This window comes from Haemorhous mexicanus, chromosome 1 (genome assembly GCF_027477595.1).
Source record: "Haemorhous mexicanus isolate bHaeMex1 chromosome 1, bHaeMex1.pri, whole genome shotgun sequence".
Lineage (NCBI taxonomy): Eukaryota > Metazoa > Chordata > Aves > Passeriformes > Fringillidae > Haemorhous > Haemorhous mexicanus.
In genome coordinates, this window is record NC_082341.1 from 64,529,214 (window position 1) to 64,775,805 (window position 246,592).

Below are 246,592 nucleotides of genomic sequence, written 5' to 3' on the forward strand. Positions count from 1 at the left end.
GTCAGGAAAGCAGAGAGCAGCCAACTGCAGCTCCAGCTGCCTCCCCATTGGTCTGATCTGAGTGATCAAAATGGCTCTGGCTGCACAAACAGGTGGAAGATCTGTGTTTTTTCATGTTAAAACAGAGAAAAAGGAGGTTAAGAAGGAAAGAATAAAAAACATGACCTATTGAAGGTCTCTTAAAGAGTGTACTGATTTAGTCAGCAAAAAGTGAAGAATACACATAAAGTCCAGGAATTGTTCTAGTGGTTACTAAATATTAGGGAGAAAAAAAATGCTTTTCTGTCTCATTAATGGCATATCAGACCTTGAAACTTACTAGGCTCCCTTGTACTTCCCAATTTTCAGAAGATTCAATGTGTGTTTTTTCTATTGAGAAATAGAAACAAAAATAGTAGGTCATGGTTTTAGAGGTAGGTTTTAGAGACTTCTTTTTAATTCTAGCTAGACTCTAGAAAAGTCCTTGTTAGGCTAGTCAGACTCTAGGAGACTCCATTGATTTATCCAGCAAAAGGGAAGACAAATACCCACAGTCTCCTGTTGCTGGCTTGCCAGTTATTGAACACTATACAAAAAGTGCAGATCAGTAGTACACAACCTCTTCAGAGCCCATGTGTCATTCTGACAACTTTCCAGGACCAAGGGGGGCAGGCCTAATCTGCATGCACATTAACATAAATTTACATAGGAATTGAATCAGAGATGAATGTGCACAGTTGTTATTATTGTGTATTTACAATAAACTTCACTGTAAGTGTTGACAGCACTTCACAAAACAGAGAGGAAGACAAAACATTCTTTGAGAGTCAAAGAGTAAATGAAGCACCGTTTTCCTGATAATGATTCTTCATGGCCTCCCAAAAATTTGATATGGCCACAGGCATTGAGGAATGCAGCTTTGAGGCTCTCAGATGGCAACTGCAATTGCATGAATGGCAAAATAAATCTGATTTTCCACAGATAGGAACTTGCTGTGGTTTGTGGTTGGAGAGACTGATTTTTTTCAGGGACAGAGATAAGGATTATGGAATTTCTGCATCCTCCTCCAACACTGTATTTCAACACCTACCTTTTTACTGGTCTACATGAGTTCCACCTCCCTCTGCACTGTGAGAGGGAAGGTTTCACTTATCTCATGTTTTTGTCTACTTGCTGTTTATACACTGGAACTGGCATTTGAGAGTCAGAGGTGTGTTCTGAGCCTGTGCTAGAAGAGGGGTTGCAACTGCAGATTCAAGGGCAAGACGGGGAAAAGTTTTTATCTCCTGACATGGAAGAGTCAGTGCTGCCCAGTAGGATGCCGAGTATGACTCTTTCATTCTAAAAGAAAGGACCCCCTCTGAAACGACTTTTAAAGAGATGAATTTTTGAAGTGAAGCAGAAGGAAAACATTCTAAGGTTGATTTCCGCCCCCCACCAAAATTAATCTGCAATGGCCAGTGACATTTAATGAAGTAGCCTGTAGCATCCCTGGCCATAGAAGATCCTGGGAAAAACTCCAAACTGCCAACACAATTGCTGGATAAGCCAGCCTAACAGACCCAGAGGGCACTGCCAGAAGAAATATCCCCTTTTACTTTCAGCCATGGTGATGCTGTGCATTCATTACCAAGGAGGTGGAAGAACAGCATGATGTGCTTGAATAAATTTTTCAGTGTACTTGTTTTAGACATGGAGTTAGCTTTTATTTAAGGTTATTATGCACAATGCCTTTTCTCTTTAGAAAGTGCAGAATAACAAGGAAAAGGATGTCCATGTCCAGCACAGGTCTCTCTATACTATATGTTTGGGGGTAAAGTTGTTCAGAATAGGGAGAGAAATTAATTAAATCTCAAAAGCATACACCTGTCAGTGAAGATAAATCTGATTTAGACCCAGGGCTGAATGTGGCAGCTCAGGAAACATTTGTATTAGAACTAAATGGATCCCAGCAATAGTTTGAGGGTCAAAGTGACAGAGGTATAAAACAGAGTAAGCCCTTGCAACCCTTATGGGAAATGTACCACTATGGGAACCCGGTGTTCTTCAGAACATCTTTTGGCATGACCTCCATTAGGACCTTGGGACTAAGCAAAAGTGTTTGTGAATTGGGGCTCACAGTCCCAAGCATTTTCTATGGAAGATAAAAGAGTTCACCCTGCATCAGCCACTGCTGATATGTGAGTCCTTAGCCAACGGTGAGTCTGAAGTACTGCAATTTATCCTAAACTTTTATGACTCCAAGTTATCTCTGTCAGCCTGGGTCTGAAGACAGGGACAATGGCTTTCTTAAATATTTCTCCAGAAGGAGCCACTTTAGGCTGTAACTGGACCTAGAGAGACTGATATGGTAGCACATATGGTAGCACATTCTCAGTTTAGAAAAACTTTGTCAAGTTTTTCTGGGCTGTTTGGTTTGTTTAACTGGCATATGTCTCTTTGACAAGTTTTTCTGAGCTGATTCAAAAGCTCGTCTTTTATACTGCAAGATTCACTTTTCTATTGGTACTCTAAAAAAGGAGAATGAAAACCATCCTCTTGCAAATCTTGCAACAAATGTTTGCCATCCTAAAACATGTTCATGCCTGAACAAGAAATCATATATAATATTATCCCCATGAATCAGTGTCCCAACTCAGAAATTTTGCTTACAAATCTTCTCATAAATTATTCAGCCAGTTCCAATTTTGGTCACTTGCTGAAGAGAATCTAGCTCATAAATTGATATATCCTAAATTGGGTCAGTGACTGGGTGGATTATAAAAGGACTTTTACTGCAGATCCCCAGGTCCTATACCCTGCTGCAATAAATACTTAATTTTATTTATGGAGTGTGAGAGAAATCCAAGAGACTGGAAAAGCTTTGGTTTGAAATGCAGTATAGACTAGTGGTAGAATTTCCTGGGAGAGACAGGCTCAATTCTCTGGTCTAAGTCAGACAGAAGAGGGAGCTGAAACTAATCTCCAGCCTCCCCATGGACAGATCCAACTGCAAATGGACAGGAAGGTGGTGAGATTTCCTCCAGGTGCTTTCTGTGAGGCACCCACCTAGGAGACAATTTCTGGGAACATGAATGTGGGGCAGAGGAATGCCTAGTTTGAAAGTGCAGATACAAGCATCAAGCTCCTTAGAGCCAGAGTATCACATGTCTCCAGCAACTAAAACATAAGGTAATTCCATCCCGTAATCTTAAGCATCTGTAAGCTTAGTTGACCAAATGGGAGGGGTCTGGAAGACCTAAATTTTAATTCAAATGCCTGACATGGCAGCCTGTCACGCCAGCCTATTTGGGAAAGGCACAGTATCGTGTGCCTTTATGCTTACTATCATCTTTTCAGCTCTTTCCCCAAATTGCTATTTTGAGCCAACCTCAGTACCCACAGAGGGCTCCATGACCCATCCACCGACTGCTGAGTTTGCTATGAGACTAACTGCAACTCTGAGCCTGGTTTTCCCTCCCATCTGGCAGCAAAAATGAACTGCTGCTGACTGAATGACCACTGATTCTCTTGGAAGCAGAGCAGTACAAACAGCAACAGCCAACTCTGTCACCATTTGTGAGGATTTGTAGCTCGGGTCCTGAGACATCTGGCTGAGATATTTACGCAGTCCCGTATTGCACTCACTGAGGCTCTGCGTTCACATCTGGAGTCTAGACTGAGTGACTCTATGGGCTGGCCTTCGAGCCTCTTACAGCTCATGTCCTCCTTGTTCTCCAGCCTGGCCTTTTTAGTGCTTTATTCATTTATTTATTTGCTGTAGGTGCTTCTGTCTCATCTCCTTAGACATTCCTGTCACAGCCTCGTGAGAGCTTTAGGGAGGAATGGCAGTGACTGACAGAGAGCAGGCAGGATGGGCAGGGGGAAAAGGCTGTGTTGAGGCAAGGCACCACTTCTCATGGGTGCAGTGGTGGGGGATGCCTGGATCTTGTTTATGCTGTTCCTTCTGAGTTCTACAGCTGTGCTGTGGGAAATGGCAGTGCTCAGCTACACAGTTTGCATTCAGCACAGGTGGCAGGGAGCAGGGGTTTCTGTAAGCTTTTAGAGGTGGCCAAGTGGTTAAGCCAGGCCCACTACCCTGGGTTAGATCTTCAGGGAGCTGCAGGTACCACCTGGGCCATCAGAGCTGTTCTATCTCAAGCTGGTTGAAGTTGGTCCCCGTGCACTTTCTCAAGCCTGGAAAGGACACGGCGGTTAGTATTCCGTAGGCTAAATGTAATGATCTGAGACATTGGCACAGGCATAGTAGATGCATCACAGGTCCCTTGGGAGAGACTTAGAATTGAAAAGAGACATCTAAGTTTAGAAAATAAATCCCTTCAGTTAGTCATATGTTCTATCTCTGTGCTTAGTTTTGTATCATTTTGAACATGGGATGCTAATAACTTTACCCTGTGCTGGTGCTGTACCTTGAAACCAGGTGAATTCCCGGCTGATCTGACTGACACTGTCCCTGGCAGACTTAGCAGTTGTTGTTGTGCCTGCCCAAATCCTCTGAAACGTTGCTGCCCTTATTCCCAGCCTCAACCTGATTTCTTTCCCTTGGGCCTTTATTCTGTTCCACTTGCTCCTCTGTCTGTCCCATATTCTCCTTGTAACAGTTTTTCTTTGTTTTAGATTTCCTGGTTGCCTAAGAGCCCTGTCTGCTGCTACTGAAGAAATACTGCTAGGGTGTCAAGGGCTAAGTAATGCTGACAACAGTGAGGTTATGACCTGGAAATGCAGTGGAGAAAAGGAATTGGCTAATAGTGAAAATATTTGTACTACTTGAGAAGATGGGTACTATGGATGTACCTGTTTGTGTATCTTACATAGATAAGCCAGAATCTACGTTAAGAGAAAGTCACAAACTGTAGAATTACAGGCACTGAACTGCAGTTCAATTGATTCTTCAAAAGAGACTGAAAAGGGATTTCAGATATTCTCTGTACGCCCAAAGCAGCCAGCAACAGCATGATGGCAGTTCTAAGTAAAGGGCCTTAATCAGAGTATATAAAAAGACTGGAATGATGTTTGAACAACATGTCCAGCTCCCAAGCATTGTCTCTTTCCTGCTATCAATGACACCCATTGTGCAATAACAACATTTGCACAGAGATATGTCCCTTTTTGTGCACGGGGAATATATTGAAGCAGCCATAGGGCTGCACCAGCCCCAGCTAGAAAAGTCCCCAAGGGCCTGTCTGCCAGCTGCTGGCTGATGTCGAGCTGCTGCTGCTGATAATAGGGTACATGTGCTGGCGTGGAGCTGAACTAGGCAATCTGGGCCACAGTCAGATGTGCTCAACAAGGATCAAGTTCAAACCTGTTTAAGAAGTTAGTTCCCGTCAGCGGTGATTTAAGCTAAGTAGCTTTGCTGTGTATTGGAAAGGACAAGGAATGCTCACATAGTCAGCTACTTTATCTTGGCTGTCACTGTGGTGATTTCAACACAGCCAGGGGAGTCAGAAAGACAGCAAACAGCTGAGATCTGTGACATCCTAAATCACGCAGGCACAAGGTGCTAAAGGTGTATTTCCATCAGATGTTTGCCTGCTTGTATGGAGCAGAATTATGCTACTTTACTGTCTCTTTCTGAGCAGTAGAAATCAAGAGGTGTGAATCACTGTTCCACACTGAGAATGGTTATTGTTAGTGGAATGTTGCTGCTCCATTCAGGAGCAGGCAAAATGTCAGTGTAGGTGAGACTAGAAAAAGCAGATTTTTTGCCATAGAGATTAATGTACCATCATTGGAGAGCAAACATAAATTCCCTCACTCTGCTAAATGCTCTCACCGGAGAGGAGATTAAAAAATGATCACTGCTATGTTCAAGAAACATAAATACACTATTAATTAGGCAAATGAGCGCTGTAAATGACATTTGTGTTAATGTCATGTAAATATATCATCAGCCATGTTCCTCCTAGAGATATCTCACATGTGTTAGGCAGGATATACCATTGTGTTCACACCATCCAGTACCACAGAGATTGGCTATATTGTTTTCCAGACTTAGAAACCAGAGTTGGCCTTGGATCAGAGCAGTCATATTGTGAAGTTGCTGAACATAGCTCCTTTGTGTTGCCCAAAATTATTCCATTCTTTCATCTGAAGAGCATCTTGCACACCAGGAAACACAACTGAAGACCTTCCTAGTGATTATCACCCTGGAAGAACTAATGCCATATTAATTCTGATGGAAAAACTGAGTACCAGAACAGCAGTTTAGCTGTTATTCAGCTTTTTTTTTCTGAGAGATGCCCAGTGAAGGCCCTTTCAGGTAGATCTACAAAAGTCTTTAAAACCTTAGGTAGACCCTTAAATTATAAGTAAAATCCAATTTCAAGATTCCAGCTGGTTGTGTCAACAGAAGTTTGGAAATAATAATAAGAAGAAAAAGCAGAGTAACTAAGTGCCTTTCTGCTTTCTGGCCTGGACAAACTATGATTGAACCACAGATGACTTCTTCCTCTAATAATTTGTTCTGTCTGCTAAACAATCACTTTATTATTATTTACTTTACCAATATTACTTTACCACTGAAGTGGCAGTTGAGTAAATACAAGGAAAATGGTTTCAATCTTGTTACCCTGGCAAGGATCCCACTGACCACAATAGTACTTTACCTTTGCATGGGTTAAGAGAACAGTAGGATCTGAAGAGCTGGCTGCTTAGTTGGGTTGCTGGTATTTGTAAACCTACAATAAGGCAGTGCTGAATGCAAGTATCTTGTAATCTGCATACAGAGATCCTATAGCATCACTCAAGGCCTCTTCAGGGCAGTGCATACAACATACAAAAGGAAGGTGTAATCTGTAATGCCACAAATCCTTTATGTGGATTATCTCTCTCATCTGGCATCAGAGAATTACATGGAATATAGACCCATAAATGGCATAGTCACAGAAAGATCCTTTAGAAAAAGGTAGCAGAGAGGAAGTTTTGTTTGTTTCTAAGCTAGAGAGGAGAGGCAAAGCTCTGCAAATGACAAACATATCAGAGCTAAAGTTGTGTTTGGATTCAATTGGGAGAATTTGCCAAGAGAACTGGGTACTCACAGCCTTGCTTTGCATGCAGTCATTTACAGCCACGCAATGGGAGTCTTGTGCCTCTATTTCCCCAAAGTCAGCCAGTCTGCCTGAGTGTCAGGGAAGTGTAAGACAATGATTAAACCCTGTAGTTCCACATTGCCAAACAAAAGCCATAGATCTGAATAATTTGAGCTCAGGAATAGGATTGCTTGATTTATGAGGCTCAGTTGCATACCTAAACAGATTTACTCATTGCAGAGCCAGCCTAGATTAATCTTTGGTAGTTCTCTCCTACTGCCTTCACTTATTTTTCTTTATAGGACCCTAGTGGTTTCTCCAAAGACAAAACTTACTTAGTATGATGCAGTTTCCCTGCTTGTAACTTTTTTCTTTGTAACTCCTACCTATCTTGTCTCTTTTTTCATGGGTGATGTTCTAACCCAGCCTTGTACACTTCCTCTAGTTACCTTATTCCTCTCTTCTTCACCAAACCTGCCTATAATCATATTTTTCTTCTTAAAATCTTACTCTGGCTTTTTTTTTTTTTTTTTAATTAACAGTAAAGAAGATTTGGGCTTTCCCTTCCAAGAAATTCTTATCAACATCCTTTCCCTCTGCACTTACCAACCGATTACCAACCCTTTCCATCCTTTCCTGTCTACTTGCATCTTTAACAGTGCTGGATCTGTTGCTTATTGTCCAGAAGCCAATGTCAGGGGCTGGCTTAGGCCCTCTCCAGTCCAGCCTCTACACTCCTTATTTATCCCAAACCACTCTTGCCAAGCTCTCTAATGATGGTAGAAAAGAAGAGAAAGTACATGTTAGCACACTTTGATGTTACAAACACCTATGTTTATATTGTCCTGTTTTGGGAACTGATTAAAATCACACTAAAATTATTGAAGACTTCCCATTGATGTAATGATCCTTTGATGAGGACCAGAAAAATCTTACATTATGCGAGTCAGAGTTCAAAAAGGAATTCCAGTATTTTCATTTACAGATGGCTCATTTCCTGTAGCTTTCACACTGTCCTTTCCACTCGACTGACCTCTGTCTGATCGTATACAATCTCCTTTATATTCCCTCTTACAGGATAAGTAGTTGGATATGCATAGAAGAATGTTCCATTTTCTGAAAGAATTTCTTGGATTCCCTGAAGAGATTAGTTCAAAATTTTAATTAGGGGCATTGGCAGAGTTCCCAAATGCTGGTATATTAGGCTGTGGTTTTAATTTTCATCACCCATTTTGGTTCCTATACAATGCATAGGATTTCTGATGAGTAGTTTACTTGAAATGTTGCACATTTTGTCCCTCCAGTTTTTGTTCATCCAGTTAATACAGATGAGTCATGATTGGCAGCAATGTCTTGTTTTTTCCTCCCAAAGACTGGGGAGGTTGCCCAATATTCTGAGGACAATTGTCCAAAAGATGTCAAAGTTTGAAGTGACCAGTAAAAGTTCCACTAAAACTCTGGAAGGCATACAGGATGCAAGTGTCATTAATTAAGCTCTGAAAACCTACAGTGCTGTGGGAACCTGGCATAAAATACACAAGCTGAACTTTGTTTGTAACTTCCTTCTATTTAGGAATTCATTAAAGAGCTGAAGCATTTGCAGAGATTTCAGGACCCAGTGCTAGAATGGCTAATTGCTGGCTCAGTCTTTTGTATACAGTGCAGCACATAAAAGGACTGTGATCAAAGAATGCAGGTGCTGCTGAGGGCAATGAGAATGCAAGTGCAGTGATTGCTTGCCGGATACAATATGTAACGTTTCATTTAGCTGCGCTTTGCTTTGGTCCATGATAGGATTTTGTAGGGATTGCTGAATGATTTTGACTGGAGTGATTTAGCAAATGCGTTGTTTAAGCACAACTAAAAATTTATACTTCTTCTTTAATCCTCCTCCTGTTTTTTCCTCTTCTAGCACCTGAGGGAAACGTACCCACTACTGCAGATCTTACTTAGATAAAGGCTTCAGTAAATTTCAGTTGGTTTCATATTCTTCAGTATGTTAGACATGGCTATCCCAGTTAAATTTTGCTGGACCCGTGATCTTGTAGGGGAGGAGAGAGAAGTTACACAGTACATCTTGCCTTACATATCTTCACAGTGAGAACAGAAGAAGTCACAAGCAATTTTATGGCCATATTTACCATACCTAGATTTTCTTCAGTTCCCACTCTGTTCTTATCCTGCCAATCTTTTCATTTATTGCTCTCATCAAATAGCAAAGAGAAATCTATTGTGAAGCCTTCTCCTTTTTTGACAACTATCCTATTTGATCACCCCCCAAAAATAGCACAAGCCATATGAAACAAGTGGAGCCGTGGACCCTGTCTTGGAGAGCATGCATGAGTAATTAAATAACATGTCCTTCTGTCACCATTTTTGCAGGGAAGGGGATTAAAATCTGTGTTCACAGGCTGAGAGCAGGTGTCTGTGATGAGACCCCATGCTGTGACATGGATGCAGCACATTCTTACATGAAAAGCCCTGGCTGATGAAATGACCACAGGAAGACAACATGGAACTCTCCCAGCACAATCAGAAGAAGCTTAATTAAACTCTGTGGTTAAATTTAAAGTGAGTGTGTGCCTGTTTTAGAAGAGCATTAAGAAAACTGAAAACATGACATTTTTAAAAATTGTATTCTGGTCTTCCTGACATTCTTCAAGCAAACTGTCTTGTTTCTTGCATGGTCAAATGATACAGTGACTCAGAAATTAACTCACACGGGTTTACGTAGATGGGACTTAGTAACTTGTCCAGTGTGGTTTTGGAGGATTTTTTCCTTAGTTGTGGACATTTTTTTCTTTGGCAGAAGGCAGCACTGAACCCACAGTTTCTGCACTTATTCTCAACACAGTTGTTTTAGTTGTAATTATATGACTGAAAGCATACAGAGACTACAAATTCCCTATAATCTTGTTAGAACTTTCATTAAAGAAAGTAAAAAAAAAAAATTGGCAAACTCAGAGAAAAGATTAATGCTTGCGTTAGAATGATGAAAAAAAAAGACAGTACTACTGATGTCAACAGTACTTTGCCTTGTATTACATGTACTTTTCCACTAGAGAATTTAAAAGGCTTTCCCTATTTCTGTGAAGCAACATGAGAAATTCTTTACATGTACATGTGAATGATTAGGGCTGTTGTAACTCTGGTAAAGCAGAGATTTGAAACAAGAACCACTTGCTCTGACAATTCAGTGAGTCAGTGTTGAAACTGCAAAGTCAAGACTAAAGTACTCATGCTCACCTTAATGCAGAATATGGGGTGAAAAACTGTGACCTAGCTATATATCTTTTGATGGAATGACAAAGAGCAGCCTAAAGCTTCTTAGATACTTTTGCTTTTCTCAGTAGAAGAATTTGCTCTTTCTTTCTGGTCCTTTTTTTTTTTTCTTCGGTGTGGTTTGTTTTTTTTTCCTTTAGCCTCAATACAGGCAAAGTCCTTCTCAAACATGAAAGAAGGCTCTGTCTGAGAAATTCATTAGCCAAATTAGAGATAAAATAATGAGGGGGTGAGAAGGAGTCAGCAAGGGATGGGGGTGGGAGGGGAAATGTGGACAAGGATGGCTGGAGACAGCTCTCTGCTAGGGTACCTGATTAAAACAATGGTACAGTACCTTGACTAATGTGTAGCTAATTAAAACTGTATAGGACAAAGCACTTCTAAATATACTATAGGGATCAATCTTGCTATGGCAAATCCATCCCCAGTGAAATTTCATTGACTTCAATGGGTTTTCTTCTGGGATGAATTTGGACTGATAACCTAATAATTCTTTTCTGTCTAATTTCTAAGGACTTTTTGTCAGAAGCATGGCAAGCAACTTCAGTTTGGCTTTCAAAAGTGCTGAACACCCAAAACTCCTACCAAGGCTTTCTGGAATTACAGGTACTTGATACCACTGCTAATTTAAGCTGAAATAAATGTTTCACGTTTGCTGTGAGTTTATTTTGTGTACCATGCCAACACATCTGCAAAACGACCCTAAGCTAACCTCCTAAATCTTCTGAGGAACAAACTTCCTATGCATAGGTGCAACACCTCACCCAATGCAATGCAGAGCTTCACCAATGCCTCTAGGCAACAATACAGTAAAATTAATTAGTAAAAACAACAGTAAATTATAAATTCACAGCATCTGTATTTGCAGGGCTACGGAGAATATGTACTTGGGCTGGCATACTTTTGTTACCCAGTTTCCAACTGACTGTCCATGGTCTGATTTGTCAGATAAATTGTGTTCAATGTGTTCATAGTTTCTATGAACTTAAAAAATGTGTCTTTTTATGCCCCTGCAAAAACCATATTGAGAAACAGGAAAAAATAAATGAAGGCATCTTACAGTGGAAGTTACAGCTGTCATCTCTGAGGTGTCCAGGACTATCATGTAAAACCACATCAGACTTTTTTTTGAAAGCTTCAAGTGAAACAGAGAATATACCTTTTGGAACTTTTTTTTTTTTTTTTACTGCACTACTATTGTAAAGCCCCTTCTGCTTCGACTTCCACTCCATGGATGATATACATCATATAGAGAATTATAGCAATTTAATGGCACATTTCTTTCTCTTATTTAACTTTTTGGCTTTAACTGAGTAAAAAGCCCCAAGCAAATTAATTTCCAACAACAGAAACCCTCACCATTCAATGAATTGTGCTCCGGTTTTATTCTGAAGGCTGGCTCTAAAAGGAGGATTACTAGTTTATCTCTGTTACTTCAAAAAACAGATCTGTTCGATTACCCAAATGTTTGGTTTTAAAAAGGGCAGCTCCTGGGGATCTTAAAGAAATCCACAGTGCAACAGGGAAGGAATATAATAGACTGTTTTGGAAAAAAATACAATGAGGGGAAAACATAACATACAATACATTTGGTGTGAACTTTTCCCAGAAGATTGCTTGAGCCTCATAGTTCACTTACAACCAAAGTACAGCGATGCTGGGCAGCCTGCCAGTTCTTGTTATTGTAGTACTGTGTGAGCCAGTTCCCTGGTGAAGAAAGAAAAGGAGAGAGAGGGAGGGAGAGAGAGAGAGAGTTTCCTTTGCCTTTCATAAGTGTCCCATACTTTCCTCTCTGCTCTCTCTGAACACCCAAGCGCTCTTTACATCAAGGTGCTCTGGTGCATGCCGCACTGTGCGGATGTCGCGCTCCTCGTGTCGCATGCGGTGCTGTCGCAGTTCAAGAGGGCTGACACAGGGCTGCATCACCTCGCTGCACTGGGGCTCTCAGATGACAGCTCTGCCTGTCGCTCTAACAGTAAGGCACCCTGTGATATGCGTAGTGAGGATGAGTAACACCTTGTCCTCACAACAGAAGTATCTGGGAAGGGAGGCATTCCTAGGAGTGGGTGCCAGGCTAAGTTACATGTCTACACTGAATTTTGCAGTCAGATGTGAGCCAGGATAGCTTGGGCTTAATACCAGGCTACAGATGCCAGTGAGGCATCTCTGAGTTGCTCAGAGCACTGGCAGACCTCCTTCGTGTCAGCATAAAAAACACACACAGACAGAGATGAGCTAAAGGCTCACAGTCTGGCCCTGAATGTACAGCAAAACTGAATATGGATGAAAGAGGCCTCCCACGTTCTTGCATCTATATTCTACCTGGAAAATCATCCAAGAACATTTCAAAATCAGCAAACATGGCATGGGGTTGTTTTTATTCCACCCCTCCACATCCACACACCTCCTCTTCATGCTGATATGCTGCCTTGAACCCTGAAACTGCAGCACTCTCTGGGAAGCACTTACACAGCCTCTATCAGAAGCATGCTGGGCTCCCAAATGTGATAAGAAGCTGATAAAAATTATCTGGGCGTTAAAACAGCCTTAGTGGAAGAATGTTTAGCTAAATAGATACCATCTGTCCCTTACAGAGAGCACGTCCTTGTTCTGCCCTGGCCTGACCACTGTGAGCTATTGCTTTTGTGGTGCAGTCCATGTGTGAACGGGCTGTTGTTCCCAGGACCTGGGGCAACTGTTTATGCAATGTGGACTTTATGAGAAACAGTTACAGTTGCAGGGATTTTCTTTTTTTTTAATTTTTAAATTTTTTTTTAAGAGTTAAGGATTGGTAATGAAAACAACATTTTCGCCTAATACAGAAAAGTACTGGGCTGGATCAGCTCAGCTGAGTGCTCATATTGGCCTGTACAGCACATTTCTCTGGGGTAGCCAGAGAGGGAAGGAATCCTGAAGAACTATAAGCAGCACTCCAATTACCAAGAGAACTTTCATGTCAGTAACAAACAGTGCAAATATTTTCCAAGGGACACTAGCAGCTGGCACACAGCACTGACTACAGCTTTTTAATGTGTTTTCTTTACCTCCTTATGACACAGTAGAACAGAGCATGGATAGACTGGCACTACAGATGGCTCATTGAGCTGCTGTGTAAATACATAGGAAAAAGGTTAAAGACAAGAATCAGAGGGTAATTTGCTCTGAGAATGACTGAGGAAAACTTTGGAATTTGTAGGGCTAAGGAGAGGGTGCAATCTACCTAGAGGAAAATCCAGCAGAGCCTGAGAGTCACAAGTACAGAACTATTATACTTTCCCAGACAGAGACAGGTAGTGAGATCTGCAGTGGGACAGTCACACCATCCAGCTAATCTAAGCAAATTCCAACTATATTGTCAAAATCCAAATGTGTGCCATGGGTGATATTGAGAGGTCAGGCTTGTTCAGCTACTTTACTGGGTCACCTAAAGGTAGATCGATCAATGCCCCATGATAGATGCCAGAGTCCCGAGGGCACTAATGATCCTTAATGCTCATGACTAGCCTAACTTGTGGCACCCACTCACACCTCCTCCCATGGACCCAAGAGCCCCATCTCAGCTCAGGCCTGGGCTTCCATCTTTGTTTGTGCTGCATTGTAGGTAGAGTGGAATGGAAGAGTAGTGATGGAAGAGACATAGAGTGGTCACTGATTCCAACTGCCTGACCACTTCAGGGCTGGCCAAAAGTCAAAATATTCTATTAGGGGCACTGTCCAAATGCCTCTTAAACAGTGATAGGCTCAGGGTATCAACCATCTCTCTAGAAAGGCTGTTTCAAGGTTTGACCATCCTCTTGGTAAATAACTGCTTCATAATGTCAAGTCCAAACTTGCCCTGATGCAGTTTTATAACAATCCCACATGTCCTGACCCTAGATCCCAGGGAGTAGAGCTCAGCACCTCCATCTACACTTCCCCTCCTCAGGAAGCTGTAGGGAGCAGTGAGGTTGCCCCTCAAACTCCTTCTCTCAAAACTAGACAAGCACAAAGTCCTCAGCCACTTCTCACAGGATATGCCTTTCAGCCCCTACTCCACCTGTGGTGCCTCCTCTGGGCACATTCAAGGAGCTTCACATCTGTCTTACCCTGTGGGGCTCAGAACTGCACACAGTGCTCAAGGTGGGGCCACACCAAAGCTAAATACAGTAAAACAGTAGGAAACAAACAGGTGTGCCTGTGTCTAACGCTGACCCTGGAGTTTTCTCAGACCTGTGCAGACCTCAGACCCATGCTGGAGGTGGCTTGTTTTCTGGATGGCTCTCTCCTACCATGAAGGATGATTTGAGGGTTTTTTTCACTCCTGTCTTTGGTCCTGTCTACTTTGAACCTGACAGGTTGTTATGGCCAAAGTGCAGGATGTGGCATTCTCCTCGTTGAACCTCATGAAATTGGCCTTGGCCTGTTGATCCAGCTTGGCCAGATCCCTGGCTGCAGTTAAAATCTCACACAGCACCTCATCATCACAGCTGCTGTGGGGGTCAGTGGTGGTATTTCTCAGAGCAAAAGATCTGCTAAAGGGGGCAGGCAGGCTCCAGGGAATTGTTTATTCCCATTCATCAGCAATGGGTTTTGAGCTTTAATCGTCTGAAGACACTGAGAAGCAGGGTGGTTGCTATAAAATATTGGGATCTCAGGAAGAGGGACAAGGCTTCTTTTATTTCCTCTGCCTTAACATCTGCAGAGGAAAGGAGATCCCGTAGTCACAAGAAGAGGACATTGGCTCTGCAGAGGATTATGAAGGCTTTTGATGATTTACTTGGAGAGCTTTATTGATGGTGTTGTTTGATAGTGAGGCCGCTGTGCAAGCCTGCCTCCTTTTTTCTCTTAATTATTTTTGATTCTAAAGTGAATCTATCATCCTGGAGGTGTGTGGCCTTGAGTGGGTTCTTCAGGCATGAGCCATCTCAGCAGTGCTTTTAAGGCCTGGAGCAGGAGGATTGCAGAGGCATCTCTTCAAGGGAAGAGCAGTCAGAAAAAGAATCTTCACACACAAACCATTCTGTGATCCTGAAGTTAGAAACACTTCAAAGGTCAGACACAGCCCCAGCTGCCTTGGGAATATGTGGGATTCCTATTCAGACCAATTCCACTGACAAATAAGACCGAAGAGTCTATGCAAAGATTTATGGCCGTTATAAATGTGTAGAACTCATATATTTTGGAAGAATGTTGCAAGATGGAAAGGATATTCTGTAGCTCTGAATCAGGTATTTCTGATGGAAGGGATGCAAGAAAAAAAATGCAGAATCCAAGTTCTTGGAATATTTTCTTTGAATATTTTGTATTTTGATTTTTCCTTTCCATCTTCATAACAGAAGATGACCTGTGCAAATTGCCTCCAAAGTGCCCAATGATTGGCTTACAAAGGGGTGCAATGGTTAGAAAAGTGGGTCCCTGAAAGCTGCTTCATTTCTGTGGCTATTTAAGTAAAAAGTCCAGCATGGCTGTGCTGAGGACAGATGCCTGTCGAAGTGACATCGCTCTGATCGGTTTGGGGAACTGCAGCGCAGAACTAACAGGCTGTGCTTTACAGAGAGCATGTATAGCAGCGATATTATTCAGAATAGTACTTTGACCAAAGCAATCTTTTGATTAAAGCCCAAAAATCCAGGTCTTGGGATGAAGAGTGCAGAAGCTGAAGCCTGCTAGCCAGTTGACTGTTCATACAAGATACTCTTCGAATGTTCATAGCTATAGTCAGAGGACAGCCAGATAAGAGGTAAAATTCAGTTCTGTTATTTGACATTTTCGGTATCAGACGCTAGTGAGCACATTTCTTTCTGTCGTGGAGGGTAAAATGAAACTGCTCTTTGATGGGTGTCTCAGCTCACCCTTTATGAGCTGGGTAAAAAGGCTGATGGTAGGACCTGATCTATTTCCATTGCATGTGTTACGCAGATTTCCTTAAAAAGGAATCTTCTGCCTTAGCTAGGAAGATAAATAATGAGAAAACATCTGCTCTTTAAGCTCTGGACTGACCTATAAATCTTAATGACGTATGCAATCCCAGAAGCAGAAATCATCTACAGATTGCAAAATTCTCTCATTTTCTCATTTGGGTTATTTTATTCTGTTTGTTGGGGAGGGGGTGTTGTGGGGGGTGGGGGGGAGGGGTTGGTTGGGTTTGGTTTTTTTTTTTTTTTTTTTTTTAAGCAATTTTATTGTTGTTCCTCTAATTCCTGGTAATTTGGAAGCCTGAGTGTGGGTTTTCTCCCCTCACTGTGTCATTATAACTGATAGGAGCTGGTGAGAGGAGGGCATGGCAACCATAATAACACAAGAGGGGTGGAACAGGCAGCCCTTACAAGGAGCTGACAGGCAGAGAATAATGACAGAGTAGAGCATGGATAACTGATAGTTTGGATGATTTACTCTTGAGAAGCTCTGGAGGGTGGGATGCTTCTTTGCCTGTTTGTTTCAGCCTCTCATGCTGAAGAAATGAGTTTGCTTAGCTACTTTAATATTTTGCTGCATTTTCTCCTGCCAGGGAAAGGGAATCTGCTTTTCTCTTCAGTACTTCCCTGTGGCCTGCCTCACAAAGACAGCATTGCTGTTAATAATGCCAAGAGGTTCCTATCTCCTTTTGCCTCTAGAGCTGCAACAGCAGCAAACATTTAAAACAATGGTATCAGTGATGACCATAAAATTAAAGAGGCTAGAATTCAAACTGCTGTGGAGAATGTCATGTTCAGTATTCAGAGAAGGATATTAGTGTGGGGTATGGCTCACCTGCAACATGAGCTAAGATAAGGAAACTCCTGACTTGATGATCCTTGTGGGTCTATTCCAGCTCAGAAAATTCCATTATTCTGATCTTGAATTGCCCTGAGATGCTGCAAAGAAGTGGAGAGCCTCTCAAGTAGCAAGTCATTCTGATACCTCCTTGCTTACTGCAAGGTCAGGCTAATTTTATTCTCCATTTCATGTTGCTTTAATCTAAACATTGGAAGAGGTGATGTTAGGGTAAAAGTCTCAGGAGACTGTGAGCAGCATATGGACCATTTCTCTTGAAAAATCATAGAACCATCTGCATGCAAGTGGGCAGGGATGGAGTAATTCTTCTCCTGAAGCTGTTAATATGTGCTTACTTCTCATGAGTCAGTATCCTTGGTCTGTAATTTCACAAATAGTTTTGAGAGTAAGATGCCTACAGAAATCATTCACTTACCTGTCCCAGATTTGAACAGGTGGGACAAGTAAGGTGGCCCAGAAGCTCAACCATCTTCTGGGAGTGGTGCTCCCAGGGTGGAAATCACCCCATTCTGAATTGCACTAGAGAGGTATGACTTCAATTCTGGAATGGCAAGGCACACAAGCACACTAAAAGTAAGATAGTGTTTTATAGCTCAAACAGCAATTCAGGGAGCAAGAGCTAAAATTAAACACATGGCGATGCTCTGTTTTGTTGTTTCCTGTGCCCTGAACACCATCTGCTTGAAAATCAGGTGAACCAAAGTGTTATTCTGAAGGGCTGCTCTTATTAGATTGATATTTTTTTTAGGTGGAGCAAAGAATCTTGTCTAAAAGAGGACATATTTAGGAGCCTAATCAGTAAATGCAGAAGAGACTGCAAACTGATCAGAGATCAGAGGAGGGGGAATGGGTTTGACTGACATCTGGAGTAAAGCAGAGCTGTGCTCTTTCAATTACAAGTTTAAGACTGCCACAATTGACAGATTAAAGGTGTTCACCCTAATCCAAAATTATACTTTCCTCAGTCAAATTGACCATTGTGTCAGCTTCAATTTGTTCAGATACGTCACCCACAGTGAGTGATTGGACTGATTCACTTGCACACTCTTTGACGAGGTCCCTGTTTTGTGTTCACTCCTTACTCTTGCTATTTCCCTTGTCAGACAGATACTCCAGAGGCATTTCCATTATCTCCCATGTAGCTGTACCTCAGAAATGTACTGGACTGGAAAGAAAAATCCTCAGGCCAATTATTCTGACATAAACTCTACTTATCAGAAAGCACTAGAATATGAAGCATAAGTTAAAATAGCTCAAAAATAGGACACATCCATACACACATATACACCCCAGGCAGACACCTAAGTAATGCTGTGCTCAGTCTCTGCCATGACTGAGTATGGATGAGCACTTTTAAATAAGAAACAACAAAAATATTGCCTCAACATCCAGATCAAAACAGTCTCTCTGACAATGGATGTGCTTTAATTTAAAACAGAAGGAGGGAATTGTTTTCAGGAACCTGCTCTGGTTTTTTTTTTTACTGTTAGAAGCTGAAGTGCCCTAATGTTTGGAGAACAGTTACCTTGTAATCTTCCTGACTCTTTGAAAAAGGAAGAAAAACAATGCATTCAAATTTCTGAGAACCTTGCTGATGCTGATTCTCCTTGGGTGAGGAAATGAGTAAGAAGAGATGAGTTGCATTTCTTTCCCAGAAGTTGGAGGAAAAAGAGATAAGCACAGAGATGTGAAGTGGCATTCAGTTCATGAGTTTTACCTTTAGCCAGATTCATCAGGTGGGCTCTCCCTTCCTAGCCAGACTGAAAGCATGTCACATCCTCCTGCAGAAGGGGGAGGTTTTGGAAAGCTCTTAGTGGTGGAACTCACGTGAGTCTTATTTTGAGGTGAGGTAGGTGCTTGTATAAATAATTTCATTGTCCTCTCATGTTCTTTTGCATCTCTGCTAGTGTTTTGCTTTTGTTGGTTGGGGCCAGGGTGTTGTGGGTTTGGGGGGTTGTTTGGCTGGGGAAGGGCAGGGGGTTGCTGTTATTTTACTTCTCTAAGTATCTATGGACATAAAAATGAAATATTTTTTATCAGGTTACAAGTACATAAAAATGTCCAGTGTAATCAATCTCTATAATCCATCTGTCAGAGTTTCACACACACACACACAGAGCCATTAAGTAGAGTTTCCAGGCACAGCAATACACAACCTTTAAAAGAGATACTACAGCCAGAACAAACATTACTTGCCTGTCCACCAAGGAAGTTTTTGCACTAAAGCTGAAGGAAGTTTTTTCCCCTCTGCTTGCCATACCAGTGCTGAGAGGGATGCATGCACAGGTTTTGTGTAGCTTGCAGGACAGTGGTACACTACAGAAGCTTGTGAAGCAGGATACTAAGGACTATGGTACCACTTGTTACACTGCTAGAGAATCCTTTGCTTTCCATTCCCCATAAGTAAAGTACTTTAATTCTACAGGGCATTTGCAGAATTTTCATAATTCTGTTGACATTTTGTCCAAATTATTACATATTTCTTGAAGGACCCAGGGTGAAGCTGCTAAATTTTGTTTTGTAATTAAGATTTGAATTTAGAAAATGGGATGGAGGTGGATGGGGGAAGAGGGGGAACTGCACTCTTTCTGTTATGTTTCTTAGGCAGTTTTAAAACCTTAGAGAATTGGTGTAGCTCTTTGAACTTTGGCATATACATTATCCCCAACCACAGTCATGACTTTGGGTTTTCTGCATAGTTAAAGTTATAGAGGGAGATACGAAATGCAAAATATAAGAGTACAGCAGTGCCTAGTACTATTCATCCAACAGTTTCACCTATCTATATGAGATCCTAATCACAAAACCCTCAGTAATCCTCATAACCCTAATCATACATAACTCTCAGTATTTGTGCAAAAGCAGAATTTCTATTTAATTGCTGATTTTCCAGCTTTCCATAGCCATGGCTCACATTACGTGGGGGTAAGGAAGGCGGTAACCATTCCCTCTATCTCTTTGGATGTGCTTGCAGCCCTCGTGCATAAAAAGGATGAGCAGATACTTTTCATTAAGAAATATGTCCATATGGGATGAAAACCATGAGGGGAAGCCTTGGAGCAGATATGGGCCCTTGCGTATTGGTTGACTGTGAAAACAAATGGTACCACTGGAACCATTTCTGTGACTCAGGGTTCAGTTGTAACAGAGATGAGCTGTTGCTGTCACTCCCATTTTAAGATGGAGGTGAGAGATTTTGATAGGCAAGAAGGCAGAAACAAAGAGGGACCACAGAGGTGAGCTTGTAAGGTCAGTAATAGCGCTGCTTGGAAGCAGAGAAATAAAATCATCAGAGATTCAGCAGGGGGAAAAGCAGAAAACCATCACTGACTTGTCAAGCTCTGAAAACCTTATGAGAGGATGCAGAGAAGAGGCAGGCAGTGCATCCACAGGACTGAGCATCTGCATGTTCTAAGGAGAAACAAAGGTTGACACTTCTCTCCTTGATTGACAGCACCTTGGCCAGCAGATACTCACAAGGTGGCTGCCCCATGGATACTGAGCATATGAATGCTTACCCTAATAATGTTAGTCCTGGCCTATTGCTGTGTGTGTTAGCAAAAAATAAGACTATTTTTATATATGGACAGTCCTGCTTTTGGGCCTCTATGCCAGTAAAAGATGCTCAAAACATCAAGGGTTACATTTAATGTGATCTGCTTCATTGTGCAGACTGCAGTATTGGCCTCAATTAATTCCTCCTTGAATTAGAGCATATCTGTTTGGAAAACAAAAATCCAGCCTCATTCTCTTTTGATTGAAAAGTTTTCCAATAATGTATACCCTATTGTAGCCCTTGGGAAATAATTCCACTTTCATTATTGTGAATGTTAAAAATATGCATGTCAGTTTCATTCTGATTTTGACTGGTTTCAACTTCCAGCCACAGAATGTTGTTACACGTCTGCTAAATTAAAAAGACCACATACTATCAGGTTTCTGCACCCTGTTTGAATGGTGATCAAATAAGTCTTTCGCCTTCTCCTTGACATGCTAACCACACGGTGCCCTTCAGTCTGTACCCTAGCCATGTGCCCCAAGCCCATCATTATCCTGAATGGATACTTTCTGAATGCTCATCAGTGCTTCAACACCCAGAAACACAGTATTGCAGAGATCATGCCACAACAAAACACAGGAAGATGCATGAGTATCAGGAAAAACAGTGATTCCTGTCCATAGAGTCATAGAATCATTAAGGTTGGAAAAGACCTGTGGGATCATCACATCCAACTGTTAACCCAGCATCAACACTCTGTTCACTATTAAACCATGTCCTCAAATGCCTTATATGCTTGCCTTTTTTACTCTTTCAGGGATGGTGACTACAACCACTTCCCTGTGCAGCCTGTTCCAATGCTTTACAACTTTCCCCACAATAAAATAAGAAAAAAAAATAAAAATCCTAATATCTAAACTGAACCTCCCCTGGCACAACTTAAGGCCATTTCATCCTGTCACTTTTTACCTGTGAGAAGAGACTGACTCCCAGCTCACTACACTACACACTCCTTTCAGGGTAATTGTGAGTGATAAGGTCATCCCTGAGCTTCCTTTTCTCCAGGCTAAACATCCCCAGCTCCCTCAGCTGCTCCTCACAGGACTTGTGCTCCAGACCCTTCCCCAGCTCCATTGCCCTTCTCTGGACATGCTCCAGCCCCTCAGTGTCTTTGTTGTGGTAAGAAGCCCCAAACTGAACACAGATTTGAGGTGTGGCCTTACCAGGGCTGGGTATAGGGGGAAATCACTGCCTTGGTCCTGTTGGCCGTACCATTGCTGATAGAGACCAGGATGCCACTGTTTTTTGGCCACCTGGGCGCATGCTGGCTCGTGTTCAGCCAGGTGTCGACCAGCACCTCCAGGTCCTTTTCCACTGGGCAGCTTTCCAGCCACTGTCCCCAGGCCTGTAGCATTTTATCATCATAGAGTTCTTTTCCAAGTGTAATGGCTCCGTGACTCCATGACAGTCTGTAATGCAGTTATGTTTCTATTCATGTAGGTGATAAAAGTGTTTGATAACAAAGTGACAAAAATTAGTTTTTAGGGTAGCTCAACCCAAGTCTCACCTCCCCAACAGGTGTCACTCTGCTTTGACTTTTCTGGATGGACTCTCCTAGTAGGCAGAGCTCTGCTTACCTTGACACCAGCTGAAGCAAACCTGGAGCCATGACATGCAGGCAGTGCAATCACTGCACTGCAAGCCAGGTGATGTCCTGCCCATCTCTCAGACCACACCAGCCCATCTGGATCTGGTTCTTCTTACTTTTTTGATGTTGCTCCTCAAACCCTTAGACTGAAATAGGGCCAAGAACTGATCCTTGGTGACTGGCATGCAAAACTTAGTGACTCCCGCTGCTCTTGTGTTTGCTGGTGCCAACAGGCTCACTTTAAGGTTGCTAGCTTAAGTTTTTGGGCAAATGGTGACTTTAATGTTTCCTGACTTCCTACTCCTTGTTCTTGCAACCTCCATGTTCTTATGGCAGCTGTCATAAAATCAGAATGACAGATAAATGTGAGAATCAGTCCTATAAAGCAGGAAACAATGTAGAAGACAATGAAGTTCAGGGGATTACATGCATCTCATATGGGGAATATGTTGCATTAACTAAATACAAACATACATTTTCCTCTGTTTTGTCTTTTGGAGTGAGAACGAGGGGGACAAATCAAGAGAACAGGGATACCCCGGAGAAACTTCGCTGAAGTCAGTACAGTTGCACACCAGGGATGCATTTGGCTGATTCTTTTGCTAACGGCTGTATGAAAGCCTTAATATAGAGTTTCTGCATGTGTGAAGTGTATGCCAAGACAAACGCAATGTGCTAAATGAAACCTCTTGATTTATTTAAATAAAAAAAATGTTCCCAAAAACAGTGGATAATTGTAGTGGAATGGATCCAGACTGGAATCATCTGTCTCGTGTCTCCAGAGTGTCTGAGGGAGGGGCTGTAAGGAATATCTTGCTTGTATACCTAAGCAATGTAGGATATGCAGATAGCAGATAATTTCTTGAAACTGCTAAGATCCACCAAGGGACTCAGAGCTCTCTAGAAGACAAAGGTTATAATCAGATGTAAACCAGCTCTTCTGGCTGCAGCTAATATGAACTAAGAGATTATCAAACACAGCCCATTTTCATCAGTTATCTTCTTTATAGGCACTTGCCTCCCTCTCCCCTTGAGTTCAGATCTGCTGCCAGTATGATCATCACTCCCTGCCTGGCCAGAATGATCAAATTACCAAAAAAAATTACTATCAAAACTGTCAAGGATAAACAAGCACAGTTTGCCTTAACTGGGTCAGACTATAATCCTGGAGATGAGCTGTGGGCATGGTAGCCAACATTCATGCCTCGGGCTGGGCTAGAAGAGGCAGTCTTGGTGTGGATCAGCAGCAGCCAAAATAGCATCCCTGAGCACAGTCTTACTGCAGTGTTGGAACACCATGGACTTTCTCCTTACAATGCCTGATTGCCTGCTGACTGTGGAGGTAGCTACAGCCCTGCACTGGCCTCCCTTCTGCCTGTGCTGACCTACTAAACCCTTTAAACCAGGTAACTGTTGAGCTGTACATCAGAAACCCACCTCACATCAGAAGTTTGGTGGGTTTCTCAAGCTCTGGGTTTCCCCTATGTTTAATAGCTGGTATTATAGCCCAGCCAAGCAGGGGCTCCCAGAGCACACCTAAATTCCACTTGAGGGCTAGTGCTGGGAAGAGGGAAGGGGAGAAGAGACTGCGTACCTGATATCTTCAGACATGAGAGACCCAGTTTTGATAGAATGCCAGAACCTGGTGCTCCCACGTGCACCGTTGGAAATGGTGCAAGGAAGCTTTCTCGAGACATGAAGCTGTTCTACTTAGCATGAAATAATTATGCAAATGCCTCTAGGACCAGGTCAGGGCAATCATAAAAGCTAATGCCCATATTAACAGTGCATCAGGTACATGGAGTGCATGCAGCTCCCAAGAAGGAACGCAACGGAATAGAAACCCTCAGCAAAGTTCTCAGCCAAGATGGGTCACTGTTAGGGATAATAAGGCAACTTCATGTCTACATATGCACTCACAGCCGGTGGCAGGCTATTTTAGCTTTAAGGGACTGTGTGTTAGGAAGCAATCAGCAAAAGGAGAGTGGGAAACTAGATACGAGCTAAAGCACTCCAGGAAATTCCATCGAATCCCTGGATAGACGTTGTCTCACATGTTGAGAAGTGTGATGGTGCAGTACTGGAGGAGTTATCTTGGTTACATGAGTATTTCAGTATTGCTGTCTTTGGTGAAAATACCTGTTAGAAGAGCAAGATGGAGTGACAGTGCTTGCATAAATGTATTGGGATGGAAAAATACTAAAATATGTTTCAGAGAAAGAATTAAAGGTGAGATTTTCAAAACTAGTTTTAGAAAGTTGGCACTCAAGTCTCTCCCACTTCTAGGGGGAAAAGAGTATTCTAATTGGACAACTTTGAAAATGCCTCCTTTTTTACAAAGGGACATAAATTCATTTTAATTAGTTTGTATTCTTCAGCTGTTTAAGCATTTCAGAAAATGTCACCATTAGTCAAAAAAGATGCACTAATCAATTACATCAGTGAGTTTAATATAAGCATCCCAGCATTAAATTATCCTTCAACATTTATTATATGGTTTCTAAAAGAAGTTGTCTCCTATAAGACTGGATTATATGAAAAATAGTGCTACCGAATCCAAAAGTCTAGGGGCAGTGTAAATATCCTAACTCTGACATCCTGAGGTTTGAATACTGACATGTGAAATCATAATGTTCTTTCACAGCCTCATCCAGGGTCCACAGAAGTCAGACAGAAAATTTCTGATGACCCATGCAGGTCTTGTCTCAGGCTTTTAATATGGCTTTTTCCACCCCGTTTAATGCCTGACCTCATACAGCTTTGTTCCTGTAAAAAAAATCCTAGGGAATCTCGTTCTGTCTGGTACCTGATTTGTGCCTGATTTCTTAGAAATGTCAGGGTAGTTTGCTAGCATGGTTGAACTAAGAACAAAGCCAAAAGGGTGGTGAATATTGTGATTCTTTAAAATAATACAGTCTTAAGCAATAAAATTTTTTAGATTATGCCATAAATTAGGTTTTGGCCAATACTAAGCAATTCTGGTGAGAGAGTGAGAGCTTTCTGTTCCAGTAAAGGTTTGTGTGAGATAAGCATCATGTACATCTTAAAACACTGAGTAAGTGTGGTGCAGAATGGGGCCTGTAATAACTCCTGATGTTGGGAGCCCATCCTGCAACAGGAGGGGACACTTTAACTGCAGTTCAGCAGTCAAAGTGCTGGACTGGGCCCTTGGAGCTGGATATTTCACTCCTGGCCTACAAACCACATTGTATGAATTACTACAACTCTGCCAGCCTGAATTTCCCTCTGTTTAAAGGGAGAAAATGCTAATTTTGTTTCAAAAAGCTCTATGGTAGGTGATTGTTTTGTTTGATTAGAACGAGCTCGCTAATTATTACTCAGACAGCAAGAAAAATTCAAAGAAGCGAGAATTTTTTAGACAGTTCCATTAATTTAGTTTATGGCATGTTTTGCATTGGTAGTGTAACAAACTGAAAAACCACAGCTCCCTTTGAACCTCACTTTCCTCCTTCACACAGAGTTTTTCAATTTCACAGCACACAACTGATTCTGGAGGGGGGCGGGCAGAGGGGAGAAGAGAAGTGATCATTTTGGCAGCAACACCGTTATGATTTGCTAAAATAGCAGCTTGGCAAATCTGGTTTCTCAAATATCTCATGTTTTGTTAATTACTGACAGCTTTGTTTTTAACTGAACGTGAAACAATGTGGAGAAATGGGCAAGCATGGCCCCTGACTCACCACTGCCCGGCTAAGCTCGGCAGGTGGGAGCAAGCTGTCTCCAAGAAGGGGCCCGAGCAGTAATTGCTGCCTCAGTTCATGAGGTTCAGCAGATAGACACAAGGGGAGAGTTCCTGGAACCCAGCTATGAGGTGCCCAAAAGGAACTCTTCCCACCCCATGCTCGCTGGGCCAGTAAGAGATTAGAAATCTTGCCAAAAAGGAATGTGAAGCAGGCTGGAGAGGTGCCCCCTTCCCCAGATATGGTTTGATCCGGGTAACGAGGCACAGGATAACATGGGGGAACTGTTGGCCTCAGTTCTGTCCCATATGGAGAACTGGGAGGGATCTAGCTTCTCTAGACCACCAGGGACTGGAAGCATCCCTGCAGTAGCCAGAGGTTTACCTGGAAATGCAACTTCAGGGGTAGGTGGAGCCCAGTCACTTTTCCCGAGTTTATTTCAGACACATCCCATGAAAAGCAGCAAAGTGTGAGACTTCAGGATGTCTGAAGGAAGTATGGGCAAAATGGGCCAGAGTGGACACTCCTCTTGCAGTCCATCTGTCAGCATGTCCTGGCCACCTGGAAGTTTATACAGGAGCATATCTCTACATACATTCATCCCCACAAAATTTGAAGGATTCTCAGTCTTCCTACTACACAGGGCATGCAAAGAGCATGGACTCCCTGGGCAAGCTCAAGAGATGCACTCTGGACTGGGATCTCTCGGGCACAAATATGGGTGCTTTGCATGAGCAGGAGCTTGTTCTGCAGGTCCTGCCCTCCCTGCTCCTATCCCAGAGAGCATGATGGATTCTGGTACCAGAACATGGGGTAATTCAAAGATGTAGAAAATTGAAAAATTCAAATCTAATGCAAGACAGATTATTTCTTCTGCCTGCATGCATGTAATGAATCTCATCTCTGCTCCAGGAAATCTCAGGGGCCAAGAACATAGCAGAATTTTTTTCAAGGGCCTGAAACTTAATGATATAACAAAAATATCCAGCCAGGTTAATAAATTTTACAAAAGCAGAAAAAACACTTCAAGCTTTATACTCATTTCTAATGAGTGGAGAACAGGACTAAAATATTACAAGGGGAACGAAGATTCCTAAAGATGCTTGTATGGTGACAAGATGCTGTAGCAGCAAGACTGCTGGCCATGTAAAGCTATTCATGCATAACTGGGCTCCTAATGATCCTGTGGCAATTTATTTTTTGACCTATGTTTATTGTATTGGGTAAATGTCACATCCTCTTTTTGTTTCTTTATTAGCACAGCTTATCAGGTGCTTTCTGTGAGTGTGTGTGTGTGTGTTTGTATATGCACAACACATAGACATAATTACACGTAAGTCCTTTGGTGTCACTTTTCCCAGAGCAGACTAATACTTTGCATATTAAATGAATTTTTATAGAAAAAATGCTACAGAGGTAATTTTTTCCGACCATTTTTTTCTCTTTACTAATACATAAGAGAAATGGAAATAGTGAGTCAGAATATATCTGTAATCACATGGTTTGAAGAGAAATTCAATTTCCAAAGTGCTGAGCTTTGTGTCTCGGTGCAGAAGGAAGTCTGTAAACTTGGGCTGTACAATGCACATCACAGATCTGGCATTCATGACTGATAAACTGTTTTGAGAAGCAGCAGCATCTCAGCCATGTGTCAACAAAGACATTTTGCAACTGTCCTCTCATTGAAGTTAGTTGGAGCTCAGGAAGTGATCTGGGAAATTGAGTTTGTAAAGTGAAAGCATAGTGCTGGGAATACAGGCTGAAAACTCTGGCTCTTTCACAAGCTTGCTGTTGACCTTCAGCACAACAGAAGAAGGACAGGAGTCCAAGAGTGACCTGGGGCTGCTTTTCCATCATTGGGCTGTTTTTCTTTAACTAGCACTTGTTTTTCTTGCTATGGATCAGGATCTCATTTCCTCAGCCAAAAATAAAAAGGCAGGGTAAAAAAAATGTCCTACAAAGGGATCCCGAATTATGAAGCCCAAGCCCCAGACCCAGAAAACCTCACTGACAGGTTTCTCCCTTTTTATACAACGCAGAGGAGGAGGTATTACTCAGTGAACTAAGATTTCACTGGATGAAACACCAAATTATGTGTCAGTCTGACTTCTCATCCTGCACAATCCTTGGTGCACCCCTGACACTGCCTAGAGAAGAAAGGCAGCCCTCCTGCCCCACAGATGGGGAAGCCACCTTGTCCCACCACCCAGTGCTCCTCTGGGATGCTGTTACAGCTGTCCTCAGCTCCTCACAGCATCACAGGCAGAGGCGCCTGCCTCGCTTCCCTCCGGCAGGTCATTACCTTGACCTCTAAACAATGAAACTTTATGCAAAGAATGGAGGGACAAAAGGGGGGAAAAAAAGAAAAAAAGGAGAAAAATAAAAGAAAAAGCTACGTGATGGCTGGGATTGAAGCAAAGAAAAAAATTACAGGAGTGCAAAGTACAAAGAGGGTTTAAAAAGGAAAGAGAAAAAGAGATGGGAGACTTGAATAGCATTGAATATTTGAATTTCTTTTGTTTGAGAGGGTTTTTTTTAAGGCTGCTTGGAATTGTAAAAGGCTTTCTTTTTTTTATACAGGTGTTCTCTATACATTTTTCCAATTAGAAGAATCTCCTTTATATATTTAGCGCTACTTAGAGGGGACTGGGAAGATAAGGCTGCTGAGGAATGCTGCAGGCTAAAGCTAGGTTCTCCAAACTGGCTTTTGTTGCACCAATGTGAATCACTTAATAATTCATATTTCAGAATACATTAATGCAAATGATAATTTTAGCTTGCTATTGAATTTTTAAATACGCACTACAAGCAATTTATATTTCTGTTCATTTTGCCAGGTAAAACTGTTTAGACGTTTTTAACATATGCTTGGTTTCATTCATCATATATCATTCCATTGTTTTAATTTGGGGTAATTAAAAATTAGGAACATCACAAATAATACATGGAGCCCTGTGCTCGCAGAAAAATAACATGGAAATTATGCTCAATCTTGCAATTTGAATGAAAGACATTTTTCAGTGATGCTGCAGTGACAAAATTGCAGTGTCCTGTGTTTCTGAAGATAATCTATATCTAAATAATAATTACTGTGATTAATTGGTATCCCTTTTTCTTTAAATCACTAATGGGTTTTTCTGGAATTTTTTTGTTTAGATTTACAAGCAATATTTGGTGTAGGAAGGACAAACATGTTGTTCCTCTCCTACTGAGCTGGCTAGATAATTAGAAGACTCAAAATCAGAGGTTATTGAAGATTCGCTTTCTCCTTTTTGTTTCTGGAAACTAATTGTCAGCTTTGACCCCACATTTCAGAGGCACAGTGGGAGCTCTAGTGGCACACAAGCTGTGAGACCCAGAGGGCCCAAGCTGGGCTTTGCCCAGGGAAAGGTAAGCAGCTCTGGGACTCCTGCATTTGTCGCTCATCCCTCCAATGTCCCCAGGGAAGCCAGTCCTGCCTGTCCAAGTGACAGTGGCCCAGCAATTTGCCACTTGGCAGGGGTATATTTAAAACAGCAGTTGGGGACAGGGGATGCAGAATCCTGCGGCATCTTGCTCTGGCTCTGTGACTTGTTGCAGAGAAATAGAATGTTTGTAGAGAGGGCCAAGGAGTGAGGAGGACATCCTGAGGCACAGCTGTGCCTTCTCTCTTTCTCACATTTCTGACTGTGGCACTCCAGCTCCAGCATGTCTGGGAGGGTGTTAACTTTGCTCTCGCCACGTTCAAGAGGTTGTGTAAGTTCTCTCCCATTCAACCATGCCTGTAACAAAGGACGAGAAGGACACTTACGCACCCCCTTCTATACCTCTGGGGAAGATGCAACACCACCTCACCTTCCCACTTAATCCTGCTGGGCAAAGGAAATAAAAATTGCTGCTCTTCATCCCTTTTCAGGACAGCAAACCCATCTTTTACCACCAATAGTGCCAGACTGCATTCCACAAACACCTACTTGCCTCCGGCTTTCCTTTGGCCACCACGAGTGCTCAGCTATGATAAGGTGGTAGCATTTCCTAGATACGAGATCTACAGACAGATATGACCCACCTAACAGTGGGACATATCCCAGAGCTCTCATATGCAAATCTCATCCTGTACTTAATCAAATATCATCCATCTGGGGAGGCGAGGAAAAGAAAAAAATGGAAGTGCTATTAGAAAAGAAACAGTAATGGGAAGAAAAGAGATATCAAGGAATGAAAACAATTTGTTATAAATTAATATTACAACCTGGGGATATAAATATGTCTGGTTATTGGAACGCACACTCTCCCCCTTAAACCATTGCTTGAAGCATAAAACTTCCCACGACATGCTGTATTGGTCAATGTATCTCTGTAAGAAGGTGCTTTGTATCTCAGAGGTAGCATAAGAGCCATTAGATGTGGGTGTTGCTATGGTAACTGCTCTTTTTTTTTAATTGAATAGCATAGTAAGTAGTCTTGTAAAACCCACCAACCCGTAACTTGCTGGTGCCCTGAGGCAGCATTAATGCGAGCACCTTTTCTTTGTCTTATTTCCTTCCTAGAGAGACACAGGTACCTCAGAATAAGCTGCATCCTTACAAGGGTAGTAACTGTGCCAGGAGAATATGTTCCCATGACTTTTAATAAGGGGATGGTAGAGAGAAGGTCAGGTAAGATATACCAGTTTTATTCCAGGTCGTTTTTTCATGGGGTATGGTAGACAGGAGACTCTCCCCTTCTTTTCCAGCTGAGATGGAAAAGCCAAAATCTTTCGCTAATGTGTCATCATTCACTTCTTTCACACACTGCACACCCCCACCCCAAGCCATGGTGCTGTATTGCAGCCAGGCAGCAAAGCATCCAGATGAAGCCTTCCAGTACACCAGCCATTTGGATGAGAGGAATTTTGTTTGGTGTAAGATTTACTGGTTTTCTCTTTCTGTTGATAAGTGCCAGGTGTGACTCTTTCTAAACCTCTGAGACCTTCTTCTTTTATTGTACTTTTCAGAAGATCTGTGATCTATTTGAATGCTTAGCTGGGTCACCTGCCTGCATTTTGGATCCTCCCTGCTCTCGCCTTTCTTCATGTTTTAAGTTAGTAGTAGAGTATTTTTCTACACACATGAATACCAGTCCTTCTCCAAGCAGGAAAACTGTCTCTCTGGTTAAATACTTCTTTAATTTGATCAATTATTATACCGGTTTTTCAGTTTCAGCTCCAGAATTCCCCTTGCCACTGCTGATAAGCATGCCTTGTCACAGTTTTGCTGTGGGATTCTCTGCATGAGGCTGTATCTCCAGTTTCAACATCCCTTGTCAGGTGAAGTGTGCTCCTACACCCTCACCCTTTTTCTCCCAGCCCAGCCCCTTGGTCTCAGTGCAGTTGCGACATTGTAGATGGTCTGCCAGCAGGTCCTGCCCCTGGCTGACCAGAAGAGCTTCCACAAGAACCTGGAATTGCTGCCATTTTGTTCTCTGTGTTTTCATAACCCCCCATGACCAATCATCCCTATGCTATTCTGTGCAAGCCCACTGAAAGGAGCACTTCATGGGGATGAAAAGGAGATCATTGTCTTTAATGCCAAAAGAATAACTAACCTTAAGGTTTCTTTTGTTCGGGATTTTCATTTATATGTTTATATGGCAAAGTCCACCAGCTGAGATTTTGGTAGTCCCCATTCAGGCACTGCCAAACAAGGGTGGCATTGACGCAGATATTTGAGATAAGCATTTTTTTTATCCTAAGGGTTTCCCAGTCATCTAAAAGTTCTGCTTTGATTGCTGCACAGTTTCCATTTTGGCAGGGCTCAAGCTGATCAGAACCAGAATTATGGGTTATTGTACCTAAGTCTTCCAAGAAGCTCTTAAAACACCTGACACATGTTCTCATAATCTGCTTTCTTTAAAGTGCTGTTGAGGGAGGGGGCACTCTCCCACCTCCAGGCTGTATCCCCAGTGGGGCATGGCAACCCTCTAATTCCCCTAGCACAGTTGTTCCACTGTGGGAAAAACAATGCGGGATTAACTGGGTTAGACTTTTCTCCAAGGCTGTGTAGTTTTTCAATGACATTTTGATGTCAAATAAAAAAAAAGATAGCCAGAAAAGCTGCCAAATACAAATCTCAGCTTTAGACAGCTGTAAACCTTGGGTACATTAGAGATTGGAGCTGAGTGGTATTGTCAGAGCCTGTGATGTATTTATTAACCAAAAGTGAGAAAATTTCACCCGCTTCAGAGAACTGAAGTGAACTTTGGGTGTCATATAAGCCTGGTGTTGCTCTGCCATTTGGGAAGTTAATTTCCCCCTAGAAGGAAGTTACGGCCTTTAATCAAAGGCTTGTGAAAAGTGACTCATTTTGCTAGGTCGGCAAAGGTTTTTAATTTGTTTTGATATTTTTGGTCCTATCCAGAGAATGTCTCTTATTGGAAAAGACAGATTAAAGAAATAGATAAAAAAAGAGGAGGAAATGCTTGATGTGCACTTGAGGTGCCCAGATTTGTTGAAATATGAGCTTGGAAAGTCTGAGTGATCTTCACATTCAGATCACAACTTCACTGTAAAAGAAAGGTCACTTTTGCTTGTATTCTGGGGCAGCTTTTTCTCTTTTGTCCCCTTGGTAAGATCTCTCCTTTTGTATTATTATGGATGTACCTTGGTTTTGAACTTTTCCTTTTTTCTCTTTTTTTCTTCTCTTTTTTCTTTTTTTCTTCTCTTTTTTCTTTTTTTCTTCTTTTTGGACAGAGAACTGATATTTCATCTTTTAAAAGATTTACAAGAAAAAGAAATAATATATGCTCCACAGTGGAAAAGCATGTCTCTGTTCATACCTTTGCATTTTACAGGAAAATATGTCATTCCTTTCAGATCCATGAATTAAGATGCACTATTTTTTGCTGAAGGCTATTTTAAATTAGGCTAATAAATTGCTGCTCTCTGCCTTGCGTGATAATGCATTACATTATCTACTGATGTACATGTATTGTTTGACTCTAATGGTGTGGAAATTAAATGTTAGACATGGGCCAGATGTTCCTATAGATGAATATGAAGTATGACTCTGTCGTAGCTGAGTCTCAATGGGACAGAAGGTAGACGGTGAGGATTTTTGAACAACAGCAACATAAAACCTTAAGTGGGTCACTCGCATCCACACCCAAGATCCAGCCCTAACACTGAGTGGTTGAGCAGCATTACCAACCTGAGCTCCACTATTATTCCTCACTCAGAGCCGGTGCCTTTCTTGCTTCTAATGCCTCAATGCTTGTAAAGCCACAAAGAATGGCTCATAGAGATGGCAAATGCTTGCGGTCCTTGTCAGACTGACAGACACAGCTCAGGCATCCCTGCCTCCTGCCTTGGCTGCAAACATTTTAAAGCTCTCCCTTTGCTCTTCCCCCTCCCCTTGTGTATTTTCATGCAGTGGCTGAGGGGCCTAACAGATGTATGTTACAGTGCATGTTAATGAAGGTCCCCCACTGGCATCTCCTCTTGGAAAAGGCAGGGGGAGAACAGTTTACAGTCTCACTCGCAGGGCTAAATTACCCAGTGACTCATAATCTAAGTACCAGCAGAATGCCGCTGAACATGGGTATTTAGGATATTTGATAATGATGGACAGAGGCATTTTCACAATTGGTAATAAAGCAGCTTTGCTTTGGGAATGCTCTGACTCGCTACAGCTCACTGGCACCTACAAAAATAATAATAGCCATGAGATTACCCAAATGTTTGCGTTTGTGTGTTAGGTGGGAAGGAAGAACAATTTTTGCATTATCAGTAGAGGTCTGCAAGCAAACCAGAAGGACTTTTGGGAGCACTGAATGGGTAATGAATGGAGTCCTTATCACTAAAAAGGAGAGATGAACTTTCTCTTTTTTTTGCCAGCCCTGCTTGCAGAACTGCTTGCCCCACTTGACCATTGAGCTCAGTGCAACTCCGTACTGAGGATTTCTTAACACTGCCCCAGCATACAGATGGCCCCACACTGGTGCAACAGGAAGGGCAGTGAACTGCAGGATGACCTTGGGAATGAACAGTGGCATGCAGGAGCAGGAAACAGCTTTGCAGCCAGGGAAAGGGCTTGTATAACTCTTTCTGGAAAAAGATGCCACAAGGTAGACTGAAGTGAGATGAAGGAGAGCTGGCCATGGCCATGGCCACAGCACCACATTGCTGCTGAATGGGCAGTGGTCCTCAGCTACGTCCTATGAGGGGATGCAATGGTCAGGTGTTTCCAAGGCAGAGGGTACATCTGGCTTGAGAAGTCTGAGCTGCTACAGTGTCCTATCCCAGTCTTCTGTCAGGCTCATATTTCTGCAAAGATTTTAGACGTAAGCTTTTTTTTTTTTTTGGTGCCTGAGCTCACCAGAGGCCAGGGATTTTAAAGAATTTTGTTATTTACCCTGCTGAATGTGTCAGTGGCATCCAAGAGCATCAGGCCCTGACAGCAAGCTCCTTGCCACCCACATTCAGGTCCACCACAGTTCTGTGAGTAACGTGGCATAGAGGAGGGAAGATGAGCACAGGGTGTATCCCACTGCAGCCCACAAGCATCAGTACCTGTGTTCTGGATGTCAGAACCATGAACAAGCCCAAATCCCCACCAGGGATGATGCCACAGCACTGGCCCCAGGTGAAAGGCAGCATCAGGTCTTCAGTGTGTTGTTTGTAGAAAGCTAGGATCACTCCCCATTCAGCTGAAGTATTTCTTGGGCCTCTTCAGTGGCAGGCACTGTCAGATATACAGGAGAATGTTTTCATCACAGCTAACAGAGGGCTATCCAGATTGCTCGTAACTGTTTTTAGCACAGTAAACATGCAAACCAAGTGCCTGGGGAAAGAAAAAAAAAAAAAAGAAAAAGCCTGTCCTTGCAGTAGCTGATCATTTTTAATTAAATCTCAATCTATCAATCTAGTTACTGTGTGAGAGGGAGAGAGCCAGCCTCAAATGGTTTAGGATGCCATCGATCTGAGATGCTCTGTGACTCTGTGCAGAAGCCAACATGGCCAAGGCACTCCTGCTGCCAGCATGAGGACAAGGCACAGGACCAGAATGGTCCCATCAGCTCGGCCTCCACCTTGCAGCTCACTGCCCAAGAGAGTCTGCCAGAGCCTGACATAGGTTTCCTCAGGAGGTGATGTGGTTCCTCACCTCACTGAGCTTCCCTGGAAAGCAGGGATTGTGGCATTTGGGTGTCCTGCATGGTGCCATGAGAAGCATGAGCACTTCTGCTCAAGCTGCTGCAATGCCAGCTCCCTCCCCAGTTGGATGGAGCTGAGCATGGCCCAGAAGAACTGACTGCCATGGCAGGTGGGCACCATTTGGGATGGGACAGAGCTTGGGGGGCCCCTCCTGGGGACCCTGCACCCTTATCATCTGCAGTGCCTCTCCTCAGTGGATGGAGATAGAGTGAGTGGGGAGTGAGTTACCTTTTAGTCTCTGGGCTCAAGGATTCTAATGAAGCTGGTTCAGAGTACTTTAAAATGTGAAGGTAGAGAGGGTTCATCTGATGAAATGTGATATTCATTGTCTTCACATCTTTTCTCTCTCACTGTTAGCTGTGCTGTTCATGAATGAAGAACGAAAGAAAGATGTAAAGGCAGTTGCCAGTTTTGATACCAGTTTTGGGTCTGAGAGGAGGTGGGAGGGGGAGGGAATGGCATGTGTTCATCTGCATTTCAAGAACAATAAGCTTCAAATCTGAAATTATCTCCTATTTGAAAATAGTGATTAGCTAGAGCCAACTCAGCTTACTGTATAGTGTCCAGCATCTGAGCATCTGAGCTGTGGCCCTCTTTGAGCAAGATGATCTCCAGAGGTCCTTGCCAATCTCCACCTCTCTGTGATTCTGTGATCTTAGAGATGTTATGAAAGGTGAGTAAATGAAGCCTCTGATGCCCTGTTGCAACAGGGAACTGAGGCACAGAGTAACATACCTAGGTATGGTCTGGGTGTCTGGTGAGAAGCACTAACGTGACAACTTAACATGCAGCCCTGTTCCTGCAAACAAGCAGCCACAGATGGTCGTATAGCCTTTAGCTGGCACTTGTGGCTCAAAATTAGGGTAGAGGCAGCCCTATCTGATCTATAAGAGTGCCTGCAGTGGCCTTGATTTCCCATTGAGGCACCACAGTCCAAGAAAATTAGTTTCTTATCCATCTCATAACGCTTCCCTTGTTTTTCACATGGAATGTGCCTTATGTGTTAATTCATTTTCTGGTAACTTACATTTCAAAGGTCTGTAGCTCCTTAATACAACTTAAGAAACCATCAGGTTTTCCATGCTCAAAAAGTAGCAGGTAATTTTGCAACAGAACCTTCCATTTAGTGCAGTGGAAAAAAGTCATCAATTGTTAATGCAGTAGAAGCTACTAAATTAAAAATCCTTAAATTACCTGGACCCAAAGAAATTCAGGGCTTGATTCTGGATCTATCAACTGAATGGGAATATTAATCTGTGGAACCAAGACTACCCCCTGATTACCAAAGCTTTATGCTAAATACAAGCAGTATTTAGTGATGGGGGAGGAGAAGGGAGGAAGCAGCCACCTAAATATTATCTTTTTCTTATAAAGGTGAGCTGTTATCCATCTGGAAAACTCATTTTGCTATAGCTCTCTACGTGCAACTTTCCCTGAGGGCAGTGGGTGGGGGTTTTCTACATATTTGCCTCATAATTCTACATCCTTGCTGGTTGCATAAATTAAAGTGATATGATCATCGAGCTTTGTTATCATGCTTTCTTACAGCTCAAAAGAACTCCTGTGGTGGTCAGGCAGTAATACAAAATTAAAGTCAGGCATTTTCTACTTCTTCACCAAAAGGTGCCCAATGATCCTGCACAGGAAGTTCTCTCCTATCTGTGACAGGTTTGTGATGGGCTTGCCTTCTTCTGAATGGCACATTGTCCACTTTGAATGATTTTCTCCTTCATGTCTGTGCTTTCATGGTCTCTGCAGAAACTTCTATAGAAATTCTTAAATGAGAGCTTGTCCTTCCTTCCTTCCTTTCTATGATAAGGATCTGTGGCCAAGGAAAACTGAGCCAAGGTCTCCCAACTGACAGTCATCACAGCAAGCAACATCCGATCAGAACTGCTACTGTACAAGGCTGAGCACATTTCAGCTGGTGGCCTGACTGACTGACCACTGCTCACATAACCCAGCCAGCCCTCTCATTGCTAAGCACCTTCTGGTGGAACCATTACTTAATTAAAAATGCCTTGACCAGTCCCATCAATGTGGGAAGCCAAGACCACAAAGACCTTATAAGAAAAGTCAGTGTGATTCCAAATGAAAAACCTATTCCAGCTTTTCTCTTTGCCCTCTAATTTCCACTGCAGATTCACGTCCTGGTGAGCCATGACATATGCACAGCACATTTCTATTTGAAATAACTCGCCTCTTCTGCTCCTCCCCCTGCTACAGCTGCTTCCTCACCTCCCACACCTCATTCTTGTTCCTAGACCTTGTTCACCAAAAATCTTCTAATAGAAAAAGAAAGAAAAAAGGAAAGAATTTTCCAGTGGCCATCAGGCTGTTGCAACAGTTCAAGGGTTGCACATGGATTTGACTTTCAGCTTCAGACCAGGACTGTGAGCACAAGCTCTTACTGATAATGTGAGCAATCTCTCTGCCATACTAAGCTAATCACAGCAAGCCAGCTTGAAGTGTCAGTGTATGATGGACAAATGCTAAAAGGCAAAACAGATGGGAAATAATAAGTCTTTATTTTACGTTGTAAACCTACCAAGGACAGTTTGCTAGTGATGAAACCTCTGCAAATACATCCCAGCAGATAGCTTGAATATGGCCTCAGTTCAGAGCTGGTAAGTGAAATACTGAACAAAGGATTCCTCTTTGCAAACACATTTTTGTTAAAGAAGAAAGTTGAGGTTAAACTGTTCAAGCGTAAAAAGTGCTTCAGATTGGACTCTTGGCCCTAAGTGTTGGAATTTTGTCCCATTGAAAGTGGCTTTGGCAAAATGCTTCCAATCCCTCTCCTCCTGCACCACAGGGAGGGCAGCATGCCGACACAAATAAATAATGGTTGCATCTGAAGGAGAAAGTTCAGTGAGCTGGCATAAGAGATGATACCAGAGAGAGCTTTGCTTGTCCTGTTAAGCATGAGGGCTTACTTTTGGCCAAGGAAATGAACAGAATTTGCCACAAATTTATCTTCCTACAGTGTTAAAATATTTCCTTCCTGTACTTGAGAGTCTCTATATTTTTTACTAAACTCCATGCTTCTGCTGCCTGCCGTTCTCCCTTCTCCAATGGTTCTCTTTTCTTCCAACTTCTCTTCTTCACTATTGCCTCCTCTCATTTCTTTTCCTTTTTTGAAATATCCTGTCATATACTGTGAATGCTTTATCCTTGCTCTACTTTATAGACTCCAGGTAGTACTTGTAAACTCCCGTGGCCAGTTGTCCTGCAGCAGCGTTTCCGTACCAGCCCTTCCCTCACCCTTTGCCCCAAGCCAACTATGGACGTTTGTTGGTTTGCATAAGCTACAGGCACATACTTTTTAAAAGATCTTATTCCACAGCCATGTCAAGTTCCTAATGCCATTTCATCATTCAAATGCTTCACTCTTCACTGTTGAAGCAAGAGCCTCCTGCCTGCTTACACTGACTGATAAAATGGAACCACAAGAAGTCTAAAATATAAAATTAATCTGTGTAGGCTGACTCATGACCCTGAAGAAAACATCCATCCATGTGATAATCCTTGTCTTTGGTCTACCACTGATCTAGCCATAAAGAAATTGAAAGATTTTTGTTACCTAACAGCACCCTTTTCTGGGAGATATATAAGGAAATTTAAATAACAGGTCTCTCTGGGAAGCATATGGTACAGCAGCAGAAAATTGTGACTCTAGCAGTGGGACTCTGCCATGGTAACCTCACTCAACATGGGGAATACTGTGTCTTCTCCTAACTGGTCTGTGTTTTCAACCTCTTTTAAAGAGACAATAAATTGTTTCAGTGGACAAATCCTCACTGAAAAAACGGTTGCTTTCCCGGGGCAGGACTGGACTTCATTATGCCTACTGAGGCTCTGCTTAGGCTCCACTCTTCCAGGAGAGCGTGTGGTTCTCTAGTTCATCTCAGACTCAGAGAAAACCTGGGCTCACTTATTTTTCTTTGTCTGATCCTGTTGCTTAAACACAAACTCAGATACTTACCTGTTTTTGCTCGTACAGCAGCAGCCAGCAGCTTCTCCTGCACCCTCTGACTCCTTGAGTATTGGCAGATCCATTCTTACAATGAGGAGAACTGGCAGCAGGAGGCTCAAGGCAGGCAGAGATGAGAAGAAAGAGGAATTCCTGCCAGACACTGCAGGAATGTTGAATTGTCTATTTGTGTCTGTGTCTGCCCACTGCACACATGTCAATCTATGGAGAAGAGCTCACAAATCAACCCCTTCTCAGGTGCTTTAAGCCAACTCTTCCATTTCAGGAAAAGCCACACTTGGATAAGCAATGTAAGATGATGCACCCAGCCACACACACGGGAGGGCCAGGCAAACTGTTCAGGATGGAATGTTGTGAGTGAGAGGAAACAGATGTACGTAAACATTAGTGGACACACAGGTCCACGTTTCTCCCCTGAATATCTTCCCATTTCAATACTCTGCTCTTATGTTCTCTGAACTTTGCCAGGTTAAGTTGTTAAAACATTTAATTGTTAAATCGTTGAACTGAATATTTTTCTTTCCCTTTTGTCCATCCAGAGCAAAGGATTTGGGAGAAACTCAATCAAAATATTTCAGTTTTTTGGGTTTTCGATGAAGTTGAAATTGAAATCAAGGAAAGTTTTTTGTTTGGAAAACCAAAAAGCATACAGCCTTCATTCAGATGCCCTAACATTGTGCTGCTTGAAACTGAGTATCTGCTTTCAGGATCTTACTGTGCATATGCTTGTTTGCCATTTTAGTGGACATTTTTCTCAAATGTGGCAAACTGTACACATATATATACATATATAAAATGAAAATCACCATATGCCTGTGTCTGGAGAAGACTTTTTGAAGCTTAGCAACTGAAGTATCTGAAGAATCCCACTTTCAGAACCTTCCAATGAGGATGCTTCATCTTCTCATGCCTAGAGACTAAATTATGCAGTCTTGCTATCAGGTGACTTGGCATGCTCCAGCCAGCAACACAACCTATGTGTGTTGCTGGATAAAGGATGAAGGATAGTGCGCTACTGTCAATGGAGCACAAATCAAGGGAAATTTCTTTTGCAGTTACAATTACTAGAGCAGTTCATGCCCAGAGAAAAAGGCATGAATGGGATAAGGTAGAGTTTTGGCAAAGGTTAAGCAAGGGAGATAATATTAACCTTAATTTCAATATTTTCTTATTTTTAACCTGTTTTATTCTGGCATCTTTCTATTCTTTCCTTACGATGCAATTATGTGCATTTAAAATATCCTTATTATTTACAGGCAATCATAATAGTAAAATATATGCATCGTTTTCTTTGCACTGTAGCTGCCTAAAAGGTTTATGAAATTGTCTATGACAGTTCCTTGACAGGAGAAACCAGAGATATTACTATAGTAACATTCAAAGGTGATTGCAACAAAAATAAATTAATTCAAACTAAGGCAATATTTGCTCACATAAAGTGAGTCATTTGGATTGTGGTGAAGAAGGAAAAAATCATCAAGGAAGAATGAAAATGTGTCCTCACTCCATACTGCAGAGTCCTAAGACTCTCACTGTCAACCAAGGAAAAAACAATAACACAAAAGTCCTGTTTAGCAGACTTAAGTTATGCACTAAAAGTGGGCTGAGTTCGCTTTCACATATGCTTTGGGTTGCCTCTTGATTTCCATGCAAGCGCCTGTTTATAGCAGTGATGTATCTGTGCAGAGAGGGACCCAGCATCCCTTGGATCAGGCTAGGAATATGAAAGACACAACAGAGATCTTCATCATAGATGCAAAAAGAATCTGAAATCAGATTTTGCCCTGCACAAGGGCCTGGCATCAAATTTGGGCATTCCTGTTCTGCTCCAAGCAAAGTATACATAATAATAAAAATAAACGTAAAGCCTCTGTGCTCCTGCAGACCGCTGAGCTCTTAAACCAAGGTGCTGTTTCTGTTCTTCCTGTGCAGCTCCATTAATGTGCCAGTAGTACAGAATCTGACATTAGGAGATTAGCACAGTGCAGGTGGGATGTGGAACACCACAAACCGACAGCGTTATGACTTTTCCATACAGAAAGACTGAGGAGGGGCTCCTACTCTGAGTGATTTCACTTTAGATGACAGGTAAAGAAAAAAATTAAATAGAAGACTGTGCATTTCTCTCTTAAGTGCTATAGCACTTTGGCTTGATACAATGGCAGCTGTGAGTTTTGGGAAATGCTCCTCGGAACTGTGAAGGCACAGAGAAAATGCAGCCATATGAAACACAGAATTCCTTGTCTCTCTGTCCTTAATATATGCTACATTTACTCAAGAATGGGCAAAACACACTTCAGATGCCATTAACACACCAAAATAAATTGTATCTTAGAATAGATTCCTTTCCTCAGAACTCAAAGAAATGGCACTCCTATAGAGTGATTTGCCCATTCTCAGCCTATCTAAGAGTCTGAATCCAGGAGAGGGAATTCCACAGGCAGTGGAATAGCTGCCTCGGTGGAGGGGAATGCCATGCATCCAAGAGCATGGGGTGGGGAGGTGGAGGAGAAGCACAGGACAGAGGCAAGGGAAAGAATTTAGCTTTACCCTCTAAAATCCAACCCTCTCCTTTAAAAAAAAATGGTTTTTAATCACCTTAACAGCCAGTGTAGCCAGCTCTGAAGTAGAAAAGTTCAAAGAAATTGTGCTTCTATTGCCTAAATTTTAATTAGTCTGTGGGCAAACGGGAGCTTTGAAGTTGTCTACACAGCAATTTCCATGTGCCCTGTTGACTTGGAGAGACCAAAGATTCCAGCAATATTCAAAGCTGCCGTCTGCAGATGTCTAAAGGATCCCACAAAGTGCAAATGTATGCATATAGGTCTTAGCCTGAGAGATCTTTTTAAGGATGTGCATACTAATTCCAAAAAGAGACCTTCCACACAGACCCATAGATCTCTGAAGAATAGCTGCAGTCAGGTTCCCAAAAGTGCCAAGACCTGCAGACCCAGAGCAAACCACTGTGTCATAGCTCAGGCCGAGAAGCTCTGAGCAATACATTTCTGTAAGTGACAAAATCCTCCAGATTGTAGAAAAATCAGATGGTGTTCATTTCCATGATAATTCATGCTTTGGTTGAGCTACTTTTGACTTACAGTGAGAGATGAATTTGACCCGCTCTCGCTTTCTCATCTGCTGGGCTGCAGCTGTGCCCTCTAGCACTGTATATGTGTTCCAAGCTCATCTAGATGTTGAAACAAAAGCACAAATTAGACGACAATCTTCCATTCTTTCTGTGTGCTGCCAATACCTGTTTGTCACTATAATGGTATTAATCATCCTTTATTTATAGCAGAACATTGGAAGCTTCCATTTTCCCCTTTTGATTTATTTGTAGGACAACAGGTGCACAACTTAAGCAGGTGTATGGATGTGTGCATATGTTGTGAGTTTGCTGATAGCCACAAAACATCTTTAGTAAATTATTACTTGTATCAAAGCTGCCATTATTTTTATTTCATGCCTAAACTTAATTCCACAGCTGTTAGCTCCCACACTCCATTAGCTGTTTTGTGTCACAACTGCAGCAATGCAGCTTGGGAGTGCAAGACCTCTTCTCTCACCCTCCGAAAACCCACACAAACCAAAACATCTCTTAACCATACACTGCTTCCAGTTTCTTCTGAAACTTGGGGGAGGCACTGAAAATGTATCAACAGTTTCCATTGGCAACTGCTGCAGAATAGCATGTTACTGGTTCAACAGCTGACATGAAATGCCTTTCCATATGTAAAGCTCTGCCTTAAACACACAAGGGACACGAAGAAAAAAACTTCGTACTTTCTTTTTCTTTTGTCTAAGAGTAAATGGGTAGTGCTGAAGTGCTGGATGCTTAAAAAAATGCAGTTATAATTTTGGATCCAAGCTGTGAGAACACTCATTGGAGACAACTGTTCTCCCATGGGTTAGCCTTGAATAAACAATCACAGCTCTGTGTGATATTAGTTCTTAACCAGATTCTAGCATTGAGCTGTTGCCTTGCCATGGTTACTTGCCTTTTAAACCAATGTTTCTTTTCCTTCTTTTTTGCCAAGATTCTTGCTTGCTTGGCAGTGGTTTGTTCTCATTTGAACTTTTGCCCTATTTTAATCTCCACCAAATTTTTACTCTAAAAGAACCTTTTCACTGATATCTCTTTGTTGCCCTGCATTTCTTTTCTGTGTGTGAGAACTTACTCAGGGACCTGGCTTACGGGAAAGAGCCCAAGTGACTGTCTTCTGAGTATCCAGCAGCTGGCAGACATCTGTGAGATTAGAAAACAACCCACAACAGCACAAGACAGTAGCCACTCCCAAAACAAAATTAAATAGGAAATAAGGAGACACACCAACTACCAGGTCATTCATTTGGAGATTTATATGTGCTTGTCAGCTCCTGAGCTTGCCTCATTCCAATTCATCTGAGGATAACATCATTAAAACCCATGTAAGAGCACTACTCTAATACACGGAGTTCCAACCTATAATCCCTCTCTTGTCCTGTTCCTCTGGAGCTGGCAGAGCACTTGAGTCCCATGGACCATATTAAAGCCCTAAGGAAGGGGAACATAGCTCTGGTTGTTTTGAGGCAATTCTCTCGGCAACCCAGAAGAAACAAACCACAGCTTCTATAAAAAAATCTAAAATTCCTCCTTTACAAGAAAAATATGTTATCTTGAAATATCTTGACTATTTTTCTTTTGTGGAGATTCTTAAATGAGAAAATTAATGGGAACTTGCTGAAGGCCCTCTCCAAAAATTTCTAGCCACATAGCTGATTAAAATTATTTCCACTGCTGAAAAAGAAAAAAAGAAACCAAAAACACAGCTTTGTCTTAGTTGCTCATTCAGCTTCTTATTCCTTGGAAAATGTCACTGTGTGGTTGCCTAAAGGAAAGGCAAGTACATGTGTATAATATACATGTGCTTATGTGGTTGCATACATACAAATGTACAAAACCACAATGTAAGTATTTCGTACTAATAGTTGGTTTCGGTAAAATCCATTTTCTTACCGGAAACACAACTTCCAATTTTCCAGTGTTAATAAAAACACTGTTATTACAATTTATTAATCTCTCAGTCTTGGCTGTATCATTTGGTATGAAATTTTAGCATAAAGTAAAACAAAGTTTAACCTTGCAGGAAAACACACCCCTTTGGTGTGCTGTATGTAAAATGAACCAGAGTAACATCCTGCTGGTATGTGCATTCTGACAGACAAACAAGAGGCCAAGGATTCAGACATCTATATTCACAGATTAATAAGGAGCTGTGTTCACTTACCTAAGACCAACTTTGCACCATTTAAAATTTTCTAACTTTCATTTAAATGTAGGAAAACCAGCAAGTTTTCTTTTAAAACATAATCTGACTAATACTGCATATGTTAGGAGATTTTTAAATAAAAGCAATTAAAAGTCTATCCCAGTTTGCTTTTATTTATTAACTTTTAGAGGGAAATTTTCTTCACAGTAGCAAAATCAATACTCTGAGATAAAATTTCTAACAAGAATTTCCTTTCTCATGAAATTTTATTGGCAATTTAATTTTTCATCTCTATTGAAACAGTAAAATGTAAAAAACAATGCTCCTTTTTTTTTTCTTGTAAAAGGTCTTTATTTACTTTAGAACCCAAGCAGGAGGTACATGTTCAGCTGAGTTCAATCAATTTCTGCATCTTTGATATCTCTTCATTTGCACAGAATCCTGTATGTCAGAAAAATCACCAGCTAACTGACTAGAGTTCACTTTATATGTGAGTGTTGGTTACAATCTGCTTCGCTTTGTATCATCTGAGTTGGAAGTGGGTAAAAGTGCCCCTCTGAACACAGCACTCTAATGCACAAAATCCGGCTGTCTCCTTGGGCAATCTACCCCCTAATGCCTAATATACAAATTCCTAGTTGGATCCAGGTGAATTACTGGACTTTCCTATTGCGTATGTACAGCAGCAAATCACTGCACTACTTTGGACACTGAGGGGAAATTAAAGGGCTCAGTGTGTCACAGTCCGAGATGGGAACACAGACGTGAGAAAGACAAGGGTCCTTTCCAGTCTTTTGCCATAACAGAGCAGGAAACAGAGGAGGAAGGCTGTTCAAAGCCTTGCAGAGGTAGTAATGCCTTGCTTCATTCTAGGCTCTCCTATCTGATGATTCCAAAACTATTTGTATAGCTTGAGTCACTGGAAGATGCCAAGACAGACCCAAATATTGTGCCAACATCATGGCAGGGAATGGGGATGGAGCCAATTAGGTAACTTCAGTCCAAGACTCACACTGAGACTCACACCTAATACAGCTCCTGCTGTATTTCTTATGCTAAAACTGGTCTTTCTGGTGAATGGAAGCCTCCTTTTATAGGAGCAACACCAGAACAAAACCGTGCCTTGCAGAAATGCGGATGGGAGCACACACACAGCCACGCTCTGTCACCGACTGCATGGCTCCCACCAGGTAGCAATTAGCACAGAACTTGCACCACAATATGTAGGTGCAATAATCCTTAACTGCTGGCAAGCTCCCTCATCCAGCATCTCCTGCTGTTCTGGTCTTCAGTCAGACTAGCACAGCCAGCACTGCCCAGGCTTTGGGAAGGAGCTTCTCCCCATAAAATGCCAGCTTTTGCCATGGTGCAGAATGTCACTTTGCCACACGGATTAGTCCCTTGATCTGTGAGTAGTGCCTATAACTTCTACAGGAACCACTTGCGGAAGACAGTGCAGCTCAGCAGGCCCTTTGTAAATGTGTGGCCGTGACACATTTATCAGTAACAATGACCTCTGTAATCATTTACAATGTCTTTGGGCCTCCCTGTGTAAAAAAAAATGCTGCTGTGCCAAGCCAATGGGAGAAAAAATTGTACCATGGTTGTGGCTTTAAAACTGGGACTGTGAAGCATTATTTGTACCAAGGGATGAAATAACAAGTCAGAAGGGTGAGAGAACTTGAAAGGAGATAGGCTTAGGGAAACAGAAGCTGGAAGTAATCAATAAATCATAGAATAAAGTAAAGAGAAAGAACCTTTAAAGTGCCCAGCTTAAATGTCAAGAGTATTAGAACAAAAGAGCTCAAAGCAGGAGAATGTGTGACAGGAAAATATGCTGGAAGTCTGACAGAAAGTATATTCACTTTTGAGCATAGAAAAAAGTACAGTGAATGAAGGGAAGCAGAGAAAAACAAAGAAATTTGGCAATTGTGTAAGTTCCCTTCTTCATATAGTGTGAACACACAGGATCAGTGTTATTGTTTCTAGAAGATTCTGGGGAGTAAAACTGAGTTAAAAACCCAAACCACCTAGCAGTGCAAAAGATCAATTTTAAATTTTATAATATGCTGGGAAAGTGTTCTCTCCTATGCATGAAGGTGTACCATCAATATTGTAGAGTAATAGGATCTTGCTTATGTTATACTACGCCAAAAAAGAAACAGAGCCGGGGTGGAGTTGGTCTTTTATCTATTCCTGAACAAATTCATTCAGCTAAAATTTAGGGGGTTTTTTTAATGACTCGCTTTCAGTGATGCATTTAATCTTACATAGCTGCAGTCACACATAGATTTAGGCATATGTGTTTGCCCTACTGAAATCAATGTATATATCCATATACTTCAAGTTAAGCTGGTACTCAAAATATTTTTCCAAGCTGGAGACTAAGTGCTGATGGATTATCTAGTTAGCTATAAATTGCATGGTTGCTTCTGGTTTTGGCTAATACTCAAAAACAGATACCCTATTCTGTTTGAAGCAAGCTTACAATAACTGTTATTCATGTAATTTAATTGATTCTTCTGGTACCACACACATTGGACTTTGTGAAACAAAATTTTCTGTTCAAATGGGGTTTGCAGTCAACTGAGCAAAAGCTGCTTATGCTCGCCTTAGCTGAAACCTGTAGGGAAAGAAACTCCCTCACTTTGCTGTACCTTGAAGAGCAAAATTTGGGAATAAATCCTGTCATAGAGGCTGCTAGAGCATGTGCGTCCAGTGAAAGGCAGACAGAAAAACTTCTGGCCCTTTGGGTGATGGGCTTCCTCAAGCATGGAAGATTTTAGGACTTGTGCAGCTATTGTGCCACAGATCTGGGCCACAGCTATTATTAAATGCCCTGATGGCTTCAGCCACTTCTCAGGGCTTTTGCTTGGGCCAAGGGCCAGATAGATACCCTTTGCAATACGGGTACAGTTAGGACACAGTTTCAATAAAAAGTCATTAAAAACCACACATATTTCTTCTTGTGGGACTAAAGCATCACTTTAAAACCATGTGGGCCACTCAGGCAATGGCAAGGGAGAAAAAGTACATTGAATTGGTTGTGAAAAACTGTCAGTTTAAATCAGGTAGAAGTATTTGATAAGGGAACAGAGAAGCTTAGTCCATTTTAAAGATTCTTTTTTAAACTATCCTGCCCTTCTGCTGCATGTACATAAATGACAGTACTGATGTGCAACAGTAATGTCAGCAGGTAAATTGAGTGTTAATGCTTGTGTTAATGTTTCTGAGCATGCCCCCTATAAAAAGGAGATGTTTCCAAAATCCTGATGGGTCTGACGTGAGCAGAGTGCTGAGTCAGGGAAAAAACCCAACTTACTGCAAGTGCTCATTTGACAGCAATGGATTTTGTGGTATGCCTCAACGAGACATTTACAATTTCACTCATAATTTTATGAAATGTCTCTCATTTAAGTTGTCAAAGCCTGACAGGCTTGTTAACAGCATCAAGGGGTGAATGGTCCTTCATCTTCTTGCTCTTGCTCAACTGAATGATCAATGAACAAACTAAAGCTGACAGCTGCCGCGAAGATATCAAGAATTAAAGGAGATGCAGAAGATGTGTTCTACTCCTCCCTGTCTAATACAGCCTAAAGAATTTGATATTCATTTCAAGAAAAGGTTGGGAAAGCAAGAACAGCAGTAGCTTTAATCCTGTCTTTAAGTCCAGCTTTTCTGCCCACTCTAGCAAAGCCCACTAGACAGGAACAAGGCAGGGCAGCTCATGAGAGTGGGGTCCACTAGTTATTTTTTGTTTCCAGGGTCTTCTTCCAACCAGGAACCCAGGAGCTAAGAATCCATTAATGGAATAAACATGAAAGGCTATCAGAGTGTCCCCAGGATTTAAACAATATCTTGAAAATTTGACTGTAAGAACAGAAAAACAAGTATTTTTCTTAATTGTCCTCCATTAAAATGCCAGTATTTTTTGGATGTCGTTAGCTCTCACTTTAACTTAATGTCTTCAGTCCATGTCTAAGTTTCCCCAAATTTTTCTGTAAAAAAAAGTAGTGACGCACATGAAATACAATGATTTTTCACAGCATATCAATACTTGCTGAAAGCCAATTTTGACTTTCAAGATGTACTTGAAACTTCATTCTAAGAATTAATGAGGGAACCAAAGCAAGTTACATGAATAAACGACGAGTCAGATTGGCTAAGTTTAAAACATTAGATTATAATAAACCAGGTGAATGACATGCAAACCAAAGTGACACCAGTCTCAGGACGTGTAATTGTCGTGGTTTGAGAGGAAATGAGTTTTTTTAGGATGGTGTGGTCAGACCAATGGGTGTTCAGATTTTAATATTGGCACCTGGTTTGTCCACTGAGGGCATGGATATGCCTCTGAGAACACGGGGGTTAAAAGCTGTGAACTCCCGGGGAAATTCTCTTTGGTTCCGGTCCTGGAAGAGAACAAATGTCCCCCCTGCCCAGCTCCAAGCTGGGCAGGTGGGGGAGGGGAGGCCATGTGGCCGGAGGTAAGCCAGGCCTAGGACAGAAGCGAGATTCGAAGGGTGGAGGAGCACTGCAAGGCTTCGGGCAGCCATCCCCCATCCCCCACCATTCCCCCCCACCCCCCCCCAAGGGAGAGAGAGGGAGAGAACCTGTGCCTGTGATAGCGCGTCCGGCGTGAAGGAGAAGGGCGGGGGGGGGGGGTGCCCGGCAGGGCAGCCAGCCGTGGGAGTTCTGGACAGGCAGAGCCTGGGACTTTTAACCCTTCCTGTGGATGATGGAAACCTGCCAAATGCTGATCTTCCTGGAGTTAGTGAAAGGCATTGAGAGAGGCTCAGAAGAATCCTAGGTGGGAGGAGATGATGGAGTGGCCTTTGGCTGGACTTTTCTTGTATAGCCATGGCAGAACCCTTGCGTTCCTGTGACACAGAGACTGCATTCAAGGGGGAGGCAATGGCTCAGAGCCAGGAGAGTGCGGTGATGTGAAGGTGTGTGAACAGAGACGACGGGTGAGGAGGGTGGTGGTGATGCCCTCCGTCTTCGAAGAAGAAGAAGAGGAAGATGATCTCTGTTCAAGAGACCCCTCAGCCCCAGGGGGTGAAATTTGGGGGGGGACAGGTGTCCCAATGGAGAGAGACTGTGCTCTTTTTGAAACTGGACAAAGCATCCTTAAAGGGAAAAACCCTAGAAGCAGCTCTGGTCCATGTGCAGTGGTGAGAGCACTGGACATGGAAGGAAGAGGTCATGATGGCAAATGTTCTCTGGGCAGTGCCACATGTGACACGGAAACACAAGAAGTTTCGACTGTTTCCTGGGGAAGTCTGTGATGCAAGAGGGACTCCTCTCTTCTCGAGGAATTGAGAATTGATTATCTAAAGGGTGGTGATGGACTGAGATTGGGTGATCTAAGGGGTGGTAACTGAATTGGAAATTTGGTGGGGGGGGAGGAGGAGGAAATTTGGAAGGTTTTCATCCTGTGTTCTGTGTGTTTCTCTTGTAGTTTTGGAAGGTTTTCATCCTGTGTTCTGTGTGTTTCTCTTGTAGTTCTGTGTGTTTCTCTTGTAGTTTTAGGTTAATAAAGTTTTTTTTTCTTTCATTCTTAAGTTGGAGCCTACTCTGCTCTGTCTCTGATCACATCTCACAGTAAATACCAGGGAAGAGGTATTCTCATGGGGGCACTGGCATTGCACCAGGCTCAAACCATGACAGTAATACACTGGGGGGACACACAAAATGACACGGGGAACCTCTGCATAGCCTGCTCAGGAACATTTTGTGATCAGGAAGTCAGACATCATTAAATAAATGATTCCTTAGAAGTTATTCAGCTGTGTCATAGCAAGCCAGCAATGTCTACACTGCAGTTATTACATGCTTGGCCAAACTGATAAACTTCAATGATGAGGTGACAGGCCTGGCGTATTAGGGGAGAACAATGGACTTCATTTCTCTCAGGTTTGGCAGGACCTTCAGCATTGTCTCCCCTAACACCACTTGCATAACATTCAGCAAACTGATGAACTACGCAGTAAATAAACGGACAGTGGACTGTCAATTTACAGGTGGACTGTGAACTAGCAGAACTACCAGGCTTAAAGGCTTGTGATGTGGCTGGCATGTCCAGCTGGAGGCCAGTCACTTTTTTACTATAAGGTTAATTGAACAGTTGAATAAATTGCCCAGCGAGGATGTGGAGTTTGCCTTCTTGGAGACATTGAAAGCTTCAGTGGACACAACCCAGAGGACTGAGTTCTAGTTTACACTGCTTTGAGAAGGGGAGTTGGAGTAGATGATCTCCAGATGATTCCCACTTCAGCCATTCTGTGATTCTGTGGCACCCCCATCTTTGTCTATACCTTGAAGGTATTGGCATACTGAATGTCTGTTGCCTTTATTTGAGGAATGGCAATGACTTATTTGAGTCAGTGTTTTTTACAGAAAGTGTATCAGTCTATTGTAATTTCCTTGACATGTAAGCTGAATTTACAACTCTATTGCCATCCTTATTTTTCCCATTTCTTACTTCAACTTTGCAGAGTGGTCTCTAATGAATAAAGTCTATAGAGTATCTTACACAATGAGAAAAGGGAAGAACCGATTACCCTTTATTGAGAAAGAGTCATTTTGAAAGCTGCATTTGTTACCTACTTCTGTTGAGTCAGCACAAAGCCTTTCTTTGTTGCAGAGTAGTTTGTCTGCAGTGTGTACCACTGTGTCCTTTGTAAACATGCCATATATAAGGTCTGGTACTCCTATCCCAGGGTTAGCAGCTCTGCATGGTGCCACAGTCCCAGGAGAAACTCAAACATGGAAAGCCACTTTCAGGGGCCCCATTTTTCTTCTATTTTGTAATGCCATCCATCTCTGGCAATAACTAATGGTGGATATTTCTTTTGTGCCTCTGCTTGCTCCTCCTGTAACTATATATAATGCAAAAGAGTAATTTCCTGATCTGTGGTGTTTTACTACAGGCAGATGCAATTTCTAAGTGCAGTGGTAGGTCTCGAATAAAAAATATATCTGTTTCCCCTATAGTTTTTAGGACTTGAGACAATCCACAGACTGGACTTAGAGCCTCAGTCCTGATTCAGATGTTCCCCTAAACCAATCTTTTTCCATGTCCTCCAGGGCAGATGCAACACTGCCACAATTGTGACACCTCATGTCAGTTCTGAAAAATTTTGTGTGGCTGCTACAAAGAGATCTCAGCTAACCACCAGAAAAATATCTCACCGAACTTCAGATAGAAGTAAAATTGACACATGATTGGGGATAAGAGAGTGGCACAGACAGCAGGGGAGAGAGAAGTGCTCGTGAAAGACTTCAGAGTGCAGGGAAATCATTCTTGATGATGAGAAGGCCTTGAGGAACTCAACCTAAAAATTATTGCATTGTTGTAAGAATGAGAAAAAAATCACTCATTACTACAAAAGCATCAGAAGGCTATTCAAGCACATTGAAAGCTTTTCTGAAAACATGCCTTCTGGTAAGTTTTTGAGCTACGGGATTTTTTTTTTTTTATTTTACATTTCAATTTTCCCCACCATGTTACCTGTTATTTAAGGTCATTCTGAATATACATATATAAATGCAAGTATAAATATGTGTATGTATGCATGAATATAACCATATGAGCATATCTTTACTTATTTACATCCTGTGTGCATGTGTCCAGCTACTATAGCAGAATTCTTCAGATGCAGAAATGTTTTGCAATCCATTAATTTTTGCCTTCTTCCTCCACTTGTTACATCATCACCAATTAACTTACAGAGTCTATTTCTAGTGCAGTGGTTCTCAACTGAGGCAGCAGCAAGCTCAAAATAATTTTAGGCCAATATTTAGGCAAAGTTGTGAGCTAAAACAAACACAGGGCATGTGTATTTGTATATGAGGTTCATCCTGCCCTGCACCGCTGCCCAGCTGCTAAGTGAATCCCCAAACATAATCCCAGAGTGAAGCAGGATGTTGGGGAGCATGGAGACAGGGTGCCCTTCAGCACCCCATGAGATGCATCTAACAACAAGCAAGCCGTGCTGCTTGCCAGTGCCTGATGCTGATGATGAGCATCTATGTTGGAAAATGGAGATGTGGCTACACAGAAAAAGTTGGAGCTAAGCCCTTCTGGGCAGGAATGCCCCATCTGTTCCCAAGAACCACCCTGCCCCATCCAAGGCTTCAGGGCAGCACAGGGCTGAAACACTCCTGGGAATATCACTGGTGGGCAGGGAATCAAACAGGTCACTGAGCCCTCTTCAACCCACCCAGAGCATGTGCTGAAGTTAGTCACTACCAGTAGCTGCTATATTTATAGAGGGATGTCGTAAGTTTGACGTAAGACATGATTTGTTTTTTCTGTACAGCAGGGCAAAGGTGCCTTTCTCCTCCCTTCTTCAGTTTTTGGATAAACCCTTACTTGTTTTCACAGGAACATTAGCTCAAATCTGCTGCTACTGCGCGCAGCCGATAAAACTATTGCTTGGAAAGACCATATGTCACATGGAACTACTCAAGAGGCATAAAGCCCCGCTTTTTGCCAATCCTTTAAAGATACGATTTTATGCTCAGTTAAAATGGAAAAGAGCATTATGTTTAAAGATAAACCCATTTATTGTGCAGCCGCTTTGCTAAATTCTGTCACCAAATTACTTGTTAGTAAGACATTTGGACTGTCTTTAAAAAAAAAAGTTGTTGCACATCACTTTCTCCTTGTTTATCAGTTGCTATGACAATGCTAATGACAATATCACTACAGACAAGGACTAAAACCTTTTACTAGAGAGAAGAAAAGGCAAAATCAGTTCTGAGAAGAAAGTTTCCTTTATTAAAATACTTCTTGTTACCCTCCTTGACCCAGGTAGTTGACCAGTATTCAGGGTCCCTACAGGTTGTTTCTGTTTGGAGAAAAAATGGATGAGGGAGTGAATTGAGCTTTTTGTTTGTTTAGAAAAACTGTACACAATGTCCCGTTACTCTGGGCACAGCGGGAGTCAAAACAATAGTCAGTGCTTTCTCTTTTCACACTTTCAAGCTTCTTTTGAGCCACAACTCAAGTTATCTCTTTCTTAGGTTTCGCTCAAGGTCAGGCTACAAGGGTTTTCCTTGCTGGCTCTGGCATGTCCTTGCTACTTGCTATGTCTGCTTCTCTGATGTTTCTGCTGTCACTTTCTGAGTTGCTCTATTTCATCATATGCCACCTTGTCCCCAGCCTTTGCAGTTGGATCCTGTAGAAATGCCTCAGCCCCCACAGTTCAGCACTGTAGGCATGTGTGCCATGGTATGTAGGGTGCGGAATGTTATGGTGCAGCTCCTGGAGTCTCAACGAGGATGTCCCAAAAAGCAGGCAGTTCTTTTCCCAGGGAAAGGAAGCTTTCTCACCCACTATCTTCTGCAAGGTTTCATGGCTGACTTTCAGCATAACACCGAATTTATTTCCAACAGTGTATTTTTGCTCCCTGTCAGATCAGTTTCTCCACAGTAGTGCTATAAGGTGGGGGAGCAGAAAATATGTTACTATTTCCTAACAAAACAGCCTCTGATGCAACTATAATAAAGTTGTGAAAAAGTCCTACAGGAGTTAAACAAATTTGACAGCATTTAATTTCCATAAATTTAGGGCCTGATCCTGCTTTTCTTTTGCTAATGAGTACTAAAGGGAGATAATGCATGATTTTTTCAGAAAAACTAAAGACAAAAATAATGTCCCAGCAACAAAAGACAGGTGTGGGATTGAGCTGTTGGGATGTTTTTATGGCTAACTGGAGCTAACTAATTTCAGCATTCCTGCTCTGAGTTAGACCCACCTTTGCTGTGACCAACAGATCTCCTATCCAGGCCTGACTGAGATACACAGACCCTGCCTCTGGTAGTAGCTCTGCTGCTGGCCATTGGGGCTCTTTGATTGCAACAAAGGTTGCATACAGCATAATCTCCACTCAGACAGGGAAAAGTCTTTGATTTTGAACAGCAAAAACTCAGTTGCATTTTCTTTATCTTTTAAGGAAATAGACACCAGCCATTTTAATTTATCTCATGTTTATGCAAGGGCTATTGACATGGCCCATTCAACACATAAGGAAACTGCTTCTAGCTGTTCTCAGGCATGACACATCTCTAGTTTTCATACACTTTCTTTTTATCATTTCTTCCATAAACCCAGCTTCCCACCTTCACATTTATGTAGGCGATGGTCTGTGGTGGGGTTCAATGTAGACTCTGAATGACAAAGATCCTCCAGTATGACCTCATAGACCTCTAATTTTGGAAATATCTCCTTCACTACCACAGATGAAGGAGATATTTCCAAAATTAGAGGTCTATGAGGTCATACTGGAGGATCTTTGTCATATTTTTTTTGTCATTTGAAATATCTGCTTCACTACCACAGATGAACTATAATTATCTGAATACCCCAGTATCACAAATGATGTCTTTGACCACATTCACAGCACCAATATAATACTTTGGCATTGATGAGACAGTCAGAAGTTATCCTTCTAGACTGTGTTGCCACCCATTAAACTGGTGTGGGCATGGACCTGTCAGAACTGGTGAACTTCATGCCATGAAAAACCTCTGAATTCAATAGAACCTCATTTAAATGGAATGTCATGTGCCAGAACAGAGGGAGCTTGCACCTTTAATTAAAAATCTCAGGCTATCCACTCATGCAGCCAGTTCTTAATCCCTAGGAAATGCCCTTTGCTGAGACCATTATTTCTCAATTAATAGACAGTGAGCAGTATATATTTAGTTTAGCCTTTGAAACATGTATTTGGTTTAGCCTTGGAGAAAAGGGATGAGTTTTCTCCAAGCACTGTAGAGGGTAAACATCTCTTTGCATGAAACCTCCTGTTGTGGGTATACTGTATGTAAACTAAAGTGAATGATTCTGTTTAGCTCTCAGCAGAAGATGGAGTTGGAATAGTCATGTCTTCTGAACACAGGTTTTTTGAACAGTAGGAAAATGGATTTGGATGTGTACAACTACTGTTACACAGTAGCTGGATTTGGAGGGCAGGAGCAAGGGGAAATAATTAATTCTCACCTCAAAACTTGGAAGGAAACAGTTCAAAAAGCTCTAGTAAGATTGTCACAATAAGATTGTCAAAAGAGGCTTTAGGTATTCTCAGGTTTACAGGTTATTAATTTCTTACATTTTCCATAAATTGACAGTCACTAGGTCAGAGTCTGGAGAAAAGATCTCTCCTCTCAAGCAAGTATCTTTAACAATCCCCTCTACAATAATAATTCTCTGTCATACTCTCAGAACAAGGATTTGAGAACTCATCACTCAATCCTGAACCTGTAGATCAATCCTAGACTTGTACAAACTGGTACATGTCCCAGTCTGATCCAGACCAGAGGGGAGCACTCAAGCTTATTTATATTGAACCTGCCATGTGACTGGTCTTTGTGCTGCCTGTATCCTTACACTGACCTTTTGCTGGCTACAAGACAACAGTCAGTCTCAGTCAGCATAAAGCTGGGATTTGAAGATAACCCATGAATATTTTTGGAACCAGCACAAACCCAGTGTCAGCACTTGCAATACAAGTCTAGCTGAGATATATTTTATGGCATAGAGGGAGCACTGGAAGTGGACTTAAAGCACTGAGCCACAGCCTCAGAAGCATGCTCTAAATGTAAGGCCTTATGAGGCCATTTTGCCTCAATCTCTCCTTTTGGATGTGTTCCACTTTGCTCACAATGTTTTCACATTCACATGAGTCAGAGAGCATGAGACTAACTCTTCAGTGAAGAGTTCAGGGCAAACTGGAGAGGGCAAACACAAGGACTTCAGCACAGATTGAGGCACATCAGTAAAGTAAAGCAGCATCAACAGGAGCAACAAGCCACCTCCAGCCCCACAGTACTCACTGGCCTGCTTAGCCAGACATTTTTGGAGGAAGACTTGTGGAGGAGCATTTGAGGTAACTTGTATCCCCACCCCCTTTCTCTAGCTGAGACCACTGACCATAAGGGAGGAGGGTTCAGTCTCATCCTGTTCTTTCCTACCCAGCCACCATGTGTGCCTCCCGCTCCTTTCCAGAGCAAGCTGTAAGAGCTCTGTGGCTCTGGGCTAGTACAGCAACCTCACAGTGAGGTTCCAAACAGCTCACTGCACCCTCCTGCCTGTGTCCTGCATCCTGCCTGCACCCTTACTCTGTAACTATTTTGTTCTGTTTCTGGCACGTGGCTTAAGGCTGGCAGGTACCTTGGCAGGCAGTTTCCCCCTATCCTAACCTGACTGGTAGCAGTGCCACCAGTGCCACCAGCAAACATGCTATCAGGATTAATTTAAAGCTCCACCATGTTTAAAGAGGTCAGAAAGATGATTTATTCCTTCCTTCAACCTTATACCCTCCTCCCTTTCTGTCAGAAACACTGCTGCTAAACTAATGTTTGCAGCAGTTATTATCAGCACACTAACCTGGGACTTGCCATCATCCCATGAAAGCAATCAAACCCTCAGCTTTGTTACAAGTGATCTAGTTCCAGGTTTTTTGCAGTGACATATTCTCAGTTTTGCTCTTGCTAATCATAAGCAGCTTTTTGGTGAAAATCAGTACTCTCGATACTTAGTTAAAGCCACGTCTTGTTTAACCCCACAGCCCAAAAGCCTCCTTAATCAAAGGCTGTGACCCCTGAACATTAGGTTAGACTGAATAGACTGTGTGTAGTCACTAGTTATAGCAATGCCTTTCTTTGGGAGTAAAATATTAACACACGCTGTGGGAAAAGAAAATTCTGACTTGATGATAGCATTTCACACTTTTTAAACAAAAAGCGAGGTAGAGCAAAATAAGGCCCTTGTTCTTTTGCTTAGCTATTATTCCTGACTAAAAGTGTTTTCTCAAAAAAGTCACTGCAAAGTCTTTTTCCAGTCCCATATGCTTAAAATTATTACCATTTTGAAAAACTGACATCAGCTGCTGGTGCCCTGCTTTGTTGTCTACAATCTTCCAAAGACCATTTAGCCAACGTCCTGAAAACCCCAGTCATGTGGCACATGTTTTCTCTCCTCTTTCAGAACAGTTCCATTATGCCACTTTTGGGCATAATGGAAGGGTTTGATATTTTGTTCCTATACTGATTTAGAAGCATCTGCTAATAAATTGACAGGTTGTGACACCTTCCCATAATTTTAGAGCTTTTTCACCTTAGCTACTGAGTGCTGCTTTTATGGTTTCAGAAGGCTTTTTGTTCACACAGCTTCCATCTTGAGTAGCTCGTTGAATGGGGTTGTCAAGACAGCTATGTTTCATGTACATTTTTCCTGGAACTGAATTCAGTGTTGCCTATAAAATTATAATTCCTCTGTCTGCAGCAGGTTTCATTCTGCAATGGCTAGCTTTTGATTTCCGTGATTTCTCTCTTGCTAGCATCAAATCTATTTAAAATACTTTCACAAGGAGATTGTTTTTATTGGTTGCACTTGAAATTCATTTTATTCAGTATGTTACCCTCTTGCATTACACACCTAACAAATCTAGGTTCATCATCTGCTCTGTGTTCTACCCAGTGCATTCACTAGGAATAGAATGTCTGAATATCTGTATCCAGAAAATTGGAAACCAGTTGTCATTAGAGCCTTGTTACTACTCTTTAATATTTGCATCGTGGCACTCCTCGGAGGCCCTGGCGAATGAAGCTCTGTTTAGCTTGGATGTGTGAGTATCTATATGAAAAGTGAGCATGTACTCTAAATAATCATTGGCAGATGAAATCAGTCTTTGCTAAATGAAGCTTGCCAGCAATGTAGTTTTTCTTCGTCTAAGATGTTTCTTCTGTCTGCGTTTCTTCTGTCTCCAGTAAGGTGTCATTACAGTGAGGCTTTTTTTTCTACTTTTGGTTGGCAGATTCCTGATCTATGGCTTACTTCTAAGGGAAGTCAGTGAAAAGGAACCAGACAAGCAAGACTAATGTCAGTCTGTGGGTCACACAAAGAGTAATATTTGCTTCAGCCTCAATAAAAAATAAAATCAAAAAAAGCTTTTAAAAAAAAGGGAAGAAAACCACTAATTTAAAGATTTCACACACTGTCTTTGTAGAAGCCATTGTTTTAAGCTTTAAAATATTTCTTGTTTTCCCTGTCAAATAACCAAAGACAGAAAGTGATTGAGAGCACTGAACAAGGGTCCAGAGCAAAAACATCAAGTAAAAATAGTAGGCACAGGTAGAGTCTGATTTTCTGATTCTGCATGACAATGTTTGAACTTGGGCATAAAGAAGAGGTAATCAATTAAGAGCAATCCACTGATTCTTTCCTAGGGCTCACAGAGACTTACTTATGCCCAGAAGTCTGAAATCTGTGCTAGCCATATGTCTTTTCCTCAGCCTTCTCCTATAGGAGCACCGGCAAGTATGGAAATGGAAACCTGTTTGCTGGGACGATGGATGAGACACAGCACCCATTCTGCCACTTTTCACCTGGGGGCTGCTTAGTGGGGAAGTCTGAAAGTCAGGCAGAACACCCAACCCTTTTGAAAACCAGGCATGACAAGAACCGGGATGTCTTTTTATCAAAGACTGCTGGCAATATAGTTCAGAGCATGGAGGGGAAAAATAGTTTCTTTTTCACAAAATTTCTTATTTCTAATTGCAAATTCTAGCCACATTTTTAAAATCTGAATGTTATTTTGAAAGCCAGTTTAAAATGTTGTATTAATGGTTAAGTTTTATACAGACATTTTCACAATATATCTTCATATATTCATAACTAGTTAGTGCTATGTGCACTATTACTACTTATGCAGTAATAGGGCAGTTGAAAAATGGTTTAATTTTACTGGCATATCACTAAGCACTCCTGCTATCTGGTACCAAAACACCTGCAATACTCATAAATCTCCTATTTGTTTTGTAATGAAATAACATTGACAGCCTCAGCATTACAACACAAACAGGAAGCACTCTGTACTAAGAAAGAAGACAGTTATACTAAGTGGATATAATTATCTTTATCTGTCACTAATTTATCTGTTACTAATTGCTCTTAATAATTTTTTGAAAAAACACTTTTTAAAAATGTAAATAAAAAAGTGAAATTAAATAAATCTTTCTCATCTCTGAATTAGACTTTTAAAATGGCTGTAATTTGTGCTTTTTCCTACATTAAAAAAAACAAACACCTTAACTCTTTCCAACAAAATATAAAATTGGAACTTCCCCAAGCTACAAAGAAAACAAAGACTTTCAGTAGCATGTTGCTGATCTTGTTACCAATTTTGTGTTTGGAGGTTTTCTTTGGTGGTACCATAAATAATAGCTTACATTCTAAATAATTTTTGATCTAGATGACAAGTCAAATTCTGTTTTTATTATGCATTAAGCACTTATGCAAGCTCACAGGTATTTTGGGGGTACTATCCATCATAAAACTGGGACAGATTTTGCAGTCTCCTATCTATTTCATTCTACCTTCCCTTTTTTTAATGACTTACATTAAAAGCATTGCTTTAGAAAACCACAATATGATGAACTCTCACTTGATTTTTCACTTTTTTCACACCTAAGTTACTGGACAAAGACTTTAACCGTAGACCCCTGGTGAATTCCCTTCCAAAGCACCAATATGGATCAGTTCTCTCACACTCCATGCCAGACAATTTGGGTAAGTTTTAGAAGAAGCTGAGAAGCTGTTTGTTGTTTAGATTTTTATTGCACTTCTATACAGTGTATAAGTCATTTATGTTATTTATTCTGATGCTTTATTAAATCATTGCACTTTCATGGTTTTTCTTGGTTGTTTGACCTTTTATGATATTTAGCACTCAAGAGTGGTGTGAGAAGGGACATTTGTATCTTATTTTGTCTTTAGAAGGGGGAATTCTGCTTTGGCTCTGTTGTGGCTGTTGACAAACACTGTCAAGGGCAGCCCTGGCAAGTTAACCTTTTGCAAAGTTATGCCAAACCAATTAGAGAAATGCCAGACCAATTAGAGAAATAAAATAGAAAGCACTCATCTTCAGCTTCCCAGTTGCCAAATACACCAGTTTCTTTCCCCACAGTTCCTAAGCAAGCACACCAGTGCAAGATAACTGACTAGTGTATCTTGGTATTTTGCACACCTTTTCTGCTAATATTTCCTTCTCTCACCACCTACAACTGCATCACCAATGCCAACCCATATTTTGTAAGATCTGTGGTTGATGGCTGAACCCCCCCCCCCCCCAAACCTCCAACTGCTATTTGCGATGTGATTAAGCAGGTCAAGTTTAATTTCAGCACCGTGCATGAATCTGTTATCCAATCACCCTAATGATACAATACTCAAACCAGCAGTGGGGCTGAGGATGGAAAGAAAACCTTGATTGTAAGTTGTCTGCCAATGATTGGAGTTTGTTATGAAAGAACACTAACGCAATCATCCTTGGCTCCCTTTGCCAAAGGTAAGGAAAATTCATATCTCTTCATTGTCACTGGACCTGGAACTGTGTGACAGATGAGTAAAGGTATGCCAGACAGAATGCAGTGTTGTGGGAGGGACTGCTTTTCCTCAGTGTTAAGGCAAGGGTATATGCTTAATCAAATCAGATTTAAGAATATTTAAGAAATATTTTATTTTAAGAATACCATCTTTCCAAATATTTAAAGAAAATACCATCTTTCAGGTAGAAGATACAGCTCCTCCTCAGCTGAATATTGCTCTCCAGGTTACATAATCCAGCCTGCTGAATCAAGAAACCACCAGTGGCAGTCCCAGATAACTTGTTTTGGTTTGCCATTTCATCAGTAGTTGCACGTGCTTGAGGCACTCCCACGTTTGGTGGAAGATGCCTCCTTGCAGGAGCACAGCTTCCTGGATGGCATACACACCTTGCTGCACACCCTGCCAGGGCCTGAGCATCTCCCAGCAAGCAGCCCTCCAGCCAGCAAGATGTGCTCCTTGATAAGGGAGGAATCACTGCCAGATCAATACGGCAATGGGGAGATGCAGGAACAGGCTGAATCAGCACAGGCCGATCAAAACGTCAGTGCAGCTGTCACATCTGCACGCTAAAGTTTCTTGCAGGGAAGTGAAACAGCTCAAGAAGGGAACTTTTTGCCTCCAGTTTTCATAATGCCACTCCAGAGCTGCTCTGTATGCACACTTTGCCTCTTTGAGACTCTTTGGAATGTCTATTATCCATGGGAAAAAACCCTTTCCCAATAGAGACTATAAGCAGAGGCACCAGAGTCAAGCAGGAGCATTGGAACACTTGTGCTACAGTGAACTAGAGCCTTTATTTGTAGCTGTCCTTCAACTGCGCCTCCCATCCCCGTTTCCAGAATACTTCCTTGTCCTTGAATCTGCCAAATACAAAATTTGGCACTAAGAGCTGACTTCTGCAAAAACAAAAATTGACAGATTACCTTCTTTTTTAAGAAGCCCCACTTATTCCATTCTCCCCAGAGCCAAGCACTGGTATGCAGTCATGTAAGAATAAAATATACTCTCTTTCAAATCACTTTTCATTTCTGTGCTGGGGTTGTCCTGGCTATATAACCTCTGAGCTGCTGGCAGCATGGTCTTTTGCCCACCCAGGCTCTACCCACAAAAAACCACATGGGCAATACATTTATGAGAAAAGCTCAGCCTTCAAACACAGAGGAAAGGGATCAGAAAACTGCTGGCTCCAGGCAAGGACCTGCCAGGGCTCCCTCCGTGACCTTGTGCAAATCACAGAATTATAGAATTGTAAAGGTTGGAAAAGACTACTAAGATCACGGGAATCATCTGTTACCACCCCAGCCTCCCCAGTGGTAAAACAGGCCCCAACACCCTATATCAGACACCGGAGCAAACCTAATCATCTCATAATACTAATTCTGTAGTTTTACTTATTTCACAGAATCTCAGAATGGTTTGGGCTGGAAGGGACCTTAAAGATCAACCAGTTCCAACCCCTCTGCCACGGGCAGGGACACCTTTCACTAGAACAGGTTGCTCAGAGCCCCATCCAACCTGGCCTTTGGCCTTGAACACTTCCAGGGATGGGGCATCCGCCGCTTCTCCGGGCAACCTGTGCCAGCACCTCCCCATGCTCAGAGTATACATTTTCTTCCTAATAACCAATCTAAAACCACCATCCTTCAGTTAAAAGCCATTCCCATTCCCCCTTGTTCTATCACTACATGCTGTTGTCAAAAGCCCCAATCCAGCTTTCTTGCAGGCCCCCATTAGATACTAAAGGTTCTATAAAGGTGTTATAAAGGAAGATGCTGTTAAGCCTCCTTGGAGCCTTCTCCTTCCCAGGCTGAACAACCCCAACTCTCTCAGCCTTTCCTCGCAGGAGAAATGCTTCAGCCCTCCGATCATCTTGCTGGTCCCCCTTTGAACTCCTTTGAACAGGTCCATGTCTTTCCTCAGCCCATTCCCAGCACTCCCAGATTACTAATACTTAACAAGTTACTCTCCCTACAATATTTACCTACAACGATGTGGCAAAAACTGACTGGGAAAAGAAAAAAAAAAAAAGGAAAAAAAAAAAAGAGAAAAGAAAAAAAAGACATCCGATGTCTGAGCCTGGGCCTGTAACCTCTTTTCGGCGATCGGTGCAGGGGAGGATAACCCACTCCACCTCAGAGAGCTGGAAAAACGTTCCGCCCATTCCCCAGCCTCACCCTGCCTCCCCCTGACAACAAACACCTCCTCAACACGTCAAGATTCCCGCAAAAACACCCGAGTGAGAACTGCTCTGGTGCGTACTTGAAGTCGCTGGCAACGAAGGGGTGTTGGGCGCAAGCGGGACGTTCGGGGCAATGAGGGATGCCCGGGGCGAGGATGGGTGCTTGGGGCAAGGAAGCTGAAGAGGAGCTTTCTCCTCAGGCCTTAAGGAAAGGAAAGAGCTTTTTTTAACTGGGAAGGAGGTGGGGTTTTTTAAAGGTAAAAGATGGATCCTGCCGGCCGTCCTCGGCGCGGACCCCGCCGCCCCCCGGCCCCTCAGGCGGCGGAGGCGCGGCCGTCGGGCTCCCCCTGGAGGCGGCGGGGGGCGGCGGCGCCGGGAGAGCGCCGGGGCTGGGGCGGCTGCGCTGCGGCCCTCCCTCGTTCGGTAGCTGGAATATTGGTAATAATAAAAATTAAAGCAACGAAGCCGTTGTTGTTGTCGCTCTTGTTGTTGTTATTTTTCGGAATTCACCAGTAATCGCTGCATGGGCAGCCCCCCTTTAAAAGTCAGAAGGCTCTGGAACGGCGGTGGCTGCTAGCCGGACAGGACCCGTTGTCTCCCAACGCGGCTTTCCCACGGAAAGCTGATCAATACCGGCCTCCTGCAGGCTAAATCGGATGTGCGTGGGCTTTGCACGCCTGTGAAGTGCGGGATTGCAGGATTGCACGCTGCCGTTGAAGATAATGGACGGGAAAGGCCAATCTTCAGGTGCGTGTACCGTGGTGACTCGTGCAGCGCTGGAAGCATTGCCACTGCCCCTCCAGGCCCGCCTCAGCCAGCAGCCTGCTCAAAAGCAGTGAGCCGCGACCGAAAAAAGGATCTGCAGTCCCTTGTTCGTGTGTTAAACGGCATCATGGAGTGGCTGACCATTGGAACAGGTCGCAGCTAGATGCATTGGTGGGTGGTGAAAAGCTAAAAGAAGTCTAGGCTTCATCTTAGAATGTAAGTAAATAAGGAGGAGAACGTCCATTGTCTGGCACAGGTGAGGGTTTATGCTGCCATAAGCCTCTGCAGTTTGCTCCAGTCCCACAGAAGTGGGACCTCCAAACATATATCAAGGATTTCTGATTGATGAATTCCTGGTTATTAGTGAACCCCTGGCTACTCAGGCTTTGAAGAGTGGGCACTGGGTCTGGAATTAACATACGGAGGGAGTCTGAGAGCAGTGAAACCTGTACCCCCTGCTTTTTCTCATGCTTTGGAGATGTGCTACCAAATCCTGCTCAGAGCAATGTCTGTGTTGCCTGAGTCTTCAAATCCTATTACAGGTGATTAAAATAATCTAGAGTTAACAAATTCCCAAATCACCCTACCCAAGTCCTTGTATGAAAGAAAGGGCATAATTTCCGACAGACTGGATGTGGAAAAATTAATTTCCTGGCATCCAAACATAAGAACAGCCATGCTGGTTGAGACAAGTCCATCCAGTCCAATAGCCTGTCTCAAACATAAACAACAGCTGATGCCTGGGGAACAGCATAAGAGAGGGGTAAGCACACAATGATAGTTCCCTGGCATGCTGTCCCAAACTCCAGCAAGCTGTGGCTCAGGGACTTCCCTGAGACAGATGTGGTATCTTTAAATTTAATAGCCCTTGATGGATTTTTGCTTCCATGAATTTGTGTAATTGCTTTTTGAACCCATATCAATTTTTGACATTGCAGCATCCTGTGACAATTAGTGGCACAATCCAACAAAGCAGGGTTTAAAGAAGAGCCCTTATTTTGTTTGTTTTGAACAGGCCTCCTAATAATTTCATCTGATGCTCCTAGTTCTTGTGGTATGAGAGTCAATTACAATCATTCCCTATTTGCCTTCTCAGTGCCATTCATGATTTTACAGATTTCTCTCATGTGCTCCCTCACATTTCTATTTTTCAGATATTGTATTCTTCATCTATTGGGAAATCCCAGTACAGAAGCCATGCTACAGTCTGGACCTTCCTCTGGCCCTTGTGTTACCATTTCAGAGCTAGCAGGCTTGAACAACACCATTTTCAGGGTGTAGGCACATCAAATGTATTTATATCAGAATGCAGCAGTGTTTTTAGCTTTGTTTCTTCCATACTAAATTTAAAATTTGATTTACTTTTTTGAACACTGCTGAGAATGGATCTGGCATTTTCATAAATATGTCTAGATTTCACAGCTCTTCAAGGATTTCTTCTCCGAGAGCTAACAGTGAGTTCAGCACCTTCAGCTCTGTATATAAAGTCTGCTTTGCCCACTGGCATTACAGTACACATATCTGTGTTGCCTTTTCTCTGTTTTATCACCCAATTACTCAGTATCATGAGATGATGTTTCTGTCATGTGCCATGTTTTTGCTACCATAAATAACGTTGTGTCACCCACAAGTTTGCCACCTTGCTGTTCAACCCCTTCCTAGTGTATGAGTCTGGCAGATGGGTTTGATACTTACTTAAGATTCTGGTGATATTAGAGGGCTGCTGGAGGAGGAAGTAGTGGGCAACTATTTCTCCTCTTTCCATCAGCACAGCTTGCATCTCACCTAGATTCGGATTGAGCCAGCTGCTCCTCAGGGAGGTGCTGGCAGGCTCTTTTTGACCCCGCAGCACATTTGGAGGGATGCTGGTGCAGGCTGTCCGTCGTGCGCAGGGCCAGCTGTTCAGCTGACACAACCGATTTAACGGCTGGAGACGAGGAGCCAGGCATCATCACGGGCATGGGGACAGCTGACATGGAGGTGGGGTGGCCTCAGCTGGACGTGGTGATGGAGACAGGTGGGGTGCTCTGAACAGAGTCTACGGGGCAGTGCTGGATTGGGGGTGAACCTGCAGTTCAGAGGCAGTGCCCATTCTTTGCCCACCTTGCGGTGGTGTCATCGTCGTTCCCTCCACGCAAACTGACAGGTATGTTTGTTATTAATAACAAGCAGGACTTTCAGAGGCAGGCCCCTGCTTCCTCGCTGCTTGTCAGTGCTGAGCACGGCCGGTCAGAGTGTGCTGTGAGCACTGCTCGCACAGCCAGAGCTGTCCCCGGTGTGTCCCCATTCCAGCGTGTCAGCCAAGCGTTTAAGACACCTGCTTCTTTTCGCTCCTGTGCTGGCCACAGACTAATAGGGACAAACGGGAAGAGGACCTAGCAGAATGCAGAAAATAATCATTCTGTGCCAAAAGGGAATGTATGATCAAAACTACAATGGGCAGGCAAGCAGCGAGGCAGTGACCCGAGGCAGCGCAATGTGTCAGGAAGAGAGAGCAGCAGCCCAGGGACAGCAACAGCCCAGAGCCTCAATTTGTAATGACTGTGTGGACCACATGCCAAAAAGTCTCTCCCCACCTCCTTGCTCCAGAGAGCTCTCCTAATGTTCTTAGCCACTTGGACATCGCAAGAGAAAGAGCCTGCACGTTTCCAGTGCACAACCAAAGGCATTTGCTTAAGCAAAGCACTGCCGTGCTTCGGCACTGCCGAACCTGCCTCTGACTCGGAGCACTCCAAACACCTGTGAGTCAGACGATGGGAAATTCTCCCTGTCTTCACAAGCATAGATGAGTTTGAACCTTCTGGGCATTTTAGCAGTTTACCATCTGCACATATAACCTTTTTTCTGAGCACACTGAAGTCTTGTAGGAGGATGTTAAATCCAGGAACCAAAATAAGGAAACATGTTTACACCTGCTACATCTGTTCAAGAATTTCCAGCCTCTATTACACTTTTGACTTTCACATTCCCCCTCCTCCTCCTTCCTGTTTGGTCAAATGCCACCGTGTTAAAAACAATCCTGTGTTTTTCCCCCCAAGTCTCACAGACTTTCTATCAAATCTTGTGAAAACTTACAGCATATGAAAGAAGCTGTGAAATGGTCTAGCAACAGAAGCAAGTGCTGGCTGCAGTCTCTCTTCCTTATCCAGGATTTTCAGATACTGGGATTCGCTGTGAACAAAAATGACATTAACTACATGAAATATGGTGATTTTAGTTTTTTTTAACTAGAATGAAAAATGAAGAGTCAAACTGTTTCTGATACAGATTAAATCTTCCAGGAAACCAGGTACAATAAAAAAATAATTTACAAAATAGATTATGAAAAGTATTATAGAACACCAAAAAGGCAGCACAAAGAAGATCTCTGTTAGCAGATGCCCCAGTCAGTTATAACTCGTTTGCTATTGAAGGCAAAACATATTAGTATCTTCTGTCAGAGGTGATCTGTTTCACTAAAAGAATTACCTGTATAATTGCACCTACTGCCAAGTCAGACCCATAGATATGAAACATTTATGAAAAGGAAAAAGATTTCTCACTTGTTGGGAGATGATAAAAAAATAATTCTACTGAGCAGCATTCAAAGGAGATTTCATAATTTTCACCAAATTTTATGTTAAGGTCTTTACTGGGAATATTATAAAATATTTTGCAGTGAAGGAAGTACTTTGAACAAAATTAATTTAAGAGTGTCCAATAGCATTTTTAGAACGATTCAAATTAAGGTATTGATTAAGAGGTGGAAAAATAGAGCAAGAGGTACAAAAAATATTGTATAGATTCAAACATTTTTCTCTGAGTAATCTGTTTTTTCTAATAACTTTTCTCAAGATTTACATTGGATTTGTGAATATGTGAGTTGGATTATTAATAATATGGGCAAAGGGGTGGTACTGGGAAAAATCCTCTTCTCCCTGTCATTTCCTAATAAAGCCCAGTTAACGAAAGACAAAAGTTTCCACGGGTCAGCAGGTAACTAAGGAGAGTGCTATTTAGTGATTGAGGCATTTGGTGTTATGATAGGGGCCTCTGTTTCTTTGACTTGCTGTGGGATGCTTGTGTGAAGCATGCTTCCTAAAACAGTAAGAGAAATTAACAATATTAAGGTCACCATGGGACATATTTGGGAAGGTTTGAGGCAAGTCCTGTGGTCCTAACTCAGGCAAATTCTCACTGACAGGTCTTGGCCAATACAATCTGCAGGTGTCCACTTTCTTTCAGCATTTAGCCCAGTATTCAACCAGAAGAAAGCAGTTCAGCAATTCATTAGGATATGATCATGCCGGGCTGGTTACTAATTGTTCAAAATACCATTGGAGGCACTCCAGGATGCTGCACAGCACTCCACAGCTGGCAGCCATGGTACACAGGCGGGTATGCCACCCAAATAGAGCTGAATAGCATGAGAGCCACAGGAGGAAAGCAAAAATCCCTTGCTTCCAAGCCCATGGGAACCTTCCTGTGTTGTGAGGAGGGAGCTGCAGGTGCGGGGAGCTGCAGGCAGGATGAGTGCAATGCGCAACCCCACTGCCTCATGCCAAAGAGAAATGTTAGCGGCAAAATAATTTTACTCCTGGCTGTCAAATGGGAGCTGCGGGGTTCCTCTCCGAACAATGAAAGGCAGACTACTGTGCATTAACAGCCCTGCCGGTGCACAAAGTGGCCTAGCCTGTTATTAAACTGTACAGCTAAAGCTGTTGTTCTCCACTTAGCTGAAAGTGAGTTACCATATTGCAGGTCCCCCAAGACGTTCCCTACCCTTGACATATCCTCTCCCTCGCATGAGTGGTAATGACTGGGATCAGATCCCTTAGGCTCCTGCCTGCACTGTTTTACCTTGCTTTAGAGCAGCTTTTTTGAATAACAGAGATCTGCTATGTCCCCTCTCCTCTTCTCTGCTCTCCCCCCTCAACTCCCCTCTTTCCCTCAGTCTTTATTCCTGAAACTCTTTTGTGGCCATAAGGATCTTTCTCTACAACAAAAACAGCCAAGATAACTCAGCTGTCCTCTAAGAAGGTTGCAGGTGGGGTTTCCCTGCTCAGCATAGACTGGATTTTAAATTTATGCAAATATGCATTTGTGTGCTCGACCCATGATGCAGAAGCATCAGGATTTACTCACTGACAGTTTTTTCTTGCACTTTTGAATTCATGATTGCAAATTTGGCTCTGAAATAAACAGAATTGCAGTAATAACTGCAATAATAATTCTGACTTCCTGGGAATTTCACAGCCACACTGAGTAAGAACTTGAGCCTAAAAAGCTGTATAAAGGATACACAGATTTATTTTGTTATACACACATTTTTTTTAAAGGAAAAGATTTGCTTAGTATTAATCTCACTTCCTCAGGATAGACTGGATGGCCTTCACATAACAGCGCCATATCAGATAAAATCAGTCCTTTCCCTAGCAGCCTTTTTGTGTCACCGCCTGGCTTTTCGTGTTGCGTATATGCAGTCTTGATCTGTCACTTTCTCTGAGGCCAGCAAAGTAAACTCATGCTCCTGACTCATAGCTCCAGATGGATTCAAGCTCAAGCGCACCGTCCCCCTGGAATTTGGCATATGTAGGTTTATATGCCCTAATCAATCAGGCTGATTTCAGTTAATCCTAATCGTCCTATTAGGGTTCCCAGATAGCAACAACAGCAGCTAGAAATCCCCAAGCAGCCTAATTGACTTCATCTAATTACATTCCTTCTTGAGATTTCCATTAAACTACCCCCTGAATTCATTACTGTGGTTGGCTGTAGGTTTTTAGGGCTTCTTAAAAAACGTATGCAGCTATTGGGATAGCTCAGTTCTAAGGAGCTGAAGTAGTTGCTATATATAAGGGCTTGCCACCTCCACACAGCTATCTGTCAGTTGTCCTGCTCTGGCATATATCAAATGTGCCATCTAATCACTGTGGGGGATACCAGTTTTGACTCCTAGCACTTAGGCTCATTTCTGTTGACGAGCCGGCCATGGTTCTTCCCTTGTAGCACTGAACGAACTGCACGAGTCAAGAGACTGCCAGCTCCTATTAACCTCTTGCATAAAGGATTTATAGATATGTCTCATTATAAAGTAAGGAGCTGACATTCATCTCAAAAGCAGTTAGCTTGGAAAAGAATGCTCTTTTGTCAGTATTCACCTTCCTCTGCGCTCCTTCTGTGGTAGTAAATTGTAAACTGCTCAGTTGAGATGGCATCTGTCATAGTTAGGTTTCTTCGGCTAATTTGATCACTCCTTCCATTAAAGTAATGCTTTGCCTTCCCAAATGTAGCTAAGCTCTAAATTCATGCCTTTTGCAGAATACTACAATACAGCCCTGAAAAAAAAAAAAAAAATAATAAAAAATGGCCATTTCTGCCCTCAGCATTTAAAAGTGGAAATTTCTGGGGTAAGGATGAAATTGTTTGATCCCAGCCTGGTTTCCTCTGTACATGCAACTGAGATCACCTTCCATGAAACCCAGGAAGGCTGGAAGCAAAAGGCCCTTTTCATAGGCAGTTTTGTATACAGTATGCAAGCATATCAATGCTTTGACTGGAGTTCACTTAAAAATGAAAACAAAGCACACACTAGACGCTGGGAGATAGGCACTTTGACAACTGTCATGTTGGAAAATGCCTTATAAGTGAGACAAGCCTTTGCCTTCAGTCTGTTTGGAAACTGATGCCACTGATCACTTTTACGGACAGTTCCTCTAGGTGGGAATGACACAGATATCATTCACACGGAAACTGCCAGATTGATGTCAGTAGGACAGCACAGTGTTCAGGTTCATTGGAAGGAATACAATACCTTTGATAAAATAAAATCCTTGACTGCGCACAGAGGGAACAGGTAGAAAAGGAACGTACCCCTGCCAAATGTTTACTCTTGCATCTCTGCCTCATGGAGGGTGTGTTCTCTTTCGAGGCAGAGCCAAGGACAGCCAGGAAGTTCTGTGGGAATAACACCTGATTGTTGCAGGGAAACAACTCTGTAATTAAGCCATGAACAATGTTGTGGTGATTTTAAGTTTAGGCCTTTGCAAAGCACAGAATCATAACATTTTTTTGAGGGGAGATAATATTTTACAAAAATATTAATGTTTATGCTAGATTAATGGCTGCTTGACTGTAGAGGCCACCAGTGAATGGAGTATCTGTCCAAGGTCAGAACTGCAGACACAATAAGTCACTAGAAAGTTTTGTGCAGAAGGATTTGTCCTAAACAGATATTTCTAAGAGCTGGCTAAGGTTGCTAATTACTCCTCAGAATAACTTTGAACTGACATTTTATGAATAATTTTCATTCCAGAGGGATTAGTAAATCTTTTTAGTAGGAGGAACACACACCAAAACTTATAAAATGCATTTACAAAAAAAATCTGAAATAATTAAGTGCCAGTTTTGGACCACTTTTCTCCCTTTCTTGTTCTGTTTTGGCACTAACATGCAAAAGGAAGCTTGGGAGGGGAAGTGTGGGAGGAAAACAAAAACCAAAGAGAATACAAACTAGGACTGAGGAGACTTTAAGGGCTTTCTTAGAATTGGAGATACTGGTGACTTTATAAGAGATGCAGACACTGTACTTTGTAGGCACTGGGAGAAGCAAAGGCCTAATTCCTCCACACTCAGCAGAGGCATTGGTTGAAAATCCCTCTATTGTTTCAGCAAACACAGGCAGTATTTCTGCCAGAGCAGTCCATGCTCCAGTGCAACTAAACTTTATGTAAACAGCTTGACTCCTTACATTAAATATTATGCTCTCCAGATTATTTATGCAACAAATGTGGAGGAAGATCGCAGTAATTTTTGAGGTGTAAGTTTTAGACTTTTTGGGAAAGCACACTTTTCCTGTGCAGTTCACTTTAAAATAGTGAACACTTTTACTTCAGTCCAGAAAAATCTGGGCTGACGTGTTTCTCCCACTGATACACAGTGTTCCACATCCCGAACTTCTTATTTGCCATCAAATTATATGATCTAACAAATTCTTTTGTCCCTCCTTCTGAAATACAGAACAATGCAGGGGCATGGAAAATGGGCAAATTTTAAAAAAAAGCTCTTGAAATTATGAAGAGTGGAAATGTGCTATGTTCAGCTAGCACTTCTTTTGAAGCAGTCAGACACTGATGTGTTCATACAGTGAGTATTTCTGCCTGTCTTTGTGGGCGTGGACAGATGTGTGCACAGGCAAATTGTTCTTCTGCAGTGAGGTTTTCTTAAATAGTGGTGCTAGACCCACAGGAAGAACCATAAACAGGAAAGTCTCTACTTGCTTTTTCTTGGGAAAACATTTCTGAAAAAGCGGGGCTCAGTAGGGCTAAAAGTTCATCACTGTTTCTGGGGTTTTTTTAAAAGTATGTGTTATTTGTGGTCTGCTGGGCATAGCTTTGGGGGCCCAAAGCCACATAAGGCAGAAGTGCCTAGATGCTTCAGAAAGCCTCCAGATTACGTGTCATCCACAGTACCTCCTGCTGGCACTAGGACAAGTTCTTCACCTGTTTCTGGTTCACCACTCACAGCTGTGCCTACGCTCACAAACACCACATAGCTGCCGACCTACGTGTGGGGAACAGCTGGCTCCCCAGGAAGCCCACAGAAGTCAAGGGGAGGACAACATTAGTGAATGACAGACTATGGGGAGGTCCCCAAAGTGCACATTTGTTCATCTAGTCAGTCATCAATTTCACCAGCTCAGCGTGTTGGCTGGCAGCTCCTTGAGGTTTGCAGAACACAGTAGGGCACGGTGATGTTTTCTGTTGCACCAACTGGAGCAAGAACTGGAAGGGGTGATGTTTCTGGTTTCATGGACACATTACAGCCTTCCTTCCCTTACAACCACAGGGGCTGCGTTGTTTGCTCAGAGTAATGCCGTGTATGTCACAGTCTGAGGGGGCTGAGGGATAGGGGAGAAGCCAGTGTGTTTTGGCAGAGGGTGGTAAGCAGTAACACCTCATGCAGCTGACGGTGGATGCTCAGTGTGATCTTGAGATCAGGTGTGGTTCTGCTGAGGGGCCAGATCTGGGGGGGACACAAATCTTCAGTGCTCTTAGATAATGATGCTTTGACCAGCTGACCAAACACCCTCAGGTAAAAAACAATATTAGCATTTGTTTCCCTGCACTGGGACTGCCTGTTAAGCAGATACCCTGTGTGGGTGATAAAGGTGGATCCTACACTGTCACTTCCTTTGCCTGTCATATATTTTCTTTAGTGAGACAAGCAGGATGAGAGAAAAATCTGTTCCTGCAACGTGAGCTCAGGCAAAAGCTGATCTCACTCTGAGAAAGTATTAGCTTCTTTATTTGTGCTATTGAAACTGTTCTGCGGACTTCCATTTGGTTGGGAAAGGAACTCCAAAGTACAACAACTGCCGTGCAGGGGAGGCTGCAGATGGCTCAGTAGTAACACACATACTGTACACCTGCACATGTTTGGCACAGAAGGGTTTGAGTGCAGATTTGTGAGCTAGCCAAGGGAAGACAGATTTATTTTTTTGAGGAGGCAGGAAGATCAGATCACCTCCAGGTGCTACCCTGATAAACACTGAGAATAACTCACCAGTCCTCTACAGTTCTTCTATGATCAACTTCATCCTTGAGATAGGAATTAGAGGGATAGATATATTATCTGGGAAGTTGTCCAGATTCATTTCCGAGGGAGTTAAATTCCCAACACAAGCCTGCTATAAGGAAGGTTGTTTGGATTTTGTGGTGATTTTTTTCTGCTTGGTTTGTTTAGGGGGAGTGTGGTGTTGATTGTAACAGTGTTGTTGGCAATTGGGACATTAGACACAGTGCAAGATCCCCCAGTTCTTCCATGGCTGAAAGTTTTTGGGGACCTTTTGAGGAGAGAGGCAGACTGCTTTTGCATTTTGCTTTTTAGATTTGCTCTTTAGATTAAAACTCAAAGACATTTTGTAAAATAACCAAACACCAAGCCCCCTGTATTGCACCCAGAAGAGAAAGAGACCTCCTCCAGAAATGTCTCAATTAGGGAAGAAGCTCTGAGGGGATTTTCCTCTTGCTCCAGGAGGCTTTGAGTTCAGCCTGTGCTACATAAGGAATGGCAGCAAGTATGCTGCAGTTCCTCCCCAGACCCCAGCACTCAGCAGCAGAAAATGGGAGGTGAGCAAGAACGGGGTTAAATGCTCATCCACATTTCCTCATGCCATGTACCTCTAGGATGCCACACAGCCCACAGTCCCACCTACCTAGCTGTGCCTTTTAAGTCAGGTATAACCTGGCTTCCTTAAGTTGGACATATCCCTGCAGGAGGTAGGCATCATTTCATACAGTCCCTGAGCTACTTTGCTTGAAGTAAGTGCTGCTACATGGGGCTGTGTTGTACCACCTGCATGTGCCATTCTTAAAACATCCTGGGGTCTCTACCCTATAAAATAGAAAGGTCTTGAAAGAAATGCATGCAGAAGGAGAAAGCTAAGAAGTGCTCATTGTTGGTCCTGTTGTTTCAGCTAAAGTCCACAGGGGTAAAGCAAAGTCCTTTCTTTACAAGGTGGTCACAGCAGTTCAATCTAAGTTCATTTTTAAACCAGTGATTAAACTGGTGTAAAGTTCAATGTGTTCAGTCTCAGTTCAGTTCAACACTGACTGACATTGATGACACCTTGCATTGATTCTTGTCTGTCTAATCTAAATTGAGATAAGCCTGATTTCAAATGAAATAAGCTATAAGAGTATTGTGCACTCTTTAAGTTGATGATTTTAAAAGAAAAACCTTTGACCAAAAGGCTGCAGGTTTGTCACGAAGACAAAACTCACAATTCAATACTGATTTTGACAGTTCTCTCATTAACCTTCACTACAGACAGCTGAGGATAGTTATTTGGGAAGCAGAGTGGTTAATACTTTGCCTAAGTAAATATATAGTACAAACAACCTAGAAAGACATACTTATTTTTTACACTAAGAATGAGAAATAATGGACCAGACAATTCATCTAGATTACTTTCATCACTCTAAGTAAGCTTCTCTATAGATACCAGAGTAAGCCTAATGCTACATGAAAAGGCAAAGATGTTACTTCTGTCCACATTTTTTCATGTTAAACTCTTCAGTTCTGGCCCTTGTCAGAAGCAAGGTGCCAAGCAGGATGGACTGTTAATCTCATCCAGCACTGCCATACGTCTGGGGCTGTGAGGACTTGGCAGTGTTGAACTGCACAAGCAGAACTAGAGGAGAGAAGGAGAAAGTAAGCAAAGAGGAAATAGAAACATAGAGAATCAAAGGGGTGAACTGCAGAGAAAGTCTTCTCGAGGGTTTCATTGGTAGCTGATGTGCTTTGCCTTGGGAGAAGTTGGGAAATAACAGGGACCAAAAGCTGTGGTGCACAGAGGTTCACATTCTGCACAGGGCTTGTCTGCCAGTGTTCAGGCAGTGCCTGACACAGACCTCTCTGGAGAGGGGCTGTCATGTGTCCACTCCTTCTGAGTTTTGGGACAGCCTGAAGCAAAGCATTAGCCAAGGGAAGCCAAGGTGTGTCTCACCCAGGAGCGATGTATCCAATTCAGCTTGGGTCTAGTTCTGAACTGCACCTTGCTGGGGTGACTGTGCAGTCCTGCAGGGGCAGCACCCTTTATGGGATGAAACATTTGCAATTGCAGGCACTGGCCTTCAGCAAAAAAATGTCAGCTGTTTCATTTCTTACTGAAGAGCAGGACTGCTACGTGCATGTGGCTGTGCAGATAGGAGAAACAGCCAATTCAAAGTCATGTGTGTATGTTTTTTTAAGGAAAATAACAAAGTTCTTTTCTCTTTACAATTGTTTTTAATATCTCCCTTTCCACATGCTCATCACATGTGTTGGCTCAAGATCACATAATGCAGAAACTTCCAATTCTTTGCAGAGCTCAGCCTTCCATGCACATTTATCAAGCGCAGCCTGGTAAAATCCAACAACAAGCAAGAAAGAAATCTCAGAAAAAAAGTGTTTTCAGACCTTAAAATTCCACTGTGGAGAAGGAAAAAAACCCCTAAAAAGTATAAAGAGCAAACCATCACACTCACCACAGCTGTATTCCAGCAGGCTGATAGGTTCTACAGCTTCAAGAAGGGTATCTTAACCTTACAGAGAAAATGGCTACCATTTTCGGATGCCAAATTGCAGCCATCCTTGAGGTTTGAAAGCTAGAAGCACAGTGCTTAGTTAAAGCAGACAACTCTGTTCCAGCCTGGCAGAGTGATAAAATACATAGTGAAACTCGAGAGAGTGAGATCCTCTCTTTCTCTCCTACTCCCCTTTTTTGCTATATTTTTCCTCTGGTGGGTTGAGGTACCCATTTGGAGCTCCCAAAATAGAGGAAATCCAGGCAGAAGAGCCTATCCAAGTCTATCAGCAGCCTGCTGTGTTTCACTCCATCAGCCAAACTTTGCCACTGGGCAGACATATAAAAGTTCTTGGGGTTCTCACTCCTTTCCCTTAGTCTTGGCCTGGTTTGTACTTTTCAGGATAAATATGGAATAAAGAGCCTGTCCCTTTAATGCAGATTAAGTGAGAAGGACAAAACTGTTCCCAAAATTCAGTAGAAGTGGTAATGCCTATTAATGATTGCAGCAGAGTGCTTTTCAGTTGCTCTATTAAAGGAGCTCTTTGTCCTAATAAATACCAACCAAAAAGCTTTGTCTCAGAGCACCTTTCCTGTACTTTATTTATAATGAGTCTTCTAATGAGTACATAGTGTTTATGCTTCCTTGAGAGACTCATCACTCCCTCTCTCAGTCTGTTATTTAACATACAGTACTCCATGAAGGTGTCCCACTCATCCCAAATGCTTCCCCACCCCCACCCACACAAACGTCCACATACTGCTTGTTTCAAGGGCGTTATGCATCTGTGAAGGAATAGTGAGCTCTGGAAAAGAAGCAGACATCCCAAATGTTATTCATGACACGTCAGGAGGAGGAGCTGGTGGCCAGAATTGCCATCATGACAACATGAGCCCATCAAGGGCAGCTCTAAAGCAGTTGCTATGTGTGTCTCAAGGTGTGCTTGCACCACTATTTAAACAGGTCATACAATGGTCTGTTACACCTGGTAAAATACTGAATAAACTGCAGTAATTTTCCTTTGTTGGCTGTGTGTCCCAGCCCTCAGTAGCTACTACTGACTCACAAGACCAAGGAGCACTCAGCCACTGAGCTGAGTATCCTCCTGGCAGAAATATGAAAAAAAAAGCAAGTATGTTCATCTTAGATGGGTAGTTTTATGGAAATTGTTGGGACAAAGAGCTCAGTTGTCAAGCAGCATTTTTGTCAAAGCTCCTCGTGGCTGTAATTTGCCACAGCACTTTCTATATCTGGCTGTTTCTGGGTGGGACACGAGCTGAATTAATAACTCTATGAGGTACCGTGTGGTTTTCCATTGCTGTTTAGAGTCATGCCTTGAGATTGTGGTATCCTACAGGACACATCCCCAATGTGTTCTTGTGACAGAACAGAAGTAATTCATGCTAGTAGGGTTCCTGAGGAAAAAAAAAAGAGCCTATTATAGGATTGTTCCATTGCCTTAGGCCAGAAGAAAGACTCTGAAGACTCTCTTTTATTCTCTGTGTTTTTCCTTTAAGCTTTGAAGCAAGGAGTAAAAGGGTTTCTCATCCTTAAGCATATCAATTCCCTATTCCTGTTTTGAGCCTCTACAATGCCTGCTTCCACAGGACACCAAAATTAAACACAAGAAGATAACATAAGGAGGCTTGGTATCAATGTTCAACATTAAGAAGAGTTGTATATTTGCTGCCCATGATCAACAAACCCCCATCAGCATAAAATCACAACAGCAATAGTCTTTGTGGTGCCTAGTATTTTGGCCTTTATAAAGTCAGAATTGTGTTTGGGGTTGAAGAATTCATGGGAATACAAGGACTTTCTGATCTGCAAGCATAAAAGAAATATGCTCCTCAAAGCTGTTTTTTCAGTCCTTCATGCAGCCAGGCAGACTCATGATTCCCTTGATCTCTCTGGAGGGGGACTCCCAGGCCTCTCACACCTCACCTTTGGCTTTGAAATCTGTGGACCAGGAGAAGGAGAGCTCCTCAAATAAGGCAGCATGTCCCATGTAGCAAAGGCTTGAACCTTTTGTTCTTCTGGAAGCTCTCTGGGAATCAGTAAGGCACAAGTTTGAACTCTTTAGCAAGTGCACAGCCAACTTCTCTAACAGCCAAAACTTGCATGTTATGTTCACATTCAGCTTCAGACGTGACACAACTCAATAATCCATCCTGGAGCTGACAAAAACCATCTGATCCTTGTCTGGACCATGTTTCCAAGCAAGCTGAAGAGAAAATAAAGTACTTTGAGGAACAGATGATACCTTGCTGAGAAAAGAAAAAAATATGTCTGTGAAGCCTCTGCACTTCCCTGTGTCTGTTCACCCACTCTCTCTTTTCACTTTTCTCTGGATGAGAAACACGTTTCCAAAGAAAAAAGAACAGCAGAGATCTCACCTGGAGAGAAGGGAAGATAACCAGATTTATTCATTTCTTGTCACAGAATTGGCCAGCATACCACCAAAAATGGGACACTCCTCTTTCAAGAAGGACTGATGTGGGACATCCACAAGGTTCAACAAAAATGTAAGGGAGCAGTCACAACTACAAGGCTCAAAATACAGCCATCCTGAGAGCTCCTGTGGATTTTTCAAATTCGAAACTGTGTGCCTCATTCTCATAACTGACAATTACTCCTGACTGATAGATGATGAGGATGAAATTAGGAGTGAAATTCACCTTCAGTCTTGATGTAGGACCTGTTTTTCCACTGGAGCATAATATATACACAGTAAATGTATATATGTTGTAATCATAAATCATGCAAATTATTTATGAGATTAAAAAAAAAGGGTGGTTTTCTTCTCAAGAACAAGAAGGGTGCATTCATGGCTAAGGTCTTGTTTGGCCATTGTAAATGACATTTGATGGCAAGCATGTGCATATACACCTATATGTTTCTGTGTGTAATGATACATTATGGACCACTGAAATCACATGGACATGTCTCCCACCTCCCAGCTTTTCCACACAACATGCTCTCACACAGTTCCCTGAAACTTGCCAAGTCCTACGATACTTGTATATTAGTTGTTCTTTCATTACAAGTACTCTGCTTATGGCTAATGAACCTGTACCTCACTCCAGAATAGCAAGAAAAGTTATTTTGGTGGGCTGCTTCCATCTGACAACATTTACAGTGTGTACTGGAAGATCTAAAGCATTAGTAAAGCTAAATGCCAGAAAGAAGGGAATTTGGATTATCTGCATTGAGCAGATCATGGATTCACAACAGCAGAAGGGGCTGCTTTCTTACATCAGCTTCACCAAATGTCCAGTGAATTTTCTACACTGTAAATAAAGTTTTTCCTTGTAAGAATGGTGCTGGGAGGAATTTATTTTCTTTGGCAATTGCATGTCAACTGTTCAACTTATCAAGAGAAAAAAGCTGTCTTAAATTGCTCTATTAGCTTACTGAGGAGGAAAGCATCCATTTCAGCACAAAACCATATATGGCTGTTCTTTAGACAAAGAGAGACCTTTGTTTATCTAACTACTTCCAGAGGTTATTTTATTCCCATCAATTTGTTTCTATTTCATCACCTCAGCAAACAACACTCAGTAGTCTATTTTTTTTTTTTTTAAGGTGTAAGCTTTGGCAGTGCCTTTCATCTTGTCTGCATTTAGTATGAAACAATACTTTCTGAAGTTCCTCTGGAAGGGAGAGAAGGTCATGGGGAACAGATGGAAAGGACACACCTCCACCAATTTGACTTTTCTCCAGCAACATGAAGCACTGGAATTAACTATTCCAACTGTATCTGTGTTCATTTCTTCATGCTGGGGAGGTTGAGTGATAAGGGAGAGCTTCTGTTTTTTCCCCTTCTACTCCCAACTGACTGAAAGGGTTATATTTAAATAATGGATCCCTTAGTCCTGTCTGCTCTGCAAGCTGATGCTCAAGTGGTTGTTTTTTTATTGTAAAGTTGATAACACAATTTTTAAATGCAGAGCCTTCACAGCAGGCAACTGAATGGCTGGCCAGATGGCTGGGTTGTTATTTGGGAGTCCCTGAACTAGCAGCTCCTTAGTCATCAAGGTTCTCCAGTTATTGTCATCTCCCACTTACATGTGTCTCCATTGATTCATATCAGTACCACAAAGGGCCGTTTGTTGACTTAGCCTTAAGAAACAACGATGGCAAAAATGTATGGGAATAGCTATTCACAATAGCCAAAAGTGGCCCCTACTATTGCAACCAAGGTTTGTTCTTGCTTTTGTCATTGCAGGTTCAGCAGTTCACAGTAAATGACATTCAGTATCACTAGGGACCAGGAAAAAAAAATCATCAGCAAGGCATTGGTACAGACTTCTAAAAGCAAGACTGTCAGGGAACCACTTCTTAATCTCATTTGAATTCAAATGCAGCTTTACATGTGTTGGATGCATATGTTTTTTCACATTAAGATGTAAAGTTTATACAAATCCGAGGTGTGAATGGTTCCCCTGAGTGCTGATGACAAATATTCCAGTATCAACACTTAGCTGCTAAGCTTACCTTAAAACTTGCTGGGGTGATAAGCTGCTGGTAATTTTTCTGCCAGCATTAGACAAAACAGCGGAGCTCCTGTGCACTTCTCATGGTGACTTAACTGGAGCACAGGGTATGTATGAACTTTCCTTCTCCTGCTGTTCCAGCTGGCTGGTAATTCATGATTAAAGATCTACAACATGAGAAGTCACAGCCCAGAATCGTTGAAGAAAGTTGAAAATGGAAGTCTTGAGAGTCCTGGGAGTAGATAGCCGTGGTCTTATGCGAAGGAACCAGAAAAGTCAATTAATCCTTCTTGACTGGGTGCATAGATACTGATTTTTTTTTTTTAATTATTCACATATACTCTCAGTAAGAAAAGTTCCAACAAGATTTTTATAAAGGAAATGGCAAAAGAAGTAAAAGGCAGAAAAAAATATTAACTTATCTCTACTTTTAAATGTCTCCTAGATATCTTGGTATTTCACTGATGGGCGTAGGAGAGATAAGAGAATGCCCAGTTTCCACAGATAACTTTATCTGGTATAGTCCCCACCGTGATCTCAGAGCAGACAAGGAGAATAAACAATTGAACTAACAGGGCTCTTTCCTCTGCAACTCCTTTAACCCCTGATGATCCATAACACTTTAGTGGGGACATAAGGCTTTTTTAATAATAAAAAAATCTAAGGCAGTTTTGCAAATCAAAACCTAGGGGACTTCAGTCAGAATCCCAAGAACCCAGATAATTTCTGTATCAGATTTCATTACAGAAAAGCTTAGGGAATTTCCACATGGACTTAGTCTGAGCAACTGTTTAATATCAAAATGTCAGTAAAAGGGGTTTTAAAATATATAATCAAAATTAATAGTAAATTCTTACATTCATGTGAGAAAAATACCCTAATTCCTGAAGAAAGTCAAATGTGCAAAACTGGTCTTCATATCAGAGGTACAAAAAGGGACAGAAGTGATGCCACTATTGAAAAAAAGGCTCTGCAGGGGAGCTGGTCCAGAAAACTACAGGCAAATTGTCCGAGTTCCACACCAACTGTGAATAAGAAAGTAATCCATTTACATACAGATAAATTCGTTATAATGGTATGGCCAACAAAGCTTTTCAGGAAGGAACTCCATCAAAATTTATGAAGGCCTTCAAAGGGTGAACAGATAGAAAAGGACAATGTCATTGATAAAGTTTACTTGCATATCCAAAAAGGTTTTTATGAAGCCTTACATCAAAAGATAAGATTCTCATGAGGGGTGGTAACTTGGTAAAAGACAGAAAGCAGAGAAATATGTGATCAGTTTTTACAGTGGAGGGAAGTCTAGTGGAACCACACAGTGATGTGTACTGAAACTATACTCACAAAATAGGATGAAAGCCTCAGTAAATAATGAAGTATGTTGATGTTACTAAATAATTCAAGGCAGCAAAAATGCAATTTGTCTGCAAAGAGTTCAGATATATCTCTTGATATTGAGTGGCTGGAAAATAACAGGGCAAAGTAAATTTGATTCTGGCAGTTGTGACATACCATGCACAAAGAAAACAGCATCTATGTCTGCACATGTACACACAGTGTGTTCTGGCTGAACCCGAGCCTCTCTGCAAAACCATGTTGTGTCATGTGGACCAGGCTCTGAACTCATCCCTTCAGTGCTTATCATCTGCTAAAACAGCATAAAAACTGTTGGTAATTAGTAGGAAAGAAATCAAGGGGGGAAAAAAAAAAAAAGAGAAAGCATCAATATATGTATTGTATAAATTGTGTAAATATTTTGTGTTGCACCCACCAGCAGGAAGAGGAATTACTAGAGAGACAAAGTGCAGAGCAGGCAACTGGGAGGTCTGGGGTTTAGACAAAGCTTCCATGCAGGAAGAATAAAATCACATCTAGATTAGAAGGTAATTGGGTGCTGAAGGGTGGACTGACAGATCAAAGCAATTGCTGTTGAGAGCTCTGCTCCTGAAGGGAAATAATTTCAGGCCAGATATAGTTCCATCACCTGGGCTGAATGTCCTTCCCACACATGGGGACCAAAGCTGACAGCAGAATCAGTGATGGGTTGGACCCTTCTGTTTCTGGTAGGACTTGGAACATGTTTACAGCAACCCTGGAGCAGAGCTTCTAGTCTGGCAGAGCGAAGAGCAACCAGGCAATGTACAGTATATGAAAGTAGTTGCTTCAGATCTCACTTTGAGTAAAAATGCTATTGCAGATGCAGAGTGGTTGGACTGTTGTTTGTTTGGGGTTTTGGTCTTTTTTAATTGCATAGGAGTTTCTTGTTCAAACCAGAAAAAAACGTGGTTGGAAAAGGCTATGATAGAGGTCTATAAAATTAAAGATTACTTAGGAAAGGTAAACAAGGAACAACCATTCCCTCTTTCTTCTATTATAAGAAGTAAAGATATTTAATGAAATTATCAGGCAACAGGCTTAAAGCAAATGGAAGTACTTTTTTACACACTGGATAATGAAATTGTGGAACACATAACCCAGGATGCTTGCGAGGCCAAAACCATAAATGAGTTCAAAAAGAAATTATACAAATTAATGGAAGAAAGGTCCATGATGGGTTAAACCTGATAATGTAGATGCAATTTTTAGGTCAGGAAGAGTCCCAGATTTTTTGAAGCTACTACCACTGTGTACATTCCTTATTCTTGCTCCTCTATCTGCCACAGTCAGAGGCATGATGTGTGTTCTGGCCTAATTTTCTTTTCAGGAACTATTTAAGGTTGCTGTGAGCCTGGACAGCCCAATCTGCAAAGTTCCAGCACAAAAATATCATCAGATTTAACCCCTCACACATTTGTGGTCTTTTGATGGCAATTCAGCTCTCCATTTTGGCACCTTCTGTTTTTAAGCTCTCTCTGATTATCACAGATGCATTATGCAACAACTCCTGTGTGCACATTCAGAAGGACTAGCTCAGGCTATGTTCACCTTGGCTGGAATACCTTTTAGATAGCTCCATTCAGCTGCACTTCCTGAGCCTTAGGAGAAGTCTGACAAGAGTGAAAACAGAGAAAAGGTGGTAACAAGCACTTTGGCTGTTCAGTAGCAAGTTCTGTAGCCAGAAGAGCATCTATAGAGTGGAATTAATGGTGCTGAGAATTCTGTATCTGTGCTATATGTCTTTCTGTGGGGTTGAATTTAAACTAGCTTCAGTTTGATCCCAAAGATATGAATACTGTGGACAGTTGGATCACACTAAGTCTACTGCTAGAGCACATGCTACAATTGCATTTCATTCAAACAGAACACAGTTTGTGTACTCCAAGACCACTCCACAGTAAGAATCAAAGCATGGTGTGGGGGTAGTCAAGAGATTTATTGCAGGAATGCATGCCTGATTCAAACTCAAATGCTAGTCTGGTACCCCCACTGACTACTACAGGAAGGCTTTGTAAGGGGTTGTTGTCAGTGTGCCATAGGGTATGAGTTTAACCTACTGCTGAACAATTAAATTTCTCCAAATTATTTCCCTTCTTCTCCTTTCCCCTCCCTACAATTTACCTTCTGATTGTGTCAACCCATTTATTTAACAGTTAATTCACTGCTTGTAAGTCAAAAATATGGCTCATTGAGCTTATAGACAACGTCATTTATTTTCCTTTTGTTTTTTAAGCAAGAGCTTGAACATTTAATCTTCTTTTTAAATAAAGCTTCCTAGACACCATTAAGAAGTCATATGTGATGGGGGCACAGTCATGACATTACATGCTGCCATGACCACAACGTGTAGCTCTCAACATCCTTTATGCTAGACCCATAAGGCCCTAGAAGCAAAATGCTTGTATGTCTTTGCATCCAAAATGTTGGCACTGTCATGCAAGCCACTATGTCCATATATTACACAGCAAAGTCTGCTTTCCAGAGCTGGGAAGGTGGGATGAGACAGAGACTGAGCAGCCAGAGTGGGAATACGCCATATTCACTCTAGGGCCAGCATGTTTGTACCTGACAGAGTTTGAACTGGGTTTCTGTGGGTGTCGCTCTCACTGGCAGTGCTCATTACCAGCAGCAAACCTCAACAGATGCTGACCAACCATGGTTTGGGAATCTGCCTTTTCAGGAAAGGCAAGTTAATAACATCAAGTTTTAGCCCCCCTACCAGCAGAATTTTCTCCTTCTTTGCATGCACGAGCCAGTACAACAAACACTGCCTCAATCTAGTCTTAGAAACATAAAAATAAACACCAAAACAAACAATAAACTAAACCCCCCCCAAACAAAACAACAATCTCCCCCTCACACACACAACTCCAAATAGTACATCAAAATAAATGCCAGGCTAACATAATATCTACATTTGATTAAAAGGCAATATAGTCCAATTATCTGTGTATTTATTTTTCACTGAAGAAGGCATAAGAAAATCAGATATCCCTGTAAAGAAAGCATCCATAATCTGGAGGTTTGCAATATTTAATATTTCCTAGAAAGGGTAAGATGTGACCAGTATGCCCATATGACATAAACAGTGGTGGGAATTATAGTTCTGTAATTCAGTTCAGATGAGCCTAGAGCACAGGCAAGTGACAGGCTGATGAGCTGCAGTTTACAGGGTAGAAGTCAGAGCAACCAATGGGATTTAATAAAATAATTCCAAAAAAAGGTCCTTAACCTTGCTATGCCTCCTGTTCATCTGAATGAAAACACATTCATTTACTGAATTAAACCAATGAGCACTTCTCATTGGTGGCATGCACCATCATTCCTAATAGTTCTTCAGCAGCACACCAGGATATGGAAGCTGAAGGCCAGGAGAGGGAAGTTACTAATGTTAGTGTGCTAGAAGCATGCTAAGAGTGCATTTTTCCTCCCTCTGAATGCTGAATTTTCTTTTAAGCTGCCAGTAGGTGAATTAAATGACATTTCAACTACATTCTTGTGAAAACAAAAAGATTGTCTCTCTTAGCTTAAAACATCATCACAGTTCTACTAAGACTTTTCCAACAAATATAGAATAATTTTCTGTGTTAGTAATAATTCAAAGTTCTGACCAGATCTAATTTGAATTTTTCCTCGCAGCTGTGTGTCCAAGTTTCTTATGATGACAGTAGTTCATATTATCACATCAGACTACAAATCAGTAAAACTAAAGTGGTGGAGCTCAGGTGCAGCTAGTCTTTGCTATTAAAAAAAAAAAATCAAACTGTCAATGATACCTGTGGAAAAAACTGTTGTGGTTTAACAGAAGGGTTGTTTCTCAAACTATTTCTCAGGAGGTGCATTGAGGTCCAGATTGACAACATCTAGGATAATAAATAGCATTAAAACTGCCTTACCCAATAGGATTTCAGGACAAGTAAGAGCATACCCATGTCATTCAAACACTGAGGGTAGGAGCTTTCTCCCAAGATAAAGTGTCCTGCTGTGATTTCACTTGCAGCTGAAGGCTGGATGTTTATTTATGTGGAAGGCAGCAGTTTAACAGTGCACAGTACGATGCAGTATTTTTACAGTATGTACAGTATGTTTACAATACTACACTAATATCCAGGTCACACAGATGAGAGTTGTGAAGTTGAAAATAAGAATACTACTGTGGTAATACAGTAAGATTCTTAGGATGTTGTGATGTTAAATTTACATCAGGAATGAAAGCTGCACTGAGGTTAGGGCTTATCTGCTTCCACAATTTGCTTTCTCCTTTTTCAGCTCCTCTCTACCCCAAAACTGTACCATAACTGAAAGTCAGATATTGAACCTGCTCTGTGTGCAGTCTCCTTTTGGAAGCAAATTCTCTTTTGCATCATGTCTAAGTAGATGACACTATCCTAAATACCTTCAGCTTCATTAACATTATCTCCCTTTTCTTGTTACTGCCTGATCATAAATGTTCACAACAGTGCACTACAAAAAGGTTGAGTTTTAATGACGTTCTGAGGCTATGATATATGATCACTGATCCTACACTATATGTCTTTCTGCAAATAGCCTTGCAAATAGCCCCAGTGTTAAACATAAACCTTTATATCAGAGCACTGTGTTCAGCAATTCCTCAAGGAAGAAAAGGCCACCAAAAAAATCTTACAGAATTAATGATACATCCAGGGTCTGATCTGAAGAAAACATCCGTTTGTGAGATTTGCTTAATTCCATGTTGCAAGTAATAGGAAAGGATGGTACATACTCTTCTTTCCATTTCTACATGCAAGTGCCCTCATGGGGAAAAGTAAATAAAATGGAGACTTACTGAAAACCAAATTCGTCAAGGACAGTCATCAGTGCTATAGCATACACATCTTCCTGTGAGGCTAGATATTTATATGTTGTCAAAATGCATCATTTTTTTTGCCAAAATGGATCTTTTAAAAGATTTTTGCAATGAGATTATTTAATATATTCTTTTTGTACATCTGCCCAATTAAGCTCTTATTATAAACTAAACTTTTACATCTCTGAAGCAAAGTAACATCTGAAAAAAGGAAACAAACAATTAGACCAAAAGACACCTCATCAGGATTCACATGCAAGCTGACAAGGTAGGAAGCTGCAGAGATTGAATTTCTAAAACCCATGTTGTATTCACAACTGTATTCAAAGCTAGCTAGAAGAAAATATTTCTCTGCCTTCTCTAGATCAGGTCATGACAAATCCAAAGAGAAATGAACCTAGCAAGCTTGCTTCCTTTCTCATTTCTTATTTTTCATAATTGACTTCTATTAGATTGGATTATAAAGTGTACTCAAATTACTGACTCACCAATCCCAAGAAGGCAAGTCTTTAAAGTAATGAGATTAACAACTGTTGATCAAAGAAAATTGCCATAGATGCAAGGCTCTGCTTCTGTTGGTGAAATGCATTGTTAGAGATCTGGCTGGACAGACGGGTATTTCATGCTGGCCACCACGGACAGCTGCACATGGGAAGGATTGCTCCTAAAACAACAGAAAGCCCTGCCCACAGGACATAACCCCTAGTGGAAGTTCAAAGGTTTCTTCATCTCTCTTTTCAGGGCTACTAGAAAATGTAGTAAAACCAGGACATGAACTGTCCATCCTAAGGAGACTCATCCCGGTGTCCTTTATTACTCCAGAAGCTCTGGGAAGGTCTTCATGCCTGCTGGGAAGTTTTATGAGTATGGAGAAATTAAATAAAATTGTCTTTGAAGGATGTCACCCTCCCCAGAGTTTCTGTCAAACATGTCACAGTGCATGTGACAGAGCTTCCTCAGGCTGGTTCATAGACTTTCCCAACATCAGTTTGGATGTTTCCAGAGGAAAAGAAACATGAAAATCTTCCCACCATTTTCAGGGCAAATGCCAACATTTCATTTAAGTGTAAGAAAAAGAAGAGGATCAAGGTGGAATGGGTGCTCTTGGGGACAAGGAACTGGGGGGAAGAGAGCAATAAAAAAAAGCAGCCAGGAAGATTAATTTGAACCCCTTTAGCTGGATGGTGATTAGATTGAACACATTCTATCCACTTGGGCAAGAAGGCAATTTGTTGCTCCACATGGCTATTAGCAGGATAGATTAGCTTCATGAAAATAGAGACTCTAAGGTTTGGGATAAGCATTCCTGAAGGAGAAAATTGAATATAGACAAACTTCAATACAGTTTTCTTTTTTCCATTCTCTTCCCATAGAAAGCTAGCCTGACATACCATACAGACTGTGCTTCTAGAACAGAGAAAAGGAGGGATATTTTCCCTCAGCCCTACTTATAGGCATCCATTTTGAGATCCCTCTGTGAAAAAATAAAAAGTAGTAGACAAGAAACTCAGTTTGAACAAAAACAAATGAAAAGGCCATCTCTGCTATCTTGGTGATTGTTTTACATTCAGTCCACTTTGAGCTTTGCTGATGGGACTCCTCACCAACACATACATGGGAGCAGACTCTTTTCAGTTTTGTAAGCATTCACGGTGTGATGATCGTAAGAGGGTTGCAGGACCCCATTAGAAAGCACCCCATGAAGCAGAGCCTTGAGTGGCTGAGTTGTCCTTGCCACAATCAAGTTTCCCTATAGCTCAAAAGTCAGAGTCTGTTCTCCTTTCAGTGTACATCAAAATTCCCCTATTCTGAAGAAAGAAAAAATGCTTTGGGAGTGGACTGTATCCAGAAGTCCTCTGCAAGTATTTTTGATGAAGAAACAAACTAATGACACCCTCTTTCCCATCACATCTATGGAGACCATTTAACCACAGAAGAGTGGCATAAAAGATACACCACAGAGACACTTATTTTGTCATGGCTCCCTCACACTGTGGAGCTGAGAATGAAGAACACTTGTCTCCAGAGCTCAAACTGAAGTTTAACTGAAGGCAAATCAAACCACTAATCAAGTTCAAAAGTGGAGGATGGTTTCTTGTTACCACTAGGTTCTCATTTTTTTCCTCTTGATTTCCATCCAAAAATAAACTTTTTTTTTTTAATCAGAATACTTCCTGAAGTGACCAACATTGGGAATATTGGGAATATAGACGAGTGACACCAAAACCTTTTTCTCATACACATGCTGTTCAAATTACTTGAATTCCTTTCAAATATTCATTTAAAAAGCAAAATTCACTCTCTACTCATACCACTCAAATGGATCCAGCTTAGATTGTCCTTACAAGAAATATGTGCAAATGATATTCACATGGCTTGTTCCTCCACTGAGATCAGTGGTGTAGGCACAGAGTGGAGGCAGATACTGCTACCCAGAAGCAAGTGTGGTCTTGATCCTCTCTGAGACCTGCTACATCTTGGCCTGGAACTGGCACTTCCTGGTTGGATAGGGCTTTGTATTTCTATTGCTAATTCCCATTCCCATTGCCTCCTGATGTTACATAGGGCACAGACAGTGATCTGAACCCAAGGGCAAGGGTGCACCTAACTGGGTTGTTACAAGGCAGGCACTGAGTGGCCCCTTTTCTATCCACTTCTCCTCTGCAAATCACAGGCACTGAGAATCTTTCACAAAGAAAATCTGTTTTTCTGTCACATTTGGAGCTATTTTCACATCACAAATCTTCCCTTGATCAAGCCACTCTTTGCTATTAAAAAGGTTTTAAAAGGCTTCAGGCTGCACAATTTTATATGTTTTAGCACAGCATGTTCATGACGGAAGCAGCTTGAGGCAGGTGTGATTTCAGGATATGTCAGTTGACCTTAAAAGTAACCATGAATTTTAGCACAGTGATTTCCACAGGCAAATAACCACATCTATCCACATTCATGTCAAGAGAAAGATTAGAACTAGGATCTCCAAATGTCAAGCTCATGAAAGTAGTAAAAAAGAAAAAAAAAAGCACATCAAGAGCAATAGCAGAATCTCCCACTCCTGACCCCATCAGAAGAGGTGAATTCCAACAGGCAAAAGGAAATATAATGGCAGTGCCAATGAAGCAGTTATGCAGCTTCAGGTGCAAGGTTATCACTAGGATATCACTAGGATGCCTCATTAAGAACTCACATCTAACAGGACTTCTGGGCTGAAAGCTCAAAGGCAATTTTGCGCAGTACTTATATTGAAATTTGCACATCTTCACACTTAGACCTGGGCTTGCCTTCAGCACATACAAAACCTCAGCAGAGAGATGAAGAAGAAAGCTTAGCTATTCGAGCAGTAAAGTTTGGTTTGCCAGAGAGAAGGTACAGATTGAATTTTCACCCTTTGTATGATTCCTATCCTCTGTCTTTTAATGTCTTGGCTATAACAAGAAAAAAAAAATAATCCAAGTATAAAAAAGTCTCTTAGCAGATGTGGAAACAAAGGAATAATTTTTCTCCAAAGAACTGAAGACGAGGTCTGTGTACTTTTGAGGAAGAGAAACTAGATCAGGAATTCTGGCAGTGGGAGGCAAGGCATATGCAGAGACTTGCAGAAAGAGAGATTGTTCAGAAACATAAATCACATTGCTGCAATATCAAGCCAGCTGTAGCATCCGCCCTATAGATGGAACTAATCAGGTAGGTCCAGTTAGTCTTGGTTTCCGTAGTGAAGCTTTCCATGTTCCATAGTGAAGCTTTCTAAAAAATGTCCTGAATACTCTGTAAAAGGCAGGAAAATTCACCTGCAGATGAACAATTCTTGCCAGAGACTCAGTGTGCACTTTTTAAATCACAATCCCTCACTATAATCAATGTGTGCACTCCCCAGGAGTCTAACCCCAGCTCATAGCCAGGGCAGAAGGCAAGTGATAGACTAAAACTAAGAGAAATCCTCCCAAAGAGGGCAGAATTGAAAAAATAACCCACCTCAACAGATTCCAAATGCATCTTTAATTTTACGTTATTACCTGTCTCCATGAGGATTTGGCCAAGGAAATTTTTTAAAATGTCACTGAGTTTCGCCTTGGTGGTCAGGATGTAACTGTAGTAAGGGCACTGCCTCAGCAGTTTCAGCCCCTCTTTTTGCCAGTTTGATCACTAAGACCTAAATCAGCCTTGGGACTGAGCCTTACACTGAACCTCATGTGCCTGCTAGCACCACTTCCTCTGAGCTCTCCTCCCAAAATACTACAGGGTCAAAGTAGTAAAAAACTCAGCTCAAAAACTGTTGTGGAGGGATGTGTGGGAAGTGAAGTGAAAGCCTCCTGAAGACTGCAATTTCCTTCAATGATTTTGGTGCTATTATATGTTCAATTTCTGCCAGAAGTTTGTGTTCTGGCAAGCTCCTAGCTATCAGCATGAGAAAGGGGGAATACATTTCTTTTAAGGATTTTTTTTCTTGAATTATGCACCACTGAAGAACATTTGACAAAGTATTTTGCAGAGTGCATTAAATAATATAAAAGAGGCATTCCAACACATGATCACAGATAATTATGTTAAGAGCAGCTTAACAAACAGCCCTTTCTCAATCTTACTACTGTAATTCCCCATGTGCCTTTAACCTGCCTACAGTGGAGAGGCAAAATGTACCTTTTAGAACTTTGCTCTAACTTAGGGTGTCAAGGAAGCCCCAATTTTGTGAGGAGAACCACCACTTTTACAGAGAACTCACTTGAAAAACATTTCACGTGGCATATTTTGTGCCAGCATAATTTCTATTATAAAGCAAGAGAAGGCAAAAAAAAAAAAAAAGGAAGGGAAAACCCATCCCTGCCCTGGAATTTTTGGTGAACGCTGGAATAACAAATAGGGGACACATGTTGCTTTAAGCAGTGAACAGGGGGTATGAAAGAGAAGCTGGAGCTTCTGGGGCAGCTGAGGGAAAGAGGGAAGGACAAAGGAGCTTCCACAGGAGAAGGCTGTAAGAACACAGGGCACAAATCCATAAAAACACAGGCTTCACTGATTCCTACATTCATACAGCAACTTGTTTTTCGAGGGTGAAGCCATTTCACTATTAGGTCCCATTGTGCTACTTTGAACAAGAAGCCTACTTTTCATTACCAGGAACCAACATTAGCTCTCTTCATGTCTGTCAGACTCAATCTCAGATGTCTGAAATTACTTGAAATTGAACTCAAAACAATACTGAGGTTTTATTGATAGCTTCTCATCAGTTGCTTGCTGTTTCTTGCCTTTCAACCAATAGCCTAGAGAGCATCCAATTCTCCTACACCATGCCCAACAGGGTCAATTTTCAGCGAGGTTATTGATTGGGACTTGACATTTAAGGAACATACAAGCACTGTGGCATGAACAGCTTTTTACCAGCTCATAAATATTGCTAGGCTGAAACGTCCTCTTTCTCATGCTGAAAATTGAAACATTATTTCCTTGTTTCTCTTCTGGTTCAGCATTTTAATACTGTAATTTGCAGTTTCCCTAGTTTTCCAAACTGTGAAGAGATAAATGCTGCTGTGAGAGTTATTTCAGGTAGCCAATCCCAGAGCCTCTGCCAGCTGGACTAAACAAAATCAGTCAAATCTTGTCTAGCAAGAATTTCAAAGAGAAGAAGCAATAGATATGTCAATACTTCATGGATTTTTTTTAATGAAATCTCTTGGCAACAAGAAAACTACTGGGGTTTTTCTTGTTGTTATTTTGATCAGACTCTGGCCTTTTACTTGCTGGGAGGGATGGAGTATTCTGTCAAGAGAAGGTCAACATCTTGAAGATGTGACTTGTTTATAGTGAAGTTGGCCTTTGCAAGGCTAAGCCAGTGCTATTGTACGTCCCTGATTCCCACTTTTTAGGACCCCACTTTAAATCAAATGCTAAAGCTAATGGTCTGTTGACTGATGTGTTAAACTTTAAATTTCCCAGAGACTTGGAAATGTTCTCCCTCCTTAAAAAGTAGACACTAACTGAAAAGAGAAAAAACCACAGGGGTTTCACACACTTGTTTTCATCTAAAATTCAGCTGCAAGACTTCACTCGCTAGAAATCTGAAACAAAGTTCAGGACAGCCCCGAAGGCAATGTCTCAAAAGAGGGCAGAACTACATTACTGGAGATCTCTTGCCCCAGCTTTAGCAGAAGTTAACAGTGATTCTGAACAAATTAAAATGGTTTCAAAATTGTTTATAGAGGGTTTATTAATTCTGCAATAGAAGGTAAATATAAGGCTTTGCAACTTTTTTCACACACATCTCATCAAATTAATTTCAGAGCAGAGACCCCCCCTGGTCTCAACAGGCCCCTTGGGTTAATATTTTTACATCTATTTAAAGGATGAAGTTCAGCTATAGTGCATTAAATAATCAACACATTTTGTCACCTTGTTTATCATGATATTACTGAGACACAACTTGCCTGTGAACTTTACAGCTGCAATTTTGTTTTCCATATAGAAGTTCACTCTCTCTCCACTGAAGCACATAAGTTGCATTCTTCTAAGATGTATTAAAAAGAGAGATGGTTAGAAGGACATCACATATGCTCTTCCATCAGAGAACGTATTTTGTTTTAAAAAAATCCACACAAAATCCAATTATATTAATGTTTTAGCATTTTTGTCTATTTTTTTCAATTATGATAGACCACATTATTCCAAGAAAATAAAAATATTTCATTTGGAGATTATTTTTCACCTTCTGTTACTGTATAACATGTTATTTTCCTTATTCATTAAAAATATTCATGTATCAAGCATCTCTTCATTCAGACATCTTCATATTAATCATCATAAATATTTCTACTTATAAAAATAATATATAATTTATATAATAAGTACTTAAAAATGAGATTCAGCATGTAAATAATGTAGAAAAAAATATTTTGATGTTTTTTATTTTCTATTTTCACAGCACTGATTGCCTGAAAATTTCAAAATCTTCATTTGGAATTCAGATTCAGAGAGCTGATCAATTTGAAAAGGTTGCCATTCCCTGAGGAAAAGGGTTTGTTTGCTGCACGTGGGTGCAGCTGTACCCTCTGCACACAAAACTCCAACACAAGCGAAATGTCACAGCCAGGTAAGAAAGCTGATGACAGGAAAGGCACTGCCCAGAAGGTTGGAACTTTAGCTGGCTTCCAACACTAACAGTAAATCTGTGATACCCACAACTATTATAAATGAGACCTGTACCCTTTCATCAGTGATATGACTTCAAAAAATGAGAAAAAAAAAATTAGTCAGTCATGGAAATAAGAAAATAAACACCAATCATGGAAAAAACCTCAAGTTCACTGCAGTGCTAAATGGTTTTGCTGGTTTTTTTTTTTTATTTTAGCAGTATAGTTATGTGTTGATTATATTGCAAAATATTTCCTTGTGTGGTAGAGCAAGTACACAATTTTATTTTAGAAAAATACTAGTAAAAGCAGCAGTCTGACTCAGTTAAATTGAAGCTGAGATTTGGAGGGACCTGAAGTGCTATCACTTAAATGGGATGATTTATGTACCAGCCAGGTGAGAGCTAGCAAGATCCATGTGTAGGCAGTCAATTCTGAGACATGTGGTTTCACATAAACTTACAAGTATTATTTTCAAATGCTTTTCTCACTCTCTGCAAGGTAGCAGAAGGTCCTTGTGGTAAACTAGAAGGACAAGGACTGCTCAAAAGCCAGTAAAGCAGTTCCACTTCCAGCTGTTCATTCTGGTCAGAAGAAGGAAAAGAATGGATGTTCCCAGCCGTGCTGCCAGGGGCTGGTAGAAGGGGCAGCAGCTGAAGCGGAAAGAAAAGGAAAGCTGACCAATCCTCAAATTAACCCTGACCCTCAAAGCCAGCGAGCTGCTTCATGGGCAACTTCATAACTAAGCCATGACTGCTCCAAAAAGCCTTTAAAGATAGTCTCCCACTTGTTTTGCTTGTTCATGAGAATATGTTGCTCCTGGGAAGTGATGTGGCCAGCATGTTGTGAGTCATGAATTGCACTGATTGCAAGCACAGCTGGGAATCCTCTTCAGCCATTCCCAATTGCTTCCTTTCTCTAGCCTATTTTATCGTTTGATTTTTTACTGGCAGAATAAAAAAGTTACATTAAAAATAGGGCTTTGTTGCTTTTTCTGGCCCCAGCACTTCTTGGCAGCTGATTTCACTATCTCTCTTTTCCTTTCTTTTATTTTTTTTAAATCTTCATTTATTTAGAAAGCACCAGACCCACCCTTCTGTGTCCAGAAAGTTTCTGCTCCTCATTGGTCTGGTGACTTGTTGTGGCAATTCTTGTTTGCAGCAGGATGACCTGGTATCACACCCCCTTCCTTCCCATTCTGCATCCTGCCCTGCTCTTGCACAACCACCCTTTTTGTGTATGGGCTTGACGCTGGAAATATCTTTTGTTAAACCCTCTTATTGGCTTTCCAGCATAACTGGTAGCTGAAACCCTGGCACTGTAACTCAGTAAAACCTTTTGTGTTCCTCTTTGCTCTTTTTTTCATACAAGAGCCCAGAAATTTTCCCTGCAGGCTTATAATTCTGCTACCATTATAGGATAGGTCTTTTAAGCCAATCATCTTAAATGCCCATCTTTCTCTGGTCGGCGATATTTTGTGTCAGAAAAAGCAAATCTCCCTCTCTCCTTGACATCCCGATGCAGAAATTAGGCTGTGAAAATCTCCTAACCATCCAAAATAAGAAATGAGCCTCACATCAAAGTCAGTGAAAGTCTCCCACAGGCTTCAAATGGCTTAGAGTCAGATACTGAGGGTGAAGCTGAGGTCTCTGCACCGTTCAAGTTCCTCTTTAACCAAATTGATTGATGAGAATAGGTATTATTCATTATCAGGAGAGTAGTACCAACTTAGGAAAAATTTTCCTTATTCTGGGAACTGCTTGGCAACAAGGGATTGGGACGCTGAGACCTGCTCCCTTTCCCTCTCTCTGACACGTACCCGGCAGCTGCCTCTGGCACGAGGAGCCCTGTGCTAAGCACAGCCTTTCAGCTCCAGTTTTTTTGCCTGCAGCCCAAGCAATATTTGACACGTATTGTATCCTGTTTCTGCTGCGTCAGCAGTGTTTGTGTAAACATGTTAGCTCATCCAGGCATGAAACTCACTATTGTTGTCCCACTTGCAAAACAAACCATGTCCAATAAACCCAGGGGATGGGGCAGTTATTCAGATTTCTACTAAAGCTGCTCAACATGAGAGAAGTGGTTAATAACGTTACTGCTCTCCTTGGCGACCCGTCAGCTGCCTCTGATATATGAAGTGTTGCTGACATGGCAGGAATGATGACATTGTCTTTCAGCGGCCCCATCCCTGTCCCTCTGAGGGGACTGAGCAAGTTGAGAAGACAGATAGGTTGTCTCTCCTGATGGTAACAGGGGTCTGGTTCCCTTTCTGTTCAGTGCACAGCAGAGGAAATAAAGCACAACAGGACTGCCTACAAATCCTGCTTAGCTGGGACTGACTGCTGGATCCCAGGCTGGAATGCTGTAGGGCTGATCTCGCCGGGAGGACACAGAGGTGAGGTTAGGTGGATAGCCAGAAGCAATCTGGAAAAGAAGGAGCAAAGGTCTCTCAGCTTTGGGAATGTGCACAAAGCCGTGTTAGTTCACACAGGTCTGTTAGCTACAGACTCCCATCCATTTCTGAATATTGAGGGATAGGAAACAGCAGGAGCAGCCAGGAGATATACTTACCATTCTCTATCTTAGATATACCACAGCAGAGAGGGCATCTCAAGATGCCTTTTAGCCCTGCAGGCAATGAGAGCAGCCTGAATTCATCCCATCTACCTGAGCATTGAACCCTCTCACTGATTTGGGAGAAACAGAGGCAGACAGACCTCATGAGCTGTTCAAACACAGGGCAGGAAGAGGTGCTGTCTGCCAGTACGTTCTGCTCCACAAACTGGCTGAAGTCAGCCAGGACATTCCTGAGAGAATAGGCTTACATTTTGTCTTCTGCACCAACTTCTTTGCTCCTGGATTCTATTGTAGTTGTTATTGTCATTAATCACATAAGGTCTCACACATATTTGATTGAGGGCAGTAGCTGTGACTAGCTGAGGTGCTGATAGCAACATTCCCTTCTCTGCCCCACCTTTCTCATGATTTTTGGTGAGAGGCTGCTGCTGGTGCAGCTCACTTAGTCTCTGACCTGTTTTTACTCACAGACCTGTCTGCACACCTGCAAATCATTTTGTAAAACAAACAGAAACCCAAACCTTCCCAACGTATCTCTGTTAAAGATACAGGGATACTTGGTGCAGGTTCATCCAGGTTACATGTCCCCTGCTTTTCCAGCAAGTGCTGCCACTTGCTGTTAGTCTGGTGCCTATGGAAAAGATTCATCCTATGCCCAGTAGAATTTAGGATTCATAAATTTTGGGTCTGTGTTTTGGAGAAATAGGGAAACCTTCATATTTCTGAAAATTGCTCCTTTTCTCTTTTTTAATGTTAACATATTTCTTATATCTGCCTCTTCTTTTTTTATCAATAAATATCTTCATGTTTGAAACAAGAATATTGAATACCTTTCACCAAATCAATAGGAAATAATACCTTAATAACATCCATCAGGGCTGTTCCATGTTCTGATACTATGAACCAGTGAGTTTTAAATAGCCTGTTTAAATACATTCATGCATAATACATAATTCCTCAGGGATGGAGACAGAGCCTGGACCTAGCTGTTCTTTACTATCAGAAAGCACAGCTCTAGGGTCTGGCTGAGAGGGGGAAGGAATAATACTGAACTGTGACAATGTTGAGTACAGGCAAGCCATGGCTTTCAGGAGCACTTACTTTGGCTTTACCCTCCCAAAGTAAACTATATTGTACACAGTCTATAGACTTTGTCCTCCAAAAATGGAAAGATAAAAAAAGTATGAAATCAGCTCTGTCCTGGGAAACAGATGTTTTAAATTAATTCCTGATTTTATTAGGTGTTATTATTTATATGTCTGAATCCACAAAGTATATAATTTCAAAAGTGGGTGGGTTTGGTCCATGGCAAGGCACTGAAACTCAGAGTAAATATAAAAGCAAATTGAAGTCTTGTAAGTTAATCTATGAAGGTTTATATATGTTGGATAGCAAAAGAACTAGCAGTTTTGGATAACAGAACTGTATCTGGACTGAACTGGACATATTATAAAATTACTATCCAACTGTCTAGGGCAGCAAAGTTCATCTGAACAAATCATCATCTCCAGCTTAGGATCATTAATTTATGTGAAAAAATATGAGTATTTGCATTGATTTTAATTAAATTCAGGGGTTATTCCACAGGGGTTTTTTGTTGACTGAAGGATACATGTTGTATTTAAATGACTTTACAGTAATGAGTGATAGTTTTCCTAGTGAATCTGCTAAAAATACACCAATACAATTTTAAGAAAATAAATGCTATGTTGCCCTGGTACATGAAGTTGGTTCCCTCTTCTCCAAAAAATGGTCGGGAGTCTGAATGCCTGAAGAGGACTAAAATGGGCTGAAATGGCTGTTTTAAAGTTCTTTATACAATTGGTGTAAGAATGGTACAGTGCTACTAAGAATCAGGTCCCCCCTCTATGTGATAATCAGATAATTGTTCAATACTCTGTAGTGCATTTTCCTTCTAACTCCTGACTAAATCCTCCTGGAAAGCAACAGTACAGAATTATCCTGCTGCATGGGACAAGTTTTTCTTTAGGGGTCTCAAGGTACGCTTCAGAAATGTCAGGGGGTTGAGCTTCGTGGCTTCAGCCTTTTATAGCAAGCTGCTAGAGAAGAGAAACACATTGCAGACAAGTGCTAAATCCCAGCTAAAGGTGCACAATCTTCCATGATTCTGGTCTTCTTTTAGCCTCAGGATCAACTTCTGCTTTTAGAAACACTAACAGTTAAATCCTATTGAGTCTCGGATGAACATTTACAAGGAGCAAGCATTTGTCCTCAAATACCAAAGGCTTTTGAAAAGCTCTGTCACTTCTCTCAGATGATGGAAAACAACATTTGTGGAAGAAATACTATTCTCTAATGACTGCCTGCTTTAATCCAGAGCACACCAGAGGCTAAATAAACTGAGTGGGTTAAGCCAAATGTGCATACAGTTCACATAGGCCTCGCTCAGGCTAATGGATCATTGTTATGCCAGGATATAATGGATAGATTGGCAAGTGTCTGTCCCTTGCTTTTTTGATGCAGTCTCTGGATGAGCATGTAAGGCCACATTTGCTTGCTTTCCACAGTATTCTTTCTTACAGTCAAAACTTAATTTGTATTCTCAGAATGGTATAAAAAGTTCCAGAAATAATTCAAAGTAATTAAAAATAAAAGGGCAGGAATCCACTGCCAGGGAGGGGAGCATTTTCTCTTTTAGCCTCTCTTTGTGGATCCCATTGTGCCAAGATAGAAAACAGTGAGATGTTCAAATATTAATAAAGTGGTAGCACAGCCAAATTAAAATGCCCCAATTCTCATAAGTAATGTTTCCAGCACAGCACAAAAGAATAATCAAGCCCCCAAACTAGTGAAGGAGAATTTATGACCCACCATCTGAGCTGCCAAGAACTCCCTACATACCGTCACTGAGGATGGCATGGAATTGCTCTGCTTCTGAAACTTTACCCAACTCTGTGCTACAAAACAATCCAGTGCCATGGAAAGTCTTCTGCTCACTTCTTGAAGCAGTCACTCCCTGCTTAGCCCATGCCTCCATACCAGCACAAAGACAAGCAGCAAGGCCTTCTTTGAAGCAGCAACTCTCACAATATGAGGAGTGGCTCAAGTTGTGCTCAATCCCACATTACGATGCAGGGAAAACCATTGGGTCCTCAGGCCATCAAAAGTGAACTTGGACACTGAAATAAGTGCATCAGCAGGGGAAAATGGGACTTGGTAATGCTATTTTATTTTATTTTATTTTATTTTATTTTATTTTATTAATAGCAGATTCAAGAGACTTTAAATGTCTTGAAGGTGTTGTTCAAGCAAACCAGCCAGATGGAAGGGCTTAAAGACTGGCCTCTGCAGTCACATGAACTCATCCTATGTGCTGTACACATTGCACTACCTCTGGACTGGCCTCTTCCTGTATGGTTCAGGCTAGACTTGAAACCTGTGTGCTGTGATATTATAAAGAATTTTGTGGGTTTTAGCATGAAATGAGGAAGAAACTCCAAACACTCTCTTTCTAATATAGCTCTTCTCTGTGCTGCATTTATCACCTTTCTAACTATTTGAACATTAAGAAAAACTGAGCTAACAGGCAGGCATCATGGTCATCTAATTCCACAGCTCTCATGAATTTGAAACATAGCAGTTTTCTTTACATGCCCTTCCTCTGTCATCCATTCTAGCTCACCTTAACTTCTCAGACTGGCATATCAAATTTTTTATTTAAGTGTCTTTCCTTTATGCATTCAATAGTCAGACAAATGCTCTCTAGGCTGTTTTTTCATTCCAAAACCTATTTACATGCATTTCATTTGCGATTTTTGTCCAATTCTTGATGAGATAAAAAACGTTTCCTGATATCAAGCATCCTCACAAAAATTTTGAGAGGCAGCACCTATCATTTTATCCTTAATCTACTCATAACAGATTTCTCTATCAAAGAGCTGATCTCTCTAACTCAGGTAGTTTGCCTTTTACCAGATTTTTTCTACTGCTAATCATACATTTCGTCCCTCACTTTTCATCTCATATTGTTAACACAGTTATAAACTCTTATGCTTCTCTGCCTCTATGCTTCTCTGTCTTTTCATATAGAAAAGGGAAAGTGCATATAATCAAAGGAAGTGGATGTAAATCAGTTTCTAGAAATGTGGATTTAGATTCTTCTACTCCTTCTGATTTAGACTGTTCTACTTCTTCTACCCTTTCTGATCACTGGCAGTGACCACTTTCTACAGGTGAAGACTGAAGATGGATGTCTTTGAGAGTGCCCCTCTTTCAGGGCTTAAATGTACTGCTTGCATGCATCTTGCATGCACCCCTGCCATGCAAAATAGTAGGAGGCTGCTGCACACAGTCCTGAGAAGACTTGCTGCTGACTAAACTGTACCTGTGCCCTTCATGTCAGGTATTTATCTTCTGCTCTTCATGCTGGACTCTACCAAAACCTTCACTATCTTCTACCCTGGTCTTGTTATGCTATATGCTGATTTTATACAGATATGTGCATCTTGATGTGCACATTTTGTAACCTCTCAGTGCATGTGGTCTTACTCCATCTTGCTGTAATAGGTTCCATGAGTTAAATGTACTCCACATGCAAAAGGAAACAAACCATCCTTCTGTCCACAGCACACTCAAGAGCAAAATTCTACAGAAATAATGCAGGAGGCTTGCTTGGTCCTTTTCAGTTTGCTAGAATTTTTGGCTGATTAAAACTAGAAAAATAGACACTTTAAGAATTAGTTCAGGTTTGCATGTTCCACTTCAGGCAGACAGCTGTGGTACCTTCATGACAGCAAAATCAATGCTGACACAGCCATACATGGACAACATTTACAGAAATGTAAAAAGAAAGGTTCCTGGCCTAAGATTCCAGCCTAATTGAGCCAAACGCAATAAACATGATAATTATTTCTTCTCACAGTAAAGTGAACAATTCAATTTGGAAGGAAAGATGTGCCATTGCTATTCCCCAGTCCTGCTGTTATTTTATTTTATATGCACTCTTACTGCTCGTCATAGAGATTTTCTGCATTTAGTTAGGGAGTACCTTTGCCAGAGAGTTCAATTTATGGCCTAAACTCGGGTTAATGCGGCTTCTGAGGGCTTGTCTACATGGGGTCGTTAGAGTGCTATAATGGAAGCTGTTAATTTCCATCACGGAGCCTTTCTGGACGCTGTGGGTCACTCGCTGGAGCTTCATCAGGCCGTGCTCGGGCGCGCTGCGCTCTGACAGCTGTGGGGCTGTGTGCCGCGCTCTTCCCAAGCTCGGCCAGGGATCTGGCTGTGTCCCGCCGCACTTGGCACTCCCAGGCAGGAGACTGTCATCTTCGGGGAGAGCTGGCAGGCCAGCCCTGCCGCACGGGCTGCGCTCTCTGCCGCCCCTCCGACAGCCATTAGAGGCTGCTGGCTGCAGCCTGGAGAGCGCACCTGCCTCACTGCATCCCTGCTCCCCGGACAGACCCGCCCGACACACATCAGCTCAGCGCGGAGCCGCTGGGGAGGCTCCCGGACATCTGCCGTCCCACAACCTTTGCATATTCTGCTTTTGAACCATCACAACTCTTGCAAAAGCAAAGGGACCCGGAGTGCGCATTTTATGTGGGGGGATCAGCTCTGTCTGCCCAGGTGTCCGCGAAAGAAGTGCCGACCTGGGCACTCTGTTGCTGCACTATAGTCCTCAAAACTACCAGGCAGAAGTGCTCCAGGCTGATAAGATCCCAGAGCAGTTTAGCTACTTCCTCTTCTCTGCTTAGCACCAAACTGTGCCACGACTGAATTTCTTGCAACATTATATATCAGGTTAAAAGAAGGAAAAGGTGATAGAATACTTTACTCTTGAAAGAAATGTGGCATTATCTGTTAAAATCTGTGCAATGCTTGCTTACTTTGGTGTCATGGCCTTTGTTTCTTTCTTCAGAGCAATGTCTGTGTCCATAGGGGTCTGAAAAATGGCAACTTACGTGGTTTCTGTCAGGGACAATGCTACCATCCCCTGCTGTCCCCTGACCCATGTGCAGGGCAGCCTGGCATGCACTGCTGCAAGGGGAGCATGCTCAACAGGCAACGTGCATTCATGGGTGCTCTGAGGGAAAAAACCAGAGTAAACAGTGGTGAAAGAAGGCAGATGCACAGATGTTTACCCTATCACCTCAGCACACAGTGGGCCTGTTGCAAATGTTGGGTGCTTTCTCAAGCTAAGAGATGGACTCATCTTAGGTGCATCTCCAGGTGGAAGAGAGCATGAGCAGGGCTTTAGCACAGACCAAAAATGTTGGTGCATCGTGGGCAAGCCAGGCACAGCTGAGCATACCACACCTTAGTCCAGGGGTAGATATCCTGAACTTCACTTCTCCCAAGCACAGCACAAACCTGAGGTCCATTAAGTGCCATCATTGCAGGTGGGAACAAGTTCTGAAACTCATACTTGCAGAAATAACCTGCACACACCACCTTTTCTTTGCCCTGTTGAGTTCTAACTACACTAATGAGGTGGTAATTTTTATATCAAAGAAAAATTATCTCATAGGTGAGAATGCTGCTCACATTCATGTTATACCAAAGCTGAATTACAGAATGTGGAGGAATAATTAGTGATTAATACTCAGCCATCTCCTAGTTTTTGAGATATACTGTGTCTATTGTGGAAGGAATTCACTAAATGAACTGCTGGTGTAGCAAGGTAGTTAAATAAGCTGGGCCAGGAAAATTGCAATTTCTCTAAAGGAAGGTTAATAGCTGGCTTGGAAAACAGGCACTAAAGGAGAATAATTGTGTGCATACAGGTGAAAAGGAGAAAAAAATAGGCTGTCTTAGAAACCTTCTTCTATCTCTGTGCCAAAATATCTGTGCCTCCACTCTGATCCAACTGGCACAGAAAATTCCATAAAAAGCACAATAAGTACTTCCCCAAAAGACTGATGATCAAATACATATCCATGAAATCTTTGCCTTTTGTATTGTGGAGGCAAAGGACAGGAGAAAGCTTCACTTTAGAGAGTTGAACCCTGAAGCAGAAGTAGAGAACCCATGTTAAAAACTGCATAGGAGTTATACATATGAAGATTGGTTAAAAGCCAGAAAATAAGAGGCTACAACCCCTTTTCTAATCTTGCTGGGGGACCTAGAGTATGTAAAAACACTTCATCCACAGGCCATCCCATCTGGGTCAGGGTGAAGCATTTTATTCCTCTTCCCAGAGTTTCTCTTGGCTGTGACCCAGCACAGGGCAGTTCTCAGCACACTTGCCCCCAGTCCCAAAAGTCTTCAGCAAAATTTAAGTCATCATTGCCATGGACCTCAGGTAAAAGAGAGAAGAAGGAAATAAGATTTGGCAATATTCTTTCCCAAACCAGAGGCTGTGGAGTCTGAGTGCCTTCTGTATGCACAAACAATTCAGCTTCAGTAGTGGAGCTGCATGAGACTAACTCTCATGCCTGGATTCCCTCTGCTGGAACCAGGATATACCTCCCTCCTCCAAGGTAGAAAAAGCTTTGACTGTGCTAACTTGGCTTAGTTTTCCTCATTCCCTTTTATTTCACACAAACTTTGGCAGATGAGACTTGGGTGTGAGGCATGTATTTCTAGTGTAGCTTTTATGTATTTCTAGTGTAGCTTTTATGAATTTCTTTGTATCTTTGCCATTGGGATACATTGAAAAGAAATGCAGCATTCAGCATCACAGATGTTTTCTGCTTTACCTTTTCTTTCTTGTTGCTCAGATGTCCAAGGAAGTCCACAGGCTTTGAGGGAAATACATTTCATATGTCAGAAGGAAAGATAGAATGTGAACTCAATTTCATCAGCTCCGTTTTGCTGTGAGCTGATACTGTGCTTGTAGCAAGAAGTCTCTGTGTATGGGCTGAGTTTTCATCAAATCTTGTGAATGATTTTTTGTTGGTATTCTCATCCCAGACAAACCATACTGCAATCTATCACAATTCACTGAATGCTTAGCGTACTTGCCAGGCTGCTTCGCAGTTTTGCCGTGCTTAGAGGTGCTGATGAAAACATATTTTCTGTCTGTTTGCTATTACAGCAATTGCACTTATTACACTACACCTTTTTCACAGTTAGCATGGGAGAAGGCAAAGAAAGAAAATCCTCCCTTCAATCACTGACACCTCAGCTGTTTTGACCGCAGCTGTTAAATCCAACGGATTTTGCATTCAAAAATGTGAGTGAAAGTTGTGTTTGGCAGAAAAGGGCACAGCCATTTTGAGACATGGGAGATCCATTGCCTTTTAGCCACAATTTCACAAGCTGTGGATGCTCCAATTTTCAAACTTGCTTGTTAGCTCAGATCCCAAGTTCTCTGGTGTATATAATTCCTGAGGAAGCAGTTCTTCTGGCAGATTAAGGGAACAGTTTGCTTTTGCCTGAGGCCATTAACATTTTAATAAAATGGTCGTCAAATGTGATAACAATTTATCTTTAAGGGACTTTATCTATTATTAACCTTATTAAGTAACAAGTTTATTTTTGCTGACATGTAGATTTTCCAATCTTCATCAAGACTGATTCTGGTGGGGTTTTTTATTTTCATGTTCCATTATGTTGTGATCTGTTGCTAAAAGTATGTTTTGGGAGTCTGTTTGGTTTGCTTTTCCACTGATTTTTCAATGCTTTCCATCTCCTCTGAGTTAGGAGAAATGTATGATCTCATTAGAAGTAGATACAAACAGTCTTTTACTTCTCTGTCAGTCATTTCTCTACAGGTAAAATTCCAGTTCTTCACATCCTGATTTCTCAGGCACTGGATTATCTAAAAATTATTTCTGTCCCCTAAAATCAAATTCAGAGAACTAAAATTTGTCTAGCAGAAGCTATAATTATCCAAGGTTTCAGATGTCTGCCAAGATTACCAGGGTTACCATTATTCAGTGTAATTAATGCTTTCACCAATTAAGAGGACTGTACAAACATCGTGGCCTCATGCTACTAGACCATGAGCACTTTCTATGAGATGATAAATGTTTTTCCCTCCTATAGATTTGTCAGTATCTTGCAGGTTCAGGATCCATGCTGGTCACATATAGGAAAGGTTGAACCAGTTAAGAAAAAAGCAGCTTTCAAGTTGGAGCTCACACTGGAGCCCCAAATCTACAATGTGCCTACTGAACAGAAACCAGAGTCTATTGCTAGAAGTAAACACAATCATTTTAAAATTTTTTTTTTTTTAATAGAAATGGGATGCTCTGGAAATTTTACAAGAAATAAAAGTGCAAATATATGTTGTGAGCTCAAAATGACTTGCTAAACTTCAAGGTTTTTATCTGCATGCCATTTACATTATTTCTATCTTAATTGACAACTACTCTTTCTAAATGCAGCCAATAGGGAAAAATAGGGAAAAACAAGCTCTGTGCAGGGCTTGTTGTCAGTGAGTGTACTCCCTCCCACTTGATTTACAGGTGAATGCAGTATCTGCTGCATGCCAGACTTGGTTCTCCTAGGTGGAAGTCTGCACTCTCCAGAGTAGGTCTCTCTGCTCAGCCATGAAGGCTGCCGTGTAAACTGAGCTGACCCTCAGCTACAACTGAAAAATAAGGCAAAAATCACCAGTTTCTAAACAAAATCCACTCTCCTACACCATCTTAAATTTTTGTAACCTGTCTAATAATAGTCCATGAATCAACAACAGTGGAATGAACAAAAACAGTGAACAGGTTCCTTTATAGATTATAAATAGAGATGAGTTTGAAAAGATTTATGGAGGATTTTGGGCTTAAAAATTCACAGTAATAATGATTTGTTATTAAAAAGTCATAAACTGTGACAAATACACAGGAAGCTCATTCAAACACATTCCTTTCAAATCACTCTGCATGAATCACTGACTTTGCAGAAGATGGCCTCTTGAGTCAGTAATAAAAGACTGAAGACTGGGATGGCATTCCTAAATCTACCACAAAATATGTTTCTGGCATTACTTAAAAATTGCTCTGTGGGCTTCCTCATCAATCAGTGTTGGGTGAACCAAGCCTCTGCCAACACTTTTATAAGAATATTAGTTCATTTGTGTCATTAAAGACTGATCTAAAAAAAGATCTCTGAATGAAAAGCATTTATAGCAGTCTTAAAAATTCAAATTAAAAGCTAAAGTCTTTTCCTCTGAAAAGATTCCTGAAATTGTTTAGGTCTGAACATATGCCTGTTCCCTCTCAATCTCAGGAGACAAGTCATGGGTCAGGTCCATGTCAGCCATGAGCTATGAAGGAAGTCTATGAGCAAGCACCATGGGCTGTCGAAACTGCCTATTTCAGTTCTGTCATAAAATTACCAAAAATGAAGAGTCTTCAGGGTCCTCTCTAAGAGGACAATTTAGCAGGCTGTCCTTCTCTTGGCAGCACTGTTCCCTAGGAAAGTCCTCAAATGGAAGCTGTTGAGACTTGAGTGCTTGGCCTGCCTCAGGAGAGCGATGAGCGGAAGACCTCCCTGCCAACTCTCTACCAGACACAATTGCTAATTGATATTATTTGCTCTTTAAAATTCAGTACCAGTGAAGCTGCCCTCACCACCGTGAGCAGGCAGAACAACCTACATCTACTTGATTTCCTGCTTTATTGCCCATTGAAAAGAAAGGCAGTTTGCCCTGGTGCTGTACAACAAGTGGCTGCGAGAGAGAAACCGCCCATTTCCATGCAGCGTTCAAGTCTGATTGTGTTTGGCTAATTATCTCATTAACCTGTACCTCAAGATCTGATTACTGTAGTGGTGGGTGACTGAATAAAAGGCAGCAGCAGTGGGCCTGGACTGTGGGATCTTTGCATACATTCTTTGGGGTGTTTATATCTGCCTGAGCCAAATCATCGTTAAGAGAATCAGTAAAATTTAGATTTTTATTATGATCATGAACAAATAGCACCTCTCCCTCTTTCTCTCTCTCTCCCTCACCCCAAAGTCATTCCCCCTACCCCCCTTTAATTTTTAGTTAAAATTTTGCTAGTGTTGAATCACTCAAATAACAAAGGCTTGAGTTCAAACGCAGTCACAACTCATGTGCAAGCATGGCCTGAATGGCTTTGTGGCAGAGTCCATTTGTCAATAACATTTGTCAGAATAATGGTGATGCCACTTGAATGCTATATGTTGATCCCATCACTCACACAGAGTTACAGGAGGCACAACACTATGAAACTACCTGGTCTTTATTTTCACAGCAAGTTCTAAAAGATTGTGGAAGAGAATACAGGTGCAAAATGCGTGTGCTAAAAATCCCAGTGATATAAAAGATTCATAAACCTAACCAGTGCTCAAACCTAACCAGTAACAAAAGGTTGACATGAGGAGACAAAGGGACTGTCTATAAAATCAATGGTAAGGAGTAATCATTTTGAATAACACTATAGAAATTATATAGACATAAAAGAAGAAACAAGAACTTATACTAATTACAATCTATAAACTGTTTAGGGAGGAAAAGGTTCGTGAACAACCAGTATTATCTATAGGAACTTTTAAACCAGAAAAGAACAGAGCTAGTGGAAAAGTATACTTGAGATTAGCTTGAAGAAAGGGTTTATGATTTTTCAGAAAATATCTTCAATGCCTTACTAAAGAATATTCTGAGATAAGGAATCCTGTTTCTCCAGATAACATTCTCCATTGCAAAGAATATTTATGTGATCTATTCAGTCAGAGACAGAGATTATCACTACCAAAAACTTCACAAGTGATTCTGGGAATTATAGCCTGGGTATTCAAAATTTGGTGGAGTTTTTCCTATTTGGCAGTCAGCCTACAGAGATCAAATAATTTACCCTGCCCTATTCTTAACAGCAGAGAAGGAAATCCAGACAATAAGCAGGCTTCTCCGTGAGACAGTTATTTCTCCTTGGGACAAATGGAAAATATCTTATTTTTTGCCTAAATAGGGATCAGCAAGGACCTCAAAATCTACATGCCAGCAAGCAGCACTTTTAATTAGACTTCTCTTCTGACTATCCTTCTGCATTAGTTTTCAGAAAACTTAGCAGACAGTGTTTTTCATTACTTGTACTCTCCCCATCTGTCCTTGGGAATAGGATATCTGTGCAGGAAAAGAATTTGCAAGGCTGAAGCCAGAGAGAAGCCTGCTTGGAGATCATTATATTGGCAATCATGGACAAAGGAGAGGTCCAAGTCCCTTCTATAGGGTGAGAGTTATCTGCGGGTTGCTCAGTGACAGCTTGATTGACTGATTTTATTTCTCTTTTGGTAATGTTTTTGTAAGTTCTGGGCAGTGTTTCTAACATCACATGGTCACGGGTTGGTGATTTTTTTTCACCCTTGAGTTCCATTTCTTGTGCCTAGAGGCCACAATCTGGGCATGTGTAAATTGACAAAACAGCTGAGAAACAGTATTTGCAAATGAAACCTCCTCTCTTCTACTTTGTATCTGGATGCTTTTGTTGGGATGCACACAGTGTGGGGGTTTTTTTATTATGGGCATCAGGGATTACAACAACTGCACAGTCCACCTTTCCTGCCTGCCAGGGGCTTCCTGCGAACACAGGTGTCACATTTCCCTCTCTCACCCTCCCTTGCTGTCCCTTGCTCATCACCACTCAAGATGTCAGTGATAACCTTGAATTTTTCAGTCTGCTGTAGGAAGGACACCACCTTTGTCTGTACATCTGCCACCTTCGCCCCCCAGCCTTCGAGATAAGTGCAGCTGAGTAGCTCTCGCTGTCAGTCCCTGGAGCTATCAGGCTCAGGGACAGTGCTTCCTTAGGCAAGGACTTCTGTCTGGAAAGCCTCCCTTTGATATGCCTATTGATGCACATCTTCATGAGCTTCAGAGCAGTCTATATGGTTTAGACTACCATGATTCTGCAGGAACTTCAGTTATTTGTTTTTTATTTTATCAGAATGTAAAGCAAACAAAAGGGGGACAAATTTAACTGTGGCCATTGAGCGTGATGAGGTTTTGCACTTCATTATTTTCATGTGAAATGTTCATATTCAACTAACTGCTCCGTCAAGAGACTCTGCACGTCTTTGAATAAGAATGCAGCAATATATCCAGGTTCAAGGGTGCTTGTTTCTTTTTGTTTAGAAGCTGAAAGGTTGTTACATTGCACAGTGAACCAGGGCATGTCACATCATACTGTATGACATCATTTGACCTAACCTCATAGCAGCTGAGTGGCATTATCCATGAGCCAGCACAAAAGAATTATATGGGATATTTGGGACAGTGCAAGAGTCACGGGTCCCTTAAGCATTAAAATAAGTATGTGATAGACAATAGGCTAGGGATTTTGCCAGTTCCTACTCACCTATTGCTTTAAAATCAACTCTATAGTTTGCCACATCGTTCCTCCTTTATCACAGGTGAAAGAAAACCTGATATAATTTGTAACACACAAGCTGTTCCTAGGCCAAGGAAAGGGAAAAGGGAAAAGCTTTTTGATCATGAAATTTTTTCTGACACTACCTTGAAATTTTCTGATCAGGGTAATCCAGAAGTGGGAATGGTGTTTGGTAACACCTAATTGGTAAGTTTTCCTGAACTGCAGTTTAAGCTTTATCATTATGCGTTTTCTACAGGGGCCAACACAAGTCTTTAATTTCACTTTTTTTTCCAATTTACTATTTCTTTCTGGCGCCAGACATACAGTAGCACTTCCATGAAACAGCTCATACAACAGTTATGGAAACAGTGAAAGAGTCCAGAAATATCACCTACAGTGGGGTGACCCCTGCTTATGCTGGAAAGATAGATCTCGGCTAAGTGAAGATGTCTGTTGTGAAGCAGCAAATTCCTGCAGGACATCAGCATGCCACACAGCACCCGGGTGCTGACAATCCTCACTGTGTGTGCTTCCATATCTAGGTTCCCTCTGTTCTTTTCTAGGCTCATGGAAACTGATGCAGAAGCAAGCTTGGGGGAATACAGAAAGACGCACACCTTCCTTCCAAATGTCTTGAAATGTTTAGGAACAGACAACAGACATGCTGTTATGGCAGGATTTGATACTGAACCACATAAGCAGACACCAGTACAGCAGCTTCAGACAATTTTCCAGTGAGCAGTACAGGCAACAGATCTGCTGGACATCTTCATGTTCCCATCTATTTGGACCTGGGCCATTTGATTCAGGTAGCCTTGTTAAAAAGGGATTTGCAGGTCTTTGTGGTGTTACAGCCCTGCCAAGCTGGAAGCTTAGACAAGGTCAGTGTCTAGGACTCTCTTGTATTAAATGAGCAAGTAAGCTTATATGCATTGCAGATTCCCTGCCCATGAGATCTCTTGTCTGAAGCAATCTGCTGAAAGGTGATAGGGTTGAAGTGTAGGCTAGACAACATGCATATGGCAGAGGGTTTGTAATATTCTAAATAGCATCCACTGTGTTTTCCTGGGTCAACATACAAAGGGTGTTGGTAAATCAATAGTTTAATCCAAGTGTGACAAGACAATTTATCAAATCCCTTAAAAAATTGCTTCTCTGTGAGACAAAGCAGTGTGGCTGGCAGAAGCTGTTTTACACCACATGGTGTAACGCAGTTATAGCCAGTGAGAGGTGCCTGCAACCTCGCCTTTCTGTGCTGAGAGGAGGACGAGCTGGGCCACCCTACTGTTTGTGCTTGGGAAACACTATTAAGCACACAGTGACATCTTGCATTATAATATTATAACACAGAAGGGGTGGAAACAATGGCTGTGTGTTCAGCCTTAATTACATGGGGGAATTTGTTTTGCTTTCGGTTGAAGAACAGGAGCAATTGCTCCCTGGGCATTATAAAGACACAACTCACAGATCTGAAAGACTTCATCTCTTTCAAAGGCATAGTGGGGATGCTGCTGCAAGCAAAGGGAAGGATATCACTGTGTTACTGTGACACTTACATCAGGGAATAAAAGAATGGGGCACTTGCATTTCGCCATTTGATAACTTTGTGTGAACCAAGAGCAGCATTCACAAAGCCTGGGTTCCTCCAGTTCAGTCCCGAGCTCTGTATTCAGACATTAAATTCCCTCAGCTTCTGAAATCAAAGGGAACAATAGGTACATGCACAAATTAGCAAATGTGTGTGATCACAAGCGTAAGGCCTGCAGGTTTGAAAGATCCAGGCTGAGACTTTGCAGGCATACATCTCCACATATCAATTAGAGGTGCCTTTCTAAATTCCCAGATTCAAAAATGTGCTCAGAGCCCCCATCAGGATACATATATTAAATGTAAAAATTCTTTGACCTAAGGTCTGAATAAAGCAAACTAAATTAAAGCCAACGGAAAAGAACAGTAGGGGAAAAAAGCTCCTATCCCTTTCAAAAATACGTGTAGTCTGATAGAAGCCAAATCTTTTATTCTGATAAAAGTCTGTGTATTTTTTTAAAAGAATTCTTGAAAACAGTTTTGTGTGTATCAAAAAGGGGTTATACCTTGTCCACATATAGAATATTCTTATTATAAAATAGCTGTTATAAACATAGAACACTGAGAAAAGATTTTTGCAAGACCATTAGAGCCTAACAGCTAGTTTAAACCCACATATAATTGCTCACAGGATAAGAGCCTCTATTCATATTACTCAAATACCTTGCCTCAGCTGGAGACAGTTGAAAAGAGTACAGTGTGCCACAAGACTGAGTGAGTGAGCTCTAACCTTTCCTCACTAAAGCAAAGCAAAAGATACCAGGCTTGTTTTACTCTGTGGATAATGAACACAGCTCAATCTCTCCTTCAGTTACCTTCCTCATACTCCAGGCTATGTGTCATTGTGCAAAAGCTGATTTTTTATTATTTTTAGTGGGTTTTTTCACTTTTTCCCTCGGAGAAAATTATGGATGAGAAGGTAGGAATTCCATCTAGGAGAACTTGTTCTTGGCTCCTTCTGGTTCAGCATTTTAGGAGCAAAAAGCTATAGCTATTTCAGCATCCTTTACTGGGATCAGTTGGTGTCAATGCACTTTCTCTGAACATACACCACCTAAAAATCTGTGTCTGTGCTGTGGGACAGGTATGACCCACCACATTCAGCAGAAGTGGTCACCGACCCGTTGGAGGGTATCACAGTTCTTTCCCTGGTTATGCCCCAAATTTCCTTCCAAAGGAGTGCAGGGTGAGTGAATGGAGGCTGAGCAGCACAATGCCCCAGAGCCCCCCTGCAGACACTGCAGACAGAGCACGTGCACCTGAAGGAGAGATGTAGTTACTCTTTACCACAGTTACTAGTTTTCTAGCTGGTTCATCATGATGAGTTAGCACAGAGTGATTAGGGAAAAAAATTCCAGGATGCAAAAAGAAAATACCTTGCCTTAATTTTTTCACTGAAACTGAAACACCCCGAGTAGCCAATTGTGATCAGTGTGATTCTGTACAGCTCAGGGAATGGCAGCAGAGTCTTAGTCTTGAAAAGGTTATTAAGGGCTTTAAAAATAGATGCTTCTTGATGCATGTTAAGTTTTTCCTCTTCCTTTCTTCTTGATGAATGTTAAGTTTTCCCTCTTCTTTTTAGTTCACAGATGTGAGCTAAATGTGCGAGGAAGTAGCCTCCTATTTATTTCAGAATCAAATTCTAGTTGAAAATAAATTTCTTTTCCCTGTTGTTTCCTAAAATGCACAATTCAGCTTGGAGCAGAGATCAGCTGATGATCACTTTCATGCTTTTACATATTTCCTCCAGAAAAACAATTTAGTATTCATGGATATTCACGCAGCACTGTAGAATAACATGCAGGAATTTTACTTTTCTGAAATCAAGAGGACAGATACAATCACTATTTTATTTTGCACATGTTACATATCTACTACATTAAAAAATCCCATCATTTCCCAACATCCTTCCCTCAGAGGAAAAATCTATATAGGCAGTTTCTGATTGTTTTTAGTGAATCTAAATATTTAAATTCAGCTATACTGCATTTAGCATTCATTGTCCTTGGGGAAGTGAAGAAAGAACCCAAATTGAAAGCACCAAGAAATGGAAATACTTACTTTTTGTAATTCCTAGTGCATTCAAATATCATGGAGCAAGTGTTCAAATAGTCAAGTATCAGATTCTCATCCCAGTGAGGAAAATGGAAACAAAAAAATATAGGCAGGAGAAAACCAGGAAAAATAAATGGAAAGATGGCATGAGCAGATAAAAGGTAGATAAGGAGAGAAGGAAAAACAGGGGAACATCCTGTGAAATGACATGTGGAATTTTACATGCTGGCCTCAGAGACGAGCAAGTCCCGAGATGGTTCCTGGGGTACAATTCTTCTCCACCTCCCTGCTACCACAGTCACCTGATAACATGGTAAGTGGAAGAGTTGATCCCTGTCATTTTTATTTAGCAGTTTTCCAATTCAGTTTGTATGCAGCTGCCTCAAAGAACAAAGCCTCTTGAAGGACAACACTGCAGAAGCGTAGACAGGACTTTTTGAGGACCTAATTTTTGGCAATATCTTTCACCTCTTGAGTAAGATTTCCTCAGAAGCCCAAAAGTTTTACACACAGCTGCTAATGCCATTGAATAGCTAATGGAAACAGCCACAGTCGCCTAAAGAGATCTTATTCTTGACTAGGAGGTTGTTGGAGAGGAAGCCACCAAGGTAAACCATTCTGTTATTTCACCCTGAGCAACCTGATCCAGTGGGGGGCATCCCATGGCATGGGGGTTAGATCTTTAAGGTCCTTTCCAACCCAAACCATAATATGATGCTTCTATGCTAATTCCTAAGACAAAGGGCTGCACTTTCAGAGAAGTAGAACAAGTGCAATGCCCTGTCAGTAATGACATTTTCAAGAGTGTATGAAACAGCAGGGAGGAGAATGGGAGACTGAACAAATACTGATCAGTTTCCCTCTAATAACTATGCAGCAGTAGTTCTTTCTTTTGAAGAATAAAATAATTTCTGGAAGTATTTTTCCCTCATAAGGTCGCAGTAACCATAAGTAGAAATTCAGTGATTTTTCCACTGTTTGTAAAGCAGGACAGATTTTTTTCCCTTCCCTGAGTCCTAAATAAGATGTGTAGTTTCAGCTCCCATGTGTTCCAGCTCTAGAAGCAGTTGCTGTAATCATGGGATGTGCTAGAAGCCAAGGTCATCAGCAGAGAAAGCCTGTGCCTTTGCACTCCCTCACGTGTGTCCCTCCGGCTCCTGCAGCTTCCTTTCCTGGCAGCAGCTGCTCCTGCTCTTCACGCTGCTTTTAAAAGCAGTAAGCAATGGGAGAGTGAGGGTAATACAAGTGAACAGCAGCAGCACAGTCTCACAAATGAGCCATCACAACATGTCCAGCTATCATGTTCTGTGTAGCTCCTTGTTGGATGCACACCTAACAAATAAACTGGCAATAATCTAAAATACCTAGGAACTCCTTCTCCTACATTAAATTCATTTGAAATGAGCAAAAGTGATTGGAGGGATGCACAGACAGGTAAACACATGGAACATGATGCTATACATTCTGTAAATGTACGTACAAACCCAGTGTTACTGTGGAGCTGTTGAAAGGTGCTGTCTTGGTTTAGCAAGTTCAGCTGGGCAGCCCCAAGTCCAGCTTTCCACACACTTCAGTGTGACAGCTTGGTTGAGGCCAATATTTCCTTCAGAGGCATCTCAGCATCCTGTGCAGTTCTTGTCTTTCTAGCTCACCCTAGGAAAGGGAGCACAAGACATGGCAGGTTTTTCTCCACCCTCCAAATTTACCTCCTCCCAGACTCTCCCAATGGATTGAGGGCAATCTGAAGTGGTGCTGCTCTGAAATTTGCAGTTTCTGCCTGTAATGATTTGCCCCTCTGTGCTAGTCACAGTTCATGCTTCACCTCTGAGGAGGAGGAGGTGTTAGAGACCAGGCTGCTGAATAAAATAGGATCTAACTCTGGACTTTCTTCAGCACAAGCAGTGTAGCCTGTTGGATTTCCAGGTTCTCTACACAAACTCCTCAAGTCATTCAGATAAGTGCTTCTCTAAAGATAGTTTTGCTTAGGCTGTGTCATACATAACACACACATAAGAGTGAGTGGTGAGAAAAGACTCTCTCCATGAGAGTTAAAGCTGCTCTGACAAGTTCTTTTAAGTTATGGATCAACATCCTGAAGAGTATCAAGATGGTGGCTCGGTACCATTTAGGATAAAGTAGGACCTATACCTTTCATTGTGTGGCACTTCCAGCTTAAACCAAACTGCCTTAGTGGCACATTGCCTCCCAAGAACCCGTGCCTCCAGGGATGCCCTTCCCAGCACTGTGGGAGTCTTAGCTCAAATAGGAAACTAGTCCCTTGCAGGAAAAGTGGAACCATAATGCTCCTCATCTTCAGCTTCACCACACCATGGTCAGAAAACCTGTTTTTCTGGTGACCAAGAGTGGTTTGGTTCTGTTTAATTTATCTCTCAGCTTGTTTCATGGTTTTTTGATGATATAAAAAATGTTCCAAAAGCACTTTTCTGAGAAAATTCTATTGGACTTTTAATTCCAAAAAAAAAGCTCAATTTCTTCCCCCCCACGTTTTTTCCCCTCCACTTTTTTTTCCCCTCAATTTTCAACAATCATTAACACTAATATCAGATTTCTTTTTTTTTTCTGTGGGTTATAAATTCCTGGCTTTTTTCTGCAACTGTAACTACCTGTTAACATTTTCTTGCAATATTCTCATCTAATTGCCTTTCTGTAATTAAATATAAAATTTTTCCCACGTGAATTATCACTAGGACCTAATCCCAGATCCCCAAATCCCATAGTAAAGATCTGTTCTGTACAAGCTGACACAACAGTAGCCAATTCATTGAGCACAGACTCATCTTTTCCACGAAGGCATTTAGCATCTTTGCTAAAACTGTCTCGCTAGCAATTTCAGCTAATAAGAAAACGAAGTTAACGCAAAGCTCCTGGAAATAAATTCTGCAGAAGACATCCCTCTGCTTTAATAGAGATTGAATGGAGTCCATTTCTCTTTCCCTGTGTCCCAAACAACACATCAAAACAACGTTTAGCAAGTGAGCTACATTTCACAACACCCTTGCATCAGAGGTGGACTTGGCAGCAGAAATGCACTAGAGAGAGGAAAGTTGGTTGTTTGGGGTTCTGGTTTTTTGGGTTTTTTTCTGTCCAGCCTGTTTTCTCCCAGTACTTTAGGATTACCCAAGATTACTCCATTATCTCACTTGAGTCTCCCAGTGGCTGTTAACCCTCTATGTTGCCTAAGTGCCAACATCAGAGACCTTTTCCCCTGCCCCTTGAACTCAGGTTGCAGAAGTGCTGGGGAGCCCTGCTGTTAATTCCTTGCATATCCCAACCTAAGTTTGACTCAAACATCATGAAATCACAGGTGGGAGAGAGGGAGATGGGTGCTTTTAAAAACAGGCATTCCAAGTTCTCTTTAACCAAGCAAGGGGAGAGAGCTGGAGACATCACTCAGAGCAGGTCATCCATATGGTGATTTCCCCCCATTTTTCAGTTTGCTTAATGGTTTCAAAGCTACTGTTTTCTCAGTGGTGGTTAAATAGTATATGGAAAATGTTATTTAACTTAAAATGTCCTGCAGGTCTTTCTAAGTTCCTCCTGTGCTCTTTGGTAGGAGTAACTGCAGGCCAGGTATCACCATGTTTGGTGTGACTCACGGAGATACATCTCAGAAAATGTGGCCCATAAAACTCCTTCTCAGATTTCTTAGCTTTTCTGCCCAAGAATATTAGAAATGTGACACTTGAAATCCGTTTTCCCTAAACATTTGGTCTCTTCAAGCGCCTTCACACAATGTATGTGGCAGGCAGATGCAAAGGGGACACAGACATGGCTGAGACAAATGCTTCCCCATTCAGCAGGGGATGTGTGGATTTTTTCCTTGTTTACTGCTGCTAGACTGCTCCATACACTGCTGGTAATGACTGTATCTGGGTTTTTCGGGGGTTTTTTTTGTGTGCTTACATCTTACCCAGTAGCTTTGTTCATGGAAATAAAAGTATTCTTAACAGCTTGGAAAACTTCCTTTGCTTTAACTTGGAAAGGCTGAATTCAGTTCCCAAGGACCTCAGTGGGAGCTGGATAAAGCAAAGTCCTTTACCTCTTACCACACTGCCACTGCAGCAGATGCTGAATTTCCTCTTACTGAATGGTTAAATTATCCTTTTGTGATTGCAATGTACCAAGAAGTCCTATATTTCTTCCCATATGTACGGTTTTAATGAGCTTCTGCAAAGAGACCCAGACCTTCTGCTCCTTCCACCGTCTCTAGCCATTTTAGAGCCCCGAAGCTTCAGCCTCCACAGGAGCTGTCCTGCACCAAAGAGCTCTCTGTGCCTGTCAAGGAGATTTGGGGTATTTCTCACTCGTTTTTCTGCATACTCCATCTCCAGAGTGTGTTTATCCTCCCTTATGACTATCTTGCCTAGCCAAATCATAGCTCTGAGTAGAACTGCAAACAAGGACAGCATGTCCTCTTACAGCCCAAGGGGGAAAAGGGGCAACAAGGACTTTACAGGTAACGTTTTTGTATGAAATCTAAAAAATAAATGGTGTATTTACCTTAGCTAGCAGCCATTTTCAGTTTGATAAATAGGTACAGCTATCCCCAGGACATCAGGTTAGTAGACATAGCTTAAAAAGAAATAGAACTATACTATTTCTTCCTTCATAAAGAGCTCTGGCAGTCTTTGTTTTCCTGTCTTTCTTTGCTTCTCTTCAAACCCATTAGTTTGATATCTTTGAAGATCTTTTTAAAAACAGTCTTCTATATCAAAAAACCATGTCAAACTGAGAAGGAGGCTCCCCAGAAATAGAGCACTGTTTCTACAGAAATAACTCTAATTGATGAATTCTACATAAATCACCAAATAAAAATCTTTTCAGATAATTAGAATGCCAAGGGATGGCAGCTCATCTGCTGAATTTAATAATTACATTTAAGGTCCCCAATGTTCATTGGAAAGATAATCTTTGCATGCTTTGTCGTGATGTTCCATAAGATATCCAAGTCAAATGTGCTGTGTTTGTTATTCTTTTCAGAACATGGTGGTTAATTTAACTCTTGTTTGATATGTGCTGAAGTACCTGACATGCCTTCAGGCACTCCAAAGATTTCTACCCTCTGATTATAAGACATGAGAGAAAGAATCATGATATTTACAAATTGTGAAACTAATCACACCCTAGATGTTGTTACTGAATGGATTTTCATAAAGTTACTCTGGATTTATGCCTCTAGAGGTTAAAAAGCAAACCATAACTTTCAGACAAACTTGCCATCACAAATGGCAATATTGCTTTGAGCAGGGCAGTTAGAATCTGTATTTTGGCCTTGCTCTGTTTTACAACACCTTTAATGAGCAGAATGTAACCACAGGCAGCTGCAGATCTAGTCTCATAAAGCATGCCAAAATAATTAAAAGAAAAAGAGAAAAATGCACATGTTCCCAAGTTTTGTCATTTTCCCACCACTGGAAAAAGGATTTTTAAAACAAGCCCTCCATAATGTTTTGAATGTTCAAATACAGGGCTGAAGCAGAAGCTGTAAGCACTCACCATGCCTCAAGATAAAGTAAAAATTTTCCATTCAAATCAGAAGGAAAAAAAAACTAATATGAAAAGCAATTTCCTTCTCTGTTTCTGTGAATTAATTTTGGAGATTGGCAAAAACCATAAAACTCAGATTCGGATATAAACCTGGGATCATATGGCTCAAAATGGAGCTGGGTAATGTATCCAGACCACCACAGTTGCTGTCAAAAAGGTAATAACAGGTTAGTGGGCAAAGTCCCCTATCTCACAGCATATTTCCTGATACCACTACATCTTATATCCTGTGTTGATGCATCACAGATATAACACCTTAGGACCCTGTGACAGGTAAAACATTTTTTTTAAAACAAGTACATAGCTGGGATAATAATTTTCACTAAAAAGCTTGAGCCTCGTTTATGGAATTTCCTACAAATCCATTTCACTCAGTGAAAGACAAATTCTACTTAAAAATCCAGCAAGAAAGGATATTTAAATACAGCGACTCACCTGAAATATGACCCAAATCCCAGTCTTTATGTTGACGAGTTCCTAACAATTCCAGTTTAGTCTGGGACTGAAAACAGAAGCAGACAAATATTTAAATACATGAGCTCTTACAGAAAGCATTCATACTGGACAAAAAGGACAACATGAAATGGATACGGTAATATTTTTCATTTTAGGAAAAAGGAGTTTATTAAAGACTATCATTCAGCTAATCTAATATGTTGCCAATATATTTTATTTGATACCAAGGAAATAAAGAGACTCAATAAAGCAACTTGGATGATGATAAGTAATAGGGAGCTAGGTCCTAGACACTCATATTGCCTCCTTAATCATAACAGTTCCTACATTGTTTAAAATATAAATCACACAAAGTGGTCAAATAGAGCTTTAATTCTCAGTCTAATGATTACATTGGTCAATTTCCAAGACCACAGCTAAAGGCCATGAGAACTTTTTAAATATTTTCCCAGCCATATACATATTGTCCCGAGAATAAAAAAAAAAAATTAAAAAAAAAAAAAGGCAAGCAACCAAGAAAGAAAAAGAGCAGAAACCATATAAAAAGCACAATTGTGAAATAAAACATTCAACAGGGAGTTACTGCTCTGCAAGTGAGCTTTGAAATTACCAGGAGACATGAAAATTTTGATTCAGCATCCCACTGAATTTTCACTATCATTTTGGAAGGTAGAAGAGACCATGTAAAGCTGGACGTCCTTACAATGGGCTTGAGGGGTTTCAGGTTTCCTTCTTTCTTTTTTCCCCCCCTCTTTTTCTTGTGTGAAACAGACTGTTCATAGAAAATTATTTCAAGAGCTTTCCCTTCATTTTCCTGTGCAGAGCTACAACAGAGTGCTATTAGCATCTGGCTCTGCATATGCCTACAAGCTCATTCATTTCAAGCCACTTTCAAAATCAGGGCCTTGACATGTGATAATTCCCTAAAAAAGTCTGATATGGTTGGAGTTTTTTTTCTTGGAATGTACTTGAAATTTCAAAACACTCCCAACTCCCTGCAAGTCTCCTCTCAAGAGACTAACCTTCTGGGGAATCATTCCTCATAGCGTTCCAATAAAGAAGCAGCCTGACAAATGCTTAGTATGATGAAAAAAAAACCCTGAAAGACATCAAAATAAAAATATGAATATAAATTTACAAGCTGTATTAGTCATAATTAACCAGCCAGGAGAAATAGCAGTGTATGAAGTTCTGCAATGTAAAAAGAATTGAATATTTTAGCAATTCTTTAGGAAGGTACTGAACTTTCCTTGCGATTAATTATTCATCCATAAAACTTTCCTTATTTCCTCCTCAAATTACTGCAGAACTTTCTTCTCCTCGGTGAGATCAGGAGTGTAATCACATGCATGTATACAGTGCACAGACAAAAACACATACCCATCAAAAAAGCCACATCAGATACCACCCCCAGCTTCCCCCAGTTGTACATTTGATGCTTGCTGGTGCCATTAAGCAAACACAAAACAACAGCAAGCGCATTCTGTTGAAATGTTTAGCTAAATGGAACCAAAACAGTCACAGTTCACAATTTCATAAATACATTAATTAGAAGTGTCTCCAAATAGCATGTGATTTTGAATTATTAACATAAAACACTGCATTATAAATGACTGCAAATTGCATTCCTTAGTGCTCTCCATGCTTAATTTATTATGCTGTAGGAAAATTTGCAAATTACTTCACTGTTTTATATTTAATGGATAGTTTTATATGTATATTGTTTCATTAAGATAAAATTAAACCACTGTGTACGTATTATATGCCTTTCCAGTGACATAAATGTCACTAGAGACCCTCCAACTTTGTCAGAAGGGGAGTGTGCTTTCTGTCATCTCCTGGATTTAATAAAGTGGTGAAGAGAAGTTTTGAGTTTCTGCCCTTTCCATGGCCATCCATAATCCCTTCTTCCAGACAGCCCGTTTCCGAAGTTTGCAGATGGCACTGCTGAAGTTTCCTGCATTTTGAAAATATGGAGAGGGGTGGTGGAGAAGCCAGGGCTGCTCCCTGGTTTGAAGGCAAAGGATTTTTTCCAGCAGTGGCCTCAGCTGTTAGGGCAATGCAGGTACCATGCCAGCCGTGCTCTGGGGGTGAAAACGGAGATAGCAAGCCAGGTGGTCCTCCTGCCCTGACCCCCACAAGCACAGACACCTCTGGAAAACCCCTTCAGTCTCCCAGGAAGAGAAAAAAAAATGGCTGCCATGGGCTGGCTTGCTGTATTACCAAGGTTTTTGCTGTCATATCTTCCTTCATTAGGGAAAGGATGGAAACAAAGCATATTAGGAAATGCTGGTGATGCTAGGTGGGGATATGTGCCAGGAGAAACACTGGGGAGGGAAGGTGAAGGACACCATGTATGAAGGGAAAATTCATTAAATATGTAAATACAAAGACATCCATCTTTGACAACTTCTTTGCATGCTGTCTGTTCCTAGCCATTTGTCTTCCCTATTTGTAAATTCCTCAGAAGAGGAACTGCCTCTAACCATGTGCTTGTTGAGTGCCTGAAACAATGGGGACTCAGCTTCCCTGAAAACCTGAAATGCAAATAGACCGTAAATAATAGATATTATTTATGATACATAAATAAATAGCATTAGGCCATGAAGATGCATGCTAGATGTGTTTAAAGAGGCTGTATGATTCCCTATTTTCTGAGAACTAAGAACATTTCTTTGGTGGATGTCATAGATATTCATTTGAACTAACTTTCAAGCCTTTTCAAAAGACAGCAAAGTTACTGGTTACCTGAGTGCCTGGGTTCCATGTAGTTTTCAGAGGTGCTTTTTTTTAATAAAAATATAGCACAATAAAATACTGCAGTATGGGTAGGAGGTGGAAAGATGGTCTCTTTGGGAAATCTAAAAATTCTGCTGTAAGTTGAAATTGTATTAATGAAATTGAAGCTACAAGACGATTCATGCAAGAGAGAGAGAGAGAGAGACAGCCCTCTGAGCTATTCTTTTCAAGTAATGAAGATGAGACTGTGTCAGAGATTGAGGTGTCAAAACTGGAAGTGCTGGAACAAATTCACAAATTAAAGAGCAACAAGTCACCATGACCAGATGGCATACATCTGAGAGCTCTGAAGGAACTTAAGAATTAAGTGGTTGAGCTGCTAACAGAAAAATATGCAGCCTTTCATTAAACTGCTACCATGCCAGAGGACAGGAGGTAACAAATACCTCGTCTCACAAAATCCGAAAGGTGTGTTCCTGCAAGCTTGATTAAAGCTGCAGATTGCTTTTCTCTTTTAATCATCCTGGCTTCAGAGTGAAGTTGGGCACATCCAGCAAAGAGAGCTGCCCTCAGCTGACAGGAGCCCCTGGTGAAAGCCAGCACAAGCATTTTGCTGACTCAGCATACAGTGCTGACCATTAACCTGGCTATGGCTGGGGGGCCTTGCAAGGACTGACTTCAGTGATAATTAAAAACCAACTGCCCTAATTACCCCCTGCCTTCTTAAACAGCATTTAGATTCCACAAGTCCCTCTCCCTGGCAGTATTTTCAGGATAGCTTAACTCTTTCCTGTGCTCATTTATGAATGTGATGAGAGGACAAAGCTATCACCTTACCAACCCAGGAATATCCTGGGTTTAAATGGTGGTTTTACCTTCCACTTCTATTTCCTTATGATCCAGATTAAAAAAAAACTCTTTGTGGTAACATTCAGAGGAGAAAGCACAGAGAGGAAAAATAATAGTTCAAGATGTACCTGTGCAGCACGTACCATGTATTTGCATTGTTGTGTAGATTTTTGGGGGCGTGTTTGATCACCTAGTGCTGTAGACCACAGCTGCTGTGCTGCTCCTCAGAGTGCACACCAGCACAGAGCCCAGCTGATGCACAGGAGGCTGTGCAGACGAGGCCCCACAGCCTCAGGTACACCCCATGGATCATCACTGCAAGGCCTCAGCAGAGCACCCCTGCCTTTTCCTGCCAGGCAGGCAGGAATCAGGAATGCAGGCGGGAATGCAGACAGATCTCGCCTCCCCAGAGGCAAGGCTGGGGGATGCAGAGATCTCCGATCACATCTTCTGGGTGTTACAGAACAGAGAGCTTTTGCATTATTATGCTCACATCAGATTGACTACAGTATATCTTCCTGCTAGGTGCTTAGGCTGTGACAGACAATTTCAAGATTTAGGTAAGTCATCTGTACCAGTGAAGGTCTCTACCAGTCACTGGTACTATTAAAAATATGTCTCTCTTCCAGGGGGAACACACTCGACCTTCATGCCCAGCCACTTTTTGTGTTCTTACAGTTAATGAAGGCCCTCGGGAAACAAGTTATCTCTTTGAAGATTACAAATAGATTTCAAACTATCAAAACAAGAGCTGTGGGAGAGCAGCTTAGCCATCCCCCAAAAAAACCATGTTGAGAGTAAAAAATAATACAGAAAAAAAGAAGATGGGGTTCTTCTGCAGCAGAACCTGAACCTTGTAAAAGCTTTCATGTGTGACAACTAGAGACTCTCCTGCCATTTCAAAATATTCAGAACTGGAGAACTGTTATCTAGGATACACAGAAAAGGAGGGGGAATATCTGCTTGAGAATAACCAGACACTTGCTGCTTCAGACACATATTTCTAACCTGTGAGACTTACATCTCTAGTTCTAGTGAATACCACAAGCTATTATTCAGGGTGAAAGAAGCTCTCTTTCTAGTTTGGATAAGTTGAAAATAAAACATACACACATGCAGGAGGCTGGAGTTTTTAAAAGTATTTTTTCCCACAAATTAAACACCTATGTAAAAGAAAACTTGTGGCCATGAGCACTCTTGATTGTTTAGGGGCTTCGTAGCATCCTGAAACCACTTCTCTTGCATCAGAGGACAGCTGTAAAGCAGATGTTAAGAACCCCTGATTCAGATGCAAGGGCTGGGGGCCAGCTCTTACCTTGTCAGTGTTGTTCAGCCTGAACACTTGCTCAGTGTTGTGCAGGCTGTTGTCCAGCCCTCACTGGAAGGACCAGTGCTTGAGGACTCCTCACTGAATGCAGGAGTGTGAGGTGTGCAGAATTTGTTCTCTGAAGTGGGCGGTCTAGAGAGCAAACCCTTTTCATCCACAGATGCAGCAGGGAAGTGTTGGTTGCATCATCTGTACATATAACAACTTTGGGATTATGAAGCTTTTCAACCCTGGATCATTCCTAGCTAGAGCTAATACATCAGCACAAAGAAGGAGGAAGACTGCTGCTGTCTTCTGACAACAGCTGACAAACCCGCTTTCTCCTTCCAGTGCATATATACTCATATTTTAAAGGAAAACATGGTCATTTGTTCAGGAAAAAAATAATAACAACAAGCAGTTTAAACTTTGACTTAATTTCTTGGTATTCTTAAAATAAACATCAGTGAGTGAGCAGCAGGGGATGAGAAGTCCAAATCCACTAGCAGCAGTTTGGGTGGGCTGGAGAAGACCATTGTGTCTCATGTTTTCTCCCTCTGGTGGATCTGCTGGAGAAGAAGGTCTATTTTTCCCAATATCTCAAAAGTCTTTACTTTTCTTTCACTGTTACCAAAGGGCCATTTCTCCCTCATCTTTACATCAGTTTCCACCTTCAGAGAGGCAAGTTTAAGCAGATACATCAAAGTTCTCTTGATGGTCAGAGCCATTCAATCTTCTCCTGGAATGGACAATCCCAGGTTTTAGGTCATGATGGAAAAGTCCCATCATGAGTGACTTTTGTATTTTCAAAATCTGTTGGAGGAGCTGCAAACAGATGTTCTTGCAGAAGTGTGGAAAACAGGATATGTGTGGGAGTCCTTGCTGGGACAAATGGTGGCAGTCCTGTGGATGAAGTAATGGCCATAGGCCTTACACTCAGCAGAAACCATTGGTTTAAAAATATCTAAGCCTCCCAACTTATTCCCTGTGCATTCCTTTCATGGCAGTCACTTCCTTATCCTAAATCGGGCAATAAATATGGGCAAATTCACAACTTGCTGTAGTGACTTTTAACCTAGATTTCTATGCAAGCTGCTTTCATGTTTTATCACAAGTGAATTCCATGCATGATTATGAAAACCCGAGTTTTCCCATGCAAGAGTCAAATCAAGGCCTATGCCAACATTTTTGCAGTCCCAAGGCTGGAGCAGTAGAACTTTTTCTTCCTGAAGCCATCACAGGAAAACTCCACTCGGTTCAGAAACCAGACGTCCTTTAAATACTCTGCAGTGGTCGCTGGCTGCTTTCCAGCAAACGTGTGGTGCTGACCAATACTGACAGATCCCTCCGTGTCAGGGACCCACTTCACAAAGAGACAGACTTTGTCTTTATGTCCCTTGCAGCCACTGAGCTCTCTGGGCTTCCTGCAGACCTTGATGCTCTCCCAGGACACAGTCCCAGCCAGCTGCCATCTCTCTGGCTGCATCTGCTGGATGTTTCATAGTCACTTCCATCTCTACACTCTTTTGGAACCACCAGAAGCTTAATTTGATAAGCTTTGAGTTGGCCTGAAAAATGCAACTCTTTTTCAAATCTCTAATTGGCTTTTGGCAAAATTTACCTCAGGCTCTATTTTTTATGGCGTCTTTACTGTTAGCATTATTTTCTTCTGGTTGAAATGATAGGCAGGCAAGTGACACAAATATATGAAACTCTCAGAAAGCAGACAAATACTAAATGAAACTGAAATTATTTCTTTTGTGTAGCTTAAACAGGCTCAAACAACAGAATCAAGCTGACCTTGAGTGAAAACCAAGTATGGCTTCTTGGCTCAGAAGCTTAAGCAGCTTCAGGACTTTCGTCTTCCCCTAACAGAGTTTGGACACAGAGACTGGTGGATGCAGAGTGTGGCCCCAAGCAGGCAGTAGGAAAGCGGGTTTGGGAAAGCCAATGTAATCTGTGTGTTCTTACCACTGGGACAGCTCCTGCCTGCTGGAGTTAATGGAGGCAGCAGCTCTGGTATGGTGCCAGGCTTCTCCCCAACTCCCTGTCCTTCTCAATCCAGCCAAAACTGTTCATCTGGAAATTTGGGGGTATGATGAGATCAGCCTAAAGCACTTCTCCAGCCAGTGCAAGAGAATTCCACAGCGGATGGACCAGCCTGCTTCTGTTTGATGTAGCACAGCACTTAGGGTAAGGTCATTAACTTTTCCAGGATGTAATTTCTTTCATTTTGTGGAAGTCTCAGCTCCCTGAGCTTTGCTCAAGACCTAGAATCTAATGTCTTTTTCTGTTTTCTCCCTGACAAGTCTCAGAGATATTAAAAATCAAAAGAAGACTCTAAGGAGCAAATAAAGTCTCTTTAAAGCACTGTTCCACTTTCGTGTTAACTCACAGAAGGTTTTTGCTCTCTCTGCCTGGCCCCAGTCAGATCTTGCATAAAAGGGAAAAAATGCACTTTAAAGTGCTGTTTTCTTTCCACTTCCCTCTACACCTCAAATCATTAGTCTTTCTGCATTTCTCTTTTATTCCCAGACTGGCTTGTGCCGAATCAGATTATAATACATTAAACCTCCAAGAAACACAAAGCTCTCCAAAGTGCTCTTTGGGGTCTCCATACATGTGTTCTCTTGCTCTTTTCTGCAATAATTGCTGCCATCCCAGGGTCAGCTCCTGCGTGCAGGTCCCACTCTGACACACAGCCTCACCTCCTATCGCTGCAAAATGAATTCAGGATGGGGTCTGCCTGCACGTCGCCGCTGCCTTTGTGCTCAGAAGCAAGGGAAATGCCTTGTCTGCAAGGATGCCCTGCCCTACTTTTCCAGGTTCAGTCCCTTTTCTGTAGAAAAGGGGTATATATGGGCCTTCTTCAACCTCTTTGGAGAAATAGGGAGGGTGGTATTCCAACCCACTTCTCTGGACCATCTTTATTCCCTCTACTAAAGGCAGAGCTGTCAAATCACAGTCCTGGCCTGACTGGCACCTATGCCAAGGCTCCCTTGATTTCAGGGATACCATGGCCCTCACACCTGTGGAGTCGAGTGATGACAGCCAGTGCTGGGAGAAGGTCAGCAACATTTGTGCTTTCAGAAGGAAACGCCGTCCTTAGCCTGGCCTTTACTCTGAGCAGGACGAAGGTTGTACAGGGATATCCCTGCTGTAAAGAACGGCCTCATCCTAGGATAGCACAGTGCAAGGAGTTGAATACAAGGCTATTGCCAACCACATCAACATCAGTCAAAAAGCAAACAGAAATAAAACACAGTGAGCCACTACCCTGAGTGTGATTAGACTCATTAGTCACAGGTTATTGGAGAGCAATAGCTCTCATACTCCCAAGTAGTGCTTCCCACTCCCCATAGGAGGAACATAAGGAGCTCCAGGAGGGGCTCAGAGGTACAAATAGCCCTCGTCTGTGGTGGCCAGGGCTGCTTTATCATGTGGCTGCTAAAGCTCCTGAGACATCTGCTGCTGCAGAGGAAGTCAAGTGAAAGGAATGAGCCACAGCCGTGGGTGAGCTCTGCAGCTGGAAGCACCTGGGGACCACTTCTGCCCACTCAACATCATTATGGCTCAGAACATAAGAGCGGTTATGAACCTACAGTAAATGAGTCATTGCAAGTTCTGCAGAAAATTTATTACTGGAAAAAAAAAAGTGTCAACCTGATCACTTGACTTCCAAAGAATCAATGTGCTCTGGAGTCATGTACCAGCTTTTTTTGGCTTCTGCAGGGGCAGAACACACCAAAATCCTTGGTATCATCAAAATTGGCGTTATGTTTTTCCGTCAGGCCTTACACACAGAATAAATTTGTATGCAAAGAAAAATCTTTTTCTTCCAGCCACCACCAGTTCCAGTTCCTTTCTTTCTTCTGGAGAAGTTGAGTCTACATTTCTTCTGAGGGTGTAGGGAGAGCAACAGTGAACTAGTGCTTCCACTATAGCTTTGTTAGATAACTTGAATTCCCTCATGAAGTGCTACTCTCCTCCTCATCCTGATCTCTACCTCTGAAAAGAAGTCTGCTTTCATATTCTTGTGGTGGTTTAATAATGTGGGAAAATGGGTCCACGATGGAAAGAGGTAAGGTTAAAACCTGTTTCTACTCTTGCCCTAAGCAGGAAATGAGCAGATGCCTCCCAAAGTGAAAGCCTGGTTATCTAGCTTGCTGCAATGCTATGCCAATAAAGAAGCCTTTTTCCTATTTAAAGAAGTAATATAATAAAATGTTGGTTCATTTCATTATAATAGCTAGGAAGGATTTGCTACTTTCACAGCATAAATTTAGATTAATTTTTTAGATTTGACAACGTTATAAAAATTATATTGATTCTGAAATTATAATTTTAGATTGGTTCTGTCATTTTAGCCTATTAGCAGTCTTTAAATGAAGTGATCCAATGTTACAATCAATCTTATCTTCCATTATGCACTTCCTGGTGCTAAAAAGTGAGATCGATTCTAATTAACTACACTGGTTCAGTCATTTGGGTAGTTTGTTCAGAAAAAAAAAAAAAGTTACTGCCCTAATCACTAAACAATTTGTTATACATTTATGTACTGAATTAATACCCAAAACAAATGTCACTTCTATGGTAAAAACAGTATGGTTGCAGTTCTCTAAAATATAGGATGGCAACATTAATGCTACTGGTTTAGCCAGTGCAGCACATGAAATATTTTCGTGGTCCACTTGAGGTTTAAGAAGCAAAACAGGGTCAGCAAAAAAATACTTCCTCTGCAGAACAGGCTGTAAATCTATATGTACATTCAAATCAACTTGGAAAATGGCATTTCCCGCATGCAGCTGTGGCTGAGAGGACAGGCTTAAATGCTGCTTTAAGAGGCCATGATGGTGAAAATAATGCTATGAAGAAGCTCATGTGATTTAAATATGAATCAGCTAAAACTCACTTATTTCTTCCAGCCTTTCCTGGCTTCAGCTTGCACTGGGCAGACCTTGACACCCACCCTGACTTGTGCCAGTCTCAGAATCCATAGACCACTAGCCTTCAAATGAACTCTATAGATGTTGGCATAGGTACAGGGCTGTGGGGGACATGTATGCTGTGATCCTACATCAAATGAACCTGAAAGTCTGATGAAATCTTGGAGAGAAAAGCAGAAGCCAGAAAGGTAGACCGATTTTAAAAGAGACAGCAAAGGCTGACCTCTGGTAAAACTTGAGGGATCATGTACATCTTCTGCAATTTTATTCTTTAGTATGCTTAAATCACTCTCTCAAGGAAAACACTATTACCTCAAGTACAAATCTCTTGATTTTCTCACGTATAATGCTTGTGCTTGGACTTGCTTTTCCCTGCTGCAGCTTTAAAGAAATGCAGCACATACACCCTTACTCACTAAATCAGCTTGTCTCTCTGTCACATTCAGGGCAACTTGGAAACAATCTACAGCGCAAGGGATGCTAGGCTTGCTTTTCCAGTCACTACCACTACATCCTTTTGTGTGGATCAGCATGCTGGAAAATGAGTCAAGAATAAGAAATGTGGGCCTGGCATCCTGCTGCAGGGTATTTCTTGACTTTCCTCCCTTTATAGGCCGTCAGGCATGCTTTGTTCCTATTCTCCTCATGACATCATCTTACTAAGAAGCCTAAGTGGTGAAAAGAACTGGGAAAAGGAGCTGTAACTTTAAAATGTTTCACTTATTCTTGGGTGTTTTGTTGTTTTTAAGATCTCAACCTTGGTCATTCAATGGAAAAAGATAGGAAAATTGCTGTGAGACCTGTATCTGCCTCCTTTGAGCTTAAAAAGCATCTTAGTCAGGGGAAGAGAAGTCCTGCAGAGATAAAACAACCAAAGTGGGTGGCAAGTGGACTAGCACTGTACTTCCCTTTAGGCCCTCAAATATTGCTGCCAATTGTCATGAAGCTTGCCAATAATTCTTAGGAAGGGGAAATCTCAGAACCCCATTTCCTGATCGGCTCCTTTTATCCTTTCCTTGAACATGTCTCAGCACTGAAGATGTGCTAGCTGAAAGGATTGACTTTGGATTCTGTGGCAAGCCAATGCAAAATTACTCTGGGTGATGCTGGAAGCTTTTGCATGGGAATATCCTTTTTATGCTGGCAGTTTGTTATTTGAGTGACAGACAAATGCCTGGCAAGAAAAAGCCTTGATTCCACTGTTCCTGCTATTGCATTTGTATTGCACACTATCATTAATTATTTGCCATCTTGTAAGAAGCCCTCGGGAGCCCGATTCTCCACTGCCTCACACCTCATATAATCATTTACATCAGTGCAAAGTGAGTGCAAAACACTCTCACACATCTGCACACAGAGAGGTCCAACTCCAGCTGGCATTCCAGCAGACAGGACAACGGAGGGTGAGTCTGGAAAGCATCAGAGGGTGCATATGCACAATTCTCTTGTTTGCACAAGACAAGCGGCATTGGTTCACCTTTAGCTTGATGCCACTGGCCAAGCAAGAGGACAGACAGACTCCTGACTGCCTCACAGCAGTGCCCTAAAGCATCTTGAATCTCAGCACCAGCTGCACAAGGTGCTGCAGACACTTTGCAGTGCGAGTCTGTCACTGACAGTGGCATGTGGGACATGCACCCTGCTCATGGTGCTTTGTGGGGTGACAGGGCTTCCTTTCTGCTGCAGCCCTGAGGAGCAGCTGGGGTGTGCCAGATCCCCCTCCATGGCCAGGGTTCCTCCCAGCAGAGCAAGGCACCCCTCAAGAGCTGGATTTCTAAACGCAGGGTGGCATTGCTAGCTGGGCTGTGGATGGGAAAGGCCAGGCCCTGGGGCACCCGGAGGACGAGATTGTGATAATGTTCACAGGGGTCTCAGGATGAGGGAAGAGATGAGAAAGTTGACTCTGTGTTCAGAAGGCTAATTTATTATTTTATGATATATATTATGTTTAAAACTATACTAAAAGAACAGAAGAAAGGATTTCATCAGAAGGCTTAGCTAAGAATAGAAAAAGAATGAATAACAAAGGTTTGTCTCTGACCACGACAGTCTAGACAGCTGGACTGTGATTGGCCATTAATTAGAAACAACCAGATGAGACCAATCACAGATCTACCTGTTGCATTCCACAGCAACAAATAAGAATTGTTTACAGTTTGTTCCTGAGGCCTCTCAACAACTTAAGAGGAAAAAATCCTAAAGAAAGGATTTTTCATAGAACATTTTGGTGACAGGAGATGGCTGTGGTGATGTGGAAGGAGACCATGATGTGTGGCCAATGTCACCCAGAAAGAAAAAGGGTGTGGTAGCAAGACAAGGTGAGACATACTGCAAAACAGAGGAGGTGACATTTCTGCAGAAAAACTGCTTTTGTTTCTTTCCCATTTCACAGGAAGCATGTCTATTTAAATGTGGCTTTTGCTGCCAAAGGACTTGTCATATTACATTAGGTTTAGCAACTTCTGCTGTGGCAAAGTGTGCAGCGTCTCCCTTCACATAAAGAAAATATTTTCACAAGTCTGTTCAACCTGCTAACTGTGATTACAGACAGTTGGCCCCTGACATGACATTTATTGCTCCAGCCTCCAAGTAAGAGCCTCACAGCACTGCCCAGCCAGCTACCTGAAGAGCACATATGTGTGTGGAGCTCTTAAACAAGTTTCTGCTAATGGCTTCATTTTGTACCCTTTTAGTAGGTCTTTAGCAGCTTGACAGAATACATGGTACAGTAAACTAGTAAAAATAAAAAGAGCATGTGCAAGCCCCCTCTTTTTGTGCTGACCTTGAAATGCATATGATACAATACATTATATTCATTTGCTGCTGCAAGTGCTTTTTGCATGCATATTTCTACTCTGCTCAGCAATATTCATCATAACTGAGAATCACTGCAATTGTCTACCTCCACTTGAGAGACAATCTCACACAGAGTGAAAATAAAAGACAGTGAGAAATAACACCAAAACCAGAGACCTGCAACATGTGCTGACAACAAACACAAACAACAGGTCGACCTAGTTGGGTGCCTACATCAAGGAGTCTAAGAGGCAACTGGCTAGAGGAAAGTTTGCCATGAAATGAAAAAAAAAAACAAAATAAAAAATGAGCCCCAAGAAAACCCAAAGCAGAGCAAATGAGCAAAGCAGATCTTCCCTGTTCCCCACAGGATATGCTGATCATGGTCACAGCATCTACTGGAAACAACTGAGAGACCAACTTCTCCATCACTGCCTCCAGTAACCGTGCAGGCTTCTGCAAGACCTATCTATGTATTTTCCTGGCATTTGGGAAGAAAGCAAGCATAATGAAGGCTTTGTCAGTACAAGAGAACATAATCTGGCAATCATTTGGTTATTAATGATTGGGCTTTTGGGGGGAGTGAGTTGTTTTAAACTGGGTTGGTTATTTTAAATATTTTGTATGAGTGTAAATCATTTAAAAATGTGTTAAATGGCCTGGCTTTTTGCCTTCACTTTCCTTTCCTGCACAAGACATTTGTAGGGCCTGGATTCTTACATGACTTGGCCTATTCTATCTCACTTTTTGGCAGGTCACTTTGCTCTATTCTTCTCCAAACAGAAATTAAGCTCTGGCCAAGGGAAAAGCAGAGCAGAATGCAGCCTGCTATAACAGCTTGCAGTGAGTTGGAAAGAACTCTGTGTTATAGATGAAAGCTGATCAAATACCCTTCTCTTTTTTGTTGTTAATTTCACTGTCTTATTTTTAAACTTGCATATGCATCTGCCAGCAGCATTGCATCTTGTTATAATATTCTTATTAAGCAGGTGGATGAATCATGAGCAGACAGGATTAAGTTCCATTTTGGTTAAGGGTTTGCTCTTCAGCCATTAAGTTTCATCTACATCTTCTGCCGGATTGAGAATTTAACTGATTCTACAGCGTCAGTCTGAACAGTCTCCCTCAAAGTTTTGTTTTCTATCATGTTAGAAACTTATTTACAAAAAGATCATGTAAGATTCAACGCTGGGCACTCATAACTTCTTTAGCCAGAGTTGTATCTCCCTTGACAATGAAATAACTCATGCCCAGGAAGGATAACTAAGAACTGTTGTTAGAGCTCTATTCTGCTTTCCTCGTTTGCACTCTTTTGTTGTTGGTGGGTTTTTTTCAATTTTCCCTTTTATCCTCTGCTTGTATTGACATCTGAAATGGCCCTGGATAACCAACAAGAGGTGGGCATCAAAACTCAGGGACAGAGAGCTGACATTCCAAAACAAAACCATTTTTCTTTCTCCTTCTTTGCCCACGGTTCAATTCAAAGAAATCATCTGACAGCAGCCTACCCTGATGCAGAGAGCCTTCCCTGGAGATTTCTAATAGACTACAGTAAAAACCATTTTTTCCCAAGACCCTCTACAAGTCCCCAGGGATTTTTCTTGGTCCAGTCTTCGTTAAAATAGAAAGCATGTTTGGGGGGAATGACTAATCCCCTGCCTGAATGCGACATGCCATTTGGACTCTTTGTGATCTGGTACACTAACTCTCTGATTTGTTTGGCCTTGTGAAAACCTTTCAAGCTAGGCTCTGGAAATTTACCCCTGAAGCCTCTTCTGGGGCTTGCGTTTTTTATTTTTCTCCCATTTCCTCAAATCTTTCCCTTGTTTCTAAAGAGTGCCATCGTCCGTTCCTGAGCCCTCAAATCCAATTACCAAACAATGTACAAATATATGGCTGAGCGTGGTCTATGGGAACAGCTGCAAAATTGCTAATATTAGGTCTAATTTAGCTACAATAAATTAGCAAGTGTGTGGAAGCAAAATGATGACAGCATAATTATAACAAAAGTCGATGTGTTGAAGTATATGGATGACAATACATACTAATTTTAGCGAAAAAACGCAGCAAATGAAATGCATGCAATGAACAGACGGGACTAATAGCTCAGACACATATACTTAATGTGACCAGTCAGTGTAAAAACAAAAAGATAGATGAAGCTGTTCAGAATCTAGTGCTAACAAGCAGTGTAGTCTGAAACCATTAACTGTCAGGGGTAATAACACTCAAAGTACTGAAGTGCAGTAAAACAGCAGCACTTTTCTCGGGATGATGTGCTGATGTACAAGCACACACCTGTGAAGAGGGTACTAAATCTATCCTCGCGTTTATTACTATGGAGGGAGGAAAAACAACACTAATAATGTAAAGTATAAACGAAAATAGCAGACAGCAGAGAGTGACATTTGCATGGTCCCAGTCAGCTTGTTAGCTGAAGTGGGTTTTAATTAGCTATTTTCCAGCAAGCAAACGAGCAAATTAGTGGCAGCCATAAACAAGCAGAGACAATCAGGCCCAAAGAAAAAAAAAAAAAGATCGGACCTTTTTCTGTGTGTTTTCCTTTTGGAAATACAATGCCTTCATGCTTCAGCTAAATATTTCTATTAACCAAAAGAATGTGGTAAAGCAAAGACCTTGGCAACTGTGCAAGTTCCCGAAGTGGCTCAAAACACAACGTTAACAGTACAGCGGGGACACAAAGCCCTGCTCTGAAGAAACCAACATCGAAGGCTAAACCTTGGGCCTCCTATGCAGAGCCTCAGGGCTCCAGTGCACCTCGGCTCTGGTGAGCTGCCTTCCTGCTAAAGACTGCCCACCCGTCCTCAGCTCTTGGGACAGCAGGGCCCCAGCACCATCCTTCGCTCCCACTCGGGATGTGCAGCAGCAGGTGCTTCAAAAAGTGTGATGCAGGGTGTAGGTGCCACCTTCTCCCTTGCACCTCAAGAGGCATAAGATGGGTGTAGCCAAAGGGGTGCCTGAAGCTACCAGCTGCTCCTGCTGCTGAGGAAGAGGGATATAGCTCTGCAGGGGCTGCAGGAGACGGGCCACCAGGGTGACTGTGCTGAGGCGAGTGAGGTGAGCAGCAGGGACAACCCCTGTTGCTAAGCTATCTTGCTAAGACAAGATGCTTATCAGGGTAGGATACAGCCCTTGGCAGACAACATGGATTCAGGCAGTAATGAACAAACCACTTTTGGTGCTTCTTTTATTACCACAGTATTAGTGGCTGCATAATGAAACCTGCCCCGCTGTTACAGCAACTTGAACGTGGGATGAAGATCCTTCAGAGCCTGGTCAAGCAAGGCCCAAGGTTAAGTAATTCACTGTAGTACTTTTGCTACTAAACTGATTATATTAATAATCAGCCATAATGAAAAACACGGCAAGCTTATCCCTCGAGTCAGCCGTGTTTACCCTCCTGTTCCCTCTGATTTTAAGAAATGCTGATGCGGCAAAGATGGGAAACCCAATACAAAGGACAGATTGCACACTTGTATCTTATGCTGAACATGCCCAAATCCTTCAGGTATAAAACCTGACAGCTGAAAAGTCACTTAGCAGTGAACAACTACTAGACATTGTTGCTAGGCAGAAGAGTTCATTGGTCTGAGTACTAATCTAGACCTTGGGAAAGTTGAAGTTCATGTTTCACTCTATCAGAAACTTCTACGGCCATGGGTGACCCAGCTGATCTGTCTGGGGATAAAAGTACTTCTGCCTCCGGAATTTGCTGCAGAATGCTCATTAAATATTGCAAAGGGCTCAGATATTATGGAGAAGGGGCTAATTAGTTGGAAGGAAGGGAAAACACCTAATAGAAATTAATCTTATTTATGCATCACTATTGGTACATGTGGCACTAGAGAAAGACATTGCAGCAGGCTTTTGGTTGGTATAAATTATCAGAGAGCTGCAGGAGACTCTCTTGCCTCCCTGTCCTTGTCTTGTGCCAAGGGTATTACAGTCTAATTAATACAGATAACATGAGTGCAGACGCCTACCTGTTGGGCGCCGTTGGAATATTAACACAAGGGGAGGGCTGGGGGAAGGCTCTTAAAGAAGGCTTATTTTATTTAGTTCATTTGTTTAGTAATGTTTTGATGGTCAGAAAACCCTGGCAATGAGTAGAGCCCAAGAGGCAATTAGCAATGGGGCAGAAAATGTAATGAGCCAAAAAACGAATTAACTTGAGCAGACTAGACACAGACACAAGGGGCCAATGCTTTTTGCTAGTTTATAACCCTGCCCCTCTGCTGAATTCAAAAAAGTAGGAGGAGGTGTGATTTAACATAGAAACAGCCTGCAGGATATTTCCTACCACACCCGGGGTAGCTCTTCTCCACACAAAGCACCAGCTGATGTGGTGGCAGGCAAGCAGGCAGCCTGGATCAGCTCTTGCCTAAAGCCAGCCTCTCTCTGTAAAGTTTCCTCCCATTGCCACCACTGAGGAGGGCAGAACACAGCACCCAGCAGGTTGTCATCGTGGTCAGGAAGAGGGGGCAGCCGGGGGTACCCTGTCAGGCAGCAGCCCCCAGCATTGCCCTGGCAAGGCAGCGAGGTTATTGGCAGCAAGAGTGGGGCTTGCGGAGTGCAATGAGCCAAATTTTGCTCTCTTTGCCTCTTCTGAGTTTCTTTTTGTCCTTTGTTTATTTTTTCTCTTTAATGGCTTTCAGTTTATGCTATTAGCAAACATAACTTGCTTTGTATTAGAATTCTTTCTAAGTCACGGGCTGATACTGTTTTCAGCTTGTACAAAATCATAAGCACTTTCACCACACTCAAACTGTTTGCACGTTTTTTACAATGAACTTGTTTCCCTGCATCTGATAGAAGTTCATGAACATTACAGGGAAAAAGCACAGGCGATTGCTCTTGCAGGTACTCAGGAATGGTAACTATCCAGTTCCACAGGGGCCACAACAGGTAACTCTCACCCAAATTGTCACATTAGCCATCCTGCTAGCCACCAGAATCAAAGATAAGGATTTGTACTTCAGAGAGCTGCTCGACTGAATCACAGAAAAACACAACTGCCCCCAAGTGTGTGCTAGGATGATTTTCAACGCATGCTGCAGTTCTGCAACGCTCGGTCTTACACAGCCCATAAGCTTTGTCCCGAGGGAGATTATTTGAGCAAAAACCTAAAGTTGTTCTGTGAAGTTCAGGAAGGGAAACTTTGAGGAGAAAAAAAAAAAGTTCACATAAATTTGATTCCCTTCTTGCATGGATAGTTCAATGCCAAATGAAAGAACAGGAAAGCCACAAAGCACACACACTTCAACACAGCTCCTTTCTCCCTGGGTCATGCCCAATGCTATTTCATCATGGCTAGGGGACTTTGGGGGAAGCAGGAGCAGAAGGGAAAGAAGAAAGATGATCTTTAAAAGAACAGAACTGTTGAAAATTCAGAGCAAACTAGTCAATTCATAGTTTTATCAGCATAGAGCAAGTGGAATAGCAAGATATTCCTCTTCAAAGAGGAGAGTCCCCAAATGGCTAAAGGTTAAGATAAAGGGGCAGAATTTCTGCCTGGCTCCATGCAGCTCCCAACTGCTCTGACATTGGCTGGATCTTTGGTCTTTTTTAGGTAAAATATCACTGAGCATAGGAAAGTCATGACCAGCTTCTCGAGCATCCCAATTGAAAAATAAAAGTGAGGGGTCTAATCCAAATCCTTGGCGCTTTACATCAACAACTGTAAATCTTTGCCTCAGCTCCTGCCAGCCTCGGAAGTTAAATGGACAGCACTGTTCATTTCTTATGCCTACACTGCTCCATTGCTTTTAGTGAAGCTGCAGGTTGTAATTGAGAGTCTGGTAAGGATTCCTTTTCACTGAGTGATGTTACAATCTTCTTTGCTGGAATTATTTTAGCCTTGTAATAGCTCTTTTTAAAGAACAGCCTGATCTACTTTCCAAAATCTTCTGCAGGAAATAAGTTGCATTCATAACACAAGACTGAGGTTGAAATCCAAGGCCTTCCCCAGCAATATATCTCGGTCGCCTCAGGACGTGTCTTGATCATCCCTCTGTGTGGTGGTGCTTCAGCAGCAGAAGGAGAAACAGCTTTCAGCATGGATCCTGACAGAACAGAGACAATAAGCCTTCAGCAGCTCAGGGAGGTTGGGCAAGCAGGAGACAAAGAGCTCAAAGTTCAACCCCACACACATCCAATCTGCCTGGAATATCTGGGTTACCTACACCTGGGCACTGGAGTAACACCTGTTCTCTTTGGCTTCCCTGCCTGAAACGTCCCATACAGACAATAAAAATTAAAGTGGAGGGGTTGTTCTGCTCACAGCCACCCCCACTAAGGAGTTAGTGCTCCTCTCTGGGATCTTGCCTAAACACAGTGGTGAAAATGGGGTTTTCTTTACTGCAATACAGATACTGCACCAATGCCCACAGCAAAACTGAATTTCTTCTCTGTGTTTCCATCCCAGTCTTTCTTACTCCTTCATTTGCAATCCTCTTCTGTCTAAAGTTAGCTCTGCCATCATTACTTACACTGAGTGCATATTAGACTAGGCTCTCAGGAATTAATGAGAAGGCTTAGCAAAGGAAGATAACATAGGGATCAGGGTGGCAGAACTGGGTGCTAAATAGCAGCTTCTTTATGGCTGGATATTGAAGGCTCAAATCTACCTTCAGTTCTCTCTGATTTCACAAAGAGCTTCAGGAAATGAACTCTCATGACACGACTTGTTTTCCACTGGGTCGCTGTAAGAGAACCCCTGATGGACACAAAGAAATGAAAGTCTAAGCAGGTACATGCTAAAACCCATAGAGGTGAAGTCACACCACGGCTAGCAAGGGGGTAACTAGCTTTGCTAGGCTAATGTGGTCCAAAAGGGTGAGCCATGGTATTGGTTTTGTTAGAGGAAGCAGCCATGTGGTGTCTGTCACAATGACAAAGAAATTGCCATTTTGGAACAGGTAGCCTTTTTAATAAGGGCTTTTTAAGCTTTCTCTGTAATATTTTACAGTGTTTTGTGACTAATTTCCCTTATGACAAGGCAGAAGATGTATTTCTGTAGGAACTGTGGCCAGTCTGACTGGTAAGAAAGGAAAGCACCTGTATTTCTGCATTGACTATAATCAGGAAGAATTAATCCAGTCACACATTTTCATAGGGCATAGACCAGACTGAACAGGTATCTCGTCTTTCCCTTCCTGGTAGCTCTCCTGATAAATAGGGGAAGAGCCAAACTTCTAACTACAAATGTTTCCCACCAGGTAATGGAGAGAAACTGAACATTTCATTCCATTTCTTCTCATCCTCTTTGACTGTTTTCCTTCTTGAATGGAAAAAAGGGGACTCATTTCAAGCATCTTACAGTAGAGCATGAAGGATGCCTCAGGCTGCTATTTTGCAAATGAACAACGAAGCCCAGATAGGAACAGAGGATCAGACTGTAGTCATAATAAAACTACTGTCTGCATATGTGATTACTGGAAGCAGTGGGAACATGAGAAATTCATAGGCTGAGACACAATGAGCTCCCTTACAGTCTGAGCATTCCTCTGTAATTTAGATAGATTAGGGGTGCAAATCCCCCAGGATTTAATCTTACAAGTACATTTTCCTGGCACTTCATACTTTGCCAAAAAGTGCTTCCCAGAGGTGCCTTTTCCCCTCCCACTTTTTCTATCCTTCTGCATTTAGTTCCAGCAGCAAGCATGGGAAGAATGGGGCAAACCCAAAAACTGTCTTATTTTGAAACTCATTGATCCCCTTTGGATCTGAAAGACTGGGTCAAGCTGTTTGCTGGAGAAAATTATTGACATTCCTTGTAATTAACTAGTCCAGTCTGTTCTTTTTTAATGCTTATTTTTATTTCTTAAAGCTTCCATCACAGAAAAGATGCCTGTAGATTTCCGAGGTGACACCGAGGTGTAGCAGTGATCTTCTCATAAAAAAAATCTCTTACACTGAAGTGCAGATAGCTCCTTTTTTTCCCAAATACTAATACAAATAAAAGAATTTCTTGAAGAATAAGTGGGATATAAGCACATATATATATATATATATATATTTACATTGCTAATAGAGAAGATCCGATTCCAAACTGCTGAATATGATATAAATATAGACTTTCACAGACTAAAATTAATGGAAATGCATAGTCCTGTTGACTTCATTTGGCTTTGGATCTGCCAAATGAATCACTATACATATCCAAAGAAAAGAAGATTTTGACATAAGCAAAAAGGCTAAATACAAGAACCAGAAATTTGGAATCTAGAAGATAAATAAGCCACCCATATAAAAATATTCTATGACTTTTCATGCTGCAAATATTTGCAGTGATGGCTTCTCTCAAGATTTTCCGATGATCTATGTCTCATCTGCTTTTCTGCCATGACCTTAATTTTATTCAAATGCAGCACACAGAAAGAAATATTGCCTTTTTCCTTAGCTTGATTTTGCTGTTATATAACAGACCAAAACCCATGAAAATGGGAAATGCAGAAGAAAATCCAGACCACAAAAAAGCATTTGAGCAGAAATGATAAAAAAAATCAATTGCTTAAATTGCTTTCTTGGTATTAGGTTTTAGGCAGCAGCGGACAAACAGAAGAAAAGAAAGCCTTCTTCTAACTCTTATCTGAAGATAAGAATGCCTGAAGTATTTGGATTTGCAAAGCTATGCTGGCATCTTATGAATTCAGGTTTGCACTGAGTCAGGCAAATCCATTCTCTTCTAGCATCAACATTTCCCTTCTCTCTCGTGACCTGTAAGGGATGACCAAAAAGCAATCCACTTAGGGGAAACATCAGTGGTGTTTCCTGACCAAGTCGCCTGCTGTAGCCTGGTCTTCATCATGGCTCTGCTGTAAATTTCCCCTGTAATTGCTGAGCACTCACTCCCCAGGCCACCAGCGACAATGCTCCTGGATCTATGCACAGATCCAAACAGCACAAGCACCACTGAAGAGCATTGCAGGTTGCTTCATCTGTCTCCTTTTATTTATTTTTATTTTTCTTACACATTCCTTGGCCTTCCTATGGCATAGCAATGTGATAGAGAATGCGCATATCAGACAAAAATTGCAGAGTAAAGTGAGGCATAAAATTTTAGAAAGGCTTTTTCCACTAAATTCATAGTCTTCTGTTGTAGAAAATGTTTCTGCTATGCTGTATTGATGATGATTAATAGAAGACTTGACAGAAAACAAACAAGATAAAAGAATGGTTGTCATTGTCCTTCCCTCAGCATATTTTCTTCTAAGATCTTTACTGATTAGAAAAAGAATTGTTTTCCAGGACTTAGGTATTTCCAGTTGTGGAATCAAAAATTATATGAATCAAATTATTGAGAAATATTAATGATATCTCTGAACATACAGGAATTTTCAAGCTGTGACTTAAAGGCAAGAGAATTTTTTTTTCCTACCAGGAGAGTGTGAAGACACAGCCGCTTCCTTTGAAGGACAGTGTGAAAATTCAGACAGGCTTCCATGCTGCTCCAAATGAGTGCAAAATAAAGTAGGCACTCCAGATCTTCTTGGGAAGAGTATCAGAGAGAGCTGAAAAAAGAATCATACTTCTGGAGCAGGGATAACTGGCTTTCTGAAGGGGTCTAAAGACAGAGATTGATTCACTTCCCAAGGCAGTGCATCGGGACAAACATAATCTATTGGATGTTAAGAGTTAATAATGCCATTAATAGCATGGTAGTGGCAGATCACACCTGACCACACCACAGTAGCTGGGAGATGGAAGTGACAGGCTTTCAGAGTAAAACACTTCATTGATATTGTGCAAGCTGGTACTAGAAGATGGCTGTAAAAACAAAAAGCCTTAACTGCTGATGAAAGTGGGAGCACCATCCAAGCTGCATCCCCAAAATATCTGACCTCGGTGGGAGAGCTGCTGCATTTCTGTCTCCCAAAAACTCTGGTTCCTTTTGCACAAATTGCATGGGCCCTGTTCCTCCCTCCTCAAATAAGACAAACAAATCTCTCAGAACACCTCTCCTGACACCCTGTAGGAAAGCTGTCATATCAGAGGCCACTTTGCTTTTCAGTCCTGACTTCCCTTCCAGGACATACACACACAGAGGAAGGACAGGGACAAAACACTTCAGATTTCAAATCACTGACACAAACGCTCTTAACACAAAGACTCCTGTGAGCCACAAATATTCCTAGATTCCTTCACTTTAAATCAAATTCTTTCATCCTTAGAAATTTCTAGTGGTGCCCCAATTCTGGAACATGCAAACTGCCGTTCACAGAGTATCAATGTTTGGGACCTAGGCAATCCTTCCCAACAGAGATGACAAGGAAGCACCTATAATAGTTGTGTGGTGTGTTTTCCTGTACTTTTTTTCTTTTTAATTAATACTTTTTCTTTTTTATTTTCTGTAATTAAAGAGAGAGTCTGGGAAATAGCAGGAACCAAGGTTGATCTATCAGGCAAACACAATATATTTGTCATAGTTTTCATGTTATATTTCCCATTTGCATATTAGTGCTCCCTTTCTATCAGTAGAAGAGAGGAATTCTTGTCCCACCATGTTGTTATTGGTTTCAGCAGCATAAGCTGAGCTTTTTGATATTAGAAGAAACTATTCATAAATCCATCTCATTTGTCTTTGGTTTGGATAGGAGCATCTCTCTTTCCCCAGCAGAAGAAAAATGGTCACTACCTTTATTTTTCACCATGTTTATAATTGGTTATCTCTTTGTTTGGGAAGAAAGGGAATAGAGCTTCTTCTGCAAAACAAGAAATGACCCATTGCTCAAAGGACTTAACCCAGGCATAAAACCATAATTGCTAGAATTTTCTTTATCACTGTTTCTTTCTTTTATCACTGCCCTTTCAGACAGAGGCCTCCTGAGAGTACTCTCGTAGCTGGCACCTGAACATGAGACCTCTGGGTGCAAACATATGAGCCCTACCTGTTGCTTTAATGTAGGATTCCTATCAGCTGTCACTTAGAGCAGCCCCTACGTGCTCCTCCAGGACTCCTGCTCTAGGTTAGAGACTGCTGCAGCCCTGAACAGCAGGAGTCCATTCTTGCATATTTTATTGATCTCAGTATGCACTTAGGCAACACGTTTTTTGGGTTTTTTTTTTTCATTTAACATTTATTTTACAATTGCTTTCACAACCTGGCACAAAGGTGGAGATTTGCTCTCGTGTCCCCAAAGGAGAGTGCAATCTGACATGGTAGAGTGGATGTAGTGCTGAGGGCAGTGCAAACAGGCCCTCTGAATGCCAGGGGACTCTGTGTGTGTGTGTGTGTGTGTGTGTGTGTGTGAGGGGGGGACTGAGGGCTGCTGCAGCACCAGGTGCTGGGAAGACACAGATCAGCAGCATCCCATACCCTTGACAGTCACACAGAGGCAGCTGAAAAAACCTGTCTGACTGGGAAGGCTCAATAACAAAAATATTCTTCTATTTAAAGAATGATCTCATTGGTGCCCTTGGGCTTGCCCTGGTAAAAATCTCCTGGTCTTTTACCTTTACAGCTGGACTGCAGCCACACAGACATCACATTGCCCGGCATTTTATTTTCACACATCTTTTTAAAGAGAGCTGCTATAAATCGTTTTCAAGTTACAGAGTATTTTGTTCCCCAGACAATACTTCAGTTTCTTATAATCACAGATAAATGAAGTATTCTGGTAATTATGCCAGCAAAGAGCATTCACTTTCAGAAAAAGATATTTTTAAAATATTCTGGGAAACTGCAGGTACAAAGAACAAAAAGCTCTGCTTGGTTTGCTCTCCCCTCCCCAGCGCTGGTGAGGATTGCAATAACCCCACAAGCCAATCAGAGCCTGGGCTGCTTTCAAAGCAGCATGGCCATCAGGGCAAGGGACAGGATTCTGCTCCTCTACTCCTGCAGCACATGCCCTGCTGCATCCAGCTCTGGGGCCTCCAGCACAGGAAGGATGTGGACCTGTTGGAGCAAGTCCAGAGAAGGTCACAAAGTTGATCAGAGGGATGGAACACCTTTCCTATGAGGAAAGACTCAGAGAATTGTGTTTATTCAGCCTGGATAAGAGAAGGCTCCAGGGTAAAATAATTGTGATCTTCCAGTACCTGAAGGGAGCCTGCAAGAAACAAGGTGAGTCTATTTACAAGGGTATGGAGTGATAGGAAAAGGGGGCATGGCTTCAAACTGAGAGTTGGTTTAGATTAGATATTAGGAAGAAATTTTTTACTCTGAGAATGATAAGGCACTGGCACGGGTGGCCCAGAAAAGCTGTGGCTGCCCCATCCACATTCAAGGCCAGGCTGAATGGAGATTTGAGTGACTTGGTCTAGTGAAAGGTGGACTTGCTCCTGGCCTTTCTATGATCCTATGATCTTCCTCAAGAAATGCACAGCACGTTGGGGGCCAGCACCTCCCACTGCCCTTAGTAGGGCCAGAGCAGGACTAGAGAGCTGCCCATGAGCCAGCAAGTGGGGCTAAAGCCTCAACACTGAGATGAGGTAGCAGGGACCTCTTTGAAGGAGTCCCTTTGCAGGTGCTGCTTTGTGTATCTGGGCTCACACTGACATTCATCCTCCCTGCCTCAGCCAAGAAAAACGCAGTGCGGCGCTGCCAACAAGTCAGTTGCCACAAGGATTTCCCCTCAGCTCTTCAACAAGGAGCACTTTTCTGTCTGCTCTACTGGGGAATATAGACTCCTCCCAGGTCTAGGCCCTGATTTACCCCATTTACCACAAGCAATTGGCCAAATGCTATGACAGCACACAACACTTTTACACACATCTTGCACAAGTGGTTGTGGGAAAGGAAAGGAGATGCAAGCTTAGGCTTCAGCAACCTATTAACCAGAGAACAGGAGACTGTGGATCATCTCTCAGAAAATCAAAGCATTGGTTTTCATTAAAAATGCTCAAAAATGCTGGTTTTGTAGATTTGAGGGGGAAGATGGCAGAAGCATTTCTGTTAATCTTCAGTGTCTTTGCTGAGACTATCTGTAATAGAATAAAAAAAGGAGGGCACATGAGACGCAGCCCGGGTGCAGCATGTTATAATGATGCATCTCCTGGAGACAGCATTGCCTTCAGATGAGACATCTCCCCAAGAACACTGTCACTCACGGCTTACTGCAGGTGTCAGGTGCCCCAGCTATTGTTATTATTATTATTAGGTATTTGCTGAGTGCCAGCGGTGCACCTGGTGCTCATCATCAGCTCAAACAAGCTGCTGATTTTTAACAGTGGACTGACTGCATTTCCACTTGTGAAAATTTGCCTGTTTGCTTCTTCAGGCACTATCTTCTCCAGGGGGAATTATGCAATATACTTTTGTTTCCTTCCTCCAGGACATTTGGTACCTGTTATTTTTTTCAAACACACAACAGGCCAGCTCCTCACCACTGTAAGCCGGTCTTTCTTATCTGTCATCTCTTCGGGATCAGATCACTAATTCACGTACAGGAAAAGACAACTGCCAAATTATTATACTACAAAGAGAAGATCTTCAGACACCTGTCATCTTGATGAAAGCAGCACCATCAAGTGACCTTTGCCAGTTCAAGGTCGATAATGAGACAAGTCAGGCAGGAAGAGCAGCGTGTGCTGACTCCATTAACGCTGGCTGTGTGCACACTCAGTAGCACTGCGTCTCCTGTCAATTAGTGTGGGTAAACTAGGGACTGCTGATTGCCAGAGACACGGCATAGCGAGCTGCTGCTACCTTTACTTCTACACCCTGCTGCATTTTAATTAGCTCCGTTCCCCTGACTATTTCTTCAGAGCTTCATTACTGCCGTCTTCAAGAAAGTCAAGGCAAGCCTTTTACATTGCACATCACTAATGAAAAGAGATGTGAACATCCTCACCACGGAGCTGGATAATGCCGGACTGTCTGCCTGCGCACAGGAGGGGGCATGTGAAGATTTAAGGGGCTTCTCAGCATAATGCAGTGTAAACGCCGCTCAGAGATGGCAAAAGAATAGAATGAGCCAGAGCCCACCAGGGAAGGTATTCCCAAAATGACCAAAAACATAGGATGGAAAAACGGTGCACAGTCCATGAGGCACGCAGGTGAACACGTGTGTGTGCTTGCATGAGGTGTGGCTTCAGTAAGGATTTTTAAAGACCACCCACACACACTATAGTTTAATAGCCTGAGGTTGTAAATTTGGAAATGGAGAGTTGCTCCAAGGGCCACCATCTTTGGCCACCACAGAGAGCAGCCATGAAGAGTTGACAGATGAAGGACCTGGAGCATTAGTCAGTCATTTCCAAGATTTCCCATGGAGCCCACAGCTTTTCAACAGAAAACCAGGTGTTTGTGATGGGGCTTTTTTGCTGTGTTTTTAACCTTTTTTGCAGTCAGTTAGTCAGGTTTTTAGTCAGATGATATCAGTGTGGCTGTTCTAATTTTCCTTGAGTTTCAATTTCATTTGAAGCAAATTGTGATAGACAATTGCTGTCTTTACAGACAAGTGCTGGTCAGACTGACTTACAAAGAGCTTCAGGTTAAAATATCAGGATCTCTACAGCTCTCCCTTCCCAATACACAGATGTGCTTGGTGCAGGTCAGCTTGGTGAGGGATCCATGTCAGCATTTTGAGTCAAAGTCTTGATCCTGTTGTTTTCCTAGCTTCCTGTGGTGAAGCTTCATTTCCTAGCCATGGTGGTTCTGCTGCTACTTGGCCCAGGCAGATATATATCTGTTATGTGAATATTACCTGGGTCCTACTCCCACCCTGTATGACCACCAGCATTCATTCCATCCTCCCAACAATAGCTCTTTTAATTAACTTCTCTCGTACGTCACTCATGTCCTTACAGACTCGCAGCTAATGAGCCAGCAAATCTACTTTGGGATTGCTTTCCTCAGTGAGCACTGGCACAAATCTTGTAGATGCCACAAAAAGTTGCTGTGAGAGTGTTCATGCTGGAAACATGTTGGAGAAGTCATGGGATGGTCTGAAGAAATTCTGTTTTCTACACGGCTTCAGGAGCTTCTGGATTAGAGGTGGAAAATGAATTAGGCTGGGTTTTTTTCTGACAGTCCTTTTATTCTCAGCAACTGTTCAGAAATAAAGGGTGTGTTTCCTTCAGTTCAGTAGCTGCTTTTAGAAGAAAAGGGTCCTCAAAACAATATGTCCCTAGGAAACCTCTTTTACAGTTAGTGACCCAGCTTCACTTGCTGTTTATTGCTGTCTCTGCATTGAGCAAATTTAGGCCTAGAGACAGCTGTGGACTGAAAGTGGCTTCAATATCCTTTCAGCTGCATTTGAACATGCCCAGCAACAGCTGCTGTCCTCTAAGTGACTGCCCATATGACAAGCCAGCCTTTCAGTGATACGGAAGGAAGAAAGCAAACCCAGAGAATCTGGTTGGACATAGGGGAAATCTCTCATCATCCTGTCAGGAAGTGGAGCAGGACTGTGCCTTTGGTGAGCCTGTGGCTCGTCACAGAGTTGTTCTACAATGGCACATTCTGGCCTCAGAATATATTTTCATCATAAAAAAAAATAAAACTAACCCACCTCAAAACCGAAACACTGCCTTCCCACACACACACCTGGAGTTCTTTATTTTATTATTTCCCTTGAAGGACTAAAAGAAACCTACTTTGCACACAGGCATGAAATATCATTAAAAAAAAAAAAAATCACGTCACCAAAACAGGGTTTGGTTTGTTTTTCTAAAGGGTCTCTACCTGATGGGGTTTTTGTTTTCTCTGAAACAAGAGGCTGCTGTCAGCCTCCGCACAGCCTTCTGCATTCTCCCAAAGCTAAATGGAAAAAAATAGTCCTTTCTTTCTTAAGGCAAATAACCATTATCCAGAAAATCCTGGACACCCAGCACTGCTTCTCCTTTTATTCCTCACCCACGAGCAGTCAGATTGCTTCAACATTCATGCTGTGCCATCTAAAAAACGCTTGCTAGCCACCTGTGTGGATATCTTTGAAAGAGTAACTTTAAAAAACACCCACCAGCTTCCAAACATATGGATATGTGCCTGAGGGTTGGATACATTCTGTACATACAGTTATTCTCACGCCTGGTGCAATCTGATACTCCATCTATGCTGTTGCAGGGACACCTCCCTGCATCCTCCCACAGGCTCCTACACAGCAGCTCAGGATCAGCCAGCGGGTATCATGGCAGCAGCAATCTAAATTCCCTTTATTATCTCAGTGTTCACACTTTATCGTGCCACCCTGATTGATAAAGATAGAGCTGGCATAAAGGAATTGCATTTCAAAGGAAGTGCACGAAGTGCTACAGATGAGGGCAAGGACGGGTGCGTGTCTGTTGCCACAGGGGAGCATCGCATCACAAACCTCTCAGCAGAGCAGGTGAAGCCACTTTTACCAGCTCTGGCTATTCTATTAGAAATATCTTTTTATTTATTTTTCATAATGCTCCAGCTGTGCATGCCCGCACAGCATGAGGCTGACTTGAGGAGCCTGAAAATATTAGCATTAAAGCTCAAAATAGAAGCAAACCACTCCAGATCCCAAATCTCTTCTCTACAGGTGACAGGATCGCTGCCTAGAAAAGTGCTTCTTTTCCCACGCTTGATTATAATTTTTCCATTAAGATGAATTAGCTTCTTGACAGAAAATAGTATTACTAATAGAGCTAAGCCTACTTATTCCCCCACAAAATTGCTGTATTTTCACTGGGAAAAAAAATAATTAAAAAATATTTTTTTGCCACATACTTCAGTGAAAGCAAAATATTTCTGACATGCATTTCATTGAAAAACAGAATTTTTTGACTGGAAATATGTCTTCAGTCCCTCAGGAGATGTGCTAGTTCATTGACTCCCTTTTCCCCAAGGGAGTCTATGCAAAGGGAGTATAGAAAAATAAATCCACTCACATTTGCACAGACTCTGTATTTCTCCCTTTCCCCACACTTCCTCAGACCACATTTACTGACAATCCAGACAGCAGGCAAAGGACATCCCTTCTCATTCCCCAAGCAAAACGCAGCAATGCTCACTGCACATCACAAGGTATCACAATGGCCATGACAGTTACACGTGAGAGACCAAGAAGCCAAAGGAAATTTTCCCATAACTCTCTCCTGACTGGGCTGTGCCATTTCCAGCCTGCACAACAGCATCTCCTTCCCTGCAGGACCAACGAGACAGCACCTTCAGTGCCTGGATCACGGCTCTGGGGATGGCAGCTCTTTTGCCCAAAGAAAACCATCTTGCAGCTTTTCAAGCTCCACATATCGGTGAAAAACTGTGGATGCCCGTCACACCTCATGACTCACTTTGGGGCTCTGGCATATCCATGAAGTGTACTCAGAAATGCCTGTCACTCTGCATCTCCTCTGCTCGCCTGACAGCTTAGTGAGGGGCTGGACTCTAATAAGCAGAAGATAGCACAGTGGCAGCAGCGTCCAGCCAAGGCATCTATTGTGCCTTTAAAGACAGACACACATAGAAGGTTTCTGTCTTGATCATAATTAAAGACTGTTTTCAGTCAAAAAATAAGTGGCAACTGAGGCAAAAATTTGCTGTGGTATGCAGGTACCTAAACAAGCAAAATAACAAGATTTTTAAAGCATGGTGGCACCTACCGCCCCTTAGACAGAAGCTGACAAGAAAAGCAGAAAAAAGACAAAGCAATGCTGATCAAAATAAAGGAAAAGAAGGATTTAGGGATTTATGTTTGCCCAGTAGTCAGCTACACAAATTGTTTGTGAATAAGGGTTTAAAATGTTTTAAAATGTGTTTGAGGCATATCTAGGCTTGCTTGTTTTCCAGGGAATAATATTTATGCATTTCTATCTGTTCTGTTCTAAATCACCCAAAATAGACTGTAATGTTGCTAATAAAGCAATATGAATCCAAAAAGAGCAGGAGCAGAAAAAAAATCCCCAATTAAGGAAATAAGAAATAAAAGATATGGATGTGCTCTGAAGCTGAGAGTAATTCATGCAAACAAACAAATCACCAAAAGCATGCTAAAGAAGCAGGAAGGAGAAAACATGTGGTGTAGAAACTACCATGTGTCCATAAGAGATCTATCTCAAGAATCTCTCAAGCACCAGTGTTATCTGTCTGCTAGGAGTGTAGGGATATTTAGGCAACATGAACCATTAGCCCAGTCTCTCCAAACAAAGAACCAAAGAGGAGAGAGACCAAATGGAAAACTGTATGATTTTCTCTTTCTCCCAAGATTTACCAAATGCACCTTGGAACAGAGCCAGGAAAGAAACAAACATGGCCCTTTCTCAATAAAAAAATAGAAGCTGAGAGAGACCTAGGCTAAACTTGAGAGCTTCAGGGCCAGGTTGTGACCATCATTTCACAGCTTGGTACCCATGCCATCTGCCCTCCATCCTGCCAGCTTGCATGGTGTCATTTCCGGGTGAACCTTTTAAGATTTGGTAACAGTGGAAGAAATTTGGTAACACTTAAAGATAAATGCTATGTTTTGCTAGGTCATTAACTCAGCCAGCTCATGACTGGACTGTGAAAAGCCTAATTTCAGCTTGTGATAAAAATATGAGGGATAATTCGTGATGCTCACTTTCCTACCTTGGCTACCAAAATGGAAGTAATATCAGCTGGGCTTGTGCTTACAAACATCAGGTCCTTGCTGTAAGGCTAAAAGCAGCTTCAAATGCTTTGTTCAACTCTTATTTCAGCAAGGCAAAAGTATTAGACAAACAGCCAAGTACGAACCACATTCTGCCTTCCCCTAAACTCACATAAATTTATTTGGAGCATCTCCACTAGCTTCCATCCCAGCCTGTGTCTGTGTGCTACAGTGAAGGATTTGGGTCTGGGTTTTAAAGTTGCTGGTGAGAACCAACATTCTGAAGCAGCCCTAGGAAATGTGTGTGAAAGAAATCTCCTTGGCTTCTTTCTCCCCTAGCAACAAGGTAGTAAACTCTATGGATAGTAGTCTACCAGAAAATAAGATAAAGGATAAAAAAAGCCCTAAGAGCTATCAGAGAAGGGATAAAACAGCATGATATGAGAGGAAAAAAAGAAAAAAAACAAAGACCTCAAGACCCTAGCAGTGCTCACTAGGCAAAGTGAGAATGGAATAAGTCTCCATTCTTTTATTCCCCATTAAAATGTGTTTGTTCCTCCCTACTGACCATATTATTTGATTTTTTTTTTTTCTGGATGATTTTCTGTGATAATCACTAAGAAAAAAGAATAGAAATCTACTTGGTCTCATGGGCCTTGGCAGAATTATTTTAAATTCAGCAGAGCAGGGAAGAAGGAGGGAAGGTTTGCATTTTCTGTTTGAGTCCTGGATCTTCTATTATACAGCAACCCTCCATTATTTCAAACATGCTCATTAGGTGCTGAGCTAAAGGTAACTATAATTAAATTCAATTTTCTATCTAGTGCCAAGGTGCATAGGTTTCTGGGCAGCCAGCTCCTTGTCACCTTTCCTGTGTACTTGTGGCTAAGTATGAATATTAATGAATTCTGAGTTCTCCTCACCCTCCCCTTTCCCAATTTATTCACAAGTATTCTGTCTTTCTGCAATGAAAGAAGAAAAAAAAATAAAAGGCAAAATATAATTAGCTTCCCTACAAGAAGTCCTCAGTCTGCTCTGGCATCAGTGACTGAGCCTCCCACCTTGCTAGTGGACAATGTACTGATGAAGAAAAGGACCTTTAATAAGACAGGAGTTTGATTATATTCAGAAACCCTGACAACCTTCCAAGAGCCCTAGAATGAAAATAAGATTTCTTGCTCGTGTTCCTGGCCATGAAATAATCTTGCTCAGCCTAACAATAAATGTTTTACCCAAACTTGGGCCACACATTTCTCGATTGAAAATCTGCAGACTCTCGTGGAGCGTGAGGACAGAGGGTTTGGTCTAAACTACCGGTGCTAATAAGAATAATGACATCTCCCCTCTGCCAAGCCATCACTTCTCTAGAGCTTGCAAATTAGCTCTAATACTGGAGTGGGAATCCATAATTATCAAGCCACAGACTTGCTGCAGACTGCCAACACCAGTCCTTCAAGCAAAGTGTCCTTTCCCCAATCCCAGGCCCGGCGAGGGCACAGCGAGGTGGTGTGTTCCAGCAGAGGCTGACCCCAGCTGGGGAGACAGAGGCAGAGAGTAGATGCCACCACAGCATCTGCTCTCCTTCCAAAGTTGCCACATCTTAGAGAACCAAATCCAGGGCAGCACTTCTGCACCAAGGAGGGCAGGAGAACCTGAAATGGAAAACTGATCCCATGATAAGGTGCCCTACCACCAAATTGGATAGAACTTCAACAGGGATGGAAGTACACCAAAGTGGCGGCTCAAAACACAAGGGGTTGCACTTACTAGCCTAGCCAGGAGCTGCTACCTCAGCAAAAAGAAGACAAAGCCTCTATTCTTCAGCTTGCCTGTTTCTCCTGGGCTACATAACCACAGGATCAGGTTGAGTCCCAACAAGTGGGGATTTCAGTGGGGGTTCCCAGCCCCACTGAGCACCACCTCTACTGAGGCTCAGTAAAACAAGAGCATCCATTTCCCATCTTCCCTTGACCCCACAAAAAATGTTGGTCACCAGGACACCTGCAAGGACCTTCTGAGTGCCATGATTCATCATTCATGCCCGGACAGGCTCAATGGGCTGGTTCATAGCACACACAGGGACCCCGTTCAGCTCTCCGAATGGGGGATGGCAGATGTCACTGCAGCTTGAACTCCAAAAGCACACTCCTCTTTTCAGCCCCAACCCCAAAAGGTACAGGCTTGCACAGAGCCTGTCTGCATTTGGACTGATGAGTCTTCCCCAAAACAGAAGACAAAAAGCTGATTCCAGCCTTCTCCAAATTATTTTATATTAATAATGATTTGCATTAAAAATTAATTCATTTTGACTGTGTTCACACCTCAGTGGTGTTTACAGACTGAAAGCACACTGGTAAATGTGTTTGCTGAAGAAACATTCCCTGCACTGGCAAATTTTAGGCAAATATTTGTGGTAAGCCATTTTCAAAACTGCAAACCCAAATATTTATCCCAGAAAAAAGATTCTAGAAGTCCACTCAGAGGACAGAAACATACCACACAACCTCTGTCTCCACCAGCCTGACAGGCACCCAGCAGCTCTGCAGACAAAGAATCCTTCAGAGGGGTACTGGGGACAGCTGACAAAATCCCAGCTTGCTTACAAGCAGACCAAAACCTGAAGGAGAGGAAGGACAAAATTTATGAAGCAATCAACTCATGGCAATTATTTGCTTAGCATACCTATCACATTTGGTGAAGTGAGGAAATGCACGTGAGGCCTGACACAGCTCCACTGAAGTTGAGGTGGAATGGGGTTTATTCCCTTCTGGTTTTGTGGCAAAAACCAGCAGCAGTGCTCCCTCAGATTGTGTTTTTGCAGGCTATATGCCCTCAGAAGGAGGGTAAGCTGGATGGTGGCCACTAGACCTCAATTAGATAGGAAAATACTATGTCGGTGGAAAGTCGTTCATAGCGTAGCAGAAATGCCCTTACGCCTGCACAAACCAGAGAAGAAGAAAGCAACTTAGAAAGCAAATTTTTTACTAGATCCAAGCCAAGCATCTATAATATATGTTTTGTTTGGTATTTACACAGAATCTATCTGAAAACGAAGGTGCCTTTAGTTGCCAAGGGTAGCAGATGTGTTTTCTGCAATCGACTGCCAAAAAGTAAGCTAAGAAAGGAGAAGAGGGAAGTTCAGCTCCTTCAGCATGGAGAGCATGGTGTCCAAATACTTCAAGTCAACCCACTTGCAATAAAATTTAAAGTATTTAACTCAGACAGCTGAGAGTGCAGCTGATTATTTTTAATCTAGACAATAGCACGACGCCCAAATGGCAGCGGCAGAGTTCAGCCTTCCTGGAGTGTCCTTTTGCCTGTCACTCATAAGGGATGTGTGGGAACAGCCAAAAGACCTACCCTGGGCCAAGCCTGAGAAACTGCAGAGGCAGGACTTGTTTGAGGAATTTGCTGCTGCCTCCTCCAAATAAGCTGGGTGGTTCAGACTACTGAACAACTTGATCCAGCCTGACCCATCCTCCCCACTACTCCTGCTCGGAGGCTCACCACAGAGGACAGGGCTTGACCCACCTTTGGCACAATGTCCCCTGAGCAGTGCACAGTTACTTCCAGTTCAGTACCTCTCTGGGAGGGCAGAAGGAAATCTACATTGCTACCAGCCTCGCTCAAGAGGCATGCTGCACTCTTAAAAAACAAAGGATTTTAATTTTTTGAGTTCTCAGCCTTTCTGTCTTTCATGACCTAAAATTTCATTCTCAAAGGACTTCCTTGAAGGCATTTTAAACAGAACTACACATAAAAAGCCCAAATGGCCGACAGAAGATCAATAGTGTTTTTTCCCAATGCAACCTGTGAAAAATTGTATTTTTAACGTGCACTTTTAACCTCTCTCAGACTCCCCATCTCAGTGACAACCACAGAGCATATGGTTCTAGTCGTCAGAAGAATTAAACAAGTATCTATGAAGATAATAAAGCAGTAAAACCCACAATAGAGATTAAACTCTCTGGAAACCTGTAAGTGGAAAAGATTTAGAACAATGCTTCGTTGCAAATTGGAAAACAATCTGAAGAAAATTTTGTTTTAAAGCAGACAAGAATATGAAGGCACTGTGAAATTGTAGAAGAATTTTTAATGTACGTAAGGCAGAGGAGTTGATCAACAAATGTTGGGAGGGCTAACCTATGCTTGCCAAGGGAGCAGAGGGTGATCAGTACCAGCAGCAAAACATCCAGTCAGATCCTCTGGGGGAACAAACTCTTGGTGCCACAAGAGCTTGCCAGGCAAAGAAAGTTGCCCATTCTGGACCAGCGGGCACAGCCCTCCAGCAAAAAGTTCAATGCACCTAATGGGGAGCAGAAATACAGAGCTCAGAGCTGAGACAGGGGCTGCACTGTGCCAGGCAGTTCTCACCATTTCATGCACACAACACCATAAGCAGCCAGATAGGGTGAGAGGTTTGCATCCACAGCGTGGTTTCTGGCAGCAGGCACAAGTCATGGGACATGGCATCTTTGCAGAGGCTACGTTTGCACAAAATTCTTATGGGAGGGAGGCAGAGTCTGGCCCCTGCCTATTGCCCCTGGTGCACTCTCAGATGGGAGAGACTAACCTGAACTCCAACATGACTTCAGGTGGCACGCTGTCAGACAGAATGCTGCACCATCTGCAGGGACACCCTCTGAACCACAGCATGGCAGAGGGCCTCTCTGAGTATCCATGGAAGGCACACGGCTGAGAATCCCACTTTTCCTGTTGGCCCTGGGAAGAGAAGCACACAAGCACGACTTCCTGAAGATTCTGCAGGAACCTATGCCTCAGTTGTGCTGCATGAAAATTCTCATGTCAGAGAACCTGGAAAGGTTGCTAATTGCTAATTTTACTAAGATTGAGAAGGAAAAGCCATAGCACCTGAGTGATCCAAGAGCCACAAAAACTTCCCTACTGCAATACCATAAAAACTGTATTTTAGCCTCTGATAATGGCTCCCAGCTCTGTAAGCCATTACATACATTAATAACCCTAATTATTTGTGAGTCTCTGTGGCCTAATCATTAACACTTGCAATTAATGCAAATGTCATTCACTGTGGTTGCACCTATATTACCTGCTTAGCTCTCTGCCACAAAGTCTGGGGTTCCTAAGGGATCATGGTGTACTCTGCTCTCACTGGGCCTGGGTTTTCCTTGCAAAGACTAATGTCCACTAGTTTCATCCTAAGAAAACCTGTCCCCAGGCTCAGTCACTCAGAAGTGCTGCTACATTCAATGATATGCTATATGCAAGGACAAAAAACCTCACTAAATGCCCCACAAGCCCACGTGGAAAAGTGGTCTCTCAAACCCACTTGCCTTTGGAGGCCAGCAAAGACAATAAAAACATGTTTTCTTTATTACTTCACAAGGAATGAATGCTGTTGAAAAACGAGTAGCCAATAACAGTAGTAGCAGCAGAAAATACTTTCTGGGATTAAACTGTAAAGAAATATTTGCAGGAAACTGCATAGCGATTCTGACTCTGCAAGCCTCAGAGATTTTTCCTGGTTGTGAGTCCAAGCTTCCACCTCCACCCCACCAAAGCTGATGGAAATGGACAGTGCTGGCTATTCAAGAAGCTCTTGTTTTCAGAGGAAGAAAAATGACAGGAGAAATGTTTATATCAGCACAATCATTCCTTTGGCTCTTTCACTCTGGTTCTCCCAATCCTGGCTATTAAATAGATCGTTCCAGCTAGAAAGCTCTTCATACAAATTCCTTACCTATACACTACTGCTGACTGTTTGATGATGCTGTCGCCTTCCCAATGCCACAATGTTTTTTCAAAAAAAATGCAGGTATTTTTTTCTGATGACATACTATTTAACAAAAAAAACATCAAACCTCCAACTTCAGATAGAGCAGAAAACCATCATCCTGTGACCAAAAACCGCAGAATGCCTGAGGTAGGAAAATACTATTTATTCTTGTAATGGATTTTATGAACAAATCAAATGAGGTGAGATGTTTCTGAAAATTTGATCATTCATCACCAAAGCCTTTTCCCATCTTGTACTCATCATTTCTACTACCTGCCACTGCTGGAAATATGTCCTGCTCGTAGAAGTAGATATAACACGCACACGCTCACTTACTCATGTGTACACACTCCAAGCAAGTGCCTGGCCATCTTTGGAGAACAGCAGATTTATAAAGATGCAAGGAACATTTAATCTGTCATTTTTATTTGCTTTTCTTTTAATTAAAAACTACTGCAGCTTTGGAATGTGAACTTTTGCCTACTTCTTGAATGTCAGACTTAACCATTCTCCCTTCTTTTTTCCTGCATCTCAGAAAGAGTCTTAATAAAGCTGCAGAAGATATGTATCATATTTCTCATGTTTGGTTTTTGTCTGTCAGAATGGCAACTATTTTACCATTACGGAGATATAAAAAATCCCAAACACTTGAGTAAACTTATAATTTAGCTATCTCCATGCATTTTCTGAGGCTGTAGAAAATAAGATGCTGTGATCACAAAAAAAAAAAGTGGTTTTAATTCTGGTAAAGTTTTGCACATGTGTATACATGTTTTTATGTGTGTGTTTGAATGTCAGAAAAAAACAGAAAAAAAAGTTTTGGGTGTTGTGGGAATAAATTGTCAGCATTCTTGCTCATTTAAGGGCAGCCAAAAAAAGTGTATTCACAGAAACTTGGCAGCAATCCCTCATGGAGACAAATAAGTACATTACAAGACAGTGCTGTTCCCTTTCCACTGTGCAGCAATGTAGAATTTCACACTCTGTTCACATTGTAGAAGACTGAATAAAATTTATCAATGCTTGAGAGGTTCATTAAAAAAAAAAAAAAGAGCAAAAATCAATCCTTGCTGTATGAGCAGTCGAGGTTATCAGCTGCTGGTGTGGGGAGGTGCTGTGGTGGGCTCAAAGAATGGAGCACAGCTCTGCTAGGCTGTACCATTACAGGCTGTTTTTTCCCCTCATCCAGCAATGTGGTCATTCCTGGAGTCACTCCATGGCTTGCCCTTGGGAACTTTCCCTCAGTTTTTAAGACTGAAGGCATATACTTTCCCGCCATTTGTGGCCCTTGGGAGTGTAAAAAAAAATTTAAAAGTAAAAGGATGTAGAATTTCTCTCATTTACTTTTCAGTACCCAAGTGGCCAGTGATCAAACATGATAGTTGATAGAAGTGGTCTTTGGCCATCCACCATCCCTGATTTTCAAGCTGAATAGAAGCAATGTTGCAACGGTAAACAATTTCAAAACAACTTACTTAAAATATCACGAGACTCCAGCTCCAAGATTACTGCCCCAAAAATAAAACCACTGAGGTTATTTTTCTCTCCTCTTACCCCAACATCCTCTTTTTCCCCTTGCTCTGGAAAATGCTTTTCCTGCATCTTTCCTCTTCCTTCCCTCTCAGGAGCTATCTCCCTGGTACACATAAATTTCCTTCTCAATATCATCTTACAGATTTTCTCTGTCTGCCTCACAACAGTCTTAAAAAATACTCTCAGACATCAGTGTCCCTGACCAGACCCTCTTCAGCTATCCCGCACCCCCAGAGACACTCCGGACTTTGTGGCTCTTACAGGATGTATTGAAACTGACTGCATCTTGCTGGCTCCCTGAGGGAAGCCCTGCAGCTTGTGGGGTAGTAAAAAAGCTGAGCTGCAAAATTTGGGAGGCAGAGGATCCCGAAGGAACACCAAGGTACACATATTCAACATCATTCTTCATATCATTCTTCATATTTAATAGCATCAGCTTTTCTAGGAGTCACCCTAAGTCTTCACCATATTTTCAACTTTAATTTTCATATCATTGAGACACACAAATATCTAAAATGAGAAAACATTCAGGTTCGACCCCAAAACTGGTCAAATATTTGTAGTCATGTGACACTACAAGATAATACAAGTGTGATTTTTTTTTTCAATAAATGAAGTGTATTAAAACAAATTAAAAAAAAAAAAAAATAGAAGAAATCCCTATGGTGACCATAGCAATTTACTTTAAAATCTCAAAGATGCTAATGGCAATGGCTAGTTTGCTTTTAATACATTGGGAAATAACAAAAAGAATGTATATAGAAATTATAAATTGTGCTAGTTTCAAGAAAATAGACCATTTTTCCTGGTAAGTGATTTGTTCGTCAAAACACTTCTCTCACTGCCCTTATGCTGTAACAATATCAGACAGGCTGATCTGTTCAGGCACTACTGAAGGAGGAATTTTTTATCCTTTTGTTTAAGTGTAATTCTGAAGTGGTTTCACAAACACACTTGGATACTACCACATTGAGTGAGAGGCAATTTCTAAAATGGATGTGTTTTTTCCTTCCTGTATTAGTACAAGATGGAGAGACTGGCTTGAAAAGGCACTTTCAATCCCCCCTGTGCCGTGCTGAGATGAAGACCAGACACACTGCATTCAGAGCTTAAACCAAAGAGGCTTCATCTTCTTTTGTCTGTTAGTTTTTGGCTCCATCTGGGTCAGATAGTCTGGGAACAGCCATTCAGGCTGGAAAGCTGCTGCCAATCTGCTGAAGCTGGTACAGCTTGGGTAATGCATTAGTATCACCGTGTATTGTTCTGGGAACTAGAGAGGATCTCTTCAGGACTACCTTTCTCTAAGTGAAGTCATGCTCATTGTTGGATTGAGCTTGGAGAATCACTGTGCTCATGGCACATTTCTCTTCAATAGCAGCTACTGCTTTAGTGGAATTTGCTGACAAGGGAGGTGCCATCCATTCTAGTAAAAGAAGGATGACCAGCACCATCCTGAGGTAGTAAGATCAGCTGGCAGAGAACAGCCTGTGTCCATGAAATTGAATTCCCCTACCTTTTCAAAATGCATCCAAGCTGCCTGTTTCTGCAGAGTGTTGTTAGCAATGCTTGTTTCCCAGTACATACCCCATTACCTAAAGCACTTCTTTCTATTGGCACCACAACATCTACCAAAAGACCCGTCACAGTAACCTGGATGATGTGCAGAACAAATATTTTTACCTACTCAGAGAGACTGAAGGGAAAAGCAGCACTGCAACAAAGGCTCCTCAGGAGAATGCAAGACTACTGTGTGTGGAAGAAAGCTCTGGGAATCGCCAGCAGGCTCAAGGGCATTCTTGTGATGGCATAATTCCATTTATTTTTTTCAATCATCACAAAGCACAACACCAAAATGCAGTTCTACAATTCTAAGAAAAGAGTTGAGGTGCTGTATTTGCTGGCTGTCAGTGGAAAAACTCTCATGAGCATCAACACAGACATAGTGTGGCATGACCAGTTGATCCTCTGTCCCATGCTTTCTGCAAACGTGGTATCATTCCTGCAGCTTTCACCAACACAGACATTGTGTAATCACAGGAGACAGAGCTGGAAAACACCTTGCGATGTCCCAGGGTAGGACAAGCTGTATCTCAATGCCATTCCTAGTGGTTGCTTGTCTCCCCTGCTCTGAAAAACACCTCACCTAGGAGGACGGCTCCCCACTTCCACTTCTTGTCCAGTTCCTTGCTATCCTCATATTTTCTCTTGCTTTCTCTCCCAGGTCCTTCTCTATGCAGCTTATAACCACTACTTCTTGCTTTGCCTGCCAGAGATGTAGAGAACAGATCATCTTTCCACTTGAAAACTGCTATCCTGTTCCATTTCCTTCATCAATCTTCTCTCTCTTAGAGTAAGTAACCCAAATCTTTGCCTTTTTTCTTCCTAGGCTATGTACTTAGATCACATTTTTTTAATAACCTTATCTTCCCTTCATCCCCTCCAAGTAATCAATGGCTTTCATGAAGCACAGTGCCAGACACTGGCCATGAAATAGCTTTAGCACAGGAAGCATCATTTCATGTCTTTGTTGTTTACTCATCACAGGGTGGACTTTCTCCTCTTCACAGCAGGCTGACATTGTTCACATCTGCTTGGCTTGTGATCCAGTGTCACTCTGAGATCCTTCCTGGAAGAAACCAACAGTTTCCTCACCCCTTATTTAATTAGTGGTTTTTTATTGCCCCATACCTTGCACCAGGCACTGGGGAATTTCACCTTATATTTAGGAAAAATCTTCAGTTTTTCAGAATCGCTTTTAATTCTAACTCTTTCCCTGTTGTGCTTGCAGTCATTCTCAGATTTGTTTTAGCTTCAGGCTTGCTAAGCCTCACATGATCCAGGTCATTAAAGAGAGCATTGGATGAAAGTGGATGAAGAACAGGCACTTGTGAACTATTCACAAGGCAAGATTTCTAAAATGATGGCACTTTATCACAGTTCCATAATACATATTTTGACATTCCTTTCCCCCTTTTGCTATCAACCACCACTCTTCTGGGCTGTGAGTTTCAAATTTCCTCCTACAAAAAGGCTGTAATAAGATCCTAGAAAGCATTTCCAAATTGATAACTCTGAACTTCAGCCAGGAATAAAAATCTGAGATCTTTAAATTAATCAAATTGATATCTGTGGTGATTCACACTTACCACTGGACATTTTATATCTCTTGCAACTAAAAAAAAAGTTTCAAAATCCTGTGACCTTGTTTCTGATGCCCTGCATTCCCTTGCTGAAAGGTTGATTTTGTGCATATTGTGGCTTAACAGTGTGTTATTTATCTTTCACTTTTTTGACTGGCAAAACTTGCTCTTTTTTTCCCGTGCTGCATTTCTTACAACCTGAGGAGTTCTGTGTGTTAAAGGTCTGTGACACGCAGGTAGCACATTTCTTGCTTTGAGCACTGCTCTGAGTCAGAAACTCTTGAGTTTCAACCCTGATTTTGCTATATAGGCAGCTGCATACATCTAGGAAGATATTTTAGCTCCCTACCTTGTTTTAGTACCAGCCAGTGCTAAAACAACCCAGCAGACAACGTTGTCTTCTTTGCTTTCAGTGAAAGTCCAAAATTAATACCCGCAGTGAATTGCACCCAGCTAAATGCACTTAGCTACAATTATTCTTTCAGGTTTTCAGTGCATATTTACAAACAACATCTTGGAAATAGGCTACCAGATCTTCAGCTGGTGTAACCGTGCAGCTCCACAGATGGCCAGGAGAACTGTTCATGGAGGCATTATGTTATCGAACTGTATTATGTTATCGGCTTCTGTAAATCCTATTTGACAAGATCTGCCATAAAACCACTTTCTGCACCCCTGAGCTTTATTGCAAAACACCTGCATTTATACTTCTTTCTTCTGCTGAGGGCAAAATATTTTAGAAGCTGAATCTCTTAATGGAATTGATGTATCAAGAAGAGCAGGTGGATTTCTTGAAAAAAAAAGATTTTAAAAAGCAAACAAAGGGAAAGGAAGCAAAGGAAGGAAAGTATGGCTTTCTAAAAAAGCTTTCCTGTAACAGAAGACTAAGGAAATACTATTATAAATCAAACACAGGAAGATTAGGAGTTACAGAAACTGGAGGCAAAGAGAATTAGAAGTAAAAGAAGCAGAGGAGGAATACAATCACAAAGGTCAATTGATAAAATACGTAGCAAGCGCTGAACCAACACCAATCAATACCACCCAATATGAACTGGATCACAGCCTAATAACCACATCACATCCATTTCACAGCACTATCTATCACAGCACAGCAGGAGGCACTGTCCAGTTCACTTTCTTCCCCCTCACACGGACTGGCCTTGCCAAAGGGTCCAGAAGAGCAAGGTGGAATGTATTTCACTCTTGGCGCTCTGCCTTCAGTACTGAAAAGTGCCTAAAAAATGCAACACCACAGATCTACACTCCCCAAAGCAAGGTGGAGCTAGGAAGAGCACCTCTGAGTGCACTGCCTGCCACATCCTCCAGCCCAGAGGCAGTCCATGGAAGGGAGCATCCTGATGCAGTTCCCTCCTGTGCACAGGGGTGCACCCTGCTCATCACCCCAGGAAGAACAAAAGAGCCTTAGCCTGACCTGCCTTGCCCTCTGAGTCAATCCCAGGGTTCCTCTGCAGGCTCCATCTCCTGAACAACATGCAGGTCAGCAGGGAAATTGCCATACCCAGCAAGATTTGGTCACAGTGACTCCATTCCCAGGTCAGCTCTGGAGTAAAAGCTCTGCCTTCTCCATGTAGGAGGATGAACTCACATAGAAAATAAGTGGAGATTGGACTGAGAAGAGACTTGATATCATATGCTGAGATCGAAGTTAAGTCTTTTTACACCATATAATGGAAAAATCTTGTCCCCTTTCAAATCAGTAAAAGTCTCCATGGTGTTTCAAAAGGCACAAGAATTAATTGTGAACCCTGATATAGGGCTTAAGATGTTTGACCTGAATCTTTGCCAAAATGCAGGTGGATCTCATTCAAAATTTTTATAAGGAGAGATAATCAGCAGTATATGCTCCATTAAGGTCCTGCACTATTGCTTCACCATGACAGCACATTTGGGGTAAGTTGCAGTTACTGCTGTGTGCCCAAAAGGAAGTGCTGAAAGAAAAAGATAAAAAACCCTGATCTTTCTCCAGTTACCTTATTCCAGAGCAGTTCTGGATGTTTCATGGTTTCTTATCTATCCAAAGCCAGAGAAAATCACCTCTTCATCCCAAACCCTGCCCTGAGCCTGGAGCTCTGGAGGCTAGCACCATGGCAGCATGCCGGGGCTGGCACCGCCGCTCGCTCCCCTCCCTGCCCGAGCGGAGCCCGGGGCAGCGCTGCCAGGCACGGCACGGGGCGCCTGGCTCCATCCCGAGCCAGCCTCAGCTCCAACACCTGTGCATCCGCTGGAGATGACTGCAGCCCCTCGGGCAGCTCGCCTGCCAATGCAGCACACACAGATGCTATCAAAGCAGTAGCCTATGAAAGACTGGGAGCTGGTTTCCTTGGTTTTCTCCATACCTTTTTCCTGCCTTTCAGCTGGTCCCGTGCCTGGGACAACACCTTTTCCTAAAGTGTGTGTTCTCCTCTAGCTTGTTTTGATTTTGCATTTTAAAGAGGTTAATCATCGCTGTCTCACAGATACACCAAATTCTAGATTCTAAGAAGTCTTCAGGTTAACTCCTTTTCTAAGAAAATTAAATATATATTTCAGCCTCACATTTCAAAACATTTCATCTCACCAAAAACATCTTTCACAATCTTAACTGGTTGAAGCATGACCAACCAGCAAAGCAGGCTTACAGCACTCCTAGACTGTTACAGTCCTTCCTCATAGCATAACTAAACTTTCAAGAAAAATTCTCTACCCTAGTTTTCCTTTTCCATTTTCAGTAGCAAAGTGCTATATAGCTTAGAGGACACTTTTGAAGATTACCATGCATTGCTTATATAGGATATATATTATTATTATATATACTCATACAACACTTATACTAGGATCTCACAAATATAAAGAAATAAGTCTTACCACATATGTTTTCAGAGCTGTTTGCAAGATTTTGAAGGCTAATTAAAAGTTCTCCCCAAATGAGAAAATTAAAAATCACAGGGAGATTGAGAAGTGGCACAGGAGTGGAATTGTCTCAGGAAATTAATCAAAATGTGCATAACCAATTATTTGACAGATATTACTTCCTCTAATTATAGCCAGATATCACAGCTGACAGAAAAGGTAAGGTAGCTTTTTACATAACAGCAGAGCACAGGACATCTGTCACCAAAATCTATTCCACAGCTAATTCTCTTAGTATCTCACTTAAGGCTGTCTCTGATCAAAATCATAGAAAAATAACTTAGTACATTTCATATTCTGTGGCTTTGTAAGCAAATGAAGTCCACAAGCTGCTAAGTCTGGAAAATACTACCCTGTGTGCTCAACTACCTGCCCACATTCACGGGGAAATCCAGCTGAGATTGGTATCTTGACCCATGCCCAGCTTGTGCTTGCAATAGGCTTTTGAGCCCACATTATCCCATGCCACTTGAAAACACAAAACCACATTGCTGAGTTTCTAACATCCACTATTTCATCATTTTATGTGCTGCTAATCTTCAGGGCTGAGGATGACTTTGTTTTGTTTCAGAGTCATCAAACTAAACTCAGTCCTCTGGGGTTAATTCATCACCAGCAGCGTTGGCAAGATTTTTATGCTGCTCCAAATACTGCCAATGTACAGTTCAAACACACATATATCTATGTTCACACATGCCCACACACACAAAGGTGTGTGTGTATGAACTTATGGGTACAGACACACACTGAAACAAACACAGTTTCATCATGCTTTCCATTAAAAATAATTTTAGCCAGTGGCATTGCAAAATCTGCCTGGCCTATAACCAGGAGCCTGCACCTGCACAGATCCCAGTTGCAGAACCCATCCTGTAATTGTTATGCAATTTGCCTGTTAAACACCACTGGCAAGAGTCTGGCAGATCTTACGCTCAAAAAAACCAGTATTTGTTTGGCTCATATGTTACTAAGACACTGCACTTCTCCTCAGACCATCTAGAAAGCTGCTCTTGTCATTCTGGCAAGAGGTTTTGCTTTTCCCTTTAAATTAACGAAACGTTCCTTTATGTGCAAGGAGCACAGCTCAGAAGTACCAAATCCTTCCTAAAATGATGTTTCTATCCTAGATGTTCTTCCTATATTTGGAGACGTAGGAAGGAGCAGGGCTCATCATTCCCTGTTCCCACTCCTACTCTTTTAAAGAGGACCTGACTCTGGAAAAGGAGGTTCAGGCTTTTTCCCTTGGAGGAAACAATTACTTTCTATTTCTCCTCACTTCACTCTCTTGCCAGACTTTTTAGTTACTCTTTCACTGACGTTAACATGGGCAAGAGCAGTGAAAATGTACTGCAGCTCAGGCTTCAATATATGACAGCAGCCAGATGATCCACAGACCTTGGTTCCCATGGCTCTCTAAAAACCACATTGGTCTGTCTTCACTGCTACTGCCCTGTTAGCACATGCTACTTATTGGTGGAGTGCAGAAAAACATATCCAAAACCACCAGCAAAAACAAGATTTGCATAAGCACTTTAACAGGACTGCAAATAAAGGTTCTCAAGGATGTCAGGGAACTGCTGGCTGAAAAGGTATAGAGGTGAGAGCTGAGAACCATTTTCCACTCATTTGATTCCTCAGGTTCCAAGAAAGCAGAATTACTTTTTTAGAAAAACACAAATGTTGATCAAAACTACTCAGCTGGATACCTGGCTATCCATTATACCTAATGTCCAAGGCACTACATTTTGGATGACTGCTCAGCTCAAAAAACTGACAACAAAAATTCGTCATGTTCTCCATTTCCTTGAGCTTCTCTTTCTGGATTCCTTCCCTTTCTTTCTGGATAGGACAGAGAAAGATCAAAAATAAGCAAGTGTGCAGACCTCTGTTGAAAATTTTTCAGCGTTTTCTGGAGACAAATGCAAAATCACTTCTCATAAAATCACAAGCTAACTCTCTGCTTTGAAGCACATCTGCTAACCTGAAATATTTGTCCTCTCCAGTCAAAACAGGGCAATAGGTTGACAGATTAACCCTCCAGAGGTGCCAGACTCAGATACATGGCCTGAACAAGATAAAACAGATATTGGAGATGCCTTTTTCTCCAGAGTTGACTGTAGAAGGATCCTGGAAAACTTTGGTTCATGTACATTTATAAGGGCAGAAATATATGAACAACTGGCAGTGAACGAGCAGAAGTTGGTGAGAGGGGTCCTGCCTTGAATATCTTGTGGCAAGCATAAAGCACACACAGAGAGTCATGGCAAGTCTGGAGTGCTGATTGCTATAGAAACCATAGTACCATTTCTGTGTCTTTTTTCCTGTGTCTTAATTTTTATTTCTCTTGTAAGTTTGGCATAAGTAAAAATCTGGACTACCAGTCCTTTCCTTTGTGGTTTGTTTTTTTTTTAATGGAACAAATTTTAAGGCCATTCTTTCCTTTCTTTATGATTTCTCCCTGCATACACACCAGATGAAAAGCTTTCTACCCATGCCATTAATCTGCAGGTGCTTTAGTGAGGAGTTGATGTGCAGGTTTAACAAACTACTGAAGATCAGCGCTTGAAAAATGAGGACCATTATTATTCCATGCCTTGCAGATTATGAACTGATAGCTGTAGCCTCCATCCTTCGCTTGTGCTTCATAACTTGGAAATCTCTGCACATTCAGAGAAGCATTCAGTTAAAACGGAAATGGATTTCTCTGTCTAATTAGACTAAGTGCTCTCTCCTAGCCTTTGTCCTTGTCTTTCTGGGATCTCATTTACGCTGCTATTTAAAAGGAGCCACATCTGTTACAATGAGCTGTCTGTCAACTAAACATCCCATATCAGACACAATTTTCTCTCACCTTTTACTTATACTTTTCAATAACAAGATGATAGATGCAGATTTTAGTCAGCAGTTTTTTAAAACTGCTGAAAGGAAAGTTTGCCCTCCTCTCTGTTCTCTTCCAGCTTGCAATATGGTCCTGATTTAGAGACACCATGAACACTGAATTAAAAACCTAGATTAGTTTGGCCTCTAAGTTTGCTTTTATTTAGACCACTAAAATAAAAATCATCTTGGTCTTTGTATGTTTTAATTGAGAATACTGCTAATCGCTCAGTAGCAACAGACATATGCCTCACTGTAAATTTTACATTCACCCCTAGCAGCTGCAGCTGGTGTTGATTTAGTGTTACCCTGATAACCCTGCTGGGTGGTTTTTACTTGATTTACATTCCCTGTGAAGGGTGGAGGTAACATTTCTGAGAGTGTGAAAACAAAGTGACCTTACAGCTAAACTCTCCTTCCTACAAGCAGCAAAGCAGTGTTTTTTACCATCTGACCTTTAAAAGTGAAATTCCAAGGGTCATCCCGAGCAACTCAGCTGCAATAAGCTTTGTTTTAATCTACCAACCACAAGCATTCAGGGTCAGCTCTGAATGTTTGCCCATTACTTTGATTTTCCTTCACTGGTGTTTTTTGCACTTGCCCACGGGAAGGCAAACACAGCCCAGGGGAAGGAGGGATCCCGGGCACTGCCGGCTGGCTGCAGGTGTGGCTGTGCCTTGGGGACACAAACACACACAGCAGCACGCTAAAGGCTGCTGTGCCACCTCCCAGCCACTCAGTGGTGTTTTCCAGCCCAGTGCTGGGCAGAGAACTTAACCTGGCTCCTGCAGCTTCCTCAAGGCTTAGCTCAGGACAGCAATCACACTGCCCAGGCAGGGCTGCCACAAGGACTCGGCTGCAGTTTTCAGGCTGGGTGTTCTCTCCACAGCAGGTCACTGTGCTGCTTTTTACAAGACAGCTCTTTCTCGTGGCTCTCCTGTGTATTAAAGCTATGAATTCTTAGTATTTGTTGGGCCTGGTTCATCAGTGATCTGGTTTCACCAGGCCTTCAGAGGCTCACTCATGACACAAATAATGATTAATTGTAACAATAAAACCCATTGTCTGAAATACCTGTGTATCATTTGTAATGGATAGCTGGCCACTTTACTCTGAAAATTTATCATTCTCCAAGGAAAAGAACAATTTACTTTTTTTTTTAATCCATTCCCTAAAAGCATGTCATCAGTTACATGCTGCTCTCTTGTGTACAAATTCTTGTGGATCTGAAGTCTAAGCTTTAGTCTAACATTTCAGTCTCAGTTGTAAAGCAGACATTGCCCTTCCTCCATAAGTTGTACACTGAAAGCCAGCCTTAACATTCCCTGTGGAAACTGTGAGAAGAGTGAGCAGAAGCACAGCTCAGCCTTTACAGAGACCAAGGTGTGCCTCTGCCTGGGTGAAACAGCCGTGACAATAGGTGGGACCAACACTCAGCATTGCCAACTGCTTCTTCACGTCATCTTCCACCATTTCCCTTTCAGGCAACAAAACTCCAGTGGCACCAACTGCTGCTCAACATCTAATGTTTTGAAAGATTTGGCCTTTTTGACTGCACTAGGATTTAAATTAAATTTTGACACATCATCTTAGCATACCCCTTAATACCTCTAGCTCTGGTTTACACCACGAGGAGGGTATGATAGATGCAGCCCTTATCTGATCTGAGCCAGCCACAAAGCAGGCAGTCTTTGAGGCTTTTTATCTAACAATACAGATACCTTCTCTTGGACTGTATTTTGTCTTTGCCAAGTTTAGTGTGAGGCCCAGCGTACAGCCAGAGGGAACAAAATCTATGTTTTTAAACCTCGCTCTGTAATGAGCCTGCCCCAAATTAAAACAGCCTCTGTTATAAGTTCAAAAACCTTCCCACTTCTCAGAGATACACTCACTGCATATATCTCAGAAGCAAAGTTCATGCCAAAGGGCTTTTTTATACTCTTTTTTTCTAGCTTAGCTGCCAAATGCTGCATTAACTCAGTAGCTGAAATGCTGACTCATCAGACCCTACTCGTCAGAATAGACTGTGTGCTCTCAAATTGAGATTGCTTTCTTTTCTGAGAGTGTAGATGCCTCTTCCGTGACAAGTTTCAATCTTTATGGCCTCAAAAGATATTTTATTCCTATTTGATTCTGAAATTGCCACCATAGATTTAGACCTATTGATGTCAAACCCTCTGATGTCTGGAGTGACATGATATTATTATTACTATTACTATCGTTGTTGTTGATGTTTAATATTTTTATTGTTTAATTAAATAATTTGCTCTGGTGTTTTTACAAAATTTTCTCATTTGAAAGCTGGATCACAGGTGCTGCTATCTATCTGGTGAGGGATATTTGTTTCAAGGGACCCCAGCTCAGCAGGCACATATTCTTTAATTGAAACCAATTTATGGTGCCATCAGCTCCCTGTATTTTCAGATTTCACTGAAATCACAGGATTTCAGCAGGAAGTTGGAAGTAAAGAAAAAATTACCACAAAAGCAGAAATAATGAAAGAATGGCACAATGATGCTGAAATTGCAGGAGACAGCATTGTTTGGGTAGTTCAAAACAAAATTAATTTCTGGGCAAAGACAGATGATGTGGCCCAAAGTGTTTCTAGTGGGGGGCAAAATCACCTTGCTTAATAAATGTAAGAGACCTGATAGTACTAATTTTCTCACCTGCATTAAATGCAGTTTAGAAAATAATTACCACTTTTTAACCTCAAACATGCCATTAAATTTACAACCTGACTTATGAATCTTAAGAATTTGAGTCTGGCAGAATCTTTTCAGGTTGCTTCTCTTCTGGATCAATGAATCCAGAACAAAAAGTTGAGATTAAATTCACACTAGGCAGACAGCGTATAGGACATAGAATATGATAAATTTCATAACATGAAAAAAACCAAAACTCTACATCTGATTCACACAAATCTGGTGATGAAGAGATTCCAGCAAAATTTCATTTTTACATTCAAAGACACTTGGGTTTGCCCTGAATCTGCTAAAATACAGCTCCTGTTGCTATTTACAATGTTATCAAGTGATAGTGGTTTTTAAAACATTGTAATTCCCCTTACACTGGTATTTTACGGGCTGAAGTCCCATGATCCCTCATGCAGCTGTCAAAACCTCCAACTTTCCCAGGACAACTGTTTCAGTTTATTTAAGTGCTGTCAGTGCCAAAATCTGGGGCATTCTGGAAATCTGATGGTAGCATAAAATAAACTGAAGCTGAGTGTCAGAAAAAATGGAACAGGGAATATATTACTCACTCACCGAGTTAATAAGAAAATGAATTATATAATAAAAAAAACTTCTCTGTAAAGAACAAGCAACCACCAGAATTTTTTGTTTTACTGCAAAACTCAGTACTGAAAGACTACAAAAAGTAGGCACTTCACCCCAGAACTGAGGGCTGGCTTCGCACCACTGTGCAAACACAGCTTTTGCCACAGAACAGTCATGTCCTTTTATGGCTTAATAAACATGGCAGTCATCCAGTCACGTCCCATGCATGCCAAACCTTTACTTTCCATACTCAGCCCTCCCTGTCAAAGACTTTTTTTCTCTGGTGAGACCCCACCTGCAGTGCTGCATCCAGCTCTGGGGTCCCCAGCACAGGAAGGACACGGACCTGTTGGAGTCTGACTGACACCAAAATGATCAGAGGGGTGAAGCACCTCTCCTATGGGGAAAGCCTGACAGAATTCAGGTTTTTCAGCCTGGAGAAGAGATGGCTGCAGGATGAACTAAGTGTGGCTTTCCAATACAAGACGGAGAGGGACTTTTTACAAGGGCAAGTAGTGAGAGGACAAGGGAGAATGGATTCAAACTGCAAGTAGCTTTAGATGAGATATTAGGAAAAAACCCTTTTGTCAGGGTTATGAGGCGCCAGAAAAGGTTGCCCAGAGAAATTGTGGATGCCCTATCCCCGAAACTATTGGTGAGACCCCACCGAAATTATTTAAGGCCAGCTGTTTAAAGCCAGGATGGGGCTCTGAGCAATCTGGTCTAGTGGAAGATGTTCCTGAACGGGCCATTGGAACTGGATGATCTTTAAGATCTTTTCCAACCCAGGACATTCCACAATTCTTTGACTTACAGAGGCCATTTGCAAGGATGGGAGAGATACCAAGATCTGACCCTAAAGGACCCAAGTAAGACAAATAAAAAATGAGCAGGTCTGAGAAAGATAAGAGCAAGACAAAGGTCTCAACAAAAGTTTACAGAAGCCTTTTCTCCTTGTAGGTTTGCTTGTGACTTGGTTGAGAAGAACCTGGTCCACCCCAGTGGCACTTTGGAGGTCAGTGCTGGAAGGGAGTGACTGGATCTGCCCAGAGGCCACCTAACTTAAGGCTTTTCCACTGCATCTCTTAGATTTGCTGGCCTGCTGGGCTGCACAGCTTTTCTGATACAAAATGTAGCATCCAAAGAAAGCACACTAATCAGCACACTAAGGTAAATGCAGGGTTACAGACTTAGTTTTCAAAGTTTCCTTTCAATTTATTGTTAAAAAAAAAATTAAATTGGTGCCACCAAATTTAATGACAAGGCTACCCTGCTGAGTTTGGAGCCCAGAAAGCTATTGTCTCCCTGGTCTATGTATCCTAGACTGTGCTAATGTTTCCTATAATGCAGCTAATAACCAACCATCAGCAATAAATGCCTTGTCATCTCATTGTTGCACACAGCAATAGCTGGAGCAGTGATACTGACAAATGAACCTGTGTAATCACTTTAGATTTCTTTGTTACATTTCACAGTGTGAAGACTGCTTCTGCTCAGCACGTCACAGAAAAACAAACAAGAGCTATAGCTGTCTCTTCCATCAATCTCAGCTTATTTTTGTCAGTCCTCTGCCTGTACAACCACAACCCCACCACTGCTTGACAGTGAATGGGAGAACTGAGGGTTTGAGGAAGGGAAGATGGATGGTGGTCAGAGCGAGACAGATGGACCTCTGCACTCTATCTTCTCCTTTGTAAACATTTTTTTCCTCGTGAGAGCAAACAGGCAGGGGGAAATTGAACTTTTTTCCTACTTTCCAAGGCTGCTTCATATGGAAAAAGAGAAAAGTGGGAAGGGGGGGACTCTCATTAAAATCCAGTCGAGTCTGCCATTTTCTCTTTTACCTTTTCAATCTTTTTATAGTTTCAAATCATTAACTATCAGCGTGAAGCTCAAAGGTAGCAGTAGCCGTCTATGAAACAGTGACACATTTGACAATAATGCTTTTGAAGAGCTTGTCACATCCTCTTCCCAAATCAGTCTCATTAATGCTCAGACTGTCTTCTCTTTTCTCCCTGCTTCTTTTCTCCTGATTTCTCTCTAATTAGCTTGTTTTTTTATGCTCTCTCGTTCCACAGTTTGAGCTTAAAAAAAAAAAAAATAGAAAAAAGAAAAAAAAAGAAAGGAGGTGGATGTCATTTCCATGAACCCCAAGGCCAAGTTAATCAGCAGAATTAATGACTCTATTACCCATTAGACTTGGGGCTATGGCGCTTGTATGGCAGCACCCAGTGTTCTTCAATCCCATGCTTCTTCACTTTGCTCTCACAAATGTAAACTTTTGCTGCCTCCTGCAAGCACACTCCCTGATCCAGCCAGCCCACCATGCTCCCCTTTGTCACAGCAGCTGCCATGACCCCAGAGGCAGCCTGGGCACACTGCTGCTGCCCTCCATTACCTCTGCAATGGGGAAAGGAGCAAAACCTAGCATCTGGAAAAAGGGAGATGGGGAAAAGGGAGGTGGTATTAATTTTTCTTCTCCCTTTGTCACATTTATCTCCACAGCACCGTGCCCAAGGTGGGTCAGTCCCACTCCCTGCAGATGTTTTGGGCTCCTGACTTGGAAAAGTGCATAGCAGATCACAGTGCTTCAAACCCAGGGTGAGGCACAAGGCTCTGCAAAATAGGATGCCTGCAGGACTTATCTCCTCCAAAGTACTTTAGACCTTCACAACCCACCCATGAAATGGGCAAAACATCACTATCTTTTTGTGGAACAGAAACGGGAGCAGAAAGACAGGAACAACCAGAGGGTTAGAGCTATGGAACTGAGATGAGAGCTCTTGATGTCTGTGCCACTGGAGGATGACCATGAGGATGGATGGCAAGGAAGAGCTTGCACAGGCCGGGAGTTCCTCTGTAAGGGCAGTGGGTTCCCCAAAAGCCATTTGCAGGGTTTATTCTGAGAATCCTCTCACAGCACAGAGGGCCTGAGCTGCCCTTGTCAGCTACCCTGCTGAAGGGTGCCAGTCCTGGCTCCTCCATCACTGGGAGCAGCAGAGCAGACACATCCAAACCCCTTGGCATGGGCAGCAGTGCTGCACTTGAACCTGCTTTTTTTATAGCACCACTGCACAGATTAGGCCAGGATTCAAACTGTGTCACCAGGACAGTTTGCTCTGCTGTTCCTCACTCTTTGGAACACTTTCACCTAGGAGAAAGTAATGATATTGCTTGCATCACTGGAGAGAGGACATGCAAAGGCCCTGAGCTAACAGAGGATTGCTCTTTTTGTGTCACTGAGTTTTGCACGGAAAATTTGGGTAATATTTTCTTCTGTTGATCAAATTGCCTGATCCACAGTTTTAACATTGTATGGCTACATAGGCAAAATAGAGACAGTCCTGCTCCCCCTTACTCACCTACCTCTGCTCAGGAAACAGTGATCAGAAAAGGATGTGATAAGAAAGGGCTTTATTCAGCTTGAAGAATGAGAGGGGCTTAAATTGTCTTTCTGAGAGGATAACCTTATTTTCACTCTTGTAACCAAAATAAAGCATGATCCCTAGGAATGATTTGCTCACCTGCTCTAGTCTGTAGCCATCAGCCTTAAAAATCAGTGGCAGCTCTTCTTTGATCTTGCCAGGAGTGGACTGACTTCTGGCAGGCATCCTGTGCTGAAGCAGCGCAGCAGGGCATCATCCACTGGACTGAAATCTCCCAGAAGGCACAGCAGCCATCACAGAAATGTCTCTGTGTTTCTGGAAACACCTCAATCCTTTTAGCCTGGGTGATCCCTCCACTTGAAAGGAAACAGAGAATTGAGCTTCTCCTCTCACTGTTTGCCCATTGTAGCCATCTTGCCGATAAATCGCAGCCTCTGTGCTGAGGTCAAAAGCCTCTCCCCACAGGAAAGTGCAGCATAACAAACCCAAGCCACATGAGGTACAAGCTGCTTGCATGGCAACTCGTGGGATATCTTCAACTACCAGAAATTGAAATAAAAGTATTACATGTTGTCAACGCATCTGAGAGCATCTTGAAAAGACAGATACTCCTTCATGTATGCACCCCATTAGCTCACTGCACAGATTTCACACACCAGTTGTGATGCAGCACAGATGCAAACCAGGGGAAGACAAGACTGAATCCTCCCTTCTCCTTCTCTGCAGAGCACAGCATTTTAATGAAGGAGACAAAAACAGGAGAAAGCCTCCAAGTGGCCATGTGTGGTTCCCTGCTTCCTCCAGGGAGCGAAAAGGCTGGGAGCACAACTTCTTCCAGCTCTGCTGCCTGCCCTGGACAAGCTCAGCCTCTTGCCAGAGTTTTCCTGGATAGCTTTATCATGGCCACCCTGGTGACCATAATGAGCACTCCTGGTTTCCAGCTCTGTCCCTGACCATTCCTCTCTCTGAGCACTCAGCAGAGCTGATTTGGGTGCCATGGCTCACCCCTGTGCCACATCCTCTTCCACTCAGGTGTGAAGGTTTATGCTGCAGCAGCTTGCACGCTTGCACCAGCTGCTTGCACAAGTGCTGAGCAAAGGCCACGCTGAGCCCCAGCATGCCAGCTTCTTTCTGTGGATTGGAGCCAGGTGGAGCGTGGTCTCATCTCCCAGATGCCAGCAACAGGACAAGAGGAAATGACCTCAAGTTCTTCCAGGAGTGCCTTAGCTTGAATCTTAGGGGCAAAAAGTTCTCAGAAAGAGATGTCAAGCACTGGGACAGGCTGCCCAGATAAATAATTGAGCCACCATCCACTGAAGTCTTTAAAAGTCATGAATTTGTGGCCTTGAGGGACATGGTTTAGTGAGGGACTTGGCAGTGCTAGATTAATAGCTGGACTCTATGGTCTTAGAAATCTTTTTCAACCTAAGCAATTCTATGAAAATTTTTCTTATATGAACTCCACAGTACAGCAGAAAAAGTTGGCCTCAAATTTCCCTGTGAAACAGAGCACAAAGTTACCTTGGTGGTCACCGAGGCAGAATAATAATCAGTGAAAAAATTAGGATAAAATCCATGAGTAAAAGCCGAGAAATAGCCCAGCCAGTGATTAGCATTAGCATGTATCCCACGTGGAGCCATAATTTTGCTACCATATCTTTTCACGCGCTGTTGTTTCAGATTCACTGGACCAATCTGACTGAGCAACTGCTCCCCACAACCCAAAACTAAACTGACCTGAGAGAATGTCTTTGTTTTTTGCCTGCCTGGCTTTAAATGCCTGCTCAAAATTCAGTGCTTTTTTACATATAGCATTAACATGAGCTTTTCCAAAGTGCTTTCAACAGTAAATATAGTAGGCCAGGGATAAATTTGGCCCAACGTGTTTAACCACATGCAATAGAGCTAAGGCACAGGAGACATCCTTGAATTCCAACTCATCTGCCCCCCAAAATCCATAGTAATAATATTTTTATTTCAGCACTCATACCTGAAGGCCTCCAGGTACTTTTAAAAAATGTATAGAGTAGTAAAAGCAATTTAGTCCCCAATACCTGCGTATTTTAATTCATGGGATATGATTATTCCTCTGCACACATATTGCTTTAGTCATCTACATTTTTATGCCCTTTCTTTTTACTGTACAACTGAATTCTTAAGTATCTTTATGGACTGCTGTATTTTCCCTGTACACCTATGCATGTTATTATTTATTCATAATCTCCCATTTCCTTTTAAGCTATTGATTGCAGTATTTTTTTTTTAAATCAATAGTAAAGCTTAAGCTCCAGTTTTAACTTTTTAAATTAGAGACCAGACCAGGCTAAGTAATGCTTTGTTTACACAAGAGAGTGAAGACAGGATTTGGCCCAAGAAAATATCACTCCAGGTATGAGGGAAGCCATTAGGATTCACACTGCATCCTGCACCTCTGGCACACAAGCAATGGGCAGACAGGTATCAGCCAACTCCACACTCACTGTGAGGAGTATTCCCTTTGCTAGCACAGACATCTCATTTATGATCAAAATTCCTTGTAGCAGCAGGTTACCCAAGGCCTTGCCAGCGTGCTTCAGCATTTCTCAAAGCACTCTCCTGGAAGCAAGGAGGCTCCTAGCAAGTCCTTCCCAAGACCACTGTCCCTTCTGACAGCACCAACACAGGTAGGTCTGCATGCAGCCATTCATTAAAGGAGTGCTGTGGCACCAATTATCTGCTTTGTAATCAACAGCATTGGATGTTTAAAAACATTACACTGCTCAGATTGGTGTTTTTCCACATCTTGTTCCCTTGAAGGGCTTTGCCAGAGAGGAAAAATGAGTACAGTTAATCTGAATTAACTGCTAAAATGGATTAGCTGAAAATGCATTAAATCTCTGTGTACGTATTCTCCTTCAGAATTAACTTGGCCTTTATGAGACTTATCTTACTTTACCTTAATTCTGAACAAGGACATCTACACAGGGATTTAATGGAATTTAATCAGTTCACTTTAAATTCAGATCGTTCAGCTAGCTTGGGTTTCTTTTCTTCCACATGCCTCTGTAGACTAACCTATGACTCAACATATCTGAGGAATGGCTGACGGAGGGGAAGGATTTATACAGCATTCCAGCTGTTTTCCTGAGACATGGTGTCTGCTTCCTATTTTCACATACATGTATGCACTCAGAAAGTCTGACAACACATCCAAGTGCCCTTGCAGTTTTCAAAGAAACTTGCTTCTGAAATCAGCCAGGATCCTCTCCATCATAACCACACAAAGATACTCAGCAATGGCACTCAGGAAGTCAAGGTGGTTCTACCAGGGCTGACACAAGACCCTCTTCCGCGAAAAATTGAGACATGAGGATGCCAGGGGGCACCTCTGCCATTTTTTGTTAATTGCCTCCTAAGGACCAAGTCATGAGGAGACACAAACACTATTTCTTAGAGCAACTCCTATTCACCAAGCTGTTATTTCCAAGTGGACATGGCACAGAGGTTTTTTTCATCTAGCAGCTATTCCAGCAAACAAAAAACAAATGTCCCCCTGGAGTTACAGGAGACCAGTTCATCTCACTTGACTATTTTTGGCAATGCTTAAATGCAGATCATTTAAGCTGTTCAAGAGGAACTACCATGTTCCTCTGACTTTTCTGTTCCAAAAGGGAGGAGAAATGAGCTGTGAATGCAAAACCCTGCTGTCTGCCTTTCTCTCTTTCCCTGTATATTTGTACCAATAAGCCACCTTCTTCTTCATACAGTATATTTCTCTTCAGAAGTCACATATTCCACTGTTCATCTCCTAAGGGCAGCCAGAATATCACATGAAAGGGAGTTGTCATTTCTCCACTATTCCTTTGGGTTTCATATCATAATTCAGAAAGGCCCAAACAAGCCTGTAACCTGCAGGATTTTGCAAGATCTTCTTGCATGCTGTTTTTTCAGAAAAGACATTTGAAAACAAATTGGTGCATGTGAGAAAAATACCAGCCTTGGTACATATGAGAAAAATATTTTTTGTTGTTGGGTTTGAGATGGAGGAAGAGACACCAGTGGGAATCAGGAAGATGCTGCATTGACTTAGAAACAAGTGAGGTGTAGGCTGTGTCACTGCCCTCTCAAAACTCAGCCACTTAGACTGCATGAGGAAAGATGGAATTTTTACATTTTACATGTCCAGCCACTGCTATTAAAAAAAAAAAAATATTGGTTTGTCATGAACACCTGGACACATCTCACCAGAGCTCTCTGTCAAAGGTAGATAAGATTCACAAGCAGATGGGTTTGTTCTGGGTTTCATGCTTGTTCCTGAGGCAGTGGATCCATGTTTTTCCCTCCTCTGTCCCTCCATATAGAGTCAGGCAAGAATTCCTCCATGTATTTCCAGCACTGCTCTGTCCTTCTGCCTGCATCCATCCTTGTCTCTTTGGTTCAACCTTCATCTTCAAGCTCATCATCAAGCTCTGTACACTAGAGGGGAACTGCCATGGATTATCCTTTCTCTGACTTATGTACAGAGCAGTCAAAAAAACCCCATTGCTATATTTTCAGGTCTTCTTTTTTCCTGTCCAAATAATCAAGGCATTTGTTATTTCCCCCCTTGAGGCCTACAGACCCACCTCTGCAAGGGATATTGATCCTCTACAGTGGCATCACCTGCTCTTCCTTCTAAGCACTTGTTGTGCTGTTGATCTCCAGCTTCATGCACCTCACAACTACTGTATGCACTCCAGCCTCTTGCTTCATCTCCTCCTTGCTGCCACTGACACCAGCTCTGCTGCTTGCTCTTCAGCTTCTTGTGATGTTTTAATGTGCTGACTAACACAGGTCTTTACACAAGCACCCTCTCTACGCCTGTCCACCAGGTTTATCCACCAGTCATCCTCATTCTGCTCTTCTCTGCAGAGAAGTCCCACAAAACCATCCCCTCAGCAATGGCTGGGGCAGCTGTCAGCCAGATAAGGCAATCTGCAGCATTTTATCACAATTGCTATCCAAGCTTATAATTCCTTCTCTCTTCTTTGCCCTTTCTCCCTTCTCTTAGGCTACACAAACTTGTAGCCCAAGAGGAGGGAAGGATATACATGCTTGTATAGCATCAAGCAAGCACTGCTACTCCCGAGTCCCACTTGCTCCTACTGGAATGCAGACATTAAAATAGAGAATCTTTGGGCACTGGAGACACCCTGAATGTGAAGATAGGCATTGCCTTGTCTAACACACACACACACACACACACACACACACACATCAGGTGCTCAGGTAGCAAATAGTGAGAGGCACTATTGGAGATACAGTTAGCAAATTGCCCTTTTTTCTTATATCTTGTTGCAGTAGGAATATCTGTCACTCTCTTAGTGGTTTGCTGCTTGGAGGGTGATTTTAATTAAAATGTAAAATGTCAAACATTAGTAAGAAGGAGGATAACCCTGTGGGGAGTGAGGATGAATCAAATTTATTAGTCACTGAGCAGCAGGCTGGTAGCCCTTCACTTGGAGAAATCTTAAAGGCAGTTAATGTGAAATAAAGAATCATTCTAATCTCCCCCTATTCAAACTAACCTTCTGAAAAACACTATCACAAGTTTCCACTAATTCCAGAAATTAAAGGCAAATCTGCTGTAGAGATCAAAAAAGGCTCATTTTCTGTGTGTAGAAAACACAAAAAATTAAGTCCCATTTATGAACTGTAAAGGAAAACCTCTCTCTTAGGGGCATTTCTCCCTGTCATAAAGAAATGGCTGTGTTAGCACTGTACACATTGTGCAATAGGATTGTTAGAGCCACTGGCATTTGGTAGCAAACATGAAAAGCAACCCCTGGGACTGTTTTTTAGGGAACTGTTACCAAGAGCAGAATTTGCTGGTCCACAGTGCTCAGGAGCAAGGATGAATATAAAACCCGCAGGAGCAGAGAAGGTCAGGACTGCAGCACATCCAGGCCCCACCTATCCTCATCCTGGCCTGATAGTCTCTGCAGTCCTGTCTTACACTCTTGCTGAATCCACTTGATGGTTCTATCATCCTTATCATCCACAGAAAAATAGTATCTCTGTCATTTTGCAACATTCCTTTAAAAAAACATATCCACTGAACTTTTTACTTTGCTAATATAAAGTTAACAAACATTATTATTTTTTTTCAAGTTTCAAATATAATAGAGTGAAAGGAAGAGTAGTCCTACATCCTATCTATCCCACAAACTGATTGCCTTGTGGCTTATTCCCCATAAAGGTAGCTGAGAAGCTTATGGGGCCTTTAAGAGCCCTTTGCCTAACAGAAAATGCACACAGTGACAAAGTTAATTCTGCCTTGCAAAAGAGGGGCTGTGGGTGGGGGTCTCCAGGTAGGTTTTCAGCTCTACAAATGGATGGTGGCATTTCTCTGGGCACCTCTGTGCATGGTAGAAGTCACAGATTTTGGTTGGCAATCATGTCCTTGTGCTTATTTCCAGTCCCTGCACACTGTTTAGTCATGGAGCAGGCTACAAGCAGTACTCTCTGGTCGTTCATGGTTCACATTTGGGCTGTGCCATCCTTCATGCTAGAGCTCAGCTTCCTTTTGCAAAGGGGAGATTCCCTTCCCCGAGAAGGCATCAGCAGCTAGAGAAGGAATCAAGGCAGCTGTCTCAACAGAGATGTTAAATACAGGATAATTTTCATACCATCATTTCATAATGCAATGCTTTTATTTTTTTATATTTTTTTTAAACTTATGATGGGGTGTAAACTCTTGTGAACATTTTGAACAGCTTTTAGCTAAGAGTCCTTCAAATTAAACTGTTTGATTCAGCTTGAAATCTAATTCTATATGGCAGAAAAGACAGGCAGCATTTGGGAGGTGGGGGGGAGGAAAAAAAAGAATAGAGCAACAATATAGAGCTTACAAATTACAACCAAGTGGAGCTGTCAATAAGATCTTGCTCACCATATTGTCACAGAATTTTCCTTCTGTGTCACGTTGGTCATTACTGTAACACTACATGAGAAATCACTCCATCTGTTAAAAAAGAAAAGAAAAGCAGCTGCTATCCTCCTGCAAAGATAGAATTAACAAACACACAGTTACTGTAGTCCTTTAAACTTTTGCAGCCACAATTTCAGTCCCATTTTATTTGTTCTACAAGAGCCACCGAGCAATTCCACTGCCATAGTAATAAGGCCCTCAAAAAGTTCAGCAACCAACCTGAAATGTGATACCCCTGGAAATTGTATGACTGTGACAGCTTTGGTTCTTGCTCGGAATGTTTGGAGGGCTTTGGATTCTCTCTGGTGGCAGGGAAGGGGAGTTGAACATTTTGGGGAGGGGAGCAGTAATCCAGTGATTGCAGGAGTCTAGGAGAAATCTTCCCAGAGACTCAAGGTTATTTTGTTGACTTAGCTGGGCAGTTGAAACAGGTGAGTCCCATTATGCCCAACCACATAAAATAAAAGAATTTGAATGTGTGAAGCGGAAGAGCCTGGATCAAGAGCAGCAAGCTACCAGCAGAGGCACTCAGGCTCAGGAGGAAGCCTGGGTTAGGATTTTCTGGCTTGCCATTAACACTAAACAGCACATGGAGCCCCTGGGAACAGGCTCCTCCAGGATCACAGCCAGGCTGTGTATACCAACAAAAGGGCTGGGTGCGACTGCACCTGTGTGCCATGGTTTTCTGTTCCTACCTTATGCTAGAGGGCAACCTGTAACCTCTGCAATTCAGGGAACATTGATCCAAGATCAGGGAAACCCCAAATCAAACACCTAACAGAGAACAAATCTTAACAGTCACATTCTTCCCATGAAGGATGAGATCACTAAATATGACTTAACAGCAGCAAAACCAGACACAACAGCCAGTGCATTTGAATAGCTACTGAAGGACAAAGGCTGGTTTGGGTGTGATCAGGCAGCACTGCAGCACATTCCAGGTGGATGGAGCTGCTTGTAATGTCTCAGGCAAGCTGCAGCCTGCCTGGGGGACACTCCTTCTTCATATCTGTGTGTGCCTCTTTGCCCTCCCCTCCCCTCAGGCTTGGCTCTGGATTTTCACATCCCACCAATGCCTGCCTTCACACTGACAGGTCCCTGCACCAGCGTGAGCCATGACCAGCCATGGTCAAGAGCCATGGAGCAACCAGAAGGTGTTGGGACATGTCACCATGGTCGTGTCACCCTTCTTATCTCTTCACCAAGCGCCTGCTGTTGGCCAGAAACAGGGATAGGAACGTTCTTAGAGGCACAAAGTTACAGTGAGTACAGCTGCCACCATGCAAGGGTGACTCGTTTTTCGTCCTGGCAGGGTGTTTCAGAAGCCTGTAGGCACATCTATGCCGAAAGAGAAAACACAAGAGGCAAATGCAGCTCCAGCTGTTTGAACAGAAACCCCCTGTACTCAAAGAGGGTTCACTCCAGGGGCATTCCTGATCCATTTGCTATCCTGTAGGACTCTTCAGTTCACTAGGGAGTGATTTGCAACTATTTCGTGGCAGAAGGAATATGGCATTAGGCAGCATCATTCCAACAATCTGCAAGATGGTGCTCTAATTTTCTGGAAAGAGTGAATTTCGTTTTAAGTGCGTAAGTTGTATCTGTGCATCTGGTCTGTTAATTCATCCAAAGGCTTCACCATTCTAATAGCTTCAATGGCTACCGTGGCTGGTAAGGTACCTCAAAATAATTATTAAAGGTACTCCATTAAATAGAGTATTGTTTACTTTGTATCAATGCAAAGATCCAGGTGAGATCAGAGTTCCATTTCCCAGCACAAGTGATAAAAATCTAGTTCCAAAGAATTATTATGGACAAGGCAACAATGGGAGAAGGGCAATTAAGACACAGAGATTTGAAGTACTACTTCAGCAGGGTAGTAAAGCAAGGAATTTAATTACCTGTTTTAATCCCACTGACACATTTATAAGCAGGACCTTTATATTAGTATCAATGTAATGCATTCAAATAAACCGTACTGCTAGTAAAAGTTACCTAAAAAAATTTAAAAAACAGTGCCATACTAAAGATTATCAGGAATTTTTCAGAGCTTGGATCAAATGTCATCTGAGAAAGAAGTATAATTTTTTTCATGAAAAGCCATTTGTTTCCAGAAGGGGAGGAATAAAAAGCAAAACAAAGCAAAGCAAGAAAGAAAATCTATCCTGCAAAAGTTTCCTCAAACCCTGGGTGAAATTTCTGGCCATGCATAGAGAAAGCCCTAAGTGACTAGAGCCCGCTCTAGAACGATTCAAACCACAGACTGGCCCAAGGTTTCGTTCACACTGGAGCACCCTGTCACTGCAGGCTGAGTCCTCCTCATTTTCCCTGCATGCTTTTGCTAGTAAACACAGCTGGGCTGATGCAGAAGATCAGGTTTTCTGTCCCTGTTCTGAACAGGACTAGAAGAAACTTTATATAGGGACTTGCAGCCACAGGATTCACCTGAATGGCTCTGGAGCCTCAAAATCAGCAGAGTGGTCAGATCTCCTCCTGCCTACCTCTGCTACACACGTGCACGTGATAGAGCCACTGTTGTAGCATACACTGTGGATTTTAAACACAACAAAATATTCTGTAAGGGCTGCCCGACTTTCCAGCCCTATTGTTTTTACCAGGGATAGGCCAAAGGGTTTGGATGCATGCAGGGATTTTAAATACCACAAAGTTTATTAGTGCCATTTATGTGGCTTTGGTTCAAGCCAACCCGTTCTGACAAAAAAGGAAACTCTGGTTTTTTGAGGCAACACAACATGAAGGCATTCAATGCATCTGCCAGCCTGCCATCATGCAGTTTTTCAGTGTAAAGGGTCAGCAAAAGCACTGCACCACACATGAACTCTTACATAGCAATATTTATTGTGCAAATGAAAAACTGTTTTACACAGCATGCCCGACCAAGAGCTTGGCACCACAGCAAGAGCCAGTCTCTATAGCAAACGGGATTTTATCCCAGGCTGAAAGACTCTTAAAGTCCTTGAATACAAAGAGCTCCATTTAGAAAGAAATTGCAGTGTGTAAATATAATCCACAATCAAGGCTCTCAGAGTCACAAAATAGCATGACTATATCTCTGATTACTAATTTAATCAGGCACCACAAGCACTTAAGTGAAGAACCCCAACCAGACAAAGGGAGCTCCTTACAGCTGTTTTTAGCAGGCTGTATTTTGCAATAGGCATGTGAGCACAGATCCCAGTTTGTAAGAGATCCCAGGTCTGAGGGGCAACATTTACCAAAACAAAGTGAGATTGCAGTGACATGAACCACAAGAATCTGCACAGACCCAATCCTGCACTGCTAAACTGCATATTCACCATGGTGTGAGCGAATATGAGTCTTGGCACCATCCACACCGACTCCCTGTTAGTCAAGATACTTCAGAAACAAGAGCTAGCTCAAAAGGCTGAAAAAAGGCACATAGGAAAGATCCATCATTATTTTTGCTACTGAAATCAATAAATGAATAAAGTCAAACCAAAACCAGATAGGTGTCCGCTACTGATGTGTCATTTCAGACTAAGCAAAGGCCTTAAGTAACCTACACTTAGTAAAACATCTGAAGAGAGCAAGACTTGGTGGGACTTTTCTGAGCTGAGACTTCCCTACGAGTTCCAGAGGCATGAGGGTTACCGCCGTCCAGCCCAGGGCAGCAGCACTTTCCACACAGCAGCTGCAAAGTCCTTCTGACCTCCTTCCCTCCTGGATCTCGAGCAGTGTCAGGGGGGAAAGTAGGATCTTCTGTCTCTTAATTATTTTTAATTATCAGAGAGCACACAGGTGTCTCCAGCTACTCTCCAGCTACTCTCCAGCTATATTAGGTGTCTTAAATATATCTTTGGTTCTCTGTACCAGAGAATAAAACAGTGTGAGTATGCAGGCAGCCTTTGGATTTTATCCCATTTCCCTTTCTCCCTCATCCACCCTGTTCTGTCTGCTGACACTGAAACCCTTCAGAGTGACTCATCTACCACAAAGGCACCTTCTTTGTGCAGTGCTCTGCCAATCTCATAGGGATACATCCGACATAAGAGGTCAGCCAAAAAGGATACAACCTTTACATACCCATTGGTAAGTCCCATGACCAGCCCACTGCTGCCTACAGACATAAATTATGTCCATTAGCTTAATTTTCTGATAATATCTCAGAATGATATTAAAATATCTATACAACACATACCTTCTCCTCTTCCACCTTCCTCCCCACTCAGCACTAAGTAATCAATGGGTGGAAAAAAAAAAAAAATTCACAATGCCACACAACAGGAAATCTCTGCTTAGTTGGATGTATTAATAGCTCAACTCATTTTCTGATGTAATTGCTTTAATTGTTCCTGTCCCAACTGGTTTGCCAGGAGAAAAAGGAAGGTTCATTTAAATATTAAACACAGAAAATGTTGGGGTTTTTGTTACGGCTTTGTGCGCAGATGTGAAGCAGAGTGCTAAATATCAGCACTCTGCCTCGTTGAAGACTGTTGTGTTAGCAGGAATCCTCACCTATTCCTACAAACTAGCGTGTACCAGATGGCTCCATGGGAGTCAGGAGGCTTGAAATGGAGCAATCATTCAGTCTGCAGATGGAATATACAGTACGTTCCCAGTTAAGTAAGGGGCTCATTTATTCAGATAGATTCTGCATATACGGAGCGTGTCTCAGAGGATAAGCCAGTTTCTATCTCCAGATCTGTAGCAAATTTCTAAGCTAGGTCCATCCTCCATACACTTCTGCTACTAGAGTCCAAAAAACCAAAGCCCTCTTGCTTAAAACAGGAAATTATGGTCAAGCTGTGCTGAAGTATAACACTGAACACAAAATCTACAATTTTTTAAAATCTTCTCAATCTGGAAAACAAAAGGTGCTCCAATATTTTTTTTTCTGCATTCATTATGCAAACATTTGGACAGAACCTCCGAATTCAGTGCAGAAGAACTACATATTTATAAGCTAGTTATGACTATTATTTTATCACCAAAAAATAAACCAGTGACATAATGGCAAGTAAGACCTGCAGCAGCAACACCCACTGCTGGCATGCAGAGTCCCAGCAGACATTTCGCCGTGCCTGCCTTTGACTTCTGCAGAAGCACAGAGGCAAGATACGTGCCTGAGGGAAAGGGGCAAGAAGGAGTCTGCCTCTTGAACAGACACCCTTAGAAGTCCAAGCTAGAGGTTTCTGACATAGGACTGTTGTTATTTGTACAATAATACAAAACAGAAGATGTCCTGAACAGGATTAGAGTGGGACTTGGACTACTCAAGGACATTGCAAAGCAACCTTGGTCTCAAAGACAAAGATGAAACAAGAATTCTAGTCTTAGATTTTCAGTGGTATGCTGAAACTTTTCTAGGCAAATAACAGAAGAATATTATGAAAAGGATTTTTCACTTGGCAGGGTGGAAAATATTCTTTGTTTCATAGTGTAAGGTTTTGTAGAACCTAATGTGCAGGGAAAGGAGTATGAAAAGATATCTGGGTTCTGGTTTGTCTTAGCCAAAATCTATGAAAACACAAGTGCTATGTTCCACAGAGAAGGGAAACACCTCCTCCTGTGTTTTGGCTTCCCAAGCCAAGTGATTAAAAATATGTAAATCTTTTCTCTCCATACAAATTCTAAAAGTAGATCCTGAGACCCTGGTCAGACTATCACCTAGATCCACACCCAGCAATGCTGCTTTCCACAGTGGTCCTTCTGGGACACCAAGTTGCTTCAAGACACACAGCTGTGATGGTTTAACACCAGCAGGAAATTAAATTCCAAATAAGTCACTCCCCTTCCCCTCCACACCTTTTCTGGTAAAGGAGTGAAAAAGGCAGAGACCACGGGTTGAGATAACATTTTACTGAAAGCAAAAAGCAATGGGATAAGACATGCCTGATAATAACAACATTTATACCAAAAGTATTCAAAGGAAGAAGGTGTTTTACCCACAGAAAGGTATTCACCACAGGGAACAAAAACACACAGGAGCTGACCCAAACACCCTCCCACTGGAGAGGGGAAGGCAAACATGGCACGCTTCCCATGGGATGCCCAGATTTCCCCCCAAAACCAAGGCCCCCAGTGATGATGTGTATAGCGTAGAACAAGCCTGCCACACCCACACCTTAGCTCTGCCCCATCTCTGCAACAAGAACAACCCTCCACTCTTCTGCTTCCGAGAAGCACCAGCACCTCCTGGAATGAGCGTTTCCAGCAATTTTTGGCAGCCTTCACAGAGGCAAAGGAATGTCTTCCAGGCTTTCCTGGCTCTGCCCTCTCTGTACACCATGCTGCAGCCTACAGGGGACCTCTCACTTGATCCCTTATTTGGCTCCCAGTACCTGACACAGGCTATATGGCGTGTGATAATGGCATAGTTTACAAATGTGAACATCACAGGGTAAGTATTGATTTATAATGACAAGCTGGAGGAGCAGGAAGAGGGAATTGTTAAGGGACTGTCTCCTATCACTTTCCAAGGATGGGAGGAACTCAATTATACCCAGCAGCCTCACCTAACGTAATTGTATTCACTGTATGTTTGCCTTTGAAGTGACTCTCCTGCAGTATGTCTTGGCAGAGTATTCTGCCACATCAAAAAGGAAAAAGTTTTACTACCTGAGCTTTTGGAGGGCTCATTAAAAACACACCAAGTAGAGAGATGGAGCAGAAAATTGTTATCAAATCCTCCGGGGTTTTTTGTTTTGTGTTGTTTTTCTTCTCAGATCACACAGAAGCCCATGCACTTCGTGGACTCTGTTACAGAAACGTTGATAGCACAGAATGTTGTTAATTCATCACAGCTTTGCTAGGCTACTTGTCTTCATTTGCCATGAACACAAACAAATTCTACAGACACACCATATCAAATCTGTTCTCCTGAAAAGGCACATTCACTGGTGAAACAAAGAGAAACGTAATGGCAATTAATAAACTAACATTTACTGCACTAATTAGCATCTCCTAGAGGGCTTGATTATGTGTTTACACCAGTTAGATACAGCTCAGTATGAGAAAATACCCACATTTCATACATCAAAAGACATTTCTTTCATATTTCCTCTTCCATTCTTATAGTAGTGAAGTGTGAAGACAAGAGCATGAAGAAAGGTAGAATAATTCATTACCTTGTCTGCTACTGATTTGTACATTCAACATTTTTTTGGAATAAACACAAAGTCATAAATTAGCTTGTAGCAAAACAGAATTAATTGAATGTCTTAGTAGGATCATCAAACCAAGGTTTAAAGTCAATTTATCTGCCTGGGATATTGCTAATGTAGCTTCAGCTCATTAGGGTGTGAGCTGATGCTGTGGATGGGACACACAGGCTCATGAAAACACACACCAACCCATGTCTTCCCTATGCAGGGACACAAATACCTCATCTATTTCATGCACAAACACATGCATATGCATGTGCATGTACTGACATTCACCGAGAAAAAAATGTGAGCCATAAAATAAGTACTCTCAAGAAAGGGATTTTATATCAAGGATTTCAAATGGCTCCTGAAGACATCTATTCATATTTATAAACCCAGGTTGTCACAGCTTCCACTGGATTCTTGTAGCACCATGTTAATTCCTTAGATGCCACAATGGATACCAAGAAGCAGTGCAGTTACATCAGCCCTTCCACCTAAGTAATATTCCAAGGCTGAAAAAAAGTGCAGGACAGTTAGGACCCAGAAGCCAGTACTGTGAGTTTGGGAGACATTTTGGGAACAAATACCGTAATAATCTCTCTGGATGCTTCACTACAGCCAGAACGTTTGCTGTCAGGAGGGCTTTGGACAAGAAATGCTCCAGCTAAGCAAGGCAGATGGATGTCAGGCTGCAGGAGCAGCCTGACACAGAGTGTGCTATCAGCTCCATCAGGCTGCTCCTATAGGCAGCAAGTTGGAAGGGTTTCCTGAGCTGGTGTCGCAGAGAAGCAGGATTTAACAAGCACCTCAAATGCAGATCAGGGCTTGAAGCTTATCCTAACCCTCTGAGTCCCAGATGTGTTCTCCAGCAAGAGCAAAAGATTTTCATGGGACTGGTGAAAAAAAACCCAAAACCATCACGGCTCAAAAGCAGCTCCCAGTTGCACCAGGCTAAAGGAAAACCCCAAGCTGACAAGAGACAAAGTAAAACCATGGTGTGTCATTCAGTGGAAGGATCACACACATTGCAATTCAAACACATTCTGGGGAAGGAAAAGGCAATGCAGTGCAGCTTCAGCACAGCTTCAGGTGAAGTTTGTGATGGTTGCACAGGCTGATGCCAAAGGCCAAACGCAACACCTGGCACATGAACAAAGTCAGTGCACTGAGACAAGCAGTCAGGATATAAATGGCATTTCAAATCTACAAACCAGTGACACACAACTTGCCAGCTGTGAGCATCTCACTTCTGTCACTACATACCCACCTCATGCTCTTATTCCTCTTTACTGTTTGCATCTTGGGAGGACTTACAGTCTCAGCCAGCTGTGCTGAGAGCCACATAAGTGTGTGATGGCAGAGTCTGTACCTCACAGTCTAGTAAAAGGACAAAAGCAGCTGCTGCAATGATAAGAAATTAAATGATGAGACTTCTCATAAAGGGTCTTAAGTGATAGGCTGCTCAAGTCACATCTTTAACACTCTCTTAAGCACAGCAACACATTACTGCTTACACACCTAAAGATTCAGACAGCAGGATGATGCAGGCAGCAATCTCCACAAGCACCCATGTTCAGATCCTCCTGAATTGGGCACTCAGAAGTTTTTGATAATGCCAGTAGGTGCCTATGAATGGTTTGCTGAGGAAACTTACTTGAAGAACTTCAGGGTGTGGGAGACACTTCAATCAAACCTTTAGTCCTTTAGTTTAAGCAGACCTTCAACAGCAGTTTTAGTCACAACTTGTGGATAGAACACTTCTTCATTTACCAGCAGCCCCTGAGAGGTGTTACCAGTAGCCTTACCCTTCTTCAGGGGCAAAGCAGTCACCCTAGAAATCTTCCATCTCACCACCACTTTTATTCAACAAGCTGGCCCTGACACAGACTGTAAGTCTGGTGAGCCTGCCACATCATAATTATGGGGGCAACCTCCTCACCTGCACACCCAAGCCTTGAGATCAAATTCCATGTGTGGGTATGAGCAAGCTGTCCCAGGCTCAGTCTCTGTTAGGCAAAAGCAATGACTTTAGGTGGTTTTAAACACATAACAAAGGCTTCTGGTGCTCAGGTGATTCCACTGGACATTCAGGCCTGACTTTTTCCAGGCTGCTAGTTTTCAACAAAGCCAGATCAGTTGCTGCTTTTAGGTTCCAGGGGACAGTCACGGTAGGAATACCCTTTTTGCATCTCAGGCTGTTCACAAACTGTGACGTCTGCTGCTGCAGTTGAGAATTTTGCCACTTTGAAATCATTGAAACTTCTGTCCTAAGTTTCAAAGATCTCCAAGTACAGCAAGCTAGCTCTATGAGCATATAGATGCATAAAATGGATGCAGAAACATTTTTGCTCTTTCTTCTTTTTGACCACCTCCCTATTATCCTACTCTCCTTCCTTCCCCATTTACTGATCTTTTTGCTAGAGGCAACCCTGCAGCATCTTAAATGGGATATATCCAGCTGGGACAGGGAATATAGCTGGCAGCACCACTGCCTTCTTCTAATGGCCCCAGCTTTCAGTTGTCTTCTGCCTCGCCAGACGTCTGTCCTTCTGTAAGCATGGCTGGCTGCAGTCCATCTGATAGGAAGACGATGTCTGGCAACTCATGCTCAAAATAGACTCTTTGATGTAGCCCCTCATCCTTGCCAAACACCCCAGCACTAGGCTAAGGAAAAGACAGGGCTAAATTGTGTGTATAACTGTATCCTACAGGATGAATACACATATTTGTCCAAATATTCAACCAGCATTAAACCCAGCACCACTAGTTGTAATGGACCAGTGCCATTTCACATCAGTCCTCCTAAACAGGAGCAAGCTGTTCACAGCATGTTTAGCTGTAGATACAACAGAACTTCTAAAAAAAATTCTTTATGAAATACCTGTTTCCCTAGTACCTTAATCATCCCTCTTTTGGGCAAAATTCCACTTTCATTTTATGGAGGTGATTTAGGACTAAGAAGTCTTAGAAAGAGTCAGCGATAAAGTAAAATCAGGACTGCTCTGAAATCCAGCCCATAAACTGTATTGTTCAGACTCCCATATTATATGGATTTCTGATGTGCACCTCTGTGCATTCAAAATAGTATTTGCATTTGTGCAAATGTGCACACATGTGGCCATTCTGTGCACACAAGTTACTGCCTTCCTCTCCTAGACAGCAGGCATTTGCCTTTCTGCTGTGTCTTGCACCTCTACAGATGAGAAGGTCCTTCTGGCCCATGGGGTATGGCAGTGTATAGGTCCTGCACACTTTTTTGGCAGCTAATTTTTCAGCTGCTTGAAAAAACAGGAATTTCAAAGCATGCCTGCTTGAAGAAAAGCAACCTGTTTGTTTTCTTGCAGTGGAAATTACCCTGCTTTAGTTAATAAAAAGATTGTTTATTTTTGGTGAATTTACATTTGTTGGCAGCTTGAATGTCACTCCAGCTCTGCTGCTTCCCTGTCCCTCCCTTCATGTGATCTGAAAGCAACTTTGGTTTGTTTCTCACTCACAGCAAAGCAGAGCTGCAATAACAGCAAATGGTCCTTGGAAATCACAGTCACATTAGGCTTCTGTTCAAATAGCTTTTAGGGCTGTGATAATAGGAGGCATTCCTAATAACTGGTGACTCAGTGAGACCCTGCACAGAAGGCCTCCAAATGACAGTACACAATTTAGAATTTAATCTAGAAACAGTGGCAGTGATGAGATTCCAGCTGGGGACCTTCTGGTCTGGAGGCCAGTGCTGTACCAAACAGCCTCAGCAACTACTTCATCTGACCAGAAAGGGGATGAGTCTCCTCTCCCCTGAACTTCACTACAACTTTCAGGGTGGTGTCTGACTCATGAAGCACAGAGGGCCTTCACTGCTGCCTTGGCTCTGGAGACTCACAACCTTGAACCATGGTGCATTAAACTGCTAATATGTGGACAGCATCCAGTCATGCAGCATTAATACTAAAGTTAGTTCCTGAACACTGAACTTCAGCACATTTCGGTTCACAGGCCACCTGTATTGTGCTTTTGGACTGCCATTGCTCTGCTATAAATCTAGATTGGATGCTTGCCCAGGGAGAGCAAAGACAGAGTTGTCCCCATGCTCTCATTTCCACCCAGCACACATCTTATGTCAAAATCACACAATGCTGCTAAGCATGACCTGTGCTTAGCAGCCCAGCAAACATAAAGAAAAGGTTTCTTTTTATTTTTTGAGAGGAGAAAGTCATGACCCTGGTGGCAGAAGAATTATATTTCGTTACTTAAAACAGAGCCTTTGAACACTTCGTTTTTGCCTTTGTGATGTGCAGAGAGGGGAATGTGGCACAGATTTGTCTTTCCAAGAAGAGCCTTGAGTGGGCACTGGAAAACAGACAAATGCAGTCCTTGGGAAGAGAGAGGCTAGATGAGGGCCTCTTGGGTACACACATACACCTCCTATCCTCCTACTTGTAAAGTTCCTCTGATGTGCCCTGGTGCCATCCAGTAGGAACAGCAGGAAATCTCTCACGCATAGCAGAGAAAGGAAAACTCCACTTCAGGAAAGCTGGTTGAAAGGAGACATAATTGCACTCAGAGGTTTGGGTCCTACTTAGTGAAAAAAGCAGTGTGGACAATAAATTTCAAATAGCCAGGACAGCATTTACTGACTAGTGGGCAGACAAAACAAATACCAGTACTTCGAAATTTTTTTTTTTTTTTACTATCAGGGGTCTTCCAATAGGGTGCAATATTTGCTAACATTGAGTAATTTGAGTTATCCACAGATAGTTCAAAAATACAAAGAGTTCATTGCCCAGATATCTCTATTTAAAATAGCTTTGCTTTTGTTCATCAGTGTAAGGCACATGGCTGAGGAATGGCAAGGTGCCAAAATGAAACTGCTCCTAATTTTCAGAGGAGGCCACCGGCTAATTACACAGTCTGCAGGTGTGAAGAGAGAAGCTCAAAGTAATCAATAGTAGTAATTAATCTGCTAGACTGGAGCTAAAGAGCTAACAGCTGGACATCAGAAATGGACACATGCAACAAGATCAGCAATAATTACCTCTTTAAATATTGAATTTCCATAGCAACAATTAAGCATATAAATAAAGGCTTGAAATCAAGGCTCCGAGGCATGATGCTGAATTGCAAACACAACATTCTCGGAATCAACCCTTTTAATAAAACAGTAACAATATGCTTGGGCTGGGTCGACTAGTCTCTGGTGCTAGCAGAAACTCAGCTTCTGCTGCCTCCAGATTTTTTGGCTCTTCTTCCTTGGCTGCTTCCAAACCCTCAGGTTCTGCTGTAACTTCTCCTCATCCAACTAGCATCTAAAGAGACCTAGTGCAACACATGCCTGCTACTCACGCCTTCTCTTCTAAGGCTTTCCATGTAACAGCTTTGTTTTTTCCTCTCTCTGGAGATGGGTTCCCTTCAGAATTCTCTGCTGAGGCTCTATTTACTTCAGGCTAGCAATGCCATCTTGCCTGGGCAGCATCAAAGCACTAGCTGGTAGGTGACCTTACTGCAGCTTTTCCTGGGCTGTCACAGATGGATCAAGGGCCAGAGGAACAGCTCTGCTGTTCATTATGTTCTCAGCTGTCTGAGATGGCTTCCGTGGATCCTGTTCTCTGCAAACTGTCTCTAAGCAGGCAGCAGCCACAGACCATGTCCCTGCAGTTCAGATGAATTTTAGCATTTAAAGCAGAGGAGGCCAGGCTGCCTCCAGCTCCATTCTGCTCATAGCTTTACTGCAGGGATGAGTTGCCTTTTCCTTCACAAGAGTTAAATAGTTAAATTTCCAACATATTTGACAGGCCACAGAATAATTCACACCCCAGTAATAAGAAAGAAAAAAAATTAAAATCCACTTGGCAACTATGAACAGCAGCTGTATTGAAACACTGTCAGGGGCATTATCCTCCCTACAACTGCTTCAGCACAAGAAAAACTAAATCACACCTATAGAAATCCAATAGAAAAAAAGAAATCTTAAATTACATACTTCAGTTTGATCCCTGCATTCCCAGAACCAAACTTGGAGCTACATGAAAATTTGAGGATCTGTTTTTGCAATTTTTTAATTTTCTGTATTTTAAATATTCTTTTTTCCTATTGTTTATCACTTCATTAATCCTGCTTTCCAGGATTTTTTTTTTTCCTTAAAAGAGCTAGAAGAAAGGGACCCATTTCTATAGGCCAATACTGGCTCCAGTCAGATAGCTCAGCTGAGGAACAGAAATGCCTTGAACTTTTCATTGCTTTCAGCAAAACGTTATAAAGGTCCACAATAAGTACTCTTAGGGTAGGATAGGGACCTATATTTTTTGCCTTAGAAGGCAGTGGCATTTCTTAATTACCCTCATGTATTGATTCACCCAGCCATGTCAGCAATATTTCTTAGTCTCCATGGTCTGTAAATATTTCTACACACTGTGTTTCAAACTCTTCTGTGGTATAGATTTGTGATGGGCCTGTCATGCTATGATGTTTTACCAGTGCAGTGCTTCTGCAGCTTTGGTACTGACTGTGGTTTTTGTCTTTCTAACATGTGTGCAGCAGTGCAATTCTCTGTGAACAACCATTCAGGTCGCCAGGTGTTACCAACTCATCTAAGTTGAGTTTGCTTTAAAAATTACGTGCTTGGCTGGGTGACACGTTTGACTTTTTATCAGGTGTATACAAATTATTAGCTCAACTCAGCCTCTAGCCCAAAACCAGCTGGATGAGGATCGCCTGCTTCTCTCCCAGGTTTTCATCCATGGAAGAAGCAGCTCAGTTGTCCATAGGTGACACATCTCTGCCATTGAGAAGTGTTTGGGAGAGGTAGAAACATGAAGAAAGCTTCTTCCCAAGCTCCACTCTGAGCAGTAATCCCATCTGCTCTGACATCTCAGTGATTGGTGGCTAAAGATCAACATCCAGGAACCACAGAGGTTCCTGGCCCTGGTGAAATGCCAGGAAAGGCCAGAGGAGACAGGAAGCCAACTCAGCTTCCCCAAAAAAAACAGCTAGGAAAAAACCCAGCAGATCCAGCCCTCCAGTGTCTCATATCTTCCATCTTACGAAAAATGATGCATTTACATGGTATGAAATGCTGCCATTCTGGTTCAGGGATTGAAAACAGAGAGCCCACAGGGAGGTCAGCTCCATGGGGCTGAAGATCAGTGTTTGTTCTTAACTCCACTGCAGCCCTCCTGTGACACTTCAGCTAAATTGCTCACACCTACCTTTTGTACCCATTCATAAATATGGGGGACAGGCACATGAAGAAGTGTGATTCTCTTTCCTCAATCACCTATTTGGTTTTGGCAATTGAGGAACTCTTTCTCAGGAAAGTTTGTCTAGATTAGGCAGAGAATTCAAAATTAGCCTACCTTCCCCTAAAATGGTCAGATACACACAGTGGGGGCCAAGGTCTGTATTAAGGTCCTTCCCTATCACCGTACAACATCAGAGCTCGCTGAATCAGGCACTCATGTTTTCCAGCTTGTTGGAGGATCCTGAAAACAGTGCTTGACCTTAGTCAATCCTCAGAGTCTTTTTGCCAGTGTCTGTTCTTGTACCACATCAGCAGCCGCTTCACATATGAAAACAAAATTGGAAACAGCCTGTGAAACACTTTTGCTCCCTCTGTCATTCAGGATATATCAGGAACCCCTGTCTGTGACCTGAGGAAACAGGGATGCAGACAAGGAGGGATGCTGTCATTTCAAGACACAAACCTAATAACCAGCAGCTATTCACTCTGTCCAACTCTAGGCAGTAAATTTAGGTGCCAGCACTGAGGGAGATAAGTCATCCTAAGCTGCCCATATATTGAAAGAGGAAGTCACTCCTCTGAATTTGTGCTTAGAAGATATTAAATTCTTGTTTGCCCTCTTCTGCCTAGTGCACTAAGCCTCCTAAAATGCATGTTACACATGATCCAGAGAATCACACACATGACATGTTCTAAGTCAGTGTTGGCCTATGCTTAAAGGTGGAGTACAACTATGTTTTGATAGAGCAGCAATTATTAAAATACAGTGTAGAAAAATGATAGTTTTTTTATATAAGTATAGCTGGAAAACAAACTAGGGATGTGAAAGGGATTCTTCAGTTTCTTTTCCGTTTGACTGTCTTTGGGGGAAGAAACCACAATAAGCTGTCAGGTCAGTGTCAGTTCATAGAAAAAATGCCAAGGCTGCCTTCCCAGGATATTTTGAGAGCATTTGCACTGGAAATACACAAGAATAAGAAGTCTCATGACATTTCTGCCAATTCATGTCTGGATTGCATTATCATTTGAGAAGGGACTGAGTCCCTCCCAGAACAGGGAGTCATTTCCATGAAGAGCTGTGAAATGGAGCCAAGGCTTAGAGCATATCAAGGGGGAAGCGAGTGCAGCCTCAGGCCCCCAGATTGCCCTGCAGCAAGTGGGGCAGTCCCTCCAGGTCCTGCTGCTGGCAGCTGGGGGCAAAGCCAGGAGCCCTCCTTTCTGACTAAAAGCCATGAGTCTGTTTTCAACACTGAGGTAGGAGCTTAACTTTAAAGACACTTCTCTCAAAACCAGAAAAAATTGGCCTCTTCTAGTTCACATCTCTCTGATGGGCATTTATTCAGTCCTACCAAAAAGACTATCTCTGTCAAGTCCTCTCCCACAGGGAAATTACCAGAAGAAAAAATTCTTTCTTTGCTGCTTTAGCACATAGGAGGAGTTTCTGCCTTCCCCTTGACCAGAGCAGGAGCCTGGAGACATTAACCTTGCTGGGCAAATGATAACCTCTGCAAATACCTCTTCAGCACTAAGAAAGAGTTTACAAATTTCTCATCCAGGACAAGCTTGCTCACTGCTTTGCAGAATCAAATTGACTTGAGTCAGGTATGTATAGATCATGTGCAGGTGTATGTGTGTGTATATATATATATATATATATATATATATACATGTGTGTGTGTGTGTGTGCACATGTGTGCATATGTGCACACACATGTGTACAATAAACAACTTCATCATCGCTGTTTCAGTATACAATAGACTTGCAGAGAAGCATCTCATTGTTAAAAGGTTTAGCTTAAATAGCCCTGCTCTCCTTGTTTCCACCTGGTCAGATTAGGGTTTCCCACTGCATAGCCTGCTCATTAATTCATCCTGTGCTTTCCATATACCTCTCAGCATTTTGCCCCCATAGCACATGAGGCAATCAAAGTGAGCTCTGTGTGTATGGTTGCTGGCTGGGGCTGGTGGATCCTGACAAGGGCATCCTCTAGCAGGATCCACGTGTTCCCTGGGGTGGCAGCCAGCCAGTAAATTCCAGCTTGACCACCTGCAAGCAGCATTCTGAGACATAAAGAAGATGAGGAAGCACAGCATTGTGTGCCAACAAGCAAGGACCATGCTGGATTGCAGGAGAGACAGAAGTCATCTGCTTAAAAAGCTCACAACTCTTTGCCTAGAAAATGCCACCCATGCAGAATAGTATCAACCAAAGGGCTTTTGAAGTCATCTCCAACCCAAAGAAGCCACAAAAATTACTCTACAAATTGCTAAGTGTTCTTTAGATCTATTTCATTGACAATATGAGTCAATCTCCAAAAGAAATGTCAGCAACAGGACAGGGGTGGAATAAGCACTGAAGTTCCCATTCCTGCATGCTATCATAAGCCACTTGCTTAATGACTTTGTGTGAGGATATCCATTTTATCAGAGCAGCTGGGCAAAGAGACATAACATTACACAGGCCTCCATCTCCTTGGCTATCTATGAATTAGAAAAACACTGTCACATCAGGGAGCTGCTGTTGAGTGAGTGTTAAGGTAGAAATGTGTATCAGTGTGACACATCACAGCCTGTAGATACTGAAGGAGACATTTCACTGAGGTCACATGTCTAGTGCTAGCAGACAGGCAGCTCCTTGCAACCCTTGGAAATGACCCAGAGCCCAATACAGAGAGCCATTTCAGGGAGACTGACATGATATGATTAGTGTCTGTTTCACAGCACAGCTCCACAGCAAAACACTACTCAGCTCACAAGGACTGCAAATTGAACTAAGTTCTGTTTCCACATAGCTTCAGCTGAAGTCATTGCATGGGAGGTGGAGTTGGGGGGGGTTGGGGGTTGAGGGGGGAGTTGTCACAGGAAAAAAAAAATAGGTAGCCAAGTTTTTCCAGACTTGGTAACTTGCAAAACACTTGGACTACCATACTTGGAGATTAAAAACATGCCCAAGAAGCATAGGAGCATCTACTGTGACTGTGCAAGTATCTGGCCTATATAAACCCAAGTCCTCACTACTGGTTTTGTTGTCTTCCTTCCAAGTATTATTACATCTTCTCAGACTTGAACTGTAAAATACTTTGAGAGTGGAACATTTCCTACTTTGGTCTTACACAGGATCTAGTGCAATGAGGCTCAAGCCACCATGCTACCAAAATACAACATCTTGAACACAGCTGTTGGGTACACAATTTATTGCTGCTGTTCTCATACATGGTGACATAGAGGACACCCAGTTTAAGATGATAGCTCTAAAGACCTCAGGGGCTTGATTCTCCAGATCTGTATGCTGACCGCTCCTGCTTTACAGGTTCCCATTCCAACTTGGTGGGATGCAGAGTAGGGTTCAACCTCTCCATCCCACCAGATACCACTCAAGCACCTGTTTGTGAACACTTTCTCTTCCCACAGTTTAACTTCTTCAGTGTTTAGTAAAGCTACATATGCACAATGCTTGCCATGCTGCTCACACAGGAAATCAAAACTGTTTATTTTTGCAACAGGCAAATTGTGGGCTAATTTATACAGATGTATTTATTCAGTGACTCATTAACAGTAAGTATCACGAACCTAATTTACTGCAACATCAGCCCACAGATTGTGGCAAATTATGTTACAGAAAGAAACAGGACCCAGGTCTGTCAGAACTGACTTTTAGAATTGAGGTTTATTTTTAGCATCCATTTCACAGCCAGCTTTACATCAGCAGGATGGATTTTGTCAGTACTCTCTACCTATGTTACTCACCTATCTTCAAGTCTTTTTTGTTAATTTCTGTTCTAGTGACAATTTTTTTTTTTTTTTTGCATGGTAAGACATAAGTGTTCCTGAGGATTGAATCCAAAAGTAGGGTCGGGTTTGAGTGCTTTAAAAAGCACTAATGTAAAATGGCATCCATGATTGACTCCTTATACCTTAATCAAACTAAAGAAATATATCTGCAGCAGTATAAGGAAGGGAAATATTTAATTGTTTCAGATCAGCGTTTAAAATTAAGATTTATTTTGTCTAGGGAACAAGTGCAAGCCAAACATTTTCTTCAGATCCAGTTGGAAAAAAGTTTGTATTTAAGGCACTTGCAGTGAAAGAAGATCAGAACTAAGGATGAGCACACACACACGCTGCAAAAGAGGACCAGAATCCTGCCTGCAATAGTCTAGTGGTCAGAGTATTCACCCCAGAGGCTAAAAAGCATTTTTCTTCCCTCCACCTGTTTCAAAGAAATTAAGCCATGCTCTCTAACCATCAGGAGAAAGTTATAACCATCAGGTAGGCTGCAGGGTATTCAGTTTTTCCTTGATTCTCTCCTATTGGAGCTGTTCTGCTTCTCAATGAATATGCATGAATTCATTAAGAGAGAGAGAAAGAGAGACTAATTAGTACACTTAGCTGGGAAGGCTGGTTACCCTGTCCCAGTCCCTGCTCTAGTGAATCTCTCATTAACCATACAAAGAGCAACCAGGGGCAAAAAACAAGTTATAAACATCCCTCTTTCAAAGCCAGAGCATCCAGACCTTAGCAGGCAGAGGTCACGTGCACATGACTGAGTGCCCTGAGAAGCAGACTTGACACTAAAAGATGATCCACAGTGACCAATCTAACCTCAAAAACCTTTCCCTTCCCCATCTCTAAGCATTTAAGAGGCAGAAAAGAAGGGGAGAGGCAAACGTCCCATTCTGATTTCCAGACACACATTCAGAAATTCAAGTCCCTAAAACCATCAGTGCCTCCCAAAAGCTTCAGACAACATGTCCCCTTCCTTACTTCTCCAGATCAACACCTGCCAGCTTGGTTAGATGCTCCCAGAGTTTTTTTAAATCTAAACCATGCATATTTTTTGACTGCTGGGTTTTTCTGTCACCTTGCTTTTCCCAGATTGACGCATGCAAGCTTTAGTATAAGCATTCATTTATTGCTTGCATTTAAATTTATACACAGCCCATAAAAGATTAATACATATCCATGAAGAAGACTTTCATATCAGTCAGATCAAAACTAATGAAACCAGTGGAGTTAGTAGGTGGTTGGTTTACATGTTTTTATTCTAACATTATCCTATCACGTTATACTACCCCGAAAGTGGTTTAATGTATTTTGTACGTGTTGTGAAATGCTTTTGTGGTCTCTTGCCACTGCACCCTGGTGAAAAACGCCCCCTGGTTAGAACTGTTTGAATAAATTACTAAATCAAGCACAAAGGAAGAAAGCCAGTACAGAAATTGGGGAGGAGGATAAATCAGTGTGAGGAGAGAATATATTCTTAGACACAAAATCCCTTGCATAATACTTTACTCAATAGATCATATTTTTCTTTAGCACTGAGGGAAGAGGCTTTTTGCAGATTAGAACATTTTGAGCATTTGACTGAAGGCAGAGAAAGTTTTATTTATAAACAGAACTGCAAAGGAACAATAGGCACTAACATCTGTAGTAATTTGTGAGTTATGTTTCTGAGTGTCAGCCTGAGAATATGAATTATTTCTTTGCAGACCACCCATTTCATCACCCAGTCCAGGTCAATGAAAATAAGAACCTCTACACTACCTTTGTCTTCAAGAGTAAACATGCACAAGACAAGGGCTTTTGGTTTTGGGGGGTTTTTTCTCTTTTTTTTTTTTTTTTTTTTTTTTTTTTTTTTTTTGAGAGCAGACATTTTGTTACTGAAGAGCTTTTAAATCATGGGGGAGGAAATAATTTCCTCTAACCCTTCTTTTCCTCTCCATTGAAGGTATAAAAACTGTGCTCCACCTGTTAACACTCACAGACCAATAACTTAAATTTTTGGCACTTATTTATAGACTCAATAGATCCATCCACACCTGCTTTTCCCTTAATTAGTTGACTATCCAAAGGCTACAGACTGGCTGCTGCCAGCTTCCTGTGCTAATAGGAAGATCATTTAGGGCTGAAGTAAAAGCACAAAATAAATTAATAAATAGATCTCATGCAGAAACACTAACAAAGGAAATATTAACACAAGAGGGTGAAAAAATAACAAAAAGTGAAAGGGTCGTGTATTGCTGGGGAGGCTTGGTTGCTTGGATTTGCTGGATTTTTTTATAGCCAAATCTGAGAAGCATTTAAACCTCTAAAACATCTTTAGGGTGATACATAAGCAGTGCAGGGCCCAAGTTCAGTACTCTTGCACTACTTCCAAGGAGTTTGGGGTCACCAAAGAGGAGATGGAATTTTTAGCCTCCTCCCTTTACACATTTTATAGAAGAGAGCTATTGTGGTGGTAGGAGTCAAACTATTATTAGATTAGCTATTACTCAGAGGGAGGAAAATGCTTGAGAGAGATTTACTTTTCACTGTGCTATCAGCTGAGATGTTAGAATAGTAGGCGTTTGAAGACTAAAATGACAGGAACATTGTAAGCACCTAAGCAGGCAGGGAGTTTTGGTTTTTGGTTGGTTTTTTTTTAAGAAAACACTTGAGTCCTATTTTTCCAGGCTAGGAACACAGGGGCATCATTTACTACATTTAGCCAGTGAACATCCTAGCAACGTTAGTCCCCCATCCCCAGACAGGGACACTGTTGAGGCAACATCCTGTTTGAACTTGCACCTAACCCATTTCAAAGGATGGAATCAACTCTGAACAAGGGCTGCAAGTTGCACAGAATATAGTGGTTTTCTTGAGAGCTCTGCTGCTTTTAAGTTCCTGCCTTAACACAAAGGGTACAGCATCCAGCACAAGGACACCCTCATCCATCTTATGCCCTCCAGACAGAGCCATAATTACAAAATCTGGTCATACTACTGCTCAGATTGTTCAAAGTTTTATTTTTAGGAGAGCAGCTCCAGTAAAGCACTCCAGTCATACTGTTTCCAAGGCTCAAAGGAAAAAAATTGCCTGGTGGTGCATGTTAGGACAGGAGAAAAGGAAAACTGTGTAATTAAATACCTAAGGATGAAACAGAACAAGTAGGATAGTAAGAAATAATTACGCATCTGAAGGTTTGCTTTGACCCGCTATTCTGCAGGCACACCTATTTTACTATTATGTTACAATAACCCATTTTGTTCTGCTTCTAGGCTCAGACCTAAGACAGTACATTAGATTAATTTCCCATGTTGTCCTTTGCTTTTTGGGAAGTAGTATAATTATAGCGACTGATTTGGTAGAGCAACAGTTTGAAAATGTTGCCTGAGGCATATCAAAGTCCTGTGACTTGTTAATAAACCCCTTCTCTCCCAGGGGCTTTTTTTAGCTCCTTCTGGAAATAACGTTAGCTCTTCATTGCAACATTTTCCCCAGTTTGCGGGTTTGCCAAAAACCAGGGAAAAGAGGAGAGGTTCAGGTGCATCTGACATATCAGAGGGCCAGCTTGGCTCACACACAGGCCAGGAAATCTTTCTTCTTACAAGGCTGAGTCTTCAAAGAGGTCTTAAATCTCTGCCGACTCAGACTACACCTTACCTGAAATGCAGGGAGGCAGGGTGGAGATCTATCAGCCTGCTGTTGCAGCCCCCACAGGAGAAAATACTGAAGACTTGGAGGGACAGACCACAATTTTGAATTCCTTTGCTCTTCTGCTAGCCCACAGACATTTCAAAACATTACTATAATTTCCATCACACAGTAACAAAGTTGATTTTGTTACGTAAAAAAAGAACTCAACCACTTGATCATAGGACACCCTATTTCCTTTCTAGTGATATATATACCAAGCAAATCTATATGTTAACTTCAACTGCTTAAGTCACCACTATTTTCAACAATGAAAAAAACCACCGATTTCTATTACTATTGAATAAATCTAGGAAATTCACTGACAAATATCTTTGCTATCAGAAAGCCTGAGCTGCCCAGTAATATGTATCAGTCTGGATGAGCAATCCTTTGAAAATAAGAAAATTCAGTTACACAACTGTTTCTTGACCTCGGTTCTCCAGCAGCACGCTTTGAAGAGATGCAAGAAAAGGAGGACGACCACAGATGACCACAGTGAGACAGCATCCAACCCCTTCCTTGTGCCAATGCTAAGGTGTGCTGTGCCAGAGGGAAGCTACACACATCTAACCCACACCCAGACACACAGCCTACAGCAGCACCTCACTCCAGCACTAAACCTCCAAGTCCATGTTATCTTATGCCTTTCTACCACGAAAGCCCTGTTTCTAGGTACATCTCCTTACTGCAGCTCAGTGCTGAAGTGAAATTCTGAAGTTCCTCCACATGCATACACACACACAGGTATTCAGCTTCTCTTCTCACCCACCCTGAAATTTGTTCCTTTTATCCTCCAAGCTCTGCCAAACTTCAGCTAATCCTTCCACTGCTCAATACTGCTCCAGCTAATACAGTGACTGCAGCTGGAGTGGTTGCAGATAATTCCCAGTAAGCAGCACCAGTGCCAGGGGGGCAGAGTTAATGTTTTATTGGCATGTACATAGATTCTGTACTTCCTGGATTTGAATTTACCATTTGGAAAGGTCCCTGCTATAACTGGGTCATCTTAACTCTCCATTAATAGGGATTTGTTTGGGTTTTTTTTTCCTTATAACCCTCAGAGCTTCTTTGTGGTAAGGTAGCTGTAATTATCTTCAAAGACTTTCTTTCAGAGTTTTTAGCATTTCACATTGCATATCACCTCTAGAATCAAACTGAGATTTGTAAAGCAAATTACATCCCAAATACTGAATGCAGAAAGCTGTAATGTAATTTGACCAGTAAAAACATCTACTTACAAAAAGAGCACATCTCTGCAGCAGTACAGAGTGAGAAATCCCAGTGCTAGGTGTGGGGGGAGAGGCTCTGCATGTGCTAGGACACCAGGATAGAGCCAGAAGCTCACAGTAGTTTTCAGGCAAGCATTCAATTCCTTGGAAGCATACTCTAATCACTTAAAACAAGGATGATGACTCTGCAGGAGGCTGGAAAGCTATGGTTGGCTTTCAACCATCACCACTCCTAGGGGTGTGGGATAAGTATCTCCCTCCTTTTCTGTCCTTATGAACAGCCCCACTGGTGCAGCCCAGTGGACTGAATTGGAGATTCCCCCACCCCACCATCATCAGCTAAGCAGCTCCTTTCCCCAGACCCTCTGGACCACATCCAAAGATGTGCTCCTCCCTGGATCCTAACAAGCGACCAGCCAGCAGGAGCTGCCACAAAGGAAGCCAGATGGGCCCACCAGGAGCAGTTCAGCACTGTACAAGTCCTACCAGGACAGCAGTGCTGGCATTTCACCATCTAAATCTAGGGACAAGCCAGGCAGGGTGTGTCACCATCTAGAATAAAAGCCTACAAGGCCTGGTTGACCACCTGCTTCAATCCCACTTCCTGCTTCCACAGAGTGTGCCCTGGGGGAGTCTTCTTCAACACTATGCCAAGCTGTAGCATTATGACTTTATTCTGGTGGTTTGGCATAGTTTCAACATTCTCCAAGCATTGTATAAATGTAAATTTCCTGCTGAGACTGAGAAGAGTGTGAACAAGGTTCTGCAGCTTCTCCTTTTCATCATGGCTCAGCTGTAAACCATTGTAGAGCAGACAAAGAAGAGAGCACACAATCCCACGGTGGCCAGAGAGATGAGTGGGCAGTGCCAGCTGGCCCTGTGTGAGATACCTGCTACATAAAGGGACAGCCCCTGTTAACCCCAGGCTTGCAGCATGCCATCAGCATCACTGTGTTCCAGCTGGGCAGAAGGTGGCAACTTCCCCTCCTCCTCCTTCTCCAGCCTCCATGACCACCTTTTTCCTTGCCTTTCTCCAAACTGACCATGTCTCTAGCCACAAGGCAAAGGTTTCCTCCCACATACCCTGTGAATGTGTTCTCCCACCCAATGTCTAGGGAAAAAGTCAGCAGCTTGACCCAGCCCAAAGCATTTCATCTCAACACGTGACAGTGTCACCATTGCTACTACAGGTGAAACACACCTGCCCACACATAAACAGTCACTTACAGGTGATGCCTCTGGGGTGGCTTAAAAGCAATCTTGGGTTCAAACCAGTATATTGTGTGTTCAAGCCTGGAGTTGGAGTTTTCCTTGATCATCACTAAAGAACATGACAGCCTTCAGTAGACCAGGCTAAAGGATGTGGACAGAGTGGTTTATACTGACCTTGATCAGAGGTTGCTCATTCAGCAGCACAGGAGATGTCAAAATTTGGCCAAGCCCTTTCTCCAAAATGACCCAGTTGTTTCAACATTGACAACCATGGGGTAATATGATGCTTTGTCCTCTTCTCCCTCCCCCCCTAACTGCAATGTCACTGGGAAAAAAGTTCCCTTATCTAGTAAATAAAACAACCTTTAGTTTTGACTCACTCTTAGGAATAAACAGGATTGAGCAAAGCTTATTTCTTGAGAAAATTCTTCCACGTCCTCTATGTCCTACCCTATCCTGCTGCAACACAACTTGGATTTTAATTCCTCAACTAAAATGTTTGGCTTCTGCATTCCATGCAGAAGTTTTTAAGTAGAGACCACTTTTTTATCTATTGCTGCAGCTGCTTTCTTACAATTACATTAGCTATCTATTTTTTTTCCTGCTTTAAAAAAAAATAAAAAATTGTCAAACCAAATAACTCACCATTATGTCTCTTAAAGTATATATGCACTTCTCTATAAAGCTCTGGAAATTCTATAGCACTTCATGCCCTTCTTCTCCTAATAAGACTCATTTTAAAGGGCACCAATATTCCCAAAGAAGTGGTGCAGCCTTCTCTTACTGTACCAGAAAACACATTTCAAGCATAAACAAGCTAGCAGCAACCATATCTTTGCTTGGCAAACGGAGTAGTCTCATCGCTTAGTCCTGTTCATAGCAACACACAAAGGAGTACTCTGTAGCCAGGGGTAATAGCTGATCCCATAATCTGGCAGTAACACTTAGAAAGATTAATTACCCTATTAAGATCTTAGACACTACTAAGAAAATCTTTGTATAAACCTTTTAACTCACAACAAATGCAGCATATTTGGTGCCATCAGTTTGTTGCACAATAAAGGTTCTCACCCTCCCACACTTGCTCAGTTTAGTCTCTGTCTCCCATACTATATAAACACACACACACAAACACACACGTGCTCACACACACACAGTGCTTCTTTCCTTTTTTTTTTTTTTGCTTCTTTTTTTTTTTTCCTGTTTTCCCAATACAAAGGAATAAAGTACAAGTGTGTTTGGAGCAGATAAAGTAAAGACTCCTTCTGTCCCCAAATTGGCTGCCTCAGAGATTAAGCAGCAAGAGCAGACGCTCGCTGATTCAAAGGCTGCTGCTGTGTCAGAAACCAGAGGCACCTAAGCAGATTCAGGTTGTAAACCCGACACAAATTATATATCCAAAAATGTAAGGAGGGTTAAATTATAAAAGCACGTTATCAAAAGACACCTTCTAAAGTACACGGTTGCTGATTAGCACCGTCAGATGCCAATGCAAAATAGCTCGTCACCTTGGCACGGCCTCCCACTTCCACACTATCTCACTCCCTCACTCTGTCCTTCTCCGCCACATCGTCACCAGCAAGAAAAGCTGCAACAGTGTGAACAGACTTAGATAAAGCGAATGTGAGGCATCCAGCAATGTTTAAGATCACCATTACTGCCCCGGCTATCCATAAGGCGATTGCATGTGATTAAAGTCTGGCGCAAGGGAAAAACGCGTGCCTCGGGCACAGCCTGTGGGGAAGCAGGCGGGGGCTCTCTCTGCTGGGAAGCAAGTGGGAGGATGCAGGGAATAACACTTTACCTGCACCCTGCTTCCCTTATTTCCATCTAGGGTCTAAGCACCAGATTTTCCACTCAGGGAACACTTGTCCTGAAAGTCAAAGATGCGGTTTAACATTTCACAGTCCTTTTTTGAGGAAGCACTTCCAAAAAGAGAATGGTAAAATCTTTGATACTTCTGTCTTGTAGATGAAGTGGTGGGAGCAACTCCTATCCTAGATCCTAAATGCAACAGGCATGAGCAGTAACTTCCAGTTGCCAGCACACTGCCCATACTACAAAAATCACATCTGCTTTGATCCATTCCCCCTGAATGCTTGTTGTCTGAGCTTACTATTTTGATTTCAAAATATATCTGAAGAAGATGACCTTGGAAACATACCAGGAAACAAAAAATAATAACATTCACATCCTAAAGCATAGTTTTCTCATTGTTCATTACTGCTTTTCTTGATAATTGCCAGGCCCCAGTTTTGTCAAGGATGATTTCGTTTGTCAGCGGATGGTGCGGGTGGGTGAGGGCCAGCATTCCTGCTACACAGGGAATGTCCAACACAGCTACAGTCCTTCACCAGGGGTTGTCTGAGCATCTTTTCTTGTTCCCATCTGACACCAGCCACACAAGTAGCTGCTGCTTTGCAAATCAGACCCAAGTCTGCTCAAGCAGACTCGTTGCATTTCAAAGCTTTCCCCACAAATACTCTCAGTTCAGCATAACCCGCTGCACAATCACATTGTTCATATGGAAGCAGTCAATGACATTATTTGCAAAAGCCTATGCCGAGGATGACCCATTTCTTCCTCCCTGACATCTGGTAGGTTTTATGCAACTCAATGGCCAGGACAGAGTGCAGTAACTCTAATAATCTTCCTCTGCCACATCCAGGTCCCTTTCAGTGCCTTATGGCCCGCGCTGCTCCTGCCGCAGCGATTATGGAGACAGCAGTTGTGCTGTAATTAGGATCCTCCTGGGCAAGCCAATCTGAGTTAGCAGCAGAGGCCAGCTGCTCCACTGCCAGCCACATCTTTTTGGCACACCCTCCTCTCGGGCACTCATTCCCTCCTCTCTTCCCAAGCACCGGCAATGCTCGGACGGGCTTTGGATGAAGAAATTTGCCTCCTTTCCACCACTGCCAGCCCCATCCAACACTGCAGCCAGACAAAGCTCTCCCCAAGGAAGGCTGAGCCCGGAGATCAGCCCAGTACCCCCCTGTTCTGTCCTACAGGGGTCTGCTGCTGTTTCAGCCCTTTCATGCTGTTTTCACTGCCAGAAGCCACATTTTGCACAATACGGATGTGCACATTCCTTTTTGCATCAAAATATAAAGGCGGGAGGAAGGAGGGGGTGCACATTCAGTACAGTTCTACCCTGTCCTTTTCCCCTCCTGACAGTGACCCAGACAGCTACAAGTTTGACCACCTCTGAGTCACACATTAAGAATCTCACTATAGTTCCATCTTTTAATTTTTTCCAGAGTTAGAGTCCTGCACCATTCCTGCTTCCTTTCATTACAAAAGAAAAAAAAGTGTTGACTTTATTGTTTGATTTCTACTGCTACTAACAGCATAAAATAGCTTGTATTGAAGCATAAAAATAAATTTAAAAAGAAAAAAAGAACAAAAATCCACACGCATGCCTTTTCTCTGGACTTGTTAGTGCCTCTGTTTTTTATCTGCTCAGGCTTGAGCAACAGACAGGCTATGGTCATATTCATTTTTAGTCAGTTTTGCTTTCTACATTTATTATTTTACTTACTATTTTTATTCCTATTACTTCCATGCTGCAATGAACTGCCTTACCTTTTTTCTTTCATTTTTAATAAGAAAATTTTCTTTCATTTTTATAAGGAAAAAAAGAAAGGTCTACTGTCATCCCTCAAGAGCACCCCCTCTAAAGCAGATCTTCCAAGAGACGGCAACACCTTTGCTTGCAGCATTTTACAGCACGGTGCTATGACCATGGCCATCATAAAAAAGTCTAGAGCAGAGATGCACATTTAGTTTTTGTCTTACAGGGAGAGAAACTCATTCTGACATATCTAATTTCGCCAAACCACACCTTGTGGGGAAAATGGTTGGTCCCCTGAATCACAGATGAAGGTAAAAACAGTGTAGCAACTCAGTGCCTCTCTAGTGACAAAGCTGACCTTGGGTAATTCTCATAATCACAAGTCTCAGGCGGATTGGTACAGAGCTACCAGGTTTCATGAAACAGGTTCTGAAAGCAAAGGGAAGTTGTTCTCCAGTACTTCCTATGGGATCAGGTTGTCTTTACAACCGTGTTCCCATTGCTAGCTTGAGATTGTCATCATCTTGCTCTTAAAATAATTTCAGTTTGCTATGTTTTCCTTAAAAAAGAAGGGATGTCTGTGGTGCACTGCTTCAAGAATACAAAAAAAGTTCCTATCTGCTTTTGTTAAAGATTGGGTTTGGTTTTTTCCATTAAATTCTGTCGAAGGAAAACAGCCCAGCTACTATAATTCTACGTGTTCCTCACCTATTAGGTCGTAAGAGCATCTGCTCTCCCGCCTGTAGCGGATGGACGGAGCAGACCGGAGAGGGCGATAATTCCGTGTAGTTTTCCTCCCTCTAGCGATGGAAACCGAGATTGCGGGTCACCCCTGCTCCGAAAGAGGACGAGAAGCTATAAGGAAATCCCCCCCAGAAGTGCGGCACCTCGCAGTACGCTGGAGGAGCTCGGTGGCCCTTCAGACCATCTCCCATATCCCAGCACACGAGTTCTGTGCCAGGAGAACCACCATGTACCAGCCCAGGGGCTCAGGAGTCCTGCTGTCCATTCTCCACTTGCAAATAAACCCTCTCTGCCAAGAATTAGGGACAGAATTTTCAGCCTTGGCCCGAGAGGTGTCCAAGTGCATTTCCTTCCAGAGACAAGAACAAAATGGGGTGATAAGCGTGAGCTGCTGTGGCTCTTCCGCTGCATTTTGCCTGGGTTTAACGATTGTGGGGCTCATAAAAGAGCATGTGTCTTCACGGGGCTTCTCAAATATTTACAGAATGTATTTGGTATCCCCTGCTAATAATAGCCCATTAGGTCCCCAGATAGAGTGCGAGAGACTGAGGCACTCTTGTTCTGGTTGCTATTTCGCAGCCTTGCCTCACAATGCTGAAAGGCTCCTCAGTTCTTGTAAAAGGGTAAGAGACAGGGAAACAGATTGCAGAGGTTCCCGAAGCTGTTATTTTAGGAAACACTGCTTCATCGGTGGAATTGCATGCTTTCTCCAACCAGAGTTGGGTGAGGCTCACACTTAATTTGCTTCAACTTACTTGTTGAAATTAAGAATAAAACCTCAAAGAAGTGGACAAGTTTGCTAGACAGATTTCTTGGGCTTACTCCTCTGAAGAGAAAATTACTTGTTTTGACCACAGTACATGTCTGATAGCAGATGCCAAAACCAGAAAACACCCTTTCAAAGCTGCCTGTCCTTTGCCATGAGCCACCCCAACTAAAGCCCATCTATGCAATGGGCAAAGCCAGAGCCTTGCCCTTTGCCCATAGGGTCAATCCTAAACTACCTGGAGCCGTTCACATTGGAGGAAAAGAGTTTATCTTTCATGGTCTGGGATGATCAGAGCCAAACAGGCTTTGTGGGAGTGCTTCCCAGGCAGGGACATAAAGGAGAAACCATATTTCCCACACCCTTCCTTTGATCTCTGGCACACACACAGGGGCCCCAGGGACCTGCAGTTCCTACTGCAGTAGGAAAAGGAAGTCAACAGCATCAACCTTCTATGAAATCTCTGTGGGAGCAAGGACAAGGAAGAGGGGTTGCTTTGTATTGCCCATTCCCACAGCAACCCAAACACAGCTCCTCCCATCCCATTCTACATCCTCTCCCCTCAAAAGCCATATCTCCAGTCCCTCTCTGGAGACCCTCCAGCATCAAATCTGTGGGTCCAGAGATAGCACCTGAGCTAAGATGGGCTCCAGGGACAGACCTGTGTAGCTGGATGGAGATAATCACTCCTGCCTGCACATCACTGATGCCCTCAGGATGCAGGATCAAACAAATCCAAACTCCTGCCCTAACAGGGGTAGTCAGTCCCTCTTTCAATTCCTTGTATCCAGCTGCAAACATTAGAGAGGGACCAGGCCTGCCTCAAGCTGCAGGTCTTGCTTGGTGCAACAGAGCAGTTACAGCCTGCAAATGAGATCCAGGTCTGTCTTTAAGCTTCACTCAAGTCCCACTCAATCTCAGTTTGACTCCAGCCTGCAATTAAATTCTGTCCGAAGTGAGAACACTCTTATGAACTGGCTCACAAACACAGTTTGCCCAAAGTGTGCTTTAGGAGCAGCAAACTGAAGAGAATGGCTGCTGTTGGGCATGGTGCCAAAGGCATCACCACAGAAAACATTTCCCCAGGCAGCAGGGTGGGAAGCAGGTTGATCCCAAACTGAGCTGGGATATTTTCTCCTTCCACACACGTGCTTTTTTGGGTTTTTACTTTCTTTTTATCCTTCTTTTTACCTCCCCTGCTTCCTTCCCCCTTCACGATCAAGAGGGAAGGAAGAAGCAGAAGTCACAGCTGTGTTTTGGTGCCAAAAGCATTAACAGCACTGCTCAGTGGTGGCAGGGGTGCTCTGTGGGGCACGTTTGGGGCTCCAGGAAATCTGGAGCAGGGCCAGCCCTAAAGAAGGCACATCTCTCTCCTGTTTTCAAGAGCACAAAGCAGGCACACCAAGGGCAGAACCATATTTTGTATGAAAGTCTTGCATAGGATGGCGAGGCAGCCCAAGAGAGGAGATTTGATGCATAAGAACACACATAAATGTCATTCTCTCCTGGCTCTATGCAGTCTCTATACCAGGCTGTAAACAAGTACCCTAAAGCCAAAAGGATGCTTCATTACTCCGAGTGCCCCATACAGCACAGGCACTGCAGGGAAACCATTTGCAATGCATTTGTTGCTCCCTGCACCGTAGCGCTGCTCTGGGCTGAGCCCAGGTTCTTACTGGGACAGAAATGTGTTGACTCAAAAGGCTACAAAATGAAATACTCAACAGCCATGGGCCTGCACCCTTCCCCAGAGCACAGCAAGTGGCACACAGGGAAAAGGGAGGAGATTCTTCTAAACAAGTCTAAAAACTACCCTTAACAGCCAAAAGACGTGTTAACATTGGCACCAAAAAGAAGCAAGGACGAGTCCGCCAGTGAAGGAAAAAAGACATGTAACTGCAGTGGAATTTCTAGGAATAGCTTCATTTCTCGTCTCCCTCAAGAATTCATGTGAAGAGCTGGAAATACAGAGGATGAAGCTAGGCACGCACAGATGTCCCAAGGATGTACTGAGGGATGTGCCAGGGCAGCTTCTCCAGGCGCAGCTCCCTGCAGATGGTTGTTGAGTACATCCATATTAGCCCAAGGGTGTTTCTGCACACCATCTGAAGTCAAGGAGATGGAGTAGGGCTGCACAAGCAGAGGCTGTACAGAGAGCCCCCAAGGCTTCCCCCTTCCCAGTCACATCCCTTCTTCCCACTTCAACCAGCACTGGCAGTCCCACACACAACACATAGGGACAAGCTCTGACCATCAGCACTGTAGAGTTTGCATTGACTGGGCTTTGCTGCGTTTGGGTCACAAGAAATTACCTGCCTTAAGCACTCTTCCACCACATCCTACACTGAGAACTACTCACTTCGGGCTGCTGCTGCCTAATCCTCTTGGGCAGGTCCCTTTGCTTAACCATTTTCACCCTGTTGGTCACCATTAGCTTCCTCCTAAATCCCAAAAGCTCCTACCATCAGTCTCCACCACCTGGGAGCACTCTTTTACTGGTATCCCATAGGACACCCCAAGACCTACAATACTGGGAAGAACAGATCCAAAAATGTGTGCAAAAGGTGCACATCTGAATCCAAATTGCACCTGCTTCCAAACTAGCCAAGCTGAGTCTCCAAGGACATCACCACAAAGCAGCCTGTGTCATCACAGACTGGAAGACTTCCAGACTGGGGATCTTTAGGTACTGGACCCACCATGCTTTGGTCCCTCCATCCAAGCCAACACAGCCTGTAGCAGCATGGGGACACATGCTTTTGGGTGACTCAAACTTCTCTATTCCCAAATCTAAAAGGAAACCTTGGAACAGCCCAATGCTCCGTTTCAGCTCAGTTCTTCTGGAGGCAACAAACATATGCATGAGTGTGAAAGTGAACACATGAGGAAGAAGGGAGCTGCAGAACATACATGAATACACTTGTGGTCCATGTGCATTTGATTCACGATGGTTAAAGCATCACCAAACACATACCAGCAGCTTTTAACAAACCAAGAGCCACTCCTGGTTACTAGATACAGTAATTTTCTACACAGATACCGTGATTTGTCCTTCAGAAAACTTCCCAGCCTTGTCATGAATCTCTATGATTTACAGTACCTGCTGCTAGCTGGAGCTCACAGATGGAGCGCCAGTTCTCCAGACTGACAATACGCAGCCAGTAACGCTGAGCAGGGATGTGTCACCTCTATAAAGGTTGAAAATAGGACAAAAATATCAGAGAACAGAATAAACTTTGATAGAGGCTATTTTAGTCCTCTAATCTGAATATTCAAGCTTAATTTGGTATTTTACATGAGGCCAATTAGACATCCACAAAATGGCACGAGACTGGTTTGCACTGATGAGTATTCTGGGTTTGTATTTCTTCTGTCAGCACACTTGGCCACTTGTTATTTCACAGTCAACTTACAGATACCTTTCCAGGGAGGTAGCAAGGAAGGGAACGTATTATCTTTAAAAGATATTAATTTAAATTCCATGGGGAGACCATTCTTTCCCACTTATGTATGCAAGTTTGCTTAAGTAGGTTGCCTGCCATTTTCAAACACCAGAATTTCAATTTATCTACCAAATTAAACAGTTACCTTTGTACTCTAGGGGAAAGCTGCATGGAGGGAAGAAAAGGGAAAACATACACATGGGCACACATGCACATTTTCTGGCTTGTAAAAAAAAGGAATAACTTTTTTTGTTATAGCAGCATCAGATCATCTAGAATTAAAAAAACCCCAAAACCTAATTGTGAAATTTACCAGTTAAATTTAGCTGTTCCAGCATGGGTATATGGTGCTCAGAAGGGAACATGCAACTGGCTATCAGTGGAAGTCTCTGCCACATCAGTACTTTGAGCCAGCGCTTCTCCATTTGTGGCACAGCCTGAAAGGGACTGCATGCCTGTCTGTCATGAGCAGATCACTTAAGAAGTGATGAGAAACATTTCTAAAGGAATGATGAGAAGTGTCAAAACATTTTAAGTGTTAAAAGCAACAAAAGATTTGATTTAGAATTTTATTCCTCTATCCAGCCAGAACTATTGTCATAAAGGATGCCTGAATCTTCTCAAAATTTTTCTCTTTTTTTCTTCTTTCTCCCTCTACTAAATTTAAAAAATATTCCTATAATTTCCAAACCAATGACAGGAAATGAGGATCAAGGAAACTGAGCCCTCCTAGCAGCCAATGCAAATTCTAGCAGACTGGCTGACACACATTAGAAGACAGAGAAACTACTGATATTAGGAAGTGGTAGAAAGTTCTCAGCAGCCTCTCACAGGTGCCATTGACTCAAGGAGAAGGACACAGAAGATGGTCCATGCATGTCATGCATGTGCTCACGTTGCACATTGAAAAAGCACAGAAGAGGCCAGAACAACTTCCAGTCCCACCTCAGCAGCATGACCCCAGCAACAGCTCAGTTTTAGAATTGATAACCAGAACTCTGCAGGGTGGCATCCTCACCTAAGGAGGTTCAGGCCATGCAGGGGACACCACAGGTGTTCAGCACAGCTCTGTGCCTGAAGGGCCACGCTCTGTGGAAGGGGAGCTGCAGGGCTTTGTGTCCATCACTGCCTGCACGAGAGAGTGCCAGGGCACAGCCATGGCAACCACTCAGCAATTTCAGGTTAAGAAGGAGAACTGAAAAGCATAGCAAATGGTCAAGATAAACAGACCTTTTATTTTATCTTTTATTCAGAACATATCTAATAAGCAAAGCTACAATGACTACACCAATACCAGCCTTCACAGCAGCTGGCCTCCAGCATTCTTTCATATGCAACCTTCACAAGAGGCAGAGCTCTTCCCAGCTGAGAAAGTAAACAAGCCATGTTTGCCCTATGACAAACTTGTAGCTGACTTGGGAACACATTAATAAGCTCTCACTGAGGGAGAAAGTAGTGCTTCTGCACTAGGTTTGGCTCCTGGAGCACTCTGGTCCCACAGGAGTTTGCAGAGGCAGCAAACATCAGTCACAATCTTATGGGTTGAGGATAAGATTCAGGTCATTAAAGGAGTCTCAGCTAGAGACAGGTCTTAGAAGAGCTCTGCATCCTCCAAAAACCTTTAAGGAACTATTTTTTCCTAGGAAGATGGCAGATTTTAAGTGACCTATTTCCAAAAAAATAAGAACCAAAAGGAAGCTGTATTACAGTTTTTTGTTCTCCTTACATCTTTTACTTCTCATTTCCTCTCACACACTGGGAACTCCCTTCTAATCAACTTTAAAAAAAAACCAAAAAACCACACACAGTAATGAAGAAAAGGGCAGCCTTGGACCTGGGATCACGTGCTTCCAAGACAGGGAGAAGCCTTTTTCAGCAGACTAACAGATCAGTCAAACACAGGACTACTCATTTTTATAACTCCCATCAGGAGCCTCCTTGCCCTGACAAGCCTTCATTGTGCTCTCTGCGGGCAGCAGCCAGTGCAGACCTCCAGCATGTGATGAACCCAAAAGGATCAGTGGCTGGAGGGGAAAGGGGACAAGAAGGGTGACCCTCCTAAATAACTTCTGCAAAGTGACTCATCCTTTCACTGACAGCATTAACATCTCTGCTCCTGCCAGCTGGGCAGCTGCTCCAGCCCTCGGAACAGTGAGGGAATGTTTTGTTCCAGAGATGGGAGAAGGGGGGCGCAGGGGGAACAACCCTTCTGTGTGCATGTGAGCGTGCATGTGTAATTGCCCTATGATTTCAGCTATTTGGACCTAATAGGAGTTATTGCATTAGTCACCAGCCCTGGTACAAACAGATGGGTTTGCAAGAATTTAAAACAGAAGGAGAAGGGGAAAAAAAGATATGAGAGATGCCACAGTCTCCGCAGCAAAAGGGCATCCTGGCCATGGGAGCTGAGGAGATCCCACAGAGCACAGCCCCACTGGGAGCAGCTGGCCCACAGCACCTGGTGGCTTCCCACCTCTCTGCAATAAAGTGCCAGGAGACCCATCCTTCATCCAAACTACTGGACTGAACACTCCACTTGTGCTGAAAAAGTTTCTCATGAAAAAGAAAAAGCACAGCTGACGTTACACAATGGTTTCTTTAAAACCCTCCATATTTTTGTCACATTGTAGGATCAGCTTTCAGGTCTTCATCACAAATTTGCAGTACAAGTCAGTAAGGCTTGCTTGGGACACAGACTGCCTGGTTTTGCTCAGGGAGCATACTTGGTGCCTGGCTAAAGGAAAAGGCATGGCAAGGCAAAAATCAGCCTTCCTACCCTCTGAAGCATCTAGATTAACCAAACATAAGCCTCAGGTCCACAGGGTTGAGCCCACCAACATTAGGAAAGCAGATTCAGTGCATCTGGAGCACTGTTCCCATAGCCAATATTTACTTTTCCAAACTAGAGCAGGAAGGCTTTGCCATCATTCATGGAAACATGGGCAGTTCTCTACTAAAAATACTTTCTAGCCTTCCCCCTTTCCTCCTCCCTACAGCATTTCCTATTTTCTTTCCAAAAGCTTTGCATAGGACTCTGCAGACTCTACTGCCAAGAGGGACTGGACACACACACACACACATCTTTCCTGCCTGGTTCCAGCAACATTCCCGCCATCCATGCAAAAAGTCTTTTTCACCCAAGTGCTCTGTCCAAGCCCACAGGAAACTCCCATTGGCTTCTACCTTGGAGCATCAATTCTAAAAACTCTCCTCTGAAGCCTCTAACTTCCCCACCCTATCCCTCTCTATTTACTCTTGCCTCAGCACATTTCATTAAACCAGTGCCATCAATGCAACATTCCAGGTACCTGCACAAGAGCAGCATTCCAGGTACCTTCACCAGAACACAGGTACAGCCATTCCTGCACAGGGTTGGAGGTGGGACGCGACAACATGGAAGGGGGTTCAGTTCTAAGCACAAGCAGCCCATGGACCAGACCATCTACTTTTTGTGAAGCACCTCTGCCCAAAAAGATGGGAGCTGGGAACACTGACACCAGGCCTAAATGCCAACCCTGAGCCCCAGCTGCAGGAAAGGGAGGGGGAAGCTTCTTGCATTAAATTACAGGTCTGAGCATCAGTGACAGTAACCCCAGTCGATGAAAGTTTGTAAGAACCTGCCCAAGCACATACATTTTCATTCTGAAATAAAGAGAGCAAATTTGGAAGCATAAAGGTTTTAAATTGTTGATTGGAAGATTTGCATGTAGACAGAGTATTGTTTTCTTCTCCTGGCTCACTGGGTAGCAAAACAGAAAAATTATGTGTAATTAAATGGAAACAGTATCAATTAGCTGTGATTCTCCAAGCTGTGGAATGAGTAAACCAATGAGGAAAGACTGTTCTTGTCCTCTGGCAGCCTCTTCATGTCAAGATTATTCTGAAGATATCTTAAATCCACTTAAGCATGAACTATGCAAACAAATTTTAAAAGAAATCAGTGCAGGTGGAGGGTTATTTACTAGCCAGCATATTACTCAATCAAACGTATCCTGAGGAATTAACTTGATTGCCAGTACTTGAGCTCATTTCATTAACATTACTTCTTTGTCCTCCTTGAGTTATGCCCCTGAAGTTTAAATACTAATCTAGATAGGGACAGGCTTATCTTTTACCACCATAGAAAGTGGTCTTTGGGTCAACACTTTTAGGTACTCCTAGGAAAAGGACACACACAAGGACAGCAAAAGTCAACAAGTTACTGTATCCAGTACACACAAAATCCTGAGCTTTAAAATGGTCAGGCAGACTCCACAAAGACATTGCACATAAGTCCCATTGCACAATAACAAATTCTGGATGAAGTACTGTTTTATTATATACTTATTTTCCCCTCTGTGATATTGTTAAGTCAGAAATTGCATCACTTAAATCTAACAATAAGAACAGCTTGCTTCTTATAATTTAAAAGTAGTATACTGAGTGCACAGATCAGCAAAGATTAATATTCCTGGTTTATATTAGTGTTTCACACAAGAACAGAGTTGGACCTGAATTTGATGTAGACAGGTTCTTCCAATAGTTCTCATTCCTGAGAATAATTGCTGACACATGAAGGAGATAATTTAATGCTTTTTGGTGGGAATCCAACATCTCAACTCAGACTTCTAGAAGACAGACATCCACCAAAACACCATCAGCACATTGTTCTTCCATCTTTTTTCATGCATATTTTTAGGCTCAGCACCAAAGGGGCAGAAGTACATAGAGAACACATTTGCCAAAAACAAAAGGAAAAAAAGAAGTCACAACTTGACTGAGTCACCATTTCAAGCCATTTCATAATACCATGACATCTCTGCAATAACACTGATTTTTTCCTGTCCCAGGAATGATTTGTTTTGGTTTGGTGGTCTTGAGAGCTTGATATCAACACACCCTAACTAAAGTTTTTCTTCTGAGCAAACAAATGCATCTTGCATTCTCTAAAACCTCAGGACTAGTCTGCTGCTGCCTACCTGGGGATTTTTGGGGTATCAGGAGTGCACCTTGGAGCTGAAAGGAACAGAAACTGTGTGTGGCCAAGGGGAACCTCTTCTACACACCAAGGTTAGCCCAATACCGTGTGTCCTGCCCATTCTCCTCCACGGTGTGACCCTGTTGGCCTTCCTCCAGGCAGGGAGCATGCCACCTCCATAGCACCTGCCAGCACCCTTTCAAACTATTTGTCAAGTAGTTATTTGTGAATAATTCTTTTAGTGCTGACACATTTTATAAGTTGACTGAAAATAATTAACAAATAGGGAAAAACATACAATTGTGAAGTAGAATAATTTATTGCTAATTATTCTCTCAGGTCTAAGAGAGCTGCTGACCTTCTCGATACATATCTTTTAGTTAAATGAGTACAAACAGATGCTGACTTTCATCAAAACAGCACTGATAGATTTCCCGAGGAAACACAAATGAGGGTGTAAAGACATAGCCAAACATATCACGGCCAGTCACACATTAGTCATGAAGAGCATTTTCCAAAGTGCTTACTTGGTTCTAATGCTCTGTGTTTTGGAGGGGAGGAAAGGGCACATCACACCTCTGACAACTCAAGTGCAATGGTCTTGGAGATGAGCAACTGAAAACCCAAGGACATAAAACAAGTGGGTATTTCAGATCATTTTATACATTGTTTTGCACTTTTTTCTTTTTTTTTTTTTTGTCAAGACAGCTTCTGGACCATTGTTACTCATCATTTGCATCAAGTTTTAAGCTAGGGACGGCAAGAACTGTGAGTTTGAAATGTGACACCACACATCACAATTTAATGAGGCCTCTAGGGCTACGTGCAACACAGCCCCATTCCCCCTGCACGTACAAACACACTCAGATGGTGAATCAGAACGGAGAGCATCTTGCAAAGCACCCCAGGGCTTTATTTAAAGCAAAAAAACCCTGCGATTTGTCAAAGACACTACAGCTCCCTGGGAAGAATGAGATAGTCTTTCTTTGCTCATGGAGACTTAGAGATCCTTGTCAGGAGTGGAAAATGGAATCGTTCTGGTTTTTAATCCTGAGCAGCAAGCCATTTTAACAGCAAGGTTTCTACAAAAATCATTTTTCTTGACCTGAAAGGGTACACACATACAGCCTCCAACAGATGTGAAAAGCAGTTAAGTCAGTATAGATGCTCCATTCAAGGCCTTCCTGAACAGAGATGCCAGTGCTACATAAAGACAGGTATTCATAGCATCCTCTTAGAGCAATTCCAGCCATCCAGCTTGGACATTATTCACAGGAGCTAAACTCAGAAACACAAGTTTCCTCTGCAGTCCCTGGAGTGAGGAGACTGACCAAGCACAGCTGTGACTACCCACGCTATACTAGAGTGGGATGGGCTGAGTGAGGACCACTGCTCCCTGTCAAGAACTTTTTGAGACACAAGTCAGTGTCCTGTGTGCAACAGACCTCCCACAAGAAAGCCAGCTGAAAACAGCTAACAGGCTACAATCAGGCACCTTAGGCACCTTTGAAATAAAATGACCAAAACATCATATATACTTTCCCCTGGTTGCTGAGGTGAAGAAAGAATCAGAATTACAATAATAAACTTTTGCTTTTAGTGTTGAAGGATGAACTGACAAAAACCCTCAGTGCAAATCCAGATCCCAGTTTCCCTCTAAGGCTCCCCAAAGATGTATTTCACCTACTGCTCATGCACACTCAAACTTAAGAAGCTGAAAACTCTAACTTTGATCTTGCATAGAAGTCATTAATTACAGAAGGGAGACTAAGCTTCATCTTTCAATTTTCACAACCCCATCTCTCTGTTGGCTCTGCAGCTATGATACACACGTAACCTGCAGGTGATCTCTGGTTTTCCACGCACAAACTGCCAGCAGTACTTGCTGCCCTTCATGATGAAGGTTAGTACCAAACTCCGTTCATTACACATGGAATCATAGAACATTAAGGGCTGGAAGGGGACCTTAAGGATCATCTAGTCCCAGCCTTCCTGTCATGGACAGGGACACCTCCCACGAGGCCAGGTTGCACAAGGCCTTATCCAACCTGGCATTGGACATTGCCAGGGATGGGGCATTCATAACCTTCCTGGGCAACCTGTTCCAGGAACGAACCACCCTCATAGTAAAGAATTTCTTCCTAATATCTATCCTTAATTTCCCTTCTTTGTGTTTGTGAATATTCTGACACTTGGAAATTTAAGGCCTTTAACATAGGATTTGTATGTCCCACAAGACACTGTCTTAAGTGTCAGCAGAGCTGTGGTAGACACTTCTTCCTACCTACCACGGTGTTGCACATTGTCCACAAAGCCCAGGTTTTAAACTTCTGGAAGGTTTATTTAAGAGCCTACACCACTGCCTGTGGATCAGAAAGAGTTGGAAGGGCTGGTGACATTATGAGACCCCACAGCTCTCTGATGGCTGGAATTTCAATTGTTGGGACATCTGGAAAAGGTAATTTTTGTCTATATCACAAAGAAAAGCAAACAAAGCCTTAAGGCTTTCATTATTTGACCCCACACATCATTCTGATTTTGGGCATTATGTAACCAGCCTCATCCATAGGGGTTTAGATCCCCTATCCAGAGCTCTGCTGACCATGATATTTCAGAGAAAGATAAGAGCTAAAAAACCAGGAGAACAAATTCCCCAAGCTTGGAAAACCCCTTACTAGCAAGCATGAATTAAGTTTGACATCCATTCTGCAGGCTGTGGCCCAACAGGAATCATAGCACTCTGCCACATGAGAAGAAACCCTTCTTTCCTGAATATCCTCAGAGATGAAGGAATCCTTGTACCAAGAAGTAGTTGCTGAGTTCACATATAATCTTATTGTTAAAAAAATACACTAAACAAAAAATGAATCTTTTTTTTTTTCCTCCTTTTAAAGCTGCAAGTGAAGCTCTCCTCTGCTGAACTGCTCCTCTATTTGCACTACTCAAATACCTGCAACACCATCTCTCTTACCAAGATTAAACTCAGGGAACTGGCAGGGACTAGACAGCAGCTCTTTCACAGAAAAATAGCTCTGGAAAAGGTGTCTACATCTTCCAAATATAGGTGCTTATATGGAACGATCAAGTTATCCCTCAGTGGATCTGTTTCTGATCCACTGAAACACACAAACCTCTTTAGATTCACTTCATAAACAGATAGTTTCTAACACCCTCATCATTTTGCTGACCTTCCCTCAGATTTTCTTTGCACACCAGCACTGATTCTACTAAGAGCTCAGAGATGGACAACGGTCATTTTCAACACAAACTTGACAGTTATAGGTAGGGAAAAAAAAAGAAAAGAAAAAAAGAATATCATGCAGATAGAAAGTTAATTTCTCTGAAGGCATAATATTTATATGACTATTTGCCAGTTTTGACAACAAAGTCCCTTTCACAGTGTAGGTACAAGTTATCATCCACCACGGTCAGAACATTAGCAAGCAAATGTCTGGATTAGCACATCTAGCTGGAACAGAAGGAACTGCATTATGAATTCCAAAGGTAAAGAAAAGCCCAGAACACCTGAGCAGCACAAGTGCACACAGCACACTGTACTTTGAACACCAGCCAGTAAGACTACATTGAGCTGAAGCACAGGAAGAACCACAATCTTACTTTAAAGTAACAAAACAAAATCCAGCATGATTTGTAACTCAGCAAGTAAAACACAAACTCCTAAGTTGAAGATAGGGCAGAAAAACATGCAGGAAAAAGTGTCTCCTACCGAGGGAAAAATACCCCTAGAAACAGTTTATCAGAAATGTGCATCTTCCTTTACTACCCATTTTAGCAAAAGTATGAAGGAGGAAAGCACTCTATCAACATTGCACAAACTTAAGAGAAAATCAGTAAATCCTTTAAAAACAAGCTCTTACCTAAGACTTTTCCCAGAGTTGGTCTACTTCCTTCAGGCACTACACAGAAAGCCACCTCACATTCTGCAGCTAGTAGCAATGAAGCTCCTTTACAAATACCTGTCTTGCTCTCTGTAGAGTTTTGTGATCCTAAAATAGTGGTCAAATGGAAACAGCTGCAGAACTGAGGGAATGTTGGAACTAACATGCCTTCACCCTCCTTTCTCCTTGGTTTTACCTTTGCACTAGAAGATGCAAGTATTTGCAATGCTTGGTCTTTTGAGACTATTCACTTTTATTTTACTTTAAAATTATATTGCCCCATGTTACCTTAAATGTTCTGTTTGCATGTTTCTTCTTTGCATCTTAAGAGGCCTTGGAAGACAAGGCTAAATCCCATTTTTGCCTCCATGTAAAGGATGTTATCCATGGGGAAACCACATTCAGCTTTTCTAGTAACAGGAGAGAGAACATATGAGGAAGGGATTTGGAGAAAGCTGGGTCTGACCAAACCTTGGTAATTAGTGAGGCTTGGGACTGAAGATAAGAAACAAGGTCTGTGGTGGGAGATGCAGGTGGGAAGCTGAAAGTAACAAGCTTTGGCAGCTGGAAGGAAACCCAGGGGATACAAGGGTCAGGCTGACCATGGCCCTTGCAGAAAGGTCTTTTCCTGTCCCCCCAGCTTTCCATTTCTCTAGTCTCTGTGACTACTTTCCTTGCTTCCATTCCTTTTCCTCCTATTCCCCTCCTTGAGAAAAAACAGAAGCTCAAGGGGTATTATTTTGAAGTACTGGATATCAGCATTTGTACATCTTTTTGCTGTCAACTCCTTCAAATGCTTCCACCTCCTCATGGCAATGGTCAAGTGCAAGGCAGGGATGGGGTTCCCATCTGGCTGGGGCAAGGCAAGCAGGTCCTTCTGTGGACCACAAAGACACCACACACAGCTTGGGGACTGTACCTGTGATGGTGAAAGCCATGCTGAGCCAGAGAGAAAGGAGGGCAGATAGAGCCAAATATGTCAGGACTGCTGGGGAATCAGCTGTGCCTCAGTGAGGTTGGATTCTGCTCTCTATTAATAGGCCACCAGCTTCCTGCTCCTCCAAGAGTCAGAGATGCTTTGAAGTAAAATCAGCTTTTCCGGGGACTGATCAAAATAGAAACCCAAGCTGCCTAAATCTGCAATGGAAATTTCAATCAACATTAAGTTTTTAAATAAAATTTGGACTCTATTCTGGTTCAAAATGAATTGAATAAAGAAATCAGATACACAAATAAGGCTTTTGGTCAGCTTTGGCTTTACATTCGCTCTAATAAAACTTCCTGTAAAATGAGCATTAACTCTAGGAGATCCCAAGTCCTCAGTCATGTTGAGACACTGCCAAAGATGCCAGCAGTCAGCCCAAAGAAAACAAAGAATAACTCGAAATTTTGTTCAGGTGGAGACCCCGTCCTCCAGCTCTGACAACTCCCAGTCGGCGAAAGCCGGCCTCCCGAAGAGTTAATGCTCAGTGGGCCAATAAAGTGTGATTGATTCATAGATAACACACTGCTGCTGCCTCGGGGAGAGGGACGAAGCCATCTCCAGAGACAAGAGAGGCAATTGTTTGCTGTCCCTGGTGCCCGCAGCGTGCCCCGCGGTAACCCCAGTGCTCTGGAATACTCACGTTGGTTATTGCGGAGCGGGGTGCAGAGCTGTGCTTTCCCATGGCTGCCACTAATGACTTGCAGCTGTTGCTAATCCGTGCCTCTGATTTCCTTTGATTGCTGTGTGTATGGATGCCTGTGGTAAACAGGCATCTGCCAGGTGCCAGCACAATCAGGGGGGAAAATATAAAAAGTTCCCTGTTTCAAATTCAATGTGACATTGTGCTTGTTGAGAGGCAGCCGTTTAACTATTTAAGGGGAACAGTTTCCTGGGCTCTTCACTGGCCTCCTGGCTATGTAGGAGATTCTCATGCATTTTGGTGACAGCAATCTCCCAGCCCCAGCTGTAGGAAATGGCCATGGGGAGAAGCTGGTGTCTACAGGAACTGTCCCAGCCATATAACATAGCCTGTGACACAGGAGCTTGGCTCTGCTATCCCAGAAAGCAGGGGCTCTCTGGCTCCACTCATTCCTCCCTCCTCAGGCACAGCATCCCAGAGCCTTAGAAGGACATTTGTTCCCATGTGAACACTCAGGCTGACCTCAGCCAGCTGCCCCTTTCTCCTCGACGTTCTCTGCTCTCGCTTTGTATTGCACAGAAAGGCAGTGAAACACCTCAGCTCACAGATCCAGGCTAAAAAGAGTGGAGCAGAGGCTTCCCACAGCCCATTAGGAAAATATATGTCTTGATGGAAGCCAAGGCTAATATTAAATTTTACAGCAGGAAGCACAGGGGTCTCACAATAAGAAATGTCCCTGAAAGTGTTTCCCCAGCAGGATGCTGTAGCCTGTTTCTAGCACTAATGTTTTGCCTCAGCCCCACAGCCCCTCCAAGCAATTTCTCTGGGCATTTCTGATTCCCCTCCTGTCACAGCAGCCAGCTGAAGATGCCACACAGCTGCTCCATGCCTCCATCCATCATCCTTCCTCCTGGTAGCAGGTAATTATTCCCAGCTGTTCATTACCCAAGACCATCACACCTGACCCATATTGTTTGCCTTTCATTTGCACCTCGGGTACAGAAAAGAAATACAGAAAGGAAATCCTCAGAGAGGAACTGATTATGTGCCAGTGCTAGAGAAAAGGGGTATCCTGCTCTCTCCAAAGCTGCTTTTGTGGTTCCTTTCCTTGGGTTGCTGCTTACTTGTGCAGCAGTGAACATTTAAGGGGCAACAATAAGTCAAAGGGGCAAGTCTACTGGAGCATTCATAGGTGTCCTCAGCATTGGCTCATCCTGCTTCCCTGCGTGCTGTGAGCAGGCCTCAGGCTCAGGAGAGTGGGAGGCTCTGTGAAGCACAGCAAAGGATGGAATCCTCACAACAGTGCTGTAGAAAAGTCATGAATATTGAAATTCAGTACAGTTTCTTTAAGTCTTGTTCTACTCCCTATTAGAAAGAAGGAGGAGCTCAGCTTAGGAGAGGCCAGTGATGTTGCACCTGAAAAGACAGAGGGTACATGACTGCAAGAGTTATGTTATCTTGAGAGTCATAGGTGTGTACTGGCATTTTAGACCTCCTTCCCACTCAAAAAAAGAAGGCTGAAAATGAACCATGTATCCAAATGTGCACACACAATTTCTACAGCCAGAGCTGTTCACCTTGGCTACCAACTAACAGCTAAGAGTTATTTGGCTCAAATCACTGTCATAGCTGATACCATCCCTTCAATTCTGTGCAAAGTGCTAATTCTAGTTCCCTGCAGATAGATGACCGGAATGGAAAGCTGAGCATCCTACTCTCCTAAAACAAGGCAAATAAGGTGCCTTAGAAGTCTAAGGTCACTCAGTTAAAAAGAGAGGGCTCAGAGACCCAGGATGACAAAGGAAGTTGGTGAGAAGCTGATCCAGATGGAGAAGGAGAAAAGCCCTTCACCAGTGTGCCACAGTGCACAGCCCATAGGAGAGGTGGAGAATGGGGTTTTCGAGGAAGGGGGCAAGTGAAGGGAAATGGGGGTTTTGAAAAAAGAGGCAGCCTTCTAGTTGTTTGACTGCTAGTGAGTTCAGGGTGACACAGCCTTGCACTTGGGAGTTGCCATCTGACTTCAGAGACGGCTGAGTTCTCTATCAGCCTTTTTTCCTCCATGGAATAACTTTAACTTTTAGCTTTGGTCATTATGTCACAGTTGGCTGATGTAGAAAAAGCACACCAATTTCAGTCACTGAACAAAAGAAAGCAAAAAAGCCCTCTAGCAAATATAATGCACATCCAAAAAGGTTTTTTTAGCTTAAAGACTGGGTGATTTGGGGCTTGGAGCTACACTGGCCCTCAAGACTTCTGCCAAGGAGGACTGCTCTTCCCCTTTTAATCAACACTGACACTCCAGACTTCCTCTGGGCTGTAGAGCAAGGCTCTCCACACTCCGAGTTCACGGGGAAGGAAGATGGACATTGGCAAGGAGCAGCAGGGTGAAGGTCGCTGCACCTCCCAATTAGCCTGTCAGCTCCCTGCAGAAAGTCACATATCCTTGTTCAGATGTGGCTGGGGACTCAAAGGGACAGGAAAGCTTTACATTTCACCACTGAGACTCCCAGAGGTCTTGCCAAGTACTTACCAAGCTATTTAGAAGGAAAACAAGAGCTCGTCTGGGCTTCTCCTTTGTTTCAGTCCTGCTCTGGGATCAGGCACCTGAGCTGGCAGCTGCATCTCGTTCTAATGACACGAGAGAGAAGGGGACATTCATGCTGTCAACCCTGCTGGCATATCCTGTTTCTGTAAGTTCACATCTTGTAACTAGCCTAAGCTAGTCAGCACTGTGTTTTTCAAGGAAAAGAAAAACATCTGAAATTTGGCATCAAACCCCTCTGGAAACTGGCCATTGCCTAGGATGTAACCAAGCCCTTCAGCTTGGCTTTCATTGCAGCAAGATTTCCCAGGAGGAAACGTACAGAGGTCCAACAGCAAGGAGTTTTCTTAGGAGTTAAAGTGTTGCAGACCTGGTTTCTGCAGCAGTAAAACCCCCAGACACGCCACCAATCCCTCTCAAAAGCCATTCACAGACCCACATGACCTCTGCTGGGAGCACATCTGTTATCAGCCTCCCCCAAGCAAGGCAGGCGGGTGCCTGAGGACCAGCTGGATGCCAGTGGCAGTGAGCAGGCTCTCCCAGGCATCCCTTTCAGTGTGACAGCAGGCAGCACAAAGAACAGAGGGGGCCCAGGGTCCCAACCCAAGCACGGTGCTAGTGATGCCAAAGAGAGATACCCTGCCCCAAGGATGGCCTGTAGGGTCACTTCCCACAAGGGAAAGTTGAGGATCAGACCAGGCACAGAGTCTGACCCTGCTTCCCTACATGGATTTGCAAGGTTACACACTCTGTCCCCTGAGCAGTATTTAATCTCCAGCACCAGGTCCCAACGATGGCAACAGCCACTTTTACAGCTCCAGCCCCCACAAAATAATAGAATGGGGCAAGTGCCTCACAGTGGACGGATGCACTGCTCAGTTTGCACTCTAATCTCTTTCCACCATACCTAGGAATGGTTAAGAAGATAAAAGAGAGGCTGGAAACTGTTATTGTATCAAAGCGGATCTGCAGTATCCAGATTTTGTTCGGTTCTGTCGTATTCTCCTCCGCTGGCTCTCTATTTTTAAAATCTGAGTGACAAAAAATAAATTACTCTCGACCTGAGTGTGAAAAAGAATTTTCTTTTATACTGGAATCTTAACTTTATCTGATAATGAGACCCAAGTAATTTCCTTGAGTTTCAGCTGCAGCAAGTAATGAAACAGTGAAATCTTTCTTTGCTGATTAACAGTATTAGGCTTCCAGGGAACTGAAGCAATTCTCCAGTCTCAGGGAACATGAGACATTTGCAGGTAATCCTAACCTCATCCGTGTCCCCTCTGACTCCCCAGCCTCTGTCTCACTCAATATGTCAGATTGGCAGCAATGCAGCAGAACATAACTTCCCAAATCATTAAACTGATTTAAACCTCTTGGGGAGAAAAAGTTTATGGGATTTGTGTTGTTGTTTTCCAGGGCTTCAAATCCTTAAGGGACATGTTTCAAGATTTTTTTGTCGCTAGGAAAGGAGGCCTACTTGCTCTCCCTTGATATTTCTAGCTGTGTCCTCTCAGCTAAAGTACACAGAAACTCAAGGAGAGACTTTCCATTAACTTTAGCGGGCTCTCAAGCAGTAGGATTATGGGGTTTAACTTTAGTGAGCTCTCAAACATTGTTTTAATCCAGAAAGAAGTATATCTCCCTATAAACTTATATCTGCATTCAGGCTGTGATATGAATCCACATCTTCAACATATAAATTACAATTTGATTATTATGTAATTATAAAATTATCCACATTTTAATTATATAAATTCCATATCTTCTCTTACAGGTTTTCTGATACATCAGCACGTATGCCAAGCCTCAGGACTTGCACTTCACAGTGATCAATCATCAACCAATCCCCAGTTTTCTTTCTGCAGCCAGGAGACCATAGGCAGTCACAGGCAACAGCAGCCACGTTTTGGGAAGAAGTAAAAGTGCTGTAACAGAGACCAATTATGACAATAACCCATAGCTGTGTTACAGAAAGAATAATCTAGACTCTTTTTAGAGAGGCTGTTTGGAAAATAGCTAATCATTTTGGTGCCAAATGGGATATAAGCATTTGGTTTCCAAAGGACACTGAGTATCTGTTCTCTGGCAATAAGACATCTCTGCAAGTTTCACAGGCTAGCCATTTAAAAAAAAAAAAAAAAAAAAAAAAAAAGGGGCACCCCAAAATTTATCAACCACTAGGCTGCAACTAGTTCTTTTTCAGAGATGAGAAAACGATGCGAGATGATGAAGCAGCAGATAAAGCTTCCAGAAGGGCTTTCTTTATTTCCACAGGCTGTAACCTCTGTGCTGGTGCTTGCAGACCTGCTGCTCCTGGTGCCTGCACAGCATAGGGTAACTGAGGGTGACATTAATGCTCAACTCTGTGGCAACCACATGCCTGCCTACAACTGAAGTCAGTTGCACACACTCGTGTATAAGCCTACTATTTGGGTATTAATTGAATAAGCTTTCAGAAATAGTTTAAGCAAATTAGTTCCTGATACATTGCACATCTTGAGCTTTCCATTTGTGGCCTTTCATTCATAAGCGATCATCCACAGAGTGAAAAGAAGCACACTTCACTCTAATTAGGGAGGAGCTAATTATCCTCCATCAATTAGATCCTACAACACTTATCTGTAAACAGTTGCTGGAAAGGTACATAACAGATTAGTGACTGAAGACCTAATTAATAAGGAATAATGAGCTCCTTCCTGCAGGAGATAGAGGAAATGTGCTCTCGCTCCTTGAAAATGCCTAGTGATAAGAGCCATAAACCAGACCATAAACGTGGCAGGAGTCACTTTGTACATAAGACATTTTGCTCATTTTTACATCCAGTGTGCAGCCTGTGCTTTCCCAGCCTCACTGTGCAGCCATTCCACACCACTCTGCCTGCCACCAACAGGGTCATGCAAATAAAAAACAAAGGAAATGTTGGATTTCCCAGCTCTTATGCCTCATCTGCTATTTGTACTTCTTTTCATTAAAATAAATACATGTATTTTCCTCTGCCTATTTATAAAAAGGCAGCAGTTTAGATTTTTTTGTTTTCCTAACTGGCTTCACATGTGATTTTTCCTGCTTCCACCCCAGCAGTTTTGTGCTGCTCTGCTGCAGCCACTGGCAGTTACAAGTCCCCATCTCTACCTATCACATAAATCCCTTTGATTTCTAGGTCTTGGCTCCTGGTGCAGTTGGATGCTGCTCTCCTGCTCGGTTTCCTCTTTCTTTTGCATCAGGATAGCTTACCATTCTGCTTTTGTTAACAGCAGTTTCAGTAACTGACAGTTCATTTCTCTCCAGGATTATCTTCCCAGAAGACACACACTTACCTGTTTCCCAGGATTGTTGACGTCTGCTTTTTGAAGTTCATTACTCTTTTTCTTCTCCTTTCACTCCCTTCTTTCCCCAGAATAGTGATTCTGTTGTTTCATGGTGGCTTTCACTCAAATTTCTTTCTAACTGTGGTTTACCTCCATCCATTTGTCCCTTGCAGAGTCAAATTTTAAAATAGACACTGCTCTGATATTTTCAATATTATTAAGTCTGAGCTTGGATCAACAGGGAAGTTATAAGTGATGCTCTGGTTTTTATGCACCAAGGTGTCTCACTGAGATGTTTCTCTTACACTCTGTCCAGTGGAAGAAACTCCTCAGGTTACAGTAAAACCAAATAAACCTGGATTTCTTTAAAAGTGCATAACTCTAGCAGTATTCAGTTTAAAAATATCAGGTGATACATATTCTGCAGATAAATTATATCAGTCAATGAGAAATTCTATGAGTGTCCTACGAAAGCTGTTCTTACCCACATCAAAAAAATGTCTAACTTTGAAGCCTTTGAAAAGATAGGGAAATAAATTATAATTATTCCTGAGGAATCACTGACAGAGGTTGCATAGAAATAAAATCGGGGGGGGGGGGGGGGGGGGGGGTGGGCAGGAATTAGAAAAGTTAAAAAGCAAAGAACTCAAAAGATCTCAAAAAACCCAGAAAACACCCTCTTAGTGGCTGGCCTCTCCTGCTAAAGAATCTCTACTGGTGATTATAACAGTACAGATGGACAAATATTTCTAAGATGGACCTGGTCCCAGGCTGCTCCAGCCTTCAGTCCAAGAAGATTTTGTAAGGGATGAGGTGACAGAAAGCCCAGGTATGATCTGGCTGGGAGGGGAAGCAGCAGCAACTTCAGCCTGTTCCTCCAGCACATACAGGCTTTACACACCTCAGCATTTTCCTGGAGTCTGTGTGTCCTGCACAGCCAGGAACAGGCAGAACTGAGCAATTGTCAGGGGTTTATTGCACACCAAAGTCAGATATACTGAAGCTTCAGGGTTTTGAGGAAGGAACACATGACAGAGCACTAATATTTTTCTGGAAAACAGAAACTGGTCAGAAAAGACAATATTAGAAAGCTGCAGAGGAAATGGAAAGAAAATTTGCTGCTCCTATACACAGCAATTTGTTCCCTCTGCTCAGGATGATGAGCAAGGCCTCAGCTGGAGCATGGTCTCCAGTTCTGGGCTTCACACTGTGACGAAGATAAGAACTAATAGTAAAATGTTTAGAGTGCCACAGAAACAATCAGGTCTTGATGGGATTACTTTATGAGAAAAATTTGTTTGAACAACGCCAATTTATTCAGAGGAGAGAGAACTGAGAGAAGTGGGGTGAGTTTGAGAATTAAGTGTTTTATCCAAGGAAATCTGTTTCACATACTGAAAACAAGAAACAGATCTCCAGCAGTACCACATTAGGGAGGGGAAAAGCCAGGTAAAACAATAGGTATGGGATTAGTCTGACTAAACACAGGCATCTCTGCTGTAGGCATCTTGAGTTGAAGAAACAAACATCAGTGAAGGCTGTGAAGGTGAGGCTCTTTTTGTCCTCAATAAATGACTACAGTCAAATTCAGCTCCACTGAACAGAGACTAAACGTCCATTGAGCATCACGGCAGCCAGGAGTGCTGGGTCAGAATACAGAGAGCAAGGGAAGTCTGGTTTCATTCTGGAAGCCTGGAGGAGGTTTCCTTCCAGTCAGAGACCAGAACTGTGACAAAGTCCACTGCAATAGATACAGAGCAGCTGGAACTTCTTGGGACTCTCTCGTAACTCATTCATCAGTTAAAAGTAAAACTTACATTCAAAATACTTTTAAACCAAAAAAGTGCCCATGTGTGCCAAGATGTACTTGAAGGCAGCATTTAACAAGCATCTTACTAATAAATTAATAAAGTAAACTTAATTCACTGTGAATATTTAATAGTAATACATACTATACTTAGCTATAATATGAAAGAGTAAAATAAGGTTTCAATGGGAATGTGTTTGAGAGTGTTACTAACTCAGCAGAACAGGGAGTCTTGGAATACAGAAATTTTATCAACCAACTGCCTGCTTGGGTAGATCCTGCAGACATCAAATCAAACTCTAAGAAAGCCATTCTGGGTAGGGCACAGAGAAACCTAAGTAAACCAATACAACAAGCCCCTGGTCAATTTGGGGCAAATCCCTGTTGCAGATCAAATCCCCAGCACTCAGGGCTACCTCTGTGTTTTCCAGGTCCCACAAGGCACAGCTGAAGGGCGCCAAGGCTGAAAGAAGAATTCTTGCTCTGGACCCAGCCCTGGCAGTTCCACTCACCCAGCTGTTGTACCAAGCCACCACCACAGCTGCTAAAGAGCCAGGACCACAGGGATTGGCACTCTGGCCCCTTGCAGCAGTGTCCCAGCTGCTTCTGCAAGCATACATGGCTTGAAGGAGGTTCAAGACATGTGTGATCTCTGACTCTATGGGTTACCTAAAGAAATGCTGAATTCCAAAACATTTTTAATCCACACGGGGTTAAAATCTAGGCTTGTCAAAAGATTTCCCTGGGCAAGACCAGCTCCTTTTTCAATTACCCAGCTCAGATACTGTCTGACAGAGCCCAGAAGTGCAGCTCCCTTGGGACAGACAGGGATGACCTGAGATAAAGCTGATCAGATGAGTATGAGTGATTAGGATTACCACATCAGGAATTTGTCCATCCTTACCTACCACAAGAACTACTGGACAAACCTGATGGCAAACCACCATTACTTTGCACCTCAAGGGCACTGGAAGCAAAGGCCAAAATAATTCTCATTTGTGTGAAAGCAAGCCTGCCTTCAGATGCAGGAAACCTCAGTGAAGAGGTTTTCATTAAGCATTATTGTCCAGATAGAAGCACGGATTCTTTAAAAACATCTGCAAGGCATCATAGCCCAGTGAAGAGATGAAAGACAGACTCTTGCCACCAAATCAAACAGAAAATGGAACCTATGTGGATGCTGTTATACTCTAGCTGCTCTTCTCACCCCAGGAATGCTCCAGCTGGGAATGAATAGATTGCAGCGTTAAAAACCAAGGTGATCACATCTGTTTTATTTCTGCATGTATCCACCACTAGGAGCCCTTGCATATCTCCTCCTCTGGAAAAGCCTGCCCTCAGTTAAACCCCTCTGGCTGAGCACAACAAAAATTACATACTTTTAAATCAAACTCTCTGCTTGAGGAGTTCCAGCCCAAATGACTGATAAGAGATGATAGCTGAAACTTTAAGCCTGTGATTTTTCCTGCCTTAGCATCCAACACTCAGCCTGGGGGCTTTAGGTTTGATACATAAACTTCAGCAATCTCACTTAGGCTTCTTGTCCAACTTATATCTTCTGGGATGCTTTCAAGACAAAGCCAGGCCAATTTTTTTTAATCCATCTATTTAATTCAAACAATATCAGAGGATTATAGTTTACCCACGTGCTTACATGTGTTTATCCAAACTCCAAAAGACACACACAGTTTTCTGCCTGCCATGCAAGTAAAGCAAAGCACTTTCTCAGATGTTTTTCATCAGTTTTACAAGGAGTGCTGAGGTCCCAGTTTTTGTTCTCTGGTGCAGCTGGCTGTGAAGTTGATCTGAATGTTTGCCATGTGTATGGTTCCTAGCACGAGGAAAGGCCGTGAATGGGACTTTGTACATAATATAACAATTCTCTTTCTCCTCTGCCTCAAATGTTACTTGACTGGAGTAATTTTCTGATTTGGTTCATTGAAGACAGCTGGTCATTTCTGCATCCTCATATGTACTGGGGGTAAGAGAGGATAGAGGGCAAGAACTTGAGTGTTATCCCTGCTAGATCCTGCTTCCCTATCCTTATTCTAACAGAAAGTAAAAAGTAACATAAAACAGCTCTGGAAATGTAAGGCACCTGAATCCTTTGCAAGGAAGATATTGCAAACATTAGGATTTTACATCACCAACATAAGAGTCTTACGAACTATCACCTAATAAGTTTGGGGTACGTACTGCTGCTCTTGCTATGCCCTGAGCCCAATTACTCATGGCTTTGTTACACCATGACTTTGGGAAAGACATTGCATCTGGATTTGGCAACCTAAAAGGATGGAGATTGCACCATGTGGCTCAGGAAAACTGTTCCAAGAGTAACACCCCTAGTTACAAACTGGGCCTGGTTTCTAGTCTGGGCTTGCACTGTATGAGCTGGATAATGCTCCACAAGAGTCTTTTCCACTCATAGCTTGCCAATACTAAACCTGTTGGGTGCTACATGCCCAGAGTTTGGTATTTGTGGGCTAAATTCCTCCAGATGGTCTCAGCAGGACAAGACAAAGAGCAAAATCCTTCCTGAGTAGTGGCCCTTTGTCATCAAGTGTGACCAATGACACCTCCACTGCTGCAGAGGACACATCTATCCTACAGCACCCAAAGTTCTACCCTGCCCCAAAATTAATGTCCAGGTGTGGTGTGGCCAGATGTTTTACGAAGCTGGCCACCTGATGGGAGCAGCAAAGGAAGGTTGCAGTGGCCATCCGAGCTGGCTGTGCCCAGCAGCAACTCTGCTGCCCCCACACTGCAGCCTCCTCAGCCACAAGCCCAAAAGCTTACAGCTACATCTCTCCTGCTTCTTACTGGGGACAAGCTGGGGCAAAACAGGGGCTCATCAAACCCAGAGGGACTTTATTAGTTATGCAGAGCCATGGGACATGCCCAGGAAGGGAAATTTTGGCCTGTCTACACGTGGCAGGCGTGGAAAGGGCATGTGCCTCACCTTGTGAAAGTCACTGCTCTGCTTTTTGTGTACTTTTCACCACCTCAGTTTCATCTGCACTCCTCCAGGAGTTTTTTGACTTTACCTCTGTCCAATTTTTACCTCTCCAGTGATCAAAAAGTATAGCAAACCTATCACAGCAAAGATAGATTCACCTTCAGAGCAGGGAAGTACTTCACCACCATCCCCTCAGGAGGCTGTCTGACCCACCAGCAGCCCCAATTCACCTTTCACATCCCCACCTGAGTGCACTGTCAGCTCCTCTGGGGTCACACACACATCACCTTCCTGTGTCCAAACAAACCTCCTGACTCCAATGAAGGGGACTGTCATCTCTAATTCCCTTGTAACAGTCTTTACAACATTATAGATGGATAAACACATTTTTAAGGCCATTACACATTTGCTCAATTTTTAACAAGAGATCATTAACCTTGTTTTAAAAATACACAGGTTGGAGAGCAGTAGTTTGAGTGTTACATTCCTGTTTGGCTGCTTGCACTGCCCTTGGTGCCAGCAGTTTGCATCTTATCAAGGATTTAAGCTCTTCTGGGATGATGGCAAGGTTTTTTCTGATGGCTGAAAGCAAGGGTCACTCCAAGTAATTACTACAGCTGCCCCCAAAGACACCAGCAGCACCAATGATTTATCACCGTTGGCACCACGGCTCCCTGAGATGCCAGGGAACAAAAAGGACTGAAGGAATGGGAATGAGACACCTGCAGTATTTCAAGGCATCCTGTTTTCAGCAGCAGAAGACCTCTTAGTGGGTCTCCCTGCAAAGCTTCAGCCTGGGAGGAAGGCACAGAAAAAGGGGATATAAGGAAAAGTCATTGTGTAATGTGCAGCTTCCATCACAGACCTTTCAAGAGGCTGTTTGGAGGTGGAGGGAAGAAGCCTGCCAGGTGATAACAGGATGCAAAGGTGGTTCTTGCCAAGGGTATTTAGAGACACAGGGCATGGTCTGAGTACCCATAACATATTATACTGGGATGAACGGGCCACAGCAGCAGCAAGCACAAAGGAGCTCCAGGAAGCTTTCTAAAAATGTTTCCAAGGTAAAAATACTATCTTCATTGCGGTTTTATTTTGAAGCAGAAAAAAGGACTTAAGTTTTATAGTGAAATCTTGGCCTAATCATAATTTATAGAAGCTTCTTTAATTTCTGTAGAAAATGCACAGATTTTCACCTGTAAGGCCAAGAAAGTCCAATTAGAAGTTAAGATTAATTGCAGTCCTATTAATTTTCTAGAGCTGGGAGGGCCAAGATTTATGTGATCCCTATAAACCATTTAAACAATCCATTAATGCCCTATTTCTCTGCTTTTCTAGGTCTGCCTTACACATCTCCATGGGAAAAAAATATTTTGGGTGGTGATCCATCATTATTAGGGGAGTCTGAAACATTTGAAACCACAAAAAAAAAAAAATTTCCCCTTTTTTATTGAGATCACTCCAGATTCATCAGCAAAGTTTATCTCAGGGTCTCCTTGCCCTGTCAGGGGCATTGCCAGGGCACTGTTCCAAGGAATGAGCACAGCCAAGCAAAGCCAGCCTGCTCCAATGCAGAGCCACAGTGCTATGGAAGAAAAAAAAAAAAAAAAAAAACAACAGCTTAAATTTTGCCTCAAATCTGGGAAGAAACCTTATTCCCTTATTCAATAACAAATATGTTTCATGACTGATAACCCACCACAACCTGTATCGGCGTGCCGGAGCTCCCGCGGTTGTTCTGTAGGAGATACAGGATCCAGACACCAACCGTGGTGTTCCAGGATTGTTTCCCCCCGCCGTTCGTCTTTGCCAGCTCAGTGGCTCCGCTCGCAGCCCGGCACTAGATCCAGGCTTTTTTGGACATTTTTAGGTACCCATGAACGTCACTAGATGGCAGCAAGAAACTGCACTTGGTCACCCGATGGGCATCTGCCCACCTGAGAGTCCCCATCGGCTCCCCCTCGCCTGCGGGCGTATTAATCCTTTTACCCGGGACACCAGGGATACAGCTTGCAGCCCACCGCAGTCGAGCAGCTTTACCAACCCAACAGCATCCTTACCACACAGTAAGATCACATGGAGAGAGCCTAAAACCTCCCAAGTTTCACAATGCAGGCAAGTGTTACATTTCCAAGAAGCTGGAGGCATGTTCCCATTTCCAAATTCTCTTCAAGCCCTTTGTATCACGCCTGCCTCACATCCCTTTTTGCTTTTCCAAGAGTGAATGTTGTACATCCAGGAGGCAGAGAGGGATCTGCTGGAAAAGGCCAGCTGCATCCCCAGTCCATCCCAAATCAGGACCTCCAGCAGGAAATGCCTCCTCAGAAGCATCTTTCCTGCCCTGGCCCCAGGTTTCTCCAGTAGATGCTTTCTCAAGCTGTGCTTACAGCAGCAGGGGTCACACACACTTGGTGTCAGCAGAGTGCTCTGTGCTGTGCTTTCTGAAAACCTTCCTCAGTTACCAGATATCTGTCTTTGGCCTCCCATCTCCCCTCACTATCTCTTTCTCTTCCCCTCTGATGGAGCAGTTTTCTCCCAATGATAATTTGGAGCAGCTTTTCAGAGTGTTCTCACACACATTCACTTCTTCAGCTCTAAGGTCTGGGTTTCTTTCATCAACATCTCTTTTGCTTTATTTTCTATTAAAGCCAACATTTTATATAACTGTCCTGATCTGCATGACAGAACTACAGACTCTGCCTGTCCCAGCTCATCCCTCTGTCCTGACATACCTACAGAGATGCCCTCCTCACCTGCCTGATGGGGTGGAAGGCCAGAGAAGAGAAAATAACAGGAATAACCCATTGGATTTGCGCTTCATTCTCTTTTCAATATTCACTTAGAGGGCATGGACAACTTCAGTCACCCACCTGACCATGCACTGTGCATTTCCCCACACCATATCCCATGACAGCTCCTCTCAGGGGCCAGAAGAGTCACTCTTATATCCTGCTCTTGTCACCACATTGATGCCTCCTATCCAGGGGTAGAAAGAGCAACATGGAATAGAATCTCTAAAATGTATGACAACGGGCTCAAACTCTTCAGTGGCAGAAGAGCAAGGAGGCTGCTCACAGCTTTGCTTCCTCCTGCTTTATTTCCCACACAGAGGCACCCAACTGTGCAGCTTCTCAAACTGTGCACCCCTCATAAGCCTCTGAAAGCAATGACAACCAGCAGCCACTTGGAGAGTCTATTTTAAGGGCCTTCCAGTGCTGCTCAAGGGAAGCTGAGGGGTTGTACTGGGGTACATCCTCTGTCACACTCCATTTTTCAGCTTGTTCTTTAGGTGAAGATGACAGGACAGGTTTGAGGTGACTCCTTTGTCTCCAGCAGCCCAGTGCTAATGTTCATGCCACACAATATAAACCACATATCCCCTGTATTTGCCTCTGCAAGCTGCCTGACTCTTCCTGGGAGGGCCCAAACCTGCCAGCAGCAGCCTTGAACCCCTCCTGAATCAGGCACAGAAGGTAAAGAGGAGCACACAAATTCCCCAATCTCGTATTCATAATAATCACCTTTCAGCCCCTTACTGGCAGAAGGGGAGACCATGAGCACCTCTTACCAGAGGAAGGCTGAGACCTGACAGCCAGCCAATGCTCCAGTTACAATTCCCCTTTGACATCAGATGTATTTAGCATCCTGTGCACATAATCCCCCCTTTTTCATCCTCTCCCCAATACTCAACCCCTGACACTTATTCCAGACTCAAGGAAGCCCATATCTCATCTCTCCTCTGCAGCCTGCCCTGCCACAGGTGCCTGCTGCAGGAGCCAGGACCTGCCCTCTGCAGCCAGGACAGAGCTGGGCAGGGCTGGGTGTGAGCTGGGAGGGGCAGCATGGCCCAGCTGTAGTCCCTGTCCCATGGCAGGGGGTGAGTGTGGGAGAGCTGACAGCAACCTGAAAGAGTCAGAGGTCCTTTCAGCAGACCTGTGCTTTGTGTTTTAATGCTGCACAAACTTGGCCAGCTAAACTGACTTCTCCCTTCTTTGCTAACACTGCCCAGGTTCCTTCCTTCTCTGCAATGGGTTTCTAAAGGCCAGGGGGAAAATGAAGCAGAGTGAAAATAGGGAGTTCTTTCATACAGTCTATGTGTGTTTCTCTTTCCCTGATAAGGCTGCTTTTCTCCTCACTGCTAAAGCTGCTCCTTCAAAGCACACTCTGACCTTTGATGTCTCATCCAGATCCAGTTAGTCTGCTGCTCTACCACTCACTCTGGCAGTGACTCTGAACAGAGAGCCCCATTTCACTCAGAGGCTTCAATTTCACCCTCTCTCTTTTTTTTTTCCCCAGTATTTAATCCAACCTGCTGCAGAACTACCCCACTGATATTTGCTAGCAGCAGCCAACCTTCAGCCTCACCAGCTTTCTATCCAACCTAACAGCAGTTCCAGGGAAACCCCACTGGCAGCAGAAGGGAATCCTTGGCATTTCCAGACCCTTCAGAGTCCACACCAAGAGGAAAATAAAGACTTTAGCAAGAAAAGTATGAGTCTTTTCTGGTACCCACTCCAAGATAAAAGATATTAATCTTCTAAAAGGCAAAGTACTGGCTGTCATCATCAGCTGTATTTGCCACCTGCTGGGAAGAACACTCCCTGGGCCCTGCCACAGTGGCTGATTCTGCAGTTCCAGAGTACTCATGCAGCTTTGGCTCTGAAATGACACTCAGTGGAAACCTCTGGATTGGTTCTCTGCTTTGCCCCATGGGAGAGCAGCATCCTGGCAGAGGGGCAAGAACATCAGTGATTTCCCTTAACCCTACCCCTTGCCATTGCCTTGGGTCACTCCTGCAGAAAGGGGAAGAAGCAGCAAAAAAAAGTCCCTAGAAAGCCCTTCAATACACAGGAGAAACTCAGGTTGTTCCCAGACTTGTAAAGGCTCTGTTCCTGTAAGTAATAGTGAAATTTTCCATACAGAGAAGTATCTGAAGCAGGGCAGGGACATCCTTTAACCTCCTTGAAAAGCAACACTGTTTTGCTCCCACAAAGCCTCACACATCACAGCTGAAGCTCACAGCAATCCATGGTAAAACCCTCATCCCAGTTAATGGGAAGTTGCACCACCCTGGCAACACAAACCATGTTTGGATGTGTCAGATGTTATGGCATTTGGAGAACATAACCTACTTCCTCTGGCTGAATTTTCTCTTATTTCCAGAGAATCAACCACTGCAGCACACAGGGGAGCAGGGCTTGCACTCAGCTGTGCTGCAAGTCAGTATTTCATCTTCCCACTGCTGCAAAGGGGAAATTGCTCTCTATGGATCCTTGTAGGGCCAAACCTCACCAGTATATTCCATTTCTATTCCCACCCTTGCTAGAGGTCAGATAAGAGAAATAGACACCATCTGGCAGCTTCCATGGCCCCATCCCTTCTTGCCCCTCTCTTCCCAGATTTTGGGAGTTGGCACTTGCTCAGTCAGCAGCCATGAGTGCCCCATAATCCAGTCAGCAAGCCCACACACAGGCATGATTCAATTTCCTCTGCAGCCCTTCCAAGACCCTTGTTCTCACTGTAGAGCCCCCAGACTTGGCCCAGCTGTGGCAGAGTGCATGACCATGGTGAATCCAAACCTCTGAGAAAAAGGATATCCTGCTTTCTGGAGAAGGAATGTGGCTCTGCAGTGGTTCAGCCATCCTTGAGGTCACACAAGGAAGATCTTTGGGGGAAGTGGAGGAGGAGAACAGGGAGGGACAAGGACATAAACACAGCTTCCCATTATTGCTCAAGGATGTTCAAGTCAGGTACCACCAAGGCTTATGCAGCAGAGCCCCATCTGCAGGGTCAAATCAAAGAGGTGCCCAACTGAAGCCCCAGTACAGGCTTGAAAACTCCCCCAAAGGTATTGGATAAGAAGATTAAGACAAATTAGCTGTCTAAGATGCCAGCTCAGGGCTCTGTCCCACCCCAGTGCTAGCTCCACTAGGCAAAAGGCATGATCTCATATGACATCCCATGACAGCAGGGCAGAAGGGTCCACACTTGTGCCCCCTCTGTGGGTAGCTGTACCTCTCTTGTGCCCTGTGCTGCCAACACCAGCTCAGCAACACATGCAGGTCTCCATGGGGTCATTCATGCTGTGCTGTCCATCCATGTGCCAGTCCCTGAGCTACCACTTTGAGAAACCCAGCTTCCAGACCCTCAACACCAACCTCCAGCATCACTTCTGATTCCTCCAGGAGCGTAAAGTCTGACAGTGTGCCCACATCAACTATTTCCCAGCAGAGACTGGGCAACATTAACGGCAAAACAGCTAAATCACTCCGTGAAATCAGCTGGCAAAAATCCTACATTGTTTTTTTTGCCTTTGAGTCAGACAATTGTTGTAACCTGCTGTTTGCTTCCCGGCCCATGTTTTGCCTGTTCACCCTCGTAATCCCTCACTTGCACGTTGTTTCCCTGCCATGACACAGGCAGGAGATTCAGAGCAAGGAGCACAGCCAGCAACTGATGCCTCTCCACAGCTTTTCTGGCAGCTCTGTTGCTTCCTGGGAGCAGAGATGATGTAGCACAACCTGCAGTAACATTCCAATGGTGGCTATGATGGACAAGGAAAACTTCAAAAGACAAATCCCTCTGACACTCACTGTTTCCCTCTCAGTCTCCTTCTCCCTTCCCACACTCACTTTCTTCTCTGCACAAAGTCACTGGTGAGCAGTCGCTGCTCCTGCTCCTCTCTCACACATCCCCTGCCCTGTGCTCCTTAGGGATGCAAGCAAGGTGGTGAGCTGGGTTTCACCTCAGGGCATTTGACTCTCAGTGTTACTGCTTAGCCCAGAGATACACTGAATGGATTTACTGTGGGTACCACAAGAGTCAACAGCAGAATCCTACATCCAAGGCAGTATTTGGTTTTTCTTTTCCCTCTCTTTCCCACCTTGGACTTGCACATCTTTCCCCCCACTGTTTTCCCAGAGATGTAAGTGAAACACAAATGATAACAGCATGAAACAGTGCAAATGGTCTCTAGTTAAACCCTGTTTAAAAATAAATGGCATCTTTGCTTTTAGTACATTAGCATCCATTTTTTAAAACAAATCTTGGGGAGGAAGCTATTATACTTTGCTTGATGCAGTCCATAGAGTATAAAGCAGTCTCTTCTTCCTCTGTCCTGCCAGGCCACAGGAATGCTGCAGCTCAGCAGCAATCCCAGCAGGCCCACATCAATGCCAGCTTTACAGGAAGCTTTGGATGTGCAAAATCCCCTAATAAGAGGCAGAGGGCACATCTTCAGCCGAAATCACTGTCATTTCAAAGAATGAGCCAGGGCTAAGGGGGACAAGGATGATGGTGACACATGATTTGCAAAGAACAAAATAACTTCCTCTTCCCCCAGAAAATGCCTCCATCCTCCCCCAGCAAAGCAATGTCCTACATAGCTCGAGTGCCTTATCACCCCCTGGACTTCTCCAGGCCTCAGACAGCCAGGTATTTTAGTTTCCCATGCACTGGAACATAACCATGTTTGGGAAGAAACTGGCCACTTCAGGCGTCCCAAGATCACCACATGCATATAAATACATAGTTAGATAATGGCAATTATAAAAAATTATATGATAGCATAATGATAACTTATAAGTAATGGGGCTTATAATAACACCTGCCAAGGTCATAAGCAATCCTGGTTGTCACAGGTGCTTATCCTTCCAGCATGACCTCAGTTTAATGACAGCTGCAGACATGGACTGACACCAAACCCTGGGTCTGAGGGGGACTCGCCTTCCCGGAGGAGTGGAAGCAGGATTACTGAGTACCTTGCTGCTCCTGTACAGACCAACCTGGGGGAGAAGAGGTGAGCTGCAGACATACCTCCCTGCCAGAGTGTGGTGTGGGGCACACGCTTCCCTCTAGGTCACCATCACAGCCTGTGCCAGAGAAACCCTTCTCTGTAGATACTAACAGCTGTAACACCCCTATCCCAGCCTGCACGGCTCCAGGGTCTGCTGGAGTCATTCAGGAGCAAAGGTGTTCACTTAGAGAAGCCACAGGTCTAGTTAAAATCAAGTCTCTCCTTGATTTTAACTAGAAGGCTGAGTCTCACCACACCTAGGTAACACTCAAAAATACATGGATGCAGGATCAGGAGACACAAGGTGCTTAGGAAAAGAAAGGGGCACCACCCTCCATTCCCTTGGGTGGTGTCAGCAGCAGATGAGGCTGCTGGAGGGAAGCAGGCATGCAATCCCACCAGTCTCCATGCCCACTGTCATCCAGGGTTTGCCTCCTGCAGAGCTGTCATCCCACAAAAGTTTATACACAGGCACAAACTTGGCACAGAACACATTGGCAGCAATGGGACACACATGCACACGTAACACTAAGCACAACCACAAGCCCAGGCCTGGCACCATCAAAACCCAAGCCACAGCTGGGAAGAGTGACCAAAATCCTTAGAGGGATTATGAACCACCAGAAGCTTAGAATTAGGGGCTTGCTTTTAATTAACAAAGAAGTACATGCTTGATTTTTGCTGAGTTACCCCCTGTTGTTTTCATACATGCTCTTTTCTTTGAATGCTTTTATTGATCCCATATGCTCAACACTGGCAGCTGAACCAAGTCATCTTACAAAAATTAACAAAAATAATGCAGTCTTATATATTACTCCCATTATTTGTTCTCCAACACAGGCATTTGCCTTTCCCTGCTTTGAAAGGGTTTTTGTGTCTCTGCAGTCAGTTTTATATTCACCTCCATAGGGATTTGGAGGGGCTCAGAGGAAGGGTCTTGCCATACCAGGAGCTAGCTGCCAGGAAGCAAATGTGAGCAGAGCCCTGGAAGGCAGGAGAGACACTGGGGCAGCAGTGGTCAGGTATCCCCTGGATCCCCAAACCTGCCTCTCCTCTTCCAGACTCTTGGGGAACACCTTTCATATGCCCAGGTCCCAAGCTGGGATTCAGGACATTGGACAAAAAATCTTCCACAACCATGCCCATTCCCCTTGTATTTCCTCTATAAACAGGTCTCACCTTAAACACACAGAGTTTTATTGGCTCATCTAAAATGGGATTAGGGCACTGTTGAAGTAAGTTAACCCTTACGTGGAGAAGAGAGGTGAAAGGACCAAATTCATGACAAAACTCTCCCTTCATCTCACCGTAGTAGGACCCAGTCCAAGCTCCCTACAAGTGATGAAGAGGTCCAAGCCAAGCTCTGTGCAGCAGCACAGCCTTGCAAGGAGACACATTTACCACCTCTCACAGTGCTCAGGCAGAGAGATCCTCTGGAGTGGCTGTACCAGGCACCAATTCAAATAAATTCATAACAGCATGAACAGCTGTGCATTCATCTGGGGGGAACAGGCAGAAAGACAACCCACAAGCATCACAGTCTATGTGAAGGATGTGACATGGGAAATCACTCATCTTCATAAATAGAATTAGTAAGAGGGTCATAGTTACAGGCTGAACTTTAGCCTTTGGCTAACTAGTGAGGTGTCTTTTCCTCCAAAAGCTATCTGCAGTACAGACTGAAGCCTTTGATTTAACACTATCACCACACCAAATTTTATAAGTTTGGTGGAAGGGAGAAGAGGAAAGTTTCCTTACAGCCACTCTGTCTACCAGATTTCTCCTGTGGCCAAGAGCCCTTGACCACCCCTAAGGGGTGATGTGAAGGCAACATAGGTCAGAGGTGGTAGGAATGAGTACAAAACCCAGCCAACCCACCACTACCACAAGCACTCTTCTGGTTTCTGAGCTACCACAGATTTATCAGGCCCTGCTGCACTTTCTCACCCAGCCAAGAGGGACTCAGGTCTGGCTGCAGCCCAGAGCATTCCTGTTACCACTTTGAAACCACTGCCCCCGAGGAGCCACAAAGTGCTCCCTACAGAACCTCGTGATGACACAGGCTGGAGGCCTCAGGGCATGTCACATTTTAGTTGTTTGTAGTCATAGCCTGAGCAAAGCTAGAAGTCTCCTATCCGTTCTGATTGTGTTTTTAAAATGACACTGCCTCACTTGGTACCCCTGGCACTACAACACTGCTCACTCCAGCTGACTTTGGTAGCAGACATGCCACAAGGCTTCTCCAGCTGAAAGATCATCAGGAACACCACCCCTTCCAGGCAACATATAGGTCAGCAAAACTGAACACAGAGTAGCAGAAAACAGATTAATTCCCCTCTCCTGGCAATGCTGAGGGCAGAACAATAGAGCTTAGTCAAGCTTCAGTATCCCAGGGAGTCAGACATGAATCCCTTGATCTTTCCCATGGCATATCTCACTGTACGCTCTGACTGGGAATCCCAGGGAGACCAGGAAGAAAATCCGCCAAATGGGAGCAGGTACAGTTAAAAAAAACCTCAAAGCTTTCTAAAGAGGCATTCTACTGAGCAAGGCTCAAGGTCCTGAAGTACCTCCTCTGCTATCCAGAGCACTGCTTCTGGGCACTTCCTGGAATCCTCTTCCTAGGGTGTGACCCACAGGCCCCCATCCCACAAAATGGTTAGGGTTGTAAGGATCCTTGAGGTCATCTAGTTCCAACCCCTTGCCACAGGCAGGGACAACTTTCAGTGGACAAAGTTGCTCAAAGTCTTATCCAGCCCAGTCTTGAACACTTCCAAGGACAGAGCACCGCAACTTCTCTGGGCAACCCAACCAAGCAATAGGATGTTCAGACACACTCACATAGGTCAATCCAGCAGTTGCCAGAGCAGCTTCCCCACTAGCTGGGGTGCTTAGGATGAGCAGGAGCTGCTAGAAGCAGAAGCAGCAGTCTCCCAGTCTCTGGGAACCACACACAGTAGCACAGGCATCTACATCCATCTGGGCTTAAATACAACTTTTTTAGCCAAGAGACAGGAAAACACAGTTACCTAGTAATTGGCCAGTCCTCCAGGTCTCTCAAAGTCTGAGTTCTTGACACTGGCATGGATCTCAAGAAGGTGAGACTGTGAAATTACCAACTGTGCTTCAGAATAGATTATGCTAAGAAAGGGTCAGCATCAGGAAGGATTTTTCATTTCTTCCCTACATGACACTACTGAGGAAAAAGACATGGGGTGCTCTTACTCAAAGGCTTCATCCTTTTGCAGACACTTTTTATAACCCTATTTGGAGAAACCAGAGATTTTGCAATTTTCCCCTTTTGGATAAACACGAGCACATCTTCAGGCAGGTGTGGACACAGGACTTGCTTAAGAGCTCTGACAGATATTCCTACAGCCTGCTGAATTTTAAACTGCACCTATTGTTGGGTGCACTGCTCTCTAACTCAGCTAGAGCTCAGATTAGGGAAAGGAATGACAAAAAAAGAGGATTTAGGTTTTTTTATATTGACTATCACAGTGCTGTCATCTTATTGCAAAAGTGCCATACCTTCTTGGCAATTTCTCATGGGCAGCTCCTCACAGCACTGACTACTTCTTCACAGTCCAGCCAACAAACTCCAGCCCTCTCCTTACCCACCTAACCCCCTCTTTTATAGCACTCATCCTTATTGGACACAGCTGTGGCCTGTTAAGGGCAGACCTGTTCCTAATCTTTGATAATTAGTGCAGCTGCAACTCCTCAGGGGCGAGATTACCTTCAGCACTAGCTTTATTTTCTTACATTCTATCCCCCCACATCACAGTACAGATTTGAAGCCTTGAGTTTGCCCATTGTACACCTGTGAGACTCAGCACAGCAGTGGCTGCAGACATGGCTCACTACAGAGGTGTTAACAAGGGGTTCTCTGGGCAGAGAAGCTCAGCATGAGACGTCCCATGCAAGAAGTAACCCATGGCTCTAAGTGGAAAGTGTTTCCTCTGAGAAACATATAATTTTGTGGGTAGTATGGGATGTTGGTTTAGTTTTATTTTTGTGGTAGATTGCCTTGGGGTTTTGGATTTTTTGGTGTTTTTTATGCATGGAAAGCTCCATAGAAAGACAAGCCTTTTTGTTCTAATTTTCTGTGATTTCTGGTTTCCAAAAACTAAGAAGTTTTCAGACCAGAAAAGTTGTAGAACTTGAAAGAGAAAAGAGCTGCCAGGTAGGTACCAGGATCAAAGGACATTGGGAAAGGTATTTGCAAGGGCAATCCTTCTGAGAGGCAGACCATTGCTGCTTACAGAGGAGGAAGGATTCCCAGGAGGAGTCAAGGGCCCCATAGGAAAATGTGACAGAATGATGATGGGGTGGGTGGCACCACCCACAGGGTCACCCCAGAGCAAAAATGGGAGACCAGGAAAGGTGTTTTAAGAGGTTTGTGTTTGTCAAACTGGAAGGATGGATCATACTGTGGGTAGTGTAGAAGTGGGTGTGGGTGAGTGGATAGATGTGCACGCACAGAGGTTAAGAAGGTAAATGACATCTTATGTAATCTCAGAAAACATGTAGAGTTTAAAATTGAGGGATTTGGTTACAAATAACTCTGAAATAAAACGCTTTTGAAGAAAACTAGTCTTCATGACAATTGCAGGAGCTGGGAGGGGAAATTGCACCTTGAAGCTGCAATCAAATCAAAATTGAATCCATTGAGTTTGTTTTCATTTTCCTGGCCAGAAGATGTTTGGGTTGCTTAGACTAGTCTGATTTGGAATTTTAAATATTGGAAATTCAGGAATGTGTATCTTTTTTTCTTGGAAAAGATTTGTTGGTGTTTTCTTCAAAGTTGCCAGGTGAGGAGCTGGCAGTTCACTCATCTACCAGGTGGGAAGCCGGGCAGTTTGCCCACCACTGGCAGCTGGTAGGCTGGCAGGGTACCAGGCACACTGGCTGCCAGCAGCTGGTGTCCATCATAAGTCTGACAGAATGGACACATTCCCATCAGAAA

At 42.6% G+C, this 246,592-nt stretch overlaps 1 long non-coding RNA gene across 1 annotated transcript; it reads right to left on the reverse strand.

Moving 5' to 3' along the window:
- Positions 1 to 113,957: 113,957 nt before the first annotated feature.
- Positions 113,958 to 225,923, reverse strand: LOC132325436 (uncharacterized). The gene is made up of 5 exons (XR_009485946.1): positions 225,749 to 225,923; positions 152,622 to 152,742; positions 120,015 to 120,091; positions 118,972 to 119,038; positions 113,958 to 114,621 (listed from the first exon to the last, which is right to left on the reverse strand). It is a non-coding gene; the product is annotated as an uncharacterized LOC132325436 (long non-coding RNA).
- Between the last annotated feature and the right edge of the window lie 20,669 nt (positions 225,924 to 246,592).